The sequence below is a fragment of the Cervus elaphus genome, chromosome 1 (genome assembly GCF_910594005.1).
Source record: "Cervus elaphus chromosome 1, mCerEla1.1, whole genome shotgun sequence".
Lineage (NCBI taxonomy): Eukaryota > Metazoa > Chordata > Mammalia > Artiodactyla > Cervidae > Cervus > Cervus elaphus.
In genome coordinates, this window is record NC_057815.1 from 10,547,840 (window position 1) to 10,836,197 (window position 288,358).

Sequence of the window (288,358 nt, forward strand, 5' to 3'; positions counted from 1 at the left end):
AGCCTGTAAGTCTGATTAGGCCCCATTTGTTTATTTTTGCATTTGTTTCTTTTGCCTTAGGAGACTTATTAAAAAAAATGTTGCTACAATTTGTTAAACAGTGGTCTGCCTATGTTGTCTCCTAGGAGTTTTATGGGCTCCATTCTTACATTTAAATCTGTAAACTATTTTGTGTTACTTTTATATATGGTGTGAGGGAATGGTGCAATCCCTTTTTAATGGTGGGAAGACTAAGACTAGATAAACATGGCCTAAAATTAAGTAGGACTTGCATAATATCAGTGCAGATGTTGTAATTCATAGTATAGTCTTTCATATTTTTTTTCTTCTTATGAATGCTTTATGAAGAAGTACCACCTTATCTGGAGAAAAATGTTCTCACAGTGAAACAATGCTTTTGATCTCTGGTTACCATGTATATGTGAACTCTGAAGTAGGGCTCTGCTCAGAAAGACAGATTGCCCAGATCCCTGCAAACTGTCTGTCTTCTGTTCCTCAACACCTCTTGCCAAGGGGACATCTAGTCTTACCCCACCCAGGATTTGAAACCATGAGAACAGGGATTCCTGATTCTCTCCTGAAAGGTAATTTACTGCAAGTGGCTCCTTCTCTTGGAATCTCCCTCCTCAAATCATCTCCTAGAGCCTGAGCCAGAAGCCAAGTCGAACACCCCACTTCCTCAGCGGAACCCACCCACCAGAGAGTTTTTCTGCCAAAGATTTACCATGGAAGGATTTCAGCCTCTGAGGAATATTCAAATATATGTACATTTGTTTCCCTAATTGCCATAATATTTACATTGTCATTATCAGTAGATTACATTATACATTTATTTAGAACTATCATTTGCAGTGTTCTCCCCTAATTAGGAAAGGAAACAGCTCTTTGGCATGTAAGAGAATATGTCATGTCCTCTTTGACTGATCACTTGAATAGAACAGGGATTATAAGTATTTACTTAAGGATTTCTAAAGTAGGGCTGACCAGATCTAGGCAGAATGAAAATGATTTCTCAGGAATCTTCTGCTCTCACAGGTTAAGGAGGGGAGGAGGGACGAATGGAAGAGCAGGTCTTTGGGGTTAAATGGCATTTGTCACCAATTTTAATGGGACTGGAAAGTGGTTTGGTTGGTGTTTCAGTTTGAATTGTGCTGTTTACTTGATCAGGGTCCTTGCTTTTGAGTATGTAATGGTGATAATATAAGTCTCAGGGTCACTCCTTGACTAGTTTGCCAGTGAGCTGCTCAGAGGAAAGCTCTTCAAAATTGCCTCTTTATTAAGGGGAAAAAAATACCTCTTTTAAGTCATTTTTTGCCATTAGTTCAAATTATAAAAATGTTTTCAAAAAGTCAATTTTAAAAAATAACTAATTTGTATTATAATCTTGGATGCAAATGGAAAGAAAGATTTGAAACTAGGTTTTTTAAAAAATTAAACTAGTTGTACAGTCAACATTTCTGCTTATATTTACCTATAGGAACTATAAAATGCATGATGAATTTTGGCTTTTTCTGGCATTGCCCACATAAAATATATTGCTTATATATGAAAAAATGACTATACTGTAGGGGATAAACTTAGAGAGAGTTCACCCTAAGTGTAGCTGTGTTAATATAAGAGGAAAGACTGTATTTACTAATACCATTTCTAGTTAATAGTGTGTGAAGTTTAATTACAAAATCCTATACAAGGAATTTATTGCATACAATTGGGGTCAGTTAAAATAACTTTCTTAAAGCATAGCAGATTTAAATAGATTTGTGTCAACATAGCTTTCCAGGCCGCCATCATTATCAAATTATTCCATATTATCTTCAAGGGGAAATGGTTTTAGACCCAGTGGTAAACATAGTTTGGTGCTCTACTTTGAAGGCAGGGGTCGTGTGTGAGTGCGGAAATAACTTACCACTTTAGTTCACTGTAGTAGACATTTTTGAATAATAGCCAAAGGGTTTTTGTCAGCTTCAGGAATTTACTGAGTACACACTTTCACTTTTCAGAAGTGGCCCTGGAATCAAACTCTTAATAGAATGAGATAACAAGTCAGTGTCAGAGACTCCAGAAATGACTTGAGGGTTCTTTGTAGAATTTTCACATATGAGGAATGTTCAGAAGAGTCAATAAAACTAAACTATGGAGCCAAGTAGTCAAGGTGGGAAATGTCCACTTAATAATTGCCAACAGAAAAGACAAGCGTATAGATCTTCAAATAGTGATCGAGCAATCAGGCGTGGGTCAAGGCATAGCAGACCCAGAGTTCTCAAGGGGTTCCAAGTCAATAGTTCTCGACCAAAAGCTGGACTTTTCTTCTTACTTCAGTTGTGACTTGGAACAGTTCACATCATTTCTTTTAAAGTGATTTATCTTTGCAATGAGTACAGTAGCACCAGGTGCTTTCTTTGGATATGTAGCATTTAACGCAGCTGTTAATGGTACATTTCTTTCTGTGATACTTGCTTAAATATTTGTCTCCTCTTTTAGACATTAAGTTCCTTTGCTCACCCTTATATTCCCAGCGTAAATTACATGCCTGGCGCACAGCAAGCGTTCCATGATGATTTGTTGAACAGGAACTTATTTCAATGGAAAATTACGGAGGACATGTGAAACAATTCATGTAGTTAGCCTTGTGCCGACATTGAGTAAGTCTTCAGCGCATGTGAGACACCCTTATTGTTGTTGTTGTTATTATTTACATTGAGTAAATGTTTTTAAATAAAATAAGTTCTAGGCTATTTCAGGATAAACCTCAGCAGGTAACACAAATCAGTGGGCACTAAGAAACTATATTTTATTAGGTCATGTCATATTGGTCAAGCCTAAGGAAACCTCTAAAATTTGGCTTCTCAGCCAGAAAGGCAATTCATCGATTTACAATAGAAGATATATTTTTTTCCCTAGGGGTCAGGACTTCCTGAAATCAGTGTCTTTGGAACACAGAATTAGTTCTAAATGTTGCTTTTAAGCTCTGAATACAAACAAAGGGAGCTGTCTTTATGGTCTTGTAGGGTTTGAGATGTGGGCTGGAGACTTAGTTCCACTATTCTGGTACCTTTCTGGTTGCTAGAAAGGTATGTAAAACATGTCTGTCAGCCTCTCTTTCTCACTGTTTATCTTCCCTTAGAGAATGAAGGATAAATATGACAGTTCTGCTATCTATATCTAATATAATTTTGAAGCTGAAAGAAACCTTGGTGGTGGTTTAATTGCTAAATCATGTCCAATTCTTGCGACCCCATGAACTGTAGCCCACCAGGTTCCTCTGTCCTTGGGATTTTCCAGGCAAGAATACTGGAGTGGGTTGCCATTTCCTTCTCCAGGGGATCTTTCTGACCTAAGGATCAAATCTGGGTTTCTTGTGTTATAGGAAGTCTCCTGCATTGCAAGCAGATTCATTACCAACTGAGCCACCAGGGAAGCCCTTAAAAGGAACCTTCAGTTCAGTTCAGTCGCTCAGTTGTGTCCCAACTCTTTGCGACCCCATGAATCGCAGCACGCCAGGCTGTCCATCACCAACTCATGGAGTCCACTCAAACCCATGTCCATCAAGTCGGTGATGCCATCCAACCATCTCATCCTGTGTCGTCCCCTTTTTCTCCTGCCCCCAATCCCTCCCAGCATCAGGGTCTTTTCCAATGAGTCAACACTTCGCATGAGGTGGCCGAAGTATTGGAGTTTCAGCTTCAGCATCAGTACTTCCAATGAACACCCAGGACTGATCTCCTTTAGGATGGACTGGTTGGATCTCCTTGCAGTCCAAGGGACTCTCAAGAGTCTTCTCCAACACCACAGTTCAAAAGCATCAATTCTTCGGTGCTCAGCTTTCTTCACAGTCCAACTCTCACAGCCATACATGACCACTGGAAAAACCATAGCCTTGACCAGACGGACCTTTGTTGGCAAAGTAATGTCTCTGCTTTTTAATATGCTATCTAGGTTGGTCATAACTTTCCTTCCAAGGAGTAAGCATCTTTTAATTTCATGGCTGCAGTCACCATCTGCAGTGATTTTGGAGCCCAGAAAAATAAAGTCAGCCACTGTTTCCACTGTTTCCCATCTATTTGCCATGAAGTGATGGGACTGGATGCCATGATGTTAGTTTTCTGAATGTTGAGCTTTAAGCCAACTTTTTCACTCTCCTCTTTCACTTTCATCAAGAGGCTGTTAGTTCTTCTTCACTTTCTGCCATAAGGGTGGTGTCATCTGCATATCTGAGGTTATTGATATTTCTCCTGGCGATCTTGATTCCAGCTTGTGCTTCTTCCAGCCCAGCATTTCTCATGGTGTACTCTACATATAAGTTAAATAAGCAGGGTGACAATATACAGCCTTGACTTACTCCTTTTCCTATTTGGAACCAGTGTGTTGTTCCATGTCCAGTTCTAACTGTTGCTTCCTGACCTGCGTATAGGTTTCTCAAGAGGCAAGTCAGGTGATCTGGTATTCCCATCTCTTTCTAGGGAGCATCTATTTTCCTAAACCCAACATCTTACACATCTGTATTATAGATGATAAATGTGAGCCTTGAAGAGGTGACTTTGCCTAGGAAATACAGATCGGTTGTAACAAAGCAAGGGCCTGACCCTGGTTTTCTGGAGAATTTTTGTTCTTTCCAGTTCCCTACCCTGCTTTATCTAACATTCCCTATTGTTGTGTAGTTTGGGAGGGGACCCTCAAACATTATTCACATCCTGGTCCTGAGTATCTGTACATGTTGCTTTATATAAAAAAGTGATGGAGATTATCCTGGATTATAATCTAGGGGCTAGAAATGCAATCACATGTATATTTGAGAACTAGGGAAAGGTGAATCAGAAATACACAATGGAAAAGGTGATGTGAAGACCTGGCAAAGAGAAATTTGAAGATGCTGGCCTGGAAGACTCGAGTGACATGGCGACAATTCGAAGAATGCTGGCAGATACTTGGAGCTGGAAGAGGTGAGGAACGGATTCTCCCCTAGAGCCTCTGGAGGAAGGAGGACACTGCCAACACAGTGCCTTTGATTTTGGCACACTGCTACTGATTTCAGACTTTTGGCCTCTAGAACTATGAGAAGATCAATTTCTGCTATTTTAAAGCACCATGCTTGTGGTAATTTGTTATAGCAGCCACAGGAAACAAATATACCTATGAAAATAGAAGTCTTATTTTCCTAGTTAAAGATTTGATTTATTTGCTGACCTGACCCCACCAATATAACATCAGCAACAAGGTAGCTTCAGAATTAAAATTGAAGTGAATTCCTGCTTTTTTGACAGCAATTTAAACTAGATCCTACTGTTTCCCTAGTAGTTTTGAGCAAATAAACTCTGGACTAATATGATTTCATTTGCAAAAAAATATGGACTTATGATATGGCCACAGGGCAAATTATTTTATACATAGATCATCTTGGAAATCACACACACTTTTTTGTCCAAGTCACCTTGAGGGAAGCTATCATTTTCTTTTTATTAGGTATATCAAGCTTTTCTAGTGTTTAAACTTCTTTACACATTATCCTCACTTTCCTGGAGTAGCTTTCCAAACAGAAGCCTATTATAACAGAGAAAAATAGAGGTCATCAGATGAGCTCTTCTTAAACATCTTCTCTATCAGAAATGTCTCTATTCTGACAGACCCAGAACAGGCATCTGTCACCCAGGTCCTGTTTCCTTCCTTGCTTTTCTCTCAATCCAAAGCTAATCTATGTCTGCCCTGGAGGACATCCACTTCTGCCTTCTTGAGGACCTTGCTCTGTCAATTTTCCCATCTCCTCTAACCTCAAACTCGTTTTTTCTCCATCGGCTCATACCCTTTAACATATAAATATACTCACATTTTTTTTCCATCTTAAAAAATCATTAACTGCACATTTCCTTCTAATGACTGGCACACCTCTCTTCTCAGTCAAATGTTTGGGAAGAAAATCCTTGTCTCCACTTTATCACCGCCTATTTCTTTCTTTTACTCACTGCTTGCCTTCCAGTTTGCACCCATCCTCAGTTACCCATGTACCACGGTCAGTGGTACTTGTAACTTTCCTGCCCTCTGGACAACACTGGACTCTGTTTGGGGAATTACAAATTAGAGCTTCTACTGGCCAGGTACTGTGCTAGGTGCTCTGTTCCAGAAAAGAGCAGATGTGATTTCTACCCTCATGGAACTCAGCTGATCAGCCACTTCTGGTTAATACACAGGTCCCTTGATTTCCACTTCTCCCTTTGGCAGGTTTACTTGAACGCCATTTAAATTTCCCTATTTGTGAAGTTCCCTCTCTTCCTCCCTTCATCCCTTTCCTTATTATACATGTCTTCTCGAGGCAATTACCTCTACACCCATGGCTTCAACTACTTTGTACGTACTCCAATGACAATTTTAATATTGTTCTCATTTAACAGTTTTAGTTTACATAGGACATGTCATTTACTAAAACCATAGATTCCAATTTGCTCCATGAAAAATATCATAGTCTTAACTGTCAGCACAGCGTTAGGGGATTTCCCCAACTACATTTTAAAATTGATTTAGTATGTGTTATTTTCAAAAACATAAGATGGGATATCACAAAATGGACTTGGCCTACAGAAGTTTACATCTAACTTTCAACTGGAGAGCTCTAATTCCATGCTCTCATTAACAGAGCCCCAAATGATCTTCCTCCTCAAACCTCTTCCTCTTTCTGCACTGTCTAGGAAAAAGTCACTGTGCTCTCCCTAGTTGCCTCAGTCAGAACCCTAGTAGCCATTTTTGCCTCTCTTTTCCCCCTCTTGCTCCGTATCTAGTCACCAAATGACCTCAAATCCTTTCCCACCACACCAGTCTCTGCCACTGCCTTTAGTTTAAACTCTCACTCCGCTCTTAGATGAATAAAAAGTCTCTTCATTGCTCTTGTTTCTTTCGTCAATCCTCCTTATTGTCCATAGTGTCCTCACTAGAAACCACCTGATTGTGACTCCTTAACGTCACAACATTCAAAGGCTTTCATGTTTCTGGGGGGAAAAAAAATCAAGCTCTTTACCCCAGAACCTACTTTGGGGTTAGACAGATCTAGGTTTGAATTTCAGGTTCAAGTACTTGGCAGCAGTGTGAGTGACCTCAGACAACTGGACTTTCTAAGCCTTTGTTTTCTCCTGTGCCTGACGGAGCTCATCGAGGGCAGGGCTATTGCAGGAACACAGTGCCTAGAAAGTAGGAGGGACTAACCAATGTTGAAGGAAGGGAAAGAATTTTAAAATCCACTTCAAAAAATTGTTCTCCCTTAGAGAAAATCCTATGCCACTTCCAATCAAATTTGACTTCTACCTTTCTTTTCTGATAATCACAATAAGGTGCCTTTGCGGATCCAAACGATCGGAGACCAAATCCTGGCCATACCCCTGAGCAATCATGTGACCTTGGGAACATATCTTTACCATCACCTTCATTAAATCAAAACCGCGGTACTTCACTTTGCGACTCTTCAGTTTTGTATGAGAAAATCGTGCTTTATGCTTTATGTTACCGGTGAAAGTAGGGAAACCTGGAGACTCGTGCCGTGGAAGAGAGAAACAGCGAGAAAATCGAGTTGCTGAATCCCAGCGTTTCAGAGTTGGGAGGGAGGCGTTCGGTCCCTAATTTACCGAGGAGGAAGCGGAGGGGTGACGTGTCCTCGAGTCTCATTCAAGACACGGACACAGCTCTTTATTGAGGACCCGGGGGGTTGCTATGGTTAAACTGAAGGCGGAAACTAACACTCTTTCGAAGTCAATTTGAGAGGAGCATTTAGTTACAAAAGCTGTCAACAATTCGGGTGTAACTAAGTTCATTGAGGAATGCATCAAATGAGTCAGCTGTCAGACCCGGTGAAACCGAGTTGCTTAACGGAACTGACTCTTTACTAACAAGCCTTCTATAGGGTCCACTGACTCTCTAGCTTCGATTCACAAACTCCCGCAATGCTTCCCGAAGGACACGGAAAGCTCCGAGTGCCGCACGAGGAATGGAAACAAGAGTCCGGGGCGCGCCACTCGAGGGGCGGGGCAGTCGCAGGGAGACCTCTGTTTACAGACTGCCTTGGCTGATGTCCGGGATCCTAGACATCAAGATGGTTTTCACCCTTCTCTGATGAGAATGACTTCTTGTATCCAAACAGCTTGTGCAAAAATAATGGCTTATGCTGAATATCTGCGTATTGTTAATTTCTTATGACGCCTCATTTACAAATTAAATTTTCTTACGGGTGTGCTTGTATAGGAAAAAATATTATATATATAGGACTTGGTATTATCCATGGTTTCAGGCATCCATTGGGGGCCTTGGCACTTATTTTCCACAGATAAGGGGACCACTGTATACCCAGAGGTGAGATTTCTTAATGCTATGGTGATTCTATCCTAAAAGTTGGTTTTGGTTTTTTTTTTTTAATTTTACTTATTTATGGCTGCGCTGGTTCTTTGTGAGGACTTTCTCTATTTGCTGCGAGGAAGGGACTACTTTTTGTTGTGCTTCAAGGACTTCTCATTGCAGTGGCTTCTGTTGCCATGGAGCTCGGGCTCTAGGGTGCGTGGGCTCAGAAGTTGCAGCTCCCCGGTTCCACAGCAAAGGCTCAATAGTTGTGGTGCACGGACTTAGTTGCCCCGAAGCATGAGGGGTCCTCACAGACCGGGAATCTAACCGGGGTCTCCTGCATTGGCAGGTGAATTCCTCACCACTGAGCCACCAGGGAACCCCTATTTTAAGATTTTTGAGGAATCTTCATCTGTTTTCTGTGGTGACTGCACCAGTATATTCCTACCAGTGATACGAAAAGTTTCTCTTTCTTCCACAGTCTTGTCAACCCTTGTTATCTTCTGTCATTTTGATAACAGCCATTCTAAGAGGTATCTCATTGTAGTTTTGATTTGCATTTCCTTGAAGATTAGTGATATTAAAAATCTTATAATGTACATACTGGCCATTTGTGTGTCTTCTTTCGAAAAATGTTAATTCAGCTCCTATCCTCATTTTTTAAATCGATTTTTTTTTTCTATGAGTTGTATGAGTTCCTTGGCTATTTTGGATATTTACTCCTTATCTGATACATGCTTTGGAAATACCTTCTCCTGTTCCATAGGTTGCCTCTGCAATTTATTGATGGTCCTTTGCAAAACTTGAATTTTCTTATCATTATTTGTGTCCATTATACTGGAGTTAAAGTGCTAAGCCTGGATGAATCTACCTGCTATCTTCTCTTTAAGTTTAATACTTTAAGAAATTCATAACTTTGGGGGAAATTTTTTTTTAAGCTATGGTGCTTAAATTCCCAACTCTTTAGTTGTCCTTATAGGCTGATATCATTTATCATTTATCATTTGTCTAGTCGCTGAGTCATGTCCCACTCTTTTGTGACCCCAGGCTCCTCTTTTGACAAAATTTGCCAAGGAAGAATACTGGAGTGGGTTGCCATTTCCTTCTCCAGGTATTGAAACTGCATCTCCTGCATTGGCAGGTGGATTCTTTACCACTGAGCCACCACAGAAGCCTGACTTTCTCATTACTGAGACTTGTTATAGCACTATCACTTCTTTATATTCTCCTATTTTTAAAATATATATATATATATATATATATATATATATATATATATATACATATTCAAAAAAACTAAATTAGCCTTATAGAAGAATAATCGGATAAGAAGCTTCACCACAAACGTAAAACCCATCCTTTCTCATGTCCATGTTCTCCCTCTGCTTTCCTAATTCAATGAAGATAGTACTCTTTTTTTCTATCAGTGTCCAACTTTAGAAAATCTGTTTGACACTCTACATATCACCTTCTCAAACGTGTTATCTGCTCCTCATCCTGCCTTGTTCATCACTCCTCACAGTAGGTGATATGTACCTACCTTTACCCACTAACACAGATGCTTCTCTCATTTGAAATTGCAATACTTCACTTTCTTTCTTCAAGACATTTAATAATGTCCGTAATAATTACATGTATTTGTTGGAACTTCTGTAATGCTGACAGTGTTCTAGTTCTTGCCCTAAGAGTTTACACAGTTTTTATCTTATTAAGCTCTATATTTACTATGTTTGAGTAGTTCTTTTTCACATGTTTCTATTAGACTTCAGAAAATCTTAATTTGATATATAGATTTCTATCATACTTAAATTCTAATTGCATTTGTTATGAAGAACTCATGTCTGTATTGCACAATTGCCCAATATGAACATTTCATTATTAGTTAAGTTTTGGAGTAAAAATTCAGCAAAAAATTTTCTTTGCCAAAAAAAAAAAAAAAAAAAAAAAAAAAGGAAAATGAATCCAAGATGGAAGCCAGTCTTTTTATAATCTAGTTTTGGAAGGAACTGCCTCACTTCTGCCAGATTCTGTGTATTAGAAGTGAGTCAGCAAGTCTGACCCACACTCAAGGAAAAGGGGTTACTCAAAGGCACAAACACCAAGAGAACCATCTCAGAGTCTGCCTACCACAGTGCATTTCTTCTGTGCTGACATCTCCATTCTATAGACTATCTCTTAGAGGTTGTCATTTCTGCAAAGCATGCCCTGGGAACACTAGGAGGAAAAATAAAACAAGGACAAAGTATCTAAACCATGTTTTGGCTCTTGGTTTCTCCTCCTGTTGAATCTTTTCCCTAACCCACTTACAGAAAAAGATTCTGTTCACATGATTTGTTCACCCAGAGATTGGCTGAAGTATTGGATGAAGATTGGGTGAAGTAGAAATATTGGTCATTCCCCTTGTATGACTTGTGAGGAGACAGGGAGACACCCCCCACCCCTTCTTAGAAGAAGCTACTTGATCCTTGGGGTGTAAATGTACATTCTCAAAGGGGGCAATATCACTCCCAAGGCAGGAAAAACTGCCCTGAGGGGGCAAGAAGTTGTTAGTCTTTTGATTTGTAAAGCACAGATGTACATAGAGTACATAAATAGATACACAGTATATTTGTGGTATTAAAGTTTTATGGTGGAATGATTAGGGAGAAAATGCCTTCAAAAGCTGCTTTAGGAGAATGATAATGAGAAAAGATTGAGAAAAACCTGATGCAGTGCAGGCTAGTGAAAAGAGTTCTAAGACAAAGGTTTCAGGGAGGGAGGGTCTGGGATGCAGATTTAGCTGGGGGTGGAGAAAAGGAGATGAAATTTGGAATGTGGCAGACTGTAAATGAATTTTCCCATGTACATATTAGGCTTTGGTTTTACTCCTTGATCTGATTTTAACTAATTGCTAACTTCCAGGGATTCCTCACAGTTTATGATCCAGTGAGAGTTCTTTTCCGGTTTTGGAGCAAGGCTTTGTACAAATTCATTCTAAACATGTTTTCTAACATTTCTGGGAGACTTGGGTTTGGTGGGAAAGGTAGTGACAAGTGTTCAGTTTACCATCTAGACACGGAAACTCTTCATTATAGAGTGAGAAAAGATTGGCTCCACTTTCCCTTTTTTCCCTCCTTCCCCCCATTCCATCTATTGGATGGAGATAAAGTCTGTGAGTTGAAGTAAGGCAGGAAATGGACTAGAAAATAGGCAGGAGGGTGTGGAGTTGAGGAACTGAGTGCAATACAAGAAAACTGGTCTGATCAGTCACCATATGAGGATCTGGTGCTGATGATGCTCCTAATGTATCCAAATTTCTGTTTTCTCATTTGTAAAATGAAGGGTTTGAATAAAATAATACTTACGGTTGACTTCAGCTTCAACATATGTCCCCATGAGATACCATCTCCATTTTCACAGTAATTCCTGAAAGCACAGCTGTTTGAGTTGTGCATCTTTGGGTTATGGTTGTGATTCTCCTGCTGCCATTTGAATACTCAGGGAGATCAATCAAGGCCAAGCTGTTAACCTATAATTGTCACCTTCACGTGAACTCTATCACTGCAGTAAAGGCAAAGAAAGAGCCCAATTCTGTGGAGTCTTATTGGATTCGATATAGGAGCCAGGTTTCAAGTCCTGTGGGCCCTCCAGGACTTGAAAGATACTCACAACCTATCTAGGCAAAATCACAATTTTACTTATTACAATGAGCCACATGAAATCCCCATTTTTGTAGGTCAAAAATGGGTGAATATTGCAAATGTATATAGTTCAACTTAGAGTTAAACCAGCAGATCACTCCCTTTTAATGAAAAGCAAGCTTTTTTTTATTAACTAAACTTATATCTATCTTATGATACATTAAATAATTGTCACTGATTTCTATCCCCATCTTCCTTTGTTTTGCCATTTTTCCTATGTCTTTTTGTCATCAGTTAAATCCAGTTATCACCTGAATTTGAAGGTGAAAACAAAAAGATAAGTGTCTACTTATACTGAGCTTGCTTGAAAAGCAAAAAATATAAAGTTATTTTTCTGGTTCTAAGGAGAAGTTGTCCCCTAATAGATGTGGCCAACCAGCGGGTGGAGAGGGAGGTGGGAGGGGGGATTGGGATGGGGAATACGTGTAAATCTATGGCTGATTCATATCAATGTATGACAAAACCCACTGAAATGTTGTGAAGTAATTAGCCTCCAACTAATAAAAAATTAAAAAAAAAAAAGAATGTAAAGACTATGCAGAAAGAAGAAAACTCAAAAAATCTATCATTAAAATTCTCAGAGATATGGAAAAAATATTGCATCTAACCAATAAGAACAGGATGCTATAAAAAGAACCAAAACACACACACACACACACTTAAAACTTAACAGCATGGTAACAGGAATAAAGGAAGAGTTGGAGAATGAATTTGAAGAAATCTCCCAGAAAGTAGAGCAAAAAGACAAAGAAATGTAAAATTAAAGAAAAGATAAGAAATAGAGGGCCAGTCCAGGAGGCACAGCATCTGAATAACAGGAATCCCAGAAAGAAAGAACAGAAAAAAAAAAAAAAAAAAAAAAGAATGGAGAGAAAATAATTAACAAAATTATTCAAGGAAACTTCTCAGAACTGAAGGAAACCAGTATCTGGGTTTAAAGGACCCACCGAGCACTCAGATAGATGGAAGAAAACTGGTTATGCCTGGGCATATCGAGGTGAAATTTCAAAACATTGGGGAAATGAGTAGTTCTTACGGGGCATCACTGGGGACTCAGTGGTAAAGAACCTGCCTGCCAGATTCTGGGTTCGATCCCTGGTCCCGGAAGATTCCACATGCCGCAGCGCAACTAAGCCAGTGTGCCACAGCTCTTAGGCCTGTGCTCTAGAGCCCGAGAAACACAACTACCGTGTCCACGAACTGCAGCTACTGACGCCCACAAGCCCCAGAGCCCGTGCTCCACAAGAGAAGCCACTACAGTGAGAAACTCACACACAGAAAGGAGAGAAAGGGCTGCATAGCCATGAAGATCCGGCACAGCCTAAGGGGAGGAATATTATTTTAAACAGTAGTTCTTACAAATAGCCTAAGAAAAACCGCGAGAACACATCAAAACAATTAAGAAACCAAATGGCTTGTAACTTCTCAACAGCAACGCTGGAAGTGAGAATATAGTGGAGCAACACTTTCATGTCACTGACAAACATTACTTCCAATCAAGAATCCTCAGTCCCTCAATCTAAGAGTGAGGATAGAATAATGATATCTCAAAAAAGTCATCTCCCATGCGGCTTTATCTCAAAAAATACTGGAGGCTGTGTTCCACCAAAACAAGAAAGTAATCTAAAATGAGGAAAATGTGAGGTTCAGGAAGCAGGAGGTCCAGCGCAGAGAAGCAGCAAATGGAATCATGAAAACAGTGAAGAATGATCCTAGAATCAGGAGTGTGAGACAGAGAGGACTAATCCAATTTCATCAATGTGACTAATGAGATACACAGGCTGAGTGCTATCACCACCAACCCCATTCCCTCCCTTGCCTTTTTTTAACCACCTTTTCAACCTGAATATAAAATGCTCAGGTGAGCCTGACCCAGACTCTGTGCTTTGGCTCATTCTAACCACATGTGAATGAAGCTCCTACTCAATTCCCCACCTATGCCCAATCCCACCTTGAAGCCTTTACCCACTGAAGACTTTCTTCTCACCCTGATTGCTACTTCCCTCTATGCTGGAGAGCTGTGGTGGCCAGAACCACAGAATTCAGAAACAGAAGAACAGAGATGTTCTTGTTAGCGTTTTTCTGCCAGGCATCTGACTCACACAACAGCCCTGCCAGGTTTTCTGATTATGGTAAACCTTTTGTTTCCCAGAACTCACTCATGACCTTGAGCACTAACTTCCCCAGAAGAAGCTCTGTAACCCTCCAGGAAAAATGAAGCCCAGCTATGATCCAGAGACTCAGTTTGGTCTCTCTAGTTATGGAGGCCACAGTGGCAACACTGCCCTTCCCTTACACACCCAGATGCAGAAAAGTAACTCAGCTTTTCAAACCAAATGTCTCCTGGGGGAGAGGGAAAAGGGAGACACGGGGAACGACTCCACTGGGAGCTTCTGGACACTGATAATGTTGTTTGCTTAACCTGGAAGTTGATTACTTAAGTGTTCATTTTACTATTACTCTTTAAAACATAATACACATTATATACATTCTTCCCCATATAGTATATGTCCCACAAGTTAAAAAAAAAAAAAAACTAAGACATTAAGAAAAACTGGTTAATAAACCCCATTTTAACAAAGTTAGTGCTTTACTAAAATGACTAAAAAGTTACAACGACTGAAAACTATAGCACTTTCACAGTAAAGGCACAATGCTGCCCGTGGCAGAGAATTACTGAGTGACAACCTATGAAAAAACAAACTGTAAGAGAGCAGGCAGCCTCGACACGGCATCTACACAAGCTGAGGCCGTGTGTGACTATTACCTGTTGACTGAATCAAGGCTATGATAAATCTGAAAAGACGTCCATCTTGAACAACTTACCGCTGCACTGGCACAATTTCAGCAATTCAGAAAACCAGGTTTTCCAAAACAAATTGTAGAGGCATCATCATAACCAGGAACTGTAGAAATTGAACACTTGACTAAAATTTACTTGTTTTATGGTGTGACATGCAACATCAGACTTTAAAAAACAAAATATAAAACCCCTACATTTTAATTAAACTTTGGATTTCCACCTATTTTTAATTAACCAATAAGAGCTGGCTCAGATCAATGGTATCCATTCCCATTGATCTTTACCTGCCCTTACGGCCACAAAAAGCCTGATCTGCCCTGTAAGCAGGATAGGAAATGCCTTTCAGAGGATCCCAAAAGAGACCTGGGCTGGAGATAAACACATGGAAGCCACTTAGCATACAAACAAGCCGTAGCTGAAGTCCTGGCTGTGATCAGATTATCCATGGAGAGTGTGAGGGAAACAAAAGATAACGCTCACAGGAGAAATTCCAATATTTATAGGCAGATAGATAAACAGGTGAAAGGCTGAGGCACTGTGTCAGTGATCCTGGGAGGAAAGGTGAGAGGAGGGCTCTAGACGCCCACAGAGGAAACGGGTTCAAGAACGGGAAAGTGCTGGCTGTTAAGAGCAGCGGGTAATTAGCATCAGCAATCAGGAGGGAAGGCAGTCTTTCTACTACGTGCTACGCAGCAGGTTAATCTCACTCAATTCTCCCAACAATGCGATGAAATGGGTACCGCTGTCACCCCATTTTACAGACTCGAGACTCAGAGAGGTTAAGTATGAGCTCAAATTGAGAAAGCTGGTAAATAAATCCACCTACACTTGCAGCTCTTGCAAGATCTAAAAAGAGACATAAACTCAAACTATGAGCACATACTCATATATAGTCTGTAGAGTATAAACCATTCTTCATAAAACCTGACATCTTCCAAGGTAGGCCATGAGTTTTTTTCACCCCTAAAGCTCACACAGACAAGAAACGAGGCCTTAATTTCTTACATAACAGTCCGAAGCAAGTTTCAAGAATAATGGCTTAAAACTTCAAATTAACATGTAGGCCAATTTAGCCTTGGGGTTTTAAATGACCAACTTTCAGAGAGCTGGTTTCTTTAAATCACTTATGATCAATATAAACCAGATGGCTGGACTGTCAAACTGTATAGAGCTGTCTGCGTGATAAGGTCACTGCATCTGTCGCTGGGAGACTTTGGGGAAAGGGTCACACGCAGAACTCCCTAACCTCACAGCCCGTGTAGCTGAGAAGAGTCCACCAGGGATTAAAACGTGCAGGGAGGGGACTAGATGGGGTTACAGCGTTTGACAGCGTTCGCCTGTCAGATTATTGCTGGCGTTTTTATTTGGGGAGTACAGAAAGGAAACAAAATCAAAAGCTCTCCACAGCCTAAATAGCATCTAAGGGGTTTATCAAGGTATGTGATTTTATTCCTTCAACTTTAAACCACTTTTTACTCCATCTTATACAAACAATACAATCTTAACAGGCGCCATACTGTGTCTGATATCAGGAAGGATATTACCACAATTAAATGTTATTTCTGTGAGGATACGTGTGTTACAGGTTGAGACAAGATCATATATAGTATTATATTGCAATTTGCAAAATCATCTCACTCCTGCTGCTTCAGAAACTCACTCTGGAATAGCAATGACTGGAAAGCTACAGCAGTCTCATAATACCGGTGCGATGATGTCTGCGGCAGAGAGCTACGAAAAGAGTGATAAACATCATCTATCAAAAAATAAAAAATAAAATGTAAAAAAGAGTAGGTAGCTTGACATTCCCCACAGATACTATATTTATTCACACAGATCTGCAGCTCCAGTCCCCCTATGTACATTTCTATTTCACAATTTCCGCCCGAGGGATGCCTGTCTTCAGGGCAAAACAATCTAAAAAATAAGAGAGTAACCACTGGGCTCACGTGGAGTTAACATGCTTATAGGAACATTTTTCAGGATCTCTCTTTTAAGTCATAGACTAAAATAAAGCCTTGGGAATAGGTACTGTCTTGTCTGTCAATAAACATTCTTAATCTAGAGTGATTTCAACTCTCGTGTATTTGTTGCAGACTTTTTCACTGGGAAAAATGGCATGACCAGCAACAGTAATTATTTAATTACTCTACGCCAGAAACATAAAGGGACAGAAATGCGAACATGGAGACACACTGTATGGCTGCTTCACAACCACAATTAAGTCAGGTGACCTCAGAAGAGGAGTCTGGTCACGCACTACTGACCTAACTGCGGGAGGTAAAAAAGATTTTATCTTCCAGCCTGTAGAAGAAATTAGCCAGATTTAGCTTGAATTTGTATGCCTTCACTACAGTAAATAAACTAACCAACAGTCCATTCTTTACGCCTTCAGAATGTACCAATGAAGCCGAACTGAAAGGCTAAACATTTAGAGCACAGGCATTCTTCCATAAAACAGAGAAATCCAACATGTAAAAATTCATTGATCTGAAACTTATTGAGCATAAACCAGTGCATTATACCTGACCTGAATCCTCACCATTTTAAATTTTCACCCTCACTAAGCAACTTGTTCCAAACAACTCACCTGTTAATACAAAGCAGTATTATTTTCTCTATGCATTATAATTAGGAAGCAAAACAAGATAAGGTAGGTAAGACAACTTTTCCTCTTATATTTATAATGCTGAAGACATGTTAAAAATAGGGCTTGATACCCTGACAAGTTACAGGAACTTTAAAAAAGTGTATATGTATATGTCTCTATGCTTGCAAAAAGAACAGTTTAATTCAGAATCCCATAAACAGACTGTAGGAATTACAAACACAGCTGCAACCAAGATAATAGAAATGACCACAGCTAAAGTGTATAGCACATGACTCCATACTAGGCGTTACCCTTCAAGTTTCAGATATGCTGACTTGGTTACTCCTGCAGCAACCCTATGAGACAATTACTGAATCACCCCCACTTTAGGGATGAAGAAGCAGGGCTGACAGGGAGGTTACAGCCACACAGCTCCTTACTCTGTGCCAGGGCAGGGATTGAAGACCAAGCCATGTGCCTCCAGAGTTCAAGCTCTTAACCACTTTGTTATACTGTCTCTATGCCTTGGAAAATGTTTATCAATAACTTTACAGTTAAGATCTTATTTGATCTTCACAGTAACAGTCCCCTGTGAAAATATGATCTATATGTCCTAACTGTGTAGAAAACTTTCCTGGAATAGAAGAATAGAAATTTTGAGCTTACTACATCTACACTAGAATAAGCTGTTAACTCGAGAGACAGTGGCCTCTCCTTCCCTGGGCTTCGGTACTCGAAGAGCAGCCAGGCAATGAGAGCAGAGCCTGCAAATTCACCGATGTGGGGGGACACAGCCCACTGCGGAGACCAAGGTGCGGCGGGTGGGGAGAAGGCAGAGAGCTAAGGCCGCGGAGGGGCGCAGAACCCGGACGACCGGGGAGTCAGCGGAGGTCCCTGTGGGAAGCATGACACCGTCGCTACCCTTTTTAAGGGAATAGTTAAGTCAGTGCTGTAGAAAGCCTCAATAAACCAAGGGAGAGCATGTAGAACTGTTACATATTCCAGCTGTTGGCCTGAACTAAGGGCACAGAGAAGATGGTTCTGAGGAAAACATAATGTTGTGATCAACAGGCTGCAGAGAGAAAGGCGTCAGGCACTGAGATTTCTTTAAAGCTCCAGGCTTGAGAGGCAGACGGTGGTATCCCCTTTAACCAAGTCCGGGAGTGACTCTGAGTAGTAGCACTTTAGAGAGACGAAGAGAAGCCTTTTCTTGATGCCTTTATTACAGATTTTAAATCTGGGGAAGTCCTTTTTCCCATCCAAAGAGTTCATAAATAGAGATAGCAGAGCAAGTTCTTTATTTTAAAACAGCCTTTCTGAACAGGTGAAAGATGGCATTTGCAGGCCTCAGTCCAACTTCTAACAGGCAGGGCACGGTACCAAGGCTAGGAAGCCTGCCTCCTCGTCCAGAACTGATGGGTTAATTCCTACACTTAATAAGGAAGAATAAAATTTATGCAGTTCAACAAGAAAAAAAAAACTATCCCCTAAAGACACTCCTGGACCAGTCCCCAAGCTCTGCACCTGAGGGGACACTGAGCTTTACTGGCCCACCGGCCCAAGGTATTGTCTCCATATGTACCACTATTATTCTCTACCTCTTTCTGCACAAATGTGTTCAAGTGACATTAGGTCTCAAGTTTTCACAAGACAGAAGGACATTGCTAAACAGTACCGTTTAACAAACAATGGTTGGAACTCAAGCAAGAGGTTGGGTTGCAGACGGATAAAGACACACATGAAACCGAGGCCCAAGAAGCGGGCACCCTGTGAGAGGGGAGATCCCCACATCACCGCCTGTGCATGATCGTGAAGAGAAGAGAAAGCCACTCAGTCGTGTCTGACTCTTTGTGACCCCAGGGACTATACAGTCCCTGGAATTCTCCAGGCCAGAGTATTGGAGTGGGTAGCCTTTTCCCTTCTCCAGGGGATCTTCCCAATCCAGGGATTGAACCCAGGTCTCCCGCACTGCAGCCAGATCCTTTACCAGCTGAGTCATAAGGGAAGCCCAAGAAAACTGCAGTGGGTAGCCGATCCCTTTTGCAGCATATCTTTCTGACCCAGGAATCGAACTGGGGTCTCCTGCATTGCAGGCGGATTCTTAACCAACTGAGCTATGAGGAAAGCCCATAATAAGTGCATGACAAATACTTCCCAAATAAAGTATATGGCTTGATCTCTGAATTATGCAGCAAAATAGTGAATGAGGTAGTCCAAACAGGTGAACTTTACATACATTTGCTCTTATCTTTTTAAATATTAGGTTAAATTCTTAATAGTTTTGGTGGTTTTCCCAATACATTTTGTCTTCTTTAACAAAGTATATAAAACATAACACTTTTTCATAAACTTATAATTTCCAACACTAATTTTCTCACTACAGCATAATGTTATGATCTCCTTAGAAGTTACTATTGGCTCAGAGATATTTAGCACACCCCTAAATATCCCCAGTGTTCTTGCCTGGAAAACCCCATGGATGGAGGAGCCTGGTGGGCTGCGGTCCATACGGTCGCTAAGAGTCGGACATGACTGAGTGACTTCACTTTCACTTTTCACTTTCATGTATTGGAGAAGGAAATGGCAACCCACTCCAGTGTTCTTGCCTGGAGAATCCCAGGGACGGGGGAGCCTTCCAGGCTTGGAGGGCTACAGTCCATGGGGTCGCAAAGAGTCAGACATAACTTTTTTTTTTTTTCTCACTGTTCTTCATAGCAGCTGTACCAATTTATATTCCCACCAATAGGGCAGGAAGGTTCCCTTTCCTCCACACCATCTCCAGCACTTATGGTTTGTAGACTTTTTGATGATAGCCATTCTGACCAGTGTGAGGTGATACAAAGAAAATCTTTTCCAAGGTTATACCTGTTCTCTGGAGACAGCTCACAATTCAAAGACAGATCAATATGTGTATGTATATGTGAAGGGGAGGGTAGTGAGAGGTGTATAAAGTCATGGTTCCCTGAGATCAGGTGACCTGAGGAGCCATTCTAGTTGGGAGTTACTGAAACCTTCCTTGTCACTACAGTGCATTCCAGCATCTCCTTGGGCCCAGTTCAACTTCCTGTAATCTCCCACGGGGTTTACTCTCAAGAGCCCTGCATGCAAATCTCTAAGCCAATTTCCCAGGGAAGCCAACCTAAGAGGGTGAAGACTATTCCTTCCTAATGTCTCTCTCATTGATTTTATTTTTAACTTTTTATTATGGAAACATCAAATATATACAAAAGTCAAGAAAAGAATACAACTCATCAAATTTATAAACATCTTGCCATTCTAGTTTCATCTAATCTTTGTTAAAACTATATTCTTTTAAAGTAAATAATTTCACCCATAAATACTTCACTATGTATTTAACATATAAAGGTTTTTTTTTTTTGAGGCAATAATCATGCCATTATTATAAGATATAAATTAATTGTAATTCCTTAAAGCCACCTAAAACCCAATATGTATCCAATATTCCTTAGTTGTTTCCATTTTTTTAGAGTACACATTGATTTGCAATTTTTTTTATCAAGAGGCTCTTTAGTTCCTCTTCACTTTCTGCCATTAGAGTGGGATATCATCTGCATATCTGAAGTGGCTATTTCTCCAAGCAATCTTGATTCCAGCTTGTGACTCATCCAGCCCAGCATGATGTACTCTGCATATAAATTAAATAAGCACGGTGACAATATACAGCCTTGTTGTACTCTTTTTCCAATTTTGAACCAGACAGTTGTTTCGTGTTTGGTTTTAACTGCTGTTTCTTGACCCACATACAGGTTCCTCAGGAGACAGGTAAGGTGGTCTAGTACTACCAGGTCTTCAAGAACTTTCCACAGTTTGTTGTGACTCACACAGTCAAAAGCTTTAGCTTAGTCAACGAAGCAGCAGAATTTTTTCTGGAACTTCCTTGCTTTTTCTATCACCCAACAAATGTTGGCAATTTGATCTCTGTTCCTCCGTCTTTTCTAAATCCAGTTTACACATCTCAAAGTTCTCTGTTCACATACTGCTGAAGGTTAGCTTGAAGGATTTTTGGCATAACTTTGTGCGCATGTGAAATGAGCACAACTGTATGAAGTTTGAACATTCTTTGGCATTGACCTTCTTTGGGACTGGAATGAAAACTGAACCTTTTCCAGTCCTGTGACCACTACTGAGTTTTCCAAATTTGCTGGCATATTCAGTGCAGCACTTTAACAGCATCATCTTTTAGTATTTGAAATAGCATTTACATACAAGTGTACACAGTATGTTCAGCAAGACAGGTCATATCTTATATGAGGCTATAAAGCAAATCTCACTGCGTTTAAAAGGATTGAAATCATACTAAAATTTCTAATAACAACACAATTAAATTATAAAGTAGTAACGACAAGAAATCTAGGAAAATTCGAAGTACTTGAAAATTAAACAACACCCTTCCCAATAATCCCTGGTTAAAGGAGCCTTTAGAAAACGTGTCTAACTTAACAATAATGCAAACACAAAGTACAGTTGATGGAATGGACCTGAAACAGTGCTTCGAGGATAACTTACAGCTTTAAATACTTGTATCAGAAACAAAAAGAGGTCAAAATCAATGACTGGGAGAGGGTCTTAGCTACATACACACTGCTGGCTGGGCGTGAGGCCTTGTGCACTTACACTGGAGAAAGAAGGTCCACCCAAAAGTGAAAACTGGGGCAGACTTATGAACTGCTTGAAAGTGGGATGCTGAACATTCCCAAACCTTGTCGGCAAAAGTGGAAAGCCTTAACGGCTCAAGGTGCTCAAGCACACCTGACTGATCACTGGCTGGACTGCTAAGCTATTGGAAGCCAGGCTCAAAAATATTTTAGAAGACGGCGGGGCGGGGGGGAAGCACATAACTTTCTACTTCAAGAAACTGGTAAGGGGTAACAAGATGGCGACTGAGACGGTGGAGCTTCATAAGCTGAAGCTTGCTGAACTAAAGCAGGAGTGTCTTGCTCGTGGTTTGGAGACCAAGGGAATAAAACAAGATCTCATCAACAGGCTCCAGGCATATCTTGAAGAGCATGCTGAAGAGGAGGCAAATGAAGAAGAGGTACTGGGAGATGAAACAGAGGAAGAAGAACCAAAGACCTTAGAACTGCCTGTCAAAGAGGAAGAACCTCCTGAAAAAACGGTTGATGTGGCAGCAGAGAAAAAAGTGGTAAAAATTACATCTGAAATACCACAGACTGAGAGGATGCAGAGGAGAGCTGAATGATTCAATGTACCTGTGAGTTTGGAGAGTAAGAAAGCTGCCCGGGCAACTAGATTTGGGATTTCTCCAGTTCCATCAAAAGGTCTGTCGTGTGACACCAGGCCTATGGTTAACCTGGATAAGCTAAAACAAAGAGCTCAAAGGTTTGGTTTGAGTGTCTCTTCAATCTCCAGAAAGTCAGAGGATGACGAAAAGCTGAAAAAGAGGAAGGAACAATCTGGGATTGTCACAAGTTCAGCTGGAACAGGAACCACAGAGGATACAGAGGCAAAGCAGAGGCAAAGAGCAGAGCGCTGTGGAATTGCTTGATGAAAAGCTTTTAATGCTTTCTGTTCTCCGGTGTTTTCCACCTCTTTGACTCTTCCTGGTCACCTACATACCTAAATGCACAGTTATGTGCCTAGGTCCTGCCTTGCAATGAGGGTGCATGTACCCCAGGTACATCTGTGAACTCCAGCAGCAGTTTGACTTATTGCAGTTCCAACTTTAAGGTTTTTGTTGTTGTGTTGTTGTTTTTTAATTATTATTTTGCTTGTTAATAAAAAAAAGAATAGAAAAAAGAAAAAAAAAAAGAAACTGGTAAAGAAGAGCAAAGTAAATCCAAAGCAACTTAAAAAAGAAAGAAAACAGCAAAGCAGAATCCAAAAAAATAGACATCAGCAAACAAGACAGAAAAATGAAGTCAGCCAAAAGCTGGTTCTTTGAAAAAAGCAACAAAGTCAGGAACCTAGAGTGACTGAGGAAAAACGAGAACACAAATCAATCCCACAAATGAGTACCTCTTCAGATTCGGTAAACTTTAAAAGGCTAACAAAAAGCACAGGTGAAGTTTAAAGTTATAAGCAAGACTCTTTGGAAATCCAGTACTGAATAATCACCTCAAAAACCACATCACAACTCTGATGTTTATCTGTTCAGCACAATCACAAGCTGGGCTTTTAAAAGGATGATTTAACATAAACACACCCATACTAGGGACTGAAGTGAAGCTGTAAAGCCAGGTATCTACCCATCCCCGTAAACTCATCATGAACAAGCTCCTAAGGCAGCATATCAGGAATTTCTGTAACTCCCTGAATGGGGGCTAGCTTTACAGAATAACCACTAGGTTTTTTTTTACCTCTTCTACAGTGCCTTCATCAATTTTTGCTTTTTAAAATTTCTCTGTAGTATTCATGGTGTGTTCGAAACTGTGACTTTCAAAACAAATGAAAAGCTAATTTTCCTCAAGCTATTTCTATAAGAATTGCAGGCAGAGAGATAATGCCTTATAATGTATTTAAGGGGTTTCCCTGGTAGCTCACACTGTAAAGAATCTGCCTGCACTGCAGGAGACCTGGGTTCGATCCCTGGGTCAGGAAGATCCCCTTGGAGAAGGGAATGGCTACTCACTCCAGTATTCTTGCCTGGAGAATTCCATGGACAGAGGAGCCTAAGGACACATAAGACAATGTCTAAATATTGAGAGTAAGACTAGGAAGTGCCAGTACATTTGAAATATTGTTGAGCTCTTTCCCCCATTTAATAAGACTGCATTGCTGCTGCTGCTAAGTCACTTCAATCGTGTCCAACTCTGTGCAACCCCAAAGACAGCAGCCCACCAGGCTCCCCCGTCCCTGGGATTCTCCAGGCAAGAACAATGGAGTGGGTTGCCATTGCCTTCTCCGAAGACTGCATTAGGTATATAAAAATCCTAAATATGTCTGAGTTATTCAGATGTGACCATTACAGGTGATTTCTTATTCAATGACTCTGAGAAAAATTCTCAAACAATGAGGCTCAGTGATCTCCTCCATGGCATCAAGTCCCACACTGGCCACAGGCTGTCTTCCCAGACAGAGGGGAAGAATGTGAAAAAACAAAGAAACAAAAAGCAACAGGAATCAAACTAAATGGCACTCAGGAGAAGAGTTTTAATCATTTTGATAGACCTGAGAAAGAGCTGTCATAGTCATGAAAATGCTTTGAAGAAATCTTGATTAGACTCAGCACAATGAAGAAATTAAAAAAAAAAAAAAAAGACAGGTGTCAGTTAAAAAGCAACTCCTTAAATGTAAATCAAAAATAGTTTGTAACTGAGCCAAAGAAGCCATTACAAGCTGCAATATAAACAGGCATTTAATGATTTTTCCAATGTTATGTTATTGATCTAAGAGGCCCTGTGTTTCCGCTGAAATGAATAAGTAATTTGTTTAAGATAACATTAACAGGATTTGCAGCATATTAAATATCTTCGGTCTCGCTCATCGGTAAAATCACCATGATAAAAAACAATTTCTACAGTGTCTTTCAGTGAAACATTTGCATCATTTCAGAAATCACAGCACAAGGTCTGAGACACGAGATACACCCAGCAAGTGCAAAAAGGCATTTCTAAGTCATGACACCTTGAATGGCATTTATTCAGCTTCTAACATATTCATACACTTCTAACATTATTCATACACTTCTAACATCAGACACTACAACTCGAAGCCCTGAAAACACAATGGCAAACAAGAGATGAGGTCTCTGCTCTCGGGGTTTCCAGTCCATCTGGGAAGACAACCAGGGAAGCAAGGTATGCTAAGAAAGGGTACCAGGCTCCATACAGAGAACGGGGCCCAAACCGCTGTAAAGGAAGCCTAAGAAGATCCTGGAGACACGGATGCTGAGGCTGAGGCGAGGATGGAAGTAGGACAGAGCCAGGCTTCTGGGGGGAGAGGATGGTTTAGTAAAAGACGGCTCCTGGCTAAGAAAACTGCAGTCATAGGCACAGTACATGCAAATGGCCAGGTATTTACGTTAAGAGTTGTCTTTTCTGTCAGAAGAGAGACTACTGTGGAATATTACACTTGCTTAGTAAAGCTGCATGTATCAAAAGACAAGTCACAGGACTTTCCTGGTGGTCCAGTGGTTAAGAATCCGCCTTCCAAAGGAGGAAAGCAGGTGTGATCCCTGGTTGGGCATCTAAGCCCACGTGCCGCAACTACTAAGCCCTCCGGCTCTAAAGCCCATGCTCCGCAACAAGAGAAGCCACTGCAATGAGAAGCCCGAGCACTGCAACCAGAGTAGCCCCCACACACCCCAACTAGAGAAAGCCAGAGCAGGAACGAAGACCCAGCACTGCCAAAAATAGACAAATTAAATTATTAAAAAAAAAAAGAACCACAATGGACTTGATACCCAACATTACCAGGATCTCAATGAAGACATATTGGCTCCCTCACCCAGGATGCTAAAACCCAACAGCAATTGCTGGGAGGCTTCCCAGATGGCACATTAATAAAGAATCCACCTGCCAATGTAGATGTAAGAGACGCGGGTTTGACCTCTGAGTCAGGAAGATCCACTGCAGGAGGAACTGGCAGCCTCCTCCGGTATTCTTGCCTGAAAACCCACAGGCAGAGGAGCCTGGCGGGCTACAGTCAGCGGCGTGACAGAGTCAGACACTCAGGCTGAGTGCCTGAGCACGCGCGCAGGGCAGACCGGCCTCGCCCTCCTGTTGCTCCAGCGCCTCTCACTCCTCTGTATGAGAAGAGGCCGGCAGGACCGCAGAGGGTAAGGTGAGAGCCGCCCTGCAGGGGCCAAGTACTGCTCTCATGAAAGACAAGCAGGATCTGCACTTCCGGACACGTGGGTCACCAGTGAACGACATGGTTCAACGTGAAGGGTGGCTGCTGGTAACTGAGACAATAAGCGTGGTTCCGTCCAGCACCAGTGAAAGGAGGTTTCGCACGGATCTGAAGTATTTTGTTTTTCTACAACCCTTCAGTTTAAAAAATCTCTCTGATATTAAAGGTGAAGCACAGGCATATTAGCAGAAAGAACTTACTGCCCGCACATGACTGCTCTCCATGGAGGAAAAGGGAGAAGACATCAGTGTGCTTTATCTCAGGCGCCGTAATCATTCCTCCTACTCGCCACTTATCATTGTGTTGTGTAGCTATACAACCTTCCATAAATTGCTGGATTCATCTGCATAACAAAACTTTCTAAAATGCTTCAAATCAAAGCAATCTTGCTTCTATTATGTACCAATCTGACAGACTTCATTGTCCTCTGATTTTTTTCCTAAGCAAACACTAAAAGGTGAGTACAGGGAAAGTGGATGCCTCACATTTGCTCCAGTTTTAAATCAGCACTTCAATCCATTTTCTTCTCTATCATGAAACTTAAAACAAAAACACATGCTGCTACCATATCTACTGTTTTGAATTTCCCAGCATGTCAAATTCTCTTGTACTTCAGGAAAGGAAAATAATAGACCCTGGCCACCTACTAAGTCTGAGGAACTATCAAAGTCCTTTAGCATCTCATGTGACTTCTATAACTTACATGGGAGGGGGGTAGTTCCAGTCCTGTTTTTACAGAGGAGGAAATGAATTGTCTTATCTTCAGCTTAGATGGAACACATGGCCCTGTCATCCTAGGAAGACTCCCGTTGAAATTCAGAATGCTGTGGGACTTCCCTGGTGGTCCAGTGGTTAAGAATCTGCCTTTTGAAGCAGGCGGTGTGAGTTCGATCCCTGGTCCAGGGCTAAGATCCCACATGCCTCATCACCAAGAAGCCAGAACATAAACAACAGAAGCAATACTGTAACAAATTCAAGAGACTTCTAAAAGAAAATTAAAAAAAAATCAGAACACTTGTGCCAAGCATGACGCAGCTGTCCTTTACAGTAGAGTGCAGGCACCTCTTCCTTTTTAATCCCACTACTTAGAGACTGGCCAAAATAAGATACATGTTCATTTCCTTCCTCCTTCTAAGAACTGAGAAAAATCGAAAATAACCTTTCCCCAAAACCCTTCATAAAAGGTTATCTATTAATACAAGAGCGCTCAAGGTGTCTTGCAGAAACAGATGGCTGTTAATAAAACATAACACTGAAGTCTGATTATGCGCTTTCTGTCGTGCAATAAAAAGTATAAGCAGAAAGTATTTTTAGCTCCTTCCGGGCCTAAAAGGATTTGACCAAAGGATCTTCTCTAAGTCTGGTTTTCTATGCATTGATGAAAACTGACCAAGGTCATAAAAGAAGGTAAACCATTTCCTGAGCAGAGAGCCTGCAACATAGAGGAAGAGCACGCTGCACACAGCCTGTCATTAGCAGTGGTCTCATCCCGATTTCCATCGTTCAGCAATCTTAGGACTTTCATTCTGAGTCCAAAAAAGAAGGGAGAAACACACAAGGAGCCCAGGAAAGGAAAGAGACAAATGGTACCCTGCAAAGTCCTGCCGGGACATTTCCCTGGACAAATCGGGCTTAGAAAGTGCCCTGTACTACACTCCATCTCTGCAATCTGCTCAAGCACCAACTGTCTTGGGATCTTCTCAACAGCTGACTCGGTAAAGCTTCCCCAAAAGGCACACCTAACACAGTCAGATGCTAATTTAAAATAATGCAGAAATAGGCTGGGTTTATCTCCACTCAAGGTCTACTTTTTAAACATAAACCTTGTGAGAGCAAAGCAAAATATTATTTACACGTGTAAGTCATCTCATGTCCACCCAAATTCTTATTAGGGATATGTGTGTTTGGTTAAGCTTACATTGAGAAAAGCCAGGTGCCAAAAAGAAGGCTGAGCGCCAAAGAATTGATGCTTTCAAACTGCAGTGCTGGAGAAGACTCTTGAGAGTCCCTTGGATAGCAAGGAGATCAAACCAGTCATCCCTAAAGAAATCAACCCTGAATACTCACTGGAAGGACTGAAACTAAAGCTGAAGCTCCAATACTTTGGCCACTTAATGCAAAGAGCCGACTCATTGGAAAAGACTGATGCTAGGAAAGACTGAAGACAGGAGGAAGAGTGTGACAGAGGATGAGATGGTTGGATGGCATCACTGATTCAGTGGACATGAGTCTGAGTAAACCCTGGGAGGTAACGACAGGAAAGCGAGGCATGCTGTGCTCCATGGGGTTGCAAACAGTCCAACACGACTTAGTGACTGAATAACAACAAAAACAAATAAACCCTCAGAAAGATTTAGATTCTTCTAAAATCAACTGCTTGAGATAACACTGATAGCAATTGTTGCACAGCTTTTTACAAGAGCAATTTTGAAGAAAAGTAACAAAATCAAGGTTTAATATCATAAATGAAACCTGCCTTTAAGTAAGAATGAGGTCAATATTGGTTTCCTAGGTGGTGCAGTGGTAAAGAATGTACATGCTGATGCAGGAGATGCGTGTTTGATCCCTGGGTCGGGAAGAACCACTGGAGGAGAAAATGGAATCCCACTCTAGTATTCTTGCCTGGGAAATCTTATGGCCAGAGAAGCCTGGTGGGCTACAGTCGAAGGGGTCACAGAGAGTTGGACACGTCTGAGCAACTGAACATGCGTCCACTCACAACATCAAAAGCAACTGCTTTTCCCACTTTCTTAACAGGTTCAGAATGGGTGGCTATACTTAACCAAGCTAGTCCAATATAGAATAAAAATAGTCCTTATTTTGCACTTTAAATCCTGCTAGGATCTTTTTCCCTTCAAAGATAAAGAAACAATTCTTCCTTCACAGATAGGGAAAAATAGAGAAAAAAATCAAATTGGGCAAGAATTTTCAGTGCAATATCACAGGAAGATTCCTAAATCTCAACTATTTTTGGTATGCATCTAGGTTTTAGCAAAAAAATAATCTGAATGGACACCAGTCCCATTTTAAAGTTAAGTTATGTGTTTACTGCCCAGTTCTTCTGAGTAATATCTTTGCCCATAATTGATCTAGAAATATATAAAGTCTTATTTAAACTTTTAAAGGGCTTCCCTTGTGGCTCAGCTGGTAAAGAATCCTCCTGCAATGCAGGAGACCTGGGTTCGATCCTTGGGTTGGGAAGATCCCCTGGAGAAGGGAACATCTACCCACTACAGTATTCTGGTCTGGAGAATTCCATGGACTTTACAGTCCACGAGGTTGCAAAGAGTCAGACATGACTAAGCAACTTTCACTTCACTTAAAACTTATAAACCAAAGCCTACTTTGACTGCTCTTCATTTTGGCCACACAGATAAACAAGAGACATCCTCTATCTACCCCCATTTGCAACCATCACCTGACTTTATTAGGAGCTGATTTTAGTGCAGAAGCAGGATTGTTGTTTTAAATATTTAAATGGAAGTAAACATCTCCCCAGTTGCAAAATACTGCTGAATGACAAACTTAACATCACATGCATAAAAATGCCAGAAAGGCCACAATCCAAATGTATTTAGTGTCACTCACAGGTTCCACGGTTGATGCCATAAGCGGGCCTAAGATTTACAAAGATAAACACTGCCCCCAATTTAGAGTTAAGGGGTTAGAAAATCCCACTGTGAACTGGATAGATAGCAAGAACTTAACTGGTGGCAGAACTACTTTTCCATGCAGAAAAATTCAACTTAATTTTCAATATATACTACATTGTTACCCAATCCTCTTTGAAAGACTTTTTTTGAAGTGAAAGATGTTTTTGAAAAATCAAACACATCTACCTCTGAACTTCCACAGAAAAGAACAAAGATTTAAAAAGGAAGAAGCCACAGGATGACAGAATTCACTAACTCAGACTACAAAAATTCCAAACCTGTAGGAATCCAGATGTTTGGAATTAACTTCTGACTCTGCAGCATGGCACCTATGAACAAGCACTGTGATACCAGAATTTATAAACTCCGGAGGAGACGGCATTCTTACTTGGGAAAGCACTAATAGACATGTCAAATGCCGCATACAATATAAGGAAATGACGTCACCAAGCCGACCCTGAAATGGCTCTCTCAGAAATGGTGAGTGATGTGGGCTGCCCACTTCTGTCTGGCTCACCTAAGCCTCCCAGAACCAGCCCTGCGGAGAGAGCCGGGGTAGAGACGAAGGCCTGGGGCCCTGGCACCAAGCCAGGCTGTGGCCAGCTTGATGATCACATTCACAACTTTAGTCTCAACTGTGCCAAGAAAGCGCCAGCCTCGCTTTGAAGTGACAATCTAGAGATTCTTTGGAAATGCTCTGAAAGCAGACGTTTCCCTACAATCACACTGACTTCCTCCGACGGTGAAGGTGCAACTTCACCGGATCCATTCAGATGAGGGTTTGGGATGCAATGACCATCAAAACTGCTCCACAGGTTATCTCAGAAGTCATTTGTGTAACCAACATCTTCACAGAAAGGACGTTATTTAGTTAGGTAATAATGTAAGCATGAAGAATAATCTCACTTGTAAAGCCTGTTGGGGTTAGATAGGTCTGACTGTGTACACAGACACATACACAGAGTCTCCCTCGTGGGACATTTAAACTCTGAAGCCGTCAGTCCTTTGTCTTGGAAGAGATGTGCTACCTTTCATAATGTTTTCTAATTTTTTTTAGCCAATATATTGAATACATTCTTTTTGAAAAGGTCAACTTCTATTTTTCAAAAAACATCTGAGTCACCAGAGATGAGGAATATCTTATCTAAAAATGCCCAAGAGCTCCCAGTCACCCCTCACCAACATCCCAGATACTGGGCTTTTCCACCAAGAGAGGAGGCTGGGGCCCTGGGACTCTGATTACTTACTTGTTAAAAAAAGGTTCGATGAGTTTTGATCTGGCAGATACATGACTCTTTGGAGGACTAAGAAAAGAACCTAATGAAGAAAAGAAACAGAGTATCACAAACAGTCAAGGAGACAAAGCCTGAAAAAAATATCTTGGAAAAAAAAAAGGAAAAAAATATCTTGAAATCAACAGTACGGTTCCGCAAGGGTAAAATAAGTGCTCATGTGGACCGAGTACCACAACCCCAGGTAAGCATTTGATGGTTCCTCCTGTGCACTCCCCAACCCCCACCCAGCCCCCTCCCCCTCCTCCCTCAAAACCCTCCCACTTTCTATTGGTTGAGTGGATCCCAGGGAAAGGGTAGACAGGGAAGAGTCCCCTCCGGACCATGGTGTGTTGACAGAGGCAGGTACAGCGTGTACCTAGGTAGTTGGCCATGGAGATGAAACACAGTCCTGTAATATAAGCATCATAGCCGGCCTCGTGGAGCTGCTCAGAAGCCGTGTCGTAACTCGGAAAGCCTTCTGCACTTTCTAAAGAGAAAAAAGAAAACACAGTCTTCCCAAGGTCATCACAAATCATGAAGACTGGTAAGCATGCTGCCCTGCCAAACCCAGATGTCTGTGCGGCAGAAACACCCTAAATAAGCAGAAAGAAAGCTATCTCCTTCTTAATTCTCTCCACACAAGACCTTGAGATAACAGAGTCACTGAAAATGAGGGCTTTGGTCTGGACTAGAGAAGTGTCTTGGTTACATTATCAAAGACTCAGCCCTAGGCCTCCCAACTGCATGCTGTTGGATGCTATTTACAACCATGCATAACTCACTCTTGTGACCATGACTCCTCCTCTGATTGGGACGCAAGGGGTATTTCAGAGCAGTTGTCCCCAATCTTTTTGGCACCAGGGACCAGTTTTGTGAAAGACAAATTTTCCATGGGGGTGAAGGTGGTTTGGGGATGATTCAGGCATGTTACATTTATTGTGCACTTTATTTCTATTATTATTAAATCAGCACCACCCCAGGTCATCAGGCATTAGATCCTGGAGGTTGGGGACCTCAGAGCAATGGCTAAGAGCATGGCCCCCAGTGTCCACCGTCTGAGTTTGAATCTCTGCTCTATCACTTAGCTGCTGTGTGATCTTGGGACACGTTGCCCCCTCCGGGCCTCTACCATGGTAGAAGGGCAATGACAATCAGAGCCCCCTTGTGAGGCTTTTGTGAGGATCAAATGAGCTCACTTAAGTAAAGCTCTCATGCCACGTTTGGTACATGGTAAACACTCTGTAATTGTTATCTGACAATACTCCAGCTCACCCTCCCCAAAAGCCAAAGATTCCCATCAAGGTTGGCAGTTCAAGTCAATAGTGTCCTTCACTATGTCTCCGAGCTCACAGATACAAAGATGGAAAGCACAACCAAGTCCAAAAACAGATCAGAATTTGCTGTAATGCTGCCCTTGCAAACACGGCACATCTTCATGGGAGAGACAGTTTTATGACATGCCTCTCTGGTCACAATGATATTCACAGATGCTGAGAGAATGAGGTTTGCTGAACCTGCTTTAGACTAAACTCTCCTTACTGGAATATTATGTAGAAATAACGGGATAAAACGGTAATTCATAAATAGTTATTTCCTAGAACCATTTTGTAAGTGAGTATCAAAAATGTTACAACAGAATCAAAAGCATGAGTGGAAATTAACAATGAAAAAGCTATAATTGTTTTTATATCAATACAATGCTCTTTAAGCAAGAATTCTTTAACCTCAGTAAGTATCGAATATTAGATTTTAAGCTTAAAAAAAAAACTCTTTTAATGTGATAGCCAACTAAGTCATGGCCTCTATTCTACTACCAGCTGAGACACTTATTTCCAAAATCAATTATTTCCATTATACTGCCCATTATATTATTAGAGGAAAGGTCTAGGTTTTCTCCCCCCACCCTTTTCTTAATTCCTTTTTTGGACTATTCCAGAAAGGGAAGCAAATAACTGTATTCCTGGCTGCTTTAGTACCTTCCATTGTCAATTTCTGAGCCATTAGCCCTGTTATCAATTTCTCAGGAAGCTGCAGGCTACATCTAATGGGATGTTAATTACAATACCAGCAGCATGACTAAGATCAACAGGAACCAAGGAAGTAACTAACACCTGGAAGTTTCACCAAAACACATGGGTGGAACCATGGCCAGATAGGGCAAACATTTCCACCCCGGAGAAACGTCCCTCCCTTCTCTGGTTTTCCTCACCACTGCTGTCCAGTGCCTAAGCTACCTCTGAAGGAGGCAGAGGTGAAGCCCCCTCCTTCCTCATCTCTAAACCCAGTTCTTGGGCTTTCCTGAGACAAAAAGTATATTTTCACTCTACCCCTGACAATTAATCACCAGCTCTTTGTCTTCGCTTAAACCAAAAGGAAGACCCATAAAGTCTGGGGACAATTCCAAGATTAAGAAACAAAAAGTCCTGAAGATGCCATTGCTAAACTTCTTAATAAACAGGCTACCCAATCCTACCCGTGCAAGGTAGAGTTAGGATTAGAAGACCATCTTTATTTAGAAAACAGCAACTCAACCAAGGGTATGAGCAAGTTAATTCAGCCAAAATTTATAAATGTACAATTTATTTAGTTTCTAGAATAGTTTTACCTTTCTTCCATAATAGACATCCATAATTATCATTGAGAGTGTGGAGCTTTCTACGATCATTTATATTCTTACCAACTTTAGGAGGGTTGAAAGGTGTCTCTTTTAACCGCTTTTCCAATTCTGCAAGGGATGTGTTGTTAATGATATCCTGCAAACCAGGAAACACAGGGAGGAGCTGTCATCGTCTCAGAGCAACATTTACTAGAGATTCATGAACAATCAGGACCAAAAAAAAAAAAAAAGTACCTAGTACTGCCCCCTTGTGTTCTTTAAAGAAACACAGGAGTCCTTCTTCTCAATATAAGAGAGAAACCACAAGTTTAATTTCCACCATATGGAAAGTACAGCCACATGAAAAGTTTTTATAGATGTGTTAAGTATCTACAGACCTTTGGCCAGAAAGCTATACTGTTCTGGCATTCATTTCACTCAGCCATATAAAGTCACTTCAGAAAGAAGCAAATGATTATATTTTTACCTGAATTCTCTTGATTAGACTATATACCCAAAATATGTAAAATAAGGAAAAGGAAAGAGTGTATGCATCTGTAATCTATTCAAAAATTCATTATATGTTTTAACATTAAAAATTTACATTCAGAAGGAAAAAACCCTCACAATTCCACTACCCAAAGACAACTGCTATTGACATTTGATGTATTTATTTCTAGTCTTTTCCTCAATTTCTTTTTTATCTTTTTTGTTTTTTCAGAGAACAAAAGGTGGTTAAGGGGAAGGTGTATTGGAAAATGACATTCATTAATTGACCAGAATTCTAAAGCTGTAAGCAGCAATCTGGAAAATTTCAAACTGTAATTTATCAATAATAATTCTGATTTTTAAAATACCTTAAAAGGTTGTGTGCTGGCCATCAATTTTGTATCCAAGAGCCTAAAAACAGAAGAATTTTTTTAAAAGGTAAACAATGGACAGCAATGTTCAAAATGTACTTTACTCCAATGAGTAATACTGGACGGGGGCATTAGGCACATCAGTCATCTGCATCTCCACCACGTCGGACTGTGGATGAGGTCCCCTCATCCGGGCACTTCATCACAAGGCTGCGGGGAAGCCCACAGCCACTTCTGGAACAGAAGTTCCAGAGGGCGCGGGCTCACACTGACATCGGGGTAAGTCAAACATCCTCATGTGTTTGCACGTGGCTCAAACACTGCTGCAGGGCTGATGCTCCCAAGCTCTCATCCTCTCCTACCACTATCCAGATCTGTACCATATAGTATCCTAGAGGGTCAAAACCTGCATTTGCAGTCTCACACAACTGTTATTTCTCACTACTCTGCTTCAGAGATTGCAATAGAAAAAAAAGAGACACACACACACACACTCGTATGAAAATACTATTTCCTCTCACATAAATATGAGTAACTGCAGATAATTGGGCAGAAACAGTCTGGCTGAAAGAGCAACTGCTCCAAGTCCTCTGCAGACAGGTCCTCGGATACAGACTCTTGCTCTGAGGGCTCCATGCGGCTGACGTGGGATCTATCAGAACACACCATACTAACCATGGACAACACCAACAGGCTAAGGCACTGACAAAGTTGAGAAAAAGGAGTTCTCTAGCCAGACAGTTTTTGACCAATGACAGAATACTACTCTCAACATATCCAACTCTATCCAACTATATATTCAACCGTCTTCAATACTCAACTGAATACCCTCAACTGGATGCTTCACTGTGACAAGGTTCACCCAACAGACAAGGCAGGTAAGCGCCAACTCAAGCAGACCTCACAGGTCCCTCAGACAGTGGGAGGCAGGATGAGAAAAAAAGCAGCTGCTGTCCATTTTCATCCTTGGGTCAAATTCTGATTTTTACATTTTAACAACAAACATCATCAACATTTGTAAAAGCAAACCATCAGCAAGGTGGAGCTATTACGCCATTTTCCAGCTTATGAAAACTGAATTGTGACCATGATCTAATGGTTTTAATAAATTACTGTATACCTTTGTGTAATTATGGATGCCCAGATGGCTGTTTTAAACCAAAGGCAAATCCTCAAGGAAAGCTTACCTGGGGAAAACACATGTTGTCACCTCCTTAAATTCATTTAAGTCCTAAAAAACAAGAACGTGACCTGTTATGATTTTACTGGTATATTTGCAATATTTAAAACAAATATTTCAAGTCCCATGGTTCTCTTCTCAAACCATGATACCAACACAGGCCCCTGAAGCTAAACTGTCAGGCCCATTTCTCACTAATATCTAAAAATTTGGGCAATTCCTCACTGATTGGGAATCATATGACCTGATACTAAAATTCTGCATAAACAAAATAGATATGTGAGCATTTTATGGCTGAAACAGAAGAGTTCGGGAAAAGGGTTTCTATTATATGTAGAAAACTATCAGTAATACTTCTCTTACACAACTCACCGTAAAGTGAGACATGTAGAGTTATTTAAATAAAATGGTTCACAGTATCTTGTGATAAAGCATAATGGACAAGAATGTGAAAAGGAATATTTATGTTTAACTGAGTCACTTCGCTGTACAGCAGAAATGAACACACTACAAATCAACTGTACTTCAATAAAATTCTTAAAAAAATAAAGTGGTTCATGCAGGAAATGGACATACTGTAAATTGGATCATACTTTTAATGGAAACACCACTGAAATATTGGTTAAAATGGCCACTAAAACAGAGACTTTCCAATACACATGATTCTTACTTTAACTACTTGGAAAATTGCTTAAGTGGCACCAATAGCAAATGCCTAAATTAGGCAATTCATTTCCCAAGTTTATTTGATCAGGAAGTCTAGAGCTGGAATGAGATTGCTCTCATTTTGAATTAACTTATTTATATACATAATTGCCATACTGCACTGCCTACTCATACTCCTGACCCACTGTGACTACAGTTCTCTTCAGCGTTATTCATGCTTCACAGGAAACTGCCATTTCCCATTAGCTTTTCGAGCCTGTAAATACAGTCTGTATTTAGCTAGCTTGAAGTATTTACCAGCTTTTCAATGGCTATCGTTAAATTAATGAACAATACACGAATAAGCGGTTTCAGTGCTAAGTCAAACAAAAAGACAATAAAGAGTGTAATCTCTCAGTTTAGAAAGTCTCACAAGCAAGAAAAAAATTAGAATTATGGCCAGTTCCAGGGTCAGCATATAGCAAGGTAGACCAATGCCCTCTAAAAGGTCATGCTGAATGAAGTAGCAAGACTTTTAAGAAAAGACTCTTCCCCTAAAAACCTGCCCCCAAATATAGATTCTTTAGTGCACTTTTAAATACAACATTGGTAACAGTGTATGTAAAAGTTCTATCATTTTAATTAGGCTTGTTCCTTTCCTGTCATCACTTCTTCCAAAGGTGGATGGAAGAAAACCATTTTCTCCTTCTGACAATGACAGAACACAAAGAAGTTATATAACATACTCGGGCCTTAGTAATAAAGCAAGGGATAAAACCACTTACCGGGGGGAGGAGCCAAGATGGCGGAGGAGTAGGACTGGGAGACCACTTTCTCTCCTACAAATTCATCAAAAGAATAACCGAATGCAGAGCAAACTTCACAAAACAACTTCTGATCGCTAGCTGAGGTCATCAGGCGCCCAGAAAAGCAGACCATTGTCTTCGAAAGGAGGTAGGACAAAATATAAAAGATAAAAAGTGAGACAAAAGAGCTAAGGACGGAGACCCGTCCCGGGAAGGGAGTCTTAGGCGGCCTTGCTTGGGCTAGGGTCCGGGCCTGAGTGCCCTGAGGACAATCGGGGGGAGCTTCTGTGAGGTGCCAACTTGAACTGTGGGAGACCAAAGGAGAGAGAGAAAATTGACCGGCCGGAACACACTGCCGGCCGTTCGCAGAACAAAGGGACGGGGAAAGTCCCGAGAAGAGCTCGCAGGCTGCGGACCGGCCCAGCCCCGCCGGAGGCAGGAGGCAGGGGGGAGGGGAAGGTCGCGGCGAGACACAGGGCGCAGGCACCCGACCGGCGCGGGGCGGGGACTGGGGCTGGGGACGCGGAGGGCGGAAGGCGCGCGCACCCACCTGGCGCCAGCGGAAACTGAGACTGGGTCCGCGGAAGGGAGTGGGTGCGCCACACCTGGGGATAGCGCGCCCACCAAGCCCCTGGCTGCCTGGACCGCTCTGACGGGGAAGGCACAGAGAGCAGGCGCAGCTTTTCCTTCCGCGCTTTTGTGTAACACCCGAGGGCTGGAACCTCGCGCAGCGCGGGGCGCGCTCCATATAGAACAGCCGGGAGCCTGAGCAGCGCAGACGGAGAAAGCAGCGTCAGCCCTGCCCCCGCAGGGCCAGCCCCTCCCCGCAGCGTCAGCCCCGCCCCACAGCGCCAGCCCCGCCCCGCAGCGTCAGCCCCTCCCAGCAGCGCAATGGAACTAGCTACCTGAATAAGAGTCCGCCTCCGGCCGCCTGTGTCAGGGCGGAAATGAGCCTCTGAAGAGACCGGCAAACAGAAGCCAAATAAACAAAGGGAACCGCTTCAGAAGGGACTGGTGCAACAGATTAAAATCCCTGAAGAAAACACCGACTTCACCGGAAGGGCCCTGTAGATATCGAGAAGTGCAAGCTGGAACGAGGAGCTATCTGAAACTGAGCCGAACCCACACTGACCGCAACAGCTCCAGAGAAATTCCTAGACATATTTTTACTTTTTTTTTTTATTTTTCTATTTTTTCTAAGTAAGGAAAAAAAAAAAATTTTTTTTTCTTTTTATATTTTTCTTTTTTATTTTTTCTCTTTTATTTTCCTTTAAAATTCCCTATTACTCCCCCATTACTCCTTAACTTTCATTTTCATAGATTTTTACGATTTTTTTAATTAGGGGAAAAAAAAAATTTTTTTTTTCTTTCTTTTTTTTTTTTTCTTTTTTTTTTTTTTTTTTCTTCTTTTTCTTCTTTTTTTTTTTTTTTCTTTTTCTCTTCTATTTTCTATTTTTCTTTTTCTCTTATTTCTTTTAAAGTCCTCTAGTACTCCTCTACTACTCTTCATTTTCATCTTCACTACACTATAACCTTACAAAAAAAAAAAAAAAAAAGAGAAGCCCTATCTTTAAACCGAAGATTATTCCCTCCCAATCTTGACTCTCTGTTTTCTACCTCAGAACACCTCTATTTCCTCTTTTCCCCTTCTCTTCCCCATCCAATTCTGTGAATCCTTGTAGGTGTCTGAGATACGAGAACACTCTGGGAACAGACAGCTGCGTAGATCTGTCTCTCTCCTCTTGAGTGCCCCCTTTTCTCCTCCTACTCATCTCTATCTCCCTCCTCCCTTTTCTCCTGTTCATGTAACTCTGTGAACCTCTCTGGGTGTCCCTAACGGGGGAGAATCTTTTCGCCATTAACCTAGAAGTTTAATTATCAGAGCTGTATAGTTGGAGAAGTCCTGAGACTACAGGAAGAATAAAACTGAAATCCAGAGGCAGGAAACTTAAGCCCAAAACCTGAGAACACCAGAAAACTCCTGACTACATGGAACTTTAAGTGATAAGTGACCGTCCAAAAGCCTCCATACCTACACTGAAACCAACCACCACCCAAGAGCCAATAAGTTTTAGAGCAAGACATACCACGCAAATTCTCCAGCAACACAGGAACATAGCCCTGAATGTCAACATACAGGCTACCCAAGGTCACACCTAACACATAGACCCAACTCAAAACTCATTACTGGGCACTCCATTGCTCTCCAAAGAGAAGAAATCAAGTTCCACGCACCAGTACACTGACGCAAGCTTCCCTAACCAGGAAACCTTGACAAGCCAAACGTCCAACCCCACCCACTGGGTAAATCCTCCACAATAAAAAGGAACCACAGACCTCCAGAATACAGAAAGTCCACTCCAGACACAGCAATCTAAACAAGATGAAAAGGCAAAGAAATACCCAACAGGTAAAGGAACAAGAAAAATGCCCACCAAGTCAAACAAAAGAGGAGGAGATAGGGAATCTACCTGAAAAAGAATTTAGAATAATGATAATAAAAATGATCCAAAATCTTGAAAACAAAATGGAGTTACAGATAAATAGCTTGGAAACAAAGATTGAAAAGATACAAGAATTGTTTAATAAAGACCTAGAAGAAATAAAAAAGAGTCAATTAAAAATGAATAATGCAATGAATGAGATCAAAAACACTTTGGAGGGAACCAAGAGTAGAATAACGGAGGCAGAAGATAGGATAAGTGAGATAGAAGATAAAATGGTGGAAATAAATGAAGCAGAGAGGAAAAAAGAAAAAAGGATCAAAAGAAATGAGGACAACCTCAGGGACCTCTGGGACAATGTGAAACGCCCCAACATTCGAATCATAGGAGTTCCAGAAGAAGAAGACAAAAAGAAAGGCCATGAGAAAATACTCGAGGAGATAATAGCTGAAAACTTCCCTAAAATGGGGAAGGAAATAGCCACCCAAGTCCAAGAAACCCAGAGAGTTCCAAACAGGATAAACCCAAGGCGAAACACCCCAAGACACATATTAATCAAACTAACAAAGATCAAACACAAAGAACAAATATTAAAAGCAGCAAGGGAAAAACAACAAATAACACACAAAGGGATTCCCATAAGGATAACAGCTGATCTATCAATAGAAACCCTCCAGGCCAGAAGGGAATGGCAGGACGTCCTGAAAGTAATGAAAGAGAATAACCTACAACCTAGATTACTGTATCCAGCAAGGATCTCATTCAGATATGAAGGAGAACTCAAAAGCTTTACAGATAAGCAAAAGCTGAGAGAATTCAGCACTACCAAACCAGCTCTTCAACAAATGCTAAAGGATCTTCTCTAGACAGGAAATGCAGAAAGGTTGTATAAACGTGAACCCAAAACAACAAAGTAAATGGCAATGGGACCACACCTATCAATAATTACCTTAAATGTAAATGGGTTGAATGCCCCAACCAAAAGACAAAGATTGGCTGAATGGATACAAAAACAAGACCCCTATATATGCTGTCTACAAGAGACCCACCTCAAAACAAGAGACACATACAGACTGAAAGTGAAGGGCTGGAAAAAAATATTTCATGCAAACGGAGACCAAAAGAAAGCAGGAGTCGCAATACTCATATCAGATAAAATAGACTTTCAAATAAAAGCTGTGAAAAGAGACAAAGAAGGACACTACATAATGATCAAAGGATCAATCCAAGAAGAAGATGTAACAATTATAAATATATATGCACCCAACATAGGAGCACCGCAATATGTACGGCAAACACTAACGAGTATGAAAGAGGAAATTAATAGTAACACAATAATAGTGGGAGACTTTAATACCCCACTCACAACTATGGATAGATCAACTACACAGAAAATTAACAAGGAAACACAAACTTTAAATGACACAATGGACCAGCTAGACCTAATTGATATCTATAGGACATTTCACCCCAAAACAATCAACTTCACCTTTTTCTCAAGTGCACACGGAACCTTCTCCAGAATAGATCACATCCTGGGCCATAAATCTGGTCTTGGAAAATTCAAAAAAATTGAAATCATTCCAGTCATCTTTTCTGACCACAGTGCAGTAAGATTAGATCTCAATTACAGGAAAAAAATTGTTAAAAATTCAAACACATGGAGGCTAAATAACACACTTCTGAATAACCAACAAATCATAGAAGAAATCAAAAAAGAAATCAAAATATGTATAGAAATGAATGAAAATGAAAACACAACAACCCAAAACCTATGGGACACTGTAAAAGCAGTGCTAAGGGGAAAGTTCATAGCATTACAGGCTTACATCAAGAAACAAGAAAAAAGCCAAATAAATAACCTAACTCTACACCTAAAGCAATTAGAGAAGGAAGAAATGAAGAACCCCAGGGTTAGCAGAAGGAAAGAAATCTTAAAAATCAGGGCAGAAATAAATGCAAAAGAAACTAAAGAGACCATAGCAAAAATCAACAAAGCTAAAAGCTGGTTTTTTGAAAAAATAAAATTGACAAACCATTAGCAAGACTCATTAAGAAGCAAAGAGAGAAGAACCAAATTAACAAAATTAGAAATGAAAATGGAGAGATCACAACAGACAACACTGAAATACAAAGGATCATAAGAGACTACTACCAGCAGCTCTATGCCAATAAAATGGACAACTTGGATGAAATGGACAAATTCTTAGAAAAGTATAACTTTCCAAAACTGAACCAGGAAGAAATAGAAGATCTTAACAGACCCATCACAGGCAAGGAAATCGAAAGTGTAATCAAAAATCTTCCAGCAAACAAAAGCCCAGGACCAGATGGCTTCACAGCTGAATTCTACCAAAAATTTAGAGAAGAGCTAACACCTACCTTACTCAAACTCTTCCAGAAAATTGCAGAAGAAGGTAAACTTCCAAACTCATTCTATGAGGCCACCATCACCCTAATTCCAAAACCAGACAAAGATGCCACAAAAAAAGAAAACTACAGGCCAATATCACTGATGAACATAGATGCAAAAATCCTTAACAAAATTCTAGCAAACAGAATCCAACAACATATTAAAAAAATCATACACCACGACCAAGTGGGCTTTATCCCAGGAATGCAAGGATTCTTCAATATCCGCAATCAATCAACGTAATACACCACATTAACAAATTGAAAGATAAAAACCATATGATTATCTCAATAGATGCAGAGAAAGCCTTTGACAAAATTCAACACTCATTTATGATTAAAACTCTCCAAAAAGCAGGAATAGAAGGAACATACCTCAACATTATAAAAGCCATATATGACAAACCCACAGCAAGCATCACCCTCAATGGTGAAAAATTGAAAGCATTCCCCCTGAAATCAGGAACAAGACAAGGGTGCCCACTGTCACCACTACTGTTCAACATAGTGTTGGAAGTTTTGGCCACAGCAATCAGAGCAGAAAAAGAAGTAAAAGGAATCCAGATAGGAAAAGAAGAAGTGAAACTCTCACTGTTTGCAGATGACATGATCCTCTACATAGAAAACCCTAAAGACTCTACCAGAAAATTACTAGAACTAATCAATGAATATAGTAAAGTTGCAGGATATAAAATTAACACACAGAAATCCCTTGCATTCCTATATACTAACAATGAAAAAACAGAAAGAGAAATTAAGGAAACAATACCATTCACCATTGCAACAAAAAGAATAAAATACTTAGGAGTATATCTACCTAAAGAAACAAAAGACCTATACATAGAAAACTATAAAACACTGATGAAAGAAATCAAAGAGGACACAAACAGATGGAGAAACATACCGTGTTCATGGATTGGAAGAATCAATATTGTCAAAATGGCTATTCTACCCAAAGCAATCTATAGATTCAATGCAATCCCTATCAAGCTACCAACGGTATTTTTCACAGAACTAGACCAAAGAATTTCACAATTTGTATGGAAATACAAAAAACCTCGAATAGCCAAAGTAATCTTGAGAAAGAAGAATGGAACTGGAGGAATCAACCTGCCTGACTTCAGACTCTACTACAAAGCCACAGTCATCAAGACAGTATGGTACTGGCACAAAGACAGAAATATAGATCAATGGAACAGAATAGAAAGCCCAGAGATAAATCCACGAACCTATGGACACCTTATCTTTGACAAAGGAGGCAAGGATATACAATGGAAAAAAGACAACCTCTTTAACAAGTGGTGCTGGGAAAACTGGTCAACCACTTGTAAAAGAATGAAACTAGAACACTTTCTAACACCATACACAAAAATAAACTCAAAATGGATTAAAGATCTAAATGTAAGACCAGAAACTATAAAACTCCTAGAGGAGAACATAGGCAAAACACTCTCCGACATAAATCACAGCAAGATCCTCTATGACCCACCTCCCAGAATATTGGAAATAAAAGCAAAACTAAACAAATGGGATCTAATGAAACTTAAAAGCTTTTGCACTACAAAGGAAACTATAAGTAAGGTGAAAAGACAGCCGTCAGATTGGGAGAAAATAATAGCAAATGAAGAAACAGACAAAGGATTAATCTCAAAAATATACAAGCAACTCCTGAAGCTCAATTCCAGAAAAATAAATGACCCAATCAAAAAATGGGCCAAAGAACTAAACAGACATTTCTCCAAAGAAGACATACAGATGGCTAACAAACACATGAAAAGGTGCTCAACATCACTCATTATTAGAGAAATGCAAATCAAAACCACAATGAGGTACCATTACACGCCAGTCAGGATGGCTGCTATCCAAAAGACTACAAGCAATAAATGCTGGAGAGGGTGTGGAGAAAAGGGAACCCTCTTACACTGTTGGTGGGAATGCAAACTAGTACAGCCACTATGGAAAACAGTGTGGAGATTCCTTAAAAAACTGGAAATAGAACTGCCATATGACCCAGCAATCCCACTTTTGGGCATACACACTGAGGAAACCAGATCTGAAAGAGACACGTGCACCCCAATGTTCATTGCAGCACTGTTTATAATAGCCAGGACATGGAAGCAACCTAGATGCCCATCAGCAGATGAATGGATAAGGAAGCTGTGGTACATATACACCATGGAATATTACTCAGCTGTCAAAAAGAATTCATTTGAATCAGTCCTAATGAGATGGATGAAACTGGAGCCCATTATACAGAGTGAAGTAAGCCAGAAAGATAAAGAACATTACAGCATACTAACACATATATATGGAATTTAGAAAGATGGTAACGATAACCCTATATGCAAAACAGAAAAAGAGACACAGAAATACAGAACAGACTTTTGAACTCTGTGGGAGAATGTGAGGGTGGGATGTTTCAAAAGAACAGCATGTATACTATCTATGGTGAAACAGATCACCAGCCCAGGTGGGATGCATGAGACAAGTGCTCGGGCCTGGTGCACTGGGAAGACCCAGAGGAGTCGGGTGAAGAGGGAGGTGGGAGGGGGGATCGGGATGGGGAATAAGTGTAAATCTATGGCTGATTCATATCAATGTATGACAAAACCCACTGAAATGTTGTGAAGTAATTAGCCTCCAACTAATAAAAAAATTAAAAAAAATAAAAAAATAAAGCATGTAACCAGATGATTTAAAAAAAAAAAAAAAAAAAAAAACCACTTACCCTAACCCACCTTCTACTTTGCAATAAGTCATATTCTCTTTCCAGTAGAATTTGATTGAAAACTAGCTACATGCAAGATAACATTTATTTAGTCCTTACATACAAAGGCTATGCTAGGCATTTAGACACAGATAATAAAAAGGTCACACTCCCTGTCCAAGGAGGGAATCACTTAGAGAGAAAAGTGGAATAAGATGTAAAGGCAACATTTATGCAACAGAAGAGGTACACGGTTCTCTGGCAGTTCAGAGAAAGGAAAGATCACTCTTGGGCAAGGCAGCAAGCAGGGAAAAGGTGTACACCCAAAGAGGCACACACTGGACCTGGGTAAGATGGGTAAAGCCATAAATAGCAAACACTGAGAAAAGCCAGAGGAAATTCAAGTTGAAGGATTTCATATACCAAAAATTACAGACATGCAAAAGCACACGTTTTCTGGGGGTTGAAAAATGAGCCAGTCTGGCTGGGAGGAAGGACAAAAACGGGTCCAGACTACACAAGAAGGTTGGGCCAAATCACAGAAGGCTTGATAATGCCAGGCTAAAAAGAATCAACTGTATAGAAAAACAAAGAACATGGGATTAACTCAGAATTTAACTCAGGGTCAGTGATGTGGACAGAGCCATACATCAGGAGATTACAAAGCTGACACAGTTGGAAGACACTCATTTGTTAAATCAGTACTTAATGCCTGTTACAAGCCAAGCTCTGTTTGGTGTCTGAAACACCTATAAACACAGCATTAAATACACTTTCCTTACAGATAACTTCACTGCTCTGAAGGTCAAAAAGCCGTGAGAAAGGCTACTACTATTCAGTCAATAAGGAGTGACAGCTCTGAAATTAACATTAGCCCTTTAGATTTACACAATGCAAATTCACACCCATCATGTTTGTTTTGAGGCTCACAACTATGATGCCTTTGAGTCCCTGAGGGTGATGCAGTTTTTATGAAAAGCAACGACAATCTTAAGGCTGCAGAAATAGGAACAGGCTTCCCAATAGACCTGCGGTACTCAGTGTTGGAATTTTCCAAAGAAAAGTAATCAAGATGCTGAAGGAACGACGCATTGTGAGAAACGTGAAGTAACTGAGGCTTTGCAGATGTATAAACGACACTGAACTCTAAAGTAGGTATCATCCAATCCAGAAGCCATAAAAGGTGAATCTGGTGGTATACGCAGACACAGCAGTAGAGAATGGACTTGCGGACAGGGCGGGGGAAGCAGAGGGTAGGATGAATTGGGTAGCGCTGACATATATACACCACCATGCGCAAAACAGCTAGCTAGTGGGAAGCTGCTGTGTAACACAGGGAGCCCAGCCTGGTGCTCTGTGATGACCTAGAGGGATAGGGTCGGGGGAGGGAAGAGAGCTCAAGAGGGAGGGGATATATATATAATTATAGCTGATTCGAGTTGTTGTATGGCAGAAACCAACACAATATTGAAAAGCAATTATCTTCCAATTAAAAAAAAAATCTGGCGGTATGATAGTTTAAAGCAGAGGCTGGAAACCACGGTCTGCAGGCCAAATCTGGCCTATCACCTATTTTTAAATAAAATTTTTCTGGGACAAAGTCATACCCATTTGTTGACACACTGCATTCTACAGCAGTTTTCAGGTGACAATGACCATCTTAAGAGTCCTGACAAAGACTAGGCAGCCCGGAAAGCCCCAAATATTTGACTATCTGACCCTTTATAGAAAAAGTTTGCCAACCTCTGTTTAAAGGATGGGCTGAAGGTTAAAGTGAGGCAGGGAATCCTGCCTGGAGTTTGCCATCTTCAGATGAGGAATAAGGCTACTTGCTACTTGAAATGGAAAGAATCCAGATGTGAGAGACAGCCTGGAGACAAAACTGCCAGGATTTTCTAACTGGCCAGATCTGGGGGACAGAGGAAGAGCCAAAACGGATGTTAAAAACCATGTTGGTGACTGGGTATCATTTACAGTAAAGCAATCAGGAGGAAGAACGGGTTTGGAGACAGAAGGAGAGAAAGGTTACGTTAAGTTGCACACCCTGTTTGCGACACATGAATTTTAAACCCCACTCATTCTGAAAGCTACCCAGGTAGAGACGTGCGGGGTCAGCGTAAACTGTGACCGGATCTGAGGAGAGATGCCAGCTGGAGAGGAAGATGTCGGTGTCTCCAACTGAAGTTCTAGAAGGCGGGTGAGGTCACTGAAGGACAGAAAACAGGGGGAGTAAATGAAGGCAAGGCACTGCAGTGATGAGCAGCAGTAAGATGAGGCCCTAGGCAGTCAGGGAGCGAAGAGGAGGAGACAGAGAGAAGCCCTTCTCCCGGACTCTGTGCTTTGGTGCCCTGAGACCGCACGGCTCCAAGAGTCCCAAAACACCACGGTCCACAGAGAATCTAAGGGTTACCTTGCAAGAAGCAACCAAGACTTTTACACAACCTGACCCAGTCTACAGACCTCTAGCACCACCACCCACCCCCGCCCCCCACCCCTACCCCAGCCACCCCTGCTTCAGCGCCCTGCTGTGGCTCACGTTAGCAGTATCAAACCCGGAGACCACATCTGCGGCTCAGCAACCCCTGCTCAGCACTAACTGAGCAAACAAACCTCCGGCATCAAGACGAAACAAATGTTTAACCTCGCTCCAGCAATGGCAGATGTCCGAAGATCCTTTAAAATCTCTTCAAAAACATTCAACCAAGTGCAGGAGACTGTCCCTCGGGGACAGGTGCAGACAAGGGAACGGCACCCCACAAAGAACACTTTCTCAGTATTGAAGATGAGAATTTTTAACACAGGCTGACAGGTCACTCACCGCGGGCAGAGGGCAGTAGAACTGATGAACCGTGTGCATGACATCCAAGAGCATGTTGTGTCCAATGACAAGCTTCCCCTGAAAAAAGTCAAGGTTAGGAAAGACTCCTTGGTGCAAAATTTTATCAGGGCTTTTTATTGAAGAGCTCAAAAAAACAGAAAATGCTAAGTATCTTGAAATGTATGGCTTGGTTCCATGAGGATTTTGTACTAAACTTACTTTTTGACACTAAGGGGAAAAAAAAATGTATAAAGATATGCAAATAAAGAAATTTGGGCTGGCTTCATTCCTCTTCTGGTGTAAAATCCAGAATGCAAAGTAAAAGCTCCAAATGACTTTGATTTCATTGATCTTTTTCTCTGATTTTATTCATTTTCTACCCAAAAGAATCAGAAGTAGTAAAATTTTTACTAACACAAGAATCAGAAGTAGCAAAATTTTTATTAAAGAGCTCAAAAATGTAACTGAAAATGCTAGATACCTTGAACTGTCAAATAATTTGTGAACAAACTCCAAATATCTATTTCAGAAATGTATTCTTCAAAACAACTCACTTATTTTCAAAAGACACACTTATAACAATGCTAGAAGGTAAAAAATAAGTAACTTTATTAAATAGAATGTTTCCATTTCCTTCATCATGTATGCCAAATTCCACAGGGCTTGTTTCGAAATATTGTTTCCAATGAAATTCACTGCTCTTCAACCAACGAGGTACAATATATGTGCAATAAATTAGTCCATTTTGATAAAAATTAAACTGCAAAAATGGAACATCAATTTAGATTTAGCTAGCCAGGTGACAGCATTTTTAACATAAAGCATCTGGAGCTTTTCTCTATGTCCCAGTGGACCTTCAGAGCAATACTCCTTGACTCACAAAGGTAAGCATAATCCTCTGAAATAAATAATTCTATACAAAATCTCCCAAATCCAACAGATGAGCTATCCTCTCATTCTGAATATCTACACAGTGCTAAGATACCAAGTATTGATCGAAACCACAGAGAAGGAAGAAACCCAAAATGGAAGCCCTAAAAGATAAACCTAACTGTATTATAAATGAAGCCCTCGACCATACTGAAGGTGGCTGGGAAGAACAGAAGTAACATCAACACAGCAGATAACAAGAACTGCAATTCCCAGTGTTGGAGGGAAAAAAGTTACAAAGAAGAGAGAGTAGGTTAAAAGTAAACCCTGTGGTACTGGACTAGAATCTGTCGTGTATCAGTATAAATTCATTTTTTAAAATATGCATGTAAGTCAGACACGGAAATATCAACGTGTGTAAACATGCGTGGCCACACACATGTATCATTTTCAGCTCTGTGCAGGGAGGGGAACTAGCAGTAGTAACACCACAGCAGCCCAGCACCAGAACTTGGTTTCTAAAAGGAACCCGGGCTCCTTGGAGAAGTCATTGATTCTAGAGCTGAGGAAAGGAAGATACAAGATGAGTGTGGAATATCTTGTGACGTCAGAAAGTAAGGAGGTGCTCAGAAAAGGAAGGGGCTTGTTACAGGCGAGCCAGCCTGAAGAAGCACCAATGGCCCATGTGGTACCATCCGAGCAACAAAATAAATGATAAGAACACTAGATTAAAATCTGTAGAGGGACCTCCCTCATGGTCCAGGGCTTAGGAATCCACCTGTCAATGCAGGGGACACGGTTCGATCGCTGGTCCAGGAAGACCCCACAGGCTATGGGGCAGCTACCCCGTGTGCCACAGCGTCAGAAGCCTGCATCTCTAGGGCCCATGCTCCACAACAAGAGAAGCCACTGCACCGGGAAGCCGTGCACCGCAACCAGAGAAAAGTAGCCCCTGCTCCACTGCAACTAAAGCCCACAGGCGGCAATGAAGACAGCACAGCCAGAAACAAATAAATAAATAAATAATGTTTTTAAATTAAGAGATAAATCTATACAATGGGGACTTCCCTGGTGGTCAAGTGGTTAAGGATCCACCTTCTACTGCAGGGGATGTCAGTTCGATCTCTAATCAGGGAACTAAGATCCTACATGCCTTGGAGCAACTCATCCCGCAAGCCCCAACTACTAAGCCTGTGTGCCACAACTAGAGAGCCTGCACGCTGCAACTAAGACCTGCTGCAGCCAAATAAACAAATTGTTTAAAGATATGTAGAATGAAATAAGTTTCTCTGAGTCCAAAAAAAAAAAAAAAAAAAAGGATTAACAGAAGGGGAGCAGGGGCGGCTCTTCTAGAAGATTTCCAGAAACAAATGGAGAAAGAGGGAAACACAAACTCGCCACTAGAATACCACAGTAATGATGGCTGCAGGCAAGATCCACCGACAGATGCTGTCACTGGCAAAAGCTCAAGAAAAAACAGGGTTTTCAGCATCTCAAAATATCGCCCCCAATATATTTATTAACTACAAAAGGGAAAACAGTAACTCTACAGTGCATAGACCCAGCAGACACCACCTGAACTGAGTGATGGGGGTCAACGTCATGAACCATCATTTCTGTGGTCTGCCTGCCAAAACTGTGTCTTCAATCCTACGTGAGAAAAGATCAAACAAATCCAAACCAAGGGACACCTGACACAATTACAATCAATCAATACTCTTTAAAAACATCAAGGTTATAAAAGACAAAGTAAACTACAGACTGCAGAAGAGTAAGGAGAAATAACAAGTAAACTCAATGTGGGATCCTAGATAGAACCATCAATAGAAAAAGGACTTAGAGGAAAAACAGGTTAAATTCAAGTTAGCTCATAATATTGTACCAAGGCTAATTTCATGGTTTTGCAACTGTGTGGTTATACAAGACAGTAACATCAGGTGTCGCCAGGTGACGGGCGTATAGAAATCCTCTACCAGTTTTTCTGTGGGTGAAAAATTAATACGAATTTTTTTTAAAACTAGAGAAAACAGATTCCTTACTAAGAATGACAGGGAAAGAATCTGGTCTAATACAGAGTGTTTACTTGTTCACTGGCTATACAGAGCTCAACTATGTTAGTAGTTGTAAAGTATGTGACTTAAATTTTAAATGTCTGGATCACTAATAAACAGGGCTAAATTTTTATCACGGTATGCTCTGTGACACGCACTACGAATGGTCCACAACTTGCCATGAATCACTCTGCAGAAGAGGGACCACAGAGAGGAAAAATAGAGGCACAGCTGGCTCAAGGATCTGAATTGTTTGTACAAGGCAAACAAATGCCCCCATCTTGGAAAAGCCCCCTAAACCATCATGCTGGTTATGGGAGCTCAAAGCCAACTGCTGCCCCACATCTGTTTCAGGGACAGCTTCAGTCAATCCACCACTGCTCTGAAAACGGCTGGTTAAGTGTGTATAATGTAAGCAAACACAACCAGAAACTCCCCTCTACTTCTGTGTGGGTGTGTGTGCCTCTCGGTCATGTCCAACTCTTTGTGGCCTCATAGACTGTAGCCCACCAGGCTCCTCTGTCCATGGAATATACCAGGCAAGAATACTGGAGTGGGTTGCCATTCCCTTCTCCAAGAGATCTTTCTAATCCAGGGATCAAACCCAAGACTTTTGCATTACAGGCAGATTCTTCACCACTGAGCCACCAGGGAAGCCCTCTCTGCTTCTCTGGATACACACAATCTTGTTGCTGTTGATCAGTCATATCCTGACTCTTTGGACTGCAGCACATCAGGCTTCCCTGTCCCCCACCATCTTGTGGAGTTTACCCAAGTTAATGTCCATTGAATCAGTGATGCCATCTGACCATCTCATCCTCTGTCACCCTCTTCTCCTTCTGCCTTAAATCTTTCCCAGCATCAGGGTCTTTTCAGACCCTGAATATTCAGGACTGATTTCCTTTAGTTTAGGACTGACTGCTTTGATCTCCTTGCAGTCCAAGGCACTCACAAGAGTCTTCTCTCCAACACCACAGTTCAAAAGCATCAATTCTTCAGTGCTCAGCGTTTTTTACGGTCCAACTCTCACATCCATACATGACTACTAGAAAAACCGTAACTTTGACTATATGGATCTTTGTTGGCAAAGTGATGTCTCTGCTTTTTAATACGCTATCTAGGTTTGTCACAGCATTTCTTTCAAGGAGCAAGTGTCTTTTAATTTCATGGCTGCAGTCACCACCTGTAGTGATTTTGGAGCCCAAGAAAAAGTCTGTCATTGTTTCCATTGTTTCCCCATCTATTTGCCATGAAGTGATGGGACCAGATGCCATGATCTTAGTTTTTTGAAATGTTGAGTTCTAAACTAGCTTTTTGGCTACTTCTCAAGAGACCCACACCTTTGTTTTTCTCCAGGCTCATCCCTGGTTCTATTCTGTTCCAGTAATATCATTTACTTGAAAGAGCTCCTGAGGAGCCAGCCCTTCTCTCTCTCAAGGTCTAAGTTCTGTTTACCCCTTCCCAGGGCCAGTGGCTGCCTCCCCAAAAGTGCTCCTGTGTGACAAGGCTGCACCTACTGTTGAGACAACCACGGACTCCTGAAGCACTGCCCTCAAGCTTCCCCGATGCAGGGCTCAGCATTTAAGGGACAAGATGACTCCTCCAGGGAGACAAATCCTTCTCCCTAGGCCAGCTACTCAAGGACAAGGAAGTCTCGGACTCCAGGAAGTTTAGCATCAGGCAAGCAGTGTGACTTGGATGGGTAACTCAACAGAACAACCAGCAGCAAGACCCAGTTTCTCTCTGCAAGATGGGTGTGCTTCTTTTCTTAAAGGATGTAAGAAACAAGGGAAAATATCTACTATATCTATCACAGAATCCTCCAGCACATTTACATAAACAGTTGACACATTTTTTAAATGCATCAAATGTTATCAAGATATAATTAATTCAGGGCTTCTCTGGGGTAGTGGTAAAGAATCTGCCTGCCAATACAGGAGACACAGGTTCAATCCCTGGCCCGGGAAGATCCCACATGCTGGGGAGCAACTAAGCCCGTGTGCCACAACCATCAAGCCTGTGCTCTAGAGCCCAGGAGACACAACTACTGAGCCCATGTGCCATGTCTACTGAGGCCCACGTGGTCTGGAGCCTGTGCTCCACAACAAGAGAAGTCACCGCAATGAGACGCCCGCGCATCGCAACTAGAGAGTAGCCCCTATTCGCTGAAACTAGAGAAAAGCCCTCACGGCAACAAAGACCCAGCACAGCCAAAATAAATAAATAAATAAGATTATTTTAAAAACAAAGATACAAGATTCAATTAAGTGGAAGAATTCAACACAATTATTTTTATCCTCTAGATTTCTTTTAATGAAGGAATACAAGGTTTCAAACACTGGATTATTTCTCCTCATATTCTTTAGTTTGCTATTCTGCTTCTTGTTGGTTTTGAGAATAATAAATATCAGTTTCATGGAGCCACATAAGGCCATCACAGTATAATCCTCTTCTGCATTTTAATAGAAATGCTTTCTGAAAAAATGGTTTGGATGTAATTCAGCAATTACAATGTCACACTGAGCACATTATGACAACAAGCTATCTTTATGAAGTTCTAACTTCTCCCTCCAGACCAGGAAAACATTCTAACATCAATGTGACCAGATGATGGATTTGCAATGATAACTTGGCATTTCACAGTAAATGTTATGTCCAGGAAATTAATTACAAAGTGTGTTTCACTTACCGAATTAGCAATGGCATGAATGACTCTAGAAAATCCCACGGCATCATTCAGTTCTTCCTAATTTAAAAACAAAACAAAACACCAACTATTGAAATATATATGTTCCTTATTTGAATGAGTTCTTTATTGAATCTAAGAAAAAAAAAAAAAAAAAAAAAAAACCAGAGACTGAAATTTTATATCCAGTTAGATGACTTTTGTTTGCTTTGAGTCCATCACCCCCAAACAAGTGTGTTGGAAATGATTTCTGCATGTACCATTTTTCTGTTTCAGAGAGAGGGCTGAGCAAGTGGCAAACTATTCACTAGTTACTAAGATAACAGTGCTAGGGTATACCCATCACTTCCAATCAACTGTTGAAATTTCCATATCCCTCAAGCTGCCTTGAGGGGCTTCCTGGTGGCTCAGCAGTAAAGAATCCATCTGCCAATGCAGGAGACATGGGTTCAATCCCTGGGTCAGAAAGATCCCCTAGAGGAAGAAATGGCAACCCATTCCAGTATTCTTGCCTGGGTAATCCCATGGACAGAGGAACCTGGTGGGCTACAGTCCATAGGGTTGCAGAGTCTGATACAACTTAAGGACTAAACGAGAAGTTGTCTTATAAACAGGGACTTTTAAAAGCTGCCACCTGCTGGCCAAATCAATACTGCATTCCATTCTGAGGAGAACCACTCAGACCATCTGTTAATCAAGAATTCTCTGATTTTTTTTTTTTCCTGAGTGAGTGCTTAGTTGCTCAGTCGTGTCAGACTCTTTTTGACCCCATGAACTGTAGCCCACCAGGCTCCTCTGTCCATGGAATTCTCCAGGCAAGAATACTGAATACTGGAGTGGGTTGCCATTCTCTTCTCTAGGGGATTGTCCCAACCCAAGGATCCTCCTGCGCTACAGAAGGATTCTTTACTAACTGAGCCCCCAGGGAAGCCCCCCCACCCCACCACCCCGCTGTCTTTTTTCCTGGTCAAATGCATTTTTACAAAATTTTTATAGCATCACACTGAGACGCATTCCCACTCAGCTTCTTCTCTCCTGTCTTCTTCATGACGGTGCTTAAACAGACTCAATTTCTTTCCTATCTTGAAATCCCTTCCTTAACTCTAAACTCTAGAGAACCATTCTCCTTCTCCTTATCTCTTCACAGCTAAATTACTTAATGACTCTTCTCCTGGGATGTCCCTGGTCCAGGGGTTAAGACTGTGCTTCCATTGCAACGGGCATGGGTTCTACTCCTGGTCAGGGAACTAAGATCCTGCATGCTGTGTGGCATGGTCAAAAATTTAAATTAAAACAAAAAAAATTCACTAGGTCCAGTTTAATTCCCAGGAACCTGCAAGCCCCCTGCTCTCCCACTTCACCCTCACTGAAATTGTTTACCTCCTTAAACTACTCTTGAGTCTGAAAAGCACTGGTGGTTTTGTGGAGAAATTGGAACACTTGTACTTTGTTGGTGGGAATGAAAAGTGGTACAGTCACGTGGGAAATAGCATGGTAGTCCCTCAAAAAATTAAAAATAGAATTATCATATGATCCAGCAATTCCACTCCTGGGTATATGCCCCAAAGAATTGAAAGCAAGGACTCAAGAGAGTCCTTGACAACCATGTTCAGAGCAGCATTAGTCACAAGAACCGAAAGACAGAAGCAACACAAGAGTCCATAAACAGGTAAATGGACAAACATAATGTGGTATATAGAATATTATTCAGACTTCAAAAAGAAAGGAAATTGTGATGCATGCTACAATAAAGATGAACCCAAAATGCCATTACGCTAAATGAACAAAGCCAGTAACAGAAAGACACATACTATCCAATTCCACTTATGTGAGGCATTGAGAGGAGTCAAATTCACAGACAGAAGGTAGACCGGTGGGTACCAGAGGCTGGGGGATGGGAGGAGTGGGAAGTTACTAGTTAATGGGTATAGCGTTTCAATTTTGCAGGATAAAAATAGTCTGGAGATGGATGGTGGTGATGGTTGTAGGACAATGTGAATGTACTTAACAGTACAGAACTGAACACTTCAAAATGGCAAAGATGGTAAATTTCATGTTACATATTTTACCAGAATTAAATTTTTTAAGACAATATTTTTTTTAAAAGAAAAAAAAAAAACCTGTTCTCAAAGCTAAGCCCCTCTAGAGGAGGGCATGGCAACCCACTCCAGTATTCTTGCCTGGAGAATTCCATGGACAGAGGAACCTGGTGGGCTACAGTCCATCAGGTCGCAAAGAGTTGGACATGAAAGACCATTTAACACTTCCACTTCACTTTCTCCTGTTTAAGGCCACTGGTGTCTCTTAGCTGGTTACTCTTCAGCTTAACTAGTCTTCCTGCTCGAAACCATTCTCCAGAGGACAACTAGAGTGAGGTTCCAACGTTAACTATGAGCATGCATCTGTAGGCCCATATCGTCTCAACTTTGTTTTAGGAAAACTAGTTAACCGGGCCTGAATTTAGCCACGGTGAGATCACTTAATGGGCTGAGATGCTCAGTGACACAAAGTCTGAATGATAGCCACTAACTCTTGCTCTGAGATGGCTTCACGGAGGTGAAGACAGTCCACCACAATGCCACCCTCACTTTGCTGGCTACATCTAAATACCTACCCTCATTCTCTTTCAGGTTTTGCTATGAATTCAACTCTTCTATGGTAGAAAATGATTCACTAAATTGAATCTAACAAAAGCTCTACAATTCTCTTGGCATTTCTCACCCAAAGGAAATGAGTGTAGTTCAGTCACCTGTTCCTTAGCGTGTTTCTGCTGCTCTCTTCTGCGTTCTTCTTCATCTACTTTGCTGATAACAATGTATCGCTCTTTCTAAAAGACATAAGGCAGATATTCAATTTTCTGGAAGCTACCCGACCCGCCTCACCCTCTTGAAATTCAGGTTCTGCCACCATTAGAAGTTATAATTTTTTATCAGTGCACAGTCTTTCAGGGGAAAAACACATTCAAAGTATCTTGAAATGCCACCAAAGTTGAGTTGTTGCTTTACAAACTAGAACTCATCTCCATGTTTCCATGACATTTTCCTATGATTTATTAATTCACCCCAACAGAGTCAATTATAAATATCAAGAGACTGTGAGAGTAAGACACTCCATAATGGACACTAAGATGTTGTACTTGAACATGGATTTCAAAACAGTTGGTTTTAAAATAAAAATTCTATGTAACCCATATAAATTTAAATCATTATATTATATACCTAAAACTAATACTGTAAGTCAACCCTACCTCAATTTAAAAAATTTCTGTATTGTATCTTATTAACATAAGAGAAAAATCCTGGATTTTCCAGTAACTTGTCGGGTAACTAGCATCTTCTTTCTCACACTGCATTCTGGATCAATCAAACACCACAAAATCTCCTGTGTCAAAGTTTGAGATTTATCTTCTAGCAAGATTTAATACATAATCTCTTAATTATACATCTCACTTAAGAACAAGAACCAAATTCTTTTTTTTTTTTTTTAAATACTGAGTTTATTTCACATGTATATTTTTGTCTCCGCACCATTTCCATCTGTCTGACCACCACTACTACTATTCCTATCATAACATTCCATACATACTTAAAACCAAGCAAAGGGTGGAGTTCCATCTTTAAAAACTAAACAGGCATTTTGGACAACACATTCTTGGCAATGGAACGTGGACAACATTTATCAGACACGGTAGGAAAAGTTCTCACTCTGCATTATAAAAAGGACAGCCAGATATCAACTGTTACAGAAATGAAATAAATTCTAAAATTCTATAGTTCCGTCAAAGGAACCCACCATCAGCCCACCATTACCCATTTCGGTTCTATCACTGCTCTCTGGGAATACATGATGACAGCATGCTTATGCCCCAGATTCTAAAACCTAATTTTAGTGGCCCATGTAACAAGAAGCAATTACTCCAGGAGTACCATGCATACCAGCTTTCTGTGATGATGAGAACACGTACTAACATTTGCATGCTCTCAAGTTTACAAAGTTCAGTTCCATCCACTACTTTTTAAAAAGCCGTGAGACAGTAGAGCTCATCATCACCATGCTCATGAGTGGATTTACAAATGAGGAAACTGAGGCTGGCAGCGGGGAAATGACTTGTCCAATGTCGCCCAGCTCATGCGTATGGGAGTCAACTCTGATTTTCAACTTCCTGATCTGACTGCACTTTGTATTTGATTACTATGGCACTGGTTCAGTGCATTTAATGTTGGCCCTGGATAAGCCTTGGGGTTACCTTTTCAGTTTCTAAAGTCTCAACATGAATGCCTTTGGGATACCTAAAGAAAAGAAAGAAAACGTGCTTATCAATAGATGAGATAATGACAGCTAAGACCCTAAAGTACTTTTAAAACAACTATATAGCTATAATTTCATTACATCAGTTTTATTAAGTATGCAATAAATATCACTACAGGAAGACTGTAGAGTAAGCCTATTCCATAATATTTCAGTTTCCAAATGTTTCCCTATCTCTGCTCTTAGAATACAGCAATGTATCTCATTTCAAATTAAGTTTTTAGGACTTAGACAGTTTCTGAAATGTCAGGCATCATATAATACAGTCAACACATTACTTCACAGTCAAATCTTGCTTCTAAATGTCACAATGCTTACTTCCTAAGTGAAATTTTGAAGGTCTCTTTAGATGGTTTGGGGCACACACAGGGGAGGTTTGAGATGAGTAACTCTGTGGTAAGCTTGCACAGTAGTTGGCATCTGCCAAGGAGAGGAATCTGGAATCCATAGGGAGTATGTTGCAAGGATAACATGAGAAGAAAGGAGCCTGATCAAATAATAATGGCCCTTTTCCTGGTCTGGTCAAAGTAAATTCACTGGCAGATTCTAACGAAAGAACAAGAACCCCAAACAAAGTCAAGTGCAAACATCCATCTCTCCAATCCTGACCTTCAACTGCTAAGTTAAGAGATTTACTTGAAAATATAACTAAACTAATGGAAACACCTCCAGAAAAAAACACATACAAAATTTTGGACATTATTTCAGGAGATTCACAGGCCTCCTGAAACCCACCCATGGTCTAATCCCTGCTTTAGAAAAAGCATTCACCTTTCATTTAATCTACTTTATTTCAGTATTTCTTATAAACAGCAAAAGTATGAAATTAAAAATTTTGTGTACAATGCTACTGAAATATAGTAAAGAAGGCAGCCTAATATAATTAAATATTTTAAGCTGCATAAATTAAATGACAAGAATCTAAGTAAAAATTATCCTGTTTCAAAAAAGAAAAACAAAGACCATTCACCTGAGTATTTCCCAGGTCTTAAAGCCAAACTTTATTATATACCTTCAAAGGTACTACACATACCTTCATATACCTTCAAATAATACTTCAATTTAGGATATGCCAAATCGATCATTAAAAGAAAACTGTAAAGCCTTTACAGCAGCTACTAAGAAGCAAGAGCAAATAAATTAAGCGGGTATTTAACTTAAGAAATTGGGGGGAAAACAGTAACAAAATGAAGCACTGCCCAAGAACACAGTATGGTCAAGTCACCAAAACCAGCAGAACATCAAAAATGAAATAAAGGCTAAAAAACTGCTTTTAATTTTTTAATCCTGGGTCCCTCACAGAGCCCTCATGTATAATATAAACACTTACTTCCAGCTCAAAGTCTGATAAATCAGTTTTCTTTGGAACCTACGAAAACAAATGAAAAGGTATTAATTTGCAATCATTGAAGCAAAATTCAAACTGACCAAGCACTGGTTGGGAAAGACCACATAAGTTTTAAAAGAGGCTTCATTAGAAGTGACAGTTAACATGCAAAAAAGAACAGAGAGGATGCTTGAGGTGGGAGGATTCCTCACCACCTTTCTTCATCAAAATGCTCTTTACTGGGACTTCCCTGGTGGTCCAGTGGTTAAGAATCCACTTTTCAATGGACAGGACTCGGGTTTGATCCCTAGTCGGGGAACTAAGATCCTATATGCCAAGGGGCAACTCAGTCCACACACCACACAAGCTGCGAGACAAGCCCGTGTGCCACAACTGTGTCCCGACACAGCCGAATCAATGAACTGAACGTGAAAGTGAAAGTCGCTCCGTCATGTCCAACTCTTTGCGACCCCATGGAACAGTTCATGGAATTCTCCAGGCCAGAATACTGAAGTAGCCATTCCCTTCTCCAAGAGAACTAATGAATTGAAAATGCTCTTTATCACTGCTATTATTATACTGCCTTTATAAAAGAGGCAGAAGTCCTTATCAAACCAAAATATTACCTCCTGTGGCTGTATGAAGAGAATTTTAAGTAGACAGATGCATTAAAACACTTCTGTTGAAGCTAGTCACAAAGGAGAAGGAAGGAAAGCAGGCTGTTTCAATTACTGACTCTTTGAAACACCGATGCTTTTTACTGCAGAGAGAAATGAAAAGGACAGAAATAGCCTAACAATGGACTCTGGCTCTTCTGAAGTCTTTCTGTATGAAGCACACATCAAGGCTACAATAATTACGCACTCTTGAGCATGTCTTAAGGCAGAGGTGCATAACAGTTTTCTTCCCTCCAGGACAGGACAAAGCACTCATTCAGTGTCTCAATATACCATGCTCCCCACTGCGTTAACACTAAAGTTAGTGCTGAAATCTTGGGATCATACCTATAATAAAAAGACTATTTATGAATGTTTTTAAGAGACCAAGAAGAGCACATGCCAGAAATCATCTACCTTTCCCAAAAAAGAACAAGTGAAAATATTCAAGGCAACTGACCCAGTACATGGCTCTAAATCCAAGTTCTTGTCCTCTTCACTTTGTAATAAATCTATTTTCTTTCTGAAGAATTAGAATAAAAATATGACCATCAGCATCATTAAGGAACGAAGTCATCAATCAAAAGAACCACCATACTCAAAAGCAGTAACATATGACAATGTAATTTTACCAAATCATAACTTTTTAGTTCAGTAAGGCTTAAAATACTTTACTTTGGCAGATTCTTTTTGTCATTGTTATTAATGAGTCAGTGACAACTTCTCAAGGATTCATTGATACAAGTGATTTACATTTTTACTTTCCTAGTCAAGTAGTTTTGTTATTCAGTCGCCAAGTAGTCTGTTGTTCAGTCGCCAGGTTATGTCCACGTCTCAACAACATGGACTGCAGCATGCCAGGCTTCCCTCTCCCTCACCATCTCTCAGAGTTTGCCCAAGTTCATGTCCATTGAATCAGTAATGCCATTCAACCATCTCATCCTCTGTCACCCTCTTCTCCTTCTACCTTTAATCTTTCCCAACATCAGGGTCTTTTCCAATGAGTCAGCAGTTATACTGATAACTAAACTAAGCAAAACCAGACGCTCCTCCCGTGGCACATTTGCTTGTCAGAACTTCACCACAACAGAAAAAAAAAAAAACACAGATATGTTGCAATATCTGGATGGGCCTCTGCCTCTGGGGGAACAGTGGCTGTCAGGCCTGTGGTCCACACAAGAGGTCTGCCCCCTTGCCAAGGCAGTCTCAGGCCTGGTGACACACGGCAATTCTGCGCACAGTACACAAAACTCCATTTACAACTGACAGCAGATGGTTGGATGGCATCACCAACTCAATGGACATGAGTCTGAGCAAACTTCAGGAGACAGTGAAAGACAGAAAAGCCTGGCATGCTGCAGTCCATGGGGTCGCAAAGAGACGGACACAACTCAGCGATTGAACAACATATAACACAAACTCAGGTATGCCACAATTAAATCCTGCCCTCACATCACCCTCTGTGTGCGCTGTGTGTGGGTATCACAAGCCTGAGATACAGGCATCGATCCTGCCCCAAGACACACGTCTCATCGCACGTCTGCTTTCAGTTTAGGAACTTACACTACTTGGTCAATAAACTTCTTCTGATCGTCAGGAATTGTCACGGGACACTTTGAAGTGTTAGGAGACGTGTAGGACAGAGCACCTGCGCCGTTGGACTGCAAACGCTTCTCATCATACTGCTCTCTTAACTGTCTTTCTTCTTCCTGATTTAAGTACGGAATTCCTGAACAGAATTTTTAAAAGCGTGTATTAGCAGAAGTCACTGTTTATCATAAAAAATTTTGTAACAAACCACAGAGTCTAAAATACTTGGGAAAGACCATATTTGACTACAGCTCAAAAAAAAAAAATCAATGGAAACAGCAAGTGATTTTGAAATGTATGTGTCTTATTTCATTCACTCCATGTGCTCATTCGTTCATTCATCTCTCAATAAATTGTAATTTGGCATGTACACTGTGCCAGGCACCATACCAGGTGCCGGTGAGCTAATGATGAACAAGGTAGATGCGTCCTGCTCTGTAGTGAAGGGAACAACCTTAGGACGACCAAAGAAGGCCACCAGGCAGGAGGACCCAAAAGGTGAGCATGGATCAGACACGCAGGAACTGGGGGAAGAGTATTTCAGGCAGGGAACAGACATAAATGCCCAGAGGACAGAAATGGCTTGGACTGTTCCAGAAACAGTTCCAGAGAAGGAAGCTGTAAGCAGGAGAACGGAATAATGTCAGGCTGCAGAGGATGGGGCAGGATTACACGGGCCCTTAGAGGCCACGGTAAGAATTTACTTATTCTAAGGACAACGGGATGCTGTTGCAAGGCTTTAAGCACAATAATCACATTATCTGCTCCGTTATTTTCATGTACTTTTTAAAAATTATTTACTTATTTATTTTTGGCTGCACTGGGTCTTTGCTGCTGCGCACGGGCTTTCTCCAGTTGCAGACAGCAGGGGCTACTCTCTAGCTATGGCGGGCACAGGCTCTAGAGCTCACTCAGGTTCAGTAGCTGTGATGTACGGGCTAGCTGCCCTACTGCATATGGAATCTTCCTGGACCAGGGATCAAACCCATGTGCATTGCAAGACAGATTCTTAACCACTAGACCAGCACGGAAGCCCTGCTCCATGTTTTTAAAAGACCATCTGGACTTCTATGAGAACTGAAGTAGGGAGGTCAGCCAGAAGGAACTGTTCACTGTGGTTGTCCAGGCAGGAGATAACCGCTTAGATCAGAGATCAGTACACCTTTCCTTAAAGAGACAAACAAGAAACATTTTAGGCTTATGGGCCATATGGAGATCTCTATGGCAACATGAGATCTCAACATCTTTGTAACATGAAAACAGCCACACACAGTGAGTAAAATAAATGGACACAGTTGTCCCAATAAAGCCAAAAGCTACCTCCTGGATATATTAAATCATCTAGGGATGTACATATAAATGAAGAGCTACAAATAAAAGGCTAAAGCTTAGGAGAAAGGTGCTGAGATACAAATTCAGGTGTCATCAGGATAAAGGGGGGCATTACAAGTCATGGGACAGTTAACAAACTGTGGAACCAATGATGAAGTTAGAAAATCATCATTTGTCAGCAGTAATAACTGTCTCAAGCAAGACTCATCAGTGGATGCTAAACCTAATTGAAGAAGTCTGATCAACATTCCAAACACCAAAAGCTGCACAACAATATGCATGTACTTAATACCAGCCAACTGTATACTTAGAAATGGTTAACAGATGACGTACTGTACGTGTGTTTTTCTAAAAGTAAACAGAAGAGCGATAATCATCAGTAACTCGGCTCACTGGTGTCACGTTCTCCTGATATGATGTACTGAGCAGCACGCATCTGCAGTGTCTCTGCCCGAGACGAATCGATGCCTCTGGACTTGGCTGCTGCTGCTAAGTCGCTTCAGTCGTGTCCGACTCTGTGCGTCCCCATAGACGGCAGCCCACCAGGCTCTCCCGTCCCTGGGATTCTCCAGGCAAGAACACTGGAGTGGGTTGCCATTTCCTTCTCCAATGCATGGAAGTGAAAAGTCAAAGTGAAGTCGCTCGGTCATGTCCAACTCTTAGCGACCCCATGGACTGTAGCCTACCAGACTCCTCCGTCCATGGGATTCTCCAGGCAAGAGTACTGGACTTGGCTGAGGAAACATCAAAAAAGTCCCAATCGAGGGGCATGCCACAAACTAGCCTCCGCTACAAAATACTGTCAAGGTACTCAAATCAAAGACAGACTGAGAAATTGTTCTGGATTGTAAAAGAGCAAAGAGATATGACAGCTTAAATGCAGCGTGTGAGCCCAGAGTGAATCTGGATGGGGAGAAGTTGTTTTTCTCTTTTACTCTAAGTAGCAAAACTTATATACATTAGGTTTGTAAATGAGGTAACAGTACTAGAGCAACATCCATTTCCTAATTTGGATTACTGTACTGTGTAAGAGAAGGTACTTGTTTTTAGGAAAATGCACACTGAAGTAGTTAGAATAAAGAAATGTCATGTTTGGAACTTACTCTAAAATGGTTTGGGGGGAAAAAATTATACACAAGCATGTAATGAGAGAAAGGATGACAAGGCAAACAGTATAATGCCAACATTCAGGAAACTGGAGGGCAGGTACCAGGAATTCTCTGAGGTATTTTGGCAACATTTATAAAGTCTGAGATTATTTCAAAATAAGAATTTAATAATAAAAAGTAAATAAAACCATGGAATATATGAGACTAACATTGAAGCCAGAGGAGACGAAACAGTCAGAATGGGGAGAAGTCCAGAGGGAGGCAGGAGGAAAAGCACAGAACGAAGAGTCTAAAAGCCAGGGGAGAGTGTCCAGGGGAGGAGGGAGCAATCGACCCAGTCAAATTCCGCCAAAGGCGGAGTGAGGACAAAGAAGGATCCACAAGGTGTGAGATCCTGGCAGTCTGACCCGACCTCAAGTCCAAGGAGGGCTGCGGACAGCAAACGGGCTCAGGTGGGTAAAGAGAAAACTAGAGGGGAAGAGGCAGGAATGGCAAGCGCAAGCCCCTCATTCAAGATGCTTTCCTCTGAGTGGGAGCATCGCAGGCCAGAAGTGGCGCTGGGGATGTGGAATCAAGTGAGGGGCGGGTGTGCTTGGTCAGTGTTATTCTGAGACAGACAGATCCCCACGGGCGTGATTCATCTTCACGTGCCACCTACTCCTTTGGTGGTCGGGTGAAATCTACAGGCCCTACCTCAAAATGACGTTTTCAAATGCATAAAATAAAATACACAAGATTATAAAGGAAAGTAATTATACTGAAATAGTTACCAAGAACTTTTTTTATATCTATGATATAGTAATGTAAGATACCAGCTTCCTGGTCAACACATTAAATAAGAAGACCTAACGGCAGGCACTTCCCCACTGGTCCTAAGACTCTGCGCTTCCAATGTAGGGGGCCCGGGTTCAATCCTTAGTCAGGGAACTAGATCTGGCATGCCATAACTGAGAGTTCACATGCTGCAACAAAGATCGAAGATTCCAAGCGCTGCAACTAAGACCTGGTGCAGCCAAATAAGTAAATTAAATACATAAATATTTTTTTTAAAAGACCTACTGGCAGGTGAATTAATGATGGTAATTTCAAAGTACTGGCGAAGGTAAACAATATTCAAGATATCTGCCACAACAAAAATGCCACTTGAAGATACCTAGGATTTCACTGAGGACAAACTTCCTGCTACTGCTAAGGTGGCTGGGTTGTTGCCTACATTCCTAACAGAAGAAATGAACAAATTCAGTTCAAGGTTAGACAAAATATAGATGTCAACTCATCACCACCTTCCCCAGATTCAGACTCCAGAACTCACTCTATAGCAGGAAAGCAGCCTCTGGACTAGATTAAGGAGCTCTGCACTAAAAGACGAAGAACGCAATGGCACCCCACTCCAGTACTCTTGCCTGGAAAATCCCATGGATGGAGGAGCCTGGTAGGCTGCAGTCCATGGGGTCGCAAAGAGTCGGACATGACTGAGCAACTTCACTTTCACTTTTCACTTCCATGCATTGGAGAAGGAAACGGCAACCCACTCCAGTGTTCTTGCCTGGAGAATCCCAGGGATGGGGCAGCCTGTTGGGCTGCCATCTATGGGGTCACACAGAGTCAGACACGACTGAAGTGACTTAGCAGCAGCAGCAGCAACACTAAAAGAATGTTTACAAAGGTTGATGGAATGATCAGCAGAGAAGGGAAAACATCCAGCAGACAGAAGGGCAAACTGGAAGGGCCAGTGCCTGACACAGAGGGAGGGACTAGCCTTCTAAGGAACACCTGTGAAAAGGCTGGGCCCAGGCTCGGCGGGGAGACCTGTGGGTCTGGTGGTAAGAACACAAACTGGCTCTTGCCTGCTGGCTTCTATTTTCATTGAGTCATGACCAGCAGCTGAGAGGGAGGCCTGGAGAGAGAAAGTAAAAATACTGATATCGTAGAAAGTCAGAAAGGGAATTTCTAAGTCAGAAAAGTAGGATTTCTGAGCATGATGGAGTCCTTACTTGATGCTTGTGCTCATGCATTTAAAGTGACAAATGAGCTCAGGTATGTTCCATTTTACTGCAATACTCAGATGCTCAGGAAGAGAGAAAGTGAGTGATCAGAACCAACTAAGGCTGGGACTTAGCTAGACGAGTTCAATATGTGGAGAGGAGCAAGAGGAAGAAGAAAGGATAATAATGGACCAGGCGGACAAGGAGCGAAGTTAAGACCAGACAGTAGGAGGTAACTGACAGTGAGAAAGCAATGGAGATCAACCAACTGCTGAAATGAGGTAGCCAAGTGGATGTGAAGGACGAGAGGAGGCGCTGTCAAGGAGAAATGATGGAGGTGGGCACAGTTCCTCCTGATAAGACCCATGATGCCACTAAGGGAGTGGACAGCTAAGGGGAGGCAGAAGCGAGGACTGCTGACCCCCTGGGAGTAGACACGACAGAGCTTTTGCAGGTGCTCCATGTGGATGCTGGAGTAACCCAGAAGGAGGAGAGAGGTAGGAATAGAGAGAAAGATGAGCCAAAGTCTAGGCTTCTGGTGTCCTTGCAAACAGAACCTAAAATAATTGAGGCTGGGGTGAAGAGAGGGGAACATTTGCAGGAATGCAGATTCCACCTGGAGGTTAAAGAGCATAAATTCAGGTGTTAGACAGCCTGCACTAGAATCCCAGTTCTATCACACCCAGGACGTCAGCAGAAGGGGGACGGCAGAGCTGGTTACACAGCCCTGGGAAGAGCCGTGGCTCCTGAGAAGAACTCAGCTGGACTGAGGTGGAAGGCCTACCGCCCGGCTGCATAGACAGCTGAAACCATCTGTGCTTGGGAGAATGGTGACGGCAGTCACCTGGTTCCACTTCAGACAAGGAAGTCAGAGGTATGTCCAAGGAGGCTGCCAGGAGGAAAGGGTCTAGCATGTGCAAACCCTAGAGTGCAAAGATTTAATAAGGAAGAGGAATAAAGGTCCGGGTCAGATTTAAAGCACAGGGATAAGAGTCTCAGTAATAACAGATGGCCTGGGAGCCCTGATGCAGTTGTGACTAAAATACTTCAAGGTCTGACTACAAAACTAGAAAATGAAGCATCCTTCATGAAGCTGTTTCTCTCCTTCTATGAAAATAAAACCATCAGGCTGGAAATTACACATTCATAGGAATCTGGTTAAAGTAGTTCCTTCAAAACATTTCTGCAATAAGACTTCCCAGATGGTCCAGCGGTTAAGACTCCATGCTTCCAATGCAGGGGGCACGAGTTCGATCCTTGGTCAGGGAACTAAGATCCCACATGCCAAAAAAAAAAAAAAAAAAAAAAAAACTGCACACATTCCATCATAGTACTCTAACTATATGTGGAATTTGTATTTTATAGTGGCTTTCAGAGTCAAGCATGAGCCACAGGAAATAAAATTACTTTGTTATACCCAAATTGTGTTACCCAGCAGGTTTACCCACTAGGTTAAGCAGTTTGGATTCAAAAATTTTTTTAGCATTTCCAAATATCAAAAGCACCAGTAGATATGAGGATGCAGCACCACTGAAGCAATTAAACAACCAACATGACATGGTCCTAAAGACCCTACAAGGAGATCATGCTGAGGGAAAGAGATTGTAGCTGAAGTCTATGTTCTGGAACCTTTGCTGAGAAATATCTCCTTCCCTACCCCACTCAGTAACACATCCACCATGGGAAAGAAAGCAGTTTACAAGAATAATTAAGTGAAAAGTAGCTACTGACCTTAGAGCAGCAGGCACTTAATACTGCTGGGAACGACAGAGGCTTTCCCAGGCACTTTTAGGGAAGTAAATGAATGGAGGAAAAAAAAAACCACTCTGATGTGCTTGAACGTCCAGTGTTCATTAATTAAATATTTAACAATCACCTCTCTGAGGGATCATGCCCTACGCTGGGGACAAGGACTCGGACTTGGTCCCCCCACCCCACCAGGTTGCTGGTCAGCACATCACCCAGCAAGTTAGCCATCAGAACTGAATTTTTTCTTCCAAAGACCATCGCAGTATTACTGAAACATGGCCGATTATGAAAATGCGACACTGGACCACTTGTCTCAGTGGAAGACAACAGGGACACATACCCCACAGGGAGTCTGCCAGGCGACTGAGTCACACCAGTGACAGCACAAGCCCCACCCAACGACTCTGGGGGCTCGAGAGGCCTCATCAGAGCTAAAGGAGGCAGCAGCGCCTCTCCTGTGCCACTCATGCTGGACCAGGCCTTCAACAGCGGGGCACAATAAAAACTCTAACGGCTGCACAGGCTGGAATGGAAATCCGAGACCCTGTCTCAGACAGTACGCACAGAGAGATAATTCTCAACCGAGTCCAGATTTACAAGCTCTGAAGAGAGGTCACGTGTAATCTTACCGTTGCGAAAAACCTTATTAAAATCAAATCCTTGGCTTGCTAGAAAGTCAATGCTTGAGCTCTGAAACAAGAGTAAATAGAACATGCATTTCAGTGATGTTCATGGCAGGTGTGTGAACATAAGCAGAGAAAGAACTCTGGGGAGTAAACGAAGGCAACCAGGCAAGGGGGTAGCATGCCACGGGTCAGAGAACAAGGGGCTTCTACTCCACGGCTGCTGAACTGTCCATTCATTCACTTCAACTATCTGGGCTTTTCCCTTATAGTTTGTAAGACAAATATCCTTTGTTACCCAACATTTAAGAAAATCTTACTTGGTGAACATATATTCTCCCAAGAGGCAGGAAACTGCTGAATAAAAATTAAATGTATTTCTATTATCTCACCCCAGGTTCAAATTTAAGGGAAAAAATGTGCAAATTATAAGGTATCAATATTCACTTCAACTTAGATTCTGGAAGCCCAAAATCTTAACTGGATGTTCTTTACATTCAACATCATAGTACAGAAAAATTCCCAGTAAAGAGACTTACTAAACACATATCTCAAAGTCAAAATATATACGTAAATGTAGAAAAAATATCAAGTAAGTAATTATACACAAGAATGGGAACATTTTCACAAAGTCCTTACTCAACTGACTGAAGGTGGGAAACTTCACTGAGCTTCTCTAATTTTATTTTCGTTTTAAGTCAGAACCGCCTTGTCTAACTCAATGAAACCATGAGCCACTCTGTGCAGGGCCACCCAAGACGCAAGGGTCATGGTGGAGCGTTCTGACAAAACGTGGTCCACTGAAGGGAATGGCAAACCACTCTAATTTCTTGCCTTGAGAACCCCATGGACAGTATGAAAACAGAAAAAGATACATGACACTGAAAAATGAAATTCCCAGGTCGGTAGGTGTCCAATATGCTACTGGAGAGAAGTGGAGAAATAACTTCAGAAAGAATGAAGAGACTGAGCCAAAGAGAAAACAATGCCCAGTTGTGGATGTGTCTGGTGATGGAAGTAAAGTCTGATGCTATAAAGAGCAATACTGCATAGGAATCTGGACTGTTAGGTCCATGAATTAAGGTAAATTACAAGTGGTCAAACAGGAGATGGCAAGAGGGAACAGTGACATTTTAGTAATCAGTGAACTAAAACAGACTGGAATGGGTGAATTTAATTCAGATGACAATTATATATACTACTGTGGGCAAGAATCCCTTAGAAGACATGGAGTAGCCCTCACTGTCAACAAGAGTCTGAAATGCAGTACTTGAGTGCAATCTCAAAAACGACAGAATGATCTCTGTTCATTTCCAAAGAAAACCATTCAATAACACAATAATCCAATCTATGCCAGTAATGCTGAAGAAGCTGAAGTTGAATGGTTCTATAAAGACCTACAAGACATTCTAGAACTAACACTCAAAAAAGATGTCCTTTTCATCATAGGGGACTGGAATGCAAAAGTAGGAAGTCAAGAGAAACCTCGAGTAACAGGCAAATTTGGTCTTGGAGTACAAAATGAAGCAGGGCAAAGGCTAATAGAGTTTTGCCAAGAGAACACACTGGTCATAGCAAATACCCTCTTCCAACAACACAAGAGAAGACTCTACACACAGACATCACCAGATGGTCAACAGCAAAATCACACTGATTATATTCTTTGCAGCCAAAGATGGAGAGGATCTATGAAAGAAAGTGAAAGCGAAGTCGCTCAGTTGTGTCTGACTCTTTGCAACCCAATGGACTGTAGCCCACCAGGCTTCTCAGTCCATGGAATTTTCCAGGCAAGAGTACTGGAATGGGTTGCCATTTCCTTCTCCAGGGGATCTTCCCAACCCAGGGATCGAACCCGGGTCTCCCACACTGCAGGCAGACACTTTACTGAGCCACCGGCAAGCCCAGGAGAGGCTCTATAACAGTCACCAAAAACAAGACCAGGAACCAACTGTGGCTCAGATCATGAACTCCTTATTGCCAAATTCAGACTTAAATTGAAGAAAGTAGGGAAAACCACTAGACCATTCATGTATGACCTAAATCAAATCCCTTACGATTATACACTAGAAGTGACAAATAGATTCAAGGGATTAGATCTGACAGACAGAAAGCCTGAAGAACTATGGACAGAGGTTTGTAACATGTACAGAAGACAGTGATCAAGACCATCCCCAAGAAAAAGAAATGCAAAAAGGCAAAATGGTTGTCTGAGGAGGTCTTACAGATAGCTGAGAAAAGAAGAGAAGCTAAAGGTAAAGGAGAAAAGGAAAGATATTCCCATTTGAATGCAGAGTTCCAAAGAATAGGAAGGAGAGATAAGAAAGCCTTCCTCAGTGATCAATGCAAAGAAATAGAGGAAAACAATAGAATGGTAAAGACTAGAGATCTCTTCAAGAAAATTAGAGATACCAAGGGAATATTTCATTCAATGATGGGCACAGTAAAAGACAGAAATGGTACAGACCTAACAGAAGCAGAAGATATTAAAAAGAGGTGGCAAAAATACACAGAAGAACTATACAAAAAATATCTTCATGACCCAGATAACCACGATGGTGTGATCACACACCTAGAGCCAAACATCCTAGAATTCGTGATGTCAAGTGGTCCTCAGGAAGCATCACTACGAACAAAGCTAGTGGAGGTGATGGAATTCCAGTTGAGCTAGTTCAAATCCTAAAAGATTATGTGTGAAAGTGCTGCACTCATTATGCCAGCAAATTTGGAAAACTCAGCAGTGACCACAGGACTGGAAAAGGTCAGTTTTCATTCCGATCCCAAAGAAGGACAATACCAAAGAATATTCAAACTACCGCACAATTGCACTCATCTCACACGCTAGCAAAGTAATGCTCAAAATTCTCCAAGCCAGGCTTCAACAGTATGTGAACCATGAACTTCCAGATGTTCAAGCCGGACTTAGAAAAGGCAGCAGAACCAGAGATCAAATAGCCAACATCTGTTGGATCATCTAAAAAGCAAGAGAATTCCAGAAAAAACATCTACTTCTGCTTTATTGATAACACCAAAGCCTTTGACTGTGTTCAGTTCAATTCAGTTCTGTCACTCAGTCATATCCGACTTTGCAGCCCCATGGACTGCAGGACACCAGGCCACCCTGTCCAGCAACAACTCCTGGGGTTTACTCAAACTCGTGTCCATTGAGTCAGCAATACCATCCAACCATCTCATCCTCTGTCATCCCCTTCTCCTCCCCGCTTCTATCTTTCCCAGAATCAGGGTCTTTTCCAATAAGTCAGTTCTTCACTTCAGGTGGCCAAAGTATTCAAGTTTCAACTTCAGCATCAGTCCTTCCAATGAATATTCAGGACTGATTTCCTTTCGGATGGACTGGCTGGATCTCCTTGCTGTCCAAGGGATTCTCAAGAGTCTTATCCAACACTACAGTTCTAAAGCATCAATTCTTCAGTGCTCAGCTTTCTTTATAGACCAACTCTCACAAACATACATGACTACTGGAAAAACCACAGCTTTGACCAGACGGACCTTTGTTGGCAAAGTAATATCTCTGCTTTTTAACATACTAAAAAGAAACTAAAGAGCCTCCTGATGAAAGTGAAAGAGAGAAGTGAAAAAGCTGGCTTAAAACTCAACATTCAAAAAACGAAGATCATGGCATCCAGTCCCATGATTTTGGACTCCAAAATCACTGTAGATGATAACTGCAGCCAATTAAAAGACACTTGCTCCTTGGAAGAAAAGTTATGGCTAATTTAGACAGCATATTAAAAGGCAGAGATGTAAAATAAATAAATAAATAAAATAAAAGACAGAGACGTTACTTTGCCAACAAAGTTCCATCTATTCAAAGCTATGGTTTTTCCAGTAGTCAGGTATGGATGTAAGAATTGGACTACAAAGAAAGCTGAGTGCCAAAGAATTGATGCTTTTGAACTGTGGTGCTGGAGAAGACTCTTGAGAGTCCCTTGAACAGCAAGTCCAAGGGAGATCCAACCAGTCCATTTGAAAGGAATTCAGTCCTGAATATTCACTGGAAGGACTAATGCTGAAGCTGAAACTCCAATGCTTTGGCCACCTGGTACGAAGAACTGACTCACTGGAAAAGACCCTGATGCTGGGAAAGATTGAAGACAGGAAGAGAAGGGGACAACAGAGGATGAGATGGCTGGATGGCATCACGACTCGATGGACATGAGTTTGAGCAAGCTCCATGAGTTGGTGATGGACAGGGAAGCCTGGCATGCTGCAGTCGATGGGGTCTCAAAGAGTTGGACATTCCTGAAGTAACTGAAGGTAGAACAGTTAAATCTGACCCTTTATAGAGCAGCCCTTCCTGAGTCGCACTTGATGTTACACCATCAGTCTAGACTGAGGATGCTCTGCCAGTTCCAATAAGCTCATTACCATATCCACTTTAGAGATGCTGCTGAAGACAACGTCGTCTACACAGAGGGCTTCCCTGGTGGCTCAGATGATAAAGAATCTGCCTGCAATTAAGGAGACCTGGGTTCAATCCCTGGGTCAGGAAGATCCCCTGGAAAAGGGAATGGCTACCCACTCCAGTATTCTTGCCTGGAGAATTCCATGGAGTCTGGCAGGCTACAGTCCATGGGGTCACAAAGAGTCAGACATGACTGAGCGACAAATACCATGATAACAGAAAGGGAAATGTCTTGGGGTCTCTAATCTGAGGAAAGCTGAACTGGTCCTAAGTCCTGGTCCATTTTGATCCTTTGGACCACAGAACTGACCGTGTGTTTCCCCCTTGTCTTGGCTGGTAGGAAGCTCAGAGACAAGCAGGTAAGACTTTCTTTGGCATGAATTCTGTGTTCTAATCATAACACAGTAATCACACCCTCATTTTTCTTTTCTTCCAATTTTTCACTTACTTATTTTTAATCTTAGGTTAAAAGGTTTTATATATTATATATACTTTTATGTACTTTATGTATCTTTATTACTTGACACCAGTTCTTTTAAACTATGAGCAACCTAGTCAAATATACATGGGTATGTGCATGCATGCACACACACACACAGATACAGACACATCATTTTCTATCATGTCCAGGTTTTCTGTGATGTGAAATAAGCAACCATTTCCCCTATATCTTCCTTGTTCATCCTGTTCTGAAATAAGACCCAGTGCCTTCTGACTTGGGCCACAAGCCCCTCTACCTTCCATGCCTGAGTACTCTTAACTCTGCTCCCCTAATACCCATCACTGACAGAGACAACAAAAGATGGCTTATGGAAAGGCGTTTTTACCCCTCCTATCACTAGACTCCATCCTAACTTTCTTCTTTAAAAATCAGAGTCAGAGATCACGCATCCCCTTTTTCAAACTATTTATTTTCTACTCAAATAATACTCTTTAGACTGCAAAAAAAAAATGTACTCTATGCCCCTGAATTTAAAGCCTCTTAAAATGGTAAATTTTAGGTTATGGATTTTTTTTTTTACCATAATAAAGAGAAAACACTTCAAACCAACAAACTTTATTTATAATATACTAAACACTATCTTTGGTTTGTTCTAAATGTACCATTTTCAGGATTCAAAAGATGAGCATAGATATTAGAGAGGACAATTTGAGGCATCTATCAAAATTTTAAATCTATAAGTTCTATGACTCATCAATTCCCCTCATAGGAAAGCTATCCTATAAAACATTCCTGGAGTTCAACTTGAAACTTAGTCTGTGACAACCTGGAGAGGTGGGATGGGGTGGGGGAGGAAGGGGAGGGAGGTGCAAGAGTGAGGGGACATATATACACTTATGACTAATTCATGTTATTGTACGGCAGAAACCAACACAGCATTGTAAAGCAACTATCGTCCGATTAAAAATAAATTTAAAAAATAGCTTAAAAACATATGTTGATTCGGCAAAAAAAAAAAAATTTCCTATATACAACCAAGACACATGCACATGGACACTGACTATAGCACTGTTTAAAATAGGGAGCCACTGGAAAACTTTCCAATTCCAATTAGATAAATTATAATACACCTGTATTATGAAATATGAAGACATTGTGTTAAATGGAAAATGCAAGTTATTTAAAATATGAATGTTATGATTCTGTGTATATTAAAGCAAAAAACTAAAACTGTGTTTGTGTGTGTGTGTGTGTGTATATATATGTAAACACAGGAGCATATGTATATATGGCACAAAAGGAGTGAAATGGGGAAAGAAGTGGCATGGGGGAAGAGGGGATTTAAAAACAACATGTTTTACTCTATAGACAGCAGCAGTGTTTTGACTTTTCACGGCCATGTATGTATTTTCTTCCATGAACTCCACTACAGATGTTCAGGCAGAAAAAAGAAGAACAGAAGAAACAGGAAGTGAAGACAATGAAGACGCCTTGCAATTCACCTGGACGGGCACGCGCTGCAGGCGTGTGCATGGCTCTCAGGGCGTCATTCCTCCACATCCTGCCTAGTGTGCGTGGCTCACTGTGTGTACAGATACTTAGTTTTCACACAGCACAGGAAGTTGTCTTGCCCCCCAATTTTCCCTGCTTTAAGGATAATAAAAGCTTTTCAAGATCAATTTTTCACTAGACACAATCTTCACCCTACTCGCCGACTCTAGAAGCTAAGTTCCTTTAAAGACGCGACTCTGCTGCAGGCATAGATTTTTAAACAAGACAAAATCCACCTTAGATGGAGGACCAGAAAAAAATCCAAAGATACTATCATTTACCTTATCCATACAATTGCCAAGTTTACTTACTGAGTCTCAACCTCTTCCCTGCCTTTGTTTTTCCAGAACAGAGAACTGCACCATTTGAGCCCATTAATCTCTGGCCTGTCTTCAAGTCTATGATGTTTTTCCTTTTTTTAAGGAGTGGCTGGCTATCAGGACTGCATGAAGTGTTCCAGGTGTAGTCACAGGATGATTTTGTGTGATGGGTAGGGTTCTTCCGACCTGTCTCCAGTTGTGTTTGTGTTGGTCTTTTAGAAAATACTGTCATCCCTGAGATGTCTCACTGCCACTGTGTGCATTTGATTAATTCCTGGCTAAAACCATGGAATCCACTTTAAGGAACTGTCTTTTCCTGCTACCACTGGAAAACTACATCCATACAAATGTCCAAACTGAACCTATCTTTCTCAGAGAAAATTTACAAATACCATTTAATGAAGTATTCTATACTCATGTGACTGGTAAATAGCTGTTAAATGAGGATGAGACGGTTGGATGGCATCACCGACTCAATGGACATGAGTTTCAGTAAACTCCAGGAGTTGGTGATAGACAGGGAGGCCTCACGTGTGGCAGTCCATGGGGTTGCAAAGAGTCAGACATGACTGAGCAACTGAACTGAGCTTATTGCAAAGTAAAGAAATATCAACTATGGTTTATCTGCTAATTTAAGAAAAATACTGGATACAAGAGTAAAATTACCTTCTCTCCAGCTCCCGACATACAATGAATGCTGCTTCATTTGTTTACATCCTGCCTTATTACAGAGAGAATCTGACATGACTCAATCACTCAGAAGCCTACCCTCCAGGCTTTCTTAACTGCAGTACTACTTAGACGCAGGAAAAGGGACAGATGGGAAGACTCAAAGGAACTAATGTTACTCCAGGGAGAGAAGCTCAGACATAAGATTATAAGGAAGAGAAGACCAAAACTCAGGTTTCATCACATATCCATATGATAGACACTAATTCACACTGTCCTTATCAATAGAGATCAATGATCTCCTTATTCGTTAATCAGATTATTAAGAGAGCAGAAAGGGGAAGCTGACATTCACCGAATGTCCACCAGATCAGCTACAACTCTGAACTGGCTGTTCTAAAGGGGACCCTCCCTGAATCCTCACCTTGGCTCATAAAGTCAGCCCTTTCCTCCTCAGGAGGCACCAGTGGTCTTTTTCTACCCTCTTTCCTAACTGGTAAGCTTGGGAAAAGAAACCGAGCACATGTAACTTAGCCCCTTCTGGGTTCCCTAGTGGCTCAGACAGTAAAGAATCTGCCTGCGATGCAGGAGACCTGGGATCGATCCCTGGGTTGGGAAGATCCCCTGGAGGAGGGCACAGCAACCCACTCCAGTATTCTTGTCTGAAGAATCCCATGGACTAAGGACCCTGGGAGCTATGTTCATGGGGTTGCAAAGAGTCAGACACAATTGAGTGACTATACTTTCACTTTCTCTTTTAGGTTTGCTCTTTTCAAAGAGCATACACACATACTCTGCTCCTCCAGAAAATAAAGGTCTACCCTTGAAGAGGCGTGCAGTGAAAATGGGGTTGGGAAAAAAACCTGCAGGTCCTAATCTGTAGGTTCAGTTCAGGGGTAAGACAATAAAAAACATCCCCCAAAGAGCCACAGTACGAAGTCATGGTCTCAAATTCAGCTCTACTTATAATAAAGTTCATGTTCCCATGTCCCTCTGCCTGTCTCTTACATCTTATTCCTTAATTCACTCTCAGGTCAAAGGAAAGATGAGAGTATAATTTATTTATAATCCAAAAACTGAAGGTCAGTGAGGTAAAGTGATTTGCCCGAAGTGCAAAGTTGGTTATAGAACCAAATTTTAAAGAGAATTCTGATTCCACGTTTCCACACAGCTTCATCAGGGATTCGTAACAGAAAAAAAAGGAACAACAACTCAGTTATACTACTAACCTGACAAACAAATTTGACATCTGGTGAGGATCTATTGAAGGGTTTCGGGAAAACATAGAAGTTAAAAGACTTTGTTATATACCTGGGGAAAATAAGATAAAAGGAGACTTAGGGTGTTATATTATGCCATGACAAAAGAATTCCCACCACTTGTTAAAACAACCTACTTTGAATCTGTGTAGTCATACTTAAAAGTGCAAAGGCCAAACTGAAACAGCAAAAAGTCCATGGAATGCTGGAAAAGGGAAATAAAATATCTGTCAAAACAATGCTGTATAGTCGACATGAGCAACAGTATTTGCAATCAGGTAGGTTTTCTGATTATTCTACTTGACTTTGGCAGAATACTTCTGATCCAAACCGATTATAGATTATCTATCAGGAGCATTATTAATTTATGAATATTTCTTACTATTTTTCCCAACTAAGCACTTATGCATCATCCAGAGCATCATAGTAAACCTATTTCCAAATGATTAAAATAACCACATCATATTTCCTGTAAATGAAATTAACAATGAAAATACTAAACCTTCCCCAAAATGTTTTCCAGCAAACAATTATTTTTGCTGTTGTTTTAAATACCACTAAATATCAATTCATAGCTGGGGTTGAGAACTTAATAAGCAAGCTTGACAATTTTATTCCTCTATAATTTAACATATGCAAGACCAACATGGGAAAAAAAAATGAGATTTTCTAGCACACCCACTTACCTTTTTAAGCTTCTGATACCTTTCTTCTGCAGTGTCAAAACCATTTGTTAATGCGGTGACTGAAGGTCCATCGCTGATTCCTAGATTTTAAGAAAAAAAATTTTAACCTATTCGTAAATGCTAACAGAAAATGTCAGTCAACTATTCAATGGCTCTATAATTTCTTATTTTTATGAATTAAAACTAACTGGAAGTGCTCTTTATTTCACTTTTTCAAAATTAGCATGAATTTCGCAGGCTAACAAGCCAAACCCTGTAATAGAGAATTCAGAGATACAAATGTTTCAATTTGAGAATGGACAGTTTCAGTATCTAAAACAGATTTCAAATAAAGAAAACCCTATAGATATCTCACCAAAAAATTATTAGAACTAATAAATGAATTCAGCAGAGTTGCAGGATACAAAATTAATATTCAGAAATCCACTGTAAATTTCTATACACTAATAACAAACCATCAAAAAGAGAAATTATAAAAACGATCCCACTGACAATTGCATCAAAAAGAATAAAACACCTAGGACTATATTTAACCAAGGTGAAAGACCTGTCCTCTGAGAATTATAAGACACTGGTGAAAGCAATTGAAGAAAACATGAAAAACAGAAATGCTCATGAACTGGAGGAATTAATACTGTTAAAATGCCCATATTACCCAAAACAATCTATAGATTCAATGCAATCTCTATCAAAATACCTACGGCATTTTTCACAGAGCTAAACAAATAATCCTAAAATTTGTATAGAACCACAAAAGACCCCGAACAACCACAGCAATCTTGAGATACCACCTCACATCTGTCAGAATGGCCATTCTCAAAAACACAAGAAATAACAAATGTTGGCAAGGATGTGGAGAAAAGAAAACTATCATGTACTGTTGGCGGGAATGTCAATTGGTGCAGGCACTATAGAAAACAGTATAAAGCTTCCTCGAAATATTAAAAATAGAACTAACATATGATCCAGCAATTCCACTTCTGGATATTCATCAGAAGAAAACAAAAATTATTTTTTCTTCAATAATTCTAACTGAAAAAGATATATACATCCCTAGGTCACTACAGCATTACTTAAAATAGCAAAGATAGAAGTAACTTAAGTGTCCAAGGATAAATGAAAAGATAAAGATTCTATACATATGTAAAGATGCTATAAATGTGTGTGAGTATGTGTGCGTGTGTGTGTATACATGCATATATATGCATACATGGGGCTTCCCTGATGGCTCAGATGGTAAAGAATCTGCCTGCAATGTGGCAGACCAGGGGTTGAGAAGATCCCCTGGAGAAGGGAATCGCTACCCACTCCAGTATTCTTGCTTAGAGGATTCCACGGATAGAGGAGCCTGACGGGCTCCAGTCCATGGGATTGCAAAGAATTTGTGTAAAGAAATATTATTCAACCATAAAAAAGAAAAAAAAAAAAAAACAACCTTGTAATATGGATGGACCTAGAAGGTACTATGCTAAGTGAGTGAAATAAGTCAGACAAAGAAAGGCAAATACTGATGATTTCATTTACTGATAAAATCTTAAAAAAAAAAAAGAAAAGAAAAGAAACAGAAAGAGACTTATTGATACAGAGAGTAAACTGATGGTTGCCAGAGTGAAGGAGGGGAGTTTGGGGGGGGGGGCAAATAGGTAAAGGAGTTTAAGAGGTACAAACTTTCACTTATAAAATAAGTCAGTCACAGCACAGAGAATATAGCCAATAATATAGCTGACAAGAACTTTGTATGGTAACAAATGGTAACTAGACTTAGCGAGGTAATCAATCCATAATGTATAAAAATACCAAATCAGTGTTATACACTTGAAACTGACATAATTGGTTGATCATAATTCAGTAATTATAATTCTATACCATTATTTATATAACTATATGTATATAATTAAGCAATTATAATCCAGTAATGGATTATGCCCAGTAAAAACAAAGTTATGCCCAGCATGGATTCCTTTAGAAAGAGCTGAAGTCTTTGAAACAAGCACAACTTGTAGCAAAAACGGCTATCTTTACCAAAAATTGGATATCTCTGATCCAAAAGAAAAAAAAGAACCTTGCAATTATAACTGTTAGTTACACTAATCTAAGTACTAGATACATGTGTACACCCACGCCAAGGCAGGCAGTGAACACGTTCACTAATGCCTAAAGGAATACCCTCATTTATTTGCAGAAGTCCAACCCTAAAGTCAGCCACAAAGCACAAATCTTGTATGAGCCCTCTTAGAGCAAATGTCTAAACTAGTCAAATTCATAGAGACAGAAACAATGATTGCTAGAGGCAGAGGGGAGGGAGGAGCTGGGAATTACTGTTCAATGTGTAGAGTTTCAGTCCTGGAAGATGAAAAAGTTCTGTGGAGATGGACGGTGGGGATGGTGGCACTCCAGTGTTACAGTCTCACTTAACTTTAAAACCACTTAAAAATGGTTAAAAGGATACATTTTATGCTATGTGTATTTCACCACACATCAAAAAAGGCCTGACCCTAACTCTCCAGCGCTGTCCCACACCTGTCCAGCTGTTTTTAAGCAGCATCAAAAGCGTAGTCTCTTATCTGCAACCCTCAGAGTTCGAACAACCACAAACCCAATCAGGAAACCCACCGCACCTCTTTCGTGCTTTTGAAACGTTTAAGAGGAAACGTGGAGACTCATGCAACCTGACCCAGAAAACTCAAACAGGGAGGAGCGACCAGCAGGTATAAGCCCAGGCCAGGGGTCAGGAGGGCGCGGGGGTGGGGGGTGGGGGTGGCGGGCAGGAGGAGGCTTGGCTATGCATTGCAGGGTGCCAGCCTCGAGCTTGCAAGCGAGGGATACCTGAAAACTCCCCATCGATGGCGAAGAAGTCGGCCTCCTCTATAGCCTGGTACACTTTGTGGAGATTACTCTGAAAATCTGCGGAGAAACCGAGAAGAGGCTCAGAACTGGTGGCCTGGCTTTCTGCCCACGGGTTACTAGGGGGATAGGGAAGGAGGGAAGGGGAGCTGCCAAGGATCCTGGGATGAGAGGACAAGTCCCTAAGGGGTGCACAGACCGGAGGGATATAAGCCCCGAGGGGTGCACGGGCCAAAGGCGAACAAGGCCCCAAGAAGCGCAAAAGGGGAGCAAACCCCTGAGGGGACTGCCTCTGCCCCAGGCCGGGTCAAGTAGACCTGCCGCGGTGAGGGCCTAGCAGGCCGGGTGAGGAAGTGCCACGAGGACGCAGGGAGGTGTACAGCGGACATGCACTGCTCCTGATTATCTCCATTCTGCGGAGTGGCCAGGCCTCCGGCCCCGCCGGGGCCCGCCTCGACCGTTCCACTCCCGAAGTTCCGCGGGACAGCGCTGGCAGCCACGGCAGAGACCGCGGGGGCGACTTCCGGAAACAGCGCGCGCCGGCGCGCGTCACGTGCGCCTGCGTCATGGTGGGGCGGGGCCAAGGGTGGGTTTCATTCCCTGGATGCAGCAGGGCTAAGAGAGTTCCAGAAAAACATCTATTTCTGCTTTATTGACTATGCCAAAGCCTTTGACTGTGTGGATCACAATAAACTGTGGAAAATTCTGAAAGAGATGGGAATACCAGACCACCTGACCTGCCTCTTGAGAAACCTGTATGCAGGTCAGGAAGCAACAGTTAGAACTGGACATGGAACAACAGACTGGTTCCAAATAGGAAAAGGAGTACGTCAAGGCTGTATACTGTCACCCTGCTTATTTAACTTATATGTAGAGTACATCATGAGAAACGCTGGGCTGGAAGAAGCACAAGCTGGAATCAAGATTGCCGGGAGAAATATCAATAACCTCAGATATGCAGATGACACCACCCTTATGGCAGAAAGTGAAGAGGAACTAAAAAGCCTCTTGATGACAGTGAAAGAGGAGAGGGAAAAAGTTGGCTTAAAGCTCAGTATTCAGAAAACTAAGATCATGGCATGTGGCCCCATCACTTCATGGGAAATAGATGGGGAAACAGTGGAAACAGTGTCAGACTTTATTTTGGGGGGCTCCAAAATCACTGCAGATGGTGATTGCAGCCATGAAATTAAAAGACGCTTACTCCTTGGAAGGAAAGTTATGACCAACCTCAGTCAGTCAGTTTAGTCACTCAGTCGTGTCCGACTCGTTGCGATCCCATGAATTGCAGCAGGCCGGGCCTCCCTGTCCATCACAAACACATGCCCATTGAGTCGGTGATGCCATCCAGCCATCTCATCCTTTGTCGTCCCCTTCTCCTCCTGCCCCCAATCCCTCCCAGCATCAGGGTCTTTTCCAATGAGTCAACTCTTCGCATCAGGTGGCAAAGTACTGGAGTTTCAGCTTCAGCATCAGTCCTTACAATGAACACCCAGGACGTACATATTTTAATGTATGTCCTTTAGGATGGACTGGTTGGATCTCCTTGCAGTCCAAGGGACTCTCAAGAGTCTTTTCCAACACCAGAGTTCAAAAGCATCAATTCTTAGGTGCTCAGCTTTCTTCACCGTCCAACTCTCAAATCCACCCATGACCACTTGAAAAACCACAGCCGTGACTAGACGGACCTTTGTTGGCAAAGTACTGTCTCTGCTTTTTAATATGCTATCTAGGTTGGTCATAACTTTCCTTCCAAGGAGTCAGCATCTTTTAATTTCATGGCTGCAATCACCATCTGCAGTGATTCTGGAGCCCAAAAAAATAAGTCTGCCGCTGTTTCCACTGCTTCCCCATCTATTTCCCATGAAAGTGATGGGACCAGATGCCATGATCTTAGTTTTCTGAATGTTGAGCTTTAAGCCAACTTTTTCACCTCCTCTTTCACTTTCATCAAGGGGCTCTTTAGTTCCTCTTCACTTTCTGCCATAAGGGTGGTGTCATCTGCATATCTGAGGTTATTGATATTTTTCCTGGCAATCTAAATTCCAGCTTGTGCTTCTTCCAGCTGTGTTTCTCATGATGTATTCTGCATATAAGTTAAATAAGCAAGGTGACAATATACAGCCTTGACGTACTCCTTTTCCTATTTGGAGCCAGTCTGTTGTTCTATGTCCAGTTCTAACTGTTGCTTCCTGACCTGCATATAGATTTCTCAAGAGGCAGGTCAGGTGGTCTGATATTCCCATCTCTTTCAGAATTTTCCACTCCAATCCCAAAGAAAGGCAATCCCAAAGAATGCTCAAACTACTGCACAACTGCACTCATCTCACACGCTAGTAAAATAATGCTCAAGATTCTCCAAGCCAGGCTTCGGCAATACACGAACCGTGAACTTCCAGATGTTCAAGCTGGTTTTAGAAAAGGCAGAGGAACCAAATTGCCAACATCTGCTGGATCATCAAAAAATCAAGAGAGTTCCAGAAAAACATCTATTTCTGCTTTATTGACTGTTCCAAAGCCTTTGACTGTATGGATCACAATAAACTCCTGCTCACTGGCAATTAAAACTCCTCAAAATAATCCCTCTTGAACCTGAAATATTTATACTCTCTCACCTGCAAGATTATAGTTAAGATTACATTTGAGTAAGTTATCTATCTAACCGAACATATTCAGGGACTTATCAAACCTGTAAAATTTACATTCTCTCACAATGGGGACCTATTGGGGATACTGTATCTTCTTTAAATGACAAATATTGCTTTTTCCCCCTAAATTAAATATATTTAACTCTCTGAATTAAAACTAGTCATGACACTGTACTAATTAAGTTACAAATCTGAAGCGACATGAGAAATTTAATATACACTACTCCTCATACATGCATTTAACATGATTATGTGTTAACATACAATGCATCTAAGAACACTTTAATGTATTTTTTTTTTTTGGAAAACTGATCTCTAACCCAGAGGTGAAAATTGTCCCACATAATCTGCATATCTTTTCAGTCACTTATCAGCTATTTTGTTATCTTAATTCCAGATGATAACATTTGACTGGGGAATATCTGAATACTCACATTTTTACTAGCTCAACAGCTTTAGAACACAGACTAAAAGCTGGGTGTCACACCTAGCGGAAGAGGAAATTCTCTGCACACACTTCATGCTACACAATCTAGAGATTCAGGCTAGTTTTGTCACGCTTATTTCTCAACAGTTGAAAATTAGTCCTTAAAGCTTAACTAATGACTGTTGCCCTCAAGAGAGATTCTCAGGACATCCAAACGGTGTTTCCAAGGAAGCTGGTGTCTTTGCTGTTCTTGTCAGAACGGTAGCGCCCTGAGCGACCTGCGCAAAGCAGGCAGTCACTGTCTACAGCACTCCGCGGCTCAAGCTACAGTTACGGGCAGAGTCAGAATCAACCCTGACCCCTTAACTGAGGGCTCCTCCTTAGGTATCATTTATTAACTTTTCATGCTTGTATCTTTAAAAGCAAAAAGGAAAATAATTATTTTCGCAATGACTAATTTCTCAGAGAAATATTTATGTTGCTCCGAGGAGGAGTCATCAGTGGTTCAGGTTCTAGTTCTTAGATGAGTTGACTAGTCTGAGGTTTACACAGTAAATATAATCTATGGATACAAATGCTGACTTTTGAAGCCCACAGGAAATCATAAATGCTTGAAACCCACACTATCAATTATCAGATGAAAATCTAATTAGCACGTCCAGCTTTTGGCAGTAGCCAATCTTTGAAAATACCAGTCAGGATTTTATTGGGAAGGATAATGGAAAGGCTACTGTTGTGAATACTACAGTCGCACACGTTGCTGTGAAACAATGAACACATTGGATACATTTTTTAGTTCTGTATTTAACGCAGCTGATTAAAAAGCTAATTTCATTCCCCTTCTGTATTACTATTCTTCTAGTGTACAGCTGCCAACCACAGTTAAATCTGATGAGTCCCCATGTTGAGTTAATCAATTTGATAACATCAGACATTATTAGGAAAGCGCACATAATACGGTCACAGTGTCTACTATCAAAAGCATATGCACCAAAGCTTTTGTTTTCCCAGGACACTGCAACCGCTTAAAGTAGCTTAGCCTTATTTTGCTTTGTTTTGAAAAGAATTTTAAAAGAACAAAACTTCTTTATTTCTTCCTTAGGTCAATACAAAAAATTATTCTGTAACAATATTAATACCATGATTAACTTTTTCTTTATCGATGTTTATATAATGAAATAATCCCGGAATCACAGTCACGATTAGAAATAAAGACCAACAAAAATATAAATGCTCACAATGTAAAATAGTATCCCATGATAATATCCTGAGAGATTTTTCTATTCTGTTTTTGTTTACAATGACTAAAGACTACTTCAAAACACAAGGCCCCTAAGCCCCAAGGCCTTTGGTCTTTTACTTTTAACTCTCCCTGCCAACCTTAGGTGGGCTTCCCGGGCATGGCCATCCGACACCAGCGCCCTCTAAGACCAGCGGAGCACGCAGCTTCCTCGGGAGGCTCCCGGCCCCCTGCACACGCGTCCCCTTGGGTGAGGAAGCACCGGGGCACCCGGAGCCGCCCAGGGCAACAGCAGAGTCAGCCGCCGGGAGGAGAGTGGAAGGAAGCACGCGGGTTTTCACCAGGGTGCCCGCTTCTGTGTCGCCCTCCAGCCTATTCCGCCTTCCCCGCTGGCTCGCCTAACTCCCACTCCCATGACAGCTCCATCTCCAGGGTCAGGGGAGCGCCGCTGCTGGCCCAGTCACCTTTCCAGGCGGGTCACCACTCGTGACTGGCCCCCAGCCTTCACCCCCCTGTCCTAGACCTCATCCGCATGTGCGCGGCGCTGCCTGACAGCGGAGGGCAGGCAGTGGTGGGGGAGAGCACCTCTCTGACGGCTGATCGGTTGGCCACCGTTTGCGGCCGCGACCTGAGCCCCAGCATCTCTAAGCCCCGTCACCCGCGCCCCAGATGCCCAGGTGCAACCCCCGTCGGGCTCTGCGTTTCACCTTCCCTCTCCCTCCTCACTGGTTTCCTCCCCTAGACGTGCAAACGGCCTGAGGCCTCCTCCGTTCCTTATACAAAAGTCCTTCAACCGGGCCTCTCCTCCCCAGGACTGCATGCACCCACGGGCGCAGGCTACACAAGGAGCTCCGGTTGCGCCCTGCACTCCTCCCCAGCCCAGAGCACCGAGGGTGACTACTCCTCCGACGCTGCCCCTGCTGAGGCACCCGGGGCCTGTGGCCACGCAGTGGACACTAAAGTCCTCTCTGACCTGGCACTTCTCTGCGCACTCCACAGACCTGAAAAAGCGCTTTCTTACTGGAAATTCAACTTCTTGGCTTCCATGACAGTCCCCCTGCCTGGGATAATTACCCACTCAATTGTGAGCTTAATAAAATGAACAACTGTCACCGTTTCTTGTTTACCCTTCTCAATTTTCAAAACAGAGATGTCAGCCAGGATCTGCTCATTTGAAGTATACACAAAGTATACTTTGGTGCTTCTGAAGTAGACACAAAGACCCGGATTAAGTGGCAAATGTGCAGCCATCTATGTCATTCCTCTCAGTATTCCGGATTTTAAAAAAAAAAAAAAAAAATTCCTGAACTCCAGGTGCCTTACAACGCTGTGTTACTTTCTCTTGCCCAGCAGAGTGAGTCAGTAACACACACACACACACACACACACGTCCCCTCTGCTGTAGACCTCCTTCCCATCCGGGTCATCCCGGAGCACCGGGCAGGGTTCCCTGGCTGCGTGGCGGGTCCTCATCACTTGCCTACTTCACACAGCGCATCAGCAGTGTCTGTGCGTCAATCCCAACCTCCCGATTCAGCCCACCCCCTCCTCCCCACGGGAACCAGAAGTTTGTTCCCTACGTCCATGACTATTTCTGCTTTGCAGGTAAGTTCACTTGTACCAATTCTCTAGGCTCCATGTATAAGCAACGTTATATGGTATTTCTCTCTGTCTGACGTACTTCACTCTGTATCACAATCTGCAGATCCATCCACGTCACTGCTAATGGCATTATTCCATCCTTTCTACGGCTGAGTAACACTCCACCGTATATGCATACCACTTCTTCTTGGTCCCTTCCTCAGCCAATAAATATTTAGGTTGCTTCCATGTCCCAGCTACTGTAAATAATGTGGCTAGCATACATCCTTTCAAATTATAGTTTTTTCAGGCTATATGCTCAGGAGTGGGATCATGTAATAGCTCTATTTTAGCTTTTCAAGGAATCTCCATACTGTTCACAATAGTGTCTATACCAATTTACATTCCCACCAACAGTGAAGGAAGGTTCTCTTTTCTCCATACCCTCTCTAGCATTTATCGTTTGTAGAGTTTTTGATGATGGTCATTCTAATTGGTAATACCTCACTGTACTTTGATTTGTATTTCTCTAATAATTAGGGCTTCCCAGCTGGCACAGTGGTAAAGAATCCATCTGCCAATGCAGGAAACGCAGGTTCAATCCCTGGGTTGGGAAGATTCCCCAGAGTAGGAAACAGCAACCCACTCCAGTATTCTTGCCTGGAAAATTCTATGGACAGAGGAACCTGGCAGGTACAATCCATGGGGTCTCAAAGAGTTGGACATAACTGAGCATGCATGTACACAATAATTAATGATGTTGAACATCTTTCCATGTTTTTTTGGCCATACGCATGTCTTCTTTGGAGAAATGTCTATTTAGATCTTTCACCAATTTTTGATTGGGTTGTGTGTTTCTTTGATACTGAGCTGCATGAGTTGTTTGTATATTCTGGAGATTAATCCCTTATCTGTTGCTTTGTTTGCAAGTATCTGCTTCCATTCTGAGGGAGTAGGCTAGATCTTACAAATGGATCAAGCCACTCCATGCATGCTCAGTCATGTCTGACTCTTTGTGACCCTATGGACTATACAGTCCATGGAATTCTCCAGGCCAGAATACTCCAGGGGGTAGCCTTTCCCTTCTCCTGGGGATCTTCCCAACCCATGGATCAAAGCCCGGTCTCCCCCATTGCAGGCCGATTCTTTACCACCTGAGCCACAAGGGAAGCCCAAGAATACTGGAGTGGGTAGTCTATCCCTTCTCCAGGGGATCTTCCTGACCTAGGAATTGAACCGGGGGGTCTCCTGCATTGCAGGCAGATTCTCTACCAGCTGAGCTCTCTGGCATCTCACTGCCCAGATCATGCTTGGGCATTCTGGCCTTATGGTTTGTTGTGGGATTAAAAAAAAAAATCCTATTAAACCCATCACCCATATACTATAGGCAGTGTTATGAAGAAATCATTTCCAGCATCTGATCCCAGTGAGTCTCCTTTGGAGGCACCCACAAGGGGGCTCTATTTGAGGATTAAGTCCTAAGAAAAAGATTTTAAATGGTATTCTCCCAAACCCCATTCACCCTTCCCACTTTTTTTTTTTCTTTTGCTATAGGAAATTTAGAGTCAAATTCATGGTTGAGTCCCAAGAATTGTGGGACTTGAAGACATGAATATTCAATGTTTCCGTCTTTTTCCTCTACCCCTACTGATTCTGTAGAGGTTGGGAGCAAAGGTTAGACTTCTGAGGCTAGCATTCTACCTCCATCTCCCAGAATGTTAAATGTCGGCAAGTTACTCAATTCCTGTAAGCATCACTTTCTCAAGTGCACAACACAGGTAAGAGCAGTCCCCACCTCCTACGGCTGGTGTAAGAAACACGCACCTAGATCACAGGGAGCACCCGACAAATGCTAACTATGCTGTCGCTGCTGGTGCTGTGGCTATCATCACTCACCGCAAACCCTCTGTGCGGAGACAGGAGCACAGACGCACAAATAAACTGCAGTCTGGCGTGCCCAATCTCGAGGTTTGTTACTGAAGAAGAAAACAGACAAAACAGGGAGGTGGGAGGTTTAAGCCTATCTGTTCTAAGTTATTATGGATCTATGCTGTTTCACCAAAACTTTAATAAAAAAGGATTAAATACAACACTACTTTGGTATTGTTTAGATATAATGATGTATTTTATAAAATATGTGTATGTTTTAAAAAGCTTACCCTGAGTCCTAAATATCTAGACCAAAATTTATAATATTAGTATAAATATTAGTATAAAGTCAGGTCTTTGAGTGCTCCTTTTAAGTTGACTCACATATCATTACAGCTCTTAAACAAAAGACCCCACCCAACTATAAACGCTTTAAAAGATAAGCATCCTCCACTCTGTTGAGATGACCCTATTAGCATGTTCCAAAGAGAGACTCAAGAAGCAGCTGATCTGGTAGCCTATTACTGTCAGAGCAGCCAAATATCAATTATCCCAAAGCCAATACCACACGGTAACTGGCAGATGCTCCTCAGAAATTCTATTCCACATGTTAACTCATTTACTTAAGAAGCTGAACTTAAACACATTAAAGATCTTTGTGTAAATGGTATCTTTCTGACTTTATGAACTAATGCCTGAGGAAAATGAGTAAAAGATGGAAAGATGGAAAACCATGGTTTGCTCACCTAACTCAATTGGCTGTCGGAACACCCCAGCTGTCCCAATGGCTCAGGATGTGAGGCGCCAACAGACCGCTGCATCCCAGCCACACGTGTCCTCTCCCCTGCAAGCCAACTGTCTCTGCTCCCATCCTCATCACGGAAGGGGGGACACTAATCCAGGAGGTAGATCTCTGTTTCACAACACCTACGTCACACCTGCTTTTACTCATCAGAAGGAAGTTCTTGTCCTCTGCACACTTAGAAAACAAACTAGCACAACTCTTAAGAGTTTTATGTCTTTCTGAGACTAAAGACTTTATAAACTGAAACTTGAGACTACGCTAAGGTTTAAACAGTATGACCATCCTGGTGGTTTTCTAAAGATGTGAAAATGAGTTCTTTCATCATCATGTATAAGAACTGACTTTTTAAAAAAAAGATCATATTTCATATGTGATAAATTGCTACAATTTACAGGAACTCAGTATTTGGTTACTAGTAAGCAATGTAAGGGTGTTGTAGAATCCTTTAAAAACTTTAGAAATTATCATTGAAAGTCCCTTTTAAAGTATGATATTAGAAAAGACTTCTGTCTATGTAGAAGTTAAGGCAAACCACCGAGTTGGGGATATTGTTTTTTAAATTAAAACTACACTATGAAATTGTTGCCACAGACAACAATTTGGTACAGGCTTACAATTTACAACTGTTTTCTAAATCTTTTTTGTTTTCTAATTCTTAAAAAAAAAGAGCATTATAAACATACATAATATGTGGATTAATAATAGTGTCTTCAAATTTTATAACATACCCATTGAGCTTACCATATGTATAATGATTCATTAAACAAAACAAGGGCTTCCAACAAAACAGGAGTAGCAGAGCAGAAACCACTTTCATAACTCAGATGTTTTCAAGGACACAGATTCTATTCTAAATGATATCAAGGAAAGAATAACATTTTAATTAAAAATTTTTTTTTTTTTTTTTTTTTTTTTTTTTTACTTTTGTGCAACAGTGAATTGCTTTTCATAAAGAAATTTAAATTCTCCTTCAATCTCTGTGTCCTCTGGGCCCTAGTTCTCTTCTCCGTTTGACAACTTGTTTCTACAAAAAGAAGTCTAGGGAATACTTTTGAAAGAAAAGAGAATTCAAAGCAAGTATTATCTTTAATGAATGTAAGATGGATTTTGCAATCTATCCACCTAGTTCCATATATTTTCTACCTGTAACTCTTGTTGATACTATAAAGCAGAAAAAGGTAAACAAAATCAGTGAATTTTATTTCTGAATTGGGAAAGTTCTCTACATAACTTTATCCTGAAATCTTTCACAGAAATCTTCCCTATAAGGAACTGGATCACCATGAATCTCTTCAAATATGCTAAATCATTCAACAAGCAATTTCCACAGGGTAGCTATGATGTAAGGTAATTTTTCTACATGCAATCATACACATGCAATAAGCTTTGGTCATCAAATTCTACTCTAAAAAAACATTTCAGCATTTGAGTGATTTTTTTTAAATAATACTGTTCTTTCGTGAGAAGAAATAGTACAGTAACAATGCAACATTTTCACTAACTATTTAGAGAAAAGGGAAAAAAACTAATATCTTAGAAAACCATGCCTCCAAAATAACTTAAATATTACTTTACAAAAATTAGCAGATCTTGGGATCATAAGTGAATACACACACATACTTACAAATATTAACAAGTAGTGTGTGCACATGCATGTGTGCAAGCCACCCCCCCCAACACACACACACACACACACACAGATCCCACAGACAGTGATCTAGTGATCTAGAGCCTTGTGTTTTCAGGAGAGAGGAGACAGCCGTTCAGTGGGCCAGCCATCACTCATAAAACCCCACAGAGGTACTGGTTGATAACATTCATGTTCTACATATTTCCCATAATCTAAAGTACCTTTTCATGACTTTCTGCCCACTGCAACACTCATTTTAAAAACAGATGTCAAATGCAAATCAAAACTACAATGAGGTATCATCTCACACTGGGCAGAATGGCCATCATCAAATAGTTTACAAACAATAGCTAGGACATGGAAGCAATCCTGATGTCCTTCAGCAGATGAATGGATAAGGAAGTCGCGGTACACATACACAATGGACTATTACTCAGCTATAAAAAGGAACGCATCTGAGTCAGTTCTAATGAGGCGGATGAACCCAGCGCCTATTATACAGAGTGAAGTAAATCAGAAAGAGAAAGACAAATATCGCATATTAACACACATATATGGGATCTAGAAAGGCGGTACCAACGATCCTATGTCCAAACAGGGCAGCAAAGGAGACACAGATGTAAGAACAGTCTCTAGGACACGGCTGGATGAGACGGCGGGACGACTGGAGAGGAGAGCGCTGGAACATGTGTGTTGCCACAGGTACAGTAGCAGCCATGGGAGTGTGACGTACCCGCAAGGAGCGCAGGGCAGGTGCTCCCTGGCAAGCTGCAGGGCCGGGTGGGGAGGGGTTCAGGAGGGAGGGGTCACGCGGATGTAAGTCAGAGGCCTCCACAATACTCTCCGGGGATCGTCTTCCAATTAAAATAAATTCATTCATTAAAAAACGAAACACAGATGTCAGAAGTCCTGCAAGGCCGTGAAGACACGCTGGCCCCGCAGCCCTTCCCGGCCTCCAGGGCGCCCCGGCCCCGGCCCAGAGCCTCCCTGGCGGCGGAGCGCCCGACGCCCAGCGCTGGCGGCCGCAGGGCAGCCGTGTCACGAGCCCCCTCCACCACTAAAGCCATTCACCTCTGGCCTTAGACTCAACCAAGCTACTTTGTTTAAAATAAACGTGTCTTTCTAACTGACCATTCCATGATAGAACTGTACACCTAGTCTCACACGAGGCTGCGTGGCAGGTGCCCGCACACACAGCCCCGCGGAGCGCGGCGGCCGTCCTGGCCGGACTCTGCAGAGGGGGCAGCGGGGCACGCCCGCCGGGAGAGAGGGCGCGTGTGGCCGTCCGGCCGCCTCCGCCTCCCCGACGCCGGCCTCAGGGAAACGCACTCCGAACAAACCATTCCGGAGACACGCGCCTCCGCCCCAGGACCTGAGCGAGCCCCCCGCAGTGGACCCCGGGCTCGGAGAGGAAGTGTGTGTCAGCTGTGACAACGGGACCCCCAGCCACGGTCTGCCAGTGTGGGAGTACACGGAGATCTCCGCTAAAACTGCTCTAAAAATAAGGCGCATTCAAAAAATAATTTGCAGGTACCAAACACCACCCCAGACTTCACTTGTATTAAAATGGTACCTTAAAGTTGCCAAAGATTCTCCGTATTTCAGGATAAGTCTTTTACTGCATTTAAGTCAAAATATCATGGTAAATACCTTATTCTTACCAGAAGTTAGAGCCATGTTTAGAAGACCACCACCAAAAGAAATGTGATTGTTAAAATCAACATAAGGATCTGGGTTTTCGTAGCTTTACTGTCATTATTAATAAAGAATACTGTAGAAAGGCAAAGCTCTTTTAAAGTGGCCATTCAAAAGCAGTACATTAATAGGTGACTTTTTTCGATAGACCATGAATCAGCTTAAGCCGTTTTTCTCCTTTTTACTATCACTGCTCACCCCTCTCTCAGCAAGACCATTCCCAGGGCCACGACTCATCCCCTCTCGTGCTCCAGTCTACCCTTGGTGACATCTCCCGCTTCCGTCCCGCAGTCACGGTCTCCGCTCCCTGATGCGCCTCCACCTCCCATCCACGCGTCGGCCCGCCATATCTCCAGGGCGTCCGCTTGCCCCGCCCTGCTGACACCCCATCCGTCCGGTGCCGGCTTGGCCTCCTTCATCGTGTAATTAACGCATGATTTACTGAGCAATCACACGGTTATGTGCACTGTCAGCTCTCCTCATTAACCTTTTCTTTTTAGATCCATTTCTAACACTCATTTCTCCTAGGAAGGGATTTGTTTTTCATGGCAGTGGCTGAACACATGAGAAGCAGATCTGAATAAAGAAAAGCAAAAACACAGAACATAGGAGTTACATCAGGGGTAGATTTCTTTATGATTATTAACCTGCAGTCCTGGAGGATGAAGAAAGATGAGGTGAATGCCAGTCTGTATACTGCACATTTTCTACAAAATACTGATACTTTCTCCAAATTAAAAACAGAGAGACGAAAGTGACGGTGACATGTTTAGTACTAGACACTGAGTATTTTTTGGTTCCAAATGTACCTTGAAGCTAAAAAGAAAAAGTAAGAAGCCAGAAGAGTCCTAACACATGAAACTTTCCTTCCCTTTAGCGGGGCAAGGCGTGCAGCAAAGCAGCAGCGCTGTGCCGTCCAGAACCGCCCTCAGGAGCCGGGCCCTCAGACCGGAGCGGGCGCACCGGCGCTGGGCTCGGGCCGCTCACTGCCGGGGCAGGGTGCAGGGCGGCCGGCGCCGACACAGAAGAGCTGGTGGGCACGGTCACCGAGACGGGCCTTGGCCGGAGCCGGGTGCAGGACCATCACCGCGTCCGCCCCCCTGAGATGACACTGGGGCCAGGAGAGCTCTGGCCCGGCCTCTCCTGGAAGGTGGAGACCCACAGAGGCGCCGTGGCTCAGACTCACCGACAGCTTTCCCACGGCCGCGTCCACCTGAAGGAAAGGCCCATCCAAACCATCGCCCAAACACCGAGGGAAACGGAGAAATAACTCGCTGCCACTTTCTGCTTGAGTCACAACGGGCAGACAGATAGATTTTTACTCTTTTCTAAGTGCCTGATGTTCTATCAAAACATGCAGATGCGTTAGCAGAACTGAAACAAACTGCATATTACTCAGGCTAGACCAGAGGCCATGCTAGCAACCTCTGGAGGAATAAAGTGGACGTGGACCATAATACGGAGAGTGATTCTGGGGTGGTGTCAGAGTCTGAGAGTGTGTGTGTGCGCGTTTACATGTAGGAGCCTTAGAACAAGTATATAAAGATTCTAAGTAAACAACTAAATATCAAAGCAATATCTAATGCACTGCATTAAAAAGCAGAAAGAACTCAGATCAAAACAGGCAGCCAGGCACTGACCTAATTTAGTAATAACATTATTATGAAGAATTTACATACACCACTAACTCCAAAAGGAGTTTATTAACTGCTTTAAAAGAAATTGACGTTAACCTCAATAAATCATGCTTTCCTCACTTTTCGGAGTTTGTAACTAAGAACTAAAATGCTCTTGGATAAAATAACATATCCTTCAGGAATATAGTTTAAACTAACTTGTTTCTTGTCCAAGAAGTTATTTTAGTGTATATTACTAATAAAAATGCACAGAGGCACATACATCCAGTTATGGAACATCTTTTAAAATAAAAGACTAATAAAAACAGTAATATAAGTCTCCAAGCATTCAACATGAGATATTTAAATAGCTAAAATAAACTATTATATTAATTAGAAATGATTATAGATGCAATCCTATTCATTTTAGCAAAGTATTTACCATACTTGGGCTTCCCTTGTGGCTCAGCTGGTAAAAAATCCTCCTGCAATGCAGAGACCTGGGTTCGATCCCTGGGTTGGGAAGATCCCCTGGAGAAGGGAAAGGCTCCCCACTCCAGTGTTCTGGCCTGGGGAATTCCGTGGACTGTACAGTCCATGGGGTCGCAAACAGTCGGACACGACTGAGCGCCTTTCACTTCACTTAGCATACACACTGCAAGTACACGTATGCGAACGGAACTCTGTAATCTGAAATGTATAAGAACAAAGGCAAAGTCAGGTGGCATGATCCCCATGCCAGTTTTGTTCCTAAGAGCAGACAAACAGAAGGACCTCCACGGCTGCCTCACAGGATAAGGATGGGCAGTGTCTCTGACTTTTCCTGAATTAACTTCAAAGCCTGGCCTGGGAAAGTAAGTTTAGTGACCAGTACTCTCTCAAAAGCCACTGTGCTTTAGTATCTCAACCGCAGCTACTGGGAAATTTACCCAACACTGAAAACAGTTTAGATTAAAAGAAGCTAAATCTGCTGAAAATGATAACAAAGACCCTATTTGTAATAAAAAAAAAAAAAAAAAAAAAGCAAAGGATTCAGAAGCTCATCTTCTGTGAGACAGAAAAAGGAGAGCTCCTAGACCTACCCACCACTTCCCACCAAGACCATTCCTTGGGAACGTATCCATTCCTTGGGAACGTCACTTCTCCCTACTGTAGCTCCTTCTATATCTGTATTTCTCAACTCTCTTTAGCTGCCTCCCTGAATTCCTGAATTCTTGCTTTCTGCTCATATAGCATATCATTAATAAATAGGAAACTTTTACCTTTTAAACTGTGCTGTTTTAAAATTAAGTAAAAGCCACAGCTTAAATTGTCCTTACTGTCTCCCAACAAACTGTTCTAGATGTGTCGAAGCTGGCCAAGTCATGTGAGATCACAGACCACCTAGGCAGCACTGGCTTAACCCTCTCATCATCAAACTTCTTTTAAACGTGGTGATTCATTTACTGACATATGATGCACATGCAAAAATGCCTTAAAGAAGCCAACAGAGCCACCTGCATCCCTTTAATAACCGGGCTACACCTGCCTTTTCAGACTGCTCTTCTCCTCACTCCCACCTGCCCGCTAACTGCCACTCACCCCTCAAGCCAGGCTCACTTACAGCCTCCTATAGCAAGTCCTCCCGGGTCACTATTCCAGCCGCCTTCCCAGGCAGAATCAGAGCCCCCTTCCCCCGCTGTAGTCCTACAACATCTGATGGTTTCCTTTAGAACAAAAAGCACCACACTGTCTGGAATCGGGATTTCGTGAAAGGAATTTTAATAAAGCCCCCCAAAATCTTCATGAACAAATTTAAACCAATACACTGGATTTTTAGTTAATTCTCGTTCCCCATACTGGACTACATGTTCCCTGAGAACAGAGCCACCTTCACGTCTGTTCACTAAGGCATCCGCACAAACCAGCAGGGGCCAGCTTCTCAAACACTGGCCACCAACCCTCCTTTCATTGGCCCTGCGCACCTACTTATTTACAACTCCAGAAACACGCGGCAACCTGGATGTCCCTTAAACCCAGGATATTTCTGTGCCTTTACTCATTTTATTCCATGTTCCTTCCTTTTATTTATTTCATGGATCCTCTGCTGCCTTCCAAGGATCCATGAAAAAAATACTGCTTATTTCGTGACCTTTCATCATCCTCCAAGGCTCACAGCCTGTTATATAACCTTTGGGAAGTCTTCCCTGCATCCCTCAGTCAAAATTCCCTCTTTCCCATGGTTTCAAGTCATTCTTAATGTAAACACTGGTGGAAGCATTTAATAAAGTGTGACTGAAAGCAGGGCCTAATCAGATACAAAGCTCCCATGGAGCTGGGACCACATTCTTCATTCATCCTCACCCCCAGATACATGCCTAGGAGGGTTTATAAGCATGCCACAAGTGTATTTAAATAAATACCTAGCTGACTATTCCCAGCACAATAGTACCGGATGCAAATTAATGGTTCTACCATCAAGATGTGAATAGAAGAAACAGCATCTCATTGATAGTTTTAGATTCTTAGACATTTTCAGTGCCTTTAAAAATTAAGTTTATTTCATTAAGAAATATTAACTTTTAAGGTTCCTTTGACTTTACAAGAATCCAGTATGTAGAAAACTGAATTTCAAGAGTCTTCGCAGAGCACTTAAGTTTCTCTCATGCCAATAACTTATTTCTTTTTATTGTAGTTCTAACCCACTAGACTAGCAGTTCCTCGAGAACAAGAACTAGACTGTCTTAAAAATGTAAATCTACATTTAATTTTTTAAATTAGTATAATACTATTTCAGAGAGGCCAGAAGGGAGGAAAGGAGAGCATCTGTAACCTCATTACTTGAACCCAGATTAATTAATTTATTAGAAATTAAATTTTCTTCTTTTCCTTTCAAATATTTAAAATATGTACATTTTATAAACTTATCATTTATGATATATAGTATCATCTACTCCTTCTTACATGCATCTTTTCATATTGTTATATAGTTTGCCCATTTGTTTTCACTGGATACATAACCATCCGAAGGATTAACTTTAGCCGTTTCTCGTCACATAACATTGTTTACTTTCACATTTCATTATTACACATCCCAGTCCTTATTTTTAATTATTTTCCATAAGCGAGGGTCCCTTATGTTAAATTACTGAATCAAAGGTTATGAACATTTCTCTTGCTGCTGAAGCACAACCAACATGTTTTCAGTTAGAGCTACATCTTCCTCTAAGCTTTTTTCATTTATACAGTGGTAAGAAGTAGGTGTCGTCTCTGCCAGCTCCCACAAACCTACTTCAGAACCATTCACATGCCATTCACATTCAATAAATGTTCAAATATTCCTCATTAAGAGATAAAATGTAGAAAATATTACCCATTATTATAACCTTACCAGTGTCTTTATAGGCTATATATAGAATATATGAATACAATATGAATAAAACAGCAGAATACACTTTATAATGAGGGACAAGACAATGCCGCAGATCTGCTCTCTCTATTGCGGGAATATAAATCATATCATTTAAGGAAATCTGTTTTTGTTGGCACACCAAATTTTAATGTGTGTGGTTAAGTGTGGTTAAGTCATACAAATTCTTTTTCCACATACCAAGCCTGCAGAGTAGCAAGCTGGATGGTAGTGTGGGATTCATTTTCCTCAGTCTTCAACCTTGGATCTCTGTTACTCACAGGGTTCTATAACCAGGGAGTGAAGAACTATTGAGTCATTTATTATAACCCACACCATAACTCACACTGCTATATAATTCACAGACACAATCGCTTTTATTATAATGACACTTTGGTAGTAGTATTTCTTTTTGTCAGTCATCAACTCTTCAGGAGAAAAATATGTATTTACATACAACTTATAGATTTAAACAACCAAGACATCGCCTAGTGAAAAGCAGATGGCTTTACTCCCTTTTTCCAACTTGAGTAACTGTAATTTTATTTTGTTGCAAAAGAACACTCAATTAGACCAAAAAGCCTCTATAATCAAAAACATAATACACGTGCCCCCTTGGATTATAGCACAATTCTGTAGAGTACCTGTCAGTACAATTTGCATTTGAAAAACTATAAAAAACACTTAAGACGACAGCTGTGGAAACTAATCTGAGTAGTGAGGTTGGCAGCGCAGGCTTTATTTTCCTCCAATGGGTATGACTGTTACCTATCAATGCACAGGTCTAGCTAAAAATGGCTGGTAACTCTACCCTATGTATTTTGGGAGTTGTTTCTCCTAAAATAGAAACAGTCCAGAAAAATGATTAGAATGGCTAGAATCTTTTCTGTTTACCCACAAAACAAAGGAAGAAGATGAAGGAATATTGTTTACATGTATAGATTTTGGCTGTACATGTAATTGCTTAAAATGTTAATTCAAAATATAAATTAATTCATCGTTTTACAAATACTTTACTATTCGCTGTTTAAGGGCATGGTAAAGGAGTACGGCAGGGCTGTCTGCTGCCACCCTGTCTGTTTAACCTGTGCGCTGAGCACAGCATGAGAAATGCCGGGCTGGGTGAGTGACAAGCTGGAGTCAAGAGAGGCAGGGGAAGCATCAACCACCTCAGAAGCGCAGGTGATGCCACTCTGACGACAGGAAGTGAAGAGGAGCTAAAGAGCCTCTTGATGAGGGTGAAGGAGGAGAGTGAAAGAGCCGGCTTAAAACTGAGTGTTAAAAAAAACTAAGATCATGGCATCGGCTCCATCACTTCATGGCAAATAAAGGGGGAAAAGGTGGAAGCAGTGACAGAGCTCCTCTTCTTGGGCTCAGAATCACTGCAGATGGTGACGGCAACCATGGAATCACAAGATGACTGCTTCTTGGCAGGAAAGCGATGACAAACCTAGACAGTGTGTTGAAAAGCAAAAAACTCTGCCGACAAAGATCCATACAGTTACGGCTCTGGTCTTCCCAGTGGTCACCTACAGTGGTGAGAGCTGGACAGTAAAGAAGGCGGGATGCCAAAGAACCGATGCCTTCAAACCGTGGGGCTGGAGAAGACTCCCGAGAGTCCCTTGAATCAAGGAGATCACACCAGGCAGTCTTAAGGGAAATTACCCCTGAATAGTTGTTGGAAAGACTGATGCTAAAGCTGAAGCTCCAGTATTTTGGTCATTTGATGTGAAGAGCCGACTCACTGGAAAAGTTCCTGATGCTGGGAAAGACGGAGGGCAGAAGGAAAAGAGGGTGTCAGAGGATGAGATGGCTGGATGTCATCACCGATGCAATGGACACGAACTCGGGCAAACTTCAGAAGATGGTAAGGGACAGGGAGGCCTGGTGTGCTGCAGTCCATGGGGTCACAAAGAGTTGGACATGACTGGGCTACTGAACAACAACATTTAAGGCAATAAATTAAGAGGGAAAAGCTCCTTTAAAAGAAAATAAATGTAGTAGGTACATGATATGCATGAATACATCAACTATTCTTTAAGCTCCTAAGACTGAGTGTCTTTTAAAATTACAGAGAACCGGTTGATAAAATTAACTTACTTGTCAGAGAATTTTCTGACAAAATTGAGAAACAGGATAATGATTTGAATGTATAGGTATGATTTACAATCAACCTATTGCCAAAAAGGTTATAAGCAGATTATAACAAGAGAGTTTGTGAGACCATTAAAATATAAAATGAATAGCCAGTCCAGAGAACAATGGTTCCTCACTTTTGGGGAGCAGGTGGAGGTCACTGAAATTTTGATAAACACCAAGGAAACTCCCCCAGGTTCCCAGCTGAACATACAAATAATTTTTCCTATCATTTCAAAGGGGTTCATGAACTCCCTGAAGCTGATACACAGAGGACAGCTTAAAACCTCCAGCCACAGTGAGCCAGAGGAGAAATTTACCCCATCAAAAGCCTAGGTTAAGAAAGTTACTGTAATTAAAATGAACTATAACCCCAAGCTCCCTTGCAGCCAAAGCAAATATTAATAGAAAGCACAACAGGCTAAGTAATTGTCAGCGGCTGACAGGAGGAGATGTGCCCGTCTGTAAGAGAACTTTCCTTTGAAACCAAATCCTTGAAGAATCTGCTATGTGAATTCTTACAAAAGGATGGCCGAACACCTGAACAGACCGTGTCACGGGAGACACAGACGAAGAAGTATTTACCATACAACTGCATTTAGAAAGACTGGTAAGATATTAGGGAACGGTACTAAAATATAGACCTAACCAGCTTTCTGATAATCTAGTTTGACATAAGGTAGAAATGAGGTGATGTCACCACTCTCCAGCCTCATGTTCATTAGAGCTTCTGATACAAAATGAGAAAATTTTCAGAGTCTGGACCTAGTCTAGACAGCATATTAAAAAGCAGAGACATTACTTTGCCAACAAAGGTCTGTATAGTTAAAGCTATGGTTTTTCCAATAGTCATGTATGGATGTGACAGTTGGACTGTGAAGAAAGCTGAGCACCGAAGAATCGATGTTTTTGAACTGTGATGTTGTCAAGACTCTTGAGAGTCCCTTGGACTGTAAGGCGATCCAGCCAGTCCATCCTAAAGGAGATCAGTCCTGGGTGTTCATTGGAAGGACTGATGCTGAAGCTGAAACCCCAATACTTTGGCCACCTCATGTGAAGAGCTGACTCACTGGAAAAGACCCTGATGCTGGGAAAGATTGAAGGCGAGAGGAGAATGGGGACGACAGAGGATGAGATGGTTGGATGGCATCTCTGATTCAGTGGTCCTGAGTTTGAGCAAGCTCCAGGAGATGGTGAAGGACAGAGAGGCCTGGCGTGCTGCAGCTCATGGGGTCACAAAGAGTCAGACACGGCTGAGGGGCTGAACAACAGCAATAAGGCCTAGTCTAGACCCCTAAAGTAGGCACTGCCCACAGTGAAGTGGGCATTTGAGACCTTTACAAATGACACAAAAATAACAATCAAGAGTCAGCACAGAAGACGTGTTAAGAGTGCAGGAAATGGAGCCAGTCTGAATGTGGGACCCTCGATCACGTACCTAACAGCTGTGTGACTTTCTACCTGTGATTACACTGTAGGTTCTCATCTACAAGCTTGTAATAACAACTATTTTCACTCTCAACAGAGCTGCTGAGAAATAAGTTAATACATACAAGCTCCTGAAAAGGGTCTCTTGACCCACTCAGAACTGTGAAGATTAGACAGGGTTGGCAGGGTCTGACATTTGTTTCTTATCAGCTATTAAATAATCCTTCAAGAATATATATATATATATATATATATATATATATATATTTACAACTTATTTAACATGACAGGCTGTAGATTTAGTATAAATATGGACCGTAAGTCTGAAATGGTTTAGAAATGTTATGTTGGTGAAAAAATAATTAAAAACTGAAAACAAATTAATACTTTACATTAAAAAAAGAATACATATATTTAAAACTTTAGGTTACTATAGAAGCCGTTTTAACTTAAGGCAGATTTAATTTAAATGGTCTGATTTTTACTTAATGTATACATTTACTGTTAAGGTCACTACAATCCCTAATCGTAGCTAATTTATCTATATCTATCCTGAATCAATCTCTTGCTTCCCACTTTTTCTCTCTGGTCAAAGTTTTAAGGAGTTGGAAAACCTACTCAGTTCAGTTCAGTCGCTCAGTCATGTCCAACTTTTTGCAACCCCAGGAACTGCAGCATGCCAGGCTTCCCTGTCCATCACCAACTCCTGGAGCTTGCTCAAACTCACGTCCCTTGAGTCGATGATGCCATCCAACCATCTCATCCTCTGTCGTCCCCTTCTCCTCCTGTCTTCAATCTTTCCTAGCATCAGGGAAAATATACTAAGCAGTTTTTAATGAAAACAGATTTATTAAAGACTTACTTCTCTATGAGTATCTCACCGAATGTCCAGGATTTTTCAAAACCATTTGTTCTCAAATGCCTCCATTTGGCTTCAGCTCTGTTGGTAGAGTTAATCTTTAATGCACATAAAATTACAGCAAAATCACACCTTACTCCAGAATTAGATTCTAAAGTCATCATAAAAGGAAAAAATTGCACACAGTCAAAAAATTACCTCTGAGTACCTCCTTAAACCAGAAAGAAATGGCAACCCACTCCAGTATTCTTGCCTGGAAAATCCCATGGACAGAGGAGCCTGGTGGGCTATACAGTTCATGGGGTCGCAGAGAGTCAGACAGAACTGAGCAACTAAACAACCACCACCTCCTTACACCAGCCGGTAAAGTGACGTCCTCCCATTGGGCCGGCAGAGCCCGTGTTCCTGAGTGCTGCTGGGCTCACGGCTCGTCCTGCTGCGAACGGATGAAGGGAAGAGCGTCTCTCGTCTCTCACTGAGGGACACACACGCGCTGACGAGGAGGCAGCAGAGGCCCCACACGCTCACCTCGTCTCCTTAAACAACCCTTCCCTCAAGCACGCTCTCTTTTCTTCAAGGGAGATTAAGGATGAACACTTGGATTGACAAAAGTTAAATAAGACACAATGATGTGAGACAATGTTTGCACTAAAAATTCTAAAAGCATCAATAGTTCGGATGCCATACAATTTCAACATTTCTAACTTAGCCATATAATGTGGCACTTTTTTTTTTTTTTTAGATTTCCATATACAAACTGGTCAGATGTTTTTGTGCTGAATGTTCTAAACTTTCAATATTCCACTTAGCTGACAGAATTCAAATTCTGAGGAACAATTTCAAATTTCACCTGGCCCCCTTAACCCTTCCTTCAGTCAGGGATTATAGTATAAAACTAAGCTGAAGTCTCAAGGAAATTCCACAGAAATTCCTTTCCTTTCTATAAAAGTGAGAGGAACGCCAGTAAGGATGTGCGGCAATTCGGACCACACTGCCTGGTGAGTATTCCCATGTCTAAAAATGGAATCAGATCCCTGTCATTAAGGCCGTCACCTAATGGAATCATCTACAGAAATGTGTGAGGCCAGGCCATATCAGGTCAATCAATGATCGCTCTGCTAATGGAAGAAAATGTATTTAACCACACACACACACACAACAGCAACATGATCTATGCTTCTGCAATAGAGAGAAGTAAGAACAAAATCTGTAAGAACTGGGAACCGGAGACAAAATACACTTGCCTGGCACACACAATGGGCTCTTCTGAAGCTTTACGTTAATCAAACGTTTTGCACAGCAATACTATTCTTTTAAATCCAACACTAAGACGTTTACAACTTACAGTTTTAGGGTCGCTATTTGGGCACAATGGAAAACCAAACTGAATTTACTAGTGACTTTTCACAAGTTATTGTTTCTCTTCCTAAAGCGGGGAGAGGAGGGAGAAGGAGTAAATGTCAGCAGAATTGTTTTACAAGCTAATTTCTGGGAGAGAGCTGAGACGGGAAGTGCCTTTGCAAAGGAACCTCTATGTTCAACTCACTGTCGTGAAGATGCCTTTCCAACACCCTGGAAGAATTCTTCCTCCTCAGGCCCAAACATCTCTGCCTAAAAGATGATAGACTCTTAGATATAAGTAATACATAACCAGGTTATTTTCTGATTTAAACATCAGACAATAAAGAACAAGATAATACAGCACCAGAACAATAACGTGTAAAACTAGTCTAGTTGTATAATATTTCGGCAATTAAAAGATTCTTTTTTTTTTTTTTTTGTATTCTTTGGGAAGCGGCTTTTTGAGAAATGGAAAAAGGAGTAAGACTAGAAGTCTCCCCTGTGGTCACCTCCTCACTTAACAGCAGTGACTGAACGCTCTAAGCGCCGGGCCACGACCCAGGCGCGCTGTCACGCCCTCCCGTGTAATTCTTGGCGAGGATGTGTGCCACTACGGTTTCAGAAGATTTCATGAAGTGCCTCATTTTTAACTGATTATATAACCAGGTAGTCTATGCTCAAAATATATTTTATTGTCTATTTTAAACAACTGGAAGCATCTTGTTACTCCTTTTGAGTCCTGTCCTTTTGTTTATTCATTCAGCCATCCATTTATCCATAACTGCCCAACAAGATCCATGTATGTTAATTCGCAAAGACAATTTCTGGACTTAAAGAGGCATGGTTCTTCTTTACCTGAGAAAGGTTCAAGAGGGAACAAAACCAATCATTCAGCAGATCTAATGAAAGGTTTAAGGTGCTCAAGTAACAGATATGGAAGTGTCCTTTAAAACTATAAAGTGCCTTTCTAATTCAATATATTATTTCTGAACAGAACTACTTGCTTACTCTGACGACTTTAATCCCTCATGCTATTATTATGAATATCAAGAGTCCCTTCCTCACCTGGATTGGTACTGTCAGGAGCCAGGTAAGGCCTAGCCGATTCCTTCTTTGATGAGTTCAGTCTGAGCATTTCACTGATGACATCCAACACCGTGCCGACCGACTCAAGTTTGAAGAAATTCTGTCCCTTGAGGGTATCTAGCCATTTATTCGGGTTTAGTGGAAAGAAAATGGGATTTAAAGTTAGGATCTGAATTCTGGCTTTGTGTGCGCTTCCACAACGTAAGCTCTCCGGAACTCAGTCTCCACAACAAAATGACAGGGTGCAGACACCCCCGAGACAGACGCCGTGCAGATTATCTGAGGGAGAACACGGTATTCTGCGTACTCACATGTGAGAACTCAGGGTTTCCCGTGTACCCGTTTTAGGACAGTGTACAACCTATTTATCATTACCGGTTATATTTCCTCTGTTACCAGACAGTAAATACTCTGTAGGGTTTTTTGTTATTTTTTTCATTTAGGACCCTCCATTCTCCTGTAAATAGAACTGTGATCTCAGTATCTTTCACTATCTTAACTTTCTTTCTATGTATCCCCACAGTGCCTTGTCGGGATATTGGCTAAGCACATTTACTAGACCATAATAAGTAGGCCCAAAGGGTATTTTCATTTATAAATGTATTTAATAAAGAGAAAATGAGGGGGAGTATCTGAAATCAGGACTTCCCCAGAAAACATAGGCTGAACAAAACCCTAAATTCTCTGCACACTATCTATTGCAAATTTATTATTTAGTTATTGGAATATATCATTTTTCTTTAGGTCTAATTCAATAAAATCAGAAACCACTCCCCCCCAAAAAAAACTGTGCCTTAGAGTGAATTTCATTACTTTTGTAACATTACCCATTTGTAAAGAGCTCAGGCTTTCAGAATCAAACTATACATAACACTTCTCCAATACAATCATTTCTCCAAGCAAAATTTCCATTATTTCCTTGCAACAGTGTAACAGAAATGGCAATTAAAATCAGACATTTTAGTTCCTATTATCTGGAAAATGTAAGCATGTGCTTACAAATTTACCAACTACCCACTGAAGGTATTATTACAATTGGCCAGCCTCACACGCTGCTGTTCTTCACTAATCTTCTGTGTGTTTTCCTCTTTGAAGCATTGTTCTAGTTCTCGGCTATAATAAACAAACCTTGTATGGTTAATTATGCTGTGCACTAACAATAAAAAGTTGGCCCTCTTCCACTCTGACTGTAAAAATCTTCATTAAGGAGGCTAATGAACACTAATTCTGAGAAAGTAGACTACACAGTCATGTGACTTGTTAAAAGGGAGAACGTATATGAGAAAATAAAATTTCCACAAAGCTAAAAACAGAACAATGTATAAACTATTTATCACTACCAGTTATATATCCTCTTTTACCAGACAGCAAATACTCAGTAGGTTTTTTTTTTTTTTTCATTTAGGACCCTCGATTCTCATGTAAATAGAACTGTGATCTCAGTATCTTTCACTATCTTAACCTCCTTTGTGAGTATCCCCACAGTGCCTTAAATATTGGCTAAGCACATTACTAGACCATAAGTAGGCCCAAAGAGTATTTTCATTTATAAATGTCTTTAATAAAGAGAAAATAAGGAGGAGTATCTGAAATCAGGACAGATTATACAAATATGCAAATATGAACCTGTCAACATATGGTGAGAATCCATTACTAAAGATCATTTAATCTTTCTTAGTTAAAGTTTCTGCATAAGGCATACTCATCTTAAGTTTCTCCTAGGTATGTCTCCAAAAAATCAAAAATCAAACTTAGGCATATTTAACATTTTTCCCTGTAACAATATACTTTGTTTTCCATATAAAACTGAGAGTATATGTTTTCTATGAAATTGCCCTTAATAAACACAAGAATAACGAGATTGAAAACTGCACGAGTTGAAAGAAAAAGCCTGGCCAGAGCAGGGAAATGCCGTCAGGGCTGCGCCAGACACACAGTGGCGTCTAAACCAGCAAGTGAAAACGAACAAACGGGCCTAAAGAAAAGTCCGGAGCAACACAGTTCTCATAAAAACGCAAATATTCTCTAAACTGGCATTAGGTGGAAGGAAATCTGCTGCATCTTATCACACTTAAGTATTCTGAAGAGAACTATCGGGAAGAAAGCCGTGCTGTGCTGCGCTGAGTCGCTTCAGCCCGGCTCTCTGTGATCCCAGGACCGCGGCCCGCCAGGCTCCTCTGTCCACGGGGTTCTCCAGGCAAGGATCCTGGACTGGGGGGGCCATCTCCTCCTGCAGGGGATCTTCCTGACACAGGGATCAAACTCGACTCTCTTACGTCTCCTGCACTGGCAGGTGGGTTCTTTTGCTGCTAGTGTCACCTGGGAAGCTCCAAGAAAGCCTTAAGGGCCAAGAAAAAGAAACCCAGTTATAGAGAACCAGAAAAAATTTTAATACCATAAAGGTATTCAGACGTTCAATTAGCCTAACCAAGGCTTGAAAAGATGCCATAAACTTGCCACAATAATTATGCCTGAACAGCAGAATAATGTTTTTGCTGAGGCAGAGAAGGATGTTAAAATTAACAGTAAATTAAAAAAAAAAATTTAACAGTAAATAAACTATTTCCTTAAAAAACGCCATTAACTTCAAAATGAGTATATGCTGCTCTTTAGAGGAAATTCAGAGGAAATACAAAATAAAGAGTCAGGTAGAAGCTGGGGGAGGGGAAACAGGATGTAGGATAAGGAGCCCAGTATTTGAGGTCTGATAAGAAAACTGAGGCTTGGAAGTTGAATAAAACATATTTAGAAAAGTGAAATTGTAGTATCTGCCATTATAAAACTGTTGGAAGCATAAAAAAGCATGAGAACCAATACATAATAAGTGCTCAACAAATGATAATACTAAATTGTTTGTTCATATTACTGGATCTTGTGCAGCACATGAAGAATAATTTTGTTCACCAAATGCCCAAATCAAAATACTGTCCATTAAAGGTTTTCCTTGCAGTTCTCTTTTTTTTATTTCACCAGTCATTTGATCTTTTTTATAGATCCATTCAGTGATAACTATTTTCAAGCAAAGCACTTATGGCAAGTTGTAAGAAAATCAGGTTTTAATTGCTTTTATTAACCAACTTATTAACCTAAAATCACTTTAATGGTAACAATTCCATTTTTCTCAACAGAAAGATGTAGAATGTACTGCTTCACTTTTCAATATGACAATTAACCTTGATATTCACCTGCAACGTGCTCCACACTGTCAACAGAATAAAATTATCTTCATCTAAATCACAGAGATCTAGCAAAGTGGCAAAGGCTGCTGTCCCTGTGACATTTGCATTCATAAGCAAAGAGGACTGCAAACGCACTTCCATAAACTCTAAACACAATCTTGGTGCTGCAAAGGGCGTCTCAGCTCTGTGGACTGCTCAGGAGACACCGGAAAAGGCAAGGTGGAGCAAGTGTCACTCCGGCCTCACTGAGGGGCAAGGCTCTGCGCAGAAACTTCTCATCGGCAGCTGACCTTTATTCGTGGGAGACGACCTCCAATGAACTAAAAACAATGTTAAAGGCTATCAGACTTGGGGAGCAGAGTGACGGAAGGGGAAACAGGGGCGGCTCCTAGGGTACCAGTAATGTCCTGCTGCCAACATCATACACTTTCCTGAACACGTAAACCATCAGGGCCTTCAGGACGCGAACACGCTGATGGGAGACCAGGGATCACAGTCACACCACAGACGCCAGTGTCGGACAGAGTGAAGGAGGCTGGGTGAGCTGAGGCCGTGGTCAGAGCAGCTCCGTGCGGCAGCTGAGAAAGAACGAAGATCAGGGGGCCAGTCAGGCAGCTTTTGAAAGAAGAGCCATCCAGGCCAAGGACAGAGGCTCGCAGAGACCCGGGGGGCGCACGCCTGGCCCGTCTGAAGGACAGGAAAGAGCCCCTGCAAAAGGACCACAGGAGGCGAGAGTCGGTGAGGTCAGGGAGAGGAGTGGGCCCTGACCACTTAGCATTTCACAGGCCCCTGTGATGGGAGTCCCAGCAGGAGAGCGTCTGACTTCCACCTTAAAAGGATTGCTCTCTCGTACCAAGAACAGACTGCGCGGGAGGAGAGAAGTGGGGAGAGCTGGTGGGAAATCATGGCAATTGATTCAAGCAAGAGACGGAGATGGCTCAGACGACGAGGAAGGGAGCAGTGGTTAGACTCTAGGTATGTTCATTCTGAAGGCAGGGCTAAAAGAATGTGCGGACAGGACGAATGCAGACAGAGAGAGAAGAGAAATCTAGGATGACTCTAGGGTTTTCTGCTAACTGGAATGGTGAGCTGCTGTTAACTGAGATGAAGACTGTGGGTGAACTGGACTTGGACTGGAAAAGAGGGGTTCAGTTTTGGACCTGTTCCTCTTTTGATGTAACTAAGAAATATTCAAATGGAACGCTGAACAGGCAGCTAGACATAGAGGTTAAAATTTAAGTGATAGAGCTTACTTTAGAGGCAGCTAAACAAAAATAAATTTTAAACAAGATTAAATCTTAACATCAACTTGACTAATCAATATAATAAATTTTCACTATTACTAATCTTCATTTAATATATCCAAGTAATGCTCCATCAATAAAGGTTACATGAAAAGTGAATGTGGGCAAACAGAGAAAATACTAAGGCTATCCAGTCAGCTTTAATAATCACAGCTCAACAATACAGAAGGCTTAATTTGGCCCTGGAGCAGATGTATAATGCTTAGAGGTGGAAATGCCCAAAGACCCTGTCGGGCTTTGTCCGTATCTTTCACTGCAGACACAGTGAGCCTTGCAGATTTCTAACGGCGTCGTAAACAGTGCTATTGTGCAGCAAAGAAACAAAACGATTTAATGACAGGTTTCCTCCCTCAACAAAGTAACTGGATCATGCCTGTTGATTAAGGATAACATGGTACAATCAGAACTGAGTATTGATGTCAAATAAGAATATTGCTATGCAGCTACACACACTGCCATATTCAAGCATTACCCAAGTTAGCCGTTTACCTGACAAGATTTTTTTTGGTTATAAAGGCTAATGCATTTGCACAACTTTAAAACAAAACAAACAATCAAACCCTGTAAGAATCACTAAGTTAACTGACATGGGGAGAGATAAGACTGTCAATGAAGTAAATGAAAAATGGGAATTATCCATTAATAAGGGCTTCCCTGGTGGCTCAGCCAGTAAAGAATCTGCTTGCAATGCAGGGGACCCCGGTTCAATTCCTGAGTCAGGAAGATTCCCTGGAGACAGGATAGGCTGGAGTGGGCACTCTATATTCTTGGGCTTCCCTGCTGGCTCAGCTGGTAAAGAATCTACCTGCAATGCAGGAGCTCTGGGTCTGACCCCTGAGTTGGGAAGATCCCCTGGAGAAAGGAACAGCTACCCACTCCAGTATTCTGGCCTGGAGAATTCCATGGACAGAGGAGCCTGGTGGGTTACAGTCGATGGGGTAGCAAAGAGTTGGACACAACTGAGCGACTTTCACTTTCACCAATTAATAAAATATGGATGTTTAGCCAATTATCCTAACCTTAAATATTAAGCAGTAAAGTATAAAGGGAAATTACTGAGATGTCTACTCTCCCAGTCAGTATTTGAAAAATTTAACTGGTTGCTCTACCATTAATTTATACACACACACACACACACACACACACACACACACACACACATATAAACCAAGGATAAGGCTGGCATCATGGAGCAAGAACTCTATATACCTCAAGAAATGGAAACTGGGAAGAAGCGGGAATTATACTTTAAAAGAGGAATAAGACGAGGGTGGGATGTTTCGAGAGAACAGCATCGAAACATGTATATTATCTAGGATGAAACAGATCACCAGCCCAGGTTGGATGCATGAGACAAGTGCTCGGGCCTGGTGCATTGGGAAGACCCAGAGGGAGCGGGTAGAGAGGGAGGTGGGAGGGGGGATCGGGATGGGGAATACATGTAAAACCATGGCTGATTCATGTCAATGTATGACAAAAACCACTACAATATTGTAAAGTAATTAGCCTCTAACTAATAAAAATAAATGAAAAAAAAAAAGAGGAATAAAAGCTGAAATCATACTAATCAAAGGTTGACTGTAGTAATAATCTGTTATCCAACTCCTTTCCAAAGGGTTCATTTAGCACTTCTACACATTAAGAGGATATTACTTCTTTCTTCAAAATCCAATTATCACCAACCAGGGAGGAAGTGTCAGCACACCTTTCAGAACCGCCTCTGCTTTACCGCCCAGTAACTCAGCCCAGTGCCAAGCTCACAGACACTTCAGAGAATCTGGACTTCGTCTGGTCTCGTCCTTTTTCCTCCTGGTTCACCTTCCTCCTCTCACGGGCTCTCTTAAATTTCCTTCCAACTCCACTCAATCAATTTGACTAGCATTTTTTTATTCTAAATCTGAATGTTTTCAGTGAAAGAAGCCAGACACAAAAGGCCACACCTTGTAGGATCCCATGTGGGTGAAATGTCCGAGGCAGAGAAGCCACAGACAAAGTCAGTCAGTGGTTGCCAGGCCTGGCGGCGGGAGGATTGGGAATGTCGGTTCTCGGGACTCGGGTTTCTTGTGGGTGATGAAAACACTCTGGGAGTAGTCTAAGGGCTGAGGCTGCCCAAGTCCATGAATACACTAAACTACTGGATTACACTCTCCAAAAGGGTGCATATGTCAATTTAGTAAAAGACAGTCTCCAGAGATCCTTTGAAGGCATGAGGTAAAAGCCAAACACACCTCACTAACTCCAGCTCTTCACCAACCCCTGCACGGCAGAGGAAGGCCCTGGCTCCAGCTCTTCACCAATCCCTGCACGGCAGAGGAAGGCCCTGACTCCAGCTCTTCACCAATCCCTGCACGGCAGAGGAAGGCCCTGACTCCAGCTCTTCACCAATCCCTGCATGGCAGAGGAAGGCCCTGACTCCAGCTCTTCACCAACCCCTGCATGGCAGAGGAAGGCCCTAAACGAATAAGAAAATATTAAACTCGTTATATCCTGTTTTGGAGAGGAGGAAAATGCAAAATCCACTTTAGAAAATTGATAATGTGAAAGGTTATTCCAGTTGCTCAACGAATTCAGTCAGGCAGTTCACTCCATGTTCAATGAAACACAGCTGGACAATTTCCCAACGTGCTCTTCTCTTCCCAACTACTTCACCAATTCCAGGTGCTGGCTTTTTAAAATTTATTTATTTGTAATTGACAGATTAATTGCTTTACAGTATTATGTTGGTTTCTACCAAATATCAACATGAATCAGCCATTACCCATGTCCCCTCCCACCAGGGTACTGGCTTTTAAAAACAGTCTCTCCCCTGATGCTTTCTGGGGACAATCAGACCCACCCCTAAGGTTCACCCTGACTATCCCAACAGTCATTGGTATTTCTTTTAACTGTCACCATACATATGGTCTGCCTCTGACAATTTAACACTATACAACTCTTCATATTTGCACAATGCTTCAGTGTTCTAAGAGCGCTCATACACATCATCATATTTGATCTTTTTATCGTCCTGTGCGTAAGTAGACCAAGTAAAGACAAAGAACTTGTTCAACTTCTCAGTGGCAGATCTTGGGCTAAAATTCAGAGGTTCTGAATCCAGTGAGAAAGAGATGCTCAAAAGGCTTTTGGTGAACAACAAACAAGACTGCTAGATGAATTATCTTACTATTTTAATAACATCACACTTCCTTTGTATACCATTTGATATTTTTCTCTATTTCAAGTGAGTCGGTCTTATTTCAACAATTAAGATTCTAATCTCTGAAATTGAAGAATTCCACATCCCCAGTGCACTGACCCCTTGGAGATGAGGTGATTAAAATGCCAAGCTGCCTGTGTACACCGAATTTAGTCATACAGACACGGCTGCTGAGCTTATCATGAGAAAAAACAAACTGGAAAACACTGAAAAATTTTTATCTTAAAAAAAGATTTCCCCTCTCCTCACAGGAACCTGTATGAGTGCTTAAAACCAAGCTCAGGTTCATATTATAAAAATTGTGTGTATGTATATATATATATTTTTAACAAATGCATTAAATTCTGTTTATTAACTGCACTGCATGGAAGAGATACTGACCACCAAGTATTCAGGGTCACACATAAGACATCCGTGTGTATGCCTAGTATTCTAGACAAAAACAACACATTCAGTTCTCTGCCTTAATAATTTACTACTGCAAAAAATATTGAGTGTCTCTTACACACAGTATACCATGTTGAGAAGATAGTGAATTACATGTCATAAGCCTTCACCATCCTCAAAACAAATGAGGACAGTAAATGCATAAAACCCTTATAAATAATGATAACTGCACAACAGCTAACAACTCCTGAGCCCTATGAGCCGGGTCCTACTCTTGAGTCCTTTACACACACAACTCACACAATCCTCCCAGACTCATGGCGTTTTACAGGTAAGGGAACCGAGGGAAGCCACGTAACTGCACCGAGAGGACGACTCTATAAACCCAGGCAGTCCCTGCGGCAGAAAGGGCTGCGCAGCATGCCTCTCTGACCGGACGCAGCGCGTGCTGCGGGCGTGCGGAGGGCGGAGAGTCAGCGAACGAAGGGACATCTGAGCGAGGCCCCGAGGTCCAGGGAGAAGACGTGGGAAAAGGCCGCGCCGGGCGCCGGGGCGGGAACGGCTGTCCTGCTCACCCGGGCGCAGGCAGCGGCGGCCACCGGCCAGGCCAGCGCACACCCACAGGAAGCGTCGTGAGGCCGGCTCCGCCACCCGCGCTCCAGGAGCCGCCCGTGCCGATCCCCTCGGACAGCAGCCCTGACGGCTCTTTCTCGGCGACGGAAGCGAGGGCCAGGGCGTGCTGACCACGCTCCCTCTGTGCTCCCAGAGCATGGGCGCCAGCCACATGCAGACTCAGAGGCCGCCAGCAATGGCTTCCTAATTAAATGGTCCCTGAGCCTGACCGGCCAGCGTTCAGATGGGCAGGACCTTGCACCCCCAAAGGGAAAAGGCATGCCTTCTTGAGCCCAATTATGGACTCTGTGTGAAAAGGTGATGCGAATCATCTTGGAAAATTATAAAAGAATTCCTCTGGAAATCTCAATGCAACTTGATAGTCTTTATTCCATTACTTTCCTGGTGGGAAAAGTAATTACAATTTTCATTGTTGCTATTTAGTCACTAAGTCCTGTCAGACTCTTCTGTGATCCCATGGACTGCAGCCCACCAGGCTCCTCTGTCCATGGAATTTTCCAGGCAAAAATACTGGAGTGGGTTACCATTTTCTTCTGCAGGGGATCCTGTCGACCCAGCGGTCGAACCTGTGTCTCCTGTGTCTCCCGCACTGGCAGGAGGGTTCTTTACCTCTGAGCCATCGGGAAGCCCAGTGTTACTCCACTTTTCATTCACTTAAAATTTTCATTCATCATCAATTTAATTTTTTCCTTATGGCTGAGTCACCTGTAGGATCCTAGTTCCAGGACCCAGGACCAAAGCCGTGCCCCTGGCAATGGACGTGGCATCCTGACCACTGGGAAGCCCCCAGGACCACCAGGAACTGAGCCCGCCCTGCCCCGGCCTGACACACCTCCCCCTGCACCCGGCTCCCTGCGGGCCAGCTCCCGACTCCACACCCGTGGTTCCAGACGGCCTGGCCTTGGGTCCCCTTCTTTCCCCACACCCTTGCCATACACAGAGGCCTCCACTTCCATGGATTTAAATATCTTTACGATGACAACTTTGAACTGGTATTTCCAGCTCTCCGCGGACTCCACCTCATGTCTGGCCGCCTGTCTGACGTCTCCACCTGGAAGTGCTAAGCCGCTCCCAGTTAGCAAGGCCAGAAGAAGCCTCCGAGCCCGCTCCCTCCACCGTCCTCCCAGGAACAGGTGCCTCCCTCTCCCCAACAGACTCAATCCCAAACCGATGCCTCCCACATCCCCGCCTCTGCCATCACCCCCCAAGTCCGCCACTTCTCCTGCAAGAAGCGACCCAGTCCAGCCCGTCCAGAACGCCGTCCTGCCTCCCCAGCGATGAGCAGCCGGCCTCCAGCCCAGAAGCCTCATGAGAACCAACCCGGCTCAACTCGCCAGCCTCACTTTGCACTCGCACCTTGGGCCCCCCCATCCCAGGCAGGCTCCTCAGCGCCCGGGGACCCCCGCCCGCTCCCCCAAAGGCAGAGCGGCACCTCTGCGACACCACCGCGGCCAGGGGCCTGCTCACCTCGGGAACTCACACCGCGTCCCCTCCCGTCCTGGGTTTAGACGCCACCTCCTCAGAAAGGCCTTCCGAGCCCAGAGGACAGGCAGGCCCCACACTGAGCCCCGCCCCGCGCGCGGCTCATCTGCCCACTGCCCCCTCCCGAGCAGGCCTGGACTTCTGCAGCGACGTCCCTGGCTGCCTTCGCAGCAACGCGCGAGCGCCACACGGGCTGCACACCCCTGCGTCTTGTTGGGACGAACTGCAGCCCCAGCACGGTGCTGACCACACAACGGGCTCTTAGAAAACATCTGTTTGGCGTTAAACGACTATTCCTGGGGGAGGCTCGGCAACCCTCTCCAGGATGCTTGCCTGGAGAATCCCGTGGACAGACGAGCCTGGCGGGCTGCAGTCCACCGGGCAGCAAAGAGTCGGAGACAACTGAGCAACTTGGCACTCAAACGACTGTTAATTTCAAAATACACCCTACTCAGCTTATTCTATTACTCACTTAACCTAATAACAGCTATTTTTGGAATACAACAGCACCTTACACACTCTTATTCAGGAACATAATTTTATTTTGCTGTTTCTAGGCACCGATACCATTCTGGGCCTATTCAAAGGCTTGCCTGTTAATCTCTGGCCGGGTGCTTTATCAAACATGAAGGTTATTCTTATCCCTGTGACAAACTCTTACTCTTTAACAACACGGCAATGTGCATGGCAATAAGCACTTATCTGAAGCTGCAGGGATCAGGGTGTGAGGAGACCCCCTCTTTCCCAAGCCTCCAGCAGACCACAGGGCAGCAACATGCCAGTCCTTGACTACGCCCACCTATGAAGTGAATGTTGCAAGCACACAAACATCCATGTGAGCCTGCCTGATCTCCTACCTAGGCAAGCGTGCTGACTCAGATTCAATCTCTGCTTTGTAGACTAGTCAAAACTCCCCAGCTGGACCTCCCAGCTCATGGGCTCTGACCACGGAGGAACGGAAGGTCACTGGGTGCACTTACATCTATGTGTCCAACTGAACATCCATCTCTGACTACCTTCCACACAGAAGAGTAAAAACCTGCTCAACCTAAGTTTACCATCTCCAAAATCCACTGTCAGGAGTCCCCAGTTGACTGATTACAAAGCTACACGAAATCTGGTCATGTCTCCAGGCAAACCCCTACTTCCTAAAACGATGGCAGACAGGGGAGTGACAGAAGATTCTGAGAATGGAGAGTGATGACGTCAGAAACCACACACAGCTTTACTTCTCTGTCAGTGACCAGTCCACCCACACACACCTCTGGCAAGCTCAAAACCGGGAAGAACTGTTCAACGATTTCTCCTTGCTTTAAAGTTAGACACATCTGGCTTGTATGTAATTTGAAAAAGGAGAAAGAATCAATTAGACAGCTACCACTTGTTTAGACAGTCACCACACCCATATTTGCATATTTGGGGAGGCTACCCTGAATTTATTACTTAAAACATTTTATACATTATTGCAAATACTATCTATAATCCATACTCCATGGTTCTTAAATGGTGTATTTTCACCTTAGATTGACACAGGAAATTATTAATTTCCCATTTAATTCATGTAATTAATGGAATAGGTCTGCTACACAAATATTCTTCATGTATCATCCTTTTCTTATAAATTTGAAAGTTATAAATAGACAAATAAAAGCCTCATTTACTAATTCATATACAGAACTTACAACAAATAAACTATCTGTTTTAAATAAACCAGCTAGGCCAATAAACTATACAAATTATGAACCACAGGCTCCAAGAAGGCAAAGGAGAGAGAGAGAAACTGACTCGCAACCCACAGAGGAGAAGACGAAGCCGAGTCCAGCGGCCGGGAAACACGTCCACCAGCACGACCATGCAGCTGAGACCTGAACACTCCTCTGAAATAAGCAAACAGAGTCATTTTTAATTCCTCCAGAGAAGGGGCACACACTACCTACCTCCCGAGTTGTCCATTATTTCTCTGGACAGCTCTGGACGAAGACGAAGACTTTGTATCAAGAAGGCAATGGTTTCCTTCTAATTTAATACGGCAGTGCTAGTTCTACACCCTGACATCCCATGGAGTAAGGTGAATCTCTCTTCCGTTTTCTGGCTCTGAAAACAGTTAAACACAGCCATGGTGCCCCCTCACTCCCCCAGACAAGGTAACTCCAGTTCCTTTCCAATGTCCTTTCTGATCGCAGAGAAGACTTCCAATCTTCCTTGTTTATATTAACGGTATCTACATTTCCTAAGTGTATAAAACACATCCATTCTGTCGATGAAATCAGCGACACATCGACTCTCAGAACTGAATGCTGGCCTGGGCTTCGTCACGAAACTGCGTGTCCCTGTCCACGCGCGGGCTTCTCTCTGGTTGGAGGGAGGCCAGACCACACGCTTTCCCGTTTCAAAATCCTGAGTCCATAAAAACAATGCTTTCAATGCCACTTTCACTTTGTTAAAAAGAAATGAAACACCTTTAACCATACTATATAATATTAACATTTATATGGGTCTTTTACATAATTAAGGGCATTTTGTGTGATGCTCTAAAAAATACGTTAGCGGTCGCTGGCTCTTAGAAAATAACGGTGGTTGGTAGGAAGGGTGGGGAAAGACAAATGCATAACTGTAAGTACCCCTTAAAAACTCAAAATGACCTGCTAGCTTAGTCTCACCTGACGTTAAAGCATAAATTTAAGCTTGAGAAATGTTCATTTTTCTAAGTCTGTACTATGGGACACAGTAGCTCCTAGTCACATATGGTCACCTAAATTTAAATTAAATTTTAGTCAAATTACAAATTAATTTACTCAGATTAGCTATCTTTCGAGTGCTAAGCAGCTACTGCGCAGGATGCCAGATGCAGACCACTTCCGTCCTACCAGGAAGTCCTGCGGGTCAGCGCCATTCTAGACCGCTCTCCTGTGTCCACTCCGCAAAAGGCAGGCAGCGTGGCAGAGGCTCCAATCACCTGGGCTCCAAAGCCTGAAATCCCAGTTCTGCGCCGTTGGCTCTGCAACCTTGAACAAGCGGGCTCACCTGTCTGAGCCTGTCTTCCCACCTATAACACCATCCACAACCACTGCCTCCCTCCTGGAGGGTCACGAAGATTAAATGGGACAACGCTGCTGAATGACAGGCCTCGGCACACCGCCGCAAACACTGGCAGCATCCAGAGATGCCAGCTTCCCAGGACAGCAAGTGTATCCGTGCCCTCGCGGTCCACCAAACGTCAGATGAGTGCCAAGATCTGAAGTACAGAGATTAAAGAAAGAACTCTCACCCAACTGGGCAGGTCAGACAAAGGAGTCATACCATCGGGAGACCTGAGAGCAGGGGGCTGAGGGAGGCAGGGGGCTGGACCCCTCGAGGGTGGAAGCAAGCCAGGGACTTGGCCCGGGCACCAGGGCCCACCTCTGCCCCGGAAGGTTCGGAATCACCACCAGGCCTCCTCTTCACGTGCAGAGAGGGAGAAGCGAGTCGGTGCACGTGTGGGCTCGGTTGCTTCAGTCGTGTCTGACTCTTTGTGACCTCACGGACTGTAGGCTGGCAAGCTCGCTGTCCGTGGTATTCTCCAGGCGAAAATACTGGAATGAGTTTGCCATTTCCTCCTCCAGGGCTCTTCCTGACCCAGGGATCAAACCCATGTTTCCTGCGTCTCCTGCATTACAGGCAGATGCTCTAACGGCTGAGCCACCAGAATAATATGCTGCTTCTACCCAAATAAGGGCTTCCCTGACGGCTCAGTTGGTAAAGAATCTGCCAGGAATGCAGGAAGACCCCAGTTTGATCCCTGGGTTGGGAAGGTCCCCTGGAGAAGGGAAAGGCTACCCACTCCAGTATTCTGGCCTGGAGAACTCCATGGACTGTATGGTCCATGGGGTCGCAAAGAGGTGGATACAACTGAGCGACTTTCACTTCACTTCACTTCACTTCACCCAAGTATGGAATTCGTTATACCTTTAAAGGATCCTATTAAGTCCCTAACTTAAAATACACAGACATTCTAAGTAAACAGTTCTAAATGAACATTTACAAAAAGCATAGTCAGAAAGCTAACGGTGGTAACATTAAATTTAAAAAATCAAAACTTACACTGCTCTTAAAATAAAAAATGCTAATAAATATTGCTTGACTTGCTATTTGCAATAATGCTTAGTTGATAAAAGATATTGAAGCCAATGAACAGTAATAATCACTGTAAAGAAAATGCTTTGGGCACACTAAAGAATAGCTTTCAGGACATCTTAAAGACAGAACAGCTATGTGAACTAAAATATTACCTGCTAGACAGTAACATGACACTTTCTATCAAAAGTACTTAAGTAATAAATCTGAAATAATAACCAGTTATAAAACCAGGCAAACTAAAATAAATGATAAAATGTTCTATTGCTGTTATAAAGTATAATCCCTTTGTGATCAGTTAATGCATGTTTTTTTCAGACATTCTTATACTGTTCTTAAAGCAGCAAAGATTAGAAAAAAATAAAAAGAAAATCAGAAGTCACAAATAATGGGTACAAAACTCTATCACTCAACATTTTCCCTTATTATGAAATAAATACTTTAAAAATCTATGGTTAAAGGCAGATGCTAAGAAGTAACATCTTGGAGTAAGAAAGGAAGGAATCTCTCCAGGGTCTTATTGAGACAGTGACGTCTTCCCCAAGCTCAGTTTTAAAGTAAAGGTGCTGGCAGCAAACGACTGCGCCTGGACCACGATGTCTGCAGCAAGGGCCCCTCGCGGCGGTGTTGGCTGTGTCCGGTGAAAAGTCAGCTTTGAGGTGAAGCAAAAAGAGAAGCACACGTGCACTGTCCGTGGTAATGAAAGCGCACACCACGAATGTCAAAGAAGGTACAGAAGCAAGAATACAAACAGGCGTGAGGCTCCCGACACAGCTCTGCCAGGGGAAGGTCCGGGCCGACCATGCTCCCCAGGGCTGCAGCGCCGTCCATGCCCCCTCGGCCCCCGGCCCAGGCCCCCGCACGCGCTCCAGGGTTGCACTTCCAGCAACCCAGATGTCAGCAAAGACTTTTGTCCTCGGAGAGTCTATGCAAAACCACGCAACACTGCAGCCATGGAGTCCAGAACTCAAAGGAGTGAATGAAAAATATGCTTCTATTATCTCTACTGAAGAAAGGAGACATGCATATGAAAAATTCAGCATCACAGGGCCTCAACATATACTTAAATTTTGTCAATGTTAATGACTCCTCATAAGAGGCACTCCAGCATTCTGCTTCCCTGGACTTCCCTGGTGGCTCAGACGGTAAAGAATCCGCCTGCTATGTGGGAGACCTGGGTTTGATCCCTGGGTTGGGAAGATCCCCTGGAGGAGGGCATGGTAACCCACTCCAGTATTCCTGCCTGGAGAATCCCATGGACAGAGGAGCTTGGCGGCCTATAGCCCACGGGGTCACAAAGAGTTGGACACGACTGACTCCTCAGAAGAAGCACTCCAGCATTCTGCTAACAAAAAGGTGTTCACATCACCTTTCAGTTATCCAGTGTTTATTTACTAATAATCTGCCTTGCTCCAAAGACTGAGGTGGCTTTGAAAAAAACTTACACAGTATAAGAGTACAAAGTGTTGAGAAGACACACGGTGGAGAAAAAGAGTAAGAAAATAAAACAGAACCAGAGGTCAGGTTTCTACAAAATGCAGCTAATTATCAGGATGGGGAACACATGAAAATCCATGGCTGATTCATGTCAATGTATGGCAAAAACCACAACAATATTGTAATTAGCCTCCAACTAATAAAAATAAATGAAAAAAAAAGGCAGCTAATTACTAATGCTGAAGAATACACAAGGCCATCGGCTTTAGGGTCACAGGGTAAAGAGGGAAGCAGATCCCTTTTAAGACCCGCAGTCTACAGATACCGGCAGTCTCTGCCAACAGCACCATCATTTCCCTGGTCTTGGTCCTAAAGCATTTTATGTTTTCTCTCTCAGTTAGTTTTAACCGTATCTACAGGATTAGGAACTACATCTGATTACCTTCTTGCAACCTACACTTTTCCTACCACAGATCTAACACAGGAAGCCCTCAGTGAATACTGAGGTGTAGGGGAACATGACGGAGAATCAGGCTGAGGAACAGGGAAAAACAATTTGGCATTAAAAGTGCAGACATGGAACTGCAAACTGCCAAATGTAAAAAAATATCCTTTACCTGGCTCAGTGCCAGTAACAACATAACACGAACATATACACCCATACAAACACACACACGACAGAAAAGTGTCACAGAAATCACACTACTCAAATAATTACTTTTCAGAGTGTTCCAACTAACTATTGTTTCATGGAATTCAGAAATTTAAATCAAGCATAGTACCTACAATATATTGGATTGCCTTGCATGTTGATTTTTTCTTTTTTTTTTCTCCTTAACTAAACCACATGTACCTAGCCACAAATGTAATGTTTAACGTATTTCTCTATCTACTCACACATTTGGAAAAATAAAGGATGAATGATCAGAAAACCTGGGTTTAAATGCAAATCAACCATTTCTAGTCATGCAATCCTGAGCAAGTTACTTAATTCCAGGAGTCTCACAGAAAAAGACTAAACTGCATCATACATAAAAATCCTTTAAAAGCTACAAAATGCTGCACAAATATTATTATAATGACCAATAAAAGGAAAATAATTAACGACAACAGATTTTTACATTGTTGGCTCTCTGTAGAAATCACACCTATACAGACACAATCCCTAGTTTCTATCTCAATGCCTTCCTGTTCTATGATACAGTTTGGAAAGCATTAACTCACACACTTTTTCCCCACACACTGTCTCAGTTACTAGGGTCTGGCAAACAGACCCTCCTCTGGTCAGTGGCTCTCAACAACAGGAGGAGGAAACAGTGGTAAGGCGTACGCCCAGTCCCAGTCTCATCCATTCCGATGATGCCTTAACTAATGAGTTAGAACAGTGAAAAGTGAATCAGTTACAGGACTTACACACCAAAGTTTCTGACTCAAAACTTACCACAGAGCTCCAGGGGGCTCAGTGGTAAAGCATCTCCTGCCAATGCAGGAGACACGAGTTCCATCTCTGGGTTGGGAAGACCCCCTGGGCATGGAAATGGCAGCCCACTCCAGTATCCCTGCCTGGGAAATCCCATGGACAGAGGAGCCTGGTGGGCTATAGTCCATGGGGTTGCAATGAGTCACACACGACTTAGTGACTCAACAACAAAAATCAAGACTGTGGTACTGGCCTAACAACAGACATAGATCAATGGAATAATACTGAGAGTTCAGAAATAGACCTTCACATTTATGATCTATTGATTTTTCAACAGGATATGAAGATAATTCACTGGGGAAAAGGGTCTTTGTAGCAGTGGTGCTGAGATAACTGGGTATCTACAAGAAAAGCATGAAGTTGGACCTGTAGCTCACACCATATACTAAATGGATCAGACACCAAAATATAAAAGCTAAAACTAAAAAAGTCTTATTAGAAAAATGTAGGCAAAAATCTTCTTAATCTTGGAATAGGCAATGGTTTTGCAGAAATAACAGCAAGTGTGTAAAGTAACAAAAAAATAGATAAACTGGACTTCATCAAAATTTAAAACTTTTATGCTTTAAAAGGAACTATCAAGAAAGTGAAAACACTATCCACAGAATGAAAGAAAATATTTGCAAACCATATATCTGATATGGGACTTGTAGTCAAAATAAATAAATAGTACTTACAACTCAACAACAAAAAAGACAAAACAACTTAAAAACTGTCAAAGAATTTGAATAGACATTTCTCTAAACAAGATACAAAAATGTCCAATAAGCATATGAAAAGATAGTCATCAAGATTGTTATACAGCAGGGTAAGAAATATCCAGACCACAGTGACACAGTACTTCACACCGACAAGGAGGGCCATCATTAAAAGACAGACAATAACAGTTGCTAAGGCAGTGGAGAAACTGGAACTCTGATACACTGATGTCAGGAAGGTAAAATGGTGCAGCCACTCTGGAATATAGTCCGGCAGTTCCCCAAAAGGTTAAACACAGTTAGTGTTTGACCCAGCAATTCTACTCCTAGGTCTATCTATACCCAAGAGAAATGAAAACAAATGTCCACACAAAACCTTGTACACAAATGTTCATGGCTGCATTATTCACAATAACCACAAAGTGGAAACAACCCAAACTTCCATCAGCTGATGAACAGATAAATAGGATGTACTATAGCCACACAATGGAATATTATTCAGAGACAAAAATAAAGTACTGATGAATGCTACAACATGGATGAATCTTGCAAACATTATGCTTCATGAAAGAAGCCAGTCACAAAAGACTACATATTGTATGATTCCATTTGTACAAAATGTCCTGAAGGCAAATCTATAGAGACAAAAGTAGACCGATGGTTGCCCAGGGCTGGATGGTTGTGAAATTGGGAGGAAATGGGAAAGGATTGCTAAAAGGTATGGTGTATCTTTTGGGGTGATCTGAATGCAAAATTGATTATGACAGATATAAAGCAGTGAAGACACTAAAAGTCACTGAAATTTACACTTCAAATTACATCTCAATAAAGCTGTTACAATTAAAAAATAAAGCAGAGTCTGTGTTCAACGAGTAGATAATTGAAACATAGCAATAAAAGTAAAAACTGCTAATATAACTGAACTACATCCTCTTAAGTATTTTCTCCTTTCATTTGCTCAAATAGTAAATCAAAAATCAAAATCCAAGCAAATCATTTTACCACAGTCTCTACTTTTAAAAAGTAGCAAGGATCTCTGTCATTTCCATGCTTATAAAGCTAATATAAATTTGGGCAGTATCAGACCATAACAGAATTTGAATCTAGCTTCTGTGCAATCAGAGACACAGGTTATCCTCAGGATGACAGAAACTTGTATCTTAATTCAGAAATTTTTCCAGCTAGCTGCCAGTTTCCCACTGACATTGAGGAAATAGGAATGAGCACACCAGCACATTTACAGATTTTGAGTCTGCATTTTTGACGGCTCTGCGGAGTCCCCAAAGCCGCAGCATAGTCGTCTAGAAGCTAAGCTGGCGTGCAGGTCACTGAGGCAGTGAGCAGCTGCGGCCACTGGCAGCACCTCCAGCTCAGAGCGGGACCGACACGCGGGCCCCTGCAGAGGCCTCGGAGAGAGCCCTTCAAACGCCACGGGCCAGTTACGTTCTCACCGCACACCGAGACTCAGCAAAGCACCTCTACTATCCACAGAGAATACTCGATGTATATAACCGAATCCCACCCAGATCATGTGCACTTTCCTATGCCTATGATCCCACAGACCCTACCATTCTGGGAATAGAAACTTTTTTCTTAGATAAATCATAAAGTTTTGGTTTTAAATATTAATTCTAATGTTATAAAAGAATTAACTTAATCCAGCCTAAAAAGAAAAAAAGATTACTGCACTTTTACCTCAAAGACAACAATGACCCAAAAAAGTGAAAAGATACCTAGAAACTGTATAGGCAGATATTACCTATACAAAGAAATAATTTAACTGATCATCAAAATATTTTGCGCATACTCTTAAAAGATTTAAGTCTGTTGAAAATAGGAAAACCTGGGGGGGGGGCAGGGGAGACCTTCAACAATACTACAGTAGAAGACAAACACATGCTTGTCCCTGTAATATGAACCCAAGAGTCGCTTAGCGGGCATCTTAAAAGAGATGCACTCAAGTTCCGAGGTCCCATCTCTAACCCGACACACCCACAGAAAATCCAAGGCCTACGGTAAACCCCTTAGCAAGCGCATGGCCATCGACGTGAGGGGCAGGGCTCGCGGTGAGCATCGACGTGAGGGGCAGGGCCCACATGGCCGTCGACGTGAGGGGCAGGGCCCGCAGCGGGTGTTGACGTGAGGGGCAGGGCCCGCAGGGGGCGGCAGGAACCCCCACTTACACCAGCGCAGCAAAGAAGACCCTATGCAACAGGGGAGCCACGAACATGAAGGTGGGCACGACCTTCGTCCCTGTCTGATCAGTCCATCAGCTATCTAGGGATCAAAGAAGCTGCACCCGTAGGCCTTGTTCTGAAGCAATGTGAGCTATCCAATCTTCACATGGTTAAAAGGATTACAGTGGAAGTTTCCATAAGCCAGCAAATCCACCGAACAAGCTATCTTTCTGCAATGTTATATGTCAGTATCTCAGTAAAACTGGCGGGAAAAAATACAACTGAGTAGGTTTCTTTCTTGAAACTGAGGAGCTAATTATATGTGACATCTACATTTTTTTAATGAAAAACTATTAGAAATATTTTGCTTGCACAACCAGTACACTTTAACTAAGGCTCAATGAAAAAGTAAACCCCCAAATTTCCATAGTTAAAACATTTCTTTTTTACATTAAACAGAACTATGATTTAACCATTTTAGTTTATTTAACGAATAAACATCATGTAATTTTCTTCCTCAGAATTTTCAGTTTCCATGCACATTTATAATATATTGGTTTAATCTAAGTTAAATTATTATCTGTAATAAGTCAAAACTAAATTAGAGTAATGCACCAGGAAATAATATATCTGATAGCAAAACTGCAAACTCTAATCATCACATATTATACAGGGATTACATTCATCAAAAAGGAGCCCTAAACAAGCTCATTAAAACAAAGCAATTAATTTATTTTGCCAATAATCTGTTTTCAAAGTTTAAACAAAGTTTTCAAAGTATATAAACTAAGTTCATATATTGTACCATTTCAGTTGTTTGTAAAGAAAGGTAACAGGAATAATATATGTGGTAAACACAGTTTATTAAAAAAAAAAAAAAGATTCAAACATTAAAACAAATACTACCCTACGAAACAAGAGAGTTTAATTCAAACTGAAGTTTTTCCACAAATCAATCCATTTACACGAATTGGCCACCAAAGCTTAAACAAAGATGTGACGTCTGAAACAGCTCTAAGGTAACACAGCCTAAGTGTGACAAAAACACCTGACTACCCAACAGCTTCTCCTAACCAAGAAGTGATTTGTTCTAGTTGAGTGAAATATTCTTCGAACATTATTACTACAAGTTTATAAATGTGACTCCCGTGTAAAGAACTACAATAAATTCACTACAAACATTAAGTCTTATTAGAATCTTTCCTACACAAAAATGGCTGTCAATTAGCCATTTAGCCACCTACAGGTTTTTCACTTCCATTAATACCTAGAGCTGTTATCTTTGCTTTCATATTAAAACAAGCTCAGTTAAATCAGAAATCACACCAACAATGTACTCAATACTGAAGCGCGTCCTCTCGCCTCTGACGCACAGCGCTCCCATTTAAACTACACAACTCCGCAGTGGCTTGGTTCCAACACTGAACTGACATCAAAACACAAACTTCTTCAAGGAGTCAAACAGCCATCTTCCGACTACTGTACCAGATCCAAGATACAGCAGAAGCTAACTTCCCTCCTTCTACTCTACATATATCATTAATCAACTCCAAGCAAGCACTTTAACTTCCCATCAGTAAACTCAGACCAGATTGAGGGTATGTGGTCATAATGGAGAGAGTGTTTCAAACTTAACCTCACCGCCTCCAATCACCACAACCTAGGACTATAAGAAATAATGTAAACCATGAAGAAACACTGTTTAATGTTCCAGCACTTCTAAAAATCAATTTTCAGCAAGATAACAACTAAATAAATTATCAAACAGCAAATATTTTAGCCACAGTATTACTCTATCATGAAAGAAATCATTTAAAACTCCAACACCTCTTCCACTAAAAGATCATTGTATGTGTTACCCTATAATTCCATTATCTTACTGTTATTGCATTACTCTTTTTTTGGCAACTCCATCTACCATTACAAACAGATTCATGAAGATTCCATTTCTGCACGGAGACCACCACAACCACTGTCTTCACAGTCACTTAAGTCCAAAACAGAACCATGTTTTCGCTAATTAATCAGGCTCCAACAACAATAGTTGAGACATCACAGCAATAGTTCGATTACACCTTCTGCAAAAGATACAAATAAAAATCCATTAAGTACTTACCTACAGTTGGGGGGTGGGCCCAACGTAATTTCTGCAAGTTCCTTCTGAATTCTTGAAAATAAAGACAAAGAAAGTTACATTAAAATGTCTTTACTCTTTTAATATTCCATTAAATTTTACACTTTTACACTAATCTTTCCTATTTGTGCACTTTTAATTTGAAATACTATCACTGTATAAATCATCATACACAGTACCAACAAAGTAGCAATTTCTGCCAGTTTCCACAGTGCATCTACAAAGAGGAGACCGGCCGCTATCTGTGCCTCCATCTCTCACCAACAGCACGACTTAAATCAAAACTTTAAGCCACTGCTGTGCTGTGCTTAGTCACTCAGGCAACTCTTTGCAACCCCAGAGACTGTAGCCCCCAGGTTCCTCTGTCCATGGGATTCTCCAGGCAAGAATACTGGAGTGGGGGGCCACTCCCTCCTCCAGGGGATCTTTCCAACCAAGGAATGGAACCAGGGTCTCCTGCATTGCAGGCGGATTCTATACCAGCTGAGCCACCAGGGAAACTCAAACCACTGCTAACGCTAAGCACACATATGCCTTCTGCAAAGGGGGAAAAAAGAATTTTTATTTTAAAAACCTGTTTTTACCCTCATGTGTTATTTTCATCTTTTATGTTTTACTTCACCTAACCCCCTATATGGGCTTCCCTGGTGGCTCAGTGGTAAAGAAGCCACCTGCCAATGCAGGAGACGTGGATTTCATTCTGGGCTAGGAAAATCCCGTAAAGGAAACGGCAACCCACTTCAGTATCCTGCCCCGAATGAAATGTCTGATACAGATACAACTATCACTTCTCTAAGTCGTGTGACTCAAGGTGGGGAAGACGTTATGAAATGGGTGTTTGTTGTTCACTGGTCAAGTCCTGTCTGACTCTTTTCGACCCCACAGACAGCAGCACACCAGGCTTCCCTGTCCTCTATCTCCCGGAGCTTGGTCAAACTCATGTCCATCGAGTCAGTGATGCCATCCAACCATCTCATCCTCTGTCGTCCCCTTCTCCTCCCGCCTTCAATCTTTCCCAGCATCAGGGTCTTTTCCAATAAGCGGGCTCTTCGCATCAGGTGGCCAAAGTATTGGAGCTTCAGCATCAGTCCTTCCAATGAATATTCAGGATTGATTTCCTTTATGATTGACTGGTTTGACCTCCTTGCAGTCCAAGGGACTCTCCAGAGTATTCACCAGCACCACAGTTCAAAAAGCATCAACTCTTCGGCGCTCATCCTTCTTTACCATCCACCTTTCTTTACCGTCCAATTCTCACATCAATACACAGACCAAGACTAACAAATCTAAAGCCAAAAATAAAAAACCTATTAATTCAGCTGTCCCACTGAGACTTCTTAGATTCTATAGTGTGTTCATGTGCATTTAAAGTACATATGGCACATAACTAAACAAGAGAAGTCTCAAATATCTGATAGAGAACACCCTTTGTGGATTCCACACAAAAGTGTAAATAAAACAGGCACTGTGAGGCACAACGCGTCACGTCCAGGTTAAAGGCAGTGAGCTGAGAGCACACACTCCCCCTCCACCCCGTCAGCGCCCCAGGTGACGGCGGGGCACACACACAGAGGGCAGAAAGGGATCAAGGACAGAGACAGGGGTGGTCACCACTGGCGGAGGAATTCCACTCTATTTGGAAGACAAAGTACATGCTGTGAATCAAACAGGTTGAGACGCTCCAGAGGGCACAGAGCATATAGGGTGTAATAAAGATACACCACTCAAGGGAGAAAAACAGTCACAAATCCCACAAGAGAAACAACTCTGTAAGAAAATCACAGATAGAACAGGCACGAAACTAAAACATAAAATACTTTCAATCCAGTAACAGATATTAAGGGATAAAAAGGAGGCATTTTGCCTAAATGCTATGATTCATTGCGTAGCTTTAAGATCCTAGTTCAGTCACTCAGTCGTGTCCGACTCTTTGGACCCCATGGACTGCAGCACGTCAGGCTTCCTGTCCACCACCAACTCCCAGAGCTTGCTCAAACTCATGTCCATCGAGTCAGTGATGCCATCCAACCATCTCATCCTCTGTCGTCCCCTTCTCCTCCTGCCTTCAACCTTTCACATCATCAGGGTCTTTTCCAATGAGTCAGTTCTTCACATCAGGTAGCCAAAATATTGGTGTTTCAACTTCCGCATCAGTCCTTCCAATGAATATCCAGGATTGATTTCCTTTAGGATGGACTGGTTGGATCTCCTTGCAGTCCAAGGGATTCTGAAGAGTCTTCTCCAACACCACAGTTCAAAAGCATCAATTCTTCGGCGCTCAGCTTTCTTTACGGTCCAACTCTCACATCCACACATGACAACTGGAAAAATCATAGCTTTGACTAGACAGACCTTTGTCGGCAAAGTAACGTCTCTGTTTTTCAATATGCTGTCTAGGTTGGTCATGGCTTTTCTTCCAAGGAGCAAGCATCTTTTAATTTCAGGGCTGTAGTCACCATCTGCAGTGATTCTGGAGCCCAAAAAATAAGTCTCTGTTGCCACTGTTTCCCCACCTATTTCCCATGAAGTGATGGGACCAGATGCCATGATCTTAGTTTTCTGAATGTTGAGCTTTAAGCCAACTTTTTCACTCTCCTCTTTCACTTTCATCAAGAGGCTTTTTAGTTCATCTTTGCTTTCTGCCATAAGGATGGTGTCATCTGTGTATCTGAGGTCACTGATATTTCTCCTGGCAATCTTGATTCCAGCTTGTGCTTCCTCCAGCCCAGCGTTTCTCATCATGCACTCTGCATATAAGTTAAACAAGCAGGGTGACAATATACAGCCTTGACGTACTCCTTTCTCAATTTGGAACCAGTCTGTTGTTCCATGTCCAGTTCTAACTGTTGCTTCTTGACCTGCATAAAGATTTCTCAGGAGGCAGGTCAGGTGGCCTGGTACTCCCATCTCTTTCAGAATTTTCAATAGTCTGTTGTGATCCACAAAGTCAAAGGCTTTGGCATAGTCAATAAAGCAGAAATAGATGTTTTTCTGGAACTCTCTTGCTTTTTCAATAATACAACGGATGTTGGCAATTTGATCTCTGGTTCCTCTGCCTTTTCTAAATCCAGCTTGAACATCTGGAAGTTCATGGTTCATGTACTGTTGAAGCCAGGCTTGGAAAATTTTGAGCATTACTTTGCTAGCATGTGAGATGAGTACAATTGTGAGGTAGTTTGAACATTCTTTGGCATTGCCTTTAGGACTGGAATGAAAACTGATCTTTTCCAGTCCTGTGGCCACTGCTCAGTCTTCCAAATTTGCTGGCATATTGAGTGCAGCACTTTCACAGCATCATCTTTTAAGATTTGAAATAGCTAACTGGAATTTCATCACCTCCACTAGCTTTGTTCGTAGTGATGCTTCCTAAGGCCCACTTGACTTAGCATTCCAGGATGTCTGGCTCTAGGTGAGTGATCACACCATCATGGTTATCTGGGTCCTGAAGATCTTTTTTGTATAGTTCTTCTGTGTATTCTTGCTACCTCTTCTTAATACCTTCTGCTTCTGTTAGGTCCATACCATTTCTGTCCTTTATTGAGCCCATCTTTGCATGAAATGTTCCCTTGGTATCTCTAATTTTCTTGAAAGAGATCTGTAGTCTTTCCCATTCTATTGTTTTCCTCTACTGCTTTGCATTGATCACTGAGAGATCCTAACACTGGACCTATAGGAAATCTAATCCTAACACCCCGTCTGGTCTGGCACTAAACAGGTAAACTTATACAGAGTTTATTGGCCTTTTATTACAGATAAAGCACAGATAACAAGTTGTAGTTGCACACTACAAAATGGAAATACTACTAACCATGAAGATGTAAAATCAAGTGTAGCTAATAGAAACCAACTAAAAGTGGATGGTGGGGGGGGGTGTGAGTAGATGGAAGGAAGAACAAAGGTATTAATACCCTCATTTTACAAAGTAAGGAACCAACGAGTATTGCTGAAACGTGAAGCAACGAGCAACAGTGGCTTAAATATACTACTTCATTTAGAAAGACAGCCAACACTCTTTTTTTAAGTATTTGTTTTAGTTGGAGGCTAGTTACTTTCCAATATTGTGGTGGTTTTCGCCATACATTGACATGAATCAGCCACAGGTGTACATGTGTCCCCCACCCTGAACCCCCCTCCCACCTCCCTCCCCATCCCATCCCTCCAGTACTTTTTAAAAAATATGAATATCATTAACTGGGAGGCGGGAAAAGAAAACAGGTGAACAAGCTGGTGAACATCCTCAAAATTCACAGCAAGAAGACAAAAGGTATTATTTAACAATTCAACAAGTAGGTATAAGTCTATTACTTAAGGTCAGGTAGAGTCAGCTAACAGGAACTGCCACAGGGAAAGTATCTCAACAGAAAACTGCTACTTTGTAATCAAAATGTCTCTGTGCTGTTTAATTTGCCAGCGGGAACATGAAAAACTTTTATAAACATTTTTTTATTTAAGCATAGGTGATTTACAATATTGTGCTAGTTTCAAGTATACAGAAAAGTGATTCAGATATATGTATCTGAATATGTGTGTGTATATTTGTGTGTGTATACATACACATACTCTTGTTTTTAAACTCAGAAAACCAAAAGAACAGGGATTCAAAACAGTATGCTCACAGTGTCAAAGAAAACAATTTTACTGTAAAAGAACTTCCTAGGGATTTTCAAATAATTCATCTTGCTTTATGCTTATACTGTCCCTTTGGTTTAAAAAATTGATGTCATAATTTTGTCACAGAATTCTGTAATGGAACTTGAAACCCCTCTAGATGTCTATCATTCTAAATCTAATTATTCAATACAAAAAGCAATTTACTGATAAACTTGACAATTTGGAGCAGTGAGTCAGTGCATTACAATATATTTTGAGCCACTGCTACCAAAGAATGGCTGTATTTCTCTTGACAGAAAAGATTATACTAAGAATTGCTATTTAAACGGTTGCAAGATGTCCTGCTGTTTTCAATGACAGCAATTCAATTCTATCTCAAAAGTTGTGATCATGGTATGTATTAAGTTTCTCAGTCTTGACATGTGGGGTAATAAGGAAGGCAGCTATTTCAGGCACTGTCCCTTAGGGTGAGGAAAAATGAAAAAGTATCAGTAATTTACACTTACAATGCACCTTTTACATGATGATCTTAGGCTATTAAAAGTGAATTAAATAAATCTCACAGAATTCTTTAAGTACTACCATTTTATCAGTTCCCATTTAGGAAACTCAGGCTAGTAACTGCATGCTGTTAAGGTGAAAAGACAAGCAATTATCTTGCTAAGTCAAACAAACAAAACAACATCTCCTCTCTCTTATGAGAACTTTTAAGACAAAATTATTTCTTTAGAAACAAATCCACTAGACAACTGTCTATATCTCCAATTTCTGTCCAGCAGTGCCACTTCCTTGGTTGTCATGATACATAAGTCAGCAACTGCACATGGTTACTGAAACAAGTCAGAAGCAAAATGCAGACTAAATTTCAGTTTGTACGACTTCACCTGAAACCTTAAATGTTCCAGGAACGGTAGGAGTTTACATGTGACTGTCATCTGCTAAAAAGAAAGAGGAGTGGGGGGCGGGGAAGGGGAGATAATTATGACTCATTCAGACTGAACTGAAGACCACAGCGACAAAACTGAACCCAAGTGGTGAAGACATGAAGCACTCGTTTTAATACTAACATACTGGATTAATGGTTCAGAAAAATGAAGCAGTATATATACCGACGTGTCTCAAACACAAACACATATTCAAGCTTAAAGAAAATTCAGTAACTCACTCAGGGCCAAGTAGAACATGAATATATGGACTTGGGGATTCACAAAGGTATTTTCTTAACAGTTATTTAAAAAAAAAACTTCATCCACTTAGATGACTTTCTACATTCCCCTATGGTCTGCATTCCTCAAAACCTTCCAAAATGAACTCATTCTCAAAAGAAAACATCATGTAACTAGTTACTAAAATTTCTTAAATCTCAAAGTAATCTCTGAATTAACTTAGAAAACACAGGGCCACTGCAAGTAATAAATCCAGAGTTTAATTCTGAGTGGTGCTACATACTGTGCACCTATGACTCCAAACAACTGCTCGATTTTTAAGACAACCTAAATTAATGATTCTGCACATCAACTGTAAACTGCATCCTGATTTCAGGAACATTAAAAACTTAAAATGAACATTCAGAATCAATAAAATACAATAATTACAAAAGATTATCTATAAAGAGTACTTCATTCTCATGTGGAAAAGAAACAGATTAGCCCATATAACAAAATATCACAGTCAAATATACTGAAATCAACCTCCCAACCTAACAACAATTTAGAGTCTAAAACCAAATATCATTTCTAGGACAGTATTATATTGTATCCAATAAAATCACATCAAATTATGAAGAGAACAGACCATGCTAAAAGCATTCCGATTTTTTAAGAAATAATTTCATGCCAAAGAAGAGCAAAAATGCATCAAGAAGTAACTGTAATCTCCCTCTTAACTCTGAAACAGACAAAAATTAATTTATACCATTGTTTAAATAAAATTCCAATTTAATATTTTCTGTATCCAATATTACTTTGCCATAACACCTGAAAACTGAGATTTTTTTTGCAAGAAAACACATTTCTACACCTAATGATTAATTCTACAATTACAGCATATTTTATGCAACTGAACACCTATGTGCAAAGTACTTTTCTTGAGTTACTATAAAATGTATATATAATTACAGCATCTGAGCTTTACTATTTTAACAAAAAGCACTAAGTCCTCATAGCATTAACACAAACTTCATTTTTCTAAAATTTATCACATGGACTTAGTAAAATACTATTGTAGGCTTTAACTGGCACAAAGTCTAAGAACGACAGCATCAGTGTATGAAACCTTTCTGTGTGCCAAATAACAGCTTGATCACTTTCCATCCTCACGCTGGCCCTGCGAAGATGGGACTATTTCTGTCTCCATTTCACAGATGAGAAAGGTGAAGCTTGGAAATGTTAAACTATGTTTCTAATATCACAGAGCAACTAAATGCCAGGACCTAGCATTAGGTCTAACCCAGATTCTGTCTCTCCAGTGCAAGCTCTGCACTGCTGATTAACTCTCCCACAAAATGACACTATTTGGAAAAGATGTCTCATCTGCATAAAAATCAATTATCAATAATAATAAATGAGAATTTTATTGTGAAACTACCTCCACCTTTGATCTTCTGAACATATCAGTACTAGGATTCTAATCTCTGGGGAAGATCCAAGCCTCACAACAAACCCTAGGTTCTAAGGCAATCAGTCAATAAATACGACCCTACTATGCAAGGCACATGGTGAATTAAAACTATGTTTTGAGTCCCTGTCATCAAGATTCCCAATGTTTTTCCTCAGTTGTTAGAGCTCAGACAGAGGGACTTCCCTGGCGGCCCGGTGGCTAAGACTCCACACTCCCAACAGGGAGCCTGGGTTCCACCCCTGGTCAGGGAACCAGACCCACCTGCTGTGACTACAGAGATCCCGCATGCACAACTCAGGCCTGGTGCAGCCAAAACAGACACCTACTTAAAAAAAGAAAGGAACCCAAAGCAGAGATGGGGGACAAAATCAACTTCCACTATCAACTAGACTGGGGAGAAGGAAAGGAACAGAGTTCAACTTTTTAGTATTGGGTTTTTGTCTTTTACCTGAAAATTTGCCGTGAAGCAGCATTTTATATTCAAAAAAATAGTAAATGCCTAAACCCCCTCAGACACTCAACCATAAGCCACCCAGAAACTGTGTAGAGGAAAGTCATCAGTCACAGTCTGAAAATCACAGATTCACAAGAATAAATTTGCCAACGGAGTGACTTTTTTTCAGCCAGGAAGCAACTTAAAAGGCATTTCTTACTTTCCCCAATGCCGTACTACTAATTCCTATCATGTGCCCATCAGACACTGTCCTGGATTCTTCACACACACACACTCAGAAATAAACTTTATCCCCAATTTAAAGAGTGGGGAAAAGGAAAACTAGGTTTGAATATGTAATCTCAACTTTGTACACACTGTGGGAAAACGAAGTAAAGAATGACTGTTACCGAACAAGCCTCACCCAATCCCAGCTTTCACACATGGCCCAGTTTCCACTCCCCCGGCAGACTGCGGGCCTTGCTCCGACGCCGGCACGATGCCCGGCCGCGCTCCACGGGGCGCCCGCCGGTGGGGAGCACTCCCAGACGATCGTCCTCCCCGGCCCCCACAGCACCCTCACTCTCAGGGGCTGTGTGCGCCTAGTCGCTCAGCCGTGTCCCACTCTTGGCGACCCCACAGGCTCCTCTGTCCATGGGATTCTGCAGGCAAGAACACTGGAGTGGGCTGCCTCACCCTCCTCCAGGGGATCTCCCCGACCCGGGTCCGCGCTTTGCAGGCGGATTCTTTCCTGTCTGAGCCACAGGGACGCCCTCAGTCAGGCGGGCCGCAGTCTGTACCTGAGGATCTCCTGCCCACGCACACCCACGCACCTCCCTTCCTTCCTCTAAACGTCCTGTTTCTCCATCCCCGCTCCGTTCCACCCTAGTCCACGGCATTCCCTGCAGCCGGTCGTTCTGCGCTGTGACCGGGCAGCTGGCCGGGCCCTGAGCCGAGGCCCCTGGAGCTGCGCTGTGCCCGCAGGAGCGCATGGGGCCCTCCCCGCCATCCAATACAGAGGTTAGAAGGCCTCAAGTCCCAGGCCGTCTCACTTTCTCACGGCTCCTTCAGCAGAGGGCGGGCATCCGCAACCCGCTTCCAGGACAGGGAAGCTGGCTACCCGAGGCCCTTAGAATGGACGGCGCACTCTAACAACTCTCCCCAGAAAGGCACGGCCTGCAGGGGGCCTGACAGAGGTCTTCCCAACCTGTGGACTGACTCGACCAGAGAGAAGCAAGCTCCTCCAGCCCACACGGGTACGACCTCTGGGATGGGTTCCCTCATCCACACCAACAGTAAAGGATGAAGCTGTCACTCAACGGTCAGTCCACAAGGCCCCAAATTCTCAGACAGTACATCACAGGGCCAGGAAAGACTACTAGATTCAATTCACCTTTAGATTATTTACCAAGAGATATTCTATAATGTAACAGTATTAAAGTGTATATTCCCTCTGCTGAGTCCAATGACATGCCAATCACCCTAAGCAACTGATGTGGCAGCAAAGAATCACCCAAAATATCCTGCTTCCAGATCTACCTGTTCTCTGGAGGAAAAGAAAATCTGTTATCAAGACTAAACCACTGCCTGATATAATGAAAACGACATGCATCTGTTCTTCAGTTCAGCTCAGTCGCTCAGTTGTGTCTGACTCTTGGTGACCCCATGGACTGCAGCACACCAGGCTTCCCTAGCCATTACCAGCTCCCGGAGTTTGCTCAAACTCATGTCCATTGAGTCAGTGATGCCTTCCAACCATCTCATCCTCTGTTGTCCCCTTCTCCCACCTTCAATCTTTCCCAGCATCAGGGTCTTTTCCAATGAGTCAGTTCTTCCCATCAGGTGGCCAAGGTATTGGAGCTTCAGCATCAGTCCTTCCAATGAATACTCAGGACTGATTTACTTTAGGGTTGACTGGTTGGATCTCCTTGCAGTCCAAGGGACTCTCAATAGTCTTCTCCAACACCACAGTTCAAAAGCATCAATTCTTCAGTGCTCAGTCTTCTTTATGGTCCAACTCTCACATCCATACATGACCACTGGAAAACCATAGCTTTGACTCGGACCTTTGCTGGGAAAGTAATATCTCTGCTTTTTAATATGCTATCTAGGTGGGTCATAGCTTTTCTTCCAAGGAGCAGGCGTCTTTTAATTTCAGGGCTGCAATCACCATCTCCAGTGATTTTGGAGCCCCCAAAATAAAGTCTGTCACTGTTTCCATCGTTTCCCCATCTGTTTGCCATGAAGTGATGGGACCAGAAGCCATGATCTTAGTTTTTTTAATGTTAAGTTTTAAGCCAACTTTTTCACTCTCCTCTTTCACCCTCATCAAGAGGCTCTTTAGTTATTCTTCGCTTTCTGCTGAAAGGGTGGTGTCATCTGCAGATGTGAGGTTATTGATATTTCTCCTGGCAATCTTGATTCCAGCTTGTGCTTCAACCAGCCCAGCATTTCTCATGATGTAGTCTGCATAAAAGTTAAATAAGCAGGGTGACAATATACAGCCTTGACGTACTCCTTTCCCTATTTGGAATCAGTTATTGTTCCATGTGAATCCATCTGTTGTTCCATGTCCAGTTCTAACTGTTGCTTCTTAACCTGCATACAGATTTCTCAGGAAGCAGGTAAGGAGGTCTGTATTCCCATCTGTTTAAGAACTTTCCACAGTTTGTTGTCATCTACAGTCAAAGGCTTTAGCGTAGTCAATGGAGCAGAAGTAGGTGTTTTTCTGGAATTCTCCTGCTTTTTCTATAATCCAACAGATGTTGGCAATTTGATCTCTGGTTCCTCTGCCTTTTCTAAATCCAGCTTGAGCATCTAGAAGTTCAGGGTTCACGTATTGTTGAAGCCTGGCTTGGAGAATTTCGAGCATTACTTTGCTAGAATGTGAGATCAGTGCTATTGTGCAGCAGTTTGAGCATTCCTTGGCATTGTCTTTCTTTGGGGTTGGAATGAAAACTGATCTTTTCCAGTCCTGTGGCCACTGCTGAGGTTTCCAAATTTGCTGGCATATTGAGTGCAGCACTTTTACAGCATCACCTTTTAGGATTTGAAATAGCTCAGCTGGAATTTCATCACCTCCACTAGCTTTGTCATAGTAATGCTTCCTAAGGCCCACTTGACTTTGGACTCCAGGATGTCTGGCTCTAGGTGAGTGATCACACCATCGTGGTTATCTGGGTCCTGAAGATCTTTTTCGTATAGCTCTTCTGTGCATTCTTGCTACCTCATCTTAATATCTTCTGCTTCTGTTAGGTCTGTACTGTTTCTGTCCTTTATTGTGCCCATCTTTGCATGAAATGTTCCCTTAGTATCTTGAAGAGATACCAATTTTCTTGAAGAGATCTCTAGTCTTTCCCATTCTATTGTTATTAACTCCCACATTTCTCACTTTACTAACAGTGAGTGTAAATAATCATCCAGTAACTATTTCAATAGACTCCCACTGTTATTCTCTGCTGCTCAATAAAATAAAATAGTAATGGTCAAGGAACCATAAAACAAATTATCACACTTTTACATGCACTTTCCTATTCATAGTCACCTAACAATACATATACACACACTATGGATACATAGTTTATAATTTTGCCATGCTGTTTAACTGACTTTAAATACCAAAAAGTTCATATTGCATATAACTAAGATCATGAAAAAGAAATAACCTTGAAGAAGAAAAAATCCATGAACTTCATGGTCCATATCCCAGAAAAATGATTAAATGCAAGAGAAAGTCAGACTTAAGGTGATAAATTGATACTAAAAGCAAAGAAGTTCCCGTAACTGAGGTACCTTTTAGCACTAGTAGACAGTTTAGCAGCTGTTTTGCTGGATATCTTCCCCTCCTTCTTCTTCGGCTGAACCTGCTCTCTCTCTGGTTCCCACTAGACACTCTCACGCTGGTCTCCATCGGAGCTTCCTCCACTAGTGCCCGGACTGTCGTCAACTCTTTGTGCCTCAGTGGACATTTTAGATCCTGGATTAAAGAGTCAAAAAAATCATTTATTCAGTTGGGGAAGGACTGCAGAAAGGTCGCTCGAGAACAGAGAGAAAGTGAATCTTAACAGGAACCAAAGAAAACTCACTATAGAATGAATGACTTGCTCACTTTACCTAACAGCTTTGGGAGTTGCCAAAACTTTTCCTTCATCCATTCAAAATGTATTGAGAAAAGAAATGAAAACAAATATATATACACAATATGTTCACAGCAACACTATTCACAGAACCAAAAAGAGGAAACAACTCAAATACCCACCAGCTGACAACGAACAGATAAACCAAATGTGGGATATCCAAGCAATGGAATGCCATCCAGCCACATAAAGGAACGGAGTACAGTATGTGCAAGCTACACCGTGGATGAACTTTGAAAACACGATGTTCAGTGAAAGACACCAGGCACAAAGGGCCGCAAATGGCACGAACCGTCCAGAATCGGCGAGTGCGCAGAGACAGAAAAGTCAGTGAGTGATTGCCAGGGGCTGGGAGTGAGGGAAGAATGGGAACGGTACAAAGCTAAGAAGTGCAAGGTTTCCTTGTGGGGTGATAAAAATGTTCTTATATTAGATAATGGTGATATACAGCTCTAAATATTCTAAAAACCACTGAGCTATACATTTTAAAAGAGTGAATTTTGCAATACATGAATTATGTGTCAATAAAGCGTCATCGAAAAAGAAAAAAAACTGCGCTACCCACCAGGCACTGTGCCGGGCTCTTGAGTCCTAGGATAAGCAAGTTGATTCAGTGGGTAAGACTACTTGCTAGGGGCTGTAACAGAGGTCAGTAAAAATGGCCAAAGAACACAGGGATAGAGCAAATGCTGGCACCAATACCACATGAATACATCCTCCGGCTGGGCTACAATTAAAATCCTCTAAGTCAGTCAACTGTTTTAATTAACCTTTGTGATAACAGAAGAACACAGAGGCCTCCGTGATTCTAAATAGAAGCTGAACTGCAGGACGGTGCCAGCCCTGATCCAACAATTTACCAAGCAACCAGGTTCCACAGGAGATGAAGGCTGTATGGAGACATTAGGGGCCTGTCTTTCCCCCCACGGTCTGGATGAAACATACCTCGAGGCTTTCAAAGTCCCTTTGCTCCACAAGCAACTCTGATTACCAACTCAATCTTCTCAATATCTTGGTACATGGGTAAGCTGTTACAACCTAGATAATGCACAAAAAAATTCCAGTTCTCTCTTGCTAACAATCATTCTATCATAATTGATTTCTGAGTCTGATTACCATGAGTACATCCCCTGTGACCCAACTAGCTTAGACTTTACTGACAAATCCAAAACCGAACTGATAAAACCCATGCCCACACTCTCACCATGTTACTGCCACCTCATAACTACCGGAGCTGGTACACCTACCTTCTGGGGCGCCTCTCTTCAAAACACAGAACTACCTTTAAGGAGTGACATCAACACCACAAAGTACCCCTTTAAGAACCACAAATAAATGGGAACAAATTCCTTTTGAAAAAGATACTATGTAACTCTTAGTCAAATTAAGAGTTAAAACTGTATTTGCTGGATCAAAAATAAGACTTAATATGTAAGAGAAAGATACCTCAAATAAAGCACTGTTTGATTACCAGAACTGGTCCAAATGTAGAGCTAGCTGACCATAATTAAAATTCTTCCTCACTGAAGATTTAACTTATAGCTCGCTCTATTTCACTTGTAGCTTGCTCTAAATCAAAGTGATTTCATGAGACAGAACTTGAAGTGGTTGAAATGAGAAAGGTTAAGACAAACCTGAAGGAGAAGTGAGGACGCGGGAAGCAGAGCCGGTGAGGAGCCAGCAGAAATCCTGAGTGCCTTCACTAAGGCATCACCAGACACAGCCCCATCACCCTCAGCAGCTCCCTTCCTCCACGCCAAAGAAAGAGAGGTCTGCCCAGGCAGCTCTGAAGCAGGGAACGCGATGGCTTTCCCCTGTAAACGAGCACAACCGTCTCCTCAGCTGGAGCATCTTCTAGGAGCACTCGAGTCACTTAACAGAATCCCGAGATTTTATATCAGCATGTTCCACATCCAGCTCAAACAGTCCTAACGTATTTCTTGCTTTCTTTTTTTTTTTTTAATTTTTATTTCACATAAAATTCTCATCCTTGGATTTAATGCTGAATTTTTTTTCAGCTTACTTCTTTCAGTAAAAAAAAAAAAATATATATATATATATATATATATATATATATATATATATATATGAGTTTAAACCCTTGTAAGTATGTACATAAGAGCCTGTGAGAACAGCTGTGCATGGGAGTAAGAAAGAGAGTAATTCTTAGAGAAAGGCCCTCACATGCAGCAAAACGCTGCTGGCAATATTTTGAGATATGTGAAACGAGTGAGAAATCCTTTTATATGTCTTAAACTGGAAGCAATCCATTAGTTGACAAATACATGAAAACCTAAATGGAATAAAATTCTTTTTTACTGAAGCTCCAGTTTTAGTTTGATAAACTATGCCTAGAATTTCAGTTGCATATTACACTAGTTATAAAGCTACATATTCATCTTAATATTCTTATTTATGTGTAATTACATAATATCTAATAATGCCATGAGCATATATAATTACTTAAAAGACTACTCAGTGATATAATCTAAGCCACAGTCTGAAATCCACATTTCATAAACTGCCCCACAGTATCAGAAGACTAAAATTAGTCTCACTAGGGAACTATTAAAATACCCAAATAGATGTATAATTTCTACAGTTTCACAGTAAGGAAAAAAAATTTCCACTTTTGACCTAAGAAGCCTTATTTCATCCAAATCAACCTATGGATGATAAATTCACCTAAGGCCACAAATAACCACTATAAAAGAAGCTTTCAGAAACAAAGTTTTCATATCCTGTTCAAATACTAAGAGTAAGGGGAAGTTCTGTGGGTTTTATTAATAGTTTTTGAGTGTCTAATTACAGAAACAGTGTGGGGAAAAATTACTGCACTACTTAGGTGGCAACTAATTTTTATGAAGAAAAAATAGTCTATACACATTTTAATTAGCTGCAAGACTGGTGTTCTGTCTCTCTTAAAGTACAAATGAGTAAAAAAAAAACTTTCTGGGCTTCCCTGGTGACTCAATAGTAAAGAATCCGCCTGCCCATGCAGGGTTCAATCCCTGGTCTAGAAGATCCCACATACTGCAGAGCAACTAGGCCCCTGCACCCCATCTCCTGAAGTCTGCGCGCCCTAGAGTCGCGGGCTCCTCCGCCACCGACGAAAAGACCAGCGCAGAGCAGCCCAGGCTCCAGGCAACGAGGGAGAAGCCCCTGCAGAAACCAAGACTCAGGACAGCCAAAAATAAACCACTTTTTTTTTAATTTCCTGAATTAAAACTCTCTCAATGTTATCTTCAAGGGACTCCTGCGTCCCCAGCACAGAGGGTATAGGTTCAATCCCTGGTTAGAGAACTAAGATCCCACAAGCGGCAGGGCAGAGACAAAAGAGAAATACAGGAAGTGAATGTTATCTTCTAAATCAGCGCTTACTTTTAAGATGAATTCTTAAATACCTAATTGGATCCAATTATCTAATCTAGAGTGAAGATAAACTGGAATCCCAGGGTTATAAACACAGAGCTACTCTTCCATGATAGTTTCAAAGATATTAAGATTTTTACTTTGCACTCAAATACTCAGTTTCTAAACATAAAATAGTAAAATTGAACTTTCCTCAAAGAAGTGTTAGATTAAAAGTCTGAATACTGTTCTTTCTTCAACTCAAAAATTATCTAAAAGGGAATTAGCTATGTATCCTATACGGTAAATTACAGTCCTGGAAATTAGCAACATATGAAAATAAACTCACATGTTCCATAGAAATGAGATGATTTGGTGATAAATATTATCGATAACATAGAAACAACTATAGTCACTCCGTGAATCCGGATTACCGTCCAGATAAGACGGTATAAAACTGTATAAAACTCGCAGTATAAGACTGCAGAAGCAAGTGTTCCTTTGAGCTTTCACAACAGGAAAACGCTTAATTCGGTCCTGTTTCTTGCCACTTGCCTTCCCAGTCGGGTTTCTAAACTTTTCTAAAATGTAAAATTAAATTATTTATATTACCTTTAACTCACCTGCAAGGATATTTATGCAGGAAATAATAGTGGAACACCCAAGATTTGAGGAAAAGGTGCTATGGTGTGGCGGTGAGCACCTTTCTATAATGGGGTATGACATTATATGCAAACCCTCCATCACTGGCATCAGCCCACAGACAAAACTCTCCAGAGCCAAAGGGCATCCAAACTGAGTCAACACAAATTTTTAGATTCCCAAGGTCCAGAACGAATTCTCACCTATTCAGAAGCATACTTTTTTAAGAATCGAAGATTTAAAAAAAAAAAAAAAAACAAAACAACAACCAAGAAGAATTTAAAATCTTTCTGAAGGGCGAGATGGCAAGATACTCTTAAGGTAAACCCTACCATTTCCTTCTGCACTTTTAAATAAAAAAATATTTGCGTACACGCTCAAGAATACACAATGCAAAACGGTGAATCTGGGCAACATGCAAATGGGTCTAACAGCCACCGAGCCAGGACGGGGTCCTTGCAGAGCGGCCTTAATTTCCTTAAGAGAAGATGGATTGGACATTTCTGGTCGGTCGTGGGGGGGCGGGGGGCGAAGCCACAAGAAGCTCCGCTTCATCTTCATTAGAAATAGTAAAGGGCAAGAGGATGAAAACCCAGAGAGCGAGGAGATACGGCGGGAGTAGACGGAAGGGGGGCGCTGGGGGTGGAACCCGGCTTCGAACCGAGCCAGCGGGGCTGCGGAGGACCGAGACCAGGAAAACGGGCTCGGACCGCGGACTGCGGGCTTCACAAAGCGGGGACAACACACGGCCCGCCGCAGGGCGGACGCCGCACGGCCCCCGGCCGCGGGTGGAGGAGGGACCCGCAGGGACTCCGCGGGCGGCGATGATGGGGGGCAGATCCGCAGGGACCCCGCGTGCGGCCGGGCCGGCACTTCCCCGTGACACTCGTCCTGCACTTTCCCGGAGACTTGGTTCCGGGAGCGCTGGACAGGGAAGGGGCGGCGGGCGGCGAAAGACTGGGACGCGAGGTCCGAAGGGGGAGGGGGCGCCGGGGGGAGGGGAGGGAGGGGGAGGGGCGCGGGGCTTCGGGCACCTGAGCGAGGCCGTCCGCGCGGTCGCGGGATCGAGCCCCAGCCCGGGGACAGAACGCTGAGGGGACGCGGGGGGCAGGGGCGCTGACGAGGCCCCGGGGGTCGGCGTCCCCGCGGGCCGTCCGGTCTCCGAACCTGCACCCCCGCCCCGCACAGCGGACCGCCCGGCCACGCCTGTGCCCGCCGGACTCACCCCCGGCGCCGCCGCCGCGCCCGGCCGTTCCAGCTCCGGCTGCCCAGCCTGCTGCCCGCGGCTGGCGCTGTCGCCGCCCCTGAGTCCTGGAAAGTGGAGCCGCCGCCGCCGCCGTGCGCCGCCGCCGCCGTGCGCCGCCGCCGCCGTGCGCCGCCGCCGCCGTGCGCCGCCGCCGCCGTGCGCCGCCGCCGCCGTGCGCCGCCGCCGCCGTGCGCCGCCGCCGCCGTGCGCCGCCGCCGCCCGGCCGTCCGCGCGCGCGCCCGGGAGAGAGCGCGAGCCCCGCGCCGCCCCGCCCCCTCCCCGCGCCGCCCCGCCCCCTCCCCGCCGCGCACGCCCGCGGGGCGCCGAGGGAAAGTGAAGTGACAGCCGAGCCCCGCGAGCGGACGGCGGCGGGGGCGGGCGAGGGGCGCCCCCCGGGACGGAGCGCCGGGGCCCGCGAGACGCGGGAGGGAGGCTGCCGGCCGGTCGGGAGGGCCGCGGGCACCTTGACGGGCGCGCGCGTTAAAGGGACGCGCTGCCGGGTGCGGCTCGCCCTGAGGCAAGGCAGGAGCGGCGCTTCACCGCCTGCCTCTGCCGCCCTGGCGACGCCCCGGCTCGGAGCTCTCTCCCGGCGGCTGCGGCGCGAACCCGGGGGCACTCACCCCGGACGCGCGATGCCCACGCGCGCCCGGGGGTGGAAAACTTCCCGCCGGCCGGCGAAGCGGCCCGGGCTGAGGCGGGCTCCTCGGCCGGCTCTGCGGCGCGGCGGGCCCTCCGCCCCTGGGGCCGGGGCTGGGGGGTCCATGCGGGTGGGGGCAGGCGGAAGCTTTGGGAACAGGAGCGGGGCTGTGGGTGACCCCACGACACGGGGTGTGTGTGCGTGTGTGTTTGTGTGTTACTCAGTCGTGTCCGACTCTGCGACCCCACAGGCTGTAGCCCCCCAGGCCCCTCTGTCCGTGGGATTCTCCAGGCAACAATACTGGACTGCGTTGCCATTTCTTCCTCGAGGGGATCGTCCCCACCCGGGGATCGAACTCAGGCCCCCTGCACTGCAGGCAGATTCTTTACCATCTGAGCCACACGGAAGTCATTGGGTCCCCTGAGTAACCATTGAATGAAGTTGCTCAGTCGTGTCCGACTCTTTGCGACCCCATGGACTGTAGCCTACCAGTCTCCTTCATCCATGGGATTTTCCAGGCAAGAGTACTGGAGTGGGCTGCCACTTCCTTCTCCAGGGGATCTTCCTGACCCAGGGGAGTAACCATTAGAAAAGCACAAACCTCTGTCTGCTGTGCAAACTCTGCTTCCACACTATTCCCCCACCTCCACCTTCGCCGCAGGCCCTCTTCCGGGCTGACGGCTGTTGGCTGCCCCTAAACATCTCCTGAATAGAGACCCTGAAGCTGTCTGTGGACAGTGTCCTGCCCAGCAGACCTGAAGACAGCCCCGCGGGGTGACTCGAAGGACAGGAGAAAGTCGAGGTTCCCTGTACATAGGTCTGGAACGGAACACCCTTTTATCAAATGTCATCTTTAAGAACTGACAGGTACTTTGTAATATCCTGAAGATTGCTTCTAGTCTCCATGAATCACTACAGAGCAAAACGTGGGTGTGCTCTTGTATACCAACTCTATGTATCACTCAAGGACATCAACAAACCTGATTACCCTTAAACTCTAAAATGTATATTGGGGGATTAGAAATCACCATATCCTGGGCTTATCATCAATTATGTAGCCATCTATCTCTCACATGCTGCAGTATACTAATAGGAAAAGATGAAATAAAATGCATTGTATTTTTTAATATTTAGAATATGACCTAGATAAGGCATTTCATAGATGGTCTGAAATGTGGTACATAACTTATTTTACCTCATGAAATCCTTGGGTATTAATGCTCTCATTTTATTGACTGTGTTTCAGTATGTTTTGCAGTTGTCTAGTGAGGATACACGACAGAATCCCCACTTCCTAGGTCTCTCTGTTTTCTCCAAATAAGCTAGTCTTTCCTATACTCGAAGGTGTATTTCCTGTTGGTTTCTGTTTGTTCACAATGAATATTTTGTAATAAAGTATTCTTCTATTACAGAAAGTTACTCAAGCCTTTTTCAGTCCTGGTCATTGGCAGCTGAGGGCCAGGCATGCAGCAGTGACCACCTCTAACTTCAAGCAAGGAAGAGGCTTCGTTGCTTAAATGCTGAAACTGTAGTTACTACAGGACTTCATTTATCTGTAGTTTGTTTTTTTAATTGGGGTATAGTTGCTTTACAATGTTCTATTGGTTTCTGCTGTAGGAGGAAGTGAATCAGCTGTATGTATACACACCTCCCACTTGAGTATCCCTCCCACGCCCCACCCCTGTCCCATCCCTCTTGGCCATCACAGAGCACCAAGCTGAGCTCCTGTGCTAAGCAGCAGCTTCCCACCAGCTATGTGTTTACACACGCTGGTGTATAAGTATGTGTATCTGTGTCAGTCACTCAGTCGTGTCCAGTTCTTTGCAACCCCATGGGCTATAGCCCGCCAGACTCCTCTGTCCTTGGAATTCTCCAGGCAAGAACACTGGAGTGGGTAGCCGTTCCCTTCTCCAGGGGACCGCTGGGAGGTGATACCTCATTGTAGTTTTTTTTTTTTTTTTTTTTTTTTTTTTTCTCATTGTAGTTTTGATCCACATTTCGCTAATAATTATTGATGTAGAGCATCTTTTCATGTGCCTCTTAGCCATCTGCATGTCTTCTCTGGAGAAATGTCTGTAGATGTTTTAGCTGCTTTCTACTATTCGCTGAGTTTAAGGAGGGCATCGTAATACAAATCAGAGTTACCCTTTTCATTGATTTCAAGGCATATTTATTGAGCACCAGGCACTATCTAGGTGATCAGGACGTGACGTTGAACAAAAGAGAAAAATATACCTGTCCTCTCAGAGCCTTTCTATCCTTTACACACAGCATTCAATTCCTTGGCAGATTCTGGTGAGATCTGCCTTCAAAAATATACCTGGAAGTATTCACTTCTTGCCATCTCCCTCCCCACAGCTGATTCCCTGGTCCAAGCCACCAGCATCTCTCAATAACGGCCTCTGACTTGATCTTTCCACTCGCCCACCCACTTCCCCACACACCCCAGCCCCCACGGCCGACCCAACAGTCCTAGTGATCCTTTACCGTATAGGTGAGGTTATTTCTCTCCTCTTCTCAAAACCTCCAGTGGCTTCTTATCCTAAACCAGTCAACGGATGGCGACAGTGGCTGAAGCCACCCCAGGATCTCCCTGCCACCCCAGCCAGAACCCCTCCGACCTCATGAAGTGTGGCTTCCTCCTCTCTTTTCTCCTTCTGGCCACTCTGGCCTCCTTGCTCATATGGACCACACCAAACATTACCCGACCTCAAGACATCTGACTTAGAGTTTGCTCTGTCATATTCTTTCCTCCTCCAACATCTATTATCTTCCTTCTCTGCTTTATTTTTCTTTTTAAAAAAAAGTTTTAAATTTTGTATTGGAGCATAGCCAATTAACCACCAATGTTCTGATACTTTGAGGTGAACAGCAAAGGGACTCAACCATATATATAGATGTATCCTTTGCTCCCCCAAACTCCCCCCATCCAGGCTGCCACACAACAGTGAGCAGGCTTCCCTGTGCCTCACAGTAGGTTCTTGTTGGTTATCCATTTTAAATATGGCTGCTTTATTTTTTAGATCATCATAATAAATCTGAAATAATATATGAAATAATATATTTTTTGCTTATTTCTTTTAGTCCTCCCCTCCTCCTCTGCTCCTCTGTCCCTCTCCCCTCCTCATATAAGCACTTTGGGAAGAAGGATTTCATTGGCTGGGGGTCATTGCTATATATATTCAATAATACTGGTTGAGAGAATGAAACTGACCTCTTTCGGTTGCTGGTGTAATAGGCATTACTCTAATCTCTTCATTAATAACGTTAACATGCAACATGTTCTTAACCGGTACCAGGCAAAATTCCAGCACTTTATACATATACTAGCTCACAAACAGCCCGTAAGGGTGGTGTCATTCACTCACCCCCCTGTGCAGATGAGAACACCGAAGGGTAGGGAGTGAAGTCACTCGGCCAATCACACAGCAGAGCTGGGATTTGCAATCAGCACTTTGGCTCCAGAGTTAATGAGTGTCAGGACACTTCAGCATGAGTCCAGTGTTAAAAACACAGATTTGTGCATGCATCCCTTTTTTTAAAGATAAGAGAGAAGGACCTACTGAAGGATGCTCTGAAGAAATATGTAAGAATTCAAAGAATTGGCTTGTTTTCCCTTCTGACAAGTACCAAAACCGAGTTATTCACCTGTAAGGAAGGTTCAGTTGGAAGAGCTAAATAGAGTTCTTCCTCTGCCTGTTCAAAGTGAATGGCAGACATCCTCTTTCTCCACCATCCATAGCTCTTCCAAGAAAACTCACAGCACCCTATATCTTAACCCACAAGTTAGAGAGTATCAGTTGAGACAGATGTGTACATAAATATCTTTATAAAGAGCATATACAAATTTTTCTTAGTTGATCTCTCAAAATTTGTAATTACTATTGGATGAGTAATAAAAATTGTTTTGCAAATGCTATCAGCAAGTTTCTGAGTATTTTTCCCCCCTGAGACATAGACTAGATTTTCTGCAGTGAAATTCTGTGCAGGTTGACCAATCACTTTGAAATTGCTAAATTATATGAGGACTTCTTTTAGTCCCACTACTTAGTAGTATAAACATCACACTGAAATTTTTTTAATTCACTTAAAAAGATGGGGTAGAGGGATAAATTGGGAGGTTGTGATTAATATATACACACTACTATATATTAAAATAGATAACCAGCAAGGACATACTGTATAGCACAGGGAACTCTACTCAATTCTCTGTAATAAACTATTTGGGAAAAGAATCTGAAATAAGAGTGGACATTTGTATATATATGTGTATATATATATAACAGATTCACTTTGTTGTACACCTGAAACTAATACATTGTAAATCAATTTACACTCCAATATAAAATATAAATAAATAAACAGAAAAGAATTCTAATTACACCATCCACACCGCATAGTTCTCCTTTCCCCTACCATGAAGCATGTGTTCCCGTTATCTTTTTCTTCCTCTCTTCTCACACCTCATAGAATCACAGAGGATAGAGGAAGATAGGGGAAAGGGAAGAAGACAAGGCCCCAGCTTGAGTCTCATTTGCCCAGCCTAGGATTCAGAATGTCTGGTGTGTGCCTGCTGGTAAAGCAAGCCCTTGGGGAAGACATTACTACGAAGGACCAAGGAGCAACCTAAGAAGACCTGACCATAAGGAAAAAGGGTTTGGAGACTTAGAATGCTGCTCAAGGATGATGAGAACATCCCTCTGGGAAAAGGCAGTTTTAAGCCAGACCAAAATCTGTTGCTCTCTGATTATCCCAACTCAGTCTCTGGAAACTATTAGTGAAGTCCAAGAGGAAGAAAACAGGAACAGCTATTTGCCCATAAACTCTGTTCAACACTATGGGACCCTGGCTTGACAACCATTGCACAGTGGAACGCAAGAGAGGGAGGTGTTGCCATGTTGAGGGAGTTGTCAGAGCAGTGGATGTGGGACCAGCGGGACGATGGCTTGGCACAGTGGGCAGCTGTGGCCCAGGGAGGCCTCCATGGAGCTGGCAGGGGTAAACCATCAATTACCACCAGGATTTCATAGGCTTTGAGGCGTCAGGAAGTGTCCCACTGACAGGATTCAGAAGTAGAAAGAATGGGTTCTGTTACGAGTACATGTGGGAACATACCCGATAATGCCCTGAGAGGATGGGATGGGGCTTCTGAAGCAGCTCAAAGCTCGTGGCAATAGTGATGCTGAAAACCCAGCCTCTCTGCACCAACACCGACCCGAATCTCAGAGACAAAGTTTTGGGTGAAGTAGAAAAGAATGGCTCTATTGCTTTGCCGGGCAAAGGAGGACACACTGGGCTACTGCCTTGAAAAACCGTGTGTCCTCACCTGGGAGGATTTGGTGAGGAGTTTTACAGCAGTGGTTTAAGGGCTCAAGGGTGGGGTTACCGATAAGGATCTGGGTGTGTGTAGGGCCTGCATTCCGTGACCTCCTGTTACACTTTTCTGGTTCCTTTAATCTGGCCTCAGGTGGTCTCTTCCATTTGTTGGGGGTTTTAGTTCTGTAAAGAGCTCAAGTTCAGTTCAGCTTAGTTGATTAGTCATGTCTAACTCTGCAACCCCATGGACCGCAGCGCGCCAGGCCTCCCTGTCCATCACCACCTCTGGAGCTTGTTCAAACTCATGTCCATCGAGTTGGTGATGCCATCCAACCACCTCATCCTCTGTCGTTCCCTTCTCCTCCTGCCCTCAATCTTTCCCAGCATCAGGGTCTTTTCCAATGAGTCAGTTATTCACATCAAGTGACCCAAGTCTTGGAGTTTCAGTAGCTTTGACTATGTGGATCTTTGTTGGCAATGTGTCTGCTTTTTAACATGCAGTCTAGGTTGGTCATAGCTTTTCTTCCAAAGAGCCCAAAGATACTGTTGTGCGTATCCCTTGAGGGGAACCAGGGCCCTGCCCCAAGGCTGCACTATTGTTTCTTGACTGTGCCTCCCTGGTCTCCACATCACCTTCTTTCCCTGATTAGCTTTAGTTGGAACCTGCTCTTTGGAACTCAGGGAAGGCCATGGAGTCTACTCCTTACAAACAAGGAACAGAGGACACAGCAAGGCTCCCGAGCCCAGGAGCCCCCAGGGTCCAGCTCAGTCTCAGTGGTGGAGAGGATTTTGCAGGATGTCCCATCCAACTCCTACCTCACTTAGAATTCTTTCAAAATAATTTACTTGAATGTCTCTAGAGATGGGACTTCCTACCTCCCCCATAGCCAACTTCATCTTTGGACAGTTTTCACTCTCTTCACCCCTAAATTGCTCCCCAATTCTTTTCTCTTGTGCTTTTGGGACTATAGAGCTATGCTACCAGCTCTCCTGCAAGAAAGCTCTTTCATTATTTAAAAGTGGCTAACATGCCGCCATAAAATTAGAAGATGCTTGCTCCTTGGAAGAAGAGCTATAACAAACATAGACAGTATTAAAAAGCAGAGGTATCACCTTGCTGACAAAGGTCCCTATAGTCAAACCTATGGTTTTTCCAGTAATCAATATGAATATGAGAGTTAGACCATAAAGAAGGCTGAGGGTCTAATTGATGCTTTTGAACTGTGGTGCTGAAGAATACTCTTGAGAGTCCCTTAGACTGCAAGGAGATCAAACCAGTCCATCTTAAAGGAAATCAACCCTGAATATTCATTGGAAGGACTAATGCTGAAGCTGAAGTTCCGTTACTTTGACCACCTGATGTGAAGAGCCGACTCACTGGAAAAGACCCTGATGCTAAGAAAGATAAAGGGCAGGCGGAGAAGGGGGCGACAGAGGATGCGATGGTTGGATGGCATCCCCAGCTCAGTGGACATGGGTTTGAGCAAGCTCCAGGAGACAGTGAAGGTCAGGGAAGCCTGGCGTGCTGCAGTTCACGCGGTCGCGAAGAGTCAGACACGACATAGGGACTGAACAACAACATGCCCATGGGCTCCCCAGGTGATGCAGCGGGAAAGACTCTACCTGCCAATGCAGGAGCTGCAAGAGACGTGGGTTCAGTTCCTGGGTCAGGAAGTTCCCCTGGAGAAGGAAATGGCAACCCATCCAGCATTCTTGCCTGGGAAACCTCATGGACAGAGGAGCCTGGTGGGCTACAGTCCATGGGGTCGGAAAGAGTAGAACATGACTGCACGCCTGAGCACACGACGTGCCCGCTGAGTTGTCTCCTCCCCTCCCCGGAAACATTCCTGTTCTCTCCAGTTCTTCATCTTGTGACACAGGTTTATGTTCCGCCACCATTTAAGTCCCTCTCCTCCCAACACACCCTGACTTGTCTATGTTCCTATTGCAACATATTGTCAGGAACTGAACCCAGTATCCCAGGAGGGGCTGCTTAGCTGAGAGCAGAAGGAAGGTACATGTCATCTGCTATTTGTAACCCAGGAATCCAAACTCCTACACTCCTACACTTCCAAACTCCTACACTCAGTATAAATTCTTCTGATGCTTGAGGATGTTGCTTTTTCAACTAAACGCTAGATTAGGGTCAAAAGAATTTAAAACTTTTTTTTTTTAATTCTGGACACCCACAGCCCAGGAAACAATTCAGTACATTCTAAATCTTTTTCTCTCCAATTAGCATGCACCCACCATAGGGTTATAGAAAATAAGATTCTTGGCATTAAAGAACAGTGATACATTTTACCTCTTTCAGAGATTCTTGGTTGGTTATCTTAGAAATGCAAGGAGGAAAAGCAATGGGACTGATGTCCTTTTATCCCAAGAATGTGGGGATGTAGCCTCCTTAGAAGATTTCAGATAGGATTGTAATTTTTTGAAATTATGTTAATATCATGTTTTCACTTTAGTAGTAGAAACTATAAATTGATTTCTTTTGAAATTGTCACACTGGGCTTCATCTCCAGAGCACACACAATAGCAGATCATTATTATTTTCTTTTCAACAAGAATTTGCTTTTACCAGCAAGAAAATTTGTTGGATAAATACACTTACATCCAGAACATCTTCTGGCAGAGCCATGAATAATTAATCCAAGCGTGGCTGACTGCAAAGACAACTGTATTACACTAACACTATTAACACTTTGTTGATGAAACTTTCCCCCTCCACATCACAAATTCAACGTGCCAAACATTTCCCATACTTTTCTGTTTCCATTTCTAATAGCTGAGTTGTATATATAAACATGCCTTTATTTGTGTCATGTTTTGAAACACCAGGATGATTCTCACTTCTTTACCTTTGCATGTTATTCCTGAAACGTACTGCTGTGAAATAAACCACTCTGAAAGTTGGTAAGCAACAAAAATCATTTCTTTTGCTCATGAATCTGAAATTTGGCCAGGGTTGGGGGATTGGCTTATCTCTGCTCCATGCAATTTGACTGAAGACTGGACCACTTGTTTTCCTGATGCCTCATTCACGTGGCTAGCAAGTCGGTGTTGGTTGTTGGCTCTGAGCTCAACAAGACTCATAGGTGGGCCCTCGGTTTGGCGCCGCTGAGAGTCTCCGTGGCCTTCTTAGCTTCCTCACAGCATCGTGGCTTGGTTCTGAAAGCAAGCAGCCAAAGAAAACCAGACAAAAACTAAATGCTGGTTTTTAATCTAACCTCAAGTCACTAAGTGTCATTTCTCCATATTGTATTCATGGAAGTCATTCATAAATCCACCCACGTTCAAGGGGAAGGGAATTAAATGTCACATCGTGATAGGAGAGTGGAAACTTCTAGAAGGTTTTATGAGGCTAGAGATATTGCTGCAGCCTTCTTTGGAAAATGCAGTCTACCACAGATGCATCAGCCCCTTCGTTGTGAATCCCCTTTCCCGCTGTGTTCTCTGCGGAGCCCAGTGCACCCCTCAAGGTTTGCCCAGATGTCACTCACCTCTGCTGTGTCATCGACACACACGTGCCGACAGCTCCTCGTCGTCCAATGCCCCGCAGTTCTTTATTTGTATCTAACGTGCGCGGGGGACTCTGAGCCCCTCAGGAACTAGCAGCGCAAACAGCGGTCCTTGGCCCCCTGTCGGCCCTCACCAGCTGCCCGGCGGCCGGTGAAGGCGCCATGGGCCTGGGCGGCCTGCCGCTCGCCGAGCCGTGTCTCCTGTTCGGGCCGCAGTGGGTTCTGACCGTGGGCCCTCGGCGGGCCGGTGACCTGGGCCCCTGTGTACGGCTCCGGCGCCCCCAGTGTGGTCCGCGGCCCCGGCGCAGCCGTCACCGGGATGCTGGCAGGGAGGCCGCGCCACGCGCCTGCCCCGCGACCCCTAAATCCACATTCTAACAGGATCCCCGGTGCCATGTCTGCGTGTTAGAATCTGGGGGGCTGTCTCAGAGGACTCCTCTGGCTCCTTCTGAGGGCCTGGGAGCCCATGTCGCTGCCTCCAGGGAGCAGAGCCGTTTCCTCCTGAAATGGCTCAGACGGAGCTTCTCCTCTGTAGCTGTTTATTCTCTGTGCTGCTAAAAGGGGATTTTGTTTTTAGTGGCTGAAGGGGTGGCCAAAGGGAAGCTGTCTGTGACGGGTGAGGAGAGGAAAGGTTGGAAGTTATAGCCGTGGGCTGGGACTCACACACACACACACAGACACACAGGCAGACACAGACACACGGACACTCACAGACACACACCACACACACACACACACAGGCAGACACACACACACACAGACACACAGGCAGACACACACCACACACACCACACACACACACACACACACACAGGCGGACACAGACACACGGACACTCACATACACACAGACACACACCACACAGACACTCACTCACACTCAGATATACACAGAGACACAGACACACACACACACACACAGGCAGACACACACACAGACACACAGGCAGACACACACCACACACACACACACACACACAGACACACAGGCGGACACAGACACACGGACACTCACATACACACAGACACACACCACACACACACTCACTCACACTCAGTTATACACAGAGACACAGACACACACACACACACACACAGACACACAGGCAGACACACACACAGACACACAGGCAGACACATACCACACACACACAGGCAGACACACACACACAGACACACAGACACACACCACACACACACACACAGGCAGACACACACACACAGACACACAGACACACACAGACACACACCACACACACAGAGACACAGACACTCACATACACACAGACACACACCATACACACACTCACACTCAGATATACACAGAGACACAGACACACACACACACAGGCAGACACACACATACACACAGACACACACCACACACACACACACTCACACTCAGATATGCACAGAGACACAGACACACACACACAGCTCCTCCTACCCCCTTCATGGAAAGAGAAAAGAGCAGGTGGTGGACTGCCATCTGCCCCCTTGTCCAAGCTCACAGGCAGTCCTCTCTGGCAGGATTTTGACAGGGCTTATGCTGAAGTTGGAGAAGGCAATGGCAGCCCACTCCAGTGTTCTTGCCTGGAGAATCCCAGGGATGGGGGAGCCTGGTGGGCTGCGTCCATGGGGTCACACAGAGTCAGACACGACTGAAGTGACTTAGCAGCGGCAGCAGCATGCTGAAGTTACAGTTCAGCAAGAGGAGAACGGCCGTCTTGACCAGACAGTGTTTAGCTTTCCAATCCATGAACGTGAAACGCCCTTTCATTTACTTGTGAAACTATTGGTCAAAGAGTTGTGTCTGATTCTTTGTGACCCCCCAGACTAGAGACCTCCAGGCTCCTCTGTCCATGGAATTCTCCAGGCAAGAACACTGGAGTAGGTTGCCATTTCCTTCTCCAGAGGATCTTCCCGACCCAGGGATTGAATTCAAGTCTCCTGCATTGCAGGCAGATTCTTTACTGTCTGAGCTTACCCCCACCAGGGGAGCCCTCTATTTACTTAGATCTTTAATTTCTTTCAATGATGTTTTATAGCTTTCAGGGTTCAAGGCTTGCATTTCTTCTGTTAAATTTGTTCCTAAATATTTTGCTGTCTTTGCTTTTATTGTGAAGGAATCATTTTCTTAATTTCAATTTCTGATTTTTCATTGCTGGCATATAGAGATATTAATTTTTGTTCATTGCTCTTGTAATCTTATTAAAGTTCTTTAGGAGTTCCGGTAAAATTTGAGGGGATTGTTCTGGATTTTCATACAGGATCATGCCATCTGCAAATGAAGATAATTTTACTTCTTTTTTTTTCCCAATCTGGATGTCCCTAACTTAAAAAGAAAATTTTTATTGCACTATAGAAGCCAGTGTAAGGTTAAATAGCATTGGCAAAAGCAGACGTCCTTGCCTTGTTTGTGATCGGAGAAGGAAAGCATTCAGTATTTTAGCATTAAGTGTGATGTTAGCTGTGGGGTTTTTATAATGTCCTTTATCAGGTTGAGGAAGTCCTATTCATAGTTTCAGAGTTTCTGTTATGAAGGAATGTTGGATTTTTTTCAAATGCTTTTTCTGCGTCTATTGAGATGATCATGTGGTTTTTGCATTTTATTCTATTGATCTAATACATCAGAATTCTTTCTTTTTTCCCCCCATTTACTCTGTGTCATCAGGAATGTTTAGGGCTTCCTGAAGTTCAAAGCCAAAAGCTGTTAAAGTTTCACTTCCTCTCTTTGTCTTGGAGGCAACTAATTTTCTACCTTGAAATAAAAGAATCTAATTGTCAAATGTTCCTGCCAGCCTCCTGCTGGGGTAAGTCTAGTTTCTCTTCCCTCTCTTGAACTTTCAGTTATCTCAGGTCTTTGTTGAAATATTATAAAAAGAATTAGACTTCCGAGGAGCAAATGGGTATAAATTGATATAAAATTTAAAACCTAATCGGGTAAAACCTACCTTCAATCTACCTCCTTCTCTACCGACACTTATGAAAATCACCTGCAGGCAAAAAGAAAATGTCTCCAGAGATTGCTTGTCTAGAAAACAGTTGTAGAAACACAGGTGAGGTCTGGAGGACAGAGATGATACTGTATAGATAAGGATTCTGGAAAGAATGTGGTTGGGTGAGTACATTAATGATGTTACTCAGGTTCTTCACCCTGATTGATAATAGCCAATATTTACTGAGGGTTCACTCTGTACTGGGACAGTTCAGAGGGCTCTAAATAATCTCATTTAAATATCACAGCACACTATGAGGTGAGCATTGCCCCATTTAACAGCAGAGAAAACTGAGTCACAGCTTAATCTGGCACCTTGTCCAAAGCCATACATATAGTAAGTGCTGGAGCCCACGTGGCTTGACTCCAGCCTACCCACCGAATCTCTGTGCTGTTCCAAAACAAAGCAAGGGAAGGGTTAATCCTAGGTTCCAGTACTTTGCAGCTTCGATGGGACAAAAGTCCATGTCCCATACACAAACAAGACTCCAGCCTTTACCACTCAGTCTGATCCTTACCAGCAAAATCGACCCCTTAAGCTCAGTATCAGGAGCATTGTGTGTGTGTGTGTGTGTGTGCACGCACACACACGCATATGTTTAAGAAGACAAATGCATGGTTAGTCACTCAGTCATGTCCAACTCTGCGACCCCATGGACTGTAGCCCATCAGGCTCCTCTGTCCTTGGAGATTCTTCAGGCAAGAATACTGGAGTGGGTTGCCATGCCCTTCCCAACCCAAGGATCAAACCCAGGTCTCCCACATTGCAGGCGGATTCTTTACCAACTGAGCCACAAGGGAATCCCAAGAGCCCTGGAGTGGGTAGCCTATCCCTTCTCCAGGGGATCTTCCCAACCCAGGAGTCAACTAGGGTCTCCCGCATTGCAGGTGCATTCTTTACCAGCAGAGCTACCAGGGAAGCCCAAGAAGACAAATAACCTATTTAAAATGTGCAAAAGACTTTAGCAGATACTTCAGAAAAGAAACTATATGAATGGGAATAAAAAGCACACAAAAAAATGCTCATCATCATTAGTCAAGAGAGAAATGCAAAATCAGATCACCATGAGACATGGCTATACACCTATCCAAACGACTAAAACTGAAAACACTGGCAAGAGAGTGTACGAGGATGTGGGACAAGCGGGACGCTCATTCATTGCTGGGAGGAATGTCAGTGAAACCACCACTTAGGACAGCCGTTCAGCAGCTCCTTGTAAAATTAAACACAGTAATTCCATTCCAAAGTATTTGTTGTTGTTCAGTCACTAAGTCGTGTCTGACTCTTTGTAACCTCATGGGCTACAGCATGCCAGGCTTCACTGTCTCTCGCTATCTCCTGGAGCTTGCTCAGATTCATGTCAATTGAACTGGTGATGCTATCGAACCATCTCATCTTCTGCTGCCCTTTCCTCCTCTTGCCTTCAGTCTTCCCATGATCAGGGTCTTTTCCAGTGAGTCAGTTCTTCGCATCAGGTGGCCAAAGTAATGAAGCTTCAGCTTCAGCATCAGTCCTTCCAATGAATATTCAGGACTGATCTCCCTTAGGATGCACTGGCTGGATCTCCTTACTGTTTAAGGGACTCTCAAGAGTCTTCTCCAATAACACAGTTCAAAAGCATCAATTCTTAGGCGTTCAGCTTTCTTTATGGTCCAACTCTCACTTCCATACATGACTACTGGAAAAACCATAGCTTTGACTAGATGGACCTTTGTCAGCAAAGTGATGTCTCTGATTTTAATATGTTGTCTAGGTTTGTTACAGCTTTCCTTCCAAGGAGCAAGCAAGGTATTTACCTGCCTCCTCCCCAAATTAAAATATACACCCAAGAAAAATTGTACACAGTAAAAGCAACTTTCTTCATCATACTTCCAAAGTAGAAACAGCAGAAAAGTCCCTCAATAGGGCAATATCCTTACATGCAATAACATCAATAAATATCAAAAGCATTCTATTTAGAGAAAAAAAAGCCAGACACAAAAAATATTCGTGGTATAAGTCCATTTCTATGAAGCTCTAGAGCAGGCAAAATTTATCTGTAGTGGCCAAAAGCAGGTCAGTGGTTTCCTGGGACTGGAAGATCAGGAGTGGGGTAAAATTAACTGAAAGGGGACAGGAGGGACATTTTGAGGGCGAGGGGTCATCATATGTATCTTGAGTGTGGAGAAATTTGTACAGGTGTGTATTGTCAAAAGGGCTTCCCCGGTGGCTCAGCGGTAAAGAATCTGCCTGCAATGCAGGAGACGCCGGAGACACGGGTTCCATCCCTGGGTTGGGAGGATCCCCTGGAGGAGGAAATGGCAACCCACTCCAGTATTCTTGCCTGGAGAATCCCATGGACAGAGGAACCCCGTGGGCTGTAGTCCACAGGATCGCCAAAAGTCGGACACAACTGAAGTGACCTAGCCCGCACGCAAGTCGCTCAGCTTCAAAATGAATTAAAAAAAAAAAAAGAGACTGCCTGCCGTATATCTGCCCCGCTGGTGTCTGTTGGAGAGTCATTCATTCTATGGCTACATTTCTATGCGCATTATTTTGTCTTTCCTTTTTCCATTTGTTGAACTTACTCTCTTTAAGGGAATGAGAAGGAGAAGGTCAGGGAGAAACAGAAAGGTGGGTGGGATAGGGTGAGGGGCCCGGAAACATTCAGACGTGATTAATTGCTTAATTATGTTGTAAAGAATTTACTGCTGAGAAAGAAGAATGCAAAGTCCTTATAGGGGTAGGGAGATGGGGGCTGGGGTGCTTAGAGGTCCCAGAGCGGGCCTGCCACCTCGACGTAATTATTTTCTTTTCATGAGTGTGTCCAGTAGCTCTGGGAAGGGCTGTACCTCAGTGTCGTTAATTTAGCATTTATATCCTGTGTAACAAACCGTAGCCGTGGCTATCAAATGTAAATGTGCACAAGACTCTGGTGATGAAATGCAGATTCAACCCATGTAGGGTCTGCCTTTTATGGTTGGATACACTTTCTCGGGGGATGATACTTCGAAAAACACTGACCTGGCCTGTTATAGGTGAGAATGAGAAAGTGTCTTTGTTTTTTTTTTTAGTGATCTGCAAGCTTTTAAAAAAATTTTATTTTCTATTAGACTGGAGTTGATTTACCATGCCGTGTTAGTTTCAGGTGTGTACATCAAAGTGATTCAGCTACACATAAACATGTACCAATTCTTTTTCAAATTCTGTTCCCATTTAGGTTATTGAATATTGAATAGTGAGTAGAGTTCCCTGTGCTATACAGTAGGTCCTTGTTGGGTATTTTCTATACAGTGCAGTGTTACTGATACTGAAGTGGAAGCTCCAGGAGTTTGGTCATCTGATGCAAACAGACGACTCATTGGAAAAGTCCCTGATGCTGGGGAAGATTGAAGGCAGAAGGAGAAGAGGGCGTCAGAGGATGAGATGACTGGACGGCAACACCAATGCAATGAACATGAACTGGGGCAAACTCTGGGAGATGGTGAGGGACAGGGAGGCCTGGCGTGCTGCAGTCCATGGGGTCGCAAAGAGTCAGACACGGCTGGACGACTGAGCAACAACATCAACAAGTGTGTATATAGGGCTTTCCAGGGGGCGCAGTGGTAAAGAATCCATCTGCCAATGCAGGAGATACAAGAGACTCAGGTTTGAACCCTGCATCAGGAAGATCCCCTGGAGAAGGAAATGGCAACCCACTCCAGTATTCTTGCCTGGAAAATTCCATGGTCAGAGAAGCCTGATGAACCATGGGGTCACAAGGAATTGGACACAACTGAGTACATACACAGTGTACGTATATGTTAATTCCAAACTCCTAATCTATTCCCCAGCCCTTTCCCCTTTGGTAACCATGTTTGTGAGAAAGCATCATGTTGATAACTGTAGTCCCTCCAGTGGAAGGAAAGACAAAAATGGCCAAAAGGAACCGTAGATTCAGGAAAGCATCAGTGTCTATCTCAGTAGGGTACATGTTTGCCCGGTGTACGCATGCATAGTGAGAGAATGCTGAATGCGCTGAGAGAGAGGTTAGGGGTTGGGAGTCTCCTGGCATAGAAACATATACCCCACTACTTATCACACTGACCCAGACCTGCTTTAGAGTTTATTTTCTTTACTAGCACGTGCCTCAAATCCTTTTTTCCCAAAGCCCATCCAATCTGTAGCAAATGTGAAGCATTTGCTGGCCTGTTCCCCTAATCCATCATAGTACAAAACAAAAAGATACAAAAGTCTGGGTGGATAAAGGAAATCAATACCCGTTTCCTGTTCTTTACCTTGAGATCCTTTGTCTGGTTTCAGGATGCTTCAACAGAATGAGAAACATAGCTGGAATTCCCAGTCAAAATCAGATAAAACACAGGTGATAAGACATTGTGTCTCTTCTTTCCACAGATAAGAAATTTGAGTTATACCAGGGTCAAATTGCTGAGCCCACTGCAGTATTTTAGTGATTAGAGGCTTTTTGTGCATCATAGTAATTTATAAACAGTCATAAGCTATTTCAAAACAAAGCAAATATTCCAATAACAGAATGTTAGCAAAATAAGGCAAAAAGTGAATTCGCCACAGATTACAGGTAATCCTATATACTTTCCAATTTAGAATGTGACTTTTTTTTAAAATCCCTGAATACTATTAAACTCTAGGTCCCTGACCAAATGTCAATATACTTATGCTTCCCACAGTTTGTTCATCAATAATTTCTAACCCGATGGCTTCATAAAACAGTCTTTGCAAAATACTTTATAAATTGCCTTTAAGTGGTCTATGATTTTTTAGTAAATGTTTTAAAAAGTATGTAGATCTCTTATCTAGACACTTAGAACATTGCACACTTAATACACAGATACTTCTTTTTCAAGTAAATTACGAGGATAAAGAGAATAATCAACAGAGCATTTCATTTTCAGTGGGACATCAACATTGCTACTTGGTATCATAACCTAAGTCCTTTCTTCAAAATGGTCATATGGTAGAAGAGAATAAACCCTTTCCTAAAAAAAACAAAAAAAAACCCCTTTCCTTAGCCTTTGTAAAGAAATGTGTTCAGTATCATCCTTGTAGACAGGATCAATAAAGTTATAGGAGACCCTAGAAAAAGGTGAAGAATGCCTCTTTATAGCAGGTGTAATAAAGCTATTTGTCTGCCTAACAGCGCCCTCTTCATATCTGTGTGTGGGAACCAACACTTAAGTGTGATAAAACTTGGCTTCCTTTTGTTTTGTTTACCATTATAAGAGGAGGGTTGCACCCTCAAATTGTTGCCCATAAAAGGGGGGATTGCCTAAAACCCAAGGCCTTAATGGTGTTTCTCCTATTATGAGGGTCACTCTCAATTTTAAAATTTCGAACAAAAAAATACTATTTGGGAATCAGCTGTTAGCCTGAAATGATTCTCTTTCACATGAGCCTTAGATGCTGACAGGAGTCACCTGATGAAACAAGCTAAAAATTTTAAAAGAAGATAAATACTTTTAACACTGCAATAATTACTATTAATATTACTGGGAGTATGACTCCACAAATACTCATATTGGGTATCATTGTAAAAGCTCTTTAAAATTACCCTGAAAAGCAATTCATAAAGTTATTGCGTTGAGGAGACGCATTTACAGTGCATCCACTTACAAGATGAACTAAAAAGAAACTTTGCCAATGTTGGGCCAATAAGCATATGGGAATTAGGAGACATTCTCTAATAGCATCATCCGTGGGTTTTAAAAGTGCCGTGTTTCAGACGATGCATTCTGTAAAACTGTTGGATGAAGCTAGGATTGGTTCTCGTTACGACAACGACGCTGTGTTTTGTTCATCTATCGGTACTTTAGGATTGTCATGATCCAAAAAAAAATCATTGCTTGTCCTCAGGAAAAGGGTGAATGTCTGTGTTCTTTTGTAAGCATTTGCTTATAAGAGAACGCGTCATCACGCTGAGAAAGGAGTGATTAGCCAGTTTGATTACTTCCCCTTCCCACACGGAAGGATAGACGGTGATGAAGCAGTGAAGCGGTCAGGTTCAGCTGCAGTCTGAGTGAGTCCCCCGTGAGCTTATTAAAGGCTGACCGACCCAGACTTCCGGCTCTGAGTTCTCCATGCACAGCCTCGTCCATCCACTAACCGTGCTAATGGACACGAGCTACCTGCGTGCTTTTGTTCCCAGTAAAACCAGCAACACTATCTTTGCTGAAAGATTGCCCCAGTGAAAGTGAAAGTTGCTCAGTCGTGTCTGACTCTTTGTGACTCTGGTGTCTGACTCTTTGTGACTCCGTGGACTCTACAGTCCCTGGAATTCTCCAGGCCAGAAAGGAGTGTGTAGCCTTTCCCTTCTCCAGGGGATCTTCCCCACCCAGCAGATGCAGACTGGATCGAACCCCGGTCTCCCACATTGCCACATTGCAGGTGAATTCTTTACCAGCTGAGCCGCCAGGGAAGCCCAAGAATACTGGAGTGGGTAGCCTATCCCTTCTCCAGGGGATCTTCCCGGCCCAGGAATCGAACCAGGGTCTCCTGCATTGTAGGCGGATTCTTTACCAACTGAGCTACCAGGGAAGCCCCAGTGACTGGAATTCAATTTGCCTGCACTTGGGGAGTTGGGATGCCTAAGAATTTAAGTTTTCCCTGATGGGTATGAGGGTATAGCTATGACAGCTTCCTTCCTTGCCCATTGAGGGGTCAGCTTTGACGAAGTACCTCTACTATCAGCCAAGCTCCCCTGCAGAACTGAGCCAAAGTGAGCGGGGCACGACACGGCTTGCTAACCGTGCTGGCCTTCCTTTCCTGCTCTCTGGGAACAGTTCCTAACAAATCACTTAAATCTTCATGTCAGGGTCTTTCTCTAGGGAACCTCTCCTCACACAAGCAGTTCATTGCAGATCCTTGTCAGGGCCCTTGCCTGGGTCACTGCGGGGCAGGCTGCACAGCGGACTAGAGCGACGACCACCGCTGGAGCAGGAAAGGAGAAGGGCTTTCCTTTGGAGAGTGAAGGTCGCCCAGATGTCTCCTCCAGGACCCACACGCCCAGGTCCCCCCGCACGTCTATCTCCCCCCAACCCCGCACGCCCACACCTCCCCCGCACCCATGTCTCCCCCCCGCCGTCCCCGCGCACCCACGTGCACCCCCCTGCGGGCCCACGTCCCCCCCCACCCACGTGCACCCCCCTGCGGGCCCACGTGCCCCCCTACCCACGTGCACACCCCCCCTCGCGCACCCACGTGCACCCACCCCCCTGAGAGCCCACGTCCCCCCCCCCACGCCCCCGCCCCTGCCCCTGTGCGCGCTCACGTCCCCCCCGCCCGAGCGCCCACGTGCACGACTCCGCCTCCCTCCCCCCGCGCACCCACGTGACCCCCCCCCGCGCGCACCCACGCCCCCCCCTCGCGCACCCACGTGCACCCACCCCCCTGAGCGCCCACGTCCCCCCCGCCCACCCACGCCCCCCGCTCACGCTCACGTCCCCCCCCCCCCCCCCGCCCAAGCGCCCACGTGCACGACGACCCCCCCCCCCACGCACCCACATGCAGCCCCCCCCCCACGCGCCCACGTCCCCAGCGGCTGGGAAGCCTGGCAGCTCACGTCCTTCTCTGGGAACCACCATTAAGCAAAGGCCCGCCCTCACGGCAGTCCTGTTCGATGTGGGAGTTCAAAGGCCAGACTCCCCGCCTCCCTGTGGGACCCCTCTGCAGAGCTAGCCCAATTTCACAGCTCCTGGCCCGTCAGCTGAGGACTCTGCAGCAACTCTTTGTGACCCAGTCTCTCCCTCTGCCCCACGCTGCTTTTCTTAGTCCCCACAGGTGGTCTCAAGGGCACTCTTCCATAAAACTCATGGTGGGGAAACTATCTCAAAGCCTGTTTCCTGGGGAAGCGGACCTGAGACATTCTTCACCCCAAAGAGAGAAGAAATGCCTGGACTCCAGGGTTTAGTGATGTCTGCAAACAATGGCTCTGAGAAGTGGCTTGCCCAGGGTCACAAACCTGCTAAAGAGCGAGAGTCTGACCCCACCTAAGTTTGAATCTGGATTCTTTTCCATTTGTGCATAAAACACCCACAATGTTTGGTTAAGTTTTAGTTGTGAAGATCAGTAATGAGTTGCTTTTATTTTCATTATTGAATAGTATATAACAATATTTATTTACTTACTTTTATTTTCCTAATGAAAACAAGTACTAACTAAATACTCTTCAGGATGGTGGACCACGTGAACTTTTCTCTACAAAGCACACGTCTCTTTGTTTGTGCTCCCACCAAGATCGAGACAGGTGTATTCTGGCAGTCAAGACTCAGAACTGCTTTCAGAGCAATACGGAGTGCTCTTAGGATAAGCTTCTGTAACCGGGACGAAAGTTTCCATCATGTACTAATGATAACATTTCCCTTCCCTTGGGAACAAATGCCCAGGACAATAACAGCTTAAGGGGAGAATGTTCATTAGCTGCCCAGACAAGCTGCAGTCCACTGCAGTTAATGACAGAAGATATACAGGGAGCTGAACACTGGGTAAACACACACACACACACTCACACACACTCACACACAATGGGTCCTTGCCTCCCTTATTGGGTTCTGTCAACCTATGAGCAAATGGGACAAAGTAAAAAACGTTCATTAACTCATCTATTGTGACTAGCCATGTTAGGACTGCAGAAAATGAATAGGATTATGCCCTGTGTTTTACCAGATATGACAGAGTATCAATAAAAAGAAAGACATAATCTCCTCTGCTGTGAAGCCTTAGAAGAAAATAAATTCTGAAGAACATGTTCTTGATAACATTGAAAATTAGGTCAACAGTATTTTATTGATATTTAGTAAGTGTATTTCATTAGTACTGTCGAGATGGGTGAGGAAGTGGTGAAAGGGGAGAATGAAACGTTCTTCAGGGAATACAGATTTGGTAGCAAGAATGACAGAGATTGATCACTCTACTGCTGATTGGCCTTCCCTAATTGAATTGATTTTCTAACCTACTGTGGCAAGTCTTCTCTCCTGAGTTCCTGGATGTGGAGTGCCAAAGTTTTGTCACTGTCCAATGAAACTTTCCTACGGGCAACAATCTCTAGGCACACCTGGCCACTGAGCACTTCAAATGTGACTAGTACAACTAACGAACTAAACGTTTGTTTTGATTAACTTAAATTTAGATAGCTACATGTGGCCAGATGGCTACTGCAGCTTACAATTATGCGACAAGTGAGAACTTTACTTCTAAGCATTTACTCTCAGGATTCATTTCAGATATGAAAATGACTTTCTTTGGGATGTCCTATGCTAGGCCTGGGCTTCCCAGGTGGCGCTAGTGGTAAAGAATCCGCCTACCAGTGCAGGAGTTGTAAGACGCGCGTTTGATTCCTGGGTTGGGAAGATCCCCTGGAGGAAGAAATAGCAACCCACTCCAGGATTCTTGCCTGGGAAACCCATGGGCACAGGAGCCTGGCGGGCTACAGCCCATGGGGTTGCAAGGAGTCGGACATGATTGAAGTGACTGACACGCACATGCTAGGCCTGTTTGGGATATGCTTTCCGCTTTATATATATTAGCTCATTTAATTCCCAGTGTAAATCAATGAGATGGTTACTGTTATCAACCCTAGGTCGGAGGCAGCAAGTCTGCGGTGCAGAGACTGAGGATTTTGTCTGAGCGGAGATCCAGTCTTGGCTGTTCAGGTGCTAAGGCATCATGGTAGAAAGAAACTGCTCAGCGTGAGTCAAGGAGAGATCTGAAAAGGTGTAAGAAGCGTGAGGGAGACTGAGAGTCTGGGACGCGGGCAGAATGCCACGGTTCCACGGGGAAGGGATGAGGGCTGCGCTATTACAGAATTAGTCATAATTAATATAAAGATGGTGGCCACTAGACACGTATGGCTATTTAAGTATAAATGCTTCTATTAAAGTTAAATCAATCTCTCACTCACACTGGCCACAGCGCAAGTGCTCCAAAGCCCGCTGTGGTGATAATGACTGTATTAGAGGGGAAGCAGGACATGTCCATCACCATGGAAAGTTCTGTGGGACAGACGGAGTCAAGGGCTGGTTCAGGATGGCTCTATCTCCCGACCACAGAGGTGGTGAAAACCCTGACGAAAGGTGAACATCTCTTTCATCTTTCCCCAAGTTACCAGCAACGATCGTTGATTTCATGAACGCTCTGTAAAGTAGGAAAGGACCGCTCTTCCAGAGCAAGATGACGCGGATACGGGACGTACAGTAAGGCCTCCTACTTATGGACCTCCAAGCTGTGAACTTTCAAAGAGGCGAACACGTGATCTCACGCCCAGTCACGTAAGTTCACACATCTGGTGTACGTGGTCACGTGGGTGCACCCCCCTAAGGGGCTGTGCTTTGGGGTACTTTATGTACGGTACTGTGAACAGTACAGTAGTGCTGTGTTTGTATTTCAAGCCCAGGATGTCGGGAGCAAGTGTCAAGCCGCAGTAATGCAGCTGGTTTGTTATCATTCTTTAGTTGTTCAGTCATGTCCAACTCTCTTGCAACCCCATGGACTGTAGCCCGCCAGGCTCCTCCATCCATGGAATTCTCCAGGCAAGAATATTGGAGTGGGTTGTCATTTCCTTCTCCAGGGGATCTTCCCCACCCAGGGATCGAACCCCGGTCTCCTGCATTGCAGGTGGATTCTTTACCATCTGAGCCACAGAGGAATGTGCTAAATGACAGGATTAGGAGTCGATAATGAAAATCCAGACTGTGAGAATATCTATAGGTCAAATAATCCAGTTTTTTCAGCAAATATATTGAAGGAGGGGAAGTAAAGATGGAGGAGAAGTAAAGATAGAGGGGAAACCCAATAGAATAAAAGGGACTTAAGAGACAAAGTCGATTAAAAATGGATCTTGGTTGGCTCCTAATTCGATCACAAACATTAAATAATATAGATAGCTAATTTTTTAAGTGAGATAATGCTATGGATGTGTTTTAAGAGATATTGAAATATTCATGGGTGAAATGAATGTAAATATTTCTGAATAAGACATTAGGATATGCTCTGAAATAATTCAGAGAAGGAATTCCCTGGCGGCAGAATGGTCAAGACCCGGCACTCCCACCACTTCCACTGTAGGAGGCGTGGGTTCAGTCTCCGGTCGGGGAACTAAGATCCTGCCAGTTGTGCAGCGGGGCCAGAACAAAAACAAAATCCCCAAAATAGTTCAGATAAAAGGAAGTGGGTAAGGAGTCAGATGAAACAAGATTCATCCTAAGTTGATACCTGATGAAGCTAAGTGATGGATACCAAGTCATTATACTGATTTTCCAACTTTTTTTATGTGATTGAAATTGCCCACTAGAAAAAGTAAAACATTTTTCAATTGTGTTCAAAAATGCACAGGTTTTGGCTTATCTCAGGGGCCAGCCAACTGTGGCCCTCAGGTGAAATCCAGCCTGTTGCCTCTCTCTGTGAATACAGTTTCATGAGAACACAATAAAGGACTTTGATCACGCACACATTGTCTGTGGCTGCTTTCAAGCTGCAGTGAAAGAGCTGAGTAATTCCAACAGGGACTGTGTGACCTGTAAAGCTTAAAACATTTGCCATTTGACTGTTTACAGAAAATGCTGGCCACCCCCGGTTTACATGAAGTTGAAAATTGAGAAAAGAATTATGTCCTATAGAGAATCGTCCTACCAATGCAGGAGATGCAGGAGACGAGGGTTTGATCCCTGTGTGGGGAAGATCACCTCGTGGAGGAAATGGCAACCCACTCCAGCATTCTTGCCTGGAGAATTCAAAGGACAGAGGAGCCTGGTGGGCTGCAGTCCATGGGGTCACGGAGTCACACACGACTAAGCAACGGAGCAAGTGTGCGTGCACGTACTTTTCATGTATACCATTTTTCTGTGTGGGTTTTCAGAGTTTTCCAGTTTTTTGACTACTGTTAGAGGGAAGATTAGAGTTAGAATATCATCATCCTGTAACTAATGAGTTAATGAATACAGGCAATAGTTATCAGTAATAGTAGGTTTAGCACTGTTCATCGGTGAATAGTGCATAAGAATATTGATGCAATATACAAAACTCCTTGTGGGTGAATACTTTAAATCTCTGTCCTAAAAAAAATGTCCATGTCATTCCAATGTCTGGTCCAAGCTGAAAGCTTTAATCTCCTTCCCCTTCATTTTTCATATGAGAAATGAAACAGTTAAGTCTTGGAAGAGATAGCAAAATAATAGATACCAAAATAACTCAGAGAACCAAACATGTCTTATTATGCAAGGAATTCTTTCCTCCCTCTTAACTGGAGAGTTTTTTAAAAAACAAACCTTTTATGAGTCCTAGCAGCAAGGTATGCCTTACATCAGTTTTCTCAATTCTGAAGTGGTCTATAGACCATTTTGGTCAGTAAAATATTGTGTCTTGCAGCACTATTACCCACCAAGTGGAGAGACAAAGGTATGCAGTTAATGTAAGTACTGGGTATACAATGGTGGTTCATATGTTATCTGTCTGATTTTTAGAGAAGGGTGGTACAGAGGGTGGAATGTGTTGTAATTTCCCAGAGACCAGCTTTCTGAGGGATTACTGGTTTATGTAGTGGTTGCAGTTGAGCAGGGGAGCGGCAGGGAAAACACTTAGAGGAATCTAGGGTTCTCACGAGCTTGAGGGAGGTGATACTGGAATAATTGAAAAGCTTGGAGCCGAAAGACTTGATTCAAGGTGACTTTGGACACACTTAACCTTTCTGATTCTTAGTTTCCTCTGATGGAACAGGCTAGTTTCTTAAGGTTGTTGTGAAAATTAGAGTAATGTATGTGAAAGGATTTTGTAAACTCTGTAACGCTAGGTAAATATAAGGGGTCATTACTAGGCTCATTCATTCTGCCAATGAGCTAGAACCTTCTTTGACAGTTGCCAAGTTCAGGGATGTAAAAAGAAGCATTTGAAAGGGGAGAGGGAAAGGAGGGGCGTATTGGGAGTTTGGGATTAGTAGATGCAAACTGCTACACAGAAAACGGTTAAACAATGAGAGATACTGTACAGCACAGGGTCCTAGGATAGACCCTGGGCTTCCCTGGTAGCTCAACTGGTAAAGAATCCACCTGCAACGCAGGAGACCCTGGTCAACTCCTGGGCTCGGAATAGCCCCTGGAGAAGGAATAGGCTGCCCACCCAAGTATTCTTGGGCTTCCCTGCTGGCTCAGATGGTAAAGAATCTGCCAGCAATACGGGGAGACCTGAAATTCAATCCCTGGGTTGGGAAGATCCCCTGGAGAAGAGAACAGCTACCCACTCCAGGATTCTTGCCTGGAGAGTTCCATGGACAGGGAAGCCTGGCGGGCTACAGTCCCTGGGTAGCAAAGAGTCAGACAGGACTGAGCGACTTTCACATTCACTTCCCTTTCAGGACAAATCATAATGGAAAAGAATATAAATATATGTGTGTGTGTGTGTGTGTGTGTGTGTGTGTGTGTGTGTGTATTAGCATCACTTTGCTGTATAACAAAAGTTAACACATTTTAAATCAATTAGACTTGAATAAAATAAATTAAAAAAAGAAATGTTTGGCTTTCTTGCAGATGGGTGATTTTTCACTGCATCGAGGCCGTAGCACATTTCACCCTGGCTGGACAATCCATGGTGGCTTTTTCGACCAAATAGCTTTCTATTTATATTCTCTTGTGCCCCGGGGAGCACAGGAGGAAGAGAAGAGGTTGGGGTCTCAGGGAGAGGAAGCGTAGAATGAAAGCAGAAGCAGGAATTCAGGCTGCCTTTTTAAGAAGCCACGTTTCTCTAATTTGGCAGAGAGGGTAAAACAAATGAACAAGAAGGTAACGTGTGAGACAGCATGGAACTGAAGGGGACGGGGACTCAGAGAAGGTCGACTGTTGGCAGGTGGGTGTGGGTCGGGGTCCCCTGGGCCTGGCGCGCTGCAGCCAAGCGCCCGCCGCTCGCTCTGCACCCCCTTGGGCTCCCCCCATCACTCCCTTCTCGGGCTCTGCAGGGCGCCTAGCAAAGTGCTATACGCACAGCAAAACCAGAACTCAGTATGCATCTGTGACATGAATAGTCGAGTTGGTTACACATATTTCTTTCTTTCTGGAGAAGGATTTGATAGCTCAGAGGAAGGCTGGGCCATTAAAACAACATTGAAAATTCAGTCCAGGTTGAGGTGATTAATTATCATCCTGATTTTTCTGGCTTGGCCAGACACCATCACTACATTTCTGTACAGCTAGCATACAGCTGGAAGCTACTGGAGACTGAAAGAACAGCCTAGGAAACCATTACTGTTGTCTACAAATTTGTGGAGATTTATTTTTGATCCTCTGTCAGCAGCTGAATTCTTGCTCTTGTATACAGTCTAATTGCTACTCAAGGCAGAATATTTTTAATTGGCCCATCCTTTCTACCTTCAGTTCAGTCATTTAGTCGTGTCCGACTCTTTGTGACCCCATGGACTGCAGCACGCCAAGGCTCCCTGTCCATCACCAACTCCCAGAGTTTATTCAAACTCATGTCCATTGAGTCAGTGATGCCATCCAACTAGCTCATCCTCTGTCGTCCCCTTCTCCTCCCGCCTTCAATCTTTCCCATCATCAGGGTCTTTTCCAATGAGTCAGTTCTTCGAATCAGGTGGCCCAGGTATTGGAGCTTCAGCTTCAGCATCAGTCCTTCCAGTGAATACTCAGGACTGATTTCCTTTAGGATGGACTGGTTGGATCTCCTTGCAGTCCAGGGGACTCTCAAGAGTCTTCTCCAACACCACAGTTGCCCACTTCTAAATGTATGCATGGAAGCTTTGCGACTTGATTTTTTTATTGAATTTTAGTTGATTTACAATATTATATTAGTTTCAAGTGTACAGAATAGAGATTCAGTATTTTTACAGATTATACTTGATTAAAGTTATTATAATGATAGTGGCTTTAGTTCCCTGTACTGTACTGTATGTCCTTGTTGCTTATCTACTTTATACACAGAGTTTGTGTCTCTTAATCCCATGCCCCTAACTCACCCCTCCCCCATTCCTCCTCCCCACTGGGAACCACTAGTCTGTTCTCTGGGTCTGTGAGTCTGTTTCTGTTTTGTTACATATATATATATATATATATATATATATATATATTTAGATTCAATATAAATGACATCATACAATATTTGTCTTTCTCTGTCTGACTTTCATTTCCTAAACAAAATATTCTCTAGGTCCATCCACATTTTGCTGCAAATGCCAGTAACAGCTTTCTCCAGAAGGTCACTGCTGCATTAAGATTCTCTGATATCTTAGATATTTAATAATACTATTGGCAGTACATATTACAGTTATTAAATAAATATTGCATGTTATATATGAAATCCTGAGCAAGTTGAGGGGATGTAATGTCCAACATGATGATTAGAATTAATAATACTGTATAGCAGATTTGAAAACTGCTGAAAGAGTAGACCTCAAAGGCTTTCAACACACACTCAAGGGTCTTGTACCTGTAAGGCGATGGCTGGACTTACCGTGGGGATCACTTCACAGAACACACAAATATCAAACCACTGTGTGTACATCTGAAGCTCATATAATGTTATATGTTAATTATATCTCAATTAAAAAATGATTTGACAAGGCTGTAAATTGAATATGCAAAAAAAAAAAAAAAAAGCACTGAGCAGGATAGCATCAGTTTCTGAGGTTTAACGCAGGTCAACCTGGTCGTAATGGTTCCTTTTGAGAAATATCCTGCTCAGGGCTCGCACAGATCCATGCAGCCTGGGATGGGATTCTGGTTTGGATGATTCACAGAGGAAGCGTTCCCAGAAGGATGGGCTCACGGAAGCAGGATGGGGTAAGGAAAGGAGGTAACAAGGCTGTGGCCTCAGCTTGAGAGGGGCTTCAGGCTGATCCTGTGGGCTGCAGACAACACGCACCGCATGGGTCCTTTGAAATGGTACAAAGACTTTGAAAGCTGAGTTTTGCGGTCATCTTACTTGACTAATGAAATATCCTATGAAGAAGAAAAGAGTTCTGGAAGCTCAGATGAAACAGTGTCTCCTGTCTCTGAAAGAGGTTTTATTCTTCATGTATCATTTGTTTGGTTAGAATAATCTAGAAATGATGTATTTTTCGTTTCCATTTTGGTTTATCACAGGGCATCAAATAGAGCTCCTTGTGCTACACGGTGGGTCCTTGCCTACCCATTCTGTGCACACCGGTTTGCCTCTGCCAGTCCCACACTCTCGCTTCGTCTTCCCCCCAGCCCCTGCCCCCTTGGCAACCACAGGTTCATTCGCTGTAGCTGTGAGTCTCTCTCTGTTTTGTAGCTAAGCTCATTTGTGTCATATTTTAGATTCTACATATAAGTGACACCGCATGGTATCTGTCGTTCTCTGTCTGACTTCCTTCACTTAGTATGGTAATCTCTAGGTCCATCCACGTTGCTGCAAATGTTATTATTTCATTCTTTTTCACGGTGGAGTGATATTCCATTGTATATATGTGCCGCATCTTATTTATCTGTTCACCTATCATTGAGCATTTAGGTTGTTTTCACATATTGGCTATTGTAAATAGTACTGCTATGAACATAGGGGTGCATGTATCTTCCTGAATTACAGTTTTGTCTGGATATGTACCCAGGATAGGGATTCTAGGACCATATGGCAACATCATTTTCTGTGGGGGGGGGTGGTGCTGGGTCCTAACTGCAGCATGTGGGATCTAGTTCCCCGGCCAGGGGTGGAACCCAGATCCCCTGCATTGGGAGCGTGGAATCTTAACCACTGGACCACCAGGGAAAGTCTCCATTTTTAGTTTTTTGAAAACTAAAACTGTCCTCCATAGTGGCCGCACCAGTTTACCGTCCCACCAATAGTGCAGGAGGGGTCCCTTTTCTCCACCTCCTCTCCAGCATCTGGGATTTGTAGACTTTTTAATGAGGGCCGTTCTGACTGGAGTGATGCGATACCTCATTGTTTTGTACAGTTTTGATCTGCACAGAAATAATATTTTAACCTCTCATTCTTTAGAATGTTTTAAGGAAGAAATCGATGGATGTGGAAGAATTGACTCCACTAAACGATATGGCTTAAACTGTTATTCTCAGAACAAACTGTGATGCACAGATACACCTGGCAACTTGGGTTTGCAGATTCAACTTTTTAGTTTATATTAAAAAACAAACTTTAAGATTTAAAAATAACTCATGATTTACTTGGTACATGAAAGATGACAGTTAAATAGTAGCTCACCAGATGCGCCTAAGAAAATTTTTATGAACACCAGTAGGACAGATACTGTAAGTGTCTAAGGAGGAAATTCTACCTGCCTGAGTAGACTGAATATTGCATGAAAATTCTTAGCTGAATACAGTTTGCGACAATTATGTCAGTATGTGTGTGTCGGGGCACATTGGCACACACGGGATGGGACTGTGAGAATGATGCAGTAGATTGGTAGAGTTTTCTAGACTAAACAGAAAGTACGTATATTTTCTACACAGTTAAATATAGACTACCTATTCTCTCTGTATAAGTACTCTATATAAATTCTCTCTCTATATATATAGTACATATACAGCTAAATAGAGAATACATGTATTAAATGCACAGCTAAATAGAGAATATATACATATGTATATTCTATGGGGATATATATATCTGCATACAGTGTCATTTCATATCCATTTTGGCACTAGTGTGTGGAAATAGCATTTGTTACCTAAATTTGGTTAAGGGAAAAATAGAGTAGGAGTCATACAACATTTTGCATGTGATAAAATTTGCTAAAATTACACATTATCACTTTTCTTCTTACCCCTTTTTAACTTATAAAAATCACTCAATATTTTATTTCATGTCTGAAAGTGTTATTTCTTGTACTTTTATTTTTTATTCTTCCCCTGCTTATTTATTTTTCCATAATTCTTGTTCATACATATGTACACAAAGGTATGAAAGTACAGTATGAAACAACAAACAGGAAATCTCAGGCATGTGTGAGACAATCCAAAATACTGGATATCCACAGAAAAAGACACGGGAGAAGCATACATCTGGACTCAGAATTAAGATACATTTCCCTATGAGAACTACAGAAATATCCTCAAAAACGGGGAGAGGAGCGTTGGTGGCCTTTGGAGGGGGTTTAGAGCAAGCTGGAGTATGCAAAGAATGATCAAGAATCTCAGAATAAAGGAGGATTTTGGTTCAGTCACTCCGTCGTGTACGACTCTTTGGGACCCCGAGGACTGCAGCACGCCTGACTTCCCTGCCCTCCACTGTCTTCCCGGAGTATGCTCAGACTCAAGTTCTTCGAGTCAGTGATGCTATTTAGGAAAGATGAGAAAGATGAAGGTTTTTCCCTAGAGGTGAGCAGGATCACATGAGATAACCTTAGGGGATTTGCAACGTGCCAGAATCAGAAGGGACTATTAATAATGAAGAGGGGGCTGAGGGCTTCAGGGAGACAGGAGGTGGAAAAGAGTCCAAAAGCTTTGACGGGACCAGAGCTGAAGCCAGGTTGAGACAAGGTCCTGCTGCCACTGCAGGACCGCCTCTAGTTTACAATCTAAGCCAAGTTCCCTGCTTAGTAAAAAACAGTAAAGAAACAGCTGAGGGCTTCCCGGTGGTGCTAGTGGTCAAGAATCCACCAGTCAATGCAGGAGACATGAGACGTGGATTCCATCCCTGGGTCGGGAAGATCCCCGGAGGAGGGCATGGGGATCTTCTCCAGTATTAACCCACTCCAGTGTTCTTGCCTGGAGAATCCCACGGACAGAGGAGCCTGGTGGGCTGCAGTCCTTGGCGTCGCAAGGCTAACCATCCTTTTCTAGAACCCGGGCAGGACTCGGCTCCTCTCACCAGCCTAGATCCTGCAGGGCTCTGCCTCTACCGTCAGGGACACCCCCTCCACGCAGATCCTTGCCCTCTGGCTGCGGCTTTGTCTAGTGACCCTTTGAAAAGCTGACTCCCAGTCGAGTCACAGAGACTTTGCTTTCCCCCTCCTCACCCCCATTGCCCTGGAAAAGTCAACAGAATTGTGCATTTTGAAGTTAGAAAGGGAGAGCCACCCCTCGGTGTGGGCCCCTTGAGAACCTCCGGGGGTCTGAAGGCGAAGGGGAGGCGGCGGGACCGTGAGGTCAGAGCGGAGAAGGGAAGGGGCCGGAGGCCTGGCCACTGCTGGGGCAGGTCTGCAGGGCGGAGGGCGGGTGGCCTCGGGGTCTTCAGCTGTGGGCACACTCCCAGAGCAAGTGAGAGAAGGCTTCCCAGGACGTGGGCAGGAAATGTGAGAACTTCCCCTTTTCTTTCACCTTCCCAGGTGGTGCAGTGGTAAAGAATTCCCTTGCCCATGCAAGAGATGCAAGAGATGTGGGCTCGATCCTTGGGTCAGGAAGATCCCCTGGCGAAGGAAGTGGCAACCTGCTCCAGTATTCTTTCCTTAAGAATCCCATGGACAGAGGAGCCTGGCGGGCGACCGTCCTTGGGATCACAATGAGTCGACAGGACTGAGCAGCTGAGCATGTAGGCACAGTGATGAACACAGTGACCTGATACCTTTAGTGCTACCCGCAGTCTTTGGGAGGGGGTCTTAGGGCAAGAGCAGGAACTGTGTATGTTTAGAAGGAAGGATTGACTGTGGCATCTTTGCTTATTTGAATGTTTCCAAGGATGTGATTGGTGTGTTATAGTTGCCCTGTTAATTGCTCACATACATTATAAATCTACTTGAACCATTATAAGATAAACAACTGGATCAGGTAGATTCCTACCAAGAAACTGAAGACTAAATCCTGTGCAAAAACCGCCAAAAAAACCAGAAAGGAATAGAACTCAATCCACTTCTCCTGCTCCCAGACAAACTCGGGAGGTACAGACAAACAGTGATGATCATCTGGATCTGACAAGGTCAGCCAAAGTCAATTGTCATCCTCAAAATGACTACATGACACAGACATACATACGTTTTCATTAATGTTGGTCCTTGAAAAAAAAAAAAAAAAAAGTGAATTGTTAGCTCTTCAGTCATGTCCAACTCTTTGTGGCCCATGGACTGTAGCCTTCCAGGCTTCTCTGCCCATGGACTTTCCCAGGCAAGAATACTGGAGTGGGCTGCCATTACCTCCTCAAGGGGATCTTCCCAACCCAGGGACTGAACCTGCGTCTCTTGTCTCTTGCATTGGCAGGCAGGCTCTTTACCACCAGCGCCACCTGGGAAGTCCCAGAAAGGATGAGATTTCTGGAAAGTGGGATTGGACAGGATGACAGGCAGCTATGAGAGCCTGGGACCAGGACAGGTGGTTCAAGATGCTGCCATTTGATGGGATCAAAAGAGAAGGCTGGGGAGGTGGAGAAAGGCAGGGGCGTGGTGGCCCGGACAGTGCGTTTTGGCTCTGTCTGTGCTCACCTGGTGCCTGGCCTTGAACCTGGGCTTCTCTGGTAGCTCAGCTGGTAAAGAACCTGCCTGCAATGCAGGAGACTGAGGTTCGATCCCTGGGTCGGGAAGATCCCCTGGAGGAGGGCACGGCAATCCACTCCAGTATTCCTGCCTGGAGAATTCCTGTGGACAGAGGAGCCTGGGGGCTACAGTCCAAGGGGTTGCAAAGAGTCGGACATGACTGAGTGAGTAAGCACAGCACAGCACAACATTGAACCTAGGAAATAACAGACATCTGCTGAGGAAGAGTGATTCAGGTCTCAGCAGAGTCTAGGGTTGTTTTATTTTTTTTTTTAAAACAGGGAAGAAAGAAGCTTGTCCTCAACCATGGCAGTTACTGAAAATAACTTCTTTTGCAAAAATATGGACTTTCTAAATTAAGAGAAATGGTTTTTGCCCTTTGCTTCTTTCACATTCCTGAGATCACTGTTATATAAGCAGTAAGGTTCTCTCCTGTAAAAGCTTAAAGAGCCATTAATAGATTTTTGCCGCTTACTCAACATTCTTTTCCCATTTTCTGTTAAAAGAGCCTTGGTTTTTCTTTTGGAGGCTCATTCCTCTCTTTAGTCAATTCATGCAAAGTGCGGTCCATCTTTTGGCTCCGTGAGTGGACATGTGCAAGACCCAGGACTAGACCACTAGAGGACTGCATCTCCTGGCCGTGGTCCTTTGTTTAGAGAGGGACACAAGTGAGGCCAAGAGAGATCGGCTTGGAGGGTATCTTGAAGTGATGCCAAAGAGGCTCTTTCTGATGGGGTGGCTAAAATGACAAAGCGTAAACCCATAAATGCTGCAGGTCCTATCTTAGCAAAGCCTGTCTAGAAGTGATGCCAAGCCAGAGAAAAACAGAGTCTACTGCTAGAAAACATCAGATTCTTAATAACATTCCCTGTGGGCCTAGATCATGCCAGACCTGAAACCAACACAACCATGGACTTTTATGTTCCAAAAGCCAATAAATTTCCTTTTCTCCCCTTGGTTGGTTCTTCTGTTACTGCCCACACACAGAGTTCTGTGTTCCCAGGCCCTGGAATTACGCTTAGAGTGGATGGGTCCTCTTCTGTTGCTGCCTGGGAAGTTCTCCCTGTTGCTCGTCTGCTCCAAGCAGAAATAGTGCAAGAGCCCAATGGTAGCAAATGACAGGGGTTCCTAGGACAGAAGCTGGTCCTAGTCATCCTTCTTTAAGGTAAAGAAACATTGACTTGAGAAGGGATACATGTTTTTAAGGTTACTGTGAAACTTTGAACACTTTCAAAAAATTATTTTCCAATTTTCCCTTTCTATTTCTTTTCTGAGGACAGTGGTAAGAAAAGCTGACGTGGTTGTTCTAACTTTGCATCTTTTCCACTTTCTTATTTCCTTTGAACTCAATTTGGTCTGCATTCATTCCACAAATATTTACTGAGCATCTACTATGTGACCAGCCCAGTGCCAGCCCGTCTAATTCATCAGTGAACAAAACTCCAAGATTCTTTTCTCCTAGAACTTACATTGCAGTCTGTCTGGGGATACACAGCATATGTAATAAACATAACAAATAGGCAAATTAGATAGTATTTTAGTGATGAGGGGGAAAGTAGGGAAAACAAGAACAGAAAAAACAATAAGAAGGATCAGAATTCCTGGGAATAAGAGCGGTTGCAATGAAACAGGTAAACTTGAGGAAATGAGATTTGAACAAAGACACAAAGGAGTCACCCAGGAGATCTGGGGAAGGGATTCCCAGGAGGGTGAGGAGCCAGTGCAGGTTCCCCAGGGCAACACAGGTCTGGCGAGGAGGTCGTAGGGCGGCAGCAAGAGAGGAACGTGGGGAAGAGATGAGGATGCACGGAGGGGAGAGCTCACGGACAAGCATCACGTCAGAGCGGGGTCTCACTGTGGGCCGAGGAGAAGTCGTGGGAGAGCGTCAAGCAGAAAGGGGTGTGATCTGGCTCATATCTGAAAACGATTAGTCTGGCTGTGGAGTTGAAAATGAGGTCCAGAGAGGCAAGGATGGATACGGAGATGCTGGTGGCCCGCACCAGGGTGGGGGCAGTGGAGGTTTGGGATTGACATATGAACACTCAGTTCAGTCAGTTCAGTTCAGTCCCTCAGCCGTGTCTGACTCTTTGCGACCCCATGAACTGCAGCACGCCAGGCCTCCCTGTCCATAACCAACTCCCGGAGTTTACTCAAACTCATGCCCATCGAGTTGGTGATGCCATCCCGCCATCTCATCCTCTGTCGTCCCCTTCGCCTCCTGCCCTCAATCCCTCCCAGCATCAGGGTCTTTTCCAATGAGTCAACTCTTCGCATGAGGTGGCCAAAGTATTGGAGTTTCAGCTTCAGCATCAGTCCTTCCAATGAACACCCAGGACTGATCTCCCTTAGGATGAACTGGTTGGATCTCCTTGCAGTCCAAGGGACTCTCAAGAGTCTTCTCCAACACTACTCTATATAAAATAGATAACCAACTAGGACCTACTGTATACCACAGGGAACTCTAGTCAATACTCTGTAATGACCTATAGGGAAAAGAATCTGAAAAAGAATGGACACATGCACATGCATAATGGAATCACTTTGCTGTATCCCTGAAACTAACGCAGCATTGTAAATCAACCATCCTCTAATATAAAATAAAAATTAAATTAAAAAAATATTGCCAGAATTACCAAAATGTGAGGCAGAGACCCAGAGTGAGCAAATGTTGTTGGAACCTGGTGTCAGGAGACTTGCTTGATGCGGTGTTGCCAGAGGCCTTCAATGTGTAAAAAACACAGTGCCTGTGAAGTGCAATAAAACAGATAGAATTAAAAAAGCAAAGACTGCACCATCAGATTTGCTGACAGATTAGATGTGGGACAGCTCAGAAAGAGCCAAGGAAGAAGTAAGGTAGAATCACTAATTGTTAGAGAAATGAGGATTCACGTCACACTGGTCAGAAGGAACATCATCAAAAAATCTACAAACAATAAATGCTGGAGAGGGTGCGGAGAAAAGGGAACCTGCCTACACTGTTGGTGGGAATGTAAATTGGTACATCCTCTATGGAGAACATTGTGGAACAAGACTGAAAAATAGAACGACCATGCGCGCGTGCTGTCGTGTCTGCCCACCAGGCTCCTCTGTCCATGAGATCCTCCAGGCAAGAATACCGGTGTTGGTTGCCATGCCCTCCTCCAGGGGATCTCCCCACCCAGGGATCAAGCCTGCATTTCCCGAGTCTCCTACAAGCAGGTGGGTTCTTTACTGCTGAGTCACTAGGGAAGCCCAGAACTACCATCTGACCCAGAGATTCCACTACTGGGAGTATGCCCTGAGAAAACCGTAACCTAACAGACACATGCGCACACACGCTTCAGTGTTTGTTGCATTAGTGTTTACAGTAGCCAGGACATGGAAGCAACAAGCTGTGCATCAACAGAGGAATGGATAAAGAAGATGTGGGACATATATACAATGGAATATTACTGAGCCATAAAAAGCAGCAAAACTGGGTCATTTGTAGAGACGTGGATGGACCTAGAGACTGTCATACAGGGTGAAATAAGTCGGAAAAAGAAAAACAAATATCATGTGTTAACAAATACCATGTATGTGGAATCTAGAAAAATGGTACAGACGAACCTACTTGCAGAGCAGAATAGAGTCATAGAGAACAGATATATGGACACCAAGGAGGTGAAAGATGTTGGATGAACTGGGAGGTGGGGATTGACACATAGACACCACTATGTATAAAACAGATAATTAGTGAGAACCCACTGGACGGCACAGGGAACTCTACTCCTTGCTCTGCAGTGACCTAAACGGGAAGGAAATCCCGCAAAAAGGGGACGTGTGCACATACAACTGATCCGCTCTGCCGTACAGAAGTGACTAACACGAGACTGTAAAGCGACCTACCCTCCAGTAAAGACCACGCATTAAAGGATGCATGGCTGAGCGTTTGCAAGGATAGAGCGGCCGTGGGCTTGCGAAGGCAAAACTGGGGAGGGCGCCCCTTTCAGGAGAACGCTGACCGCCCGGGGAGGCAGTCGGAGATGACGGGTGGACAGCTGAGCTCTCGGTTTCAGGAAATAGGTCTGGCCTGTAAAGACAGATTCCCGAGTTGTTACCATCTAGATGGTAATTGCAACCTCACTGGAAACTTCCTTATGTTTGATAAGGTCTTTCTTACCAAACAAGCTTCCTATAACCCTCCTGACCTTCCTTGCAAAGAGAAGCTGAGAGCATGACGCATTTGGAAAGGACACAGGCTTTGGAGCCGACCGCTCTGAATCAGCGCTGTGCCCTGCTCTCCTCATCAGGTGGCTTTGGGCAAGTCCCTCAGCTCCCAGAGTTGCAGTTTCTCTATCTGAAAACTTGGGTGATAACTCTCACTTCTCATGGGTGCTGAGCCCATGAGATTAAATGCGGCCTGTGAACCTCCTGGCACGTAGTAGGTACTTAACAATTAATTTTCTTCCCCCCTTTTAAAGCTGCCCTGGGACTTCCTGGTGGTCCAGTAGTTAAGACTCTGTGCTTTCAATGCAGGAGGCACAGGTTCGATCCCTGGTTGAGGAACTAAGATCCCACATGCAGTCAGGCACGGCCAAACAAATGAATAATAATAAAAGCTGCTGTGGATGCTAACCAAAACCAGCAGCTCCATTCTTGATTCTCTGGCCCAGCATCAGCGTCACCTGGGAATTGGTTCGAAATGCAAATCCTCAAGCACTCCATCTGGGACCCAGTTCAAAAATCTCAGGGTGGGACCCCACAGTCTGTTTAAGCAAGGCCTGCAGGCAATTCTGGTAAATGCTAGACTTTGAGAACCTCAGCTTTAGTTCATGAACTTTTATTCATGAGTTCCCACCTGACCCCTGAGCTCACCTGTCTTTCTCTGTTCATAGCTGCCAGTTGTCAGAAAAATAATTGATTTTGCTCCAGGTTCATTTTATTTATCCTTTCGACCTGACCCCCCAGTGGAGTCCAGACTTAACACTTCCAATTCTCTCCACAAGAAATGAAACTGGTCTAGAAGATGCTCAAACTCAACACGGTTACAACCACCCACTCTTCCCCACCCCCAACCCCTTCAAAAATAAAAACCAACTTCCCTCTCTCCTCCACATTCCCTGTTTTAATAATAGAGAAAGCTGTTTGCCAAACGTTCACTGTATGTGCACATGGCAAGTCTTGTGGCTTCTGGCTCCTCCCTGTAAGTCCAGAAGGCAGGACGAACGTGAGAGCCCACTTAATAGACAAAGAGGTGAGGATTAAGGAAATGAAACAGCCAACTCGAAGGGATCTGGTTTGTGCTGGTCAGGGGCACCGAGGGAGGCCGCTGCTGGAGGTGGGGAAGGGACCCACTCTGCCGCGAGGCAGACCCCAAGGCTTCTGGCCAGGAAAAGGGCTTCTCCTTTATGCAGAGAGGGACTCTGTGTGTGTGTGTGTGTGTGTGTTCCTCCAGGTGCAAGAAAATTGAATTAAGTCATCTCCTGGCAGGGAGTTAGGCCCTAATCAAGGAACTTTAATTCCTCTCTTTAGAGTCCTGCTCTCAACCTATCCTCACTTGCACTATTTTAAAATTTATTTGATTGGAGTATAGCTGATTTACAATGTTGTGTTAGTTTCAGCTGTACAACAAAGTGAAGCAGTTATGCTTATCATACATCCATTCTTTTTCAGGTTATTTCCCCATGTAGCTTATCACAGGATATTGAGTAGAGTTCCCTGCGCTACGCAGGAGGTCCTCACTGTCTGTTTCATATACAGCAGCGTGTATTTGTTAATGCCAGACTCCTCATTCAGCCCTCCCCCATCCTTTCCCCTTTGGTAACCATAAATTTGTTTTCTAAGTCTGGGAGTCTGTTTGATAAATAAGGACATTTTTATTATTAGTTTTAGACTCCAGATAGACGTGATGTTGCCCCTCCTCTCAAGGAAAGCTGGGCCCCTTTGTCTCCACGGAGCCATCAGCGGAGCTTCATGAATAGGTTGTCTGCCACTTGATGTTATGGTTAGTTTGTTTCTCTATAACTGTCTTTGGGGATATGGAAATGAAGATCTGTTCTCCTCATTCCTTGGGAAAAGGGTTTATTTTTTTTAGTTCAACTCTTTAAATATATACAACACAATTATTTAAGAAACAAGTAGGAGTTTTCATAAGTAGGGTTACGTGGTAGAATAAATTCAGAGACATGGAGGAGAGGATGAGCGTAGCAAAAAATAGCAGCAGAGTGGATAATGAGGATGTCTGCAGTGTAGACTGTGGTCGTTTGCACTCGAGATGGGTGAGCCGTCAAACAGCAACTACTCATGAATGTCTCGGTCCAGCCTGAATTCACTGCACCATCATGATTTCACCCGGAAAGCTGACCAAGTCTTCAGAGCACCATCGGATCTACTCCTCTGCCCCACGACGAGGCCAGCGGAGGCCTTGTGAGGCCAGTGGGGGAAAAGTCCCCGAGGAGGCTGGGGCTGAGAGCTGTGCTGGAGGCTTTTTCCCCGAGCTGAGCCGGGAGCTGGCTGAGCGCCGGGTCGTCTGCTCCCGGCACCGCACCAGCAGAACACATAGGCCATTTGGAAACAAGTGATCCCCTCAGCTATCAGAGAACATTTTTCGCTTTTCATTGATGCATCAAAGGCTTATTCTTTGGAAAGTTAGCACTCCCAAGAGGATATGATCCAACCCGAATTACTCGTTGGAGTGATTGGTTCCAGTGAGAGAGTGTTCCTTAAAATAGAAGGGGATTTTCACTTTGCTGACCGGCAGGTTTTCCCCTCTTCTTAGTCACAGAGGTGGTGCTCTCGCTGACATGTCCTTCCTCCCCCTTCTGCTTCCTGACTCATTAAAGAAACACCAGGGAATGGACTTCGTGATTTAAAACATTTTCTTCATGCATTTGATGGAAGCTTGGTATTTTCTGTTGACAAAACATTTAGGAGTCTAGTAGTTCTAACTCTAGTAGTTCCGTGTAGATGCTGTTTGTGGAGTTTGGGGACAGATCATATATTCAAAGTGATGCTGAAATTAAAAAAAAAAAACACAACCTGTGGGCTCTGGCTTGTGGCGAAGGAGCTGCCTTGGCAGTTGAGCGGGCATTACAGCCCACAACGGTGCTAGAAGATCTCACGGGCATTGCTCCCTGGACGAGGCTACCCCCTGGGAATACTGTGAAAAGCTGTTGCTGTTGTTCAGTAACTCAGTTGTGTTCAGCTCTTTGTGACCCCATGGACTGCGGCACGCCAGGCTTCCCTGTCCTTCACCATCTCCCCAACCTCGCTTAAACACATGTCCATTGAGTCAGTGATGCCATCCAACCATCTCATCCTCTGTCATCTCCTTCTCCTCCTGCTTTCAATCTTTCCCAGCATCAGGGTCTTTTCCAATGAGTCCACTCTTCGCATCAGGTGGCCAAAGGATTGGAGCTTCAGCTTCTGCCGAGACTTTGTTTATTTTCTTATGAAGTGTACCTAGCCTGCTTTCTACTTATTCTCACAACTAGCTTCATGGCCCCAACTAGCTATGCAAGATTTGGAAAGTCTTTTCACATCCTTGGACTTCGGTTTCTTTTAAAATGTTGGATACATTATTTTTAACATTTTCATCAGCTCAAAAATTCTCTAGTTTCTTATCTATGTTTTTATGTTCTAATACATTTGACTCTGGTCTTAATTTGTAAGCTAATCTTGGTATTTAGGTCTCATTTGAAATAAATGTCACAAGCAGAGATGGGAGGAAACAGAGTGTTAAGTACAAGAATTAGAAACTCATGAATTACAGTGAACCTTAGATTGTATGCTTATTTGCTCAGTCGTGTCTGACCCTTTGTGACCCCATGCACCATAGCCCGCCAGGCTCCTCTGTCCATGGGATTCTCCAGGCAAGAATACTAGAGTGGGTTGCCATGCCCTCCTCCAGGGGATTTTCCCAACCCAGGGATCAAACCCAGGTGTCCCGTGTTGCAGGCGGATTCTTTAGCATCTGAGCCACCAGGGAAGCCTAAGAATACTGGAGTGGGTAGCCTATCCCTTCTCCAGAGGATCTTCCCGACCCAGGAATTGAACCGAGGTCTCCTGCATTGCAGGCAGATTCTTTACCAGCTGAGCTACCAGGGAAGTGAAACTTAATTGATGGCAAAGTTATCTTCAGATCATTTTGCCTCAGATGTTGTTATTGTTTAGTCACTAAGTCATGTCTGACTCTTTGTGACCCCATGTGACCCGCCAAGCTCCTCTGTCCATGGGATTCTCCAGGGAGGAATACTGGAGTGGGTTGCCATTTCCTCCTCCAAGAGATCTTCCCGACCTAGGGATCAAACTTGAGTCTCCTACATTGGCAGGTGGATTCTTCACCACTGACCTACCTGGGACGCCCCGATGACCCTGGTTAAAAGGCAATAGTGTTATTTGGAGGGAAAACAAAGAAGACTGTAGATGTGATTGTGAAGGCTATGCAAATAACACAAAGGACAGTGGTAACATTGATGGTTGTCTTTTATGTGAAAGCCACTCTTGGAATTGTATAACTGTTTGTTAAGGATATAACATAGTGGAGTGTTTTTCTAGATGTCTGTGTATTCTCATATTGGGAATCCTGAAATAAACCCTGTCATAAATGAAACAATGATACAATTTATTCTAGAAAGTGAAAGTGTTAGTCACTTTGTTGTGTCCAACTCTTTGTGGCCCCATGAACTGTAGCCCACCAGGCTCTTCTGTCCATGGAATTCTCCAGGCAAGAATACTGGAGTGGAAAGCCATTCCCTTCTCCTAGAGATCTTCCTAACCCAGGGATCAAACATGGGTCTCCTGGATTTCAGGCAGATTCTTTACCATCTGAGCCACCAGGAACCCCTTAATGAGAAAATATTAGAGAATAATTGATATAGTTTGGAAATTTTTACAAACAAGACACATTGAGACAGTTATTTTGACTAATGTCTGTATCCACTCATAAATTAAAATACTGAAAAGAAATTATATAAACATTAAGACAAGTTGAGACAGTTATTTTGAATAATGTCTATACTTAATCATAACTTAAAACCCTGAAAGGAAATACAAACACAGCCTCTTTCTTTAATGGAGGACATTACAGGCAGCTTGAGGGTCAGAATAAACCACAGGTTTAGCTGCAAAGTAAGCTGTTATGATTGTTAACGTCAGGGGTTCATATTTTAAACAATCTGAGCATAGTAGTATGTGTTTTCCAAGCTAGTGTTGAAAAAAATGTTCATAAATATGTATTCCCAGAATATAGCTATTAGAGAAAGTCTTGTCAACTTTCATGCACTTTTATGACAGATTCGTTTTCTTTTTTTAATACAGAGGATACACGGCTGATTCAAAGCTCAGAACTGTTCAATAGCAGTTATATGATACTGTGACAAGTTCTGTCTGAGCTTGTTTAAAACCATTCCACAGAGGACGCTTCAAAGCAGGGCACCGAGTGACAACCAGAAGAAAGCTGCTTCATTAATAGCGGCCGGTTCTTACCGTTCCAGGCAGCTTGCGTCACCCAGTTCAGCCCAGTCATCTACTGTTGTTACCATCTAGCTCTAAAAAAAGTTTGCATTTTGTACAAGTATAAGGGAATACCTTCATGCAAGCTAAGTTCTAGCTAATACAAAACAAATATGTGTTAAACAAACAGGAGCAATGGCCAAATAGGAAACCACCCTCTCTCCCTGCAGATCTCACACTGTATTCCCTTTTACCAGAATGTAAATAAAGAGGTTCCAGTTCAGGGTCTTTTCAATAAACCCCAGCTAAGAGAGAAATTCTCATCTCCCACTCTTGCTTCTCTGCCTCGTTCTTTTCCCTTTCTTCCTTTAAAGAAAGCTTATTGAAATATACTTGATTTACAATGCTGTGTTAATTTCTGCCGTACAGTGAAGTGATTCAGTTATATATATATATGTGTGTGTACATATATATGTGTGTTTATATATATATATATATGTACACACACATTCTTTTCTGGGGTATTCTTTTTCATTATGGCTTATCACAGGTTATTGAATATAGGTCCCTGAGCTACACAGCTGTATCTCGGTGTCCATTCTGTATATAGCAGTTTGCATCTGCTAATCCCAGACTCCCAATCCGTCCCTCCCATACCATGCCTCCCCCTCGGGAACCGCCAGTTTTTTGTCTATGTCTGTGAGTCAATTTCTGTTTTGTAGGTGTGTGCATTTGTGTTCAACTTTAGATTTCACATGTAAGTGATATTGTGTGGTATCTTTCTCTGTCTGACTTACTTCACTTAGGACGATCATCTCTAGGTCCATCCATGTTGCTGCAAGTGGCATTATTTCATTCTTTTTTAGGGCTGAGTAGTACTCCACTGTGTGTCCACACGCGCGCGCGCGCGCACACACACACACACACACACACACACACACCCTGCATCTTCTTTATTCATTCCTCTGTTGATGGGCATCCATTGACATGTCTTGGCTTTTGTGAAGAGTGCTGCGGTGAGCATAGGGGTGCAAGTACCTTTTCAAGTTACAGTTTTATCTGGACGTGTGTCCAGGAGTGGGGTTCTGGACCCTAAGGCAGCTCTAGCTGTAGTTTTCTGAGGAACCTCTCTTCCATTTCCACAGTGGCTGCACATTTACGTTCCCACCACACCTTTGCATCCTTTCGTCCGTGGATGGACATTGGATTGCTTCCACGTCTCACTGTTGTGAACAGCGCTGCTGTGAGCATGGGGGTGCGGGTATCTTTTTGAATTAGGGTTTTATCTTCTTCTGTTCTCTTTTCTGAAGATATAACATTTCCGTGCTATTTTTATGCGGTTAATCCTGGCTGTGCTGGGTCTGGGCTGCTGGGCAGGCTCTTCCCCGCTGGGGCGCAGGAGCGGCTCTCTGGCTGGGCTGCGGGCTTCTCACTGTGGGGGCGTCTCTAGTCGCCCAGCGCAGCTCCAGGTCACAGCAGAGTCAGGAGCTGGGGCTCCTGGCTTCTAGAGCGCAGCCTCACAGTTGGGGCGCGTGGGCTAACTGCTCCTTGGCGGGTGGGACGTCCCCTGACCAGGGGTCAGACCCGTGCCTCCTGCATTGGCAGGCGGATTCTTTACCTCCGAACCCTTCTTCCCTTTTCTTACCACCTCGCTGTTCCACCGTCTTTCCCACTGGCTCTCTGTTTCTCCGTCCTCTGCTGTTTCCTCGTCTCTTTTCCCTCCTTGTTCTTTTCCTCTCTCCTGCATTTCCTTCTTCCCTCGGTGCTTCCAGTTCTGCTTCTTGTCTGCCTTCCAGTGTTGAAATCACCACAGGCTAATAGAGCCAAGTACATTGTGTTTGTGAGACATGATTTGATGTCTACCCCAGAATACTGATATCGAATTTTGCTTGTGTTTCTGCAGGCAATTATGAGAAGTGAAATGTTGGCTTTTCAAAGTCCTATCCTAATCAGAAATGTATTTATACAAAACCAATACATGTGAAATGCAGGGTGGAATTAAAAACATTTTTTAAAACAACAAATACTATTTCACTAATAGCCACTAACAACTATATAGACTTAGCCTGTTAAGTAAACAAGCAAAGAATCAGCTCATTGCATTCAACTATAAATAGTAGATAATTCATAAATTATACTTTCTTGTTCCAGTATATTAACAGGAAGCTTTTGAAGTAACACTATCTCAGATCTATAACAAATTAGGTTCCACTAAAACAAAACAAATACAGAAAAATAAAGCCTGGAGTCATGTTATGCAAACTAACCCCTGGGATCCATCTGGGATCCAACCTCAGCTCCTTGAGAAAGGCATAGCTGGCCAGCGGATACAAGCTGTCTGAATACAGATAAAGCAATAGGGTATATTCTGTTTACATTAGTCCTTAGGAAGCAAATATTTAAATAAAGAAGTTCTGATGCCAGCCACTGTATCTCTCTGTGAACAAAAGGATGCTAAGTTTCTACAGGGCCCAAAATATTTACTTCTGTCTTCTTTTCCCTAGGAATCTCAACATTAATATCTAGATAAAGGCAAGCACTAAAAACGAGAACTTCAGAAGATACTACCTTTGGTCTTAAGATATTATTTTATTTAGACTCTGGCTGTGCTAGGTCTTCACTGAGGCACACGGGTTTCTCCGGGTTCGGTCTGCAGCCTTCTCCTGTGGCCCCGCGCCAGCTCCAGGGCGCCTGGGCCCAGCGGCTGCCGCTCCAAGCCCGGCTGCTCCGCGGCACAGATCCTGGTTCTCTGACCGGGGATCACACCCCGTCCCCTGCTTGGGAAGGCAGATTCCTACCCACTGGACCGCCAGGGAAGTCCCAAGACATCATTCTGAAATACAAAAGAGAAATGTGATCTAATTTTAAGACTAATGTAACGGAAACATCTATTTCAAATCTATAGGGGCGATTAGTCGGGAATCCCAGTGTTTTCTGATCATTCAGCAGGTCTTCCTTTCAAGGCTGTCGGGAAGGTGCTCAGCTAATCCACGGCGCGCTGCTCAGTCATCACTATTTATTAAATTTCCCTACTCTACTGACTATACTATAATTTGTAAGCTATTGTATTAAAACTGCATCAGCAAATGGCCTTATAAATATTAAATAGCAAAGTCATTTGATTAAGATTGGCTTGCAATATTTTTTAGATCTAGATTAAAGTGAATTTCTGGCTTATTTAGCTACTAACCTACACTCTCGGAGGCTAACCTAAACCAATTAGTTTTTGTCTTGCTCAAATTATGTTGATAGCAGGCTCTTTTTTTAAAAAAAAATAATTTTCATTTGGAAATAATTTTAGGTGTCCTGAAATGTTTAAACAGTAAGAATAGTAGGACTTTCCTGGGGGTCCAGTGGTTAAGAATGCACTTGCCAATGCAGGGGATATAGGTTCTGTCCCTGGTCACAAAACGAAGATCCTACGAGCCACAGAGCAACTCAGCTCTCGCGCCACAAGTACTGAAGCCCGCGTGCTCTGAAGTCCGGGCTTTGCAATAGGAGAAACCGCCGGGATGAGAAGTCACGCGCCACGACAGGGGCGGCCCCACTCACTGAACTGGAGGAAGCCCGCCCTCAGCAAGGAGGACGCAGGGCAGCCAAAAAACAGAGTGCAGACGGTACAGATGAGCACTTCCCTGTCCCAGTCTCACCCATTATTCACATTTTACCCCACTTGCTTTGTTCCTTGGGCACCCTCTGTGTGTGTGTAGACTGTGTGTGCAAGTGTAAATGCATGTGGTGGTTTAGTTGCTAAGTCGTGTCTGACTCTGCAACCCCGCAGAATGTAGCCCGCCAGGCTCCCCCATCCTTGGGGTTCTCCAGATGAGAATACTGGAGAGGCTTGCCATTTCCTTCTCCAGGGGATCTTCCCCACCCTGGGACTGAAGCTGGGTCTCCTGCATTGCAGGCGGATTCTTTACCAACTGAGCTGCCAGGGAAGCCCCGTATCTATGTGTATGTGGCCATGAGTACACGTATTTTGTGACTTATCTGCGAGTCAGTAGCATACGCCATGGCCCCCTTAGCAGGTAAAGCCCGAATACACAGTGCGTTTCCTCTGGATTCTCGTCTTGTCCGTGGACCCAGCTACGCCCTTTTTAGCCCCCTTCCCGTTCCTCAGCCTGGCTCCGGGTCTGGGATCCAGCCTAGGGTAGGGTGTTGCATTGTGCGCTCAGGTCTCTTTAATCTCCTCTCATCTGGAACGTTTTCATAGCCTTTCTTTGGGGTTCGCCTGATGTTTCCTAGTAATTAGATTTAGGTGATGCATTCCTGGCTGGAATATCACATAAGTGATGCTGATTTGCTCACATTAATGATGTTAATTTCCATCACCCTGTCTAGTGTTTGTCCTATGTCTTCACTGTAGAGTTACTTTTTTTTTTTTCCTTACAACTAATAAGCAATCTGTGGGAAACACATTGAGATCATGCAAGTATTCTGCCCCTCCTTGAACTTTCTCCTAGATTGAGCATCTGTTGCTGATTCTTGCTTGAACTCATTTTCTCTGTGATGGTTGCAAAATGTACAAAATTCCAGTATATTCTGCCTTTACCAGTTGGCACTTGACATTCTGCTGTAAATAGATCTCTCCTTTCCCCCTCATTTCTTTATGTGCTCATTAATAGTAAGCGCTTATAGATTCCTTTTTTCTCTCAATAGTTTATAGTTCATCACTGTCCGTAAACATTTGATAGTCACTCACCCCAGACTTGGCCAGGGGAACCCCTTCAAGCTGATTCTCATGTTTTTGTGACGCGGATTCACGATTTCTGTGAGCACGTCCTTATGAGATATTCCAAGCTCATCTTGAATCTATTCTTCCCTGGCCCAAGAACTGGCCATTTTTCAGGAGCCCTGTTTCCTTTTAGTGGGGAATGGTATTAAAAAAACACAGATCCATGTGTTCATTGCTACTGAGGTATCTTTGCTCCTGGGCCTTTCAGCAGACAAAGTTAATATTTATTTGCATGCATATATTTATATGCATGTATGTACACATATGTAAACACACACTCACACATACACACATACATGCAGTGGCCCCACCGTCTATCCCACAGGAACGGGACGTATGAAAAATAAAGTCAACCCCACAGACACGGACCGTGTGAAAGATAAAGTCCATCAAACAGCCACGGACCGTGTGAAAGATAAAGTCTATCCCACAGGCACGTACCGTGTGAAAGATAAAGCTTATCCCACAGCCACGGACCGTGTGAAAGATAAAGTCTATCCCACAGCCACGGACCATGCGAAATATAAGGTCTATCCCACAGGCACGGACCGTGTGAAAGATAAAGTCTATCCCACAACCACGGACCGTGTGAAAGATAAACTCTATCCCACAGGCACGGACCGTGTGAAAAAGTCTATCGCACAGCCACGGACCGTGTGAAACATAAAGTCTATCCCACAGGCACGGACCGTGTGAAAGATAAACTCTATCCCACAGGCACGGACCGTGTGAAAAAGTCTATCGCACAGCCACGGACCGTGTGAAAGATAAAGTCTACCCCGCAGCCACAGACCGTGTGAAAGATAAAGTCTACCCCACAGCCAGGGACCGTGTGAAAGATACAGTCTATTCCCACAGCCACTGACCATGTGCAAGATAGAGTCTATCCCACAGCCATGGACAGTGTGAAAGATAAAGACTACTCCCACAGCCACGGACAATGTGAAAGATAAATTCTATTCCCAGAGCCACGGACTGTGTGAAGAAGTCTATCCCACAGGCATGGACCGCGTGAAAGATAAAGTCTATCCCACAGCCACGGACTGTGTGAAAGATAAAGTCTACTCCACAGCCAAGGACCGTGTGAAAGATAAAGTCTATTCCCACAGCCACGGACCGTGTGAAAGATAAAGTCTACCCAGCAGCCACAGACCGTGTGAAAGATACAGTCTATCCCACAGCCACGGACCGTGTGAAAGATAAAGTCTACCCAGCAGCCAAGGACCATGTGAAAGATAAAGTCTACCCCACAGCCAGGGACCGTGTGAAAGATAGAGTCTATTCCCACAGCCACTGACCATGTGCAAGACAGAGTCTATCCCACAGCCAAGGACAGTGTGAAAGATAGAGTCTATCTCACAGGCACGGACCGTGTGAAAGATAGTCTATACCACAGCCACGGACCATGTGAAAGATAAAGTCTATCCCATTGCCACGGACCGTGTGAAAGACAAAGTCTATCCCACAGGCATGGACCGTGTGAAGGATACAGTCTATCGCAGAGCGACGGACCATGTGAAAGATAAAGTCTACCCCGCAGCCACGGACCGTGTGAAAGATAAAGTCTACCGACAGCCAGGGACCGTGTGAAAAATACAGTCTATTCCCACAGCCACTGACCATGTGCAAGTTAGAGTCTATCCCACAGGTACGGACCGAGTGAAAGATAAAGTCTATCCCACAGCCACGGACCTTGTGAAAAAGTCTATCCCACAGGCACGGACCGTGTGAAAGATAAAGTCTGTTCTAGAGGCACGGACCGTGTGAAAAAGTCTATCCCACAGCCACGGACCGTGTGAAAGATAAAGTCTACACCACAGCCACGAACCGTGTGAAAGATAAAGTCTACACCACAGCCACGGACCGTGTGAAAGATAAAGTCTATCCCACAGGCACGGACCGTGTGAAAGATAGAGTCTATTTCCACAGCCACGGACCGTGTGAAAGATAAAGTCTATCCCACAAGCACGGACCGTGTGAAAGATAGAGTCTATTTCCACAGCCACGGACCGTGTGAAAGATAAAGTCTATCCCACAACCACGGACCGTGTGAAAGATAAAGTCTGTCCTAGAGGCACAGACCGTGTGAGAGATAAAGTCTCTCCCACAGCGACGGACCGGGTGAAAGATAAAGTTTATCCCACAGGCACGGATCATGCGAAAGATAAAGTCTATCCCACAGGCATGGACCGTGTGAAAGATAAAGACTATCCCACAACCACGGACTGTGTGAAAGATAAAGTCTATTCCCAGAGCCACGGACCGTGGGAAATATAAACTCTATTCACACAGCCACGGACCGTGTGAAAGATAAAGTCTACTACCACAGCCATGGACCATGTGAAAAATAAAGTCTACCCCACAGCCACGGACCATGTGAAAGATAATGTCTATCCCACAGCCACAGACCATGTGAAAGATAAAATCTACCCCACAGGCACGGACCGTGTGAAAGATAAAGTCTATCCCACAGGCACGGATCGTGTGAAAGATAAAGTCTATCCCACAACCACGGACCGTGTGAAAGATAAAGTCTATCCCACATGCACGGACCGTGTGAAAGATAAAGTCTATCCCACAGCCACGGACCTTGTGAAAAAGTCTATCCCACAGGCACGGACCATATGAAAGATAAATTCTACCCCAGAGCCACGGACCATGTGAAAGATAAATTCTATTCCCAGAGCCACGGACCTTGTGAAACATAAAGTCTATTCCCAGAGCCACGGACCGTGTGAAAGATAAAGACTACTCCCACAGCCACGGATGTGAAAGATAAAGTCTAACCCACAGCCACAGACCGTGTTAAAAAGTCTATCCCACAGGCACGGACCGTGTGAAAGGTAAAGTCTATCCGACAACCACGGACCGTGTGAAAGATAAAGTCTACCCCACAGCCAGGGACCGTGTGAAAGATAAAGTCTATCCCACAGCAATGGACCGTATGAAAGATAGAGTCTATTCCAACAGCCACGGACTGTGTGAAAGATAGAGGTTATCCCACAGCCACGGACCATGTGAAAGATAAAGTCTACCCCACAGCCACGGACCATGTGAAAGATACAGTCTATCCCACAGTCACGGACCATGTGAAAGATAAAGTCTACCCCACAGACTCGGACCATGTGAAAGATAAAGTCTCTTTCCAGAGCCACGGACCTTGTGAAACATAAATCTATTCCCACAGACATGGACTGTATGAACGATAAAGTCTACTCCCACAGCCTGGGACGTGTGAAAGATAAAGTCTATTCCCAGAGCCACATACCGTGTGAAACATAAAGTCTACCCCGCAGCCAAGGGCCGTGTGAAAGACAAAGTCTATCCCATAGGCAGGGACCGTGTGAAAGATAAAGTCTATCCCACAGGAACGGGCCATATGAAAGATAAAGTCTACCACACAGCCACGGGCCGCGTGAAAGATAAAGTCTATCCCACAGACACGGACCGTGTGAAAGATAAAGTCTATCCCACAGCCACGGACCATGTGAAAGATAAAGTCTACCCCACAGCCACGGACCATGTGAAAGATAAATTCTATTCCCAGAGCCACGGACCTTGTGAAACATAAAGTCTATTCCCACAGCCACGGACCTGTGCGAAACATAAAGACTACTCCCACAGCCACGGACCATGTGAAAGATAAAGTCTACCCCACAGCCAAGGACCGTGTGAAAAAGTCTATTCCACAGGCACGGATCGTGTGAAAGTTAAAGTCTATCCCACAGCCACGGACCGTGTGAAAGATAAAGTCTATCCCACAGCCACGGACCGTGTGAAAGCTAAAGTCTCCACCACAGCCACGGACCGTGTGAAAGATAAAGTCTACCCACAGCCACGGACCGTGTGAAAGATGAAGTCTACTCCACAGCCACGGACCGTGTGAAAGATAAAGCTTACCCCACAGCCACAGGTGTTGGGAAAGATAAAGTCTACCCCACAGACACGGACCATGTGAAAGATAAAGTCTATCCCACAGCCACAGACCATGTGAAAGATAAAATCTACCCCACAGCCACGGACCATGTGAAAGATAAAGTCTATCCCACAGGCACGGACCGTGTGAAAGATAAACTCTATCCCACAACCACGGACCGGGTGAAAGATAAAGTCTATCCCACAGCCACGGACCGTGTGAAAGATAAAGTCTATCCCACAGCCTCGGACTTTGTGAAAAAGTCTATCCGACAGGCACGGACCGTGTGAAATATAAAGTCTATCCCACAGGCACGGACCGTATGAAAGATAAATTCTACCCCAGAGCCACGGACCATGTGAAAGATAAATTCTATTCCCAGAGCCACGGACCTTGTGAAACATAAAGTCTATTCCCAGAGCCACGGACCGTGTGAAAGATAAAGTCTAACCCACAGCCACAGACCGTGTGAAAAAGTCTACCCCACAGCCACGGACCATGTGAAAGATAAAGTCTATCCCACAGGCACGGACCGTGTGAAAGATAAACTCTATTCCACAACCACGGACCGTGTGAAAGATAAAGCCTACCCCACATGCACGGACCGTGTGAAAGATAAAGTCTATTCCCAGAGCCACGGACCGTGTGAAACATAAAGTCTATTCCCACAGCCACGGAACGTGTGAAAGATAAAGTCTACTACCACAGCCACGGACCATGTGAAAAATAAAGTCTACCCCACAGCCAAGGACCGTGTGAAAGATAAAGTCTACCGCACAGCCACGGACCGTGTGAAAGATAAAGTCTTTCCCACAGGCACGGACAGTGTGAAAGATAGAGTCTGTTCCCACAGCCACGGACCGTGTGAAAGATAACGTCTACCCCACTGCCACGGACCATGTGAAAGATAAAATCTATCCCACAGCCATATACCGTGTGAAAGATAAAGTCTACCCCACAGCCACGGACCATGTGAAAGATAAAGTCTACCCGACAGCCATGGACCGTGTGAAAGATAGAGTGTAATCCACAGCCACGGACCATGTGAAAGATAGAGTCTATCCCACAGCCACGGACCGGGTGAATGATAGAGTCTATTCCACAGGCACGGACCATGTGAAAGATAAAGTCTATCCCACAGGCACGGACCGTGTGAAAGATAAAGTCTACCCCACAGGCACGGAATGTGTGAAAGATAAAGTCTAATCCACAGCCACTGGCCGTGTGAAAGATAAAGTCTACCCCACAGCCACGGGCCGTGTGAACGACAAAGTCTATCTCATAGGCACGGACCATGTGAAAGATAAAGTCTATCCCACAGGAACGGGCCATATGAAAGATAAAGTCTACCCCACAGCCACGGGCCGTGTGAAAGATAAAGTCTATCCCACAGGCATGGGCCGTGTGAAAGATAAAGTCTAGCCCACTGTCACGGGCCATTTGAAAGATAAAGTTACCCCCCAGCCACGGACCGTGTGAAAGATAAAGTCTATCCCACAGCCATGGACCGTGTGAAAGATAAAATCTACCCCACAGCCACGGACCGCGTGAAAGATAAAATCTACCCCACAGCCACATACCGTGTGAAAGATAAAGTCTACCCCACATCCACGGACCATGTGAAAGAAAAAGTCCACCCCACAGCCATGGACCGTGTGAAAGATAGATTCTAATCCCACAGCAACGGACCATTTGAAAGACAGAGTCTATCCCAAGGGCACGAACCATGTGAAAGATAGAGTCTATCCCACAGGCACGGACCATGTGAATGATAAAGTCTACCCCACTACCACGGACCATGTGAAAGATAAAGTCTACCCCACAGCCACGGACCGTGTGAAAGATAGAGTCTATCCTACAGGCACGGACCATGTGAATGATAAAGTCTATCCCACAGGCACGGACTGTGAGAAAGATAAACTCTATTCCCAGAGCCACGGACCGTGTGAAAGATAAAGTCTATCCCACAGCCACGGACCGTGTGAAAGATAAAGTTTATCCCACAGGCACGGACCGTGTGAAAGATAGAGTCTATTCCCACAGCGACAGACCATGTGCAAGATAGAGTCTATCCCACAGGCACGGACCATGTGAAAGATAAAGTCTACCCCACAGGCACGGGCCGTGTGAAAGATAGAGCCTATTCGCAGAGCCACGGACTGTGTGAAACATAAAGTCTATTCCCACAGCCACGGACCGTGTGAAAGATAAAGTCTACTACCACAGCCACGGACCGTGTGAAAAATAAAGTCTACCCCACAGCCAGAGACTGTGTGAATGATAGAGGCTATCCCACAGCCAAGGGCCATGTGAAAGATAGAGTCTATTCCCACAGCCACGGACTGTGTGAATGATAGAGGCTATCCCACAGCCACGGGCCATGTGAAAGTTAAAGTCTACCCCACAGCCACGGACCATGTGAAAGATAAAGTCTATCCCACAGCCACGGACCATGTGAAAGATAAAGTCTACCCCACAGCCACGGACCATGTGAAAGATAAAGTCTCTTCCCAGAGCCACGGACCTTGTGAAACATAAAGTCTATTCCCACAGACATGGACTGTATGAACGATAAAGTCTACTCCCACAGCCTAGGACTGTGTGAAAGATAAAGTCTACCCCACAGACACGGAACGTGTGAAAGATAAAGTCTATCCCACAGGCACGGACCGTGTGAAAGATAAAGTCTACCCCACAGCCACGGACCGTGAGAAAGATAAAGTCTATCCCACAGGCACGGACCGTGTGAAACATACAGTCTATCCCACAAGCACGGAGCGTGTGAAAGATAGAGTCTATTCCCACAGCCACGGACCGTGTGAAAGATAAAGTCTATCCCACAGCCCCGGACCATGTGAAAGATAAAGTCTATCCTACAGTCACGGACCGTGTGAAAGGTAAAGTCTATCCCACAGGAACGGACCGTGTGAAAGATAAAGTCTATCCCACAGGCACGGACCGTGTGAAAAAGTCTATCCCACAGCCACAGACCGTGTGAAAGATAAAGTCTATTCCACAGGCATGGACCATGTGAAAGATAAAGTCTATCCCACAGGCACGGGCCGTGTGAAAAAGTCGATCCCACAGGCACGGACCGTGTGAAAGATAAAGTCTGTCCTAGAGGCACGGACTGTGTGAAAGATAAAGTCTATCCCACAGCCACGGACCGTGTGAAAGATTCAGTCTATCACACAGCCACGGACCATGTGAAAGATAAATTCTATTCCCAGTGCCACGGACCTTGTGAAACATAAAGTCTATTCCCACAGCCACGGACCTGTGCGAAACATAAAGAATACTCCCACAGCCCCGGACCATGTGAAAGATAAAGTCTACCCCACAGCCAAGGACCGTGTGAAAAAGTCTATCCCACAGGCACGGACCGTGTGAAAGATAAAGTCTACCCCACAGCCACGGACCGTGAGAAAGAAAAGTCTATCCCACAGGCACAGACCGTGTGAAAGATAAAGTCTATCCCACAAGCACGGAGCGTGTGAAAGATAAAGTCTATCCGACAACCACGGACCGAGAGAAAGATAAAGTCTAACCCACAGCGATGGACCGTGTGAAAGATAGAGTCTATTCCCACAGCGACAGACCATGTGCAAGATAGAGTCTATCCCTCAGGCACGGACCGTGTGAAAGTAAATTCTACCCCACAGGCACGGACCGTGTGAAAGATAAAGTCTATTCCCAGAGCCACGGACCGTGTGAAACATAAAGTCTATTCCCACAGCCACGGACCGTGTGAAAGATAAAGTCTACTACCACAGCCACGGACCATGTGAAAAATAAAGTCAACCCACAGCCAAGGACCGTGTGAAAGATAAAGTCTATCTCACAGCCATGGACCGTATGAAAGATAGAGTCTATTCCAACAGCCACGGACTGTGTGAAAGATAGAGGTTATCCCACAGCCACGGACCATGTGAAAGATAAAGTCTATCCCACAGCCACGGACCATGTGAAAGATAAAGTCTACCCCACAGCCACGGACCATGTGAAAGATAAAGTCTCTTCCCAGAGCCACGGACCTTGTGAAACATAAAGTGTATTCCCTCAGTCATGGACCGTATGAACGATAAAGTCTACTTCCACAGCCTGGGACCCTGTGAAATATAAAGTCTATCCCACAGACACGGACCGTGTGAAAGATAAAGTCTATCCCACAGCCAGGGACCGTGTGAATGATAAAGTCTACCCCACAGCCACGGACCATGTGAAAAATAAATTCTATTCCCAGAGCCACGGACCTTGTGAAACATAAAGTCTATTCCCACAGCCACGGACCTGTGCGAAACATAAAGACTACTCCCACAGCCACGGACCATGTGAAAGATAAAGTCTACCCCACAGCCAAGGACCGTGTGAAAAAGTCTATTCCACAGGCACGGATCGTGTGAAAGATAAAGTCTATCCCACAGCCACGGACCGTGTGAAAGATAAAGTCTATCCCACAGCCACGGACCGTGTGAAAGCTAAAGTCTCCACCACAGCCACGGACCGTGTGAAAGATAAAGCCTACCCCACAGCCACGGGTGTTGGGAAAGATAAAGTCTACCCCACAGACACGGACCATGTGAAAGATAAAGTCTATCCCACAGCCACAGACCATGTGAAAGATAAAATCTACCCCACAGCCACGGACCATGTGAAAGATAAAGTCTATCCCACAGGCACGGACCGTGTGAAAGATAAACTCTATCCCACAGCCACGGACCATGTGAAAGATAAAGTCTACCCCACAGCCACGGACCGTGTGAAAGATAAAGTCTACCCCACAGCCACGGACCATGTGAAAGATAAATTCTATTCCCAGAGCCACGGACCTTGTGAAACATAAAGTCTATTCCCACAGCCACGGACCTGTGCGAAACATAAAGACTACTCCCACAGCCACGGACCATGTGAAAGATAAAGTCTACCCCACAGCCAAGGACCGTGTGAAAAAGTCTATTCCACAGGCACGGATCGTGTGAAAGATAAAGTCTATCCCACAGCCACGGACCGTGTGAAAGATAAAGTCTATCCCACAGCCACGGACCGTGTGAAAGCTAAAGTCTCCACCACAGCCACGGACCGTGTGAAAGATAAAGCCTACCCCACAGCCACGGGTGTTGGGAAAGATAAAGTCTACCCCACAGACACGGACCATGTGAAAGATAAAGTCTATCCCACAGCCACAGACCATGTGAAAGATAAAATCTACCCCACAGCCACGGACCATGTGAAAGATAAAGTCTATCCCACAGGCACGGACCGTGTGAAAGATAAACTCTATCCCACAACCACGGACCGGGTGAAAGATAAAGTCTATCCCACATGCACGGACCGTGTGAAAGATAAAGTCTATCCCACAGCCACGGACTTTGTGAAAAAGTCTATCCGACAGGCACGGACCGTGTGAAATATAAAGTCTATCCCACAGGCACGGATCGTATGAAAGATAAATTCTACCCCAGAGCCATGGACCATGTGAAAGATAAATTCTATTCCCAGAGCCACGGACCTTGTGAAACATAAAGTCTATTCCCAGAGCCACGGACCGTGTGAAAGATAAAGACTACTCCCACAGCCACGGACCATGTGAAAGATAAAGTCTAACCCACAGCCACAGACCGTGTGAAAAAGTCAAACCCACAGCCACGGACCATGTGAAAGATAAAGTCTATCCCACAGGCACGGACCGTGTGAGGGATAAACTCTATCCCACAACCACGGACCGTGTGAAAAATAAAGTCTACCCCACAGGCACGGACCGTGTGAAAGATAAAGTCTATTCCCAGAGCCACGGACCGTGTGAAACATAAAGTCTATTCCCACAGCCACGGGACCTGTGAAAGATAAAGTCTCCTACCACAGCCACGGACCATGTGAAAAATAAAGTCTACCCCACAGCCAAGGACCGTGTGAAAGATAAAGTCTACCGCACAGCCACGGACCGTGTGAAAGATAAAGTCTTTCCCACAGGCACGAACAGTGTGAAAGATAGAGTCTGTTCCCACAGCCACGGACCGTGTGAAAGATAAAGTCTACCCCACTGCCACGGACCATGTGAAAGATAAAATCTATCCCACAGCCATATACCGTGTGAAAGATAAAGTCTACCCCACAGCCACGGACCATGTGAAAGATAAAGTCTACCCGACAGCCATGGACCGTGTGAAAGATAGAGTGTAATCCCACAGCCACGGACCATGTGAAAGATAGAGTCTATCCCACAGCCACGGACCGGGTGAATGATAGAGTCTATTCCACAGGCCCGGACCATGTGAAAGATAAAGTCTATCCCACAGGCACGGACCGTGTGAAAGATAAAGTCTACCCCACAGGCACGGAATGTGTGAAAGATAAAGTCTAATCCACAGCCACTCGCCGTGTGAAAGATAAAGTCTACCCCACAGCCACGGGCCGTGTGAAAGACAAAGTCTATCCCATAGGCACGGACCGTGTGAAAGATAAAGTCTATCACACAGGAACGGGCCATATGAAAGATAAAGTCTACCCCACAGCCACGGGCCGTGTGAAAGATAAAGTCTATCCCACAGGCATGGGCCGTGTGACAGATAAAGTCTACCCCACTGTCACGGGCCATTTGAAAGATAAAGTCTACCCCCCAGCCACGGACCGTGTGAATGATAAAGACTATCCCACAGCCATGGACCGTGTGAAAGATAAAATCTACCTCACAGCCACAGACCGTGTGAAAGATAAAATCTAACTCACAGCCACATACCGTGTGAAAGATAAAGTCTACCCCACATCCACGGACCATGTGAAAGATAAAGTCCACCCCACAGCCATGGACCATGTGAAAGATAGATTCTAATTCCCACAGCAACGGACCATTTGAAAGACAGAGTCTATCCCACAGGCACGGACCATGTGAAAGATAGAGTCTATCCCACAGGCACGGACCATGTGAATGATAAAGTCTACCCCACTACCACGGACCATGTGAAAGATAAAGTCTACCCCACAGCCACGGACCGTGTGAAAGATAGAGTCTCTCCTACAGGCACGGACCGTGTGAATGATAAAGTCTATCCCACAGGCACGGACTGTGAGAAAGATAAACTCTATTTCCAGAGCCACGGACCGTGTGAAAGATAAAGTCTATCCCACAGCCACGGACCGTGTGAAAGATAAAGTTTATCCCACAGGCACGGACCGTGTGTAAGATAGAGTCTATTCCCACAGCGATAGACCATGTGCAAGATAGAGTCTATCCCACAGGCACGGACCATGTGAAAGATAAAGTCTACCCCACAGGCACGGACCGTGTGAAAGATAAAGTCTATTCGCAGAGCCACGGACTGTGTGAAACATAAAGTCTATTCCCACAGCCACGGACCGTGTGAAAGATAAAGTCTACTACCACAGCCACGGACCGTGTGAAAAATAAAGTCTACCCCACCGCCACAGACTGTGTGAATGATAGAGGCTATCCCACAGCCAAGGGCCATGTGAAAGATAGAGTCTATTCCCACAGCCACGGACTGTGTGAATGATAGAGGCTATCCCACAGCCACGGGCCATGTGAAAGTTAAAGTCTACCCCACAGCCACGGACCATGTGAAAGATAAAGTCTATCCCACAGCCACGGACCATGTGAAAGATAAAGTCTACCCCACAGCCACGGACCATGTGAAAGATAAAGTCTCTTCCCAGAGCCACGGACCTTGTGAAACATAAAGTCTATTCCCACAGACATGGACTGTATGAACGATAAAGTCTACTCCCACAGCCTAGGACTGTGTGAAAGATAAAGTCTACCACACAGACACGGAACGTGTGAAAGATAAATTCTATCCCACAGGCAAGGACCGTGTGAAACATACAGTCTATCCCACAAGCACGGAGCGTGTGAAAGATAGAGTCTATTCCCACAGCCACGGACCGTGTGAAAGATAAAGTCTATCCCACAGCCCCGGACCATGTGAAAGATAAAGTCTATCCCACAGTCACGGACCGTGTGAAAGATAAAGTCTATCTCACAGGAACGGACCGTGTGAAAGATAAAGTCTATCCCACAGGCACGGACCGTGTGAAAAAGTCTATCCCACAGCCACAGACTGTGTGAAAGATAAAGTCTATTCCACAGGCATGGACCATGTTAAAGATAAAGTCTATCCCACAGGCACGGGCCGTGTGAAAAAGTCGATCCCACAGGCACGGACCGTGTGAAAGATAAAGTCTGTCCTAGAGGCACGGACCGTGTGAAAGATTCAGTCTATCACACAGCCACGGACCATGTGAAAGATAAATTCTATTCCCAGTGCCACGGACCTTGTGAAACATAAAGTCTATTCCCACAGCCATGGACCTGTGCGAAACATAAAGACTACTCCCACAGCCCCGGACCATGTGAAAGATAAAGTCTACCCCACAGCCAAGGACCGTGTGAAAAAGTCTATCCCACAGGCACGGACCGTGTGAAAGATAAAGTCTTCCCCACAGCCACGGACCGTGAGAAAGAAAAGTCTATCCCACAGGCACAGACCGTGTGAAAGATAAAGTCTATCCCACAAGCACGGAGCGTATGAAAGATAGAGTCTATTCCCACAGCCACGGACCGTGTGAAAGATAAACTATATCCGACAACCACGGACCAAGAAAAAGATAAAGTCTAACCCACAGCGATGGACCGTGTGAAAGATAGAGTCTATTCCCACAGCGACAGACCATGTGCAAGATAGAGTCTATCCCTCAGGCACGGACCTTGTGAAAGTAAATTCTACCCCACAGGCACGGGCCGTGTGAAAGATAAAGTCTATTCCCAGAGCCACGGACCGTGTGAAACATAAAGTCTATTCCCACAGCCAAGGACCGTGTGAAAGATAAAGTCTATCCCACAGCCATGGACCGTATGAAAGATAGAGTCTATTCCAACAGCCACGGACTGTGTGAAAGATAGAGGTTATCCCACAGCCACGGACCATGTGAAAGATAAAGTCTACCCCACAGCCACGGACCATGTGAAAGATAAAGTCTATTCCACAGCCACGGACCATGTGAAAGATAAAGTCTACCCCACAGCCACGGACCATGTGAAAGATAAAGTCTCTTCCCAGAGCCACGGACCTTGTGAAACATACAGTGTATTCCCACAGACATGGACCGTATGAACGATAAAGTCTACTCCCACAGCCTGGGACCTTGTGAAAGATAAAGTCTACCCCACAGCCACGGACCGTGTGAAAGATAAAGTCTACCCCACAGCCACGGACCATGTGAAAGATAAATTCTATTCCCAGAGCCACGGACCTTGTGAAACATAAAGTCTATACCCACAGCCACGGACCTGTGCGAAACATAAAGACTACTCCCACAGCCACGGACCATGTGAAAGATAAAGTCTACCCCACAGCCAAGGACCGTGTGAAAAAGTCTATTCCACAGGCACGGATCGTGTGAAAGTTAAAGTCTATCCCACAGCCACGGACCGTGTGAAAGATAAAGTCTATCCCACAGCCACGGACCGTGTGAAAGCTAAAGTCTCCACCACAGCCACGGACCGTGTGAAAGATAAAGTCTACCCACAGCCACGGACCGTGTGAAAGATGAAGTCTACTCCACAGCCACGGACCGTGTGAAAGATAAAGCTTACCCCACAGCCACAGGTGTTGGGAAAGATAAAGTCTACCCCACAGACACGGACCATGTGAAAGATAAAGTCTATCCCACAGCCACAGACCATGTGAAAGATAAAATCTACCCCACAGCCACGGACCATGTGAAAGATAAAGTCTATCCCACAGGCACGGACCGTGTGAAAGATAAACTCTATCCCACAACCACGGACCGGGTGAAAGATAAAGTCTATCCCACAGCCACGGACCGTGTGAAAGATAAAGTCTATCCCACAGCCACGGACTTTGTGAAAAAGTCTATCCGACAGGCACGGACCGTGTGAAATATAAAGTCTATCCCACAGGCACGGACCGTATGAAAGATAAATTCTACCCCAGAGCCACGGACCATGTGAAAGATAAATTCTATTCCCAGAGCCACGGACCTTGTGAAACATAAAGTCTATTCCCAGAGCCACGGACCGTGTGAAAGATAAAGTCTAACCCACAGCCACAGACCGTGTGAAAAAGTCTACCCCACAGCCACGGACCATGTGAAAGATAAAGTCTATCCCACAGGCACGGACCGTGTGAAAGATAAACTCTATCCCACAACCACGGACCGTGTGAAAGATAAAGCCTACCCCACATGCACGGACCGTGTGAAAGATAAAGTCTATTCCCAGAGCCACGGACCGTGTGAAACATAAAGTCTATTCCCACAGCCACGGAACGTGTGAAAGATAAAGTCTACTACCACAGCCACGGACCATGTGAAAAATAAAGTCTACCCCACAGCCAAGGACCGTGTGAAAGATAAAGTCTACCGCACAGCCACGGACCGTGTGAAAGATAAAGTCTTTCCCACAGGCACGGACAGTGTGAAAGATAGAGTCTGTTCCCACAGCCACGGACCGTGTGAAAGATAACGTCTACCCCACTGCCACGGACCATGTGAAAGATAAAATCTATCCCACAGCCATATACCGTGTGAAAGATAAAGTCTACCCCACAGCCACGGACCATGTGAAAGATAAAGTCTACCCGACAGCCATGGACCGTGTGAAAGATAGAGTGTAATCCCACAGCCACGGACCATGTGAAAGATAGAGTCTATCCCACAGCCATGGACCGGGTGAATGATAGAGTCTATTCCACAGGCACGGACCATGTGAAAGATAAAGTCTATCCCACAGGCACGGACCGTGTGAAAGATAAAGTCTACCCCACAGGCACGGAATGTGTGAAAGATAAAGTCTAATCCACAGCCACTGGTCGTGTGAAAGATAAAGTCTACCCCACAGCCACGGGCCGTGTGAACGACAAAGTCTATCCCATAGGCACGGACCATGTGAAAGATAAAGTCTATCCCACAGGAACGGGCCATATGAAAGATAAAGTCTACCCCACAGCCACGGGCCGTGTGAAAGATAAAGTCTATCCCACAGGCATGGGCCGTGTGAAAGATAAAGTCTACCCCACTGTCACGGGCCATTTGAAAGATAAAGTTACCCCCAGCCACGGACCGTGTGAAAGATAAAGTCTATCCCACAGCCATGGACCGTCTGAAAGATAAAATCTACCCCACAGCCACGGACCGCGTGAAAGATAAAATCTACCCCACAGCCACATACCGTGTGAAAGATAAAGTCTACCCCACATCCACGGACCATGTGAAAGAAAAAGTCCACCCCACAGCCATGGACCGTGTGAAAGATAGATTCTAATCCCACAGCAACGGACCATTTGAAAGACAGAGTCTATCCCACAGGCACGGACCATGTGAAAGATAGAGTCTATCCCACAGGCACGGACCATGTGAATGATAAAGTCTACCCCACTACCACGGACCATGTGAAAGATAAAGTCTACCCCACAGCCACGGACCGTGTGAAAGATAGAGTCTATCCTACAGGCACGGACCGTGTGAATGATAAAGTCTATCCCACAGGCACGGACTGTGAGAAAGATAAACTCTATTCCCAGAGCCACGGACCGTGTGAAAGATAAAGTCTATCCCACAGCCACGGACCGTGTGAAAGATAAAGTTTATCCCACAGGCACGGACCGTGTGAAAGATAGAGTCTATTCCCACAGCGACAGACCATGTGCAAGATAGAGTCTATCCCACAGGCACGGACCATGTGAAAGATAAAGTCTACCCCACAGGCACGGGCCGTGTGAAAGATAGAGCCTATTCGCAGAGCCACGGACTGTGTGAAACATAAAGTCTATTCCCACAGCCACGGACCGTGTGAAAGATAAAGTCTACTACCACAGCCACGGACCGTGTGAAAAATAAAGTCTACCCCACAGCCAGAGACTGTGTGAATGATAGAGGCTATCCCACAGCCAAGGGCCATGTGAAAGATAGAGTCTATTCCCACAGCCACGGACTGTGTGAATGATAGAGGCTATCCCACAGCCACGGGCCATGTGAAAGTTAAAGTCTACCCCACAGCCACGGACCATGTGAAAGATAAAGTCTATCCCACAGCCACGGACCATGTGAAAGATAAAGTCTACCCCACAGCCACGGACCATGTGAAAGATAAAGTCTCTTCCCAGAGCCACGGACCTTGTGAAACATAAAGTCTATTCCCACAGACATGGACTGTATGAACGATAAAGTCTACTCCCACAGCCTAGGACTGTGTGAAAGATAAAGTCTACCCCACAGACACGGAACGTGTGAAAGATAAAGTCTATCCCACAGGCACGGACCGTGTGAAAGATAAAGTCTACCCCACAGCCACGGACCGTGAGAAAGATAAAGTCTATCCCACAGGCACGGACCGTGTGAAACATACAGTCTATCCCACAAGCACGGAGCGTGTGAAAGATAGAGACTATTCCCACAGCCACGGACCGTGTGAAAGATAAAGTCTATCCCACAGCCCCGGACCATGTGAAAGATAAAGTCTATCCCACAGTCACGGACCGTGTGAAAGGTAAAGTCTATCCCACAGGAACGGACCGTGTGAAAGATAAAGTCTATCCCACAGGCACGGACCGTGTGAAAAAGTCTATCCCACAGCCACAGACCGTGTGAAAGATAAAGTCTATTCCACAGGCATGGACCATGTGAAAGATAAAGTCTATCCCACAGGCACGGGCCGTGTGAAAAAGTCGATCCCACAGGCACGGACCGTGTGAAAGATAAAGTCTGTCCTAGAGGCACGGACTGTGTGAAAGATAAAGTCTATCCCAAAGCCACGGACCGTGTGAAAGATTCAGTCTATCACACAGCCACGGACCATGTGAAAGATAAATTCTATTCCCAGTGCCACGGACCTTGTGAAACATAAAGTCTATTCCCACAGCCACGGACCTGTGCGAAACATAAAGAATATTCCCACAGCCCCGGACCTTGTGAAAGATAAAGTCTACCCCACAGCCAAGGACCGTGTGAAAAAGTCTATCCCACAGGCACGGACCGTGTGAAAGATAAAGTCTACCCCACAGCCACGGACCGTGAGAAAGAAAAGTCTATCCCACAGGCACAGACCGTGTGAAAGATAAAGTCTATCCCACAAGCACGGAGCGTGTGAAAGATAAAGTCTATCCGACAACCACGGACCGAGAGAAAGATAAAGTCTAACCCACAGCGATGGACCGTGTGAAAGATAGAGTCTATTCCCACAGCGACAGACCATGTGCAAGATAGAGTCTATCCCTCAGGCACGGACCGTGTGAAAGTAAATTCTACCCCACAGGCACGGACCGTGTGAAAGATAAAGTCTATTCCCAGAGCCACGGACCGTGTGAAACATAAAGTCTATTCCCACAGCCACGGACCGTGTGAAAGATAAAGTCTACTACCACAGCCACGGACCATGTGAAAAATAAAGTCAACCCACAGCCAAGGACCGTGTGAAAGATAAAGTCTATCCCACAGCCATGGACCGTATGAAAGATAGAGTCTATTCCAACAGCCACGGACTGTGTGAAAGATAGAGGTTATCCCACAGCCACGGACCATGTGAAAGATAAAGTCTATCCCACAGCCACGGACCATGTGAAAGATAAAGTCTACCCCACAGCCACGGACCATGTGAAAGATAAAGTCTCTTCCCAGAGCCACGGACCTTGTGAAACATAAAGTGTATTCCCTCAGTCATGGACCGTATGAACGATAAAGTCTACTTCCACAGCCTGGGACCTTGTGAAAGATAAAGTCTATCCCACAGACACGGACCGTGTGAAAGATAAAGTCTATTCCCAGAGCCACGGACCGTGTGAAACATAAAGTTTATTCCCACAGCCACGGACCGTGTGAAAGATAAAGTCTACTACCACAGCCACGGACCATGTGAAAAATAAAGTCAACCCCACAGCCAAGGACCGTGTGAAAGATAAAGTCTATCCCACAGCCATGGACCGTATGAAAGATAGAGTCTATTCCAACAGCCACGGACTGTGTGAAAGATAGAGGTTATCCCACAGCCACGGACCATGTGAAAGATAAAGTCTACCCCACAGCCACGGACCATGTGAAAGATAAAGTCTATCCCACAGCCACGGACCATGTGAAAGATAAAGTCTACCCCACAGCCACGGACCATGTGAAAGATAAAGTCTCTTCCCAGAGCCACGGACCTTGTGAAACATACAGTGTATTCCCACAGACATGGACCGTATGAACGATAAAGTCTACTCCCACAGCCTGGGACCTTGTGAAAGATAAAGTCTATCCCACAGACACGGACCGTGTGAAAGATAAAGTCTATCCCACAGCCACGGACCATGTGAAAGATAAAGTCTACCCTACAGCCACGGACCATGTGAAAGATAAATTCTATTCCCAGAGCCACGGACCTTGTGAAACATAAAGTCTATTCCCACAGCCACGGACCTGTGCGAAACATAAAGACTACTCCCACAGCCACGGACCATGTGAAAGATAAAGTCTACCCCACAGCCAAGGACCGTGTGAAAAAGTCTATTCCACAGGCACGGATCGTGTGAAAGATAAAGTCTATCCCACAGCCACGGACCGTGTGAAAGATAAAGTCTATCCCACAGCCACGGACCGTGTGAAAGATAAAGTCTCCACCACAGCCACGGACCGTGTGAAAGATAAAGTCTACCCACAGCCACGGAGGGTGTGAAAGATGAAGTCTACTCGACAGCCACGGACCGTGTGAAAGATAAAGCCTACCCCACAGCCACGGGTGTTGGGAAAGATAAAGTCTACCCCACAGACACGGACCATGTGAAAGATAAAGTCTATCCCACAGCCACAGACCATGTGAAAGATAAAATCTACCCCACAGCCACGGACCATGTGAAAGATAAAGTCTATCCCACAGGCAAGGACCGTGTGAAAGATAAACTCTATCCGACCACCACGGACCGTGTGAAAGATAAACCTATCCCACATGCACGGACCGTGTGAAAGATAAAGTCTATCCCACAGCCACGGACTTTGTGAAAAAGTCTATCCGACAGGCACGGACCGTGTGAAATATAAAGTCTATCCCACAGGCACGGACCGTATGAAAGATAAATTCTACCCCAGAGCCACGGACCATGTGAAAGATAAATTCTATTCCCAGAGCCACGGACCTTGTGAAACATAAAGTCTATTCCCAGAGCCACGGACCGTGTGAAAGATAAAGACTACTCCCACAGCCACGGACCATGTGAAAGATAAAGTCTAACCCACAGCCACAGACCGTGTGAAAAAGTCTACCCCACAGCCACGGACCATGTGAAAGATAAAGTCTATCCCACAGCCAAGGACCGTGTGAAAGATAAAGTCTATTCCCAGAGCCACGGACCGTGTGAAACATAAAGTCTATTCCCACAGCCACGGAACGTGTGAAAGATAAAGTCTACTACCACAGCCACGGACCATGTGAAAAATAAAGTCTACCCCACAGCCAAGGACCGTGTGAAAGATAAAGTCTACCGCACAGCCACGGGCCGTGTGAAAGATAAAGTCTTTCCCACAGGAAAGGACAGTGTGAAAGATAGAGTCTGTTCCCACAGCCACGGACCGTGTGAAAGATAAAGTCTACCCCACTGCCACGGACCATGTGAAAGATAAAATCTATCCCACAGCCATATACCGTGTGAAAGATAAACTCTACCACACAGCCACGGACCATGTGAAAGATAAAGTCTACCCGACAGCCATGGACCGTGTGAAATATAGAGTGTAATCCCACAGCCACGGACCATGTGAAAGATTAGTCTACCCCACAGCCACGGACCGTGTGAAAGATAAAGTCTATCCCACAGGCACGGACCGTGTGAAAGATAAAGTCTATCCCACAGGCACGGACCGTGTGAAAGATAAAGTCTATCCCACAGGAACGGACCGAGTGAAAAATAAAGTCTATCCCACAGCCACGGACCGTGTGAAAAAGTCTATCCCACAGCCACGGACCATGTTAAAGATAAAGTCTATTTGCACAGCCACGGACCGTGTGAAAGATAAAGTCTACTCCCACAGCCACCTACCGTGTGAAAGATAAAGTCTACCACAAAGACACGGACCGTGTGAAAGATAAAGTCTATCCCACAGCCACGGAGCTTGTGAAAGATAAAGTCTACCCCACAGCCACGGACCGTGTGAAAGATAAAGCCTATTCACACAGCCACGGACCGTGTGAAAGATAGAGGCTATCCCACAGCCACGGACCATGTGAAAGATAGAGTCTATCCCACAGGCATGGACTGTGTGAAAGATAAAGTCTATTCCCACAGCCACAGACCGTGTGAAAGATAGAGGCTATCCCACAGGCATGGACCGAGGGAAAGATAGAGTCTATCCCACAGCCACGGGCCGTGTGAAAGATTAAGTCTACCCCACAGGCACGGGCCGTGTGAAAGATAAAGTCTACCCCACAGCCACGGACCGTGTGAAAAATAAAGTCTATCCCACAGGCACGGACCGTGTGAAAGATAGAGTCTATTCCCACAGCCAGCGACCGTGTGAAAGATAGAGACTATCCCACAGCCACGGATCATGTGAAAGATAAAGTCTATCCCACAGGCACGGAACGTGTGAAAGATAAAGTCTATCCCACAGGAACGGACCGTGTGAAAGATAAAGTCTATCCCACAGCCACGGACCGCGTGAAAAAGTCTATCCCTCAGCCACAGACCATGTGAAAGATAAAGTCTATCCCACAGGCACGGACCGTGTGAAAGATAAAGTCCACCCCACAGCCGTGGACAGTGTGAATGATACAGTCTGTTCCCACAGCCACGGACCGTGTGAAAGATAAAGTCTGCCCACAGCCACGGACCGTGTGAAAGATAAAGTCTATCCCACAGCCACGGACCGTGTGCAAGATGAAGTCTACCCCACAGCCACGGACCGTGTGAAAGATAATGTCTACCCCACAGGCACGGACCGTGTGAAAGATAGAGTCTATTCCCACAGCCATGGACCGTGTGAAAGATAAAGTCTATCCCACAGCCACGGACCGTTTGAAAGATAAAGTCTATCCCACAGGCACGGACCTTGTGAAAGATAAAGTTTTTCCGACAGCCACGGACTGTGTGAAATATAAAGTCTATCCCACAGGCACGGACCGTGTCAAAAAGTCTATCCCACAGCCACGGACCATGTGAAAGATAAAGTCTATCCGACAGGCACGGACCGTGTGAAAAAGTCTATCACACAGCCACTTACCGTGTGAAAGACAAAGTCTATACCAGAGCCACGGACCATGTGAAAGATAAAGTCTACCCCACAAGCACGGACCGTGTGAAAGATAAAGTCTACCCCACAGCCACGGACTGTATGAAAGATAAAGTCTACCCCACAGGCACGGACCGTGTGAAAGATAGAGTCTATCCCACAGCCACGGACCGTGTGAAAGATAGAGTCTGTTCCCACATCTAACGAACGTGTGAAAGATAAAGTCTATCCCACAGCCACGGATCATGTGAAAGATAAAGTCTATCCCACAGGCACGGACCGTGTGAAAGATAAAGTCTACCCGACAGCCATGGACCGTGTGAAATATAGAGTGTAATCCCACAGCCACGGACCATGTGAAAGATTAGTCTACCCCACAGCCACGGACCGTGTGAAAGATAAAGTCTATCCCACAGGCACGGACCGTGTGAAAGATAAAGTCTATCCCACAGGCACGGACCGTGTGAAAGATAAAGTCTATCCCACAGGCACGGACCGAGTGAAAAATAAAGTCTATCCCACAGCCACGGACCGTGTGAAAAAGTCTATCCCACAGCCACGGACCATGTTAAAGATAAAGTCTATTTGCACAGCCACGGACCGTGTGAAAGATAAAGTCTACTCCCACAGCCACCTACCGTGTGAAAGATAAAGTCTACCACAAAGACACGGACCGTGTGAAAGATAAAGTCTATCCCACAGCCACGGAGCTTGTGAAAGATAAAGTCTACCCCACAGCCACGGACCGTGTGAAAGATAAAGCCTATTCACACAGCCACGGACCGTGTGAAAGATAGAGGCTATCCCACAGCCACGGACCATGTGAAAGATAGAGTCTATCCCACAGGCATGGACTGTGTGAAAGATAAAGTCTATTCCCACAGCCACAGACCGTGTGAAAGATAGAGGCTATCCCACAGGCATGGACCGTGGGAAAGATAGAGTCTACCCCACAGCCACGGGCCGTGTGAAAGATTAAGTCTACCCCACAGGCACGGGCCGTGTGAAAGATAAAGTCTACCCCACAGCCACGGACCGTGTGAAAAATAAAGTCTATCCCACAGGCACGGACCGTGTGAAAGATAGAGTCTATTCCCACAGCCAGCGACCGTGTGAAAGATAGAGACTATCCCACAGCCACGGATCATGTGAAAGATAAAGTCTATCCCACAGGCACGGAACGTGTGAAAGATAAAGTCTATCCCACAGGAACGGACCGTGTGAAAGATAAAGTCTATCCCACAGCCACGGACCGCGTGAAAAAGTCTATCCCTCAGCCACAGACCATGTGAAAGATAAAGTCTATCCCACAGGCACGGACCGTGTGAAAGATAAAGTCCACCCCACAGCCGTGGACAGTGTGAATGATACAGTCTGTTCCCACAGCCACGGACCGTGTGAAAGATAAAGTCTGCCCACAGCCACGGACCGTGTGAAAGATAAAGTCTATCCCACAGCCACGGACCGTGTGCAAGATGAAGTCTACCCCACAGCCACGGACCGTGTGAAAGATAATGTCTACCCCACAGGCACGGACCGTGTGAAAGATAGAGTCTATTCCCACAGCCATGGACCGTGTGAAAGATAAAGTCTATCCCACAGCCACGGACCGTTTGAAAGATAAAGTCTATCCCACAGGCACGGACCTTGTGAAAGATAAAGTTTTTCCGACAGCCACGGACTGTGTGAAATATAAAGTCTACCCCACAGGCACGGACCGTGTCAAAAAGTCTATCCCACAGCCACGGACCATGTGAAAGATAAAGTCTATCCGACAGGCACGGACCGTGTGAAAAAGTCTATCACACAGCCACTTACCGTGTGAAAGACAAAGTCTATACCAGAGCCACGGACCATGTGAAAGATAAAGTCTACCCCACAAGCACGGACCGTGTGAAAGATAAAGTCTACCCCACAGCCACGGACTGTATGAAAGATAAAGTCTACCCCACAGGCACGGACCGTGTGAAAGATAGAGTCTATCCCACAGCCACGGACCGTGTGAAAGATAGAGTCTGTTCCCACATCTAACGAACGTGTGAAAGATAAAGTCTATCCCACAGCCACGGATCATGTGAAAGATAAAGTCTATCCCACAGGCACGGACCGTGTGAAAGATAAAGTCTATCCCACAGGCACGGACCGTGTGAAACATAAAGTCTATCCCACACCACAGACCGTGTGAAAGATAAAGTCTATTCCAACAGCCATGAACCGTGTGAAAGATAGAGTCTACCCCACAGGAAACGACCGTGTGAAAGATAGAGTCTATCACACAGCCACGGACCGTGTGAAAGATAAAGTCTACCCCACATCCACGAACCGTGTGAAAGATAATGTCTACGCCACAGGAACGGACCGTGTGAAAGATAAAGTCTATCCGACAGCCACGGAACGTGTGAAAGATAAAGTCTATCCCACAGGCACGGACCGTGTCAAAAAGTCTATCCCACAGCCACGGACCATGTGAAAGATAAAGTCTATTCCACAGGCACGGACCGTGTGAAAGATAATGTCTACCCCACAGCCACGGACTGTATGAAAGATAAAGTCTACCACACAGCCACGGGCCGTGCGAAAGATAAAGTCTTTCCCACAGCCACGGACCGTGTGAAAGATAGAGTCTATTCCCACAGCCATGGACCGTGTGAAAGATAAAGTCTATCCCACAGCCACGGACCGTGTGAAAGATAGAGTCTATTCCCACAGCCACGGACCATGTGAAAGGAAAAGTCTATCCCACAGCCACGGACCGTGTGACAGATGGAGTCTTTCCCACAGGCACGGACCGTGTGAAAGATAAAGTCTACCCCACTGCCACGGACCGTGTGAAAGATAAAGTCTACTCCACAACCACGGGCCGTGTGAAAGATAAACTCTACCCCACAGCCACGGGCCGTGTGAAAGATGAAGTCTACCCCACAGCCACAGACCGTGTGAAAGATAAAGTCTACCCCACATGCACGGACCATGTGAAAGATAATGTCTACCCCACAGGCACGGACCGTGTGAAAGATAAAGTCTACCCCACAGGCACGGCCAATGTGAAAGATAAAGTCTACCCCACAGCCACGGGCCGTTTGAAAGATAAAGTCTACCCCACAGCCACGGACCGCGTGAAAGATAAAGTCTACCCCACAGCCACGGACCGTGTGAAAGATAGAGTCTATCCCACAGCCACAGACCGTGTGAAAGATAGAGTCTGTTCCCACATCTAACGAACGTGTGAAAGATAAAGTCTATCCCACAGCCACGGATCATGTGAAAGATAAAGTCTATCCCCAGGCACGGACCATGTGAAAGATAAAGTCTATCCCACAGGCACGGACCGTGTGAAAGATAAAGTCTATCTCACAGCCACGGACCGTGTGAAAAAGTCTATCCCACAGCCACGGACCATGTGAAAGATAAAGTCTATTCGCACAGCCACGGACCGTGTGAAAGATAAAGTCTACTCCCACAGCCACCTACCGTGTGAAAGATAAAGTCTACCACAAAGACACGGACCGTGTGAAAGATAAAGTCTATCCCACAGCCACGGAGCTTGTGAAAGATAAAGTCTACCCCACAGCCACGGACCGTGTGAAAGATAAAGCCTATTCACACAGCCACGGACCGTGTGATAGATAGAGGCTATCCCACAGCCACGGACCATGTGAAAGATAGAGTCTATCCCACAGGCATGGACTGTGTGAAAGATAAAGTCTATTCCCACAGCCACGGACCGTGTGAAAGATAGAGGCTATCCCACAGGCATGGACCGAGGGAAAGATAGAGTCTATCCCACAGTCACGGACCGTGTGAAAGATAAAGTCTATCCCACAGGCACGGACCGTGTGAAAGATAAAGTCTATTCCCACAGCCACGGACCGTGTGTAAGATAAAGTCTATTCCCACAGCCACGGACCGTGTAAAACATAAAGTCTACCCCACAGCCACGGGCCGTGTAAAAGATTAAGTCTACCCCACAGGCACGGGCCGTGTGAAAGATAAAGTCTATGCCACAGGCACTGGCCGTGTGAAAGATAAAGTCTATGCTACAGGCAAGGGCCGTGTGAAAGATAAAGTCTACCCCACAGCCACTAACCTTGTGAAAGATAATGTCTACCCCACAGCCAAGGACCGTGTGAAAGGTAAAGTCTACCCCACAGCCACGGACCGTGTGAAAGGTAAAGTCTACCCCACAGCCACGGACCATGTGAAAGATAAAGTCTACCCCACAGCCACGGGCCGTGTGAAAGATAAAGTCTACCCCACAGCCACGGACCGTGTGAAAGATAAAGTCTACCCCGCAGCCACGGACCGTGTGAAAGATAAAGTCTACCCCGCAGCCACGGGCCGTGTGAAAGATAAAATCTACCCCGCAGCCACGGGCCGTGTGAAAGATAAAGTCTACCCCGCAGCCACGGACCGTGTGAAAGATAAAGTCTACCCCGCAGCCACGGACCGTGTGAAAGATAAAGACTACTCCCACAGCCACGGACCATGTGAAAGATAAAGTCTACCCCACAGCCCCGGACCGTGTGAAAAAGTCTATCCCACAGGCACGGACCGTGTGAAAGATAAAGACTACCCCACAGCCACGGACTATGTGAAAGATAAAGTCTATCCCAAAGGCAAAGACCACGTGAAAGATAAAGTCTATTCCCACAGCCACAGACCGTGTGAAAGATAAAGTCTACCCCACAGCCACGGGCCGTGTGAAAGATAAAGTCTACCCCGCAGCAACGGGCCGTGTGAAAGATAAAGTCTACCCCGCAGCCACGGGCCGTGTGAAAGATAAAGTCTACCCCGCAGCCACGGACCGTGTGAAAGATAAAGTCTACCCCGCAGCCACGGACCGTGTGAAAGATAAAGACTACTCCCACAGCCACGGACCATGTGAAAGATAAAGTCTACCCCACAGCCACGGACCGTGTGAAAAAGTCTATCCCACAGGCACGGACCGTGTGAAAGATAAAGACTACCCCAAAGCCACGGACCATGTGAAAGATAAAGTCTATCCCAAAGGCAAAGACCACGTGAAAGATAAAGTCTATTCCCACAGCCACAGACCGTGTGAAAGATAAAGTCTACCCCACAGGCATGGACCGTGTGAAAAATAAAGTCTATCCCACAGGCACAGACCGTGTGAAAAAGTCTATCCCACAGCCACGGACCGTGTGAAAGATAAAGTCTATCCACAGGCACGGATCGTGTGAAAAAGTCTATCACACAGCCAATTACCGTGTGAAAGATAAAGTCTATACCAGAGCCACAGATCATGTGAAAGATAAAGTCTATCCCACAGGCACGGACCATGTGAAAGATAAAGTCTACCCCACAGCCACAGACCATGTGAAAGATAAAGTCTATTCGCAGAGCCACGGACCTTGTGAAACATAAAGTCTATTCCCACAGCCACGGACCGAGTAAAAGATAAAGTCTATTCCAACAGCCATGAACCGTTTGAAAGATAGAGTCTACCCCAAAGGAAACGAACGGGTGAAAGATAGAGTCTATCCCACAGCCATGGACCGTGTGAAAGATAAAGTCTATCCCATAGGCACGGACCGTTTGAAAGATAAAGTCTACCCCACAACCACGGACCGTGTGAACGATAAAGTCTACCCCACATCCACGGACCGTGTGAAAGATAATGTCTACCCCACAGGCACGGACCGTGTGAAAGATAAAGTCTATCCCACAGGCACGGACCGTGTGAAAGATAGAGTCTATTCCCACACCCACGGACCGTTTGAAAGATAAAGTCTACCCCACATCCACGGACCCAGTGAAAGATAATGTCTACCCCACAGGCACGGACCTTGTGAAAGATAAAGTCTATCCCACAGCCACGGACCGTTTGAAAGATAAAGTCTATCCCACAGGCACGGACCTTGTGAAAGATAAAGTCTATCCGACAGCCACGGACCGTGTGAAAGATAAAGTCTATCCCACAGGTACGGACCGTGACAAAAAGTCTATCCCACAACCACGGACCATGTGAAAGATAAAGTCTATCCCACAGGCACGGACCGTGTGAAAAAGTCTATCACACAGCCACTTACCGAGTGAAAGATAAAGTCTATACCAGAGCCACGGACCATGTGAAAGATAAAATCTACCCCACAGCCACGGACTGTATGAAAGATAAAGTCTACCACACAGCCACGGGCCGTGCGAAAGATAAAGTCTTTCCCACAGCCACGGACCGTGTGAAAGATATAGTCTATTCGCACAGCCATGGACCATGTGAAAGAAAAAGTCTATCCACAGCCACGGACCGTGTGAAAGATAGAGTCTTTCCCACAGGCACGGACCGTGTGAAAGATAAAGTCTACCCCACAGCCACGGACCATGTGAAAGATAAAGTCTACTCCACAGCCATGGGCCGTGTGAAAGATAAACTCTACCCCACAGCCACGGGCCGTGTGAAAGATAAAGTTGACCCCACAGCCACGGACCATGTGAAAGATAAAGTCTATCCCACAGCCACGGATCATGTGAAAGATAAAGTCTATCCCACAGGCACGGACCGTGTGAAAGATAAAGTCTATCCCACAGGCACGGATCATGTGAAAGATAAAGTCTATCCCACAGCCACGGACCGTGTGAAAGATAAAGTCTATTCCCACAGCCACGCACCGTGTGAAAGATAAAGTCTATTCCCACAGCCACGGACCGTGTGAAAGATAAAGTCTACCCCACAGCCACGGGCCGTGTAAAAGATTAAGTCTACCCCACAGGCACGGGCCGTGTGAAAGATAAAGTCTATGCAACAGGCACGGGCCGTGTGAAAGATAAAGTCTATGCCACAGGCAAGGGCCGTGTGAAAGATAAAGTCTACCCCACAGCCACTGACCTTGTGAAAGATAATGTCTACCCCACAGCCACGGACCATGTGAAAGGTAAAGTCTACCCCACAGCCACGGACCGTGTGAAAGATAAAGTCTACCCCACAGCCACGGACCGTGTGAAAGATAAAGTCTACCCCACAGCCACGGGCCGTGTGAAAGATAAAGTCTATCCCACAGCCACGGACCCTGTGAAAAGTCTATCCCTCAGCCACAGACCATGTGAAAGATAAAGTCTATCCCACAGGCACGGACCGTGTGAAAGATAAAGTCTACCCCACAGCCGTGGACCGTGTAAATGATAAAGTCTAATCCACAGCCACGGGCCGTGTGAAAGAGAAAGTCTACCTCACAGCCACGGGCCGTGTGAAAGATAAAGTCTACGCCACAGCCATGGACCGTGTAATTGATAAAGTCTACCCCACAGCCACGGGCAGTGTGAAAGATAAAGTCTTGCCCAGAGCCACGGGCCGTGTGAAAGATAAAGTCTATCCCACAGCCACGGACCGTGTGAAAGATAAAGTCTACCCCACAGCCACGGACCGTGTGAAAAATAAAGTCTATCCCACAGGCACGGACCGTGTGAAAGATAGAGTCTATTCCCACAGGCAGCGACCGTGTGAAAGATAGAGTCTATCCCACAGCCACGGATCATGTGAAAGATAAAATCTATCCCACAGGCACGGACCGTGTGAAAGATAAAGTCTATCCCACAGGAACAGACCGTGTGAAAGATAAAGTCTATCCCACAGCCACGGACCGTGTGAAAAAGTCTATCCCTCAGCCACAGACCATGTGAAAGATAAAGTCTATCCCACAGGCACGGACCGTGTGAAAGATAAAGTCCACCCCACAGCCGTGGACAGTGTGAATGATACAGTCTGTTACCACAGCCACGGACTGTGTGAAAGATAAAGTCTGCCCCACAGCCACGGACTGTGTGAAAGATAAAGTCTATCCCACAGCCACGGACCGTGTGCAAGATGAAGTCTACCCCACAGCCACGGACCGTGTGAAAGATAATGTCTACCCCACAGGCACGGACCGTGTGAAAGATAGAGTCTATTCCCACAGCCATGGACCGTGAGAAAGATAAAGTCTATCCCACAGCCACGGACCGTTTGAAAGATAAAGTCTATCCCACAGGCACGGACCGTGTGAAAAAGTCTATCACACAGCCACTTACCGTGTGAAAGATAAAGTCTATACCAGAGCCACGGACCATGTGAAAGATAAAGTCTACCCCACAGGCACGGACCGTGTGAAAGATAAAGTCTACCCCACAGCCACGGACTGTATGAAAGATAAAGTCTACCCCACAGGCACGGACCGTGTGAAAGATAGAGTCTATCCCACAGCCACGGACCGTGTGAAAGATAGAGTCTGTTCCCACATCTTACGAACGTGTGAAAGATAAAGTCTATCCCACAGCCACGGATCATGTGAAAGATAAAGTCTATCCCACAGGCACGGACCGTGTGAAAGATAAAGTCTATCCCACACCACGGACCGTGTGAAAGATAAAGTCTATTCCAACAGCCATGAACCATGTGAAAGATAGAGTCTACCCCACAGGAAACGACCGTGTGAAAGATAGAGTCTATTACAAAGCCACGGACCGTGTGAAAGATAAAGTCTACCCCACATCCACGAACCGTGTGAAAGATAATGTCTACCCCACAGGCAAGGACCGTGTTAAAGATAAAGTTTATCCCAGAAGCACGGACCGAGTGAAAGATAGAGTCTATTCCCACAGCCACGGACCGTTTGAAAGATAAAGTCTACCCCACATCCACGGACCGTGTGAAAGATAATGTCTACCCCACAGGCACGGAGCTTGTGAAAGATAAAGTCTATCCCACAGCCACGGAACGTGTGAAAGATAAAGTCTATCCCACAGGCACGGACCGTGTCAAAAAGTCTATCCCACAGCCACGGACCATGTGAAAGATAAAGTCTATCCCACAGGCACGGACCGTGTGAAAAAGTCTATCACACAGCCACTTACCGTGTGAAAGATAAAGTCTATTCCACAGGCACGGACCGTGTGAAAGATAATGTCTACCCCACAGCCACGGACTGTATGAAAGATAAAGTCTACCACACAGCCACGGACCGTGGGAAAGATAAAGTCTTTCCCACATCCATGGACCGTGGGAAAGTTAGAGTCTATTCCCACAGCCATGGACCGTGTGAAAGATAAAGTCTATCCCACAGCCACGGACCGTGTGAAAGATAGAATCTATTCCCACAGCCACGGACCATGTGAAAGAAAAAGTCTATCCCACAGCCACGGACCGTGTGAAAGATGGAGTCTTTCCCACAGGCACGGACCGTGTGAAAGATAAAGTCTACCCCACAGGCACGGACCGTGTGAAAGATAAAGTCTACTCCACAGCCACGGGCCGTGTGCAAGATAAAGTCTACCCCACAGCCACGGGTCGTGTGAAAGATAAAGTCTACCCCACAGCCACGGACCGTGTGAAAGATAAAGTCTATTCTACAGCCACGGGCCGTGTGCAAGATAACTCTACCCCACAGCCATGGGCCGTGTGAAAGATAAAGTCTACCCCACAGCCACGGACCGTGTGAAAGATAACGTCTATTCTACAGCCACGGGCCGTGTGCAAGATAACTCTACCCCACAGCCACGGGCCGTGTGAAAGATAAAGTCTACCCCACATGCACGGACCATGTGAAAGATAATGTCTACCCCACAGGCACGGACCGTGTGAAAGATAAAGTCTACCCCACAGGCACGGGCCATGTGAAAGATAAAGTCTACCCCACAGCCACGGGCCGTGTGAAATATAAAGTCTACCCCACAGCCATGGACCGTGTGAAAGATAAAGTCTACCCCAGAGCCACGGACCGTGTGAAAGATAGAGTCTATCCCACAGCCACAGACCGTGTGAAAGATAGAGTCTGTTCCCACATCTAACGAACGTGTGAAAGATAAAGTCTATCCAACAGCCACGGATCATGTGAAAGATAAAGTCTACCCCACAGGCACGGACCGTGTGAAAGATAAAGTCTATCCCACAGGCACGGACCGTGTGAAAGATAAAGTCTATCCCACAGCCACAGACCGTGTGAAAAAGTCTATCCCACAGCCACGGACCATGTGAAAGATAAAGTCTATTCGCACAGCCACGGACCGTGTGAAAGATAAAGTCTACTCCCACAGCCACCTACCGTGTGAAAGATAAAGTCTACCACAAAGACAAGGACCGTGTGAAAGATAAAGTCTATCCCACAGCCACGGAGCTTGTGAAAGATAAAGTCTACCCCACAGCCACGGACCGTGTGAAAGATAAAGCCTATTCACACAGCCACGGACCGTGTGATAGATAGAGGCTATCCCACAGCCACGGACCATGTGAAAGATAGAGTCTATCCCACAGGCACGGACCGTGTGAAAGATAAAGTCTATCCCAAAAGCACGGACCGTGTGAAAGATAAAGTCTATTCTCACAGCCACGGACCGTGTGAAAGATAAAGTCTATTCCCACAGCCATGGACCGTGTGAAACATAAAGTCTACCCCACAGCCACGGGCCGTGTAAAAGATTAAGTCTACCCCACAGGCACGGGCCGTGTGAAAGATAAAGTCTATGCCACAGGCACGGGCCGTGTGAAAGATAAAGGCTATGCCACAGGCAAGGGCTGTGTGAAAGATAAAGTCTACCCCACAGCCACTGACCTTGTGAAAGATAATGTCTACCCCACAGGTACGGACCGTGTGAAAGATAAAGTCTACCCCACAGCCACGGACCGTGTGAAAGGTAAAGTCTACCCCACATCCACGGACCGTGTGAAAGATAAAGTCTACCCCACAGCCACGGGCCGTGTGAAAGATAAAGTCTACCCCACAGCCACGGGCCGTGTGAAAGATAAAGTCTACCCTACAACCACGGGCCGTGTGAAAGATAAAGTCTACCCCGCAGCCACGGGCCGTGTGAAAGATAAAGTCTACCCCGCAGCCACGGACCGTGTGAAAGATAAAGTCTACTCCGCAGCCACGGACCGTGTGAAAGATAAAGACTACTCCCACAGCCACGGACCATGTGAAAGATAAAGTCCACCCCACAGCCACGAACCGTGTGAAAAAGTCTATCCCACAGGCACGGACCGTGTGAAAGATAAAGACTACCCCACAGCCACGGACCATGTGAAAGATAAAGTCTACCCCACAGCCACAGACCGTGTGAAAAAGTCTATCCCACAGGCACGGACCGTGTGAAAGGTAAAGTCTACCCCACAGCCACGGACCGTGTGAAAGGTAAAGTCTACCCCACAGCCACGGACCGTGTGAAAGATAAAGTCTACCCCACAGCCACGGGCCGTGTGAAAGATAAAGTCTATCCCACAGCCACGGACCCTGTGAAAAGTCTATCCCTCAGCCACAGACCATGTGAAAGATAAAGTCTATCCCACAGGCACGGACCGTGTGAAAGATAAAGTCTACCCCACAGCCGTGGACCGTGTAAATGATAAAGTCTAATCCACAGCCACGGGCCGTGTGAAAGAGAAAGTCTACCTCACAGCCACGGGCCGTGTGAAAGATAAAGTCTACCCCACAGCCATGGACCGTGTAAATGATAAAGTCTAATCCACTGCCACGGGCCATGTGAAAGAGAAAGTCTACCTCACAGTCACGGGCCGTGTGAAAGATAAAGTCTACCCCACAGCCACGGACCATGTGAAAGATAAAGTCTACCCCACAGGCACGGGCCGTGTGAAAGATAAAGTCTACCCCACAGCCACGGGCAGTGTGAAAGATAAAGTCTTGCCCAGAGCCACGGGCCGTGTGAAAGATAAAGTCTAACCCACAGCCACAGACCGTGTGAAAAAGTCTACCCCACAGCCACGGACCATGTGAAAGATAAAGTCTACTCCACAGCCATGGGCCGTGTGAAAGGTAAAGTCTACCCCACAGCCACGGACCATGTGAAAGATAAAGTCTACCCCACAGCCACGAACCGTGTGAAAAAGTCTATCCCACAGGCACGGACCGTGTGAAAGATAAAGACTACCCCACAGCCACGGACCATGTGAAAGATAAAGTCTACCCCACAGCCACAGACCGTGTGAAAAAGTCTATCCCACAGGCACGGACCGTGTGAAAGGTAAAGTCTACCCCACAGCCACGGACCGTGTGAAAGGTAAAGTCTACCCCACAGCCACGGACCGTGTGAAAGATAAAGTCTACCCCACAGCCACGGGCCGTGTGAAAGATAAAGTCTATCCCACAGCCACGGACCCTGTGAAAAGTCTATCCCTCAGCCACAGACCATGTGAAAGATAAAGTCTATCCCACAGGCACGGACCGTGTGAAAGATAAAGTCTACCCCACAGCCGTGGACCGTGTAAATGATAAAGTCTAATCCACAGCCACGGGCCGTGTGAAAGAGAAAGTCTACCTCACAGCCACGGGCCGTGTGAAAGATAAAGTCTACCCCACAGCCATGGACCGTGTGAATGATAAAGTCTAATCCACTGCCACGGGCCATGTGAAAGAGAAAGTCTACCTCACAGTCACGGGCCGTGTGAAAGATAAAGTCTACCCCACAGCCACGGACCATGTGAAAGATAAAGTCTACCCCACAGGCACGGGCCGTGTGAAAGATAAAGTCTACCCCACAGCCACGGGCAGTGTGAAAGATAAAGTCTTGCCCAGAGCCACGGGCCGTGTGAAAGATAAAGTCTAACCCACAGCCACAGACCGTGTGAAAAAGTCTACCCCACAGCCACGGACCATGTGAAAGATAAAGTCTACTCCACAGCCATGGGCCGTGTGAAAGATAAACTCTACCCCACAGCCACGGGCCGTGTGAAAGATAAAGTTGACCCCACAGCCACGGACCATGTGAAAGATAAAGTCTATCCCACAGCCACGGATCATGTGAAAGATAAAGTCTATCCCACAGGCACGGACCGTGTGAAAGATAAAGTCTATCCCACAGGCACGGATCATGTGAAAGATAAAGTCTATCCCACAGCCACGGACCGTGTGAAAGATAAAGTCTATTCCCACAGCCACGCACCGTGTGAAAGATAAAGTCTATTCCCACAGCCACGGACCGTGTGAAAGATAAAGTCTACCCCACAGCCACGGGCCGTGTAAAAGATTAAGTCTACCCCACAGGCACGGGCCGTGTGAAAGATAAAGTCTATGCAACAGGCACGGGCCGTGTGAAAGATAAAGTCTATGCCACAGGCAAGGGCCGTGTGAAAGATAAAGTCTACCCCACAGCCACTGACCTTGTGAAAGATAATGTCTACCCCACAGCCACGGACCGTGTGAAAGGTAAAGTCTACCCCACAGCCACGGACCGTGTGAAAGATAAAGTCTACCCCACAGCCACGGACCGTGTGAAAGATAAAGTCTACCCCACAGCCACGGGCCGTGTGAAAGATAAAGTCTATCCCACAGCCACGGACCCTGTGAAAAGTCTATCCCTCAGCCACAGACCATGTGAAAGATAAAGTCTATCCCACAGGCACGGACCGTGTGAAAGATAAAGTCTACCCCACAGCCGTGGACCGTGTAAATGATAAAGTCTAATCCACAGCCACGGGCCGTGTGAAAGAGAAAGTCTACCTCACAGCCACGGGCCATGTGAAAGATAAAGTCTACGCCACAGCCATGGACCGTGTAATTGATAAAGTCTAATCCACAGCCACGGGCCGTGTGAAAGAGAAAGTCTACCTCACAGCCACGGGCCGTGTGAAAGATAAAGTCTACCCCACAGCCACGGACCATGTGAAAGATAAAGTCTACCCCACAGGCACGGGCCGTGTGAAAGATAAAGTCTACCCCACAGCCACGGGCAGTGTGAAAGATAAAGTCTTGCCCAGAGCCACGGGCCGTGTGAAAGATAAAGTCTATCCCACAGCCACGGACCGTGTGAAAGATAAAGTCTACCCCACAGCCACGGACCGTGTGAAAAATAAAGTCTATCCCACAGGCACGGACCGTGTGAAAGATAGAGTCTATTCCCACAGGCAGCGACCGTGTGAAAGATAGAGTCTATCCCACAGCCACGGATCATGTGAAAGATAAAATCTATCCCACAGGCACGGACCGTGTGAAAGATAAAGTCTATCCCACAGGCACGGACCGTGTGAAAGATAAAGTCTATCCCACAGCCACGGACCGTGTGAAAAAGTCTATCCCTCAGCCACAGACCATGTGAAAGATAAAGTCTATCCCACAGGCACGGACCGTGTGAAAGATAAAGTCCACCCCACAGCCGTGGACAGTGTGAATGATACAGTCTGTTACCACAGCCACGGACTGTGTGAAAGATAAAGTCTGCCCCACAGCCACGGACTGTGTGAAAGATAAAGTCTATCCCACAGCCACGGACCGTGTGCAAGATGAAGTCTACCCCACAGCCACGGACCGTGTGAAAGATAAAGTCTACCCCACAGGCACGGACCGTGTGAAAGATAGAGTCTATTCCCACAGCCATGGACCGTGAGAAAGATAAAGTCTATCCCACAGCCACGGACCGTTTGAAAGATAAAGTCTATCCCACAGGCACGGACCGTGTGAAAAAGTCTATCACACAGCCACTTACCGTGTGAAAGATAAAGTCTATACCAGAGCCACGGACCATGTGAAAGATAAAGTCTACCCCACAGGCACGGACCGTGTGAAAGATAAAGTCTACCCCACAGCCACGGACTGTATGAAAGATAAAGTCTACCCCACAGGCACGGACCGTGTGAAAGATAGAGTCTATCCCACAGCCACGGACCGTGTGAAAGATAGAGTCTGTTCCCACATCTTACGAACGTGTGAAAGATAAAGTCTATCCCACAGCCACGGATCATGTGAAAGATAAAGTCTATCCCACAGGCACGGACCGTGTGAAAGATAAAGTCTATCCCACACCACGGACCGTGTGAAAGATAAAGTCTATTCCAACAGCCATGAACCATGTGAAAGATAGAGTCTACCCCACAGGAAACGACCGTGTGAAAGATAGAGTCTATTACAAAGCCACGGACCGTGTGAAAGATAAAGTCTACCCCACATCCACGAACCGTGTGAAAGATAATGTCTACCCCACAGGCAAGGACAGTGTTAAAGATAAAGTTTATCCCAGAAGCACGGACCGAGTGAAAGATAGAGTCTATTCCCACAGCCACGGACCGTTTGAAAGATAAAGTCTACCCCACATCCACGGACCGTGTGAAAGATAAAGTCTACCCCACAGGCACGGAGCTTGTGAAAGATAAAGTCTATCCCACAGCCACGGAACGTGTGAAAGATAAAGTCTATCCCACAGGCACGGACCGTGTCAAAAAGTCTATCCCACAGCCACGGACCATGTGAAAGATAAAGTCTATCCCACAGGCACGGACCGTGTGAAAAAGTCTATCACACAGCCACTTACCGTGTGAAAGATAAAGTCTATTCCACAGGCACGGACCGTGTGAAAGATAATGTCTACCCCACAGCCACGGACTGTATGAAAGATAAAGTCTACCACACAGCCACGGGCCGTGGGAAAGATAAAGTCTTTCCCACATCCATGGACCGTGGGAAAGTTAGAGTCTATTCCCACAGCCATGGACCGTGTGAAAGATAAAGTCTATCCCACAGCCACGGACCGTGTGAAAGATAGAATCTATTCCCACAGCCACGGACCATGTGAAAGAAAAAGTCTATCCCACAGCCACGGACCGTGTGAAAGATGGAGTCTTTCCCACAGGCACGGACCGTGTGAAAGATAAAGTCTACCCCACAGGCACGGACCGTGTGAAAGATAAAGTCTACTCCACAGCCACGGGCCGTGTGCAAGATAAAGTCTACCCCACAGCCACGGGTCGTGTGAAAGATAAAGTCTACCCCACAGCCACGGACCGTGTGAAAGATAAAGTCTATTCTACAGCCACGGGCCGTGTGCAAGATAACTCTACCCCACAGCCATGGGCCGTGTGAAAGATAAAGTCTACCCCACAGCCACGGACCGTGTGAAAGATAAAGTCTATTCTACAGCCACGGGCCGTGTGCAAGATAACTCTACCCCACAGCCACGGGCCGTGTGAAAGATAAAGTCTACCCCACATGCACGGACCATGTGAAAGATAATGTCTACCCCACAGGCACGGACCGTGTGAAAGATAAAGTCTACCCCACAGGCACGGGCCATGTGAAAGATAAAGTCTACCCCACAGCCACGGGCCGTGTGAAATATAAAGTCTACCCCACAGCCATGGACCGTGTGAAAGATAAAGTCTACCCCAGAGCCACGGACCGTGTGAAAGATAGAGTCTATCCCACAGCCACAGACCGTGTGAAAGATAGAGTCTGTTCCCACATCTAACGAACGTGTGAAAGATAAAGTCTATCCAACAGCCACGGATCATGTGAAAGATAAAGTCTACCCCACAGGCACGGACCGTGTGAAAGATAAAGTCTATCCCACAGGCACGGACCGTGTGAAAGATAAAGTCTATCCCACAGCCACAGACCGTGTTAAAAAGTCTATCCCACAGCCACGGACCATGTGAAAGATAAAGTCTATTCGCACAGCCACGGACCGTGTGAAAGATAAAGTCTACTCCCACAGCCACCTACCGTGTGAAAGATAAAGTCTACCACAAAGACACGGACCGTGTGAAAGATAAAGTCTATCCCACAGCCACGGAGCTTGTGAAAGATAAAGTCTACCCCACAGCCACGGACCGTGTGAAAGATAAAGCCTATTCACACAGCCACGGACCGTGTGATAGATAGAGGCTATCCCACAGCCACGGACCATGTGAAAGATAGAGTCTATCCCACAGGCACGGACCGTGTGAAAGATAAAGTCTATCCCACAAGCACGGACCGTGTGAAAGATAAAGTCTATTCTCACAGCCACGGACCGTGTGAAAGATAAAGTCTATTCCCACAGCCATGGACCGTGTGAAACATAAAGTCTACCCCACAGCCACGGGCCGTGTAAAAGATTAAGTCTACCCCACAGGCACGGGCCGTGTGAAAGATAAAGTCTATGCCACAGGCACGGGCCGTGTGAAAGATAAAGGCTATGCCACAGGCAAGGGCTGTGTGAAAGATAAAGTCTACCCCACAGCCACTGACCTTGTGAAAGATAATGTCTACCCCACAGGTACGGACCGTGTGAAAGATAAAGTCTACCCCACAGCCACGGACCGTGTGAAAGGTAAAGTCTACCCCACATCCACGGACCGTGTGAAAGATAAAGTCTACCCCACAGCCACGGGCCGTGTGAAAGATAAAGTCTACCCCACAGCCACGGGCCGTGTGAAAGATAAAGTCTACCCTACAACCACGGGCCGTGTGAAAGATAAAGTCTACCCCGCAGCCACGGGCCGTGTGAAAGATAAAGTCTACCCCGCAGCCACGGACCGTGTGAAAGATAAAGTCTACTCCGCAGCCACGGACCGTGTGAAAGATAAAGACTACTCCCACAGCCACGGACCATGTGAAAGATAAAGTCTACCCCACAGCCACGAACCGTGTGAAAAAGTCTATCCCACAGGCACGGACCGTGTGAAAGATAAAGACTACCCCACAGCCACGGACCATGTGAAAGATAAAGTCTACCCACAGCCACAGACCGTGTGAAAAAGTCTATCCCACAGGCACGGACCGTGTGAAAGGTAAAGTCTACCCCACAGCCACGGACCGTGTGAAAGGTAAAGTCTACCCCACAGCCACGGACCGTGTGAAAGATAAAGTCTACCCCACAGCCACGGGCCGTGTGAAAGATAAAGTCTATCCCACAGCCACGGACCCTGTGAAAAGTCTATCCCTCAGCCACAGACCATGTGAAAGATAAAGTCTATCCCACAGGCACGGACCGTGTGAAAGATAAAGTCTACCCCACAGCCGTGGACCGTGTAAATGATAAAGTCTAATCCACAGCCACGGGCCGTGTGAAAGAGAAAGTCTACCTCACAGCCACGGGCCGTGTGAAAGATAAAGTCTACCCCACAGCCATGGACCGTGTAAATGATAAAGTCTAATCCACTGCCACGGGCCATGTGAAAGAGAAAGTCTACCTCACAGTCACGGGCCGTGTGAAAGATAAAGTCTACCCCACAGCCACGGACCATGTGAAAGATAAAGTCTACCCCACAGGCACGGGCCGTGTGAAAGATAAAGTCTACCCCACAGCCACGGGCAGTGTGAAAGATAAAGTCTTGCCCAGAGCCACGGGCCGTGTGAAAGATAAAGTCTATCCCACAGCCACGGACCGTGTGAAAGATAAAGTCTACCCCACAGCCAAGGACCGTGTGAAAAATAAAGTCTATCCCACAGGCACGGACCGTGTGAAAGATAGAGTCTATTCCCACAGCCAGCGACCGTGTGAAAGATAGAGTCTATCCCACAGCCACGGATCATGTGAAAGATAAAGTCTATCCCACATGCACGGACCGTGTGAAAGATAAAGTCTATCCCACAGGAACGGACCGTGTCAAAGATAAAGTCTATCCCACAGCCACGGACCGTGTGAAAAAGTCTATCCCTCAGCCACAGACCATGTGAAAGATAAAGTCTATCCCACAGGCACGGACCGTGTGAAAGATAAAGTCCACCCCACAGCCGTGGACAGTGTGAATGATACAGTCTGTTCCCACAGCCACGGACCGTGTGAAAGATAAAGTCTGCCGCACAGCCACGGACCATGTGAAAGATAAAGTCTATCCCACAGCCACGGACCGTGTGCAAGATGAAGTCTACCCCACAGCCACGGACCGTGTGAAAGATAATGTCTACCCCACAGGCACGGACCGTGTGAAAGGTAGAGTCTATTCCCACAGCCATGGACCGTGTGAAAGATAAAGTCTATCCCACAGCCACGGACCGTTTGAAAGATAAAGTCTATCCCACAGGCACGGACCTTGTGAAAGATAAAGTCTATCCGACAGCCACGGACCGTGTGAAAGATAAAGGCTATGCCACAGGCAAGGGCTGTGTGAAAGATAAAGTCTACCCCACAGCCACGGACCATGTGAAAGATAAAGTCTACCCCACAGGCACGGGCCGTGTGAAAGATAAAGTCTACCCCACAGCCACGGGCAGTGTGAAAGATAAAGTCTTGCCCAGAGCCACGGGCCGTGTGAAAGATAAAGTCTATCCCACAGCCATGGACCGTGTGAAAGATAAAGTCTACCCCACAGCCACGGACCGTGTGAAAAATAAAGTCTATCCCACAGGCACGGACCGTGTGAAAGATAGAGTCTATTCCCACAGGCAGCGACCGTGTGAAAGATAGAGTCTATCCCACAGCCACGGATCATGTGAAAGATAAAATCTATCCCACAGGCACGGACCGTGTGAAAGATAAAGTCTATCCCACAGGAACAGACCGTGTGAAAGATAAAGTCTATCCCACAGCCACGGACCGTGTGAAAAAGTCTATCCCTCAGCCACAGACCATGTGATAGATAAAGTCTATCCCACAGGCACGGACCGTGTGAAAGTTAAAGTCCACCCCACAGCCGTGGACAGTGTGAATGATACAGTCTGTTACCACAGCCACGGACTGTGTGAAAGATAAAGTCTGCCCCACAGCCACGGACTGTGTGAAAGATAAAGTCTATCCCACAGCCACGGACCGTGTGCAAGATGAAGTCTACCCCACAGCCACGGACCGTGTGAAAGATAATGTCTACCCCACAGGCACGGACCGTGTGAAAGATAGAGTCTATTCCCACAGCCATGGACCGTGAGAAAGATAAAGTCTATCCCACAGCCACGGACCGTTTGAAAGATAAAGTCTATCCCACAGGCACGGACGGTGTGAAAAAGTCTATCACACAGCCACTTACCGTGTGAAAGATAAAGTCTATACCAGAGCCACGGACCATGTGAAAGATAAAGTCTACCCCACAGGCACAGACCGTGTGAAAGATAAAGTCTACCCCACAGCCACGGACTGTATGAAAGATAAAGTCTACCCCACAGGCACGGACCATGTGAAAGATAGAGTCTATCCCACAGCCACGGACCGTGTGAAAGATAGAGTCTGTTCCCACATCTAACGAACGTGTGAAAGATAAAGTCTATCCCACAGCCACGGATCATGTGAAAGATAAAGTCTATCCCACAGGCACGGACCGTGTGAAAGATAAAGTCTATCCCACACCACGGACCGTGTGAAAGATAAAGTCTATTCCAACAGCCATGAACCATGTGAAAGATAGAGTCTACCCCACAGGAAACGACCGTGTGAAAGATAGAGTCTATTACACAGCCACGGACCGTGTGAAAGATAAAGTCTACCCCATATCCATGAAACGTGTGAAAGATAATGTCTACCCCACAGGCAAGGACCGTGTTAAAGATAAAGTCTATCCCAGAAGCACGGACCGAGTGAAAGATAGAGTCTATTCCCACAGCCACGGACCGTTTGAAAGATAAAGTCTACCCCACATCCACGGACCGTGTGAAAGATAATGTCTACCCCACAGGCACGGAGCTTGTGAAAGATAAAGTCTATCCCACAGCCACGGAACGTGTGAAAGATAAAGTCTATCCCACAGGCACGGACCGTGTCAAAAAGTCTATCCCACAGCCACGGACCATGTGAAAGATAAAGTCTATCCCACAGGCACGGACCGTGTGAAAAAGTCTATCACACAGCCACTTACCGTGTGAAAGATAAAGTCTATTCCACAGGCACGGACCGTGTGAAAGATAATGTCTACCCCACAGCCACGGACTGTATGAAAGATAAAGTCTACCACACAGCCACGGGCCGTGGGAAAGATAAAGTCTTTCCCACATCCATGGACCGTGTGAAAGATAGAGTCTATTCCCACAGCCATGGACCGTGTGAAAGATAAAGTCTATCCCACAGCCACGGACCGTGTGAAAGATAGAATCTATTCCCACAGCCACGGACCATGTGAAAGAAAAAGTCTATCCCACAGCCACGGACCGTGTGAAAGATGGAGTCTTTCCCACAGGCACGGACCGTGTGAAAGATAAAGTCTACCCCACAGGCACGGACCGTGTGAAAGATAAAGTCTACTCCACAGCCACGGGCCGTGTGCAAGATAAAGTCTACCCCACAGCCACGGGTCGTGTGTAAGATAAAGTCTACCCCACAGCCACGGACCGTGTGAAAGATAAAGTCTATTCTACAGCCACGGGCCGTGTGCAAGATAACTCTACCCCACAGCCATGGGCCGTGTGAAAGATAAAGTCTACCCCACAGCCACGGACCGTGTGAAAGATAAAGTCTATTCTACAGCCACGGGCCGTGTGCAAGATAACTCTACCCCACAGCCACGGGCCGTGTGAAAGATAAAGTCTACCCCACATGCACGGACCATGTGAAAGATAATGTCTACCCCACAGGCACGGACCGTGTGAAAGATAAAGTCTACCCCACAGGCACGGGCCATGTGAAAGATAAAGTCTACCCCACAGCCACGGGCCGTGTGAAAGATAAAGTCTACCCCACAGCCACGGACCGTGTGAAAGATAAAGTCTACCCCAGAGCCACGGACCGTGTGAAAGATAGAGTCTATCCCACAGCCACAGACCGTGTGAAAGATAGAGTCTGTTCCCACATCTAACGAACGTGTGAAAGATAAAGTCTATCCAACAGCCACGGATCATGTGAAAGATAAAGTCTATCCCACAGGCACGGACCGTGTGAAAGATAAAGTCTATCCCACAGGCACGGACCGTCTGAAAGATAAAGTCTATCCCACAGCCACAGACCGTGTGAAAAAGTCTATCCCACAGCCACGGACCATGTGAAAGATAAAGTCTATTCGCACAGCCACGGACCGTGTGAAAGATAAAGTCTACTCCCACAGCCACCTACCGTGTGAAAGATAAAGTCTACCACAAAGACACGGACCGTGTGAAAGATAAAGTCTATCCCACAGCCACGGAGCTTGTGAAAGATAAAGTCTACCCCACAGCCACGGACCGTGTGAAAGATAAAGCCTATTCACACAGCCACGGACCGTGTGATAGATAGAGGCTATCCCACAGCCACGGACCATGTGAAAGATAGAGTCTATCCCACAGGCACGGACCGTGTGAAAGATAAAGTCTATCCCACAGGCACGGACCGTGTGAAAAATAAAGTCTATTCTCACAGCCACGGACCGTGTGAAAGATAAAGTCTATTCCCACAGCCATGGACCGTGTGAAACATAAAGTCTACCCCACAGCCACGGGCCGTGTAAAAGATTAAGTCTACCCCACAGGCACGGGCCGTGTGAAAGATAAAGTCTATGCCACAGGCACGGGCCTTGTGAAAGATAAAGGCTATGCCACAGGCAAGGGCTGTGTGAAAGATAAAGTCTACCCCACAGCCACTGACCTTGTGAAAGATAATGTCTACCCCACAGGTACGGACCGTGTGAAAGATAAAGTCTACCCCACAGCCACGGACCGTGTGAAAGGTAAAGTCTACCCCACAGCCACGGACCGTGTGAAAGATAAAGTCTACCCCACAGCCACGGGCCGTGTGAAAGATAAAGTCTACCCCACAGCCACGGGCCGTGTGAAAGATAAAGTCTACCCTACAACCACGGGCCGTGTGAAAGATAAAGTCTACCCCGCAGCCACGGGCCGTGTGAAAGATAAAGTCTACCCCGCAGCCACGGACCGTGTGAAAGATAAAGTCTACTCCGCAGCCACGGACCGTGTGAAAGATAAAGACTACTCCCACAGCCACGGACCATGTGAAAAATAAAGTCTACCCCACAGCCACGAACCGTGTGAAAAAGTCTATCCCACAGGCACGGACCGTGTGAAAGATAAAGACTACCCCACAGCCACGGACCATGTGAAAGATAAAGTCTACCCCACAGCCACAGACCGTGTGAAAAAGTCTATCCCACAGGCACAGACCGTGTGAAAGGTAAAGTCTACCCCACAGCCACGGACCGTGTGAAAGGTAAAGTCTACCCTACAGCCACGGACCGTGTGAAAGATAAAGTCTACCCCACCGCCACGGGCCGTGTGAAAGATAAAGTCTATCCCACAGCCACGGACCCTGTGAAAAGTCTATCCCTCAGCCACAGACCATGTGAAAGATAAAGTCTATCCCACAGGCACGGACCGTGTGAAAGATAAAGTCTACCCCACAGCCGTGGACCGTGTAAATGATAAAGTCTAATCCACAGCCACGGGCCGTGTGAAAGAGAAAGTCTACCTCACAGCCACGGGCCGTGTGAAAGATAAAGTCTACCCCACAGCCATGGACCGTGTAAATGATAAAGTCTAATCCACTGCCACGGGCCATGTGAAAGAGAAAGTCTACCTCACAGTCACGGGCCGTGTGAAAGATAAAGTCTACCCCACAGCCACGGACCATGTGAAAGATAAAGTCTACCCCACAGGCACGGGCCGTGTGAAAGATAAAGTCTACCCCACAGCCACGGGCAGTGTGAAAGATAAAGTCTTGCCCAGAGCCACGGGCCGTGTGAAAGATAAAGTCTATCCCACAGCCACGGACCGTGTGAAAGATAAAGTCTACCCCACAGCCACGGACCGTGTGAAAAATAAAGTCTATCCCACAGGCACGGACCGTGTGAAAGATAGAGTCTATTCCCACAGCCAGCGACCGTGTGAAAGATAGAGTCTATCCCACAGCCACGGATCATGTGAAAGATAAAGTCTATCCCACAGGCACGGACCGTGTGAAAGATAAAGTCTATCCCACAGGAACGGACCGTGTCAAAGATAAAGTCTATCCCACAGCCACGGACCGTGTGAAAAAGTCTATCCCTCAGCGACAAACCATGTGAAAGATAAAGTCTATCCCACAGGCACGGACCGTGTGAAAGATAAAGTCCACCCCACAGCCGTGGACAGTGTGAATGATACAGTCTGTTCCCACAGCCACGGACCGTGTGAAAGATAAAGTCTGCCCCACAGCCACGGACCATGTGAAAGATAAAGTCTATCCCACAGCCACGGACCGTGTGCAAGAGGAAGTCTACCCCACAGCCACGGACCGTGTGAAAGATAATGTCTACCCCACAGGCACGGACCGTGTGAAAGGTAGAGTCTATTCCCACAGGCACGGACCGTGTGAAAGATAAAGTCTATCCCACAGGCACGGACCGTGTGAAAGATAAAGTCTATTCCAACAGCCATGAACCGTGTGAAAGATAGAGTCTACCCCACAGGAAATGACCGTGTGAAAGATAGAGTCTATCCCACAGCCACGGACCGTGTGAAAGATAAAGTCTATCCCACAGCCACGGACCGTTTGAAAGATAAAGTCTATCCCACAGGCACGGACCTTGTGAAAGATTAAGTTTTTCCGACAGCCACGGACCGTGTGAAATATAAAGTCTATCCCACAGGCACGGACCGTGTCAAAAAGTCTATCCCACAGCCACGGACCATGTGAAAGATAAAGTCTATCCGACAGGCACGGACCGTGTGAAAAAGTCTATCACACAGCCACTTACCGTGTGAAAGATAAAGTCTATACCAGAGCCACGGACCATGTGAAAGATAAAGTCTACCCCACAGGCACGGACCGTGTGAAAGATAAAGTCTACCCCACAGCCACGGACTGTATGAAAGATAAAGTCTACCCCACAGCCACGGACCGTGTGAAAGATAGAGTCTATCCCACAGCCACGGACCGTGTGAAAGATAGAGTCTGTTCCCACATCTAACGAACGTGTGAAAGATAAAGTCTATCCCACAGCCACGGATCATGTGAAAGATAAAGTCTATCCCACAGGCACGGACCTTGCGAAAGATAAAGTCTATCCCACAGGCACGGACCGTGTGAAAGATAAAGTCTATCCCACACCACGGACCGTGTGAAAGATAAAGTATATTCCAACAGCCCTGAACCGTGTGAAAGATAGAGTCTACCCCACAGGCACGGACCTTGTGAAAGATAAAGTCTATCCCACAGCCACGGACCGTTTGAAAGATAAAGTCTGTCCCACAGGCACGGACCTTGTGAAAGATAAAGCCTATCTGACAGCCACGGAACGTGTGAAAGATAAAGTCTATCCCACAGGCACGGACCGTGTCAAAAAGTCTATCCCACAGCCATGGACCATGTGAAAGATAAAGTCTATTCCACAGGCACGGACCGTGTGAAAAAGTCTATCACACAGCCACTTACCGTGTGAAAGATAAAGTCTATACCAGAGCCACGGACCATGTGAAAGATAAAGTCTATTCCAAAGGCACGGACCGTGTGAAAGATAATGTCTACCCCAAAGCCACGGACTGTATGAAAGATAAAGTCTACCACACAGCCACGGGCCGTGCGAAAGATAAAGTCTTTCCCACAGCCACGGACCGTGTGAAAGATAGAGTCTATTCCCACAGCCATGGACCGTGTGAAAGATAAAGTCTATCCCACAGCCACGGACCGTGTGAAAGATAGAGTCTATTCCCACAGCCACGGACCATGTGAAAGAAAGTCTATCCCACAGCCACGGACCGTGTGAAAGATGGAGTCTTTCCCACAGGCACGGACCGTGTGAAAGATAAAGTCTACCCCACAGCCACGGACCATGTGAAAGATAAAGTCTACTCCACAGCCACGGGCCGTGTGAAAGATAAACTCTACCCCACAACCACGGGCCGTGTGAAAGATAAAGTCTACCCCACAGCCACGGACCATGTGAAAGATAATGTCTACCCCACAGGCACGGACCGTGTGAAAGATAAAGTCTACCCCACAGGCACGGGCCATGTGAAAGATAAAGTCTACCCCACAGCCACGGGCCGTGTTGAAAGATAAAGTCTACCCCACAGCCACGGACCGTGTGAAAGATAAAGTCTACTCCACAGCCATGGACCGTGTGAAAGATAGAGTCTATCCCACAGCCACAGACCGTGTGAAAGATAGAGTCTGTTCCCACATCTAACGAACGTGTGAAAGATAAAGTCTATCCCACAGCCACGGATCATGTGAAAGATAAAGTCTATCCCACAGGCACGGACCGTGTGAAAGATAAAGTCTATCCCACAGGCACGGACCGTGTGAAAGATAAAGTCTATCCCACAGCCACGGACCGTGTGAAAAAGTCTATCCCACAGCCACGGAACATGTGAAAGATAAAGTCTATTCGCACAGCCATGGACCGTGTGAAAGATAAAGTCTACCCCACAGCCACCTACCGTGTGAAAGATAAAGTCTACCACAAAGACACGGACCGTGTGAAAGATAAAGTCTTTCCCACAGCCACGGAGCTTGTGAAAGATAAAGTCTACCCCACAGCCACGGACCGTGTGAAAGATAAAGCCTATTCACACAACCACGGACCGTGTGATAGATAGAGGCTATCCCACAGCCACAGACCATGTGAAAGATAGAGTCTATCCCACAGGCATGGACTGTGTGAAAGATAAAGTCTATCCCACAGGCACGGACAGTGTTAAAGATAGAGTCTATTCCCACAGCCAACCACCGTGTGAAAGATAAAGTCTATCCCTCAGTCACGGGCCGTGTGAAATATAAAGTCTATCCCACAGCCACGGACCATATGAAAAAGTCTATCCCACAGCCATGGACCATGTGAAAGATAAAGTCTATCCCACAGGCACGGACTGTGTGAAAGATAAAGTATATCCCACAGGCACGGACCGTGTGAAAAAGTCTATCCCACAGGCAGGGACCGTGTGAAAGATAAAGTCTACCCCACAGCCAGGGACCTTGTGAAAGATAAAGTCTATCCCACAGGCACGGAACGTGTGAAAGATAAAGTCTATTCCCACAGCCACGGACCGTGTGAAAGATAAAGTGTATTCCCACAGCCACGGACCGTGTGAAAGATAAAGTCTATTCCCACAGCCACGGACCGTGTGAAACATAAAGTCTACCCCACAGCCACGGGCCATGTGAAAGATTATGTCTACCCCACAGGCACGGGCCGTGTGAAAATAAAGTCTATGCCACAGGCACGGGCCGTGTGACAGATAAAGTCTATGCCACAGGCAAAGGCCGTGTGAAAGATAAAGTCTCCCCCACAGCCACTGACCTTGTGAAAGATAATGTCTACCCCACAGCCACGGACCGTGTGAAAGGTAACGTCTACCCCACAGCCACGGACCGTGTGAAAGGTAAAGTCTACCCCACAGCCACGGGCCGTGTGAAAGATAAAGGCTACCCCACAGCCACGGGCCGTTTGAAAGATAAAGTCTACCCCACAGCCACGGGCCGTGTGAAATTAAAGTCTACCCCACAGCCACGGGCCGTGTGAACGATAAAGTCTACCCCGCAGCCACGGACCGTGTGAAAGATAAAGTCTACCCCGCAGCCACGGACCGTGTGAAAGATAAAGTCTACCCCGCAGCCACAGACCATGTGCAAGAGAGAGTCTATCCCACAACCACGGACAGTGTGAAAGATAGAGTCTATCTCACAGGCACGGACGTGTGAGAGATAAAGACTATTCCCACAGCCACGGACCATGTGAAAGATACAGTCTACCCCACAGACACGGACCGTGTGAAAAAGTCTATCCCACATGAATGGACCGTGTGAAAGATAAAGTCTACCCCACTGCCACGGACCATGTGAAAGATAAAGTCTATCCCACAGGCACAAACCATGTGAAAGATAAAGTCTATTTCCACAGCCACCGACCGTGTGAAAGATAAAGTCTATCCCACAGCCACGGACCATGTGAAAGATAAAGTCTATCCCACAGGCACGGACCGTGTGCAAGAGAAAGTCTTTCCCACAGGCACGGACCGTGTGAAAAAGTCTATCCCTCAGGCATGGACCGTGTGAAAGATAAAGTCTATCCCACAGGCACGGACCGTGTGAAAGACAAAGTCTACCGCACAGCCACGGACCGTGTGAAAGATAAAGTCTATCCCACAGGCACGGACAGTGTGAAAGATAGAGTCTGTTCCCACAGCCACGGACCGTTTGAAAGATAAAGTCTACCCCACAGCCACGGACCATGTGAAAGATAAAATCTATCCCATAGCCATATACCGTGTGAAAGATAAAGTCTACCCCACAGCCACGGACCATGTGAAAGATAAAGTCTACCCGACAGCCATGGACCTTGTGAAAGATAGAGTCTAATCCCACAGCCACGGACCATGTGAAAGATAGAGTCTATTCCACAGCCACGGACCGGTTGAATGACAGAGTCTATCCCACAGGCACGAACCGTGTGAAAGATAAAGTCTACCCCATAGGCACGGAACGTGTGAAAGATAAAGTCTAATCCACAGCCACTGGCCGTGTGAAAGATAAAGTCTACCCCGCAGTCACGGGCCGTGTGAAAGACAAAGTCTATCCCATAGGCATGGACCGTGTGAAAGATAAAGTCTTTCCCACAGGAACGGGCCATATGAAAGATAAAGTCTACCCACAGCCACGGGCCGTGTGAAAGATAAACTCTATCCCACAGGCATGGGCCGTGTGAAAGATAAAGTCTACCCCACTGCCACGGGCCATTTGAAAGATAAACTCTACCCCCCAGCCACGGACCGTGTGAAAGATAAAGTCTCTCCCACAGCCACGGACCGTGTGAAAGATAAAATCTATCCCACAGCCACATACCGTGTGAAAGATAAAGTCTACCCCACATCCACGGACCATGTGAAAGATTAAGTCCACCCCACAGCCATGGACCGTGTGAAAGATAGAGTCTAATCCCACAGCAACATACCATTTGAAAGACAGAGTCTATCCCACAGGCACGGACCATGTGAAAGATAGAGTCTATCCCACAGGCACGGACCATGTGAATGATAAAGTCTACCCCACAGCCACGGACCATGTGAAAGATAAAGTCTACCCCACAGGCCCGGACTGTGAGAAAGATAAACTCTATTCCCAGAGCCACGGACCGTGTGAAAGATAAAGTTTATCCCACAGGCACGGACCGTGTGAAAGATAGAGTCTATTCCTACAGCGACAGACCATGTGCAAGATAGAGTCTATCCCACAGGCAAGGACCATGTGAAAGATAAAGTCTACCCCACAGCCATGGACCGTGTGAAAGATAGAGTCTAATCCCACAGCCACGGACCATGTGAAAGATAGAGTCTAATCCCACAGCCACGGACCGTGTGAAAGATAGAGTCTATCCCACAGGCACGGACCGTGTGAATGATAAAGTCTATCCCACAGGCACGGACTGTGAGAAAGATAAACTCTATTCCCAGAGCCACGGACCGTGTGAAAGATAAAGTCTATCCCACAGCCACGGACCGTGTGAAAGATAAAGTTTATCCCACAGGCACGGACCGTGTGAAAGATAGAGTCTATTCCCACAGCGACAGACCATGTGCAAGATAGAGTCTATCCCACAGGCACGGACCCTGTGAAAGATAAAGTCTACCCCACAGGCACGGACCGTGTGAAAGATAAAGTCTATTCGCAGAGCCACGGACTGTGTGAAACATAAAGTCTATTCCCACAGCCACGGACCGTGTGAAAGATAAAGTCTACTACCACAGCCACGGACCGTGTGAAAAATAAAGTCTATCCCACAGCCATGGACCCTGTGAAAGATAGAGTCTATTCCCACAGCCACGGACTGTGTGAGTGATAGAGGCTATCCCAAAGCCACGGGCAATGTGAAAGTTAAAGTCTACCCCACAGCCACGGACCATGTGAAAGATAAAGTCTATCCCACAGCCACGGACCATGTGAAAGATAAAGTCTACCCCACAGCCACGGACCATGTGAAAAATAAAGTCTCTTCCCAGAGCCACGGACCTTGTGAAACATAAAGTCTATTCCCACAGACATGGACCGTATGAACGATAAAGTCTACTCCCACAGCCTGGGACCGTTTGAAAGATAAAGACTTCCCCACAGCCACGGACCGTGTGAAAGATAAAGTCTATCCCACAGGCACGGACCGTGTGAAAGATAAAGTCTACCCCACAGCCACGGACCGTGACAAAGATAAAGTCTATCCCACAGGCACGGACCGTGTGAAAGATAAAGTCTATCCCACAAGCACGGAGCGTGTGAAAGATAGAGTCTATTCCCACAGTCACGGACCGTGTGAAAGAAAAAGTCTATCCCACAGGGACGGACCGTGTGAAAGATAAAGTCTATCCCACAGCCACGGACCGTGTGAAAGATAAAGTCTATTGCACGGGCATGGACCGTGTGAAAGATAAAGTCTATCCCACAGGCACGGGCCGTGTGAAAAAGTCTATCCCACAGGCACGGACCGTGTGAAAGATAAAGTCTGTCCTAGAGGCACGGACCATGTGAAAGATAAAGTCTATCCCACAGGCACGGACCGTGTGAAAGATAAAGTCTATCCCACACCACGGACCGTGTGAAAGATAAAGTCTATTCCAACAGCCATGAACCGTGTGAAAGATAGAGGCTACCCCACAGGAAACGACCGTGTGAAAGATAGAGTCTATCCCACAGCCACGGACCGTGTGAAAGATAAAGTCTATCCCACAGGCACGGACCGTGTGAAAGATAAAGTCTACCCCACAGCCACGGACCGTGTGAACGATAAAGTCTACCCCACATCCACGAACCGTGTGCAAGATAATGTCTACCCCACAGGCACGGACCGTGTGAAAGATAAAGTCTATCCCACAGGCACGGACCGTGTGAAAGATAGAGTCTATTCCCACAGCCACGGACCATTTGAAAGATAAAGTCTACCCCACATCCACGGACCGTGTGAAAGATAATGTCTACCCCACAGGCACGGACCTTGTGAAAGATAAAGTCTATCCCACAGCCACGGACCGTTTGAAAGATAAAGTCTGTCCCACAGGCACGGACCTTGTGAAAGATAAAGTCTATCTGACAGCCACGGAACGTGTGAAAGATAAAGTCTATCCCACAGGCACGGACCGTGTCAAAAAGTCTATCCCACAGCCATGGACCATGTGAAAGATAAAGTCTATCCCACAGGCACGGATCGTGTGAAAAAGTCTATCACACAGCCACTTACCGTGTGAAAGATAAAGTCTATACCAGAGCCACGGACCATGTGAAAGATAAAGTCTATTCCAAAGGCACGGACCGTGTGAAAGATAATGTCTACCCCAAAGCCACGGACTGTATGAAAGATAAAGTCTACCACACAGCCACGGGCCGTGCGAAAGATAGAGTCTATTCCCACAGCCATGGACCGTGTGAAAGATAAAGTCTATCCCACAGCCACGGACCGTGTGAAAGATAGAGTCTATTCCCACAGCCACGGACCATGTGAAAGAAAAAGTCTATCCCACAGCCACGGACCGTGTGAAAGATGGAGTCTTTCCCACAGGCACGGACCGTGTGAAAGATAAAGTCTACCCCACAGCCACGGACCATGTGAAAGATAAAGTCTACTCCACAGCCACGGGCCGTGTGAAAGATAAACTCTACCCCACAACCACCGGCCGTGTGAAAGATAAAGTCTACCCCACAGCCACGGACCATGTGAAAGATAATGTCTACCCCACAGGCAGGGACCGTGTGAAAGATAAAGTCTACCCCACAGGCACGGGCCATGTGAAAGATAAAGTCTACCCCACAGCCACGGGCCGTGTTGAAAGATAAAGTCTACCCCACAGCCACGGACCGTGTGAAAGATAAAGTCTACTCCACAGCCATGGACCGTGTGAAAGATAGAGTCTATCCCACAGCCACAGACCGTGTGAAAGATAGAGTCTGTTCCCAAATCTAACGAACGTGTGAAAGATAAAGTCTATCCCACAGCCACGGATCATGTGAAAGATAAAGTCTATCCCACAGGCACGGACCGTGTGAAAGATAAAGTCTATCCCACAGGCACGGACCGTGTGAAAGATAAAGTCTATCCCACAGCCACGGACCGTGTGAAAAAGTCTATCCCACAGCCACGGAACATGTGAAAGATAAAGTCTATTCGCACAGCCACGGACCGTGTGAAAGATAAAGTCTACCCCACAGCCACCTACCGTGTGAAAGATAAAGTCTACCACAAAGACACGGACCGTGTGAAAGATAAAGTCTTTCCCACAGCCACGGAGCTTGTGAAAGATAAAGTCTACCCCACAGCCACGGACCGTGTGAAAGATAAAGCCTATTCACACAACCACGGACCGTGTGATAGATAGAGGCTATCCCACAGCCACAGACCATGTGAAAGATAGAGTCTATCCCACAGGCATGGACTGTGTGAAAGATAAAGTCTATCCCACAGGCACGGACAGTGTTAAAGATAGAGTCTATTCCCACAGCCAACCACCGTGTGAAAGATAAAGTCTATCCCACAGTCACGGGCCGTGTGAAATATAAAGTCTATCCCACAGCCACGGACCGTATGAAAAAGTCTATCCCACAGCCACGGACCATGTGAAAGATAAAGTCTATCCCACAGGCACGGACTGTGTGAAAGATAAAGTATATCCCACAGGCACGGACCGTGTGAAAAAGTCTATCCCACAGGCAGGGACCGTGTGAAAGATAAAGTCTACCCCACAGCCAGGGACCTTGTGAAAGATAAAGTCTATCCCACAGGCACGGAACGTGTGAAAGATAAAGTCTATTCCCACAGCCACGGACCGTGTGAAAGATAAAGTGTATTCCCACAGCCACGGACCGTGTGAAAGATAAAGTCTATTCCCACAGCCACGGACCGTGTGAAACATAAAGTCTACCCCACAGCCACGGGCCATGTGAAAGATTATGTCTACCCCACAGGCACGGGCCGTGTGAAAATAAAGTCTATGCCACAGGCACGGGCCGTGTGAAAGATAAAGTCTATGCCACAGGCAAAGGCCGTGTGAAAGATAAAGTCTCCCCCACAGCCACTGACCTTGTGAAAGATAATGTCTACCCCACAGCCACGGACCGTGTGAAAGGTAACGTCTACCCCACAGCCACGGACCGTGTGAAAGGTAAAGTCTACCCCACAGCCACGGACCGTGTGAAAGATAAAGGCTACCCCACAGCCACGGGCCGTTTGAAAGATAAAGTCTACCCCACAGCCACGGGCCGTGTGAAATTAAAGTCTACCCCACAGCCACGGGCCGTGTGAAAGATAAAGTCTACCCCGCAGCCACGGACCGTGTGAAAGATAAAGTCTACCCCGCAGCCACGGACCGTGTGAAAGATAAAGTCTACCCCGCAGCCACAGACCATGTGCAAGAGAGAGTCTATCCCACAACCACGGACAGTGTGAAAGATAGAGTCTATCTCACAGGCACGGACGTGTGAGAGATAAAGACTATTCCCACAGCCACGGACCATGTGAAAGATACAGTCTACCCCACAGACACGGACCGTGTGAAAAAGTCTATCCCACATGAATGGACCGTGTGAAAGATAAAGTCTACCCCACTGCCACGGACCATGTGAAAGATAAAGTCTATCCCACAGGCACAAACCATGTGAAAGATAAAGTCTATTTCCACAGCCACCGACCGTGTGAAAGATAAAGTCTATCCCACAGCCACGGACCATGTGAAAGATAAAGTCTATCCCACAGGCACGGACCGTGTGAAAGAGAAAGTCTTTCCCACAGGCACGGACCGTGTGAAAAAGTCTATCCCTCAGGCATGGACCGTGTGAAAGATAAAGTCTATCCCACAGGCACGGACAGTGTGAAAGATAGAGTCTGTTCCCACAGCCACGGACCGTTTGAAAGATAAAGTCTACCCCACAGCCACGGACCATGTGAAAGATAAAATCTATCCCATAGCCATATACCGTGTGAAAGATAAAGTCTACCCCACAGCCACGGACCATGTGAAAGATAAAGTCTACCCGACAGCCATGGACCTTGTGAAAGATAGAGTCTAATCCCACAGCCACGGACCATGTGAAAGATAGAGTCTATTCCACAGCCACGGACCGGGTGAATGATAGAGTCTATCCCACAGGCACGAACCGTGTGAAAGATAAAGTCTACCCCATAGGCACGGAACGTGTGAAAGATAAAGTCTAATCCACAGCCACTGGCCGTGTGAAAGATAAAGTCTACCCCGCAGTCACGGGCCGTGTGAAAGACAAAGTCTATCCCATAGGCATGGACCGTGTGAAAGATAAAGTCTTTCCCACAGGAACGGGCCATATGAAAGATAAAGTCTACCCACAGCCACGGGCCGTGTGAAAGATAAACTCTATACCACAGGCATGGGCCGTGTGAAAGATAAAGTCTACCCCACAGCCACGGACCATGTGAAAGATAAACTCTACCCGACAGCCATGGACCGTGTGAAAGATAGAGTCTAATCACACAGCCACGGACCATGTGAAAGATAGAGTCTAATCCCACAGCCACGGACCGTGTGAAAGATAGAGTCTATCCCACAGGCACGGACCGTGTGAATGATAAAGTCTATCCCACAGGCACGGACTGTGAGAAAGATAAACTCTATTCCCAGAGCCACGGACCGTGTGAAAGATAAAGTCTATCCCACAGCCACGGACCGTGTGAAAGATAAAGTTTATCCCACAGGCACGGACCGTGTGAAAGATAGAGTCTATTCCCACAGCGACAGACCATGTGCAAGATAGAGTCTATCCCACAGGCACGGACCCTGTGAAAGATAAAGTCTACCCCACAGGCACGGACCGTGTGAAAGATAAAGTCTACTCCACAGCCATGGACCGTGTGAAAGATAGAGTCTATCCCACAGCCACAGACCGTGTGAAAGATAGAGTCTGTTCCCAAATCTAACGAACGTGTGAAAGATAAAGTCTATCCCACAGCCACGGATCATGTGAAAGATAAAGTCTATCCCACAGGCACGGACCGTGTGAAAGATAAAGTCTATCCCACAGGCACGGACCGTGTGAAAGATAAAGTCTATCCCACAGCCACGGACCGTGTGAAAAAGTCTATCCCACAGCCACGGAACATGTGAAAGATAAAGTCTATTCGCACAGCCACGGACTGTGTGAAAGATAAAGTCTACCCCACAGCCACCTTCCGTGTGAAAGATAAAGTCTACCACAAAGACACGGACCGTGTGAAAGATAAAGTCTTTCCCACAGCCACGGAGCTTGTGAAAGATAAAGTCTACCCCACAGCCACGGACCATGTGAAAGATAAAGTCTACCCCACAGCCACGGACCATGTGAAAAATAAAGTCTCTTCCCAGAGCCACGGACCTTGTGAAACATAAAGTCTATTTCCACAGACATGGACCGTATGAACGATAAAGTCTACTCCCACAGCCTGGGACCGTTTGAAAGATAAAAACTTCCCCAAAGCCACGGACCGTGTGAAAGATAAAGTCTATCCCACAGGCACGGACCGTGTGAAAGATAAAGTCTACCCCACAGCCACGGACCGTGACAAAGATAAAGTCTATCCCACAGGCACGGACCGTGTGAAAGATAAAGTCTATCCCACAAGCACGGAGCGTGTGAAAGATAGAGTCTATTCCCACAGTCACGGACCGTGTGAAAGATAAAGTCTATCCCACAGGGACGGACCGTGTGAAAGATAAAGTCTATCCCACAGCCACGGACCGTGTGAAAGATAAAGTCTATTGCACAGGCATGGACCGTGTGAAAGATAAAGTCTATCCCACAGGCACGGGCCGTGTGAAAAAGTCTATCCCACAGGCACGGACCGTGTGAAAGATAAAGTCTGTCCTAGAGGCACGGACCGTGTGAAAGATAAAGTCTATCCCACAGGCACGGACCGTGTGAAAGATAAAGTCTATCCCACACCACGGACCGTGTGAAAGATAAAGTCTATTCCAACAGCCATGAACCGTGTGAAAGATAGAGTCTACCCCACAGGAAACGACCGTGTGAAAGATAGAGTCTATCCCACAGCCACGGACCGTGTGAAAGATAAAGTCTATCCCACAGGCACGGACCGTGTGAAAGATAAAGTCTATCCCACAGCCACGGACCGTGTGAACGATAAAGTCTACCCCACATCCACAAACCGTGTGCAAGATAATGTCTACCCCACAGGCACGGACCGTGTGAAAGATAAAGTCTATCCCACAGGCACGGACCGTGTGAAAGATAGAGTCTATTCCCACAGCCACGGACCATTTGAAAGATAAAGTCTACCCCACATCCACGGACCGTGTGAAAGATAATGTCTACCCCACAGGCACGGACCTTGTGAAAGATAAAGTCTATCCCACAGCCACGGACCGTTTGAAAGATAAAGTCTGTCCCACAGGCACGGACCTTGTGAAAGATAAAGTCTATCTGACAGCCACGGAACGTGTGAAAGATAAAGTCTATCCCACAGGCACGGACCGTGTCAAAAAGTCTATCCCACAGCCATGGACCATGTGAAAGATAAAGTCTATCCCACAGGCACGGATCGTGTGAAAAAGTCTATCACACAGCCACTTACCGTGTGAAAGATAAAGTCTATACCAGAGCCACGGACCATGTGAAAGATAAAGTCTATTCCAAAGGCACGGACCGTGTGAAAGATAATGTCTACCCCAAAGCCATGGACTGTATGAAAGATAAAGTCTACCACACAGCCACGGGCCGTGCGAAAGATAAAGTCTTTCCCACAGCCACGGACCGTGTGAAAGATAGAGTCTATTCCCACAGCCATGGACCGTGTGAAAGATAAAGTCTATCCCACAGCCACGGACCGTGTGAAAGATAGAGTCTATTCCCACAGCCACGGACCATGTGAAAGAAAAAGTCTATCCCACAGCCACGGACCGTGTGAAAGATGGAGTCTTTCCCACAGGCACGGACCGTGTGAAAGATAAAGTCTACCCCACAGCCACGGACCATGTGAAAGATAAAGTCTACTCCACAGCCACGGGCCGTGTGAAAGATAAACTCTACCCCACAACCACGGGCCGTGTGAAAGATAAAGTCTACCCCACAGCCACGGACCATGTGAAAGATAATGTCTACCCCACAGGCACGGACCGTGTGAAAGATAAAGTCTACCCCACAGGCACGGGCCATGTGAAAGATAAAGTCTACCCCACAGCCACGGGCCGTGTTGAAAGATAAAGTCTACCCCACAGCCACGGACCGTGTGAAAGATAAAGTCTACTCCACAGCCATGGACCGTGTGAAAGATAGAGTCTATCCCACAGCCACAGACCGTGTGAAAGATAGAGTCTGTTCCCAAATCTAACGAACGTGTGAAAGATAAAGTCTATCCCACAGCCACGGATCATGTGAAAGATAAAGTCTATCCCACAGGCACGGACCGTGTGAAAGATGAAGTCTATCCCACAGGCACGGACCGTGTGAAAGATAAAGTCTATCCCACAGCCACGGACCGTGTGAAAAAGTCTATCCCACAGCCACGGAACATGTGAAAGATAAAGTCTATTCGCACAGCCACGGACCGTGTGAAAGATAAAGTCTACCCCACAGCCACCTTCCGTGTGAAAGATAAAGTCTACCACAAAGACACGGACCGTGTGAAAGATAAAGTCTTTCCCACAGCCACGGAGCTTGTGAAAGATAAAGTCTACCCCACAGCCACGGACCGTGTGAAAGATAAAGCCTATTCACACAACCACGGACCGTGTGATAGATAGAGGCTATCCCACAGCCACAGACCATGTGAAAGATAGAGTCTATCCCACAGGCATGGACTGTGTGAAAGATAAAGTCTATCCCACAGGCACGGACAGTGTTAAAGATAGAGTCTATTCCCACAGCCAACCACCGGGTGAAAGATAAAGTCTATCCCACAGTCACGGGCCGTGTGAAATATAAAGTCTATCCCACAGCCACGGACCGTATGAAAAAGTCTATCCCACAGCCACGGACCATGTGAAAGATAAAGTCTATCCCACAGGCACGGACTGTGTGAAAGATAAAGTATATCCCACAGGCACGGACCGTGTGAAAAAGTCTATCCCACAGGCAGGGACCGTGTGAAAGATAAAGTCTACCCCACAGCCAGGGACCTTGTGAAAGATAAAGTCTATCCCACAGGCACGGAACGTGTGAAAGATAAAGTCTATTCCCACAGCCACGGACCGTGTGAAAGATAAAGTGTATTCCCACAGCCACGGAACGTGTGAAAGATAAAGTCTATTCCCACAGCCACGGACCGTGTGAAACATAAAGTCTACCCCACAGCCACGGGCCATGTGAAAGATTATGTCTACCCCACAGGCACGGGCCGTGTGAAAATAAAGTCTATGCCACAGGCACGGGCCGTGTGAAAGATAAAGTCTATGCCACAGGCAAAGGCCGTGTGAAAGATAAAGTCTCCCCCACAGCCACTGACCTTGTGAAAGATAATGTCTACCCCACAGCCACGGACCGTGTGAAAGGTAACGTCTACCCCACAGCCACGGACCGTGTGAAAGGTAAAGTCTACCCCACAGCCACGGACCGTGTGAAAGATAAAGGCTACCCCACAGCCACGGGCCGTTTGAAAGATAAAGTCTACCCCACAGCCACGGGCCGTGTGAAATTAAAGTCTACCCCACAGCCACGGGCCGTGTGAACGATAAAGTCTACCCCGCAGCCACGGACCGTGTGAAAGATAAAGTCTACCCCGCAGCCACGGACCGTGTGAAAGATAAAGTCTACCCCGCAGCCACAGACCATGTGCAAGAGAGAGTCTATCCCACAACCACGGACAGTGTGAAAGATAGAGTCTATCTCACAGGCACGGACGTGTGAGAGATAAAGACTATTCCCACAGCCACGGACCATGTGAAAGATACAGTCTACCCCACAGACACGGACCGTGTGAAAAAGTCTATCCCACATGAATGGACCGTGTGAAAGATAAAGTCTACCCCACTGCCACGGACCATGTGAAAGATAAAGTCTATCCCACAGGCACAAACCATGTGAAAGATAAAGTCTATTTCCACAGCCACCGACCGTGTGAAAGATAAAGTCTATCCCACAGCCACGGACCATGTGAAAGATAAAGTCTATCCCACAGGCACGGACCGTGTGAAAGAGAAAGTCTTTCCCACAGGCACGGACCGTGTGAAAAAGTCTATCCCTCAGGCATGGACCGTGTGAAAGATAAAGTCTATCCCACAGGCTCGGACCGTGTGAAAGATAAAGTCTACCCCACAGCCACGGACCGTGTGAACGATAAAGTCTACCCCACATCCACGAACCGTGTGCAAGATAATGTCTACCCCACAGGCACGGACCGTGTGAAAGATAAAGTCTATCCCACAGGCACGGACCGTGTGAAAGATAGAGTCTATTCCCACAGCCACGGACCATTTGAAAGATAAAGTCTACCCCACATCCACGGACCGTGTGAAAGATAATGTCTACCCCACAGGCACGGACCTTGTGAAAGATAAAGTCTATCCCACAGCCACGGACCATTTGAAAGATAAAGTCTGTCCCACAGGCACAGACCTTGTGAAAGATAAAGTCTATCTGACAGCCACGGAACGTGTGAAAGATAAAGTCTATCCCACAGGCACGGACCGTGTCAAAAAGTCTATCCCACAGCCATGGACCATGTGAAAGATAAAGTCTATCCCACAGGTACGGATCGTGTGAAAAAGTCTATCACACAGCCACTTACCGTGTGAAAGATAAAGTCTATACCAGAGCCACGGACCATGTGAAAGATAAAGTCTATTCCAAAGGCACGGACCGTGTGAAAGATAATGTCTACCCCAAAGCCACGGACTGTATGAAAGATAAAGTCTACCACACAGCCACGGGCCGTGCGAAAGATAAAGTCTTTCCCACAGCCACGGACCGTGTGAAAGATAGAGTCTATTCCCACAGCCATGGACCGTGTGAAAGATAAAGTCTATCCCACAGCCACGGACCGTGTGAAAGATAGAGTCTATTCCCACAGCCACGGACCATGTGAAAGAAAAAGTCTATCCCACAGCCACGGACCGTGTGAAAGATGGAGTCTTTCCCACAGGCACGGACCGTGTGAAAGATAAAGTCTACCCCACAGCCACGGACCATGTGAAAGATAAAGTCTACTCCACAGCCACGGGCCGTGTGAAAGATAAACTCTACCCCACAACCACGGGCCGTGTGAAAGATAAAGTCTACCCCACAGCCACGGACCATGTGAAAGATAATGTCTACCCCACAGGCACGGACCGTGTGAAAGATAAAGTCTACCCCACAGGCACGGGCCATGTGAAAGATAAAGTCTACCCCACAGCCACGGGCCGTGTTGAAAGATAAAGTCTACCCCACAGCCACGGACCGTGTGAAAGATAAAGTCTACTCCACAGCCATGGACCGTGTGAAAGATAGAGTCTATCCCACAGCCACAGACCGTGTGAAAGATAGAGTCTGTTCCCAAATCTAACGAACGTGTGAAAGATAAAGTCTATCCCACAGCCACGGATCATGTGAAAGATAAAGTCTATCCCACAGGCACGGACCGTGTGAAAGATAAAGTCTATCCCACAGGCACGGACCGTGTGAAAGATAAAGTCTATCCCACAGCCACGGACCGTGTGAAAAAGTCTATCCCACAGCCACGGAACATGTGAAAGATAAAGTCTATTCGCACAGCCACGGACTGTGTGAAAGATAAAGTCTACCCCACAGCCACCTTCCGTGTGAAAGATAAAGTCTACCACAAAGACACGGACCGTGTGAAAGATAAAGTCTTTCCCACAGCCACGGAGCTTGTGAAAGATAAAGTCTACCCCACAGCCACGGACCATGTGAAAGATAAAGTCTACCCCACAGCCACGGACCATGTGAAAAATAAAGTCTCTTCCCAGAGCCACGGACCTTGTGAAACATAAAGTCTATTTCCACAGACATGGACCGTATGAACGATAAAGTCTACTCCCACAGCCTGGGACCGTTTGAAAGATAAAAACTTCCCCACAGCCACGGACCGTGTGAAAGATAAAGTCTATCCCACAGGCACGGACCGTGTGAAAGATAAAGTCTACCCCACAGCCACGGACCGTGACAAAGATAAAGTCTATCCCACAGGCACGGACCGTGTGAAAGATAAAGTCTATCCCACAAGCACGGAGCGTGTGAAAGATAGAGTCTATTCCCACAGTCACGGACCGTGTGAAAGATAAAGTCTATCCCACAGGGACGGACCGTGTGAAAGATAAAGTCTATCCCACAGCCACGGACCGTGTGAAAGATAAAGTCTATTGCACAGGCATGGACCGTGTGAAAGATAAAGTCTATCCCACAGGCACGGGCCGTGTGAAAAAGTCTATCCCACAGGCACGGACCGTGTGAAAGATAAAGTCTGTCCTAGAGGCACGGACCGTGTGAAAGATAAAGTCTATCCCACAGGCACGGACCGTGTGAAAGATAAAGTCTATCCCACACCACGGACCGTGTGAAAGATAAAGTCTATTCCAACAGCCATGAACCGTGTGAAAGATAGAGTCTACCCCACAGGAAACGACCGTGTGAAAGATAGAGTCTATCCCACAGCCACGGACCGTGTGAAAGATAAAGTCTATCCCACAGGCACGGACCGTGTGAAAGATAAAGTCTACCCCACAGCCACGGACCGTGTGAACGATAAAGTCTACCCCACATCCACGAACCGTGTGCAAGATAATGTCTACCCCACAGGCACGGACCGTGTGAAAGATAAAGTCTATCCCACAGGCACGGACCGTGTGAAAGATAGAGTCTATTCCCACAGCCACGGACCGTGTGAAAGATAAAGTCTACCCCACATCCACGGACCGTGTGAAAGATAATGTCTACCCCACAGGCACGGACCTTGTGAAAGATAAAGTCTATCCCACAGCCACGGACCGTTTGAAAGATAAAGTCTGTCCCACAGGCACGGACCTTGTGAAAGATAAAGTCTATCTGACAGCCACGGAACGTGTGAAAGATAAAGTCTATCCCACAGGCACGGACCGTGTCAAAAAGTCTATCCCACAGCCATGGACCATGTGAAAGATAAAGTCTATCCCACAGGCACGGATCGTGTGAAAAAGTCTATCACACAGCCACTTACCGTGTGAAAGATAAAGTCTATACCAGAGCCACGGACCATGTGAAAGATAAAGTCTATTCCAAAGGCACGGACCGTGTGAAAGATAATGTCTACCCCAAAGCCACGGACTGTATGAAAGATAAAGTCTACCACACAGCCACGGGCCGTGCGAAAGATAAAGTCTTTCCCACAGCCACGGACCGTGTGAAAGATAGAGTCTATTCCCACAGCCATGGACCGTGTGAAAGATAAAGTCTATCCCACAGCCACGGACCGTGTGAAAGATAGAGTCTATTCCCACAGCCACGGACCATGTGAAAGAAAAAGTCTATCCCACAGCCACGGACCGTGTGAAAGATGGAGTCTTTCCCACAGGCACGGACCGTGTGAAAGATAAAGTCTACCCCACAGCCACGGACCATGTGAAAGATAAAGTCTACTCCACAGCCACGGGCCGTGTGAAAGATAAACTCTACCCCACAACCACGGGCCGTGTGAAAGATAAAGTCTACCCCACAGCCACGGACCATGTGAAAGATAATGTCTACCCCACAGGCAGGGACCGTGTGAAAGATAAAGTCTACCCCACAGGCACGGGCCATGTGAAAGATAAAGTCTACCCCACAGCCACGGGCCGTGTTGAAAGATAAAGTCTACCCCACAGCCACGGACCGTGTGAAAGATAAAGTCTACTCCACAGCCATGGACCGTGTGAAAGATAGAGTCTATCCCACAGCCACAGACCGTGTGAAAGATAGAGTCTGTTCCCAAATCTAACGAACGTGTGAAAGATAAAGTCTATCCCACAGCCACGGATCATGTGAAAGATAAAGTCTATCCCACAGGCACGGACCGTGTGAAAGATAAAGTCTATCCCACAGGCACGGACCGTGTGAAAGATAAAGTCTATCCCACAGCCACGGACCGTGTGAAAAAGTCTATCCCACAGCCACGGAACATGTGAAAGATAAAGTCTATTCGCACAGCCACGGACCGTGTGAAAGATAAAGTCTACCCCACAGCCACCTTCCGTGTGAAAGATAAAGTCTACCACAAAGACACGGACCGTGTGAAAGATAAAGTCTTTCCCACAGCCACGGAGCTTGTGAAAGATAAAGTCTACCCCACAGCCACGGACCGTGTGAAAGATAAAGCCTATTCACACAACCACGGACCGTGTGATAGATAGAGGCTATCCCACAGCCACAGACCATGTGAAAGATAGAGTCTATCCCACAGGCATGGACTGTGTGAAAGATAAAGTCTATCCCACAGGCACGGACAGTGTTAAAGATAGAGTCTATTCCCACAGCCAACCACCGTGTGAAAGATAAAGTCTATCCCACAGTCACGGGCCGTGTGAAATATAAAGTCTATCCCACAGCCACGGACCGTATGAAAAAGTCTATCCCACAGCCACGGACCATGTGAAAGGTAAAGTCTATCCCACAGGCACGGACTGTGTGAAAGATAAAGTATATCCCACAGGCACGGACCGTGTGAAAAAGTCTATCCCACAGGCAGGGACCGTGTGAAAGATAAAGTCTACCCCACAGCCAGGGACCTTGTGAAAGATAAAGTCTATCCCACAGGCACGGAACGTGTGAAAGATAAAGTCTATTCCCACAGCCACGGACCGTGTGAAAGATAAAGTGTATTCCCACAGCCACGGACCGTGTGAAAGATAAAGTCTATTCCCACAGCCACGGACCGTGTGAAAGATAAAGTCTACCCCACAGCCACGGGCCATGTGAAAGATTATGTCTACCCCACAGGCACGGGCCGTGTGAAAATAAAGTCTATGCCACAGGCACGGGCCGTGTGAAAGATAAAGTCTATGCCACAGGCAAAGGCCGTGTGAAAGATAAAGTCTCCCCCACAGCCACTGACCTTGTGAAAGATAATGTCTACCCCACAGCCACGGACCGTGTGAAAGGTAACGTCTACCCCACAGCCACGGACCGTGTGAAAGGTAAAGTCTACCCCACAGCCACGGACCGTGTGAAAGATAAAGGCTACCCCACAGCCACGGGCCGTTTGAAAGATAAAGTCTACCCCACAGCCACGGGCCGTGTGAAATTAAAGTCTACCCCACAGCCACGGGCCGTGTGAACGATAAAGTCTACCCCGCAGCCACGGACCGTGTGAAAGATAAAGTCTACCCCGCAGCCACGGACCGTGTGAAAGATAAAGTCTACCCCGCAGCCACAGACCATGTGCAAGAGAGAGTCTATCCCACAACCACGGACAGTGTGAAAGATAGAGTCTATATCACAGGCACGGACGTGTGAGAGATAAAGACTATTCCCACAGCCACGGACCATGTGAAAGATACAGTCTATCCCACAGGCACAAACCATGTGAAAGATAAAGTCTATTTCCACAGCCACCGACCGTGTGAAAGATAAAGTCTATCCCACAGCCACGGACCATGTGAAAGATAAAGTCTATCCCACAGGCACGGACCGTGTGAAAGAGAAAGTCTTTCCCACAGGCACGGACCGTGTGAAAAAGTCTATCCCTCAGGCATGGACCGTGTGAAAGATAAAGTCTATCCCACAGGCACGGACCGTGTGAAAGACAAAGTCTACCGCACAGCCACGGACCGTGTGAAAGATAAAGTCTATCCCACAGGCATGGACAGTGTGAAAGATAGAGTCTGTTCCCACAGCCACGGACCGTTTGAAAGATAAAGTCTACCCCACAGCCACGGACCATGTGAAAGATAAAATCTATCCCATAGCCATATACCGTGTGAAAGATAAAGTCTACCCCACAGCCACGGACCATGTGAAAGATAAAGTCTACCCGACAGCCATGGACCTTGTGAAAGATAGAGTCTAATCCCACAGCCACGGACCATGTGAAAGATAGAGTCTATTCCACAGCCACGGACCGGGTGAATGATAGAGTCTATCCCACAGGCACGAACCGTGTGAAAGATAAAGTCTACCCCATAGGCACGGAACGTGTGAAAGATAAAGTCTAATCCACAGCCACTGGCCGTGTGAAAGATAAAGTCTACCCCGCAGTCACGGGCCGTGTGAAAGACAAAGACTATCCCATAGGCATGGACCGTGTGAAAGATAAAGTCTTTCCCACAGGAACGGGCCATATGAAAGATAAAGTCTACCCACAGCCACGGGCCGTGTGAAAGATAAACTCTATCCCACAGGCATGGGCCGTGTGAAAGATAAAGTCTACCCCACTGCCACGGGCCATTTGAAAGATAAAGTCTACCCCCCAGCCACGGACCGTGTGAAAGATAAAGTCTCTCCCACAGCCACGGACCGTGTGAAAGATAAAATCTATCCCACAGCCACATACCGTGTGAAAGATAAAGTCTACCACACAGCCACGGACCATGTGAAAGATAAAGTCTACCCCACAGCCATGGACCGTGTGAAAGATAGAGTCGAATCCCACAGCCACGGACCATGTGAAAGATAGAGTCTAATCCCACAGCCACGGACCGTGTGAAAGATAAAGTCTATCCCACAGGCACGGACAGTGTGAAAGATAGAGTCTGTTCCCACAGCCACGGACCGTGTGAAAGATAAAGTCTACCCCACAGCCACGGACCATGTGAAAGATAAAATCTGTCCCACAGCCATATATCGTGTGAAAGATAAAGTCTACCCCACAGCCACGGACCATGTGAAAGATAAACTCTACCCGACAGCCATGGACCGTGTGAAAGATAGAGTCTAATCACACAGCCACGGACCATGTGAAAGATAGAGTCTATTCCACAGCCACGGACCCGGTGAATGATAGAGTCTATCCCATAGCCACGGACCATGTGAAAGAAAAAGTCTATCCCACAGGCACGGACTGTGAGAAAGATAAACTCCATTCCCAGAGCCACGGACCGTGTGAAAGATAAATTCTATCCCACAGCCACGGACCGTGTGAAAGATAAAGTTTATCCCACAGGCACGGACCGTGTGAAAGATAAAGTCTAATCTACGGCCACTGGCCGTGTGAAAGGTAAAGTCTATCCCATAGGCATGGACCGTGTGAAAGATAAAGTCTATCCCACTGGAACGGGCCATATGAAAGATAAAGTCTACCACACAGCCACGGGCTGTGTGAAAGATAAAGTCTATCCCACAGGCATGGGCCGTGTGAAAGATAAAGTCTACCCCACAGCCACAGGCCATTTGAAAGATAAAGTCTACCCCCCAGCCACGGACCGTGTGAAAGATAAAGCCTATCCCACAGCCACGGACCGTGTGAAAGATAAAATCTACCCCACAGCCACATACCGTGTGAAAGATAAAGTCTACCCCACATGCACGGACCATGTGAAAGATTAAGTCCACCCCACAGCCATGGACCGTGTGAAAGATAGAGTCTAATCCCACAGGAACAGACCATTTGAAAGACAGAGTCTATCCCACAGGCACGGACCATGTGAAAGATAGAGTCTATCCCACAGGCACGGACCATGTGAATGATAAAGTCTACCCCACAGCCACGGACCATGTGAAAGATAAAGTCTACCCCACAGGCCCGGACTGTGAGAAAGATAAACTCTATTCCCAGAGCCACGGACCGTGTGAAAGATAAAGTCTATCCCACAGCCACGGACCGTGTGAAAGATAAAGTTTATCCCACAGGCACGGACCGTGTGAAAGATAGAGTCTATTCCTACAGCGACAGACCATGTGCAAGATAGAGTCTATCCCACAGGCACGGACCATGTGAAAGATAAAGTCTACCCCACAGCCATGGACCGTGTGAAAGATAGAGTCTAATCCCACAGCCACGGACCATGTGAAAGATAGAGTCTAATCCCACAGCCACGGACCGTGTGAAAGATAGAGTCTATCCCACAGGCACGGACCGTGTGAATGATAAAGTCTATCCCACAGGCACGGACTGTGAGAAAGATAAACTCTATTCCCAGAGCCACGGACCGTGTGAAAGATAAAGTCTATCCCACAGCCACGGACCGTGTGAAAGATAAAGTTTACCACAAAGACACGGACCGTGTGAAAGATAAAGTCTTTCCCACAGCCACGGAGCTTGTGAAAGATAAAGTCTACCCCACAGCCACGGACCGTGTGAAAGATAAAGCCTATTCACACAACCACGGACCGTGTGATAGATAGAGGCTATCCCACAGCCACAGACCATGTGAAAGATAGAGTCTATCCCACAGGCATGGACTGTGTGAAAGATAAAGTCTATCCCACAGGCACGGACAGTGTTAAAGATAGAGTCTATTCCCACAGCCAACCACCGTGTGAAAGATAAAGTCTATCCCACAGTCACGGGCCGTGTGAAATATAAAGTCTATCCCACAGCCACGGACCGTATGAAAAAGTCTATCCCACAGCCACGGACCATGTGAAAGATAAAGTCTATCCCACAGGCACGGACTGTGTGAAAGATAAAGTATATCCCACAGGCACGGACCGTGTGAAAAAGTCTATCCCACAGGCAGGGACCGTGTGAAAGATAAAGTCTACCCCACAGCCAGGGACCTTGTGAAAGATAAAGTCTATCCCACAGGCACGGAACGTGTGAAAGATAAAGTCTATTCCCACAGCCACGGACCGTGTGAAAGATAAAGTGTATTCCCACAGCCACGGACCGTGTGAAAGATAAAGTCTATTCCCACAGCCACGGACCGTGTGAAAGATAAAGTCTACCCCACAGCCACGGGCCATGTGAAAGATTATGTCTACCCCACAGGCACGGGCCGTGTGAAAATAAAGTCTATGCCACAGGCACGGGCCGTGTGAAAGATAAAGTCTATGCCACAGGCAAAGGCCGTGTGAAAGATAAAGTCTCCCCCACAGCCACTGACCTTGTGAAAGATAATGTCTACCCCACAGCCACGGACCGTGTGAAAGGTAACGTCTACCCCACAGCCACGGACCGTGTGAAAGGTAAAGTCTACCCCACAGCCACGGACCGTGTGAAAGATAAAGGCTACCCCACAGCCACGGGCCGTTTGAAAGATAAAGTCTACCCCACAGCCACGGGCCGTGTGAAATTAAAGTCTACCCCACAGCCACGGGCCGTGTGAACGATAAAGTCTACCCCGCAGCCACGGACCGTGTGAAAGATAAAGTCTACCCCGCAGCCACGGACCGTGTGAAAGATAAAGTCTACCCCGCAGCCACAGACCATGTGCAAGAGAGAGTCTATCCCACAACCACGGACAGTGTGAAAGATAGAGTCTATCTCACAGGCACGGACGTGTGAGAGATAAAGACTATTCCCACAGCCACGGACCATGTGAAAGATACAGTCTACCCCACAGACACGGACCGTGTGAAAAAGTCTATCCCACATGAATGGACCGTGTGAAAGATAAAGTCTACCCCACTGCCACGGACCATGTGAAAGATAAAGTCTATCCCACAGGCACAAACCATGTGAAAGATAAAGTCTATTTCCACAGCCACCGACCGTGTGAAAGATAAAGTCTATCCCACAGCCACGGACCATGTGAAAGATAAAGTCTATCCCACAGGCACGGACCGTGTGAAAGAGAAAGTCTTTCCCACAGGCACGGACCGTGTGAAAAAGTCTATCCCTCAGGCATGGACCGTGTGAAAGATAAAGTCTATCCCACAGGCACGGACCGTGTGAAAGACAAAGTCTACCGCACAGCCACGGACCGTGTGAAAGATAAAGTCTATCCCACAGGCACGGACAGTGTGAAAGATAGAGTCTGTTCCCACAGCCACGGACCGTTTGAAAGATAAAGTCTACCCCACAGCCACGGACCATGTGAAAGATAAAATCTATCCCACAGCCATATACCGTGTGAAAGATAAAGTCTACCCCACAGCCACGGACCATGTGAAAGATAAAGTCTACCCGACAGCCATGGACCTTGTGAAAGATAGAGTCTAATCCCACAGCCACGGACCATGTGAAAGATAGAGTCTATTCCACAGCCACGGACCGGGTGAATGATAGAGTCTATCCCACAGGCACGAACCGTGTGAAAGATAAAGTCTACCCCATAGGCACGGAACGTGTGAAAGATAAAGTCTAATCCACAGCCACTGGCCGTGTGAAAGATAAAGTCTACCCCGCAGTCACGGGCCGTGTGAAAGACAAAGTCTATCCCATAGGCATGGACCGTGTGAAAGATAAAGTCTTTCCCACAGGAACGGGCCATATGAAAGATAAAGTCTACCCACAGCCACGGGCCGTGTGAAAGATAAACTCTATCCCACAGGCATGGGCCGGTGAAAGATAAAGTCTACCCCACTGCCACGGGCCATTTGAAAGATAAAGTCTACCCCCCAGCCACGGACCGTGTGAAAGATAAAGTCTCTCCCACAGCCACGGACCGTGTGAAAGATAAAATCTATCCCACAGCCACATACCGTGTGAAAGATAAAGTCTACCACACAGCCACGGACCATGTGAAAGATAAAGTCTACCCCACAGCCATGGACCGTGTGAAAGATAGAGTCGAATCCCACAGCCACGGACCATGTGAAAGATAGAGTCTAATCCCACAGCCACGGACCGTGTGAAAGATAAAGTCTATCCCACAGGCACGGACAGTGTGAAAGATAGAGTCTGTTCCCACAGCCACGGACCGTGTGAAAGATAAAGTCTACCCCACAGCCACGGACCATGTGAAAGATAAAATCTGTCCCACAGCCATATATCGTGTGAAAGATAAAGTCTACCCCACAGCCACGGACCATGTGAAAGATAAACTCTACCCGACAGCCATGGACCGTGTGAAAGATAGAGTCTAATCACACAGCCACGGACCATGTGAAAGATAGAGTCTATTCCACAGCCACGGACCCGGTGAATGATAGAGTCTATCCCATAGCCACGGACCATGTGAAAGAAAAAGTCTATCCCACAGGCACGGACTGTGAGAAAGATAAACTCCATTCCCAGAGCCACGGACCGTGTGAAAGATAAATTCTATCCCACAGCCACGGACCGTGTGAAAGATAAAGTTTATCCCACAGGCACGGACCGTGTGAAAGATAAAGTCTAATCTACGGCCACTGGCCGTGTGAAAGGTAAAGTCTATCCCATAGGCATGGACCGTGTGAAAGATAAAGTCTATCCCACTGGAACGGGCCATATGAAAGATAAAGTCTACCACACAGCCACGGGCTGTGTGAAAGATAAAGTCTATCCCACAGGCATGGGCCGTGTGAAAGATAAAGTCTACCCCACAGCCACAGGCCATTTGAAAGATAAAGTCTACCCCCCAGCCACGGACCGTGTGAAAGATAAAGCCTATCCCACAGCCACGGACCGTGTGAAAGATAAAATCTACCCCACAGCCACATACCGTGTGAAAGATAAAGTCTACCCCACATGCACGGACCATGTGAAAGATTAAGTCCACCCCACAGCCATGGACCGTGTGAAAGATAGAGTCTAATCCCACAGCAACAGACCATTTGAAAGACAGAGTCTATCCCACAGGCACGGACCATGTGAAAGATAGAGTCTATCCCACAGGCACGGACCATGTGAATGATAAAGTCTACCCCACAGCCACGGACCATGTGAAAGATAAAGTCTACCCCACAGGCCCGGACTGTGAGAAAGATAAACTCTATTCCCAGAGCCACGGACCGTGTGAAAGATAAAGTCTATCCCACAGCCACGGACCGTGTGAAAGATAAAGTTTATCCCACAGGCACGGACCGTGTGAAAGATAGAGTCTATTCCTACAGCAACAGACCATGTGCAAGATAGAGTCTATCCCACAGGCACGGACCATGTGAAAGATAAAGTCTACCCCACAGCCATGGACCGTGTGAAAGATAGAGTCTAATCCCACAGCCACGGACCATGTGAAAGATAGAGTCTAATCCCACAGCCACGGACCGTGTGAAAGATAGAGTCTATCCCACAGGCACGGACCGTGTGAATGATAAAGTCTATCCCACAGGCACGGACTGTGAGAAAGATAAACTCTATTCCCAGAGCCACGGACCGTGTGAAAGATAAAGTCTATCCCACAGCCACGGACCGTGTGAAAGATAAAGTTTACCACAAAGACACGGACCGTGTGAAAGATAAAGTCTTTCCCACAGCCACGGAGCTTGTGAAAGATAAAGTCTACCCCACAGCCACGGACCGTGTGAAAGATAAAGCCTATTCACACAACCACGGACCGTGTGATAGATAGAGGCTATCCCACAGCCACAGACCATGTGAAAGATAGAGTCTATCCCACAGGCATGGACTGTGTGAAAGATAAAGTCTATCCCACAGGCACGGACAGTGTTAAAGATAGAGTCTATTCCCACAGCCAACCACCGTGTGAAAGATAAAGTCTATCCCACAGTCACGGGCCGTGTGAAATATAAAGTCTATCCCACAGCCACGGACCGTATGAAAAAGTCTATCCCACAGCCATGGACCATGTGAAAGATAAAGTCTATCCCACAGGCACGGACTGTGTGAAAGATAAAGTATATCCCACAGGCACGGACCGTGTGAAAAAGTCTATCCCACAGGCAGGGACCGTGTGAAAGATAAAGTCTACCCCACAGCCAGGGACCTTGTGAAAGATAAAGTCTATCCCACAGGCACGGAACGTGTGAAAGATAAAGTCTATTCCCACAGCCACGGACCGTGTGAAAGATAAAGTGTATTCCCACAGCCACGGACCGTGTGAAAGATAAAGTCTATTCCCACAGCCACGGACCGTGTGAAACATAAAGTCTACCCCACAGCCACAGGCCATGTGAAAGATTATGTCTACCCCACAGGCACGGGCCGTGTGAAAATAAAGTCTATTCCACAGGCACGGGCCGTGTGAAAGATAAAGTCTATGCCACAGGCAAAGGCCGTGTGAAAGATAAAGTCTCCCCCACAGCCACTGACCTTGTGAAAGATAATGTCTACCCCACAGCCACGGACCGTGTGAAAGGTAACGTCTACCCCACAGCCACGGACCGTGTGAAAGGTAAAGTCTACCCCACAGCCACGGACCGTGTGAAAGATAAAGGCTACCCCACAGCCACGGGCCGTTTGAAAGATAAAGTCTACCCCACAGCCACGGGCCGTGTGAAATTAAAGTCTACCCCACAGCCACGGGCCGTGTGAACGATAAAGTCTACCCCGCAGCCACGGACCGTGTGAAAGATAAAGTCTACCCCGCAGCCACGGACCGTGTGAAAGATAAAGTCTACCCCGCAGCCACAGACCATGTGCAAGAGAGAGTCTATCCCACAACCACGGACAATGTGAAAGATAGAGTCTATCTCACAGGCACGGACGTGTGAGAGATAAAGACTATTCCCACAGCCACGGACCATGTGAAAGATACAGTCTACCCCACAGACACAGACCGTGTGAAAAAGTCTATCCCACATGAATGGACCGTGTGAAAGATAAAGTCTACCCCACTGCCACGGACCATGTGAAAGATAAAGTCTATCCCACAGGCACAAACCATGTGAAAGATAAAGTCTATTTCCACAGCCACCGACCGTGTGAAAGATAAAGTCTATCCCACAGCCACGGACCATGTGAAAGATAAAGTCTATCCCACAGGCACGGACCGTGTGAAAGAGAAAGTCTTTCCCACAGGCACGGACCGTGTGAAAAAGTCTATCCCTCAGGCATGGACCGTGTGAAAGATAAAGTCTATCCCACAGGCACGGACCGTGTGAAAGACAAAGTCTACCGCACAGCCACGGACCGTGTGAAAGATAAAGTCTATCCCACAGGCACGGACAGTGTGAAAGATAGAGTCTGTTCCCACAGCCACGGACCGTTTGAAAGATAAAGTCTACCCCACAGCCACGGACCATGTGAAAGATAAAATCTATCCCATAGCCATATACCGTGTGAAAGATAAAGTCTACCCCACAGCCACGGACCATGTGAAAGATAAAGTCTACCCGAAAGCCATGGACCTTGTGAAAGATAGAGTCTAATCCCACAGCCACGGACCATGTGAAAGATAGAGTCTATTCCACAGCCACGGACCGGGTGAATGATAGAGTCTATCCCACAGGCACGAACCGTGTGAAAGATAAAGTCTACCCCATAGGCACGGAACGTGTGAAAGATAAAGTCTAATCCACAGCCACTGGCCGTGTGAAAGATAAAGTCTACCCCGCAGTCACGGGCCGTGTGAAAGACAAAGTCTATCCCATAGGCATGGACCGTGTGAAAGATAAAGTCTTTCCCACAGGAACGGGCCATATGAAAGATAAAGTCTACCCACAGCCACGGGCCGTGTGAAAGATAAACTCTATCCCACAGGCATGGGCCGTGTGAAAGATAAAGTCTACCCCACTGCCACGGGCCATTTGAAAGATAAAGTCTACCCCCCAGCCACGGACCGTGTGAAAGATAAAGTCTCTCCCACAGCCACGGACCGTGTGAAAGATAAAATCTATCCCACAGCCACATACCGTGTGAAAGATAAAGTCTACCACACAGCCACGGACCATGTGAAAGATAAAGTCTACCCCACAGCCATGGACCGTGTGAAAGATAGAGTCGAATCCCACAGCCACGGACCATGTGAAAGATAGAGTCTAATCCCACAGCCACGGACCGTGTGAAAGATAAAGTCTATCCCACAGGCACGGACAGTGTGAAAGATAGAGTCTGTTCCCACAGCCACGGACCGTGTGAAAGATAAAGTCTACTCCACAGCCACGGACCATGTGAAAGATAAAATCTGTCCCACAGCCATATATCGTGTGAAAGATAAAGTCTACCCCACAGCCACGGACCATGTGAAAGATAAACTCTACCCGACAGCCATGGACCGTGTGAAAGATAGAGTCTAATCACACAGCCACGGACCATGTGAAAGATAGAGTCTATTCCACAGCCACGGACCCGGTGAATGATAGAGTCTATCCCATAGGCACGGACCATGTGAAAGAAAAAGTCTATCCCACAGGCACGGACTGTGAGAAAGATAAACTCCATTCCCAGAGCCACGGACCGTGTGAAAGATAAATTCTATCCCACAGCCACGGACCGTGTGAAAGATAAAGTTTATCCCACAGGCACGGACCGTGTGAAAGATAAAGTCTAATCTACGGCCACTGGCCGTGTGAAAGGTAAAGTCTATCCCATAGGCATGGACCGTGTGAAAGATAAAGTCTATCCCACTGGAACGGGCCATATGAAAGATAAAGTCTACCACACAGCCACGGGCCGTGTGAAAGATAAAGTCTATCCCACAGGCATGGGCCGTGTGAAAGATAAAGTCTACCCCACAGCCACAGGCCATTTGAAAGATAAAGTCTACCCCCCAGCCACGGACCGTGTGAAAGATAAAGCCTATCCCACAGCCACGGACCGTGTGAAAGATAAAATCTACCCCACAGCCACATACCGTGTGAAAGATAAAGTCTACCCCACATGCACGGACCATGTGAAAGATTAAGTCCACCCCACAGCCATGGACCGTGTGAAAGATAGAGTCTAATCCCACAGCAACAGACCATTTGAAAGACAGAGTCTATCCCACAGGCACGGACCATGTGAAAGATAGAGTCTATCCCACAGGCACGGACCATGTGAATGATAAAGTCTACCCCACAGCCACGGACCATGTGAAAGATAAAGTCTACCCCACAGGCCCGGACTGTGAGAAAGATAAACTCTATTCCCAGAGCCACGGACCGTGTGAAAGATAAAGTCTATCCCACAGCCACGGACCGTGTGAAAGATAAAGTTTATCCCACAGGCACGGACCGTGTGAAAGATAGAGTCTATTCCTACAGCGACAGACCATGTGCAAGATAGAGTCTATCCCACAGGCACGGACCATGTGAAAGATAAAGTCTACCCCACAGCCATGGACCGTGTGAAAGATAGAGTCTAATCCCACAGCCACGGACCATGTGAAAGATAGAGTCTAATCCCACAGCCACGGACCGTGTGAAAGATAGAGTCTATCCCACAGGCACGGACCGTGTGAATGATAAAGTCTATCCCACAGGCACGGACTGTGAGAAAGATAAACTCTATTCCCAGAGCCACGGACCGTGTGAAAGATAAAGTCTATCCCACAGCCACGGACCGTGTGAAAGATAAAGTTTATCCCACAGGCACGGACCGTGTGAAAGATAGAGTCTATTCCCACAGCGACAGACCATGTGCAAGATAGAGTCTATCCCACAGGCACGGACCCTGTGAAAGATAAAGTCTACCCCACAGGCACGGACCGTGTGAAAGATAAAGTCTATTCGCAGAGCCACGGACTGTGTGAAACATAAAGTCTATTCCCACAGCCACGGACCGTGTGAAAGATAAAGTCTACTACCACAGCCACGGACCGTGTGAAAAATAAAGTCTACCCCACAGCCACGGACCGTGTGAAAGATAAAGTCTATCCCACAGCCATGGACCCTGTGAAAGATAGAGTCTATTCCCACAGCCACGGACTGTGTGAGTGATAGAGGCTATCCCACAGCCACGGGCAATGTGAAAGATAAAGTCTACCCCACAGCCACGGACCATGTGAAAGATAAAGTCTATCCCACAGCCACGGACCATGTGAAAGATAAAGTCTACCCCACAGCCACGGACCATGTGAAAAATAAAGTCTCTTCCCAGAGCCACGGACCTTGTGAAACATAAAGTCTATTCCCACAGACATGGACCGTATGAACGATAAAGTCTACTCCCACAGCCTGGGACCGTTTGAAAGATAAAGACTTCCCCACAGCCACGGACCGTGTGAAAGATAAAGTCTAGCCCGCAGCCACGGGCCGAGTGAAAGATAAAGTCTACCCCACAGCCACGGACCGTGAGAAAGATAAAGTCTATCCCACAGGCACGGACCGTGTGAAAGATAAAGTCTATCCCACAAGCAGGGAGCGTGTGAAAGATAGAGTCTATTCCCACAGTCACGGACCGTGTGAAAGATAAAGTCTATCCCACAGGGACGGACCGTGTGAAAGATAAAGTCTATCCCACAGCCACGGACCGTGTGATAGATAAAGTCTATTGCACAGGCATGGACCGTGTGAAAGATAAAGTCTATCCCACAGGCACGGGCCGTGTGAAAAAGTCTATCCCACAGGCACGGACTGTGTGAAAGATAAAGTCTGTCCTAGAGGCACGGACCGTGTGAAAGATAAAGTCTATTCCACTGGAACTTACCGTGTGAAAGATAAAGTCTATCCCACACCACGGACCGTGTGAAAGTTACAGTCTATCACACAGCCATGGACCATGTGAAAGATAAATTCTATTCCCAGAGCCACGGACCTTGTGAAACATAAAGTCTATTCCCACAGCCACGGACCTGTGCGAAACATAAAGACTACTCCCACAGCCACGGACCATGTGAAAGATAAAGTCTACCCCACGCCAAGGACCGTGTGAAAAAGTCTATGCCACAGGCATGGACCGTGTGAAAGATAAAGTCTATTCCACAGCCACGGACCGTGTGAAAGATAAAGTCTATCCCACAGCCACGGACCGTGTGAAAGCTAAAGTCTACACCACAGCCACGGACCGTGTGAAAGATAAAGTCTACCCACAGCCACGGACCGTGTGAAAGATGAAGTCTACTCCACAGCCACGGACCGTGTGAAAGATAAAGCCTACCCCACAGCCAAGGGTGTTGTGAAAGATAAAGTCTACCCCACAGACACGGACCATGTGATAGATAAAGTCTATCCCACAGCCACGGACCATGTGAAAGATAAAATCTACCCCACAGCCACGGACCATGTGAAAGATAAAGTCTATCCCACAGGCACGGACCGTGTGAAAGATAAAGTCTATCCCACAACCACGGACCGTGTGAAAGACAAAGTCTATCCCACATGCACGGACCGTGTGAAAGATAAAGTCTATCCCACAGCCACGGACCTTGTGAAAAAGTCTATCCGACAGGCACGGACCGTGTGAAATATAAAGTCTATCCCACAGGCACGGACCGTATGAAAGATAAATTCTACCCCAGAGCCACAGACCATGTGAAAGATAAATTCTATTCCCAGAGCCACGGACCTTGTGAAACATAAAGTCTATTCCCAGAGCCACGGACCGTGTGAAAGATAAAGACTACTCCCTCAGCCATGGACCATGTGAAAGATAAAGTCTAAACCACAGCCACAGACCGTGTGAAAAGGTCTATCCCACAGGCACGGACCGTGTGAAAGATAAAGTCTATCCGACAACCACGGACCGTGTGAAAGATAAAGTCTACCCCACAGCCAGCGACCGTGTGAAAGATAAAGTCTAACCCACAGCGATGGACCGTGTGAAAGTTAGAGTCTATTCCCACAGCGACAGACCATGTGCAAGATAGAGTCTTTCCCTCAGGCATGGACCGTGTGAAAGATAAAGTCTACCCCACAGGCACGGACCGTGTGAAAGATAAAGTCTATTCCCAGAGCCACGGACCGTGTGAAACATAAAGTCTATTTCCACAGCCACGGACCGTGTGAAAGATAAAGTCTACTACCACAGCCACGGACCTTGTGAAAAATAAAGTCTACCCCACAGCCAAGGACCGTGTGGAAGATAAAGTCTTTCCCACAGCCACGGACCGTGTGAAAGATAGAGTCTATTCCCACAGCCATGGACCGTGTGAAAGATAAAGTCTATCCCACAGCCATAGACCGTGTGAAAGATAGAGTCTATTCCCACAGCCACGGACCATGTGAAAGAAAAAGTGTATCCCAAGCCACGGACCGTGTGAAAGATGGAGATTTTCCCACAGGCACGGACGGTGTCAAAGAAAAAGTCTACCCTTCAGCCACGGACCATGTGAAAGATAAAGTCTACTCCACAGCCACGGGCCGTGTGAAAGATAAACTCTACCCCACAGCCACGGGCCGTGTGAAAGATAAAGTCTAAACCACAGCCACGGACCGTGTGAAAGATAAAGTCTACCCCACATCCACGGACCATGTGAAAGATAATGTCTACCCCACAGGCACGGACCGTGTGAAAGATAAAGTCTACCCCACAGGCACGGGCCATGTGAAAGATAAAGTCTACCCCACAGCCACGGGCCGTGTGAAAGATAAAGTCTACCCCACAGCCACGGACCGTGTGAAAGATAAAGTCTACCCCACAGCCACGGACCGTGTGAAAGATAGAGGCTATCCCACAGCCACGGACCGTGTGAAAGATAGAGTCTGTTCCCACATCTAACGAACGTGTGAAAGATAAAGTCTATCCCACAGCCACGGATCATGTGAAAGATAAAGTCTATCCCACAGGCACGGACCGTGTGAAAGATAAAGTCTATCCCACAGGCACGGACCGTGTGAAAGATAAAGTCTATCCCACAGGCACGGACCGTGTGAAACATAAAGTCTACCCTACAGCCACGGGCCGTGTAAAAGATTAAGTCTACCCCACAGGCACGGGCCGTGTGAAAGATAAAGTCTATCCCACAGGCACGGACAGTGTTAAAGATAGAGTCTATTCCCACAGCCAACCACCGTGTGAAAGATAAAGTCTATCCCACAGCCACGGACCGTATCAAAAAGTCTATCCCACAGCCACGGACCATGTGAAAGATAAAGTCTATCCCACAGGCACGGACTGTGTGAAAGATAAAGTATATCCCACAGGCACGGACCGTGTGAAAAAGTCTATCCCACAGGCAGGGACCGTGTGAAAGATAAAGTCTACCCCACAGCCCGGGAGCTTGTGAAAGATAAAGTCTATCCCACAGGCACGGAACGTGTGAAAGATAAAGTCTATTCCCACAGCCACGGACCGTGTGAAAGATAAAGTGTATTCCCACAGCCACGGATCGTGTGAAAGATAAAGTCTATTCCCACAGCCACGGACCGTGTGAAACATAAAGTCTACCCCACAGCCAAGGGCCGTGTGAAAGATTATGTCTACCCCACAGGCACGGGCCGTGTGAAAATAAAGTCTATGCCACAGGCACGGGCCGTGTGAAAGATAAAGTCTATGCCACAGGCAAAGGCCGTGTGAAAGATAAAGTCTCCCCCACAGCCACTGACCTTGTGAAAGATAATGTCTACCCCACAGCCACGGACCGTGTGAAAGGTAACGTCTACCCCACAGCCACGGACCGTGTGAAAGGTAAAGTCTACCCCACAGCCACGGACCGTGTGAAAGATAAAGTCTACCCCACAGCCACGGGCCGTGTGAAAGATAAAGTCTACCCCACAGCCACGGGCCGTGTGAAATTAAAGTCTACCCCACAGCCACGGGCCGTGTGAACGATAAAGTCTACCCCGCAGCCACGGACCGTGTGAAAGATAAAGTCTACCCCGCAGCCACGGACCGTGTGAAAGATAAAGTCTACCCCGCAGCCACGGACCGTGTGAAAGATAAAGTCTACCCCGCAGCCACAGACCATGTGCAAGAGAGAGTCTATCCCACAACCACGGACAGTGTGAAAGATAGAGTCTATCTCACAGGCACTGACCGTGTGAGAGATAAAGACTATTCCCACAGCCACGGACCATGTGAAAGATACAGTCTACCCCACAGACACGGACCGTGTGAAAAAGTCTATCCCACATGAATGGACCGTGTGAAAGATAAAGTCTACCCCACTGCCACGGACCATGTGAAAGATAAAGTCTATCCCACAGGCACAAACCATGTGAAAGATAAAGTCTATTTCCACAGCCACCGACCGTGTGAAAGATAAAGTCTATCCCACAGCCACGGACCATGTGAAAGATAAAGTCTATCCCACAGGCACGGACCGTGTGAAAGAGAAAGTCTTTCCCACAGGCACGGACCGTGTGAAAAAGTCTATCCCTCAGGCATGGACCGTGTGAAAGATAAAGTCTATCCCACAGGCACGGACCGTGTGAAAGACAAAGTCTACCGCACAGCCACGGACCGTGTGAAAGATAAATCCTATCCCACAGGCACGGACAGTGTGAAAGATAGAGTCTGTTCCCACAGCCACGGACCGTTTGAAAGATAAAGTCTACCCCACAGCCACGGACCATGTGAAAGATAAAATCTATCCCATAGCCATATACCGTGTGAAAGATAAAGTCTACCCCACAGCCACGGACCATGTGAAAGATAAAGTCTACCCGACAGCCATGGACCTTGTGAAAGATAGAGTCTAATCCCACAGCCATGGACCATGTGAAAGATAGAGTCTATTCCACAGCCACGGACCGGGTGAATGATAGAGTCTATCCCACAGGCACGAACCATGTGAAAGATAAAGTCTATCCCACAGGCACGAACCGTGTGAAAGATAAAGTCTACCCCATAGGCACGGAACGTGTGAAAGATAAAGTCTAATCCACAGCCACTGGCCGTGTGAAAGATAAAGTCTACCCCGCAGTCACGGGCCGTGTGAAAGACAAAGTCTATCCCATAGGCACGGACCGTGTGAAAGATAAAGTCTATCCCACAGGCACGGACAGTGTGAAAGATAGAGTCTGTTCCCACAGCCACGGACCGTGTGAAAGATAAAGTCTACCCCACAGCCACGGACCATGTGAAAGATAAAATCTATCCCACAGCCATATATCGTGTGAAAGATAAAGTCTACCCCACAGCCACGGACCATGTGAAAGATAAACTCTACCCGACAGCCATGGACCGTGTGAAAGATAGAGTCTAATCCCACAGCCATGGACCATGTGAAAGATAGAGTCTATTCCACAGCCACGGACCGGGTGAATGATAGAGTCTATCCCACAGGCACGAACCATGTGAAAGATAAAGGCTATCCCACAGGCACGAACCGTGTGAAAGATAAAGTCTACCCCATAGGCACGGAACGTGTGAAAGATAAAGTCTAATCCACAGCCACTGGCCGTGTGAAAGATAAAGTCTACCCCGCAGTCACGGGCCGTGTGAAAGATTAAGTCTACCCCACAGCCACGGGCCGTGTAAAAGATTAAGTCTACCCCACAGGCACGGGCCGTGTGAAAGATAAAGTCTATCCCACAGGCATGGACAGTGTTAAAGATAGAGTCTATTCCCACAGCCAACCACCGTGTGAAAGATAAAGTCTATCCCACAGCCACGGGCCGTGTGAAAGATAAAGTCTATCCCACAGCCACGGACCGTATGAAAAAGTCTATCCCACAGCCACGGACCATGTGAAAGATAAAGTCTATCCCACAGGCACGGACTGTGTGAAAGATAAAGTATATCCCACAGGCACGGACCGTGTGAAAAAGTCTATCCCACAGGCAGGGACCGTGTGAAAGATAAAGTCTACCCCACAGCCAGGGACCTTGTGAAAGATAAAGTCTATCCCACAGGCACGGAACGTGTGAAAGATAAAGTCTATTCCCACAGCCACGGACCGTGTGAAAGATAAAGTGTATTCCCACAGCCACGGACCGTGTGAAAGATAAAGTCTATTCCCACAGCCACGGACCGTGTGAAACATAAAGTCTACCCCACAGCCACGGGCCATGTGAAAGATTATGTCTACCCCACAGGCACGGGCCGTGTGAAAATAAAGTCTATGCCACAGGCACGGGCCGTGTGAAAGATAAAGTCTATGCCACAGGCAAAGGCCGTGTGAAAGATAAAGTCTCCCCCACAGCCACTGACCTTGTGAAAGATAATGTCTACCCCACAGCCACGGACCGTGTGAAAGGTAACGTCTACCCCACAGCCACGGACCGTGTGAAAGGTAAAGTCTACCCCACAGCCACGGACCGTGTGAAAGATAAAGTCTACCCCACAGCCACGGGCCGTGTGAAAGATAAAGTCTTCCCCACAGCCACGGGCCGTGTGAAATTAAAGTCTACCCCACAGCCACGGGCCGTGTGAACGATAAAGTCTACCCCGCAGCCACGGACCGTGTGAAAGATAAAGTCTACCCCGCAGCCACGGACCGTGTGAAAGATAAAGTCTACCCCGCAGCCACGGACCGTGTGAAAGATAAAGTCTACCCCGCAGCCACAGACCATGTGCAAGAGAGAGTCTATCCCACAACCACGGACAGTGTGAAAGATAGAGTCTATCTCACAGGCACTGACCGTGTGAGAGATAAAGACTATTCCCACAGCCACGGACCATGTGAAAGATACAGTCTACCCCACAGACACGGACCGTGTGAAAAAGTCTATCCCACATGAATGGACCGTGTGAAAGATAAAGTCTACCCCACTGCCACGGACCATGTGAAAGATAAAGTCTATCCCACAGGCACAAACCATGTGAAAGATAAAGTCTATTTCCACAGCCACGGACCGTGTGAAAGATAAAGTCTATCCCACAGCCACGGACCATGTGAAAGATAAAGTCTATCCCACAGGCACGGACCGTGTGAAAGAGAAAGTCTTTCCCACAGGCACGGACCGTGTGAAAAAGTCTATCCCTCAGGCATGGACCGTGTGAAAGATAAAGTCTATCCCACAGGCACGGACCGTGTGAAAGACAAAGTCTACCGCACAGCCACGGACCGTGTGAAAGATAAAGTCTATCCCACAGGCACGGACAGTGTGAAAGATAGAGTCTGTTCCCACAGCCACGGACCGTTTGAAAGATAAAGTCTACCCCACAGCCACGGACCATGTGAAAGATAAAATCTATCCCATAGCCATATACCGTGTGAAAGATAAAGTCTACCCCACAGCCACGGACCATGTGAAAGATAAAGTCTACCCGACAGCCATGGACCTTGTGAAAGATAGAGTCTAATCCCACAGGCACGGACCATGTGAAAGATAGAGTCTATTCCACAGCCACGGACCGGGTGAATGATAGAGTCTATCCCACAGGCACGAACCATGTGAAAGATAAAGTCTATCCCACAGGCACGAACCGTGTGAAAGATAAAGTCTACCCCATAGGCACGGAACGTGTGAAAGATAAAGTCTAATCCACAGCCACTGGCCGTGTGAAAGATAAAGTCTACCCCGCAGTCACGGGCCGTGTGAAAGACAAAGTCTATCCCATAGGCACGGACCGTGTGAAAGATAAAGTCTTTCCCACAGGAACGGGCCATATGAAAGATAAAGTCTACCCACAGCCACGGGCCGTGTGAAAGATAAACTCTATCCCACAGGCATGGGCCGTGTGAAAGATAAAGTCTACCCCACTGCCACGGGCCATTTGAAAGATAAAGTCTACCCCCCAGCCACGGACCGTGTGAAAGATAAAGTCTCTCCCACAGCCACGGACCGTGTGAAAGATAAAATCTATCCCACAGCCACATACCGTGTGAAAGATAAAGTCTACCACACAGCCACGGACCATGTGAAAGATAAAGTCTACCCCACAGCCATAGACCGTGTGAAAGATAGAGTCGAATCCCACAGCCACGGACCATGTGAAAGATAGAGTCTAATCACACAGCCACGGACCGTGTGAAAGATAAAGTCTATCCCACAGGCACGACCAGTGTGAAAGATAGAGTCTGTTCCCACAGCCACGGACCGTGTGAAAGATAAAGTCTACCCCACAGCCACGGACCATGTGAAAGATAAAATCTATCCCACAGCCATATATCGTGTGAAAGATAAAGTCTACCCCACAGCCACGGACCATGTGAAAGATAAACTCTACCCGACAGCCATGGACCGTGTGAAAGATAGAGTCTAATCACACAGCCACGGACCATGTGAAAGATAGAGTCTATTCCACAGCCACGGACCCGGTGAATGATATAGTCTATCCCATAGGCACGGACCATGTGAAAGATAAAGTCTATCCCACAGGCACGGACTGTGAGAAAGATAAACTCTATTCCCAGAGCCACGGACCGTGTGAAAGATAAATTCTATCCCACAGCCACGGACCGTGTGAAAGATAAAGTTTATCCCACAGGCACGGACCGTGTGAAAGATAGAGTCTATTCCTACAGCGACAGACCATGTGCAAGATAGAGTCTATCCCACAGGCACGGACCATGTGAAAGATAAAGTCTACCCCACAGGCACGGACCGTGTGAAAGATAAAGTCTATTCGCAGAGCCACGGACTGTGTGAAACATAAAGTCTATTCCCACAGCCACGGACCGTGTGAAAGATAAAGTCTACTACCACAGCCACGGACCGTGTGAAAAATAAAGTCTACCCCACAGCCACGGATCATGTGAAAGATAAAGTCTATCCCACAGCCATGGACCCTGTGAAAGATAGAGTCTATTCCCACAGCCACGGACTGTGTGAGTGATAGAGGCTATCCCACAGCCACGGGCAATGTGAAAGTTAAAGTCTCCCGACAGCCACGGACCATGTGAAAGATAAAGTCTATCCCATAGCCACGGACCATGTGAAAGATAAAGTCTACCCCACAGCCACGGACCATGTGAAAAATAAAGTCTCTTCCCAGAACCACGGACCTTGTGAAACATAAAGTCTATTCCCACAGACATGGACCGTATGAACGATAAAGTCTACTCCCACAGCCTGGGACCGTTTGAAAGATAAAGACTTCCCCACAGCCACGGACCGTGTGAAAGATAAAGTCTATCCCACAGGCACGGACCGTGTGAAAGATAAAGTCTACCCCACAGCCACGGACCATGAGAAAGATAAAGTCTATCCCACAGACACGGACCGTGTGAAAGATAAAGTCTATCCCACAAGCACGGAGCGTGTGAAAGATAGAGTCTATTCCCACAGTCACGGACCGTGTGAAAGATAAAGTCTATCCCACAGGGACGGACCGTGTGAAAGATAAAGTCTATCCCACAGGCACGGACCGTGTGAAAAAGTCTATCCCACAGCCACGGACCGTGTGAAAGATAAAGTCTATTGCACAGGCATGGACCGTGTGAAAGATAAAGTCTATCCCACAGGCACGGACCGTGTGAAAAACTCTATCCCACAGGCACGGCCCGTGTGAAAGATAAAGTTTGTCCTAGAGGCACGGACCGTGTGAAAGATAAAGTCTATTCCACTGGCACGTACCGTGTGAAAGATAAAGTCTATCCCACAGCCACGGACCGTGTGAAAGATACAGTCTATCACACAGCCATGGACCATGTGAAAGATAAATTCTATTCCCAGAGCCACGGACCTTGTGAAACATAAAGTCTATTCCCACAGCCACGGACCTGTGCGAAACATAAAGACTACTCCCACAGCCACGGACCATGTGAAAGATAAAGTCTACCCCACGCCAAGGACCGTGTGAAAAAGTCTATCCCACAGGCATGGACCTTATGAAAGATAAAGTCTATCCCACAGCCACGGACCGTGTGAAAGCTAAAGTCTACACCACAGCCACGGACCGTGTGAAAGATAAAGTCTACCCACAGCCACGGACCGTGTGAAAGATGAAGTCTACTCCACAGCCACGGACCGTGTGAAAGATAAAGCCTACCCCACAGCCAAGGGTGTTGTGAAAGATAAAGTCTACCCCACAGACACGGACCATGTGATAGATAAAGTCTATCCCACAGCCACAGATCATGTGAAAGATAAAATCTACCCCACAGCCACGGACCATGTGAAAGATAAAGTCTATCCCACAGGCACGGACCGTGAGAAAGATAAAGTCTATCCCACAACCACGGACCGTGTGAAAGACAAAGACTATCCCACAGCCACGGACCTTGTGAAAAAGTCTATCCGACAGGCACGGACCGTGTGAAATATAAAGTCTATCCCACAGGCACGGACCGTATGAAAGATAAATTCTACCCCAGAGCCACAGACCATGTGAAAGATAAATTCTATTCCCAGAGCCACGGACCTTGTGAAACATAAAGTCTATTCCCAGAGCCACGGACCGTGTGAAAGATAAAGACTACTCCCACAGCCATGGACCATGTGAAAGATAAAGTCTAAACCACAGCCACAGACCGTGTGAAAAGGTCTATCCCACAGGCACGGACCGTGTGAAAGATAAAGTCTATCCGACAACCACGGACCGTGTGAAAGATAAAGTCTACCCCACAGCCAGCGATCGTGTGAAAGATAAAGTCTAACCCACAGCGATGGACCGTGTGAAAGTTAGAGTCTATTCCCACAGCGACAGACCATGTGCAAGATAGAGTCTTTCCCTCAGGCATGGACCGTGTGAAAGATAAAGTCTACCCCACAGCCACGGACTGTATGAAAGATAAAGTCTACCACACAGCCACGGGCCGTGGGAAAGATAAAGTCTATCCCACAGCCACGGACCGTGTGAAAGATAGAGTCTATTCCCACAGCCACGGACCATATGAAAGAAAAAGTCTATCCCACAGCCACGGACCGTGTGAAAGATGGAGTCTTTCCCACAGGCACGGACCGTGTGAAAGATAAAGTCTACCCCACAGCCACGGACCATGTGAAAGATAAAGTCTACTCCACAGCCACGGGCCGTGTGAAAGATAAACTCTACCCCACAGCCACGGGCCGTGTGAAAGATAAAGTCTACCCCACAGCCACGGACCGTGTGAGAGATAAAGTCTACCCCACATCCACGGACCATGTGAAAGATAATGTCTACCCCACAGGCACGGACCGTGTGAAAGATAAAGTCTACCCCACAGGCACGGGCCATGTGAAAGATAAAGTCTACCCCACAGCCAAGGACCGTGTGAAAGATAAAGTCTACCCCACAGCCACGGACCGTGTGAAAGATAAAGTCTACCCAACAGACACGGACCGTGTGAAAGATAGAGTCGAATCCCACAGCCACGGACCATGTGAAAGATAGAGTCTAATTCCACAGCCACGGACCGTGTGAAAGATAAAGTCTATCCCACAGGCACGGACAGTGTGAAAGATAGAGTCTGTTCCCACAGCCACGGACCGTGTGAAAGATAAAGTCTACCCCACAGCCACGGACCATGTGAAAGATAAAATCTATCCCACAGATATATATCGTGTGAAAGATAAAGTCTACCCCACAGCCACGGACCATGTGAAAGATCAACTCTACCCGACAGCCATGGACCGTGTGAAAGATAGAGTCTAATCACACAGCCACGGACCATGTGAAAGATAGAGTCTATTCCACAGCCACGGACCGGGTGAATGATAGAGTCTATCCCATAGGCACGGACCATGTGAAAGATAAAGTCTATCCCACAGGCACGGACTGTGAGAAAGATAAACTCTATTCCCAGAGCCACGGACCGTGTGAAAGATAAATTCTATCCCACAGCCACGAACCGTGTGAAAGATAAAGTTTATCCCACAGGCACGGACCGTGTGAAAGATAGAGTCTATTCAGACAGCGACAGACCATGTGCAAGATAGAGTCTATCCCACAGGCACGGACCATGCGAAAGATAAAGTCTACCCCACAGGCATGGAACGTGTGAAAGATAAAGTCTAATCTACGGCCACTGGCCGTGTGAAAGGTAAAGTCTATCCCGCAGCCACGGGCCGTGTGAAAGACAAAGTCTATCCCATAGGCACGGACCGTGTGAAAGATAAAGTCTATCCCACTGGAACGGGCCATATGAAAGATAAAGTCTACCACACAGCCACGGGCCGTGTGAAAGATAAAGTCTATCCCACAGGCATGGGCCGTGTGAAAGATAAAGTCTACCCCACTGCCACAGGCAATTTGAAAGATAAAGTCCACCCCACAGCCATGGACCGTGTGAAAGATAGAGTCTAATCCCACAGCAACGGACCATTTGAAAGACAGAGTCTATCCCACAGGCACGGACCATGTGAAAGATAGAGTCTATCCCACAGGCACGGACCATGTGAAAGATAAAGTCTACCCCACAGCCACGGACCATGTGAAAGATAAAGTCTACCCCACAGGCACGGACTGTGAGAAAGATAAATTCTATTCCCAGAGCCACGGACCGTGTGAAAGATAAAGTCTACCCCACAGGCATGGACCGTGTGAAAGATAGACTCTAATCCCACAGCCACGGACCATGTGAAAGATAGAGTCTAATCCCACAGCCACGGACCGTGTGAAAGATAGAGTCTATCCGACAGGCACGGACCGTGTGAATGATAAAGTCTATCCCACAGGCACGGACTGTGAGAAAGATAAACTCTATTCCCAGAGCCACGGACCGTGTGAAAGATAAAGTTTATCCCACAGCCACGGACCGTGTGAAAGATAGAGTCTATTCCTACAGCGACAGACCATGTGCAAGATAGAGTCTATCCCACAGGCACGGACCATGTGAAAGATAAAGTCTACCCCACAGGCACGGACCGTGTGAAAGATAAAGTCTATTCGCAGAGCCACGGACTGTGTGAAACATAAAGTCTATTCCCACAGCCACGGACCGTGTGAAAGATAAAGTCTACTACCACAGCCACGGACCGTGTGAAAAATAAAGTCTACCCCACAGCCACGGACCGTGTGAAAGATAAAGTCTATCCCATAGCCATGGACCCTGTGAAAGATAGAGTCTATTCCCACAGCCACGGACTGTGTGAGTGATAGAGGCTATCCCACAGCCACGGGCAATGTGAAAGTTAAAGTCTACCCCACAGCCACGGACCATGTGAAAGATAAAGTCTATCCCACAGCCACGGACCATGTGAAAGATAAAGTCTACCACACAGCCACGGACCATGTGAAAAATAAAGTCTCTTCCCAGAGCCACGGACCTTGTGAAACATAAAGTCTATTCCCACAGACATGGACCGTATGAACGATAAAGTCTACTCCCACAGCCTGGGACCGTGTGAAAGATAAAGACTACCCCACAGACACGGAACGTGTGAAAGATAAAGTCCATCCCACAGGCACGGACCGTGTGAAAGATAAAGTCTACCCCACAGCCACGGACCGTGAGAAAGATAAAGTCTATCCCACAGGCACGGACCGTGTGAAAGATAAAGTCTATCCCACAAGCAAGGAGCGTGTGAAAGATAGAGTCTATTCCCACAGTCACGGACCGTGTGAAAGATAAAGTCTATCCCACAGGGACGGACCGTGTGAAAGATAAAGTCTATCCCACAGGCACGGACCGTGTGAAAAAGTCTATCCCACAGCCACGGACCGTGTGAAAGATAAAGTCTATTGCACAGGCATGGACCGTGTGAAAGATAAAGTCTATCCCACAGGCACGGGCCGTGTGAAAAAGTCTATTCCACAGGCACGGACCGTGTGAAAGATAAAGTCTGTCCTAGAGGCACGGACCGTGTGAAAGATAAAGTCTATTCCACTGGCACGTACCGTGTGAAAGATAAAGTCTATCCCACAGCCACGGACCGTGTGAAAGATACAGTCTATCACACAGCCATGGACCATGTGAAAGATAAATTCTATTCCCAGAGCCACGGACCTTGTGAAACATAAAGTCTATTCCCACAGCCACGGACCTGTGCGAAACATAAAGACTACTCCCACAGCCACGGACCATGTGAAAGATAAAGTCTACCCCACGCCAAGGACCGTGTGAAAAAGTCTATCCCACAGGCATGGACCGTGTGAAAGATAAAGTCTATTCCACAGCCACGGACCGTGTGAAAGATAAAGTCTATCCCACAGCCACGGACCGTGTGAAAGCTAAAGTCTACACCACAGCCACGGACCGTGTGAAAGATAAAGTCTACCCACAGCCACGGACCGTGTGAAAGATGAAGTCTACTCCACAGCCACGGACCGTGTGAAAGATAAAGTCTACCCCACAGCCAGGGACCGTGTGAAAAAGTCTATCCCACAGGCACGGACCGTGTGAAAGATAAAGTCTATCCCATAGCCACGGACCTTGTGAAAAAGTCTATCCGACAGGCACGGACCGTGTGAAATATAAAGTCTATCCCACAGGCACGGACCGTATGAAAGATAAATTCTACCCCAGAGCCACAGACCATGTGAAAGATAAATTCTATTCCCAGAGCCACGGACCTTGTGAAACATAAAGTCTATTCCCAGAGCCACGGACCGTGTGAAAGATAAAGACTACTCCCACAGCCATGGACCATGTGAAAGATAAAGTCTAAACGACAGCCACAGACCGTGTGAAAAGGTCTATCCCACAGGCACGGACCGTGTGAAAGATAAAATCTATCCGACAACCACGGACCGTGTGAAAGATAAAGTCTACCCCACAGCCAGGGACCGTGTGAAAGATAAAGTCTAACCCACAGCGATGGACCGTGTGAAAGTTAGAGTCTATTCCCACGGCGACAGACCATGTGCAAGATAGAGTCTATCCCTCAGGCACGGACCGTGTGAAAGATAAAGTCTACCCCACAGGCACGGACCGTGTGAAAGATAAAGTCTATTCCCAGAGCCACGGACCGTGTGAAACATAAAGTCTATTTCCACAGCCACGGACCGTGTGAAAGATAAAGTCTACTACCACAGCCACGGACCTTGTGAAAAATAAAGTCTACCCCACAGCCAAGGACCGTGTGGAAGATAAAGTTTTTCCCACAGCCACGGACCGTGTGAAAGATAGAGTCTATTCCCACAGCCATGGACCGTGTGAAAGATAAAGTCTATCCCACAGCCACAGACCGTGTGAAAGATAGAGTCTATTCCCACAGCCACGGACCATGTGAAAGAAAAAGTGTATCCCAAGCCACGGACCGTGTGAAAGATGGAGTTTTTCCCACAGGCACGGACCGTGTGAAAGATAAAGTCTACCCCTCAGCCACGGACCATGTGAAAGATAAAGTCTACTCCACAGCCACGGGCCGTGTGAAAGATAAACTCTACCCCACAGCCACGGGCCGTGTGAAAGATAAAGTCTACCCCACAGCCACGGACCGTGTGAAAGATAAAGTCTACCCCACATCCACGGGCCATGTGAAAGATAATGTCTACCCCACAGGCACGGACCGTGTGAAAGATAAAGTCTACCCCACAGGCACGGGCCATGTGAAAGATAAAGTCTACCCCACAGCCACGGGCCGTGTGAAAGATAAAGTCTACCCCACAGCCACGGACCGTGTGAAAGATAAAGTCTACCCCACAGCCACGGACCGTGTGAAAGATAGAGGCTATCCCACAGCCACGGACCGTGTGAAAGATAGAGTCTGTTCCCACATCTAACGAACGTGTGAAAGATAAAGTCTATCCCACAGCCACGGATCATGTGAAAGATAAAGTCTATCCCACAGGCACGGACCGTGTGAAAGATAAAGTCTATCCCACAGGCACGGACCGTGTGAAAGATAAAGTCTATCCCACAGCCACGAACCGTGTGAAAAAGTCTATCCCACAGCCACGGACCATGTTAAAGATAAAGTCTATTCGCACAGCCACGGACCGTGTGAAAGATAAAGTCTACCACAAAGACACGGACCGTGTGAAAGATAAAGTCTATCCCACAGCCACGGAGCTTGTGAAAGATAAAGTCTACCCCACAGCCACGGACCGTGTGAAAGATAGAGGCTATCCCACAGCCACGGACCATGTGAAAGATAGAGTCTATCCCACAGGCATGGACTGTGTGAAAGATAAAGTCTATTCCCACAGCCACAGACCGTGTGAAAGATAGAGGCTATCCCACAGGCATGGACCGAGGGAAAGATAGAGTCTATCCCACAGCCACGGACCGTGTGAAAGATAAAGTCTATCCCACAGGCATGGACCGTGTGAAAGATAAAGTCTATTCCCACAGCCACGGACCGTGTGAAAGATAAAGTCTATTCTCACAGCCACGGACCGTGTGAAACATAAAGTCTACACCACAGCCACGGGCCGTGTGAAAGATTAAGTCTAGCCCACAGGCACGTGCCGTGTGAAAGATAAAGTCTACCCCACAGCCACGGACCGTGTGAAAAATAAAGTCTATCCCACAGGCACGGACCGTGTGAAAGATAAAGTTCACCCCACAGCCGTGGACAGTGTGAATGATGCAGTCTGTTCCCACAGCCACGGACCGTGTGAAAGATAATGTCTGCCCCACAGTCACGGACCGTGTGAAAGATAAAGTCTATTCTCACAGCCACGGGCCGTGTGAAAGATAAAGTCTTGCCCACAGCCACGGGCCGTGTGAAAGATAAAGTCTATCCCACAGCCACGGACCGTGTGAAAGATAAAGTCTACCCCACAGCCACGGACCGTGTGAAAAATAAAGTCTATCCCACAGGCACGGACCGTGTGAAAGATAGAGTCTATTCCCACAGCCAGCGACCGTGTGAAAGATAGAGTCTATCCCACAGCCACGGATCATGTGAAAGATAAAGTCTATCCCACAGGCACAGACCGTGTGAAAGATAAAGTCTATCCCACAGGAACGGACCGTGTGAAAGATAAAGTCTATCCCACAACCACGGACCATGTGAAAAAGTCTATCCCTCAGCCACAGACCATGTGAAAGATAAAGTCTATCCCACAGGCACGGACCGTGTGAAAGATAAAGTTCACCCCACAGCCGTGGACAGTGTGAATGATACAGTCTGTTACCAAAGCCACGGACCGTGTGAAAGATAAAGTCTATCCCACAGCCACGGACCGTGTGCAAGATGAAGTCTACCCCACAGCCACGGACCGTGTGAAAGATAATGTCTACCCCACAGGCAAGGACCGTGTGAAAGATAGAGTCTATTCCCACAGCCATGGACCGTGTGAAAGATAAAGTCTATCCCACAGCCACGGACCGTTTGAAAGATAAAGTCTATCCCACAGGCACGGACCTTGTGAAAGATAAAGTTTTTCCGACAGCCACGGACCGCGTGAAATATAAAGTCTATCCCACAGGCACGGACCGTGTCAAAAAGTCTATCCCACAGCCACGGAGCATGTGAAAGATAAAGTCTATCCGACAGGCACGGACCGTGTGAAAAAGTCTATCACACAGCCACTTACCGTGTGAAAGATAAAGTCTATACCAGAGCCACGGACCATGTGAAAGATAAAGTCTAGCCCACAGGCACGGACCGTGTGAAAGATAAAGTCTACCCCACAGCCACGGACTGTATGAAAGATAAAGTCTACCCCACAGCCACGGACCGTGTGAAAGATAGAGTCTATCCCACAGCCACGGACCGTGTGAAAGATAGAGTCTGTTCCCACATCTAACGAACGTGTGAAAGATAAAGTCTATCCCACACCACGGACCGTGTGAAAGATAAAGTCTATTCCAACAGCCATGAACAGTGTGAAAGATAGAGTCTACCCCACAGGAAACGACCGTGTGAAAGATAGAGTCTATCCCACAGCCACGGACCGTGTGAAAGATAAAGTCTATCCCACAGGCACGGACCGTGTGAAAGATAAAGTCTACCCCACAGGCACGGACCGTGTGAAAGATAAAGTCTATCCCACAGCCACGGACCGTTTGAAAGATAAAGTCTGTCCCACAGGCACGGACCTTGTGAAAGATAAAGTCTATCCCACAGGCACGGACTGTGAGAAAGATAAACTCTATTCCCAGAGCCACGGACCGTGTGAAAGATAAATTCTATCCCACAGCCACGGACCGTGTGAAAGATAAAGTTTATCCCACAGGCACGGACCGTGTGAAAGATAGAGTCTATTCAGACAGCGACAGACCATGTGCAAGATAGAGTCTATCCCACAGGCACGGACCATGTGAAAGATAAAGTCTACCCCACAGGCACGGAACGTGTGAAAGATAAAGTCTAATCTACGGCCACTGGCCGTGTGAAAGGTAAAGTCTACCCCGCAGCCACGGGCCGTGTGAAAGACAAAGTCTATCCCATAGGCACGGACCGTGTGAAAGATAAAGTCTATCCCACTGGAACAGGCCATATGAAAGATAAAGTCTACCACACAGCCACGAGCCGTGTGAAAGATAAAGTCTATCCCACAGGCATGGGCCGTGTGAAAGATAAAGTCTACCCCACTGCCACAGGCCATTTGAAAGATAAAGTCTACCCCCCAGCCACGGACCGTGTGAAAGATAAAGCCTATCCCACAGCCACGGACCGTGTGAAAGATAAAATCTACCCCACAGCCACATACCGTGTGAAAGATAAAGTCTACCCCACATCCACGGACCATGTGAAAGATAAAGTCCACCCCACAGCCATGGACCCTGTGAAAGATAGAGTCTATTCCCACAGCCACGGACTGTGTGAGTGATAGAGGCTATCCCACAGCCACGGGCAATGTGAAAGTTAAAGTCTACCCCACAGCCACGGACCATGTGAAAGATAAAGTCTATCCCACAGCCACGGACCATGTGAAAGATAAAGTCTACCCCACAGCCACGGACCATGTGAAAAATAAAGTCTCTTCCCAGAGCCACGGACCTTGTGAAACATAAAGTCTATTCCCACAGACATGGACCGTATGAACGATAAAGTCTACTCCCACAGCCTGGGACCGTGTGAAAGATAAAGACTACCCCACAGACACGGAACGTGTGAAAGATAAAGTCCATCCCACAGGCACGGACCGTGTGAAAGATAAAGTCTACCCCACAGCCACGGACCGTGAGAAAGATAAAGTCTATCCCACAGGCACGGACCGTGTGAAAGATAAAGTCTATCCCACAAGCACGGAGCGTGTGAAAGATAGAGTCTATTCCCACAGTCACGGACCGTGTGAAAGATAAAGTCTATCCCACAGGGACGGACCGTGTGAAAGATAAAGTCTATCCCACAGGCACGGACCGTGTGAAAAAGTCTATCCCACAGCCACGGACCGTGTGAAAGATAAAGTCTATTGCACAGGCATGGACCGTGTGAAAGATAAAGTCTATCCCACAGGCACGGGCCGTGTGAAAAAGTCTATTCCACAGGCACGGACCGTGTGAAAGATAAAGTCTGTCCTAGAGGCACGGACCGTGTGAAAGATAAAGTCTATTCCACTGGCACGTACCGTGTGAAAGATAAAGTCTATCCCACAGCCACGGACCGTGTGAAAGATACAGTCTATCACACAGCCACGGACCATGTGAAAGATAAATTCTATTCCCAGAGCCACGGACCTTGTGAAACATAAAGTCTATTCCCACAGCCACGGACCTGTGCGAAACATAAAGACTACTCCCACAGCCACGGACCATGTGAAAGATAAAGTCTACCCCACGCCAAGGACCGTGTGAAAAAGTCTATCCCACAGGCATGGACCGTGTGAAAGATAAAGTCTATTCCACAGCCACGGACCGTGTGAAAGATAAAGTCTATCCCACAGCCACGGACCGTGTGAAAGCTAAAGTCTACACCACAGCCACGGACCGTGTGAAAGATAAAGTCTACCCACAGCCACGGACCGTGTGAAAGATGAAGTCTACTCCACAGCCACGGACCGTGTGAAAGATAAAGCCTACCCCACAGCCACGGGTGTTGTGAAAGATAAAGTCTACCCCACAGACACGGACCATGTGATAGATAAAGTCTATCCCACAGCCACAGATCATGTGAAAGATAAAATCTACCCCACAGCCACGGACCATGTGAAAGATAAAGTCTATCCCACAGGCACGGACCGTGTGAAAGATAAAGTCTATCCCACAACCACGGACCGTGTGAAAGACAAAGTCTATCCCACATGCACGGACCGTGTGAAAGATAAAGTCTATCCCACAGCCACGGACCTTGTGAAAAAGTCTATCCGACAGGCACGGACCGTGTGAAATATAAAGTCTATCCCACAGGCACGGACCGTATGAAAGATAAATTCTACCCCAGAGCCACAGACCATGTGAAAGATAAATTCTATTCCCAGAGCCACGGACCTTGTGAAACATAAAGTCTATTCCCAGAGCCACGGACCGTGTGAAAGATAAAGACTACTCCCACAGCCATGGACCATGTGAAAGATAAAGTCTAAACCACAGCCACAGACCGTGTGAAAAGGTCTATCCCACAGGCACGGACCGTGTGAAAGATAAAGTCTATCCGACAACCACGGACCGTGTGAAAGATAAAGTCTACCCCACAGCCAGGGACCGTGTGAAAGATAAAGTCTAACCCACAGCGATGGACCGTGTGAAAGTTAGAGTCTATCCCACAGCAACGGACCATGTTAAAGATAAAGTCTATTCGCACAGCCACGGACCGAGTGAAAGATAAAGTCTACTCCCACAGCCACCTACCGTGTGAAAGATAAAGTCTACCACAAAGACACGGACCGTGTGAAAGATAAAGTCTATCCCACAGCCACGGAGCTTGTGAAAGATAAAGTCTACCCCACAGCCACGGACCGTGTGAAAGATAGAGGCTATCCCACAGCCACGGACCATGTGAAAGATAGAGTCTATCCCACAGGCATGGACTGTGTGAAAGATAAAGTCTATTCCCACAGCCACAGACCGTGTGAAAGATAGAGGCTATCACACAGGCATGGACCGAGGGAAAGATAGAGTCTATCCCACAGCCACGGACCGTGTGAAAGATAAAGTCTATCCCACAGGCATGGACCGTGTGAAAGATAAAGTCTATTCCCACAGCCACGGACCGTGTGAAAGATAAAGTCTATTCTCACAGCCACGGACCGTGTGAAACATAAAGTCTACACCACAGCCACGGGCCGTGTGAAAGATTAAGTCTACCCCACAGGCACGTGCCGTGTGAAAGATAAAGTCTACCCCACAGCCACGGACCGTGTGAAAAATAAAGTCTATCCCACAGGCACGGACCGTGTGAAAGATAAAGTTCACCCCACAGCCGTGGACAGTGTGAATGATGCAGTCTGTTCCCACAGCCACGGACCGTGTGAAAGATAAAGTCTGCCCCACAGTCACGGACCGTGTGAAAGATAAAGTCTATTCTCACAGCCACGGGCCGTGTGAAAGATAAAGTCTTGCCCACAGCCACGGGCCGTGTGAAAGATAAAGTCTATCCCACAGCCACGGACCGTGTGAAAGATAAAGTCTACCCCACAGCCACGGACCGTGTGAAAAATAAAGTCTATCCCACAGGCACGGACCGTGTGAAAGATAGAGTCTATTCCCACAGCCAGCGACCGTGTGAAAGATAGAGTCTATCCCACAGCCACGGATCATGTGAAAGATAAAGTCTATCCCACAGGCACGGACCGTGTGAAAGATAAAGTCTATCCCACAGGAACGGACCGTGTGAAAGATAAAGTCTATCCCACAGCCACGGACCGTGTGAAAAAGTCTATCCCTCAGCCACAGACCATGTGAAAGATAAAGTCTATCCCACAGGCACGGACCGTGTGAAAGATAAAGTTCACCCCACAGCCGTGGACAGTGTGAATGATACAGTCTGTTACCACAGCCACGGACCGTGTGAAAGATAAAGTCTATCCCACAGCCACGGACCGTGTGCAAGATGAAGTCTACCCCACAGCCACGGACCGTGTGAAAGATAATGTCTACCCCACAGGCAAGGACCGTGTGAAAGATAGAGTCTATTCCCACAGCCATGGACCGTGTGAAAGATAAAGTCTATCCCACAGCCACGGACCGTTTGAAAGATAAAGTCTATCCCACAGGCACGGACCTTGTGAAAGATAAAGTTTTTCTGACAGCCACGGACCGCGTGAAATATAAAGTCTATCCCACAGGCACGGACCGTGTCAAAAAGTCTATCCCACAGCCACGGACCATGTGAAAGATAAAGTCTATCCGACCGGCACGGACCGTGTGAAAAAGTCTATCACACAGCCACTTACCGTTTGAAAGATAAAGTCTATACCAGAGCCACGGACCATGTGAAAGATAAAGTCTACCCCACAGGCACGGACCGTGTGAAAGATAAAGTCTACCCCACAGCCACGGACTGTATGAAAGATAAAGTCTACCCCACAGCCACGGACCGTGTGAAAGATAGAGTCTATCCCACAGCCACGGA

At 45.1% G+C, this 288,358-nt stretch overlaps 1 protein-coding gene and 1 pseudogene across 1 annotated transcript; one reads left to right on the forward strand and one right to left on the reverse strand.

The window, feature by feature from the left end:
- Positions 1 to 14,819: 14,819 nt before the first annotated feature.
- On the reverse strand, positions 14,820 to 143,207 carry LOC122683117 (poly(A)-specific ribonuclease PARN-like). Its single transcript, XM_043886728.1, has 21 exons — positions 143,077 to 143,207; positions 137,515 to 137,698; positions 126,042 to 126,092; positions 80,073 to 80,150; positions 77,247 to 77,326; positions 76,698 to 76,765; positions 76,531 to 76,612; positions 67,903 to 67,963; positions 61,072 to 61,237; positions 58,856 to 58,894; positions 57,464 to 57,506; positions 55,967 to 56,044; positions 53,221 to 53,277; positions 47,611 to 47,688; positions 35,786 to 35,829; positions 34,596 to 34,638; positions 33,820 to 33,895; positions 31,519 to 31,629; positions 31,116 to 31,185; positions 16,454 to 16,524; positions 14,820 to 14,896 (listed from the first exon to the last, which is right to left on the reverse strand). Exons 2-21 carry the CDS (start codon positions 137,630 to 137,632, stop codon positions 14,835 to 14,837), a joined length of 1,476 nt encoding a protein of 491 aa, XP_043742663.1. The 5' UTR covers positions 137,633 to 137,698; positions 143,077 to 143,207; the 3' UTR covers positions 14,820 to 14,834.
- LOC122683250 lies at positions 21,511 to 22,971 on the forward strand (annotated as a pseudogene).
- Positions 143,208 to 288,358: the final 145,151 nt, after the last annotated feature.

Bases quoted from the DNA above. Each gene is read 5' to 3' on its own strand.
- LOC122683117 (XM_043886728.1), bottom strand. From the start codon at position 137,632: ATGGAGACCAGCGTGAGAGTGTCTAGTGGGAACCAGAGAGAGAGCAGG. The intron at 76,613-76,697 runs GTAGGTTGTTTT...TATTTTCCCCAG, and splicing joins TATGACTACACAGATTCAAA to GTATATAACAAAGTCTTTTA. The intron at 33,896-34,595 runs GTATTTTAAAAA...CCTGGTTTGCAG, and splicing joins CCAGCACACAACCTTTTAAG to GATATCATTAACAACACATC.